This window comes from Mchenga conophoros, linkage group LG5, assembly GCF_057382185.1.
Source record: "Mchenga conophoros isolate Kocher_MC1m ecotype Shallow Benthic linkage group LG5, M_conophoros_male_GT1.1, whole genome shotgun sequence".
Classification (NCBI taxonomy): Eukaryota; Metazoa; Chordata; class Actinopteri; order Cichliformes; family Cichlidae; genus Mchenga; species Mchenga conophoros.
The window spans coordinates 29,854,022-30,139,699 of NC_140530.1; the positions used below are offsets into that span (position 1 = coordinate 29,854,022).

At 39.4% G+C, this 285,678-nt stretch overlaps 16 protein-coding genes and 1 long non-coding RNA gene across 31 annotated transcripts in view; 9 read left to right on the forward strand and 8 right to left on the reverse strand.

The window, feature by feature from the left end:
- The first annotated feature begins 2,261 nt into the window (after positions 1-2,261).
- On the forward strand, positions 2,262-7,591 carry pth4 (parathyroid hormone 4). 2 transcript variants are annotated; one of them, XM_085274765.1, is made up of 3 exons: positions 2,262-2,310; positions 4,421-4,509; positions 4,809-7,591. In XM_085274765.1, the coding sequence occupies exons 2-3, from the start codon at positions 4,424-4,426 to the stop codon at positions 5,062-5,064; spliced, it is 342 nt and encodes a 113-aa protein (XP_085130891.1). In that variant the 5' UTR covers positions 2,262-2,310; positions 4,421-4,423; the 3' UTR covers positions 5,065-7,591. The 2 variants fall into 2 exon arrangements, with proteins under 2 accessions (XP_085130891.1, XP_085130890.1); XM_085274764.1 differs by lacking the exon at positions 2,262-2,310 and having other exon boundaries at positions 4,289-4,509.
- A 2,693-nt stretch (positions 7,592-10,284) lies between these two features.
- cept1b (choline/ethanolamine phosphotransferase 1b) lies at positions 10,285-28,999 on the forward strand. The gene is made up of 10 exons (XM_085274766.1): positions 10,285-10,515; positions 13,337-13,629; positions 16,182-16,356; positions 18,056-18,203; positions 18,283-18,424; positions 22,003-22,087; positions 22,403-22,534; positions 22,915-23,073; positions 24,588-24,713; positions 26,234-28,999. Exons 2-10 carry the CDS (start codon positions 13,439-13,441, stop codon positions 26,354-26,356), a joined length of 1,281 nt encoding a protein of 426 aa, XP_085130892.1. The 5' UTR covers positions 10,285-10,515; positions 13,337-13,438; the 3' UTR covers positions 26,357-28,999.
- A 4,928-nt stretch (positions 29,000-33,927) lies between these two features.
- Positions 33,928-41,417, forward strand: dram2b (DNA-damage regulated autophagy modulator 2b). The gene is made up of 8 exons (XM_085274768.1): positions 33,928-34,128; positions 36,774-36,948; positions 37,071-37,138; positions 37,247-37,389; positions 37,482-37,659; positions 38,263-38,345; positions 38,599-38,691; positions 39,019-41,417. Exons 2-8 carry the CDS (start codon positions 36,818-36,820, stop codon positions 39,151-39,153), a joined length of 831 nt encoding a protein of 276 aa, XP_085130894.1. The 5' UTR covers positions 33,928-34,128; positions 36,774-36,817; the 3' UTR covers positions 39,154-41,417.
- Positions 41,418-41,523: 106 nt separating this feature from the next.
- Positions 41,524-44,523, forward strand: LOC146574812 (uncharacterized). 2 transcript variants are annotated; one of them, XM_085274770.1, is made up of 7 exons: positions 41,524-43,341; positions 43,425-43,492; positions 43,570-43,752; positions 43,866-43,927; positions 44,026-44,073; positions 44,154-44,186; positions 44,265-44,523. In XM_085274770.1, exons 1-7 carry the CDS (start codon positions 43,181-43,183, stop codon positions 44,424-44,426), a joined length of 717 nt encoding a protein of 238 aa, XP_085130896.1. In that variant the 5' UTR covers positions 41,524-43,180; the 3' UTR covers positions 44,427-44,523. The 2 variants fall into 2 exon arrangements, with proteins under 2 accessions (XP_085130896.1, XP_085130897.1); XM_085274771.1 differs by having other exon boundaries at positions 43,908-43,927.
- A 2,064-nt stretch (positions 44,524-46,587) lies between these two features.
- Positions 46,588-55,038, reverse strand: lg5h6orf89 (linkage group 5 C6orf89 homolog). The gene is made up of 8 exons (XM_085274767.1): positions 54,872-55,038; positions 52,634-52,900; positions 52,185-52,350; positions 51,190-51,338; positions 50,541-50,692; positions 49,946-50,081; positions 49,541-49,664; positions 46,588-49,268 (listed from the first exon to the last, which is right to left on the reverse strand). Exons 2-8 carry the CDS (start codon positions 52,820-52,822, stop codon positions 49,186-49,188), a joined length of 999 nt encoding a protein of 332 aa, XP_085130893.1. The 5' UTR covers positions 52,823-52,900; positions 54,872-55,038; the 3' UTR covers positions 46,588-49,185.
- A 992-nt stretch (positions 55,039-56,030) lies between these two features.
- On the forward strand, positions 56,031-65,471 carry nfs1 (NFS1 cysteine desulfurase). The gene is made up of 13 exons (XM_085274772.1): positions 56,031-56,376; positions 57,314-57,384; positions 58,810-58,926; positions 59,520-59,603; positions 60,317-60,469; positions 60,693-60,786; positions 60,957-61,091; positions 61,501-61,658; positions 61,744-61,849; positions 62,185-62,266; positions 62,708-62,791; positions 63,032-63,121; positions 63,252-65,471. The coding sequence occupies exons 1-13, from the start codon at positions 56,271-56,273 to the stop codon at positions 63,313-63,315; spliced, it is 1,344 nt and encodes a 447-aa protein (XP_085130898.1). The 5' UTR covers positions 56,031-56,270; the 3' UTR covers positions 63,316-65,471.
- A 730-nt stretch (positions 65,472-66,201) lies between these two features.
- On the forward strand, positions 66,202-75,935 carry rbm12 (RNA binding motif protein 12). 2 transcript variants are annotated; one of them, XM_085274774.1, is made up of 3 exons: positions 66,205-66,316; positions 69,810-69,876; positions 72,153-75,935. In XM_085274774.1, the coding sequence occupies exon 3, from the start codon at positions 72,181-72,183 to the stop codon at positions 74,881-74,883; it is 2,703 nt and encodes a 900-aa protein (XP_085130900.1). In that variant the 5' UTR covers positions 66,205-66,316; positions 69,810-69,876; positions 72,153-72,180; the 3' UTR covers positions 74,884-75,935. The 2 variants fall into 2 exon arrangements, with proteins under 2 accessions (XP_085130899.1, XP_085130900.1); XM_085274773.1 differs by lacking the exon at positions 69,810-69,876 and having other exon boundaries at positions 66,202-66,316.
- cpne1 (copine I) lies at positions 66,205-93,331 on the forward strand. 2 transcript variants are annotated; one of them, XM_085274775.1, is made up of 16 exons: positions 66,205-66,316; positions 84,219-84,347; positions 84,439-84,618; positions 86,034-86,108; positions 86,196-86,267; positions 86,633-86,716; positions 86,934-87,023; positions 87,107-87,205; positions 87,288-87,374; positions 87,839-87,898; positions 88,060-88,193; positions 88,378-88,432; positions 88,611-88,665; positions 89,089-89,222; positions 89,310-89,546; positions 90,214-93,331. In XM_085274775.1, the coding sequence occupies exons 2-16, from the start codon at positions 84,219-84,221 to the stop codon at positions 90,328-90,330; spliced, it is 1,608 nt and encodes a 535-aa protein (XP_085130901.1). In that variant the 5' UTR covers positions 66,205-66,316; the 3' UTR covers positions 90,331-93,331. The 2 variants fall into 2 exon arrangements, with proteins under 2 accessions (XP_085130901.1, XP_085130902.1); XM_085274776.1 differs by lacking the exon at positions 66,205-66,316 and adding an exon at positions 82,726-83,034.
- A 562-nt stretch (positions 93,332-93,893) lies between these two features.
- Positions 93,894-124,051, forward strand: fer1l4 (fer-1 like family member 4). The gene is made up of 48 exons (XM_085274777.1): positions 93,894-93,980; positions 95,763-95,818; positions 100,868-100,956; positions 101,489-101,588; positions 101,680-101,777; positions 101,906-101,950; positions 102,703-102,867; positions 102,982-103,042; positions 103,905-104,036; positions 104,114-104,176; positions 104,278-104,362; positions 104,443-104,611; positions 106,008-106,185; positions 106,854-107,040; positions 107,442-107,521; positions 108,369-108,494; positions 108,711-108,777; positions 109,451-109,557; positions 109,798-109,906; positions 110,204-110,432; positions 110,863-110,995; positions 111,087-111,187; positions 111,309-111,396; positions 111,484-111,600; positions 111,712-111,864; positions 112,237-112,444; positions 112,664-112,788; positions 113,114-113,248; positions 114,436-114,609; positions 114,885-114,995; positions 115,101-115,262; positions 115,401-115,572; positions 115,721-115,833; positions 115,959-116,075; positions 116,367-116,406; positions 116,697-116,797; positions 118,238-118,372; positions 118,445-118,564; positions 118,703-118,830; positions 119,207-119,377; positions 119,943-120,097; positions 120,415-120,596; positions 120,678-120,862; positions 121,002-121,119; positions 121,987-122,110; positions 122,404-122,708; positions 122,929-123,029; positions 123,626-124,051. The coding sequence occupies exons 1-48, from the start codon at positions 93,902-93,904 to the stop codon at positions 123,804-123,806; spliced, it is 6,180 nt and encodes a 2,059-aa protein (XP_085130903.1). The 5' UTR covers positions 93,894-93,901; the 3' UTR covers positions 123,807-124,051.
- On the reverse strand, positions 122,740-126,609 carry LOC146574818 (uncharacterized). The gene is made up of 2 exons (XR_014892497.1): positions 126,499-126,609; positions 122,740-123,685 (listed from the first exon to the last, which is right to left on the reverse strand). It is a non-coding gene; the product is annotated as an uncharacterized LOC146574818 (long non-coding RNA).
- Positions 126,610-126,905: 296 nt separating this feature from the next.
- Positions 126,906-148,868, forward strand: unm_sa1614 (un-named sa1614). Of its 2 annotated transcripts, XM_085274779.1 has the most exons (29): positions 126,906-127,450; positions 127,637-127,812; positions 131,362-131,434; positions 131,511-131,656; positions 132,255-132,329; positions 132,556-132,605; positions 132,724-132,853; positions 132,947-133,032; positions 133,122-133,197; positions 133,661-133,741; positions 133,836-133,933; positions 135,050-135,119; positions 135,243-135,330; positions 135,494-135,542; positions 135,926-136,098; positions 137,305-137,438; positions 138,195-138,286; positions 138,371-138,557; positions 138,734-138,819; positions 138,914-139,029; positions 139,598-139,665; positions 140,424-140,531; positions 140,940-141,222; positions 141,330-141,497; positions 141,642-141,705; positions 142,440-142,483; positions 143,103-143,257; positions 143,688-143,813; positions 144,432-148,868. In XM_085274779.1, exons 2-29 carry the CDS (start codon positions 127,687-127,689, stop codon positions 144,504-144,506), a joined length of 3,027 nt encoding a protein of 1,008 aa, XP_085130905.1. In that variant the 5' UTR covers positions 126,906-127,450; positions 127,637-127,686; the 3' UTR covers positions 144,507-148,868. The 2 variants fall into 2 exon arrangements, with proteins under 2 accessions (XP_085130905.1, XP_085130906.1); XM_085274780.1 differs by having other exon boundaries at positions 126,906-127,812; positions 141,330-141,488.
- Positions 147,049-182,260, reverse strand: st3gal8 (ST3 beta-galactoside alpha-2,3-sialyltransferase 8). 3 transcript variants are annotated; one of them, XM_085274783.1, is made up of 9 exons: positions 182,161-182,260; positions 159,682-160,021; positions 159,427-159,571; positions 159,212-159,350; positions 156,131-156,324; positions 155,827-156,006; positions 153,115-153,160; positions 152,475-152,594; positions 147,049-151,662 (listed from the first exon to the last, which is right to left on the reverse strand). In XM_085274783.1, exons 2-9 carry the CDS (start codon positions 159,830-159,832, stop codon positions 151,432-151,434), a joined length of 1,206 nt encoding a protein of 401 aa, XP_085130909.1. In that variant the 5' UTR covers positions 159,833-160,021; positions 182,161-182,260; the 3' UTR covers positions 147,049-151,431. The 3 variants fall into 3 exon arrangements, with proteins under 3 accessions (XP_085130909.1, XP_085130907.1, XP_085130908.1); XM_085274781.1 differs by having other exon boundaries at positions 159,427-159,574; XM_085274782.1 differs by lacking the exon at positions 182,161-182,260 and adding an exon at positions 160,528-160,544 and having other exon boundaries at positions 159,427-159,574.
- Positions 182,261-198,131: 15,871 nt separating this feature from the next.
- On the reverse strand, positions 198,132-217,217 carry LOC146574821 (protein SSUH2 homolog). The gene is made up of 12 exons (XM_085274784.1): positions 217,085-217,217; positions 213,916-213,996; positions 213,765-213,840; positions 213,552-213,681; positions 212,808-212,868; positions 211,864-211,985; positions 210,793-210,855; positions 210,625-210,704; positions 208,697-208,789; positions 208,450-208,555; positions 207,312-207,419; positions 198,132-200,294 (listed from the first exon to the last, which is right to left on the reverse strand). Exons 1-12 carry the CDS (start codon positions 217,095-217,097, stop codon positions 200,154-200,156), a joined length of 1,074 nt encoding a protein of 357 aa, XP_085130910.1. The 5' UTR covers positions 217,098-217,217; the 3' UTR covers positions 198,132-200,153.
- A 5,375-nt stretch (positions 217,218-222,592) lies between these two features.
- Positions 222,593-235,103, reverse strand: LOC146574822 (protein SSUH2 homolog). The gene is made up of 12 exons (XM_085275619.1): positions 235,076-235,103; positions 232,590-232,670; positions 232,446-232,521; positions 232,233-232,362; positions 230,988-231,048; positions 230,424-230,545; positions 230,113-230,175; positions 229,949-230,025; positions 229,564-229,656; positions 224,067-224,172; positions 223,671-223,778; positions 222,593-223,061 (listed from the first exon to the last, which is right to left on the reverse strand). Exons 1-12 carry the CDS (start codon positions 235,101-235,103, stop codon positions 222,921-222,923), a joined length of 1,086 nt encoding a protein of 361 aa, XP_085131745.1. The 3' UTR covers positions 222,593-222,920.
- Positions 235,104-241,287: 6,184 nt separating this feature from the next.
- On the reverse strand, positions 241,288-257,461 carry LOC146574823 (protein SSUH2 homolog). Of its 4 annotated transcripts, none has more exons than XM_085274788.1 (14): positions 257,300-257,461; positions 256,415-256,511; positions 254,589-254,669; positions 251,233-251,313; positions 251,082-251,157; positions 250,869-250,998; positions 250,226-250,286; positions 249,658-249,779; positions 249,267-249,329; positions 249,103-249,179; positions 247,121-247,213; positions 245,438-245,543; positions 243,989-244,096; positions 241,288-243,308 (listed from the first exon to the last, which is right to left on the reverse strand). In XM_085274788.1, the coding sequence occupies exons 2-14, from the start codon at positions 256,425-256,427 to the stop codon at positions 243,168-243,170; spliced, it is 1,152 nt and encodes a 383-aa protein (XP_085130914.1). In that variant the 5' UTR covers positions 256,428-256,511; positions 257,300-257,461; the 3' UTR covers positions 241,288-243,167. The 4 variants fall into 4 exon arrangements, with proteins under 4 accessions (XP_085130914.1, XP_085130913.1, XP_085130911.1 ...); XM_085274787.1 differs by lacking the exon at positions 257,300-257,461 and adding an exon at positions 256,803-256,859; XM_085274785.1 differs by lacking the exon at positions 257,300-257,461 and adding an exon at positions 256,694-256,814.
- Positions 257,462-264,198: 6,737 nt separating this feature from the next.
- On the reverse strand, positions 264,199-278,184 carry LOC146574824 (GTP-binding protein REM 1-like). 4 transcript variants are annotated; one of them, XM_085274791.1, is made up of 7 exons: positions 278,072-278,184; positions 277,600-277,992; positions 276,484-276,600; positions 272,898-273,277; positions 269,666-269,748; positions 267,420-267,639; positions 264,199-267,314 (listed from the first exon to the last, which is right to left on the reverse strand). In XM_085274791.1, exons 4-7 carry the CDS (start codon positions 273,241-273,243, stop codon positions 267,037-267,039), a joined length of 927 nt encoding a protein of 308 aa, XP_085130917.1. In that variant the 5' UTR covers positions 273,244-273,277; positions 276,484-276,600; positions 277,600-277,992; positions 278,072-278,184; the 3' UTR covers positions 264,199-267,036. The 4 variants fall into 4 exon arrangements, with proteins under 4 accessions (XP_085130917.1, XP_085130918.1, XP_085130916.1 ...); XM_085274792.1 differs by adding an exon at positions 273,651-273,688 and having other exon boundaries at positions 277,600-278,125; XM_085274790.1 differs by having other exon boundaries at positions 277,600-278,124.
- A 5,471-nt stretch (positions 278,185-283,655) lies between these two features.
- The window catches only part of LOC146574825 (uncharacterized), a 4,075-nt gene continuing 2,052 nt past the window's right edge, over positions 283,656-285,678 (reverse strand). The window contains exons 3-5 of one of the 2 annotated variants that reach the window (XM_085275621.1): positions 284,712-284,992; positions 284,176-284,259; positions 283,656-284,062 (exon numbers count right to left, since the gene is read on the reverse strand). In XM_085275621.1, coding sequence (XP_085131747.1) covers positions 283,932-284,062; positions 284,176-284,259; positions 284,712-284,992 — 496 coding nt within the window. In that variant the 3' untranslated portion in view covers positions 283,656-283,931. The remainder of the gene's footprint in view (positions 284,063-284,175; positions 284,260-284,711; positions 284,993-285,678) is intronic. The other variant, XM_085275620.1, reaches the window with a different exon arrangement.

Genomic DNA, 285,678 nt, shown 5'->3' on the forward strand with positions numbered 1-285,678 from the left:
ATCCCCCCCCGCATTTGGATCCTTGTTGGAACTGCTGCAAACCTTTGATTCATGCGAGAATCAAAGACAGATAATTTGGTAAACCACTGTTAGTGCGTAACAGCCAAGCAACTGGTATGATCCCCAGGTCATGGTTTTTGTTGTATGAGCTGTATCTCATATATCTGTCATAGCGACTGTGAGACCAGCAGATATCAGAATACTTTATTTATCCCAAAGGAAATTATGTAATCAGTTATCTGTACAACTGATTACCAGAAAATTACCAATTTCAGTAATGTGTTGGACAGTGAGACATCTTAAAAGTGCCTCATTGGTACAAAACAGACACAGGAACGGCAGAGCCGACCTTGTGCAAATTAAACACGCCCAAAAAACACTACAAAACTGTAGTGTCTTAATTCCAGGTTAATACTTCAGGACAGTAGATACAGTGGGAGTAGGAATGGGAATTGATAAGAATTCCAAATCCAATACTGACATTAGTCATGATTGCGATTCTCTTAGATTCTCATTAGCTCCACTTTGAGTCACCACCATCTCTTAGCAGCACATCAAAGACATTCATGTAAATTAATTATAAGTTTTGTGTTCAAATGTTTGTGCGAGTTGGAGGTAGTTCCCTTCATTGTTGTGATCCGTGTTGGGGGTCGTTATTACACAAGTTACACAGAATGCCTGAAATGCCTTTTCATATAATTAGCATTTAACAATATTAACCTATGGGCTACAGTCCCTGTGAGGACACACCACATGATCTTTGTCTTAGTATTTTAGGTATCAACACAAGGCAAAGATGAAAACCAGCACAGTGACTTAAAAAGGTTAACTGCAGTGATTCTACTGTAGAAACATGAACAGGTAGAAACAGAGGCTGCACCCTGACTGCTAATCTCTGCTGTTGTTAGTGTGGAAGTTCAGGGTCTGGCTGCTGCGATGGGGTCAACATTCACAGCATCACTCCGGGTTTCTGGCTAGCTTAGCATTAGCATGCTGTCTGTGCAGGTGCTTGTAAAGAGTTGTGTTAGCAGTATAATGCAGCTGTTTCTGTTCTAGATGCAGTTTTCACTTTACCAACGTGCTCTCGTCCTTATCTGTTGTACGAACATCTGTTTACTGGATGCTATGTAGAATAGATACACTGCATATATCCTGGAAAGATCACTATCACATAGCCACTGGCTTACATGCAAATTTAAAATCACCAATTAACCTGCATGCATGCCTTTTTAAGGAAGCCCGAGTACCTGAAGAGAACCTGCACAGGCCTCGGCTGGCCAGTGGATTCAAACCCAGGCAACAGTGCTAATCCATTGTGAATGTTTAACAATGAGTCTTCTATATAAAACAGAATTTGAGTACTGGGTTTGGACGTGAGTCATGTAAACACTCACTTCCTGCTGTGAGAAATTAACCTCCATCGGGCTGATTAGTTTCTTGTCTGGTTTCTTTCACCCTCACGACTCCTCCCTTGCTGTCCGTCTCTGAGTTTCTTCACACTGCCATCAATTACTCCTTAATGACCTAAATCACTTCTTCTCACTCCCATCTCTCCACCCACGAGCCTCCGATGGCAGCCCACATTTCTCGCTGAGGGAAACTCGCCCTGCAAGATGTTGTCACGACGACTGCATTTCTAATGGCGACTGCGGCGCCACCACAGCAACCAGTGACTCCAGTTTGTTTGGGTTCATTAGTAACGGTGGTCATAATGTGGAGAAGAGCTCCAGGCGACAAACATCTTAACTGCAGACAGATCATTTAGCAAAGTTTAGAGCTGAACTGGCAGGCGGTTTGCTGACGCTCGCGTCATTCACGCTGACTCATTCCTCTCCGTGTCTTCACCCTCAACATCAATACAAACATTCAGCCCCATTTCTTAGTAGCCAGCGTGAGTCTGCAAGAGGAACCAGAGGGGATTAGACCAGAAAATAGAAAAATGATAATCCCTCAATTGAATTTCATCCTCCTTTTGAAAACACCTGCTTATGTAAAGAGCATGTATAAGTGTGTAAACCTCCTCCACTGTCACACTTGGGATCAAATTATTAACATGAATAAGCCCCAAAAAGTGCTTCCATGTTTTGCTCACTCTTCAGACACAAAGATCACAGATGTCAGAGATGATGGTGCTGACGTTTGTTTCAGGAGCAAATCAAACCATTTTCAATTAAGAGAGTGGGAGGTCTGAGTAAAGTGTGTGTCCGTGTGTGTGTGACGGAGAGGGCTTTATAAAAGGTCTCGAGATTGAATCTGAAGTCAGTTTAGTGTCTAATCAGCCGAAGTACTGCAGTCGCAAACACGGGAAATGTAAGTACCTCTTTAAGAGTCGGATTACTTTAAAGAAGCTTTTAGTTAATTTTTGTTTCATATGATAGTTTTTTAGTTTTTAATTTGATTCATTTTTTTGTACTTAAATGTTGCTGGTGTTTATTTTTTCTGTGTCAGTCAAACAGTTAAAAGTAAATTGAACTTTATAAAATTGAAATTGATATGAAATCCAGATTCATTTAAAGAAAACTGAAGCAGTTTCTTGTTGTGGACAGACCGACCCAACGTGGACGAAACAGACAATATCGGGAACGTTTGCATGCTCGTTTTACGTGTTTTTTCTTTTTTGTGTGTTGAACCCGAAGCCCAGATGGAGTAGGATCCATCAGCTTGATTTGTCTTTGACTTTGGGAGATCATTAGCTCATCATGACTTACCCGTCACACCTTTCTCTGCATACAGCCGATCTTCCAGCTTTGTGAAAAGTTTGTAGTTTGCTTCGAGGCAGAAAACAGCAGCTGTGTTCATTCTGGATTCTGATGCTGGGGGAAAAAATGAATGGCTGCAGAGGAATCAGATGTGTGGAGAACTCTTTGTTGTTTGTAGGTTCACAGAATTATCTCTTTGTGAGGTAGTGGAAGATAACTTGGTTGCATCCACTAATGAAGCCAAAAATATCCTCCAACACTTAGAATCAGATTCATCCAGATTGTCCACATCATCAAACATTAAAACACAATCAAAACCTTCATAAACGATGCTTTGTGTTCATATTCTACAAGCACATTTATTTCTGGTATTTTTCAGGCTGATTACTGTGCTTTTATATTTACAGGAAATGAAAGAAAAGCAGATGTAAATAGCATATTCTGTAAATATAAGTTGTTCTTCTTAGCAGACACCTAAAGTAATATCTTATATTTTCTGTATTGTTATATTTCAGTGACTTGCATAACTCAGTGGTTCCATAAGAAGTGGTCAGGACCTGGTAATGGGTTAAAGGTCTGTTGGCAGCTATCTAAATAGGGCAAGGAGTGCGTTACAGGTTATTATTTAGCAGTTTATTTGAAGACAAGTTTTTAAACTCTAATCAGAAAATACGATAAGCTTAAATGGGAGGCTTATTCTCATGCAAAAGTCTTTGCATGTTCCCATGTTCTCTTTTCATTCAGAAGAACTTGTTAACTTTAATTTTAGCTGCATTTCTGTCTGCTGATTATCTTTGAGTAGGGATGCATCCACAGATCAGCACATTTCTTATTGAGTGTCACTTTTCTCATGAGACTCATGGGCTCCTGATTTGAGAGCCAATCAAAAGCTTGGACATTGTCTCAGTATGCGGATCGTGGGGATTGGGGATAAAAATGTGGCACAGTTGCTGAATAGACTCGGGCACCTAATCATAGCCACAAGAAAAACGCACTCACTCGCTCACACGTACACCGCTGAACTAAACATTTCCACAGTTTACCTGACACACAAGCACGAGAACACAAATGTCAGATTCAGTCTGACATTTATGTGATGTCATAATGCATCACTCCATATAGTGCAGCTAACCGCTGCGAGTGGGCATTGTGCTCCTGCGTGCTCTGTGCAGGCCTAAAACACACCGAGGATTTCCAGCAGCGCTAAAGTGTCTGAGGTGCTCTACTTCCTGCTGTGTGCTGCATGTCAGAGGAGACCACTGTGGAAAATGCCCATAAACGATTCTCCTGCAGTTCATGTGTGAAAACGACTCATCTCTGCTGAAGAAAATTTCATTTTCCTCGGTTTGTTGAGCTTGTGCTCCTTTTTCCTGGGAACTGGTGGATGGTTTTTATCCATAAGAAAGAAAAATGTTTCCAATAAATAAATAAAGTAAATGGGCTGGTTCTTATAGCACTTTTCAACTCTACCTAAGCTCTCAAAGTGCTTTATGTAGCATGTCTCATTCACCCATCCACACACACATATATACAAGCAGTGTTTTCTATGTCTGGATGGGTTTTTTTAATCTAACATTCCCATAGATGAACCCATCAAAAGCAACTCAGGGTTCAGTATCACCAACCTTCAGCAATAGCTGATGTGCATTCAGAAGGTTTGTTTTTTACCTTTCGTATGAGAGGTTTAAATGTGTTTTGTCTTTGCTGCTGTTTTCATGCAGAAGATGCAGACGTCCCACAGGCCTGTGCAGTGGCTCGCTGTCATGCTTCTTGTCATTGTTACAACAGTCCAGGGCCAACAAAGCGACAGGTGGTCTCACTGTTCCCACTTTATTTCAGAGTTTATGAATAATAACTATTACTTATTTATTACGCATTTTCTGTTTTTGGTGTCACTTTGAATCTAAAACAGTTTTCACTCATTTAAAATGTATTCATGTGCTAAGAGATGAATGGACCCAGTTTGCTGTGCTGCGTTTGCGGCTCTGATTTTGTTTCCATAAATGAATCCGTGTGTTGGATAGAACATGTCATTGATGGTTGCTGCATGAACTTTGAGACTGTGCGCTGACCAGCAGCTGCTTCCTGCTGTCTGTTTTCTTTCTGCAGTCGCCGAGCTGTGACCGAACACCAGCTGATGCACGACCGCGGCCGAACCATCCAGAGTCTCAAGAGACTCTTCTGGCTGTCCAGCGCAATTGAGGGTCTCCACACAGCACAGACCCGCTCTGCTGCTTTCAGCCCCACAAAGGTCTTAAATCTGGCTCTGAATCCAGAGCTGATCCCTGATGATGGAAACCCCCAGAATGCCCAAGTCAGGAGCCTCCTGAGAGACTTTCTGTACCTGTCAAACGGAGACGACTAACAATGCACAGAAGCAAAACATGAAGCTGAACATATATAAAAAATTTATTGTATCAATTGTTTGAATAATAAAATGCACAAAAAGCACAACTACAAAATCATCCCGAGTGCCCAAAGCACCCATTCAGCTGCAGATGTGTCTCAAGTGTTTAAAAGCAGCTGTAAGTTTAAGTTTAGTTAATAGAGCTGCATGAAAGTGTACCAGTGGGTATAGTGGTAAGGTTTCAATGTAGGACTGCATACGTCTATATGACTGCATAGGCTTTAAAAAATATTTATTGGGGTTTTTTGATGTTGTTGTTTTTTAATCATGACTGAATATCACACGTTAAGGCAAACATGACAAATTATCTAGAAAACGAATATAAAACTTGTGGGTTATTGCAGACTTTTTTCAATATGCAGCTTTAGTTTTAGGACCAGCACATTCATGTGTTTGAAATTTCATAACTGCAGATGATGCCTGGAAAACCCAAAGTCACAACAGACCAAACTGTGACAGATAAAAGATACATGATTTAGTCTGTTATATATTTATTCATGGAAAAATACGCTTTTTTTGTTCAGATATTTTAAAAAAAGTCATACTTATACTAAAATGGACAGTTTAAATTGTGACGTTCTTTTTTTGACCATTTCCCTACAGCTGGTTACCTGGTTAAGTTGAATAGGCTTACTTTTTGTAAACGAAATGCTGTAACCCTTTAGTTTTAAAATTTGGGAAAAAAAATGACCACCTGGTAACAGCAAGCATATATATTTAAAAGACTATATGCAGATTTTTCCTGTATAAATTCTTTGAATTATAAACACATCACCCCCGATATATAAAAGCTATAATAGGTCACCCAGCTCTGCTACATATTTCAGCTCTCATTCTTGTCCATCAAATGCAAATATACAAATTTTTGTTTCGGCAGAAAGATGGCGAAAGTATGAAGCCTAGAAAAAAGTGTGGGACAGAGACACTTTCAGAACCCGCACAAAGGCATGTAGCAGTTTTAAAGAACCTGATCTGGATGAGAACCAAAATTTATTGGGTTCTTTTAAATAGTTTTTATGTGATTTTGCTGGCAGAGAAGCAGCATGGGATTCCCAAATACATTTGGGAGAAAACAACGCTCCTACTTCAACAAAACTTAAATTGCGTAAATTGGTTAATTTGTTTTTTTTTAAATACCCTCTTTAATGTCCACCTTATAACATAAAAATAGCATTTTAATTATGTTATCTTCTTGTAATGTTAAAAGGTCCTTGAAGCATTAGACATATTTACATACCTGCAGCTATGCCTTTCCCACACCTCAGTAGTGCTTTTTTTTTTTATCATTAACTGAAATGTTTTCAGGTTGGTCTCTTTTGTCCTTTATTGTGCTGCTTTGAGCAAATTTGCCTGATGCACAACAGTGTTGTTGATTTTTTGGAGGTGTCCGTTGCTCTGCATCCTACAGCTGCCCATAGCATCCCTCTCTGCACAGTTTTTGCAGGGAGTCTAACCTGAACTTAACACGCATCATAGCACTGTGTGCTATGATAAGTTCTGAATAAAGAACCCGAGAAAGTAAATGCAGAGGTAACAGCAAGCTTTAAGTCGAACAGAGTAACAGAAAAATTGAAAAAACTAAGCTGAACACATTTTGAGACAGCAGCATCGCACAGGAACGCAGCCAGTCTGACAAAAGCAAAGGCAAAACTATTGAAAACCACACAGAAAGACGCAGACTACAAGGAGACCACAGAGATTTAAGAGGTGCCCCTGAATGTAAGCATCTCCATCCAACGATTACAAAAAGTCCTATTGTCCAATGAGTATTATACAGTAACCAAGACCCAGACAAAGATGTGTTGCCTAACAAAACAAGGATGTGGCTGCAGGTGAAGACCATGTTATATGTACAGCAGAAAAGGCTGCTGTAATTGAACATAACTCTCTATTGAGCGTTATGTTCAATTACAGCAGCATGGTCTGATTTAACTCCTATACTGAAAGCTGACTGAGGATTTTGACTTTCAGCCTTTTCAGTGAATTCGTGTTACAAAGTGAACGATTACAGACACAAAAAAGCCTGCAATACAGGAAGGAATGAGGGGCTTTAGGCTGCAGTTACTACATTCAAGAAGACTGATGCAACTGTGTAAGAGGGAGAGGAAAGGAGGGAAATGATGACTCCTTTAGATCTTATTGCAAATATTTGAAATCATTTGCATTTGGCTTTGTGCAACTTTTATGCAGCTGTCAGCATGTTGGAAAATGCGCATGGTCATTGTGCTTTTCTTGGCTGCGTTAGACCAGTGCTTTGTGTAAAATAAAATCAGTGCGTTGTGGTTGGTTCAGTTGTGAAAATGCAAAACTGTGTTAAGTTTAACATGTCATATAGTGCAGCTTGAATTTACCCAGAGTCTCAGTAACATTTACAAATTTGTGTGATCAGTGTATAAAGAAATGTGCAAGTATGTATGCAACACTAATCTGAATGCCTGCAATTTTACCTTGTGAATATTTATATTAAACTAAGTGGTGCACAGTTGTACACACGGTCTGTGTCAGCTTACTGCTTAAAGGGGACTCGTTATGCTTTGTCTCATCAATCAGTGTCGCAGACTTTACCTGAATCTGAGCAGAGAGCACAGAGTTCATCCTGTTCATCCTGCTAACCTGGTTCAGGTTTTTCCTGGTACCATACCTGAAACCAGGGACTGTGCATTGTTTCAGGGCTGTGCAGTTAGTGTTAGATGTCAAGTCTAATCTGTCTTTCTTGTTCCCGAGTGTAACCTGTTGTTTGCACCTTGTCACAAACCCTCTGTATTTCTGTCTCTAATCTCATGATTAGAGACTTTTACAGTGATAAAGGAACCTCCTCGCGACTGTTCTTGACTCGGTTACAGGTGTGAAGGGTTTTTCTTAACCCAGGAAAGAGTTTTGGAATCATCCACTTTAGGTGTCTTCTGTGGTCTCTGAGGCATTTTGCATTCAACACTTCTTTGGGCCTCATATTGTCAAATACCAAATTGAGTTAAAAATTCTGTTGCTTACCTTTAAAATCATAAACAATACTGCACCGTGCTACCTCATTGAACTCCTTAGTGCCTATATCCCTAGGAGAGCCCTAAGATCATCGGGACAATTACTCTTAGTGCAGCCTAGATCCCGGCTAAAGACCAGAGGTGACTGTGCCTCTGATTCCATCTATTCATTTAAATCTCAATTAAAAACTTACCTGTTTGACTGAGCGTTTTCAGTTAGTTAGTGCACATCTCCTGTATTTTACCCTGATGTTATTTATCTTCTACTAATGTTCCCCTGTATAAATACCCCCACCTTATATTTATGAATACCCAGTAATTTTATCTCCTAAACTATGCTCTAATGTTTTATTTCTTATAAAATGTTTTATTTCTGTCTGTACTTTTGTAATCTGTTATAGCCTTTTATCTTATATCTTATGTTTTAACCTTGTTGTGAAGCACTTTGGTGTACCTTCGGTTTTAAGTGTGCTATATAAATAAAGTTGTGTTGTATTGTATTGTAATTCTTTCTAACATCTTTATGGTTAGATTTAAAATCCACTGTTATTGTGTACAGAAGCAAAATTAAGAAAATTGTGTCACATATTCCATCCATCCTAATCAAATCTAATCAGCTGCAGTTTTGTTCCAATAACCATTGAAATTAAGATAAATTTATGTAATTCTTCAAAATACCTATTATAAATACCCAAGGGCATTTCAAGATGGCTGTTGAGTAGCAGTACTTGCGCTGGGACGTTGGGTCAGTGAAGCCTGTGTAATCTCTGTAAGACAAAGGTTCATGTGATAAACTGTGCTGATGTTCCAGATGTGGTCAGCGCTGGCTTTCAGCACAGACACTCCAGTTACCTGTTGCTCAGATCTGTTCTTTATGAGGGAGAGACACTCATTTGCTATAAAGAGAGAGACAGGCGTGCAGCTTGTTGAGCTGAGCCTTGATGCAGCTCCAACAAGTGCTTTAGCACAGGCGTATAAGAGAAGTATAAGTAGGATTTCTTTGAATAGTGAATCATGTAAAGCTACTCTGGAGTCCAAAAATGAAAAGAATATGCAGCTGGAGATGAGCTGAAATAAACTTGGCATCATTTGATAAGCCTGAACTTTTACTGCTACAGAACTGAGGAGAAAGATTTGAGTCTGGATTTGAAAGTCTGCACTTAGCCACCCTGGCGACCTTGGACTGGAGGTTTGTGCCAAAGGAGAAGAGCTCTGTGGCCAAATGCTGTATCCTCAAAGGAGTTTAGTTACTGAATCCAGGGACAGTTAAGAGCCCAGCGTGAAGGGTGTGATGGTGTATGTTGAGTAATGGGGCTGGAAATGTCAGGGGAAAGATAATCCGATTAGGACCTTGAAGGTCAGGAGGAAGATTCTGAAATCAGGTCTGGCTTATATTGCAAAGACACCCGGACAGGACAATTATGATCGAACTTTTTGGATAACAACTGCTGCACTTTGAACTTCCTGAAGACCACTTGTTGCTGTCAATCAGTTCTGGGTGTAATAAAGTCGGGTGCAAGGTTTGCAGCATCTGAAGTGGATGAGAGAAACTAAATCTGGGCTGTGTTATCTAAACAAAGAAGAAAAATCAGATAGATAATATTATTTTTGAGGTAAAATCTCAAAACTTACAAAATACAAAAGGTTTTCTGTCTTTTTAAATGCTATTATTTGGGTTGTGAGGATTAAAAAAACTGTTTTGTTTTTTTTCATGATCAGATAATGATTGATTTATTGCAGCTTGGGTATGAGAAGCCTTTAAATCCATGTTTAAAAGGCTTCTAACCTTAAACTATCAATACTTAGTTACTAAAAGACATTCTTTGTAGCACTGACCCAAAGTCCTTGTCAAAGCAAGTCTCACCACTGTCAGTAAGTCCAATTTAAAAAAAAAAAAAAAAAAAAAATCTTCAAATTTCAAATTACTTGAAAGCCAACTCAAGTCAAAACTTTGCGATATTCAAAATTTAGAGATGACAATTCAAATTTTTACTCGTATCTGCCTGGCAGAAACAATCTTCTTTATAAGGAAATAGGAGCCTTTGGTGGAGTGTTTTTATGCAGTGGTTTTGTTAGTCTGACCACCTTGACGTAGCCAACGAACTAAACGAACTTGACACCCCTACACTAGAGGGCGTTTGAGCGGGCTGTGTGCCTGTGAGATGAGTTCAGGGCAAAATTTACCCACTACGAAAGGAAACTTCGCGAGATTTCTGTGATGGCTAACGATAACTAGCCTGCTGTGTCAAACCACAGTGACACCGGTCGTGGTGATCCACCTTACAGATGCAGACGCTTGTTTTGATACTCCAAGTCATAGAGAGGAAATCACAAAGCTAACCGAGGACAGAAAGGTGCTGTCTGTCGACTTCAAACACTCCCACCTGGCCCTTGGACTGTCCGCGACTCTCGTCCTTTAATCGCTCAGGTCAGTCGGCATTACGTTCAGCATCCTGCCAGCAGTCTGGGTTAGCTAGCTAGGCTAGCCGCAGTCACCACGGGAGGTCCATGAGTTTCCGTCTGATCTGAGCAATATGCTGAGTATGCACCGGTGCCTTTAGCAAAATAAGTATGAAAAAGAGTCAATAAACTTGCTGCAAGCGTGTAAATTTATAATGCCACCCTGACATGAGTGTTCCGTAGCCGTTCGCTGCGCTAACGTTGCAGATAGTCCAGCTAATGCACACGCTAACTGATGGGGACTGAGCTAACAGCAAGTGTGCTAGGTTTCAAGAAGCAGGTTGTTTGGTGCCCTCCGAGCTTCGTCAGCAGCTCAAGTGACAGTCACAAGAAGTAGTTTAGAAACGTAGACGAGGTTAATGACCGGCAGCCAACCGCTGGCGAACTAACTCCTGTCAGTGTCAGTAATGTCTCAATAAATATTGCGTTATTGATTTAATCTTTCTTCATCGTCTTCTTTGCTCTGGGTCCTGTCATCAGCAACACATGGGCCTTCTCTGTTACTACAGAAATTTAGATGTGCCCTGTTGTCCCAGTTACGAGTCTTAACTTGCCTTTAATCTCAGAATATTATGGGGAGCATAATTAAGCTGATTACTCACATCCACCTATGATTGTAACTGGGTGGCTCTTTGCAGGAGTGTCTTTTCAAGCTCAATACAGAGAGTCATGTTCCGGATGACGTCGTCATGTGGATGTCTTGTCAGTGTGCATTTTCTATATATATCTGTATAAGACCCCAAGATACTTAAACTCATTCACTGGGGGCAGCAGTTCATCCCTGACCTGGAGTGGGAACTCCACTCTTTCCTGGTTGAGAACAAGCTCCAGCTGAAAGAATGAGATAGATACAAGTGGTGGGAATGAGATTTCTCCAAAGGGTGGCTGGGTGAGAATTTTGGTCATTTGGGAGGGACTCAAAGAAGAGCCATTACTCTACACATCGAAAGGAGGAAGCTAAGGTCTTCTGGGCATGTCCTACTGGGATAACACTTTGGTGTTCAGGGCCAGTAAAGCTAGCAATGTCTTGTTGTGTGAGACTGAGGTCTAGGTTTCTTTGCTTAGGCTGCAGCCTCTATCACCTAACTCCTAACAAGTGGTGATGGATGGATGGGCTTATACATTAGAGTAGGGGAGGAACAACTCTCCAAATCCATGCTTTAGGTCGTTCCTAGGTTTGTTTGTTTTTTTAAAAGCTCAGACAGATTATCATAGTTATGGACTCATCTATCTGCTCCTGCAAAGACACAAGGAAACTTACAACTATGGCATCTATTACATATACGCTTATATAAGTTTTTTTTTCCATGTAAAAGCACTGCTTGTACTGTAAAGCAAAAAAATATAAACCTTAAGGAGTCTAAACAAAGCCACATTTAAAAGTGTGTTTTTTCGCCAAACCAACAACTCGCAGGCAGTTTAAATTCAGTGGGCACAGAGATGCCTGACAGGCTGTTGAGGCATCTCTGCTGTTCTTAGTTAATTTTTATAACATCCTGAATATTTGCAAAAAGGAAAATTTTCTTTGTCTAGCACTGACAGAAGTGTTAAATAGTCTGTATGTACTAGGAAAATGTTGAATCCATAATTGTGCACCTTTTTTCTTCACATGTGATGTAACAGCGTGCAGTTAACTTCCCTGGAAGTCCAGTCTGGTTATGTTAGTGCTGCTGCTGCTGCTCCACCATGTCCGTTGCCTAAAACCTGCAGTCTTGCTGTGAACTTGTGCTATCAGCATTAGCATTCAGGGCCTGCATCACAGAGACTTAGTCAGAGTTTTGTCTCTATTGATCTGCTAATGGCTCTTTTCTCCATATTGAAACTGTCAGTTAACGTTGATTGTACATCGATATAATTGATCAGCTGATTAACCCAAACATCTGCTGTCACATTTTAAACTTTACCCCGGTATTTTTAAAACAATAATACATGAGCCTATTTGGCTTTGTGGTAATTAATCTAGGTTTATAAAACATGAATAACAGAAATGGGTGAAGTGTAAAAGAGCTTTTTGTCATCGTGCCCACTCATCTGACAGAGACAGGATCATGGGGAGGGGGAGGGGGGGCGCGCAAACCCTCCTTTATTATACTGATGCATTTCCACTTGTTGCCTTAGCACTGGTTAAACATGGCATCAGATTTGCATTCTTTAACCAGTCTTGAGCATGTCTATGTGGGTGTTACAGGAGCTGCAGATATCTGCATTGCACTTTCACTTTCAAGAGTATTGCATCCACATTTCCATAGTGCAACAGGGCTATAGAGGTATTTGGGAGGTTGGTTGTTTAGGCTTTTGACAGCTCACTTTGCAGGAGCCTTTGTCTGACTTTATGCTAAAACTAGGGCATAGTAAGTGTTTCATTTGCCTAAAATAGGTAAATGTTCACTAAAATTATTCAAGCAGGAAAAAAAAAAATCTATGCCATCAATAACAGTTGCAGTTGGTCATGCAGTATTCCCATGTGGCTCTTGGTATTAGTGAAGTGAATTTGTTTTTTTTAATTTTAGTTAAAAAAAAGTATGTTATTTTTTTTAACTTTTAGCTGTTTTCAAGTTTTAGCTTTTCCAATTGAAGGATTTGTTAGAGAAAGTTCTTAAGCACCAGATTTAACATTGATGTATAACAAGTAGCCTAGAAGAATAATTATAAAATAATTATAAAATAATAATAATTTTTAGTTGTAGCCTCTGAAATTGGTTTTTGGGATTTTAGGAGCTGCATTCTTTTTTCTTTTTGCTGAGATATTTCCACAGGGCAGTTTTATGATGTTGGGTTTTTCTTCTTAGGCATCATCCGGCCTCACTGTGGATCTTTAGCCCCTCGGACAGGGCAGTGGCAGTGGCAGAGGTAGAGCCATCAGGGACCAGACCAGCAGGAAGCAGGGCTTCATGAGCGCCACGGGGCAGCAGCAAGGGGGGGGTCTGCGTACTCGCCGAGGCCTTAGCCGGGACAAAGACCCCGGGCACGGCATGGGCATGGAGGCAACCTGCTGGCTGTCCCCTGGAGTCCTGCGCAGGCTGATTGAGTTGCCCTCACCCCCCCTGTCTCGACACCAACTCAAGAGACTGGAGGAGCACAGGTAATGCAGGTTTCTGCTGTGTATGCTGAACTCAGGAAAACAAAGTGTTAGTAAGTGGAGTGAAAAGACAGTGACATGTGGGAAATCTATTTTATGTCAAATGTGTACTGTTGCATTACTGGATGCTTGTATTAAAAACGAGCAAAGATTTCAAATAAGGAGGTGAGCGTTTCTACAGCAATCCCTGTGAGCTAAAAGCACATGCTCAGTTTTTTGTTCTACTCTTGGCTGTGTATGATTTCAAACAGAGGGTGTAGTCATAATATGATCATCTCATGCACACAGGTGCAGTGTTCAAATCCTTTTGTGAGGGGCACCCAGTCAGAAGAGGGCTGACACTGAGTCACGAGATGCTCCTCTACACCAAATATTAAAAAAGTGTGGCAGCGTTTTTTAACTTCACAGGTTGCCTTTTAACAGTCTGAAGAGAATGGAGCTGAGTCCTCAGCCCTTGTCTACAATATCAGTTTCCAGTTCATATTTATAGCTAGCATAGTGACTCAAATTGTAATAATTTTCTGTAGAGACTTTAGCTTCAGGTCTGTGTTTGTGGTCTCCACAGCATGAAACACGACTTGCCTGCACCAAGTGTTCTCACAGACTTGTTTCAACGTGAAAAAAAAAAAATGAAATGATTCCCACAGCCACTCAGATACAATACCTCCTAAATTAAACCCGATTCCTCCAGGAAAATTTGTGACTTAAGCTTATATTTGTCAAGATTTGTGCTAGCGCTCTCTATTATTGAAATATGTTATTCAAAAATAGTGTTACATTAATGGATAACAGATATACGTAGTTATTATGATTGGTTTAGGAAAAAAACTGCTGGTATGTCAGGATTGACGAGCTATGTTACTGTTAACAGATCAGGCCTGTAGCAGCTTGTGCTAAGTTTTTTTTTTCCCTTCCCTTCTTCGTGTTTCCCTCTCAGACTCACCGGTCGGGTTGAGTCACACCTCGAGTTGAGTCAAAAACCTTATTATCACTTTCAGTTTAATTTAAGGTCAAATAATGCATCAGAAGTGAAAACATATTCTTCCTAATTAAAACGGAAGTCATTTCAAAATTTAAAAAAAGTTCAACAAAAGTACTTGTTTGAATTTAAGAACTTAATCCAAATAAGTTAACAACATTGTTTGAGTTTAACCACAGAGTTCTGGTGAACTGTTATTTTGAAGCCATTAGTCTTGTCTGAGACTAATGAGCTAGCAAAACCGACATCTTCATTATCATCTTTAGTGTTTCCATCAGGATGTTACAAGCTCGATGGGGTGAAATTGATCCCCTCTTGGGCCTAAGCAGCTGGGATTTTATTTATTTTTAAGATGTTAAATTAGGGTGTTAAGATAAATTGGCTAATGATACTGTTAACTGGATTTACACATATAATAGCAGTCTTAAAGAAGCAGCCACAGTGTGTTATCTAAAATGTGTAGGAGGTGACACGGTGCTGGAATTTCTTGCAGTGACGTGATTAAGAACATTAAAAATCCATCCAAATGGAGTTTAAGGTAATGTTTTTATTGTCTGTGAAGGTTCTCAGTCATCCAGGTCATCGTAGTCAAAGGAGCTTACAAAGAAAAGTGTCTGGACTTCTTTAAGTTGCTTGAAGACGTTTCACCTCTCATCCGAGAAGCTTCTTCAGTTCTGTTTCTATTATTAAATCTGAAAACAGCTTAAACATTTTAACATTTAAAGGACTGGCCACTAGCCACCTCTGAATTCAGAGGACTTATGGTTATTGGTTTAAAGTTTTTAATGATGCTATTTGATGTCTATGGTATTTACCTATGAAGGGTTTTTGTTATGTTTGTCTGAAAGGTACTATAGAAATGAAATTGTACTTTTAAGTCTTTTTAGAATGTATTTAGTTATAATTTAGAGCACAAGCTGAGAAAAGTAGGTGAACCCTTCAGTTTATAACTCACAGAACCTCCTTTAGCAGCACCAAACTTGAAGTATTCCCACAAGCTGCTAATGAGACTTAAACAAGCACGAGGAGGACTTACGGACAAGTCCTCACTGGAAAACTGTTTCAGTTCATAAATATTTTTGTATCCTCTGTTTTGTGTCTGTAACTGTGAATGAGATGAAGATCACAAGACATTTTAAGTAATTAAAACAGAAATCTTTGCAAGAAAAAGTTTGTGAACCTTTGAGAGGAACAAATCTTCCAACTTTTAACCGTCCGAGACTAATGTAAAATTGTAACAAATATTCATGTATTTGACGAAACACCTATGTACTAAAGCAAAATGTTTTAGATCAACCATAAGCCATATAATGTAGCGTCCCATTTGTCTGGATGAGATTTTTGTGTTTTGTTCTCGTGCTGATTGGAACATTAACCTTCATTGAGTACTTTGATGATAACTCTTCATTGCAGCTCACAAACTCAAGAAACTCTAGCTGTAATTCTGTTTCTACAGCTTGGTGAGATATATTTAAACACAGTTAATAATTGTCAAGCCCTCGTAAAAGTCGGTAAACATTCATATCTGTCGCTCCTCTGTATCTCAACTGCTGCCACCTGTTGCCCATCCCTGCAGGTACAGCAGTGCTGGACGCTCCCTGCTGGAGCCTTTAATGCAGCGCTACTGGGAATGGCTGGTAGGACGTGTCCCTTCCTGGATTGCACCCAATCTCATCACCATCATTGGCCTGGCCACCAACCTCTTCACCACCCTCGTGCTCGTCTACTACTGCCCAACTGCCACTGAGCAGGTTAGCCGATAATCTTAAAGAGGATGAGGTCCATAGCTACAGCGCTACTGTTATTGTTATTTTCTGTCAGTGTTTTATATTAAAACATAACCAGATATGAAAGTGGTAAGATTAGGTCATAGAAGCTGCTGGAAGGCTTTTAATGTGAAGCATCAGAAGAGCTCGGAGAAAGAAAAGTGTAATAAGAAAATCATCAGTTAACTCATGATTGAAAGCAGTGTTGGTAAAGATGCTTTTAGATTGGTATATAAAAGAAAAACATTGGCACTGTGGTGTTGTCTGTGTGTTTGTGCACATTTAAGCCTCAGTGTTGCTTTTTTGGAGGCAGAAATGATGTTAATTGAACACAGGATGGAGAGAACTTTCAAAAAAACAACAGAAAAATAATATAAATGTGCTTATTAATTCTATAAAGTTGGACATCTATGGGGTTGATGAAGTTTGAGGGTCAGCCTCAAGTGGCCATTAGAGGGACTGCAGTCTTTTTTGTTCTTGGTGTTAACTTTGCTGTTCAGATGCTGAGGTTGCTGCTTGGTCACGATTTCATGTTTTTTGTGGAAGTTATAAATGGTTATCAATATCAATCTTATTAAACAGGCTAATAAGTATTAAATGCATGTTTTGAATAAAGTCACTTTGAGCTGACTTAATTTGTTGACAAAGAGTCAGGATGAATGAATCAAATCATAAAGACATGTCACTTGCTCTGGCTTATATCCATGTAGACAGCTTTGTAATGATCTTTTAGTCTTTGTAATGCTAACCCATTGGACTGTAACTGTATTTAATTTCCACTGAAAACATCCTGGTTGGTCTGGAGAGTCCACATACCTGAATACCAGTGATTTTCCTTTAGAACTACCTTCAACCTCCAACAAAAACTGTTGACTTTCATATGTGAGCTCTTAGGACTCAAATATATGAGAGCTTCTTTAATTACTTCAGCTACCGTATATATATATATTTTTTTAATCTGGTGATATTTATTTGGGTGACAGAGGGGAGTAAAAAGGCAACTGACGTTCTTGCAGCCAGCACTGACATGTTGCTGCTGCTTTTGTCATCTGTGGGTGTTTCAGCTACATTAAAATATCAAATCTCACAATGAGGGGGGAAAAAGTGAGAGTATTTCTGTCTGCTGTTACATTAGAAACTGCACAGGTGCTTTTGTTTCTCCAGTTTCCTTAAGGTTTAATAAATTATTCTGATTCTGATTTGAGTGCGTTTGTCTGTAAAGACTTGAATGAGAGCGACAAGTGAGGCATTTTACACACATGTAATAATAGACTGAGCTGGATGAGTTACTACAACTACAAGCCTAAAGGCAAAAAATTTTAATGACTGTTCAGATGATCTCCGTTCATTTCCACTCACTTAATTAATCTACATCATTCATTCATCATTGTATGTGAACAAGGCCTCACACTGAAGCCTTTACTTCATAGTAGGAACTAAACTCCCCACCCAGTTCCTCTTTCACCAGCACCACAGTACTCATTATGAAAGGTGTTGGCACAACCCTAACAATTGCAGTCTCTGTGTTTATGTATGTTAATGAGGTGAAAGAAACCATCATGTTCATGCTGCCCAATCCTCCACCAGCCACGGCATGTAAAATTTGCCTTAGACCGCACCTGTTCGTGAGCATCGCCATAGAGTGACCTCTTCTTCATGTGATTATTTGTGTTTTTTGCTCCAGGCTCCTCTCTGGGCATACCTGTTGTGTGCGGTGGGTCTGTTTATCTACCAGTCGTTGGACGCCATCGACGGGAAGCAGGCCAGACGCACTAACAGCAGCTCTCCGCTGGGTGAGCTGTTTGACCACGGCTGTGACTCCCTCTCCACCGGTCAGTTTACATCCTGTTTGATTCTGTGTTTCAGAAAATCTGAAGCTCAGTGAACAATCTGTGTGTTTTTTCTCTGCAGTGTTTGTGGTGTTGGGAACCAGTATAGCAGCGCAGCTGGGCACCAACCCAGACTGGATGTTCTTCTGCTGCTTCGCCGGGATGTTTATGTTCTACTGTGCACACTGGCAAACATATGTGTCAGGAACGCTGCGCTTTGGGATGTGAGTCAATAAAAACTGCGTATTTTCCTTTTCTTTAAGAGAACAGTTTGCAGCCGTTTTTCTTATCTGTCAACACACGTAGTCGTCTTAAGACCAGTCTGTTTCATTTCTGATTTCACAGCAGTTCTTACTGATGCTTCACTGTGCTGAGTTTGTTAAAGAATTGATTAATATCTCATCACCGCACACCATTAGTACCTGTTGCTTTGAAGACCTTTGTCTCTATCTGTGGTGGAAAGTAAGACAATGACAGATTTCTTCTGATCTCCACAGTGAGCAGTTGTGCGTGGGTTGTGTCTCAGTAAGCTAACATTTTATTTGTACGCCTCAGCCGTAAAAGGCTGATGGGGTATTGTTGTCCACCCATCGTGCGGGTGGACGTAAATTTGTGAATGTAACTCGAGAACAAGGCGATGCTGGAGCTTCAAATTGATATCGTAGGTGCACCTACTAAAAATCTTGGATGAGTTTAAATTTCAGTGACCTCGACCTTAAGGTCAAGTTTTCTGAAAATCCTGCGAGTACGATAACTTGAGAACAAGGTGATGAAGGATTTTGAAATTGATATCATCGGTTTATCTACAGGGAGGCTAAGTACTGTTTATTTATGGGGGGGTTTAAATATGCAACCACTTTGCAATATGCAATCACAGCCTCACTGCTGTTCATGAAATACATTTTTGGTCTATTGATTCTTACTTCTGGGTGCAAATGTTCCTTTTCTGTTTTTTTTGTTTTGTTTTGTTTTTTTCATTTTACATTTTTTGTCAGTCTCATTTCTTCCGTCATGTCTATCTACATAGACTCGCTCTATGTAGGATTTAAAGGATTAATAAATGTCCACATCTGGAGGCTGGAGTAGTTCAAAGTTCAGACGATTACCTCAAAACATTTGTGCTGTTTTAATGGTGTTCATAATTATTTAAAAAAAAAATACTCTGCTAGGTTTAGGCACTACTTCCTGACAGGACAACTCATGGCCATGAACTTGATTTACTTGAGTTTCTGTAACTATTCCATGTTTTGCCATGAAGCCAGGCCAATTTTACAGTTATGCAAAATTTTAAACTGAAAGCAATAAAGGAAGTTAGCACAGCTAGCATTAGCCCCACTTTGTGTATTCTGGCATTTTATATGCGTAATATTACGCACGACACAAATGGCCGCACAATTCATAGGATTTTATTACCAAAGGATGTTGTTAAGTCTCAAATGGTACTTAAACACACACATAGAGTCTGTAGAGTCTGTTTAATTCAATCTGTTAGGTTTCAGATGTTTTTCTGGCTGTTAAACTAGTCAACTAGTCTGAGTTTTTTATTATTAGTAGTAAATTGCTCAGTTTGTCAGCCATTAATCTCTGATTTTTATTACAAATGAGGGTGACATAAAATTTTTATGGTGACTGACTTAAGAATTGAAAACCCTGAAAAGTTCTAGTTGTTTACTTGACCTTTATGTGCGCTCTCACTTTTATTGAACTCTTTCTGTATAAATATAAACACTGATTTTTCTTTGAACACAAATATTAGTTTGATGTGATTTATTTTTAAAGCCAGCATCTTCATATTAGGCAGAATGGACTATTAGTATAGAAAGAATGTCGTCATTTTGAATCACCTTCTGACTTTACATACTGAAACCTGTGAGAATCAGAATCAGAATACTTTATTGTTTGTTAAAGAATTGATTAATATCTCATCACCGCACACCATTAGTACCTGTTGCTTTGAAGACCTTTGTCTCTATCTGTGGTGGAAGGTAGTCATAAACAGGTTTTTCAGGAATTCAGTCCAAAGCTTTGAAAAAGTTAATAAAAGGTGCAGCGAGTTAATTAGACCTGAGGTTTAGTCTTGTCATTAGATCGCAGCATTTACAAGTTCAGGTGACCCGCAGTAAATGTGGATGTGTTCTGTGTGTAGATTTGATATAACAGAGGTGCAGCTCTGTCTAGCAGGATTACAGATGCTCACAGCCACTGTGGGTCCCTGCCTGTGGAACGTGATGGTAAACTTTCTGGCTGCTGCCTGCATGGCTCGCTGTTGTCCGCTTCCACAGTGAACTCTGACCTGCATGGAGTCACATGGTCAGATCAGCTCGTACTCATTTCTGCTTGAAGGTGCGGTCAGTAAAATATGGCTCTGAGTAGCATCAGCTGAAGCAATTGGGCAGCTAGCTTTCATCTGTTAAATATAACAAACTTTTGTTAAGAAGGACTTTATGCGTTTACATTTTTATAAACTAAATATTTTGATTAGAGGCCATAACAGAGCCTCCACCTGGTTTTACAGAGTGGCTGTACACGCTCTCTGTTGTACCTCTCTCTTCATGTCAACCGTAACATATGGGCAATGAACCAAAACTTTAAAACTTGGACTTATCACTCTAAGACCCGTTCCCACTGATTTTCAGCCAATGACGTGTGTAATTAGGTATATGTCAGTCTAAGAATGGCTTGACAGCCACCTTTCCACTGAGACTATTTTTAATGAAGCAGTATAAGAGTGTATTAACTGAAGGGGCCAGATGCATCTCTCTTTAATGGGGTTTTTTCGCCTCTTAAGAATATGACTTTCAGATCCTGTCTGTCTGCTCTACACAGGTTTTTTTTTTTTGGGGGGTTGTTTTTTTTAGTCCTCCCACGTCGTCTTTTGTACTCAGTTTAGTTTCCTCAAAATCTTTAAAGACACACTGCACACCAAGCTGACAGATGCCAATTTATTCAGCTAACAGCTCTTTGGGTATAAACATAACATGCTTTTTGCAACAGGCTGCTAGTCACAAAGTCTCTGTTATGTGTAGACAAAACATTGGTTTAGCTCTTGAGTTGGGTGCCTTTATCCTGTAATGATTCATAGGTCAGTCTTCAGTAGCTTAAAAAAACAAATAAAAGAAAGTCCTGGAAATGGTCAGGTGGAAGGACTTGACTGAAAATGAATGGAAAAAGCAGCCAATGTCAAGAGGAAAAACTTTGAAAGACCCTCAGAAAACTTGTAGAATTACTGCTCAACATCGCTTACAAAAAAATTTAATCTGGCTTCTTGGAAGCAAAGCATGAACGAATGAGTGGTGGCTTCAGACTTTCGAACAGTGCTCTATATCCCAAGACAGACTGTCAGCTTTGGAGCCAATAATAAATGAAAACATGTTATCAGATGGTTTTCATAATCAAAATATAAGACAAACTTCGGCTGTCACCATGATCACAGCAAGAAGCAGATAAGGTGGAAACGAGCAGCAGAGGAACTGCAGCCTTGCTCGGGTATTGTCTACATGCATCAAACCTGATGTCCTAGTGACGTTTACTAGACCCATGTCACAGTTTGCCCTGCAGTAAACTTGCTCAAGTCAAAGAGATCAGGGGAGTGACTCACTCTGCTGACAAAACTCGTCCTTTTGTTGACCGAGCCAGTGAAATATTACTGATCGCACCTTTTAACCTCCAAATCAAACGTGTCGAGCAGAAGAGCGGGCTCCGTGTCCGGCAGCTTGTTGTGGAGGAATGCTGCAGGATGACTGTGTGCTGTTATACGTCACTAATCCTCACCGTAAACTCTCTGCTTTCTCCTCCCACTCAGCATTGATGTGACTGAGGTGCAAATCTTCATTATAATCGTGTATTTGCTGGCCGCCGTGGGAGGATCTGCTTTTTGGCAGTCACTGGTAATTCTGATTGATCTTAATCTGAAGAAATTGGAACCAATGACAGTGAGACTGTAATGTCATGACGTTTAACTTGATCATTTCACAGTAATGCTGCTCTAACAGTCATGTTTGAACTGTTTTACTGTAATTGTTATAAGTAAGTGCCTTTTAGTAGTCTCTAACATTAGTCATGGTTGTTTAAATGAGGGTGGTGTAGTGAATGTGCTCTCAAAGTACAAAAATGCAAATTTTCTGTCTGATCAGGATTTGTTTTGATGACTTTGTGTTGCATAAAAGCATCTAAGATTTCCATGTCAATGTCTCGAATTCCAGATTCCGATCCTAAATATCCAGATGAAAATGATTCCTGCCATCTGCACTTTGTTAGGAGCCATCTTCTCCTGCACCAATTATTTCAGAGTTATTTTCACAGGAGGTGTGGGCAAAAACGGATCCACGATAGCAGTAAGCCCTCAGTGTCCTGTCCTGGTTTGTAATGCCTCTTTTTGACTGATGCGCTGCACAGCTCTGCCCTGGTGCCTTATGAGAACCGCCCAGTGTTTTGACCAGCTTGACAGCCTATTTTTACATAGCAGATGAAGGGGTAATTTACACACGGGGGGAACTTGATCTGCAGGCTGTGTCTTATGTAGCAGAGTACGTACAGCTGAAACCTATGTTAATGGATATCTGTAAAAAAAGAGCAGAATAAAGTTTCATTTCCGTTCAGAATAAAAGCATTGTTAGGCTAGCTTTAGTTTGTGTTACAGTTTTTTGTACCTGAGCAGCTCCTCTGTCAGTTTCCACTGATATTAATTGTCTTTTTCTCCTCCCTTGTCTTGCAGGGAACCAGTGTCCTCTCTCCAGTCTTACATATTGGTTCAGTCATAATTTTGGCGATGATGATATACAAAAAGTCTGCTGTCCAGCTCTTTGAAAATCATCCATGTCTTTATATCCTGGCATTTGGCTTTGTCTCGGCCAAAATCACCAATAAATTAGTTGTAAGTCAAACATACTTTTTTTTCCTCTCTTTATAATCATCATTAGTTTATATTTACTGAATTATGGTTGCGCTTTGTGTTTTTCACGGTTGTTATTCCTGATATCCTGCATAAAGATAGTCTGGAGAGGATGAACGATGCTCAGTGTTCAAGAAGGGTTTTAACATTTTGCAAGTTTTACTTGTGAGCATCAAAGGTGTGATTAGCCTAGCTTAGCATAAAGACTGAAAGTAGGATAAAACTGTTTGAATAGTTCCATCAACAAACCAAAAAAAGCTTATGTTTTTCACTTTGTAAACCTCATGCATGAGGTAGCTAACGTGCATATTTAATTGTTTCAGCTTTACTTCAGCTTATCAATGAAATAATAATTATTGGGAAAGGATTCCTGAAAAAGCATAGACGCTGACAAACTTAGCTATTTTTCCTAAGCCAGCTGAGAGACATGATCTCTCCAGGCTATCCTGGCTCTGCCCTGGCGTCTCTTCTCTGTTCAACATGTCGAAACGCCACACCTAACTCCTTTTGGTGTTGAGGATTAGTGGCTCTACTCTGAGCCTTTCCCAAATAACCAAACTCCTTTATCTCTGAGGGCCCAGACAATGAGGAAGCTAATTTCCACCACTTGTTTTAGTGTGTAATTCTTTCCGTCACTACCCACAGCTCATAGCCGTACGTAAGGACAAAGACTGCCAACCAGTAAAACTGCTTCCAGGTTTTTGGTACAGCATCCAAAACACTGCAGACACTGCAGGAGGATAAAAACAGGATTGTTTGTTTCTCTAATTTACACTGTTGGCTTTTCAGCCGCTTTCCATCAACAATCACGACACACGGTTGAAACTTAACATTAAAACTCAACATTTGACTCTCAGTTTAATTTATTGGTTGCTGACATTGTTGCCAACAGCAGCAAAAGGGACTCCGATCCAGGCAGGAGGCTTTGGCGTGAACTTTGCATGTTGTCTCCTCGTTCTCACCCAGGTTTTCTACTGGACCTTGAGTTTCTGCTGGCATTAAAAAACATGTTTGTTACTGCTCATCATAACAAAAAGTTATAAATACAGGTTTCAAAATAGAGATTCACAATAAGATTCACAAATGCCACAAATAATTATTCTAAAACCTGTTATTGTAAAAAAAATAAATAAATCTTTGGGGGGGGGGGATTCAAGAGTCTAAACATCCCCAGGAAGAGACTTCTGAACTGCTCATGTTTAAAACTGTCTTCCTTTCCTGCTCAAAGTGGAGAGATGCTGGATGAGAGGCATCTCTGAAGATGTTCACAGACTAAACTTTATAAAATTAGGACAGAGATGGGGTGGGAAAACTCCCCAATAATTTAAGATGCATGCAAGATTCATTAGGCGGGCCACCACATCAAACTGTAGCAGAGGAAGTTTGATGCAATTTATGTAGAAAACTGAAACTTCAAACAACTCCAGTGCCTTGCAGAGATGACTGTTTAATTGAAACTCTGTGTGTGTGTGTTTGTGTGTGATCTTTGTGTACAGGTAGCACATATGACAAAAAGTGAGATGCATCTCCACGATTTAGCCTTCCTGGGACCAGGACTACTGTTCCTGGATCAGTATTTCAATAGTTTTATTGATGAGTACCTGGTGCTCTGGATTGCACTGGTAAGTACGCACGATGCCAAGTTTGGATAAATGTGGTCATGACATTTTTACTTTGAAAAGCTGGAAAATCACAGAGGTAACTAATAATATGAGTGACGGATGTGTTCCATTTAGCTGGGTCATGTCCAGAATTCAGTGTTTATATCTTTGTGTTTTTCCTACTCTGATAGTCACAGTGTCACCTTCAGTCAGTTATTGTTGCTGTTTAATCCATAATCGTTACACCTTCTCACTGATGGTGTCTGTGCTGTATGGAAGCCCATTGTTGCCTGTAAAGGTACGAAGCAATAAGTGAAATTGGTGTTCAGTGCGAAAACCCTGCTTCAGCCTGCACCACCAGGCAGTGTTATAAATGAACAATGATGTTATTTCTAAATTAGCCCAAACATTTATGCTTGTTAACAAGGACAAACCACATCACTTAATGAATTGCTGGCATACTTCAATCATCCCTAGAAACAAAACGTAAGTCCGTAAAATTAAATATATATAAATTTACAGTTTAAAATAAACCAATTTTGTCCTTCAAGACAAAAAAACAAGTAGAAACAGATTTGTATCCGATGGACCCAAGCAGATATTTTTTATATATTTATAATTTTGGTTGCATTTGTTATTGCAGCTCTGTTTAAAAAAAATAAATAAATAAATTTTAAAAATGTGGTAATAGTGGGCTAATAAGGTGAAAACAAGAAGGTCATAACACATAAATGCTAAGTTATTACCAATTAAATGCTTGAGTAAAAGCCAACTAATCGTCTTGTATCAAGTGGTTTTAGCTGAGCAATGTTACACTGAAGTTTGTGATTTATTTTTTTTATTTTTATTTTTTTTGTAATAAGGTGTCAGAAACTGGGGGGATAGTGTGGAAACATGCATGATTTTGAGGAAACCAATTAGTAATGAGTATCGTCTTTAAAATCTTTTAGAATAAAATGGAAACATCTGTCCATTTAATTTTCTTGTATGCTGGCTTTAAAGTGGTATTAATTCATAATAATGACAAAGTATTGATTGGTGTTTCAACATATTAGGAGACTATTACTGTGTTATAATGCTGGAATTAGTCCTGCCATATGTCCCCAGCATTCGTCACAACACACAGTATGCATGGCCAATATACCAGTATCAGTGTTATACCACTGTTACCTGTTGGTTTTGCTTCATAGCCATACATTTGCTGTGTAATATTACTCAGCTAAACCCAGTGCTGATACAAGATATTACTTAATTATTTACATATTATGTGGTAAATAAGTTTTAATAAGTTGCAGGTTCTGAATTATCTTCTTGTTTTCTCCTTATGACAACACTGCTGCTGAGCTATCATAAAAAGTGCTACCATGATTTATCAAAGGGTCGTACGGGCGCATGCTGGAATATCTTAAACTTGTCTTAATTGGCCAGCCCATATATCACTATCTAGTTTTCATTTTCTTGGCATCAGTGGGTTTCCGCAGTGTGTTAAGCTCCTGTTTTTCTGCTTTTAAAGAGTGACCTTGTTTCCTTCTCTCCCGCAGATCCTTTCCTTGTTTGACTTGGTGCGTTACTGTGTCAGTGTTTGCAACCAGATTGCCTGCCATCTTCACATTTTTGTTTTCAAAATCAAGCCTTGTTCAGTCCTCGGCTCAGCTCCTCACTGAGGACACGCCGGCCATTACTGACTCTGCACCCTTCCTGTTAGCTGCACTCACCTTTTCTTCCCTCTGTTTTCCACGTAGAGACGCAAGGGGGGGTGACGTGGTGTAAACTGTGTGCTTCTGCCAACTGAATGTCAGGACAAATAATATATATTAAGATACTGGAATATTACTGTCATTGTCTGTTTTTCACCAGTGCAGAATTACATTTATACCAGTTTCATTTTCTGCTCCAGTACTAAGAAATCTTCTGACAAACTTACGGTTGCAAAGAGCAGATATTTCAGGAGAGTACAGGTGCTACTCAGTATGCTCAACGAGAGAAACTTACAGCGTGTTTTAACTGTTCACGTGCAAGAAAATGTATAGGAACCGAATCGTTCTCTTTGCTTTTCATGATTATAATTTTTGTAACTTTACCTTTTTGCTATTGTAAATACCAAACTGTTACACTGTCTGTGCTTTCTTTTAAGTTAAAAATCCTATTTTGACACATTTATTTAACCTTCCTTCATGTGTATGATTTTTAAAGACACTCCATCCCCTACACAAAAACAGTGCAGCTGTTTTACATCAGCAAAATGTGGTTTTGGAGGAAACCTGATGCCAGTGTTACTTCCTCTTTCTTTCTTTTTCTGTTTAAAGCAAATCAGAACGTCCTTTTTGTACAAGCCTGCAAATTATTTCACTGCCACTTTCTTGGTTAAATTTGCACTTTGGATTTAGGTTCAGGTGAGAGTTTGGTTTGTTTGTTAAGCTCTTTGCTAATATAGTCGTCATGAAGTTGGTACTTTTGTTACGGGGTATAGGCTTTCTTTTATTTATATTGTAAACGTAAAGGGGGCTGTGGACGAGGGCTGATGCTGTTACACCTCAAACCGAATGTGTTTATCGCTGCTGCTGCTGGAGAGGACCTGTAGTGACGGCCTGCATTCACGTGGAGCTCATGTTTGTCCTTAACAGCAGGGGTTAGCTTCTTGCTTTTACATTTTGTGCCTGTTTTATTTACTTTCTGTTGAATACTCCCATCTGCAGATACTGTGCTTTGCCTCTGCGCCGTGTTTGACCCACAATGCCAAATGTTGACTGAATTGAGAGGCTCTCAGTGTACATTGTCCTCCGAGCTGCGTCATTGTCTCAGCTGGATGAGTTCTTGTGCAGGGCAGCGGTGGTGGTGTTATCTGGATGAAAAGAGACTGATGGCCATTGATTCATATAAACAAAGCCTTCTACACACAAGTGTTAAAGGACCACTTCACCCAAAATCACACAAACCATTGTCCTCTAATGCCTTAAGATGAAATATTATGGCTCAGTGTATTGTGTTTTTATATCATGCAAATAAAGTCATTTTGAGTAAAGAGGTTTAATGAAAATAAAGGTTAAAAGAAAAACATTTGCGTGAGGGTAGAGTGCTTAAAGGTTTTGTGTATAATGTGATGGAAAATGGGAAAGTTGGAACACATATTTAAAGTCTTGACAGCTCATATAATGTATTTTTTAAGTTGTTATTCCCTTTTTGTCAGAAAATGTGAATATTATAATTAGACTAAATGGGAAATTAATGTAGAAGAAAAGCTTTAATATACTGAGACTAAAACTACAATAAATACTGAAAAGCAACACTGCTGGCAGAGGAAAGAATAGACTATAAAGGTGCTGAAAGAAGAAAATTTGCAATACTTTGAGAATGAAATTATATTCAGTGGATGTTTTCTAAAAAATACATTGAAAGTTTCTGCTGCGTAAAAAATGCTGGGCAATAAAAATAGTTTGGTATGGTAGAAAATAGGGAAAATAGCTATGAGTAGGTAAACTGCTTTAAGATATTTCTGGATTTAATCACTTCATAATGAAATGCCAATGTGTTTTTCAATGGTAAAGTAAAATTTAAAATATGGTAAAGACAAAAAAAATTAATTTTAAGTTTATTCATAATTGTAAAGAATAAAATCATTTTAACAATATCAGAATCTAGCTTCAGTTTTGGGGCAAAGTAAAACTAAGTTGATAAACAGAGAAAACCTTAATTTCTCTAATATTTCTGTTTTGCTTTGAAGGCATAAAGAAAAATTAAAATCTCAGAAAATTCTGAGGTGGTTTTGCGGTTTGGATGAAGTGCGTCTTGAAGAACACTGATGAGTCCATTTTTTGTTGATTTGTTTTTGACAGATTTTGTAGTTGTAAATTCTGCACGTTGTGCAATAAAGAATAGTACTGACTCAATGTCACATTTATTTTATCAGTAATATTCATTTTTATCCTTCTAAATTCTGCAGTTGGTGTCTGATCGTTGATGTAGGAGATGATGAGCTAATACGCATGTGTAGTATTCTGTTGTATAGTTTTGTACTGTAACTAGAGACTCTGAGAGATTCAGCATCAACACATATATAGTTCCTGATGTGAGGTCACATCTCTCATTGTTACCAGTAAAGGTTTGCCTTAAACCCGTTTGTTTTCTATTGTTTTGTACAGAGACCAGCGTGTTGTCAATGTGTGCGTTGGTTATGTTGGTCAGACTGCCAAGCTCAGGTATCTCATCAGTGTGCACAACACTGTGTTCTCTTAAGATGGTAAACAAAGTCACCTGACAATCTCTCCTTCACCTGCCATTGCGAATAAATTTCATACTCCAGCCTGGAACCAGGTTTGTACTTGTGTTTTTTTACTGTGAACATCAAAGTGATGGATTCACCTGCCTGCTTCTGTACCTTTCGGTCTTCCATGGAAAAGACTGGTGATTGCACAGAGCGCCTTGAGTTTTAAACAGTGATGTAAGAACAAGATGATAAATGTCAAAGGAGTGCTTTAATATTTATTGTCTCCATAATGCATGTTTACAGAATTACTCAATAAGTTAGGGACAGATCTGAAGAAATACGTAATGAAAGGTGAGGTTTTTAGAGGCCCAGCGTCAAAGGAATTGTCTTTGGAACAGATCCAGGAATTTTTGGAAGAATTTACGAGCTTTACTATTGTGAGGTAGGATCTTTTGTGTCGTATCTTTGCAAATGCATATCAAAATGAAATGAGAAAAACTGGGAGATCTTGATGTTGACGGTCTTGATGTTCTCAAGAAAATATAACGAATTTATGTAGATCTTTCTATCCTCCTCATATATATGGGCGTGCACTATGGAAATTAAAAGAAATACCTGCTTGACCCCTGAAGTGACAATGTTCCTTTTGTATACGTGTCAAACTCGAGGCCTGGGGGTTCCAGCTATCCTGGGTCTGCCCTGGGGCTTCCTTCTGGTGGAATATGCCCGAAGCAACTCATGCAGGAGACGCACAGGAAGCATCCTTACAAGACAGCCGAATTACCTCAAGTAGCTGGAATTAGAATTTTCTTCATAATTTTTTCTTTCATGTTTTTGTTTTAAATGTTTAAAGAAGTCATCATCATCTGCCAAAACAGTTACCTGGTGGAATTACTTCAGTTTCTCGGCTGCTTTGATCTGGATCTACCTCAGCAGCCATTGGGTGAGAGCAGGGTGACCCTTGACATGTTGCCAGTCTATCAGGTCCAGCCAAAAGAGAGAACTCCTTACTCTCATGTCCACACCTATGGCTGATCTAGAATCTACAGTTAAGATAAAAAAAAAAAAGTATGTGTTTGAACTGTGGTAGAACATGCAAACTACATAAAAGGGACTCATTGACCAGGAAGTCTGAACCCACAACTAGGGTTGCCAACCGTCCCTTAAAATACGGAATCGTCCCGTATTTAGAAACAAAAGTACACGTCCCGTATTGAGCTAATAAGGGACGCACTTTGTCCCGTAATACAGTGAGACTCAAAAGTAGTCTATAACTTTTAATGGAATTAACACTTTGTTTGAAAACATAATTCCCAGCCCCTCTCCTGCTTTGTGACCAATGAGCTGACAGCACACTTATCGCACACTGTTTGCCCAGCATAAAGCTGGGCAAACAGTGTGCGATTTTTTTTTTCAGTCACGTTATTCAGCTCCTGCTCAAACTGCACGATTGACTCGCAGGGGTTAGAAGTTGGTAGGTCACGATGCAGGTCTCACACTATACCGCCCGATGCTCTGATGCGACCTGAGTGCTCACACTGCCTCCATAAAATGAAGGTTATAGCAGAAAATCTGTCGCTCTCTGTCTTTCACTCACACAGACACACCACCACCATCAACTTTGCTAAATTGCTAATGAAAAACATTGATCAGGCAGCTGTGATTGAGCAGCAGTGTAAATCCAACTATTTTCACGGTTGTTGTGGTCGTGATAATTTTGTGAGGCCACATCGAAAAGGCTCGGATGAGCTTTCCAAAGTTCTACAAGTTGTGCCTCCATCGCTTGTGTCCAGATCACACGCTGCACAGCCGAGCTGCTCCATCTTTTACACCAACGTTTACGTGTTAGCGCGTGAGCAGTGTGAGCGGCTCACGAGCGATTGATGATCGGGAGCTGCTCGAGGTGTTAATCGCTTCTCGTTACCCCACGTATACTACACGACGCACGACGAAGGCCAAAAAACGGTCCGATCACCAAAACGGTCGCACGACTCAAAAATCGGCTCAAAATGGGCCTAAAACCGCACAGTGTGAGCCCAGCATTAGAGCAGCAATGTTTGTTCCCCTCAGAGAAAGGGAAGAATGGGAAAAGGAAAACACCTGGCTGGAAAAAGTTAATATGGGCATGTGCAGTCAATATCAGCGCTATGTGGCCAGAAGTGTGATAATATAATTTATTTTGTGTAAGAAACAACTGCAAGGATAGATGATTACAACAAATAGATGACTAATACATAAAAGTAATACATAGATGAATAATGATGATGAGTTATGATGCGTAATCATGGGAACAGGCGGGTTTACAAACAGGAGCAGCTGATTAGCATTAGAAAAGCTGAAATAATACCTCAACTGAAGCCAATTGTACTAAATGCACTAAATGTGCACTGTTACAAGAATATTTTTCTTTCTATTGTTTTCTATTATTTTAAGTTAAGCAGGACAGAGTTCTTTTAAAGAAAGATTTACTTATATTCTCAAAAGTTAAGCATGACAGGCTTCTGTTTAAGAAAGAGACCTGTTTTACTGTGTTAATGTTGTCATTTTGAGCTACAAAAAAATGGCTAAATGATCATTTGTTTCACATGTGTTCATATCACAAAGAATAGAATAGGATTTAAGTAGAACATATCTACTTAAATCAACTTCAAGTCAAATGGTTAAAAAAAAGAGCTAGAAAATTCACCACACTGGGAAGGGTGAAGACAACTGGGTCGCCTGGCCCTGGCCACGAGGTGTCCCTTATTTATTTTTCAGGAAGTTGGCAACCCTACCCACAACCTTGTTGCAGTAAGGTGACCATGCAAACCACTGCACGGCCCTGATCTAATACAGGATTTCCTTGTTTCTTCTACAGCTACACAAACACCTTCTGGTGAAACACTGTCACCCAGTGGTGATATTAGTTCCTTTAAACGCCACACTTGCACAGTTTTTCATGCTACTAGAAAGCTTCCCAAAGGAGCTTGAAAGCCCCTCCTTGGATTTAGTTTGTCTCAGTATCTTCTGTCTTTTCATGTAACTCCAGACTGAATATGCGAAGATCAGAGCTCAGTGGGATCCACCATCTGCTGAAGCTCCTTCTCCTCTTGTTGCTGAGTCGGGCAGTATGTTTGGGCTTTCTGTTGTGCTGCAGCGGGATTTAGGATCAGATGCTTCCCTGGAGGTTCTGCTTGATGGATCAACATCTAAAGTCTCTTAAGCCACAGAATTATGTGTCTGCTATGCAAACATGCACATAAATGACATAAATGAGATTAAATGCTGATTTCAAAATTCATATTTTTAATTCTCTGACTCCACTGGAGTAGATTTACATGGCAACTCAAAATCCATCTTATGTTGCTATAAAACTTTTCTCCCTTTAAACATTCAAAGCCTAAGTGATCATAAGTGAAAACCCAATTACAGCCTTTTAGATAAAATCCAAAAGAAATTCTTTGGTTAATACTTTTTGATCAGTGATTATTAGAATGATTGTTTTACCCTGACTGAAATAGAAAAATTTAAAAACCAGACTTGCACATTCTGAGAGCACAGAATTAAGATTAGTTGGAAAACTAGAAACAACACACAGCAAAATAAAGAAAAAATAAAAAAAAAAGTCTGAGAGTTCAAATAAACCCTCCCACAGATTGTATATGGGAACCGCTATTGCTGGGTTAAAGTAACACTTATTAACACCATCTGAATTCGAATGCACACCAGTTAGTTCACCTGTTCCACCATCCAGGTGTTGTTTTTCCCACCATGAGTTTGACATTGAACTTAGCTAGGAACAGAGCTTCTGTGCACAAAATACTGCTCTGAACATGAGGTGTCCAAGGACTGTTGGTTGTACCATACAGCCATCTGGCACAACATAGAAAAATTAGTCTGGACCCTGTAAGACGTTTGAACATCAAAGGGCTTCAAAGCAACTCAAGTCATGATGTGTAACAGCTGTAAGTAAAATATTTTACTTTACTAAACACAAACATCCCAGAAACCCTCCTGATGAAACCTGACTCTCTGATATCAAAAGCAGATCTCATCTCTCAGAAATATGTTATAGATATTACTGAAAACTAACATCTCATTGGCAAAGTCTGTTTGAACAAAGCTGAAATTTATTTTATCTGACATGTCAGACTGAATAACTCTAAAAACAAATTACAATACTTTTAACAGGTAAGGACTCCCATTGATAGAATGATTTGTGGGTAATTTCACTTTAGGTTCTTTTTCTATGATGCAAAAATATTTTACTTTACTAAACACAAACATCCCAGAAACCCTCCTGATGAATAACTATAAACGTCAGCACTCCAAATCTTCTTCAGAGAACCTGCCACCTTATAAACGACCAACACTAAGTAAGACAGCTGCTCCATTACTTCCTCAAGTTTGCCATAGTGTATGAATCAACACTTTTTTATTTGGCACGGAGTTGTTATAACATTTGATGCCCTCATGCAGACCTCCAATTTATCTGGACTTGAGACCAGCAATAGGAGTACACCAGCTGGTGACCTCCTAAGGTAGGTTGTCCATGGGCTACTAAAACTGACTTGAATGAGAAATAAATGGGAATATTTAAGCTGTCACACCAACTATCTGCCCTGTCTATCCTGGTCACTCCAAGTGAAAATCTTAACATCTTCACCTCTGCCACCTCCTGTCTTTAGGTTAGTGCCACTGTCACCAAACCACACATCACAGTAGGTCTCACCAACATGCTGTAAACTTTTCCTTTTGTGCTTTATGCTGTCCTTGAAATTTGTTTCCACACACGCCACACACACTCTTTTTTTTTTTTTTTTTTTTTACCTCTCTTCACACTGTCCATTGCTTTGGAAAATGAAATAAAATCAATAAAGAAAAATAAAATCGAATAACATCACATAGATATTTAATGCATTTAATATTTTAGCTGTTCATGTACTTATTTATGTTTGAGTTTAAGAGCTTTTGAGTGTATGTCCTTAATGCCTACAAGCTCGCCTGCGAGTCAAAATTCAGGAGGTAAAGTAAAATTGTGGCTTCTGACAGGCGCATGCGCAGTTTTCAGTAAGGAACTCGAATGTTGTAGGCGCTTTAAAAAGTTTATATTATAAATGAGAGTCGGTTCCTTTTTCCGGCGATTACGGTGATTACCGGAGGTCTGAGAAGCTGCTTCGGGGTGTGAAACGAGTGACTGGAGCAGTTTTGTGCGCGCTGGGGGGGTTATGGTCGCAGGAGGACTCGAGTAACGTGAGTGTCATTATGTTGAAGTAGAGAAAAACTGACTTTCTCTCTGCGATTGTTGGTTCCTCGCTGTAGCAGCTGTCTGCTTCAAGATAGAAAACTTTAAAGTAAAGATGTCCTATTCAGCAAATTCATTAGTGAAGGCTACTTAACGAAGCTAACTTTAGCTGGCTAACTAGTTGCTATAAATTTTATGATTTTAGCCATGCTTTAGCCATCTTTTAGCCATGTTTTGTAGACGTCTCTGTCAGTATTTGTTGGCTTTATGTTGCCAGTTTAGCTCCATGCTTTGTTTTGGTCCTTCTGTCTGTAGGTGGCTCTTTATTTTCACGTGTAAATAAATACGTGCGTTCATTTGCAGCTTAATGTGTTGTCAAACGCCTTAAATAGTCTATTTTTACAGTGCACTTTGGTATTGAAACGTCTCCCCTGTGAGATATTTTCACTTTGTTTCGCTTCCTCAGTGAGAACAAGGGAATTTCCTGCACTCATGTTTGTACCCTAACACATTTTTGTCTCTCACGAGTCATGCAGTAACTCACATGGGCTTACCTGGATATTTTCTTTTTAAAAATTCCATCCTGGTGTATTGGTTATTTTTTGTTAAACGAAAGTCTGGTGCTATATCAAAACACATTTTGTATATTCTAAGCTAGCTCCCAGTAAAAATTAGCATTTTTTTGTGCATCTCATCATTATTGCTAAGAGGTTGTGTGAAATAATAATTAAGATCTTATATCATAGTCTTTGTACACTTCTGCATTCCCTCTTTCTCACCTGGTAGCTGTGATTTCACTCATCTACCTGCCCTTCAGTGAAAATGGCATGTTGCACAAAACTGGGCAAAAACAGTATAAACTGTTACCTGTTATTATTCAAGGGTTTTTACTGAAACTTACTTCTTCAAAAGTACGTTTTTAGAAAATAAGTAGCAGAATTTTACTGCAGAATAATCCAAAATACAATACAACTTAATTATATTTGTATATATTTAATAAAATTATTATAATAATTATTGATTTGGGTTTTTGGTGAGGATGCACCTTTAAATCTGTATTATTTTTTTTTTAGTTATATCTAGTAAACTACATTTAATAAAAATGCTGGCCATTGTCTCTATATGTGGGATGGGAGGACTGAGGATAAAAATCATGTCCATGTCGTTATTTGGGTCACACTATTACAAACATGAAAGTGTTGTTCTTTAAACTTTACAGGTAAAAAAAATGACACGATGGCTCTGGGCCACTAAAAAAAAGTATGCTGGGCATGTTGAACAACCAGCTGCTGGGATATTTTGGTTAATGCTGGTGTATGCGTTTAATTTACTGAGTGCTTCTCCTTCTAAAATTGTAATCTAGTTTTGTTATTTCTTAGACATTAAAAGCCATATAACTGACTTTGGCTGTTTTTGTGTGGGGAAGTGTTATGTTGAACAGTGCTTTTATATCAATATAAATATGTTGTTAACTGATTAAGGTTCAGATTAATTTCTTTTAAACATTTCAGAAAGACACAGCTGATGATATTTTGTTTTCTTTAAACAAACTAATAATATCCCGTTTAGACAAAGTAAAGGATGCATTCGAAAAATATCGTATTAATGTTTATTTTCTGTATTAGAAGTACCAAAATTACATTTACTTCCCTGTGAATGTGCATATATACATTTCCTTACTGAATACAAAATGTCTCCTCCATAACTGAAAGGATTCACTTCAGGTCTATTTTAATCATCCTGGTTTACATCATCATTGGACCAGAACAGGTTTCCAAACCAGTTGTGTTGTAACAATGTGTCTCATGAGTTCTTGAACATTTTTTTTACTTCCTGCTTTCAACAGAAGGCTTATGACTCGGTCACAAACAATGATCAAAGCACTTTTTTTTTCAGATCACTTAAATCACAATCTCAAATAGGAGAATGTAACCCCACTTAAACTCTTTCACATGCAAAAACAAACAAAATGATTAGAAACATTCGTCACTGGGTGCATGTACATCTTCACAGTTACTTGTGCATGTGAAAGCATTACTCAGTATCTGGACATATCAGTGTAAAAATACAGTAGAGTTGGGCTGTTTTTAACAAGATATTCACCCTCTTTGGACTCTTAACAAGTTAAAGTTTAATATTTAAAGTTAATGATGTTGTTATGAGATCAAGTCAGGCTGAAATCCAAGCAGAATGGCTTTTTTTTTCTTTTCTGTAACCTAGTTTGACCATCAATATAATAGGATATATGATAGTTTCAATATTGAAACTGCACGTTTAATGGCTGTTACATTAAATAACACATAAAACATCCAAAATTTCAAAAAGTGCTTTTTGGGTAAACTTTAACAGGCCGTGTCATTGTGTGTGACAGGTGGCTGGTCAAAGAATGTTAGAGCATATGAAAGGTCTTGTTTTTACTCACATTTAGATATCAGGCTCACCTTTGCGAGCTGCAAGTCTTCCTGTGTTTCACAGTATAAATGTTCAATTTTATGTTGAGTGGTAAATGTGCTAAAGTAATGTTGCACAACTCCCCAGCTGATTCGCAGATCAGGTGGAAACTGACTTAGAAATTAAATGCATGAAATTATTAAAAAAAAAAAAAAAAGATGGAGTGCTCTCATAATAATGATGATGCTGATGTTTTGGACAGGGCACAGTGAATCAGCATCAGTGCACACATCCAGTGAGGGCGCCATGTGGTGGTTCCAGCAGGGAATGTGCTTCCTCCCTGCCGCTCTGGTCGTCTGGACGGCGGCGTCCTTCATCTTCCCTTACATCACGGCGGTGGTGCTGAGACACGTGGATCCTTTTGTGCCGTACATCAGGTCTGAACAAACACAGAAGAAATTTAAGTATTTTTGATGTTAAATAATAATTTATTGAACCTTTTGATCTGTTTAAGAAACAAACCAGACTTTTATAAACCAGCATTTGTTTGGTGTTACAGTGACACAGGAACGATGGCACCAGAGAGGTGTGTGTTTGGCATCATGATGGATGTGTCAGCCTTTTTAGGTAACACACACACACACGGCTCTATTCTGTAAAAATGGTGTAAACACACAGTCATAACAGTAAAAGTGCTCAAACACATAGTGTAGCTGATGGTTATTGTGCTTGCAGGTATGGCCACGATGTACGTGCGTTACAAACAGGTGGAGGCTCTGTTGGGTGTGGACGATCTCAAACTCCTCAGATTGAACTGCATCGGGCTCTGGGTGGGCTGGACCAGCTCCTTCGGGATGTGCGTAGTGGCCAACTTCCAGGTGTGTGCTGCTGGTCTGGAATCATTTTCTACATGCTCAGGTTCTGACGCATCGATCGTGTTATCAGTGTATCTCTGTGTCTGTTTGAGCAGAAGACCACCATTTTCTACATGCACCTCGTGGGGGCGATTCTCACCTTTGGGTTCGGGGCTCTTTACATCCTGCTTCAGTCGGTGCTCTCCTACTACATGCAGCCCCACATCCACAGCAGGACCATCTACCTGCTGCGCCTCTGCATCGGATTCTGGACCCTGGGCAGCATCTTCAGCAGTATCCTTCGACCCTGTGTAGTCGTCATTTTTGCTTTAATCTAAAACAAGCAGCAAACTCGGGGCCTGAGAATGAAGCCAACAGAAGCAGTGCCTCTTGCTCCTCAGCCAACACACCCAAGTTGGCTGTTTCTTTGGCAAGTGTGCTTATAAAATACTCCAGAATTAGTCAGTTGAGCCATTGCACTGTTTTCATGCCTTTTCAAGCCTCTTTAAAAGTTTATGTTCCATAAAATTCAGTCAGTTACTTGGCAGTAATGTCAACTAACTGATTAATGCGTGTTGCACAAGTGCAGTACATCATGCTAACACGTGCTAGATGATAGTTTAGCAATAACCACCACTAAAGACACATTATACACAAAAATAATAAAAACATATGCATGAATAGCTGCAAATGCATAAATACAACCCTTTAAAATGTTCTGGTGAAGCATTTAAATCCAGTTTTTCCTGTGAAAATATCACCAGGCAATCAGTCGAAGGGTAAATACCAAGGATGCAAAACATGCGGTCCATAATCGGCAGCTGCATCTGTCTTTTAGTCTGTTTGTTATATCCGATGTCCTGATGACTCTGAAAACAGTCCTCAACAGCCTATCAGTGTTTATATCTTCAGTCATCATGTACACCAGTCTGATAGGTGTCGACGTACCTCGCAAACTTCACTGGACTCCTGGAGAGACGGTCAGTAGTCTTCAGAGTGTGTTAGAAGGTTGAAAGTCATCAAAGTATTTTTTTTTTAGTAGTTCTCAAGTCAAGAAAAATGTGTTTTACTGTATTAATTCTTCAATTTTTAAGGTTTTGTCAGCACCAACAGCCACAGAAGATCTTTGATTTTAGCCAGCAGCTCTGAGCAGATGAACTGCTCCCACTTGGACACAAATACTCTTCATTTAGTATTACCGCAGCATTCAAGCTTGTCCTCTTTTTCCTTCAGGGTTACACGGCTCACATTATCAGCACAATCTCTGAATGGTTTCTGGCCTTCTCCTTCATCAGCTTCTTCCTCACCTACATCAGAGATTTTCAGGTACTCTTTGTTTCACTCACAGCAGCTGCTGAAGGTCTTATTTGACAGATTTACTCGTAACATAACACAATAATGATCTCGGCCTTGCTCCGGGGGCTTAAAAAGGAAAGTCATTTAAGTGGAATCCTTTTTTTCCCTCCCCTTTGACTCAGCTAATAAGTTTCTGTACAGAACAAAGTAGCCCGTGTTGCTTCGGTCTAACTGAAATACCACAAATGATGCCACTGAAGAGTAAAAAAAGAAGAAAGCATTCCTTTTATGTCTGCATTTACAAAGACCCGCTTCCTAATCTTTTCTTCTTTTTTTCTTTCCTTCTTCGTAATAAAGAAAATAAATCTGCGAGCAGAGGTTGATTTGCAGAGCAGTCACCTGTACGACTGGACTCACGGGCACAACCCTGCATCACATCACAACAGTCGCGCACCCTCTGAAGTGTCTCCACTGCTGGCGGGAACAACATGATGAGAACAGGACTTCCTGCACCAATTTCTTTCTTTTTTTTCCCTTTATATTTTAATTTACATTTAAAGGCATTTTATAAAAGGTTTCTGACAGCTGTAGTGGTTCATAAAGAGTCAGTACGCACATACAGTGTCTCCTCCTAACATGTAGTCAGACATTAACGTTCGACTGTTATTCCATTATTTCTTTCTCTACCTCTATAATGTGGAAGTGAATTTAGTTTGAGTCTTAATAATCCACAGCAGGCAGATGTCATAGTAAATATATCACCGAGTCCTGGCAGCATTTATGGTCCCTCCACACTTTTTTTTCTGTAGCATGATGAGCAGGAAACCAGAGAGACTAAACGGGTGTTAATATGGTTTTATTTTTTACCATTTTTAAAAGTCTTTTTTTTTGCTTTATTTGAGTTTTTGTTATTTTTTTATATAATATGTGTGGTATCTGTAGAAGTTCAGATCAGTACATTCAGTAAACCTGCATGAAAGCTGCTTCAAGCTGGTTGTGTTGACAACTTTGACCAATTCAGTTAGTTAGGGTTGCCATTTGTATTGTTCCAGCTTTTCACTCCTGAAGCAAACATTTAATCTGAATTTGGTGAATAACCTTCTTTGAAATCAATATTACAAATCCGAAGAGTCGCACATCTCAGTTGTCCGTTTTTTATTTTTAGTGTGTGTGTGTGGACTCTTTGTGCCTTTACTCTGAAGACACGTGTTTGACTGGTGGTCCTACTCGCAAAGAGATTATCTTTGTGAACAACAAGGTTATTAATACAGATATAAAGGACATATCTTTAGTTTTAGTCTTTGTTAGTTTGGTCGGATTTGTCAACAAGATGTCTGATGAGGTTTTGGTGCTTTTGTTACTGAGACTTGGATATCTACATGACTGAGACTCACCTGCTTTTACAGTCTTTTGTTTTTATCTAGTCTGATTTTCTTAAATCTGTCTGGTGACTAAAACTTACACATTGAAATGGATAAAAAAAATGAAACTGACATGAGAAAACCTGCTCTGGAAGCTAACCAAAGAAACAAACTTTAAGTAAAAATGAAAATTAACTAAAAAAAACAAAAAATTACTCTTGCAAACCACACATTTGAAAACCATCAGACAAACAGAAAAAACACTGAGAATCATGCAGATTGTGAGGCTTTCTTGAGAGAATCCTCCAAATATGTGGGAAAACCAGAGTGCTGGCAGGTATCCCATTACCTTCCTTGTATAGGGTTCGGTGGAGAAAGAAATCAGAATCAGAATACTTTATTAATCCCGAAGGAAATTAGGGTTACAGCAGGCAGCCCGCTAATGGCGCATGCTAAATCAAACTAAATAAAAACCTGTCTGACTGAAGAGAGAAAACTAAGAGGAGAGATTTTTTTTTATTATTATTATATGACCTGGTCAACATGAAGCTTTTGCACTTTTCTGTCAAACTATGTAACCGCTTTGCACTTTTTATCATTACTCTTTCAAAAAAAAAAAAAAAAAAAAGGTATTCATGTTCATTTATGAATCATTACTGCTGTTCCTTCAGCAGTCTCTGGAGTCATTAGATGGAAAACTACTGTTTAAATCTAAGTCAGTCTGTTTGTATTTGAGTTGAGCTGCCGGCTTGTTCAGTTCAGCAAACATTAAGTTTCATTCAGTCGTGTTTGGCTGGTGTCAATAAAAAAATAACAATGCAGTTATGTTATCAGAAGCTAACCTGTAGTGTGCCACTGAAATGATTTTGATCACTGAAAGTGTAAAAACATTCCTAAAGAAAGACTTTTATAACTTGGTTTCTAAATAGTAAAATTTTAAAAGAATTTTATCCTTTACATTCTTAGTTCATTGTATCTGTTTTGGGATATGTTGTTTCCTGGTTACTTTAAAGGTGCGCTGTTCAGGTCTTGTTGAGGAAAAAAGGTTTACTGTCGGTGTGACACTCTAAAGCGCTCAATTTATTATTTTACTATCTTTAAACAATATATTTTTGTGTCTCCTGACACACTACAGATGGCACTTCCTTGCTGTCAGTTAACATGTGATATGTTCTCATATCATATCATATCTACAAATATATAATCAAACAAATATATAGTCTGAGAACGAGCTTCTAACTTTAAACCCTTGTTTCCCCTCTGTACTGTGGCATCTGATGTGCATTTTTATACAAAAACTAATAAAGCTGCACTTGTGTTTCAGTACTTTACATAAATGTAAACTTCAGTTCTGTCTATACAAATATTTTGATATAAATAAATATGTAAATATACTGCTGTTTTCTAGTCTTTTTTTTTAGTGTTTTATTAAGAGAAAGACTGGGCATGTAAATAATCCTAAATTCAAATCTGAGGGGTTTAACTTCTCATGGTGGAAAAAAAAGCTTTTTAAAAGCTTTCACCACCAGGGGGCAGCATTTTCAGTGTTTTGAGGCTGTGCCACCAAAGTACAGCCCAGGGGCCCGTTCTTCGTACCTCGCTAAGTAGGTTAGCCGGATTAGATTGTTGACGATTTCGCGTGATCCTGGATCAGTCGGTTCCCCGAAGCTCATCCGGGACTTGCTGTCATAGCAACAGACCCGTAAGCGTAAATCTGCTCGGGAGCAGGTTTACTTTATGTAAACAGGATTAGATCGCGGCCACGCAGGTATGTCCGCTTCATTTATACGAAAGCAACAGCGATAAATAAATAACATCAATGTAACTGAAGATAATGCACCACTTGATCCTTTTATTGATGTCACACAGATACATACAGGTCATTTCCTAAAAAAGGGAAATGTACTATTAACATTCTATTACATGTATGTGATTATTACAGATTTAATTCATATTTCAGAGTAGTAATTGTAAATTACTTCGTGTAATCAAGATGAGAGACCACGGCTATAAAAGCGAAGGTGGATTTGGGAAGCCTGTCGCAGCCATGTCCTGTCCGTTTACGCGAGCAACCCATTGCGGAAGGTGCAAGATTGATAAGGAGAGCCCTCAGAATTCAGCGTATATTGCGGGACAGAAAGGATCCTTTAGCTCAGCGCGACAGTGTGCTCATAGAGAGATATCGATATTCCCGTGAGGGTATTATTTACTTAACCAACTTGTTGACGAGGGGGTGCAGGACCACCACCTGTCTTTTTTTTCCTCTGCCCTTTTCTTGGTTGCTGTTATGAACAAACTAACAGAGTATTACAGGCCAGTATTACCTTGCCAAGAGACGCAAAGCAATCTAAGAGATAAATATTACCATTCTGTAGAATATTCTTATATTCCACTTTTACTTGTTCCCATGTTCTTGTGGGTCCTGTTGTGGCTCTAATGTGAAAGGGGATATAATATAACATATTATAATATAATATAATGCCATATGATATTGGACAATATAGTGTCATATGATAGATCTACCCTACCGCCTACTGGTGTTGGCCAGAGGGGCCGATGGCGCGATATGGCAGCCTGGCTACAACCGTAGCTGCCTCCACCAGTGTGTGAATGTGGGAGTGAATGAATAGTGGTATCGTAAAGCGCTTTGGGTGCCTTGGAAAGCGCTATATAAACCCAATCCATTATTATTATTATTATTAAATTACCTACGAGTTTGATTTGTCAGCAACTTTCTGCCAGCCCTCTCTCCTTGCTTTTGCAGCCTTTGCAGTGTTCTCTTGCGTTTTAATTAAACTCTGAAACTCCTGAAATCCCTCACTCATGAGTTCTTGCTCTGCTGCCGGAAAATACCGAGCACGCCCCTTGGACATTTTCGCCGACCAATCAGCGGGTTGCCGATCAATGTTTCTACTATCGATGCGTAGCCCCTTTTACGACACCCAGTGATGTCACATTCCTGCGTCCAGCTGTAGTAATCGTCAACAGCAGGTGTGTTCGGGGAACCGGATTAGCGAGCTCACGGTTAGCGCGATGATTTGATCTTGGATGTGTCATTTGATCTTGGATGTAGTAAGCGACGTACGAAGAACGGGCCCCAGGGGCTACGCATCGATAGTAGAAACATTGATCGGCAACCCTTTGATTGGTCGGCGAAAATGTCGAAGGAGCGCGCTCGGTATTTTTCGGCAGCAGAGCAAGAACTCTTGATTGAGGGATTTCAGGAGTTTCAGAGTGTAATTAAAACGCAAGGGAACACTGCAAAGGCTGCAAAAGCAAGGAGAGAGGGCTGGCAGAAAGTTGCTGACAAATTAAACTCGTAAGTAATTTATTATATTATATGACATCATATCATATTATATTATATCATATTATATTACATTATATCCTCTTTCACATTAGAGCCACAACAGGACCCACTAGAACATGGGAACAAGTAAAAGTGAAATATAAGAATATTCTACAGAATGGTAATATTTATCACTTATATTGCTTTTAGTCTCTTGAAAAGAGACCCTGAAATAATCTGTTTGTTTGTGTATAACAGCAACCAAGAAAAGGGCAGAGCAAAAAAAGACAGGTGGTGGTCCTGCACCCCCTCGTCACACCCCGGCAGAGGAGCTGGCCCTAGGGTTGAATGCCACCAGACCCATTGTTGAGGGCATCCCTGGGGGCAGCTCTTCCTTAGACCAGCAGCCGGGGCGCAGTAGCAGCAGCACCTTCATAACTGGTAAATGAGCTCATAATTCTATTTGTACAATGTAAAATATTTGGTTGTTGCCTTAATTAACATGCTTTTTGTACTTTGACATTTATTGACATTGTGGGGTTTTTTGTGTGTAGTTTTACATAACACTCCATCACTTTTACCTGTTCCCATGCAAGGGGTGACTGAAGCATGCACAGTAAGTTGGGAGATATATATATCTTTTTTTTTTTAATTATTTAGACCAATAGGCTGTACCACATCCCTTTGTAACACCATTTTGTTTCCATTGCACAGGACAGTGACGCAACCCTGTCAGATGACTGTGGTTTGGAGGAAGTCCCTGTAAGTTCATGCAAAATTTGGCCTGAATTTCTATCTACTTGTGTACTTCTATGTGTTTCTGACTGCAGTATGATTTGCAGGCAAAGAGACCGGCAGAGAGGCCTGATACAGAGGTGGGCAGTGTTGTAATTAATTTTACTTCCTATATGACATGTATTGACCGTTAAATGTTGTCTCTACAATTGAAACAGGGTGACATTCGTTTGCTCTATAAGAGAAGTCTCCAGCAAAAAATGGAGTATACTGAGCTGAAGAAACAAAAGCTTCTAAGTGAAATCGAACTTCAAGCTCTAATGAGGCAAAAACTTCAACTAGAAATCGAGTTGCTTCAAAAGGAACTTCAGAGTACGTGACACAGTATATATGATTTTTTTTTTTCCAGGCAAATGATGACTGGCTTTTTTTTGATGAGACAGAAAAAGATGCTCAAATAAATTTCAATGAAAAATATGTTTTGTCATGTTTTTAATATTCGAAATTGTGTTGCACAATTCCCTTCCCAAATCCACCTTCGCTTTTATAGCCGTGGTCTCTCATCTTGATTACACAAAGTAATTTACTATTACTACTCTAAAATATGAATTACATCTGAAATAATCAAATACATGAAATAGAATGATTAATAGTACATTTCCCTTTTTTTAGGAAATGACCTGTATGTATCTGTATGAAATCAATGAAAGGATCAAATACTGCATTATCTTTAGTTACATTGATAATATTTATTTATGGTAAAACAGTGGTAAAATATCGCTGTTGCTTTCGTATACATGAAGCGGACATACCTGAGTGGCCGCGATCTAATCCTGTTTACATAAAGTAAACCTGCTCCCGAGCAGGTTTACGCTTACGGATCTGTTGCTATGACAGCAAGTCCCAGATGAGCTTCGGAGAACCGAACGATCCAAGATCACACGAAATCGTCAACAATCAAATCCAGCTAACTTACTTAGCGAGGTACGAAGAACGGACCCCAGATTAATATGCTGCTGAGAATATAGCCCAGACGAAGCATATAGTATAGCTTTTATTTTGGAAAGAGCCATTTCTCTGTAATAAACTCTCATGGGTGATTTCTCGATCAGATAGATTAGGTTTAGATTATTATTTTATCCCTTTGTTGTTTCAGCAACATTAAATTTAAAAACTGTAAGTTTGAGTTAAAATGTATATTTATAATTTTAATAAATGACAAATTAAAAAAGCGTGAATATTTTTTTGTATCGAAAAAATATCGAACCGTGACACCAAAATATCGAACCAAACCGTGAATTTTGTGTATAGTTGCACCCCTAATATTAATACTGCGTAGATGCAGGGGAAGGATTATTTACTCTTGTGGGGCAAAACGTTTAATCAGAGATTTCCAGAAAGACAAAGCTGCTTCTTCCAGCTCCAGCTGATGATTCTAACCTGCAAAGAGTTTAACACATGCTGTGACTTGGAAGTAACATAATATTGAAACAATGACCAATCCACACTTACCAAACCACAAAGCCTCTGTTGATGTTCTGTACTTCCTCTGGGTCTGAGGTCAGATTATATCACTGATGGCTGGATAAATATTGTAAGAACTTGTGTGGTTAGTATCGTGAATCACTGACTTCAAATGTACATTTTGTACACGCAAACTATTGGAGACACCAAAAAGTAAATGTCAGAAAGTGAGATTTACTACAGCACTGCTCTTTGCATTAGTTAGCTATAAACTGCACAGCTAATGTAAGTCTACTTCTCCTGTAAGGTCCTTCAAAGGTACCACAATGTTGTAAAACGGGCCAAATCTGAATTAAATAATGGATTTAAAGCAGGATTATTTGGATGTGACATGTAGAGCAGTTTTCTTGGCAAACCTTACAAATGCTTAAATGTTGACAAAATATTTAAATTAGACCTATTAATCATACTCATTTTTACTTTCTTTCATATATATTCAGAGGTTATGTACTAGTATCTCTGGGTTAAGGTTTTCAGACTTAACTTTTCCTTTCCTACTGTTAATTTTTCAGTCTAATTCTAAAACCTTTTAAAGTTTTTTGATTTTTGAAACTAGATTTAGGCCATTGGTCTGGAAATACATGTATTCAGTTGCAGTGATGTCATCTCCTAATATGGGAATTTAAGGCCCAGAAGCCCCACCCATCTGCTGTTCTGTTTTGGAGGGGCAGCCAATCAGAAGACTGTTGGTTCAGATGGATAGGATTCAAAATAGAGGCTGAACTGATCCGGTGTAGTACAACAATGAGGATTATATTTAACTGTGAATCATCCAAGCTACTCTAGTGCAGTTCAAAAATGACTTTTGGAGATGACAATGAGCATACCAGATCACCTGTAGTTATTCTATTTTGTCTGCCACCCTTTCTTCTGGATAAGCAGAAGAAAATGGGTGGATGGGCTTTTGTCTGCAAGACTTTTTTTTGTTTTGTTTAATTTTCTTCACAATTCCTACAATTCCCCATAAAGTTCAGACTCAACTTTTTAACTTTTAAACAAAGTGTCCACACAGATGGAAGCATATAATACACGATAAGTTTTAATTTCCTCATAAAAGTGTTACATCTCTATGCAAAGCAAACATTTCAAAAGATGCAGCCCCTGACTTAGCTTCAGCTGCTTTGCTGGAAATGTAAAACTCTTAAACAAGCTGAGGGAGTTCATCTTTAAAATGCAGAAACTTTGGCAAACTTACTTGACATTATTCAGACTTTTAAACCCTGATAAGCACAAAATATATCCTCCGCTCTTGCTCTGTCTGTGCTAATGATCCCATGTAATAATCAAAAATATAATATTACAACACTTTATTATTAAAATTAATGGTTCAATTTCTATACAGCCATAACAATAAATAGCGACAATGAAATTAGAGAAGCAGCTTTTGTCTGTGTTATCAATAAAATGTCTCCCGTCTGCTGCTGTGTGGTGCCTTAGTGTTGCAAACTGGATGTTAAAGGGCCAGCTCACCCATATATTCTCTCACAGGTCTAAAACTTGTGTTGAGGCAGAGATGGCTCATAATCTAATAATCAGGTTAAAAACACTTTTGTAAAATGCTAAAATGTGACCAAAAAAAGAAAGTTTAAAAACTTTTTCAAGAGAGTTTGAAAAGAACGAGAATCGCAGTGTTATGTTTACATTTGGCAAAAACATGAGCCAAAACAATTCATTTAAATTAAGCCTTTCCCAATTTTCCTTGTTTTCCACCATATTTATTGTTAAAATGAAGGATGCTCACATTAAAAGTGGCCAATTTTCAAATAAGGATGCCTATATATATATCCACATGTCATTTTCATTTCTTCTACTCTAAGATCTCTATGATGTCAGTAAGAAGGGGTAGGGCTGTGCGATATGACCAAAATCTCATATCCCGATATAAGAATTCTATCGTCCGATAACGATATAAATCACAAAAATGTAACATTTTCTGTAAATTCTGAATCTCGGGCAGCTCAACTTGCGGGAAGTGTTTCCAGGCGGGCGTTGCGTACCTGGACTCGAGTGTTTTAACTGATGCATGAAACTATACTTTTTTTAGACATTTATTTTTTAGCACCTGACGGCTCGTTTTTGCTTCTCATCCGTAAATACTCTAGATCTTTCACGTGATTCAGTTTATTTTGAAAAGTCTCAACAGGATCTTGAGCTTTATTGTGAAAGGTATATGTGGAAATAACGACAACGCATAAAAACAAGCGCTTGTCTGTCTGTAGTGTGGTTATATTAAATATAAGAGAAAGAGAGAACTTTAAGAAATTAATATAACCACTACAGTGACCATAATGAAAAAATATTGCCGTAAACAGTTTATTTTGCGACACCACGAAACAAACAATAGCGTAAAATGCAACGATAGACGTTTTTTTATAACATCATCATCCGATATATATCGTTATATCGAACAGCCCTAAGATGGGGTAACTCTAATATCCTCTTACTGATACTAGAACATAATGGGTCCACTTTGAAAAAAATTACCCAAAATACAGAAAAACTAAAACGCAGTTCAAATGACAGACTGTTTTAGGTACTACGATATGTAACTGAGAATATCATAGTTTTAAAATTTGGGGTGAACTGTCCCTTTAACATAATCAAAAGAACCAAATAAAGGGCAGAAGCGTCACAACAGATGGCAATTATTTTCTTTTGTTTCTGGGTTTGCTCCTGCACTGAGCAGCTCGATGAGTTTTTCCTCTCAGCACCATCTGAGTTTGTTAGCGGCTGGAAGTTCTGATCATAGTCCGGCTCTTTTACCACATCCACATGAATCCAAATGACGCCAAAGTTCCTTTAAAGTTCCCAGAAAGTGCAAAAAAGCAGGTGTTAGAGGGAGAAGAAGAACGGGAGCTGTGGGTCATCCCCTGCGTTGCTACTGGTTCTACTTTGATTACTCCCAGTTTCATTTTAGATCAATCAGCTATTACAGATTAAAAAGCCACAAAGTTTAAGTGAATCCAGCCTGGGGTCGGCTGCACACGGCCAATATACAAAGCACTAATTTTGTATCTCATTGTTCTTCCGTTGTACATGGTGCTTGGGTTGTCTCTGGCTGACCAATCAGCTGTGAATCAATATCTGAAACCACAAGTCTCTTAAGAGGACTCCATTTAAAAGTCATTTTTCATAAATTTGACCCTCATCACTGTGAAGAGTCACACATGAAGACATTTTTCTGGCTTTGACACAAAATATAACTTTGTTTTCTCCAACCAACAAGGACAACAGCAGATATTTTAAAATCACTGAACGAGTCGGAGGTGTTGGCGGTGATTCAGAGACCTGGGACCGGGCACACTAAAGAGAAACAAAGATTTCTTTTGTTTGTTCTTTTTTTATCTAGATATCTGTGTGGAGCTATGGCACGAGATTACGTTCAGCTGGTAAACTAAATGAGTCACTTTTCAGTCCTCAAACCTCCATGTGTGCAGTTGTTCCAGCTCTCTGAGGATGATGTAAGGAAAGAAGGGGTACCAGGAAAAAGTAATAATAATAAAAGGTTGGGACTTTGTAAGGCATCAGTGGGCGGAGCTGGAGCAAGGCAGATGATCTCCATGTCACGCCTCAGTCCTGAACTCCGCCCTTCTTCTCTTGGCGCCTCCTGAAGTTTTAAAATGTCGACCCGCCACAGATGATGTTCTGGCCTCGACCCGGAAAGAGCTCCATCTGCCAGTACCGGGGGTCAGCGTACACTGTGCAGGTCAAAGGTCAGAGGGGACAACAAATCATCAATAGGTGCTCAGTGTGGCTTCAGCAGCTACACAAAACATTAACTGCTTTGATTTTAATTTGTCAGATTAAACATTAATTTATTAATGTTTAATTTGACAAATTAAACATTAATGAATTAATAAACTATATAAAGTCCTAACAACAAAAACTATATTTTAACTTTAAAAAAAATAATTATCTGTATTTCATCTGCTGTCCATGTGTAAAAATGTGCAGGTGCAGCAGGTGTTACCCATGTCTCCCGGCGTCAGCCACAGGTTGAAGGAGCTGCAGTGTTTCTGGCAGCGCTGAACGGGCAGAACTCGAACAGTTGGCAGCCCCTCGCCCACCACCAGCCAGCCCAACACCCTGACACCCTGAAACCCAAACGGCAGCTTACAACAAAGAAAGCTGAAAGGTGTGTTTTTGTAGTTAAATATTATCGAGGACAAAACGTCACTGAGGCGCTACAATCACAACTGCACAACCTCACACTTCAGCTGCTTTAACTTAATACTACTACTACTACTACTAATAATCCATTTTTTTCTTTATTTTTACCGTTTTTACTGTTTACTCTCTGCATCCATAACGATAATTAGCGTGGTGTTTCCTCCGCGATTGGAATATGAACAAATATGAACACAGTTGGACTCACCTTGCTCTGAGAGTTTGTGCTGTGGGTGACCAGGCAGCGCTGCAGGATGGTCCCGGCGCTGTCCAGCAGAGGGCAGAGCTCAGCCTTCGGGAAGAGCCACCTCAGCACCTTCTCCCTGGTCCCAGAGCTGAACCGCCTACAGGGACAGAAGTAATATGCACAACTACAACCACACAGACTGTATCCAGATATAATTAATGGTCACAGTGATGTCAGCTATTGGTTTTTAACGTCCAGTTTTAGGGTCATAGGGTCAGCGATCTGACAATTACAAGGCTGGCTCGCTCTAAAACCTACTCTAGCATAGGGTGGACTTAACTTCCTCTTTTGAATGTAATTGAGACCACAATTTACGAAGGTCAAAGATCACAGGGGTAGTACAAAGATTTGTCTAAAAGTGTAGTAAGTATACTTTTTACAGGTAGATGTGTTGCACCCAGCATTTTATTTATTACACAGTATGCGTCCGCATGTAGATGTTTTAGTGGCACAACAATCTGATTCTGACCTCTTCAAGTATTAAATTAGTAAGTATTTTCCAGTGGTTTGGGTTAGTACTGAGCAAATGGAGCACTACTTTAAAAATGCTAAGTACCAGAGCAACGTGAAGTTGGCAGGTCCCTGAGGGAGGCCGAGATTGTGGTTGTGCAGACCGTCCTCCTCCTCCAGCAGAATGGACATGGAGCCCGAATGAGCCAGGTAGAGCTCCTCGAGCTGCTGCCGCTGGACGCTGAGGGACTCCCCGCCCTAGAGAGAGCAGCATGGACAAATGGAAATAAAGATGAACAAACTGTTTTGTTTTGTTTTTTTATTCAAACTGAATACTGTTTACAGGGCATGTGATTTTACAGGTCTGCTGTTGACTTTTTCCTAGTGTGACAAGTGTCTTACACACATTCTTTATCTCTTGAGATCTGTGTGAGCGGCTCCCACAATATGCATGCGTCATTTGTTCAGCACAGTAGATGCAGTTATCATGATGATCTTAAGTTTGTAGTGTGTTTGTAGTTTGAAGTGTTTGTAGTAATAAATAAATAAATTCTTTGGAAAGGAAAATGCTCACGTGCACATTTCAGAAAGACAGAGGCTACGCTAATAACAGAGTCCAAATTAAACAAGTCAAATCCTTTAAATGGCACCACTGGCACACACGGTGGTGTTTACAGACATTTTAAACAGGTTCTCTATCAGGAATATGACACAAGGCTCTTTAGATGGCCACCGTGACAGCGTTGACCTCTGACCTTCAGCAGGACAAGCTGAGGACCTCGTCGCAGAGTGACAGTCCCTCTGAGGCTCTCAGGGACTTCCAACACTGAGGAAATCTCCGCACAGCCTGAACAGTTGACTAGATTTTGCCTGAGAGCGCCGGCGCTCCACCACTCATGGAAACCTGCAGCACACAAATAAACACTTAAGAAATGCATATTTACAGGCTGGTCTGAAACAAACAAACAAACAAACAAGCTTTGGGCTCTAAGGATAGCTTCATTCTTGACAGAGCTGTCAGTGCTCTGCTACTGGAAAGTGAATTTCCCAGAGGAACCCACCCGAGGGATTAATAAAGTTTCATCTAATCTAACTGCATGGGTTGATTTAATTTCTCCTAAATAAGTCACCTGTTTGGATTTCTTTTAAAGACCTATAGTCTGACGGATGTCATCTCCACTAACTCGAGTCATTGAAGTGGTTCATGTTTATGGTGCCTTTAGGGACATTTTTACTGGAATTAGTTTACTGCCCTAAAATTCTAGTATGTTTTATTTTACTTTGTTTGTTACAGTGATTAGCAGATAGCACTGTCTGTGCACTGCCCCGTAAAGTTTATGCATACAGCTTACAGGTAGGCACTCAAGTCAAAGATGTTATAATGATGAAACAGTTTTATTAAGTGTCCCTGCAAGTAACAGCATGCATAAACACAGGTCTGCCCCTAAGCAGAGATGCAAAAAAAAAAAAAAAAAAAAGTGTTTCTCCTTTTTGGTTTCAGTTTTTTCTCAAATGGAGAACAAGTTTACGGAACAGTCATGTTTGCTGCTGCACACAAACGTCAAATTTAATTTAAACTGAAACGTCAAATATCTTCTGGATTGGCATATCCCAACTACAGCTCTCTGCTGAGGTGCTGAAATGAATCGTGCAATCCTAGGGTAATAAGGACTTTCTCGTTAGTAGGAAACGTTGGATTTTGTTTGTGTACGCATGTTTGCGACAGAACAAAAACTGAAACAACTCACACCTTGCAGGTTGTACTTCTTGGCGATGGGTAGGGAGAGCAGGCGGACATGGCTGAGAGGGGACGACCAGTTATAGCAGCCCAGATTGACCAGTCCCAGCTGGGGAGCATTCTGGGGGTAGGTGAAGGCCAGCACCACCACCAGCAAGAAGCCAACAGCCACCACAAACTGAAGAGACAACACAAAGACTTTGCAACTCAGACAAATGTCTCCTTTATCAGGACAGCACATGAATAACCGTCTGTGAAGCGTAAACCTACTTTAGAGCAACAAAAAGAGCTGAGTCTTCTACAAAGTAAACTTATTGGATTTTCACACTTTAAATCTATCTTAAAACAGTCTTTCAAACTAATTACCAACACTACTGAACTAAAATTAAAACTAAGCCTCTCTAGTGTCAAAGGTCTTCAGTATTAATCTGTTTCAGCAATGTAGTAATTTATATGTGGACCTTGATGGTGGCTCTCAGGATGGGAAACTGTGGGGGCTCTCTTCTGGGCTCGTTGGTCTCCAGGACCTGCTTGATGAACCTCTCGATCTCCCTCTCCGACATTCCGTAGCGGTAACCCGACTGACGGAGGATGTCGATACTCTCGGACAGTTTATCATAAATACACGGCTCGCTCATCGTTGTCCCCATGATGCCGGCAGTGGCGACAGCTTCTTAGTCAAACGTGTCGAATTTCGGTTGCTAAAAGCTCTTGGAGCATGGCGTCACCTGTGAAATAAACCAAGGGTCAGCTGACATGTCACAGCTTTCAGCACTAGCAAGTTACCATCACTGAAGGTGCAGATGATGTGGAAATACTTCTATGTTTAATCTGAATGTGGCTGAAGGTTGCCCACTTGGCCACTCACACAAACATGTTTGTTCTTCCAGACACTGTCACAAATCTTTCAAATGAATTTCTGGCTTTCATAACTAAAACATATTTTACAATATCATCCTTACTATCATCTTGATTTGTGAGATTAATACGCTGGATTTATTATCGTCATGCACAGTTGCAAAAATTATTTGACTTATTAGATCAGCTCTGCATGACTCTCAAAAGGTCCAGTACAAGTCGCAACTTGTACTCTACAAAAACTACTATAGAGCATCATTTATTAATAAACTTAAAGAAAATGGGGGTGCACCTTCTTTGACATAAAAATGCATACACTCTGACCAAGCCACAGCTTTTATTGATTTTTAAGAAGCTCGGTTGAGATCATCTGTGTGCCATATTCTCTTGTGTCAGTTCTACACGGACTTTGGCACCAGTTACAGATAACTTTGCAAAACAGCCCTGTTTTGATAACATGAGGTTGGTGGCAACATTTACATTTGCAGCACTTCAAAAATGCCCGTTAAGAATGTTGCATGTATAATTTTTGAACTTCTTTTTCCTTACAGCAAGAATTAAAAACCCCACAGTGACAAGTACTTCTTTTACCATTCATTTCAAATGAAGGGTATATGATCTCTAAAGTCCTGTTCACAGACTTTCGAGATTTCGAACATTTAAATAGGTTCTCTTCACTATTTACTTGTGTATTTGTTTGTTTATTGCTATCTGATCATAATGAAACAAGTGGTTCTTTCCAAAAGAAAGGGTGCAGGCCAAAGCAATGGCTTGCATACGATGCACCCCACATACATAAAACAAGGTTTAACCATCCAGAAAGTAACATTACAACAGAAAATATTACCAGATAGCCACAGTGTCAAAGCTGGAATCTGAGACTTGCACTTGTGGATCAGGACAATAATTAGAAACATGCAACCAAAACGTCCAAAAAAACAAAACAAAAAACATTAAAAAGGTTTTGAAGTATCCTAGGCAAAGTCCAGGCTTAAGATGTTTTGGTTTGACCTTAAAAAGGCTTTTTGTGCTTGAAAACCCAGAATTAAAACAATTTTGTCAATAAGGGTGGGCCACGGTGATGTGAAACACTCATTGCCAGTCATCACAAATGACTGCAAAGACAGCAGCTCTTGCTGCCAAGAGTGGCAAAAACAATCAGCTTTAGGGCAATTACTTTTTACAAAGGGTCAGGCGGGTTTGTGTAGCTTTTTCAGTTTATAAGTTAAACCATCATTTAAAAACTGTATGTTTTATTGACTTGGGTTTCATTTGTTTAATATTAAAATTTAAAAACAAAGTAAAACACATCAAAAAGGAAAAAAAAAGTGGACCCACACAGACTGTCCAGTGTAGGTAAACTGATAAATATTTCTCACTTATTTATGTTCCATAATAATATCTATACGAAAATAAAACGACAAGCTACTATTACATATTACAGTGCAAATTCAGTTTCAGTGCGAACGTAATATCAGACTGAGACTCGGGAGTTAAATCCCCACAGTGTTTAGTTCTGCTTTTCACTCGTCGTTGTAAATAACAAGTAAGAGTTGACGCTCATGTTGGTGTCTAACGTTCAGGAAACTAGTTTTCTCTCCTTTTTATCTTTAATAACTACGATCAGTGCAGCTGCTACGGCCAGAAAACGCATGTAAATGTTAAATATAACACTACCTAATTTATTCGTTAATTTGACTAAAGCATAAACCCATCATATTATTTGATATTAATAAAAACAAAACCCCAAAACGTTTTTACCGTCCTGCCAGCAGCAGCATACTGACAGGTTAGCTCGTCTCTGCGAGCTTTCACATTACGAGCAGAAACCTCAAACTCACCTCAAAGCGAGATCCACCACTCAAAAAGTTTAATTTTCCATCCCCGGTGTTTTTAAAAATAAATTAATAAATAGGGTTTTTAAAAGTGACCTAGCTAGGTAGCTAATGAGCTACATTCGCCTTCTCTTCCGCTTCTACCTTTTCTTCTTCTTTATTGGGCGAACGTCAAAAAAGCGCCACCAGCTGGTATGGAGTTTGGGTCTGGATTTAAATATTGCATTATCCATCAATTCTCTTCGGGGTCGCTGGAGTCTATCCCAGCTGTCTTAGGGCAATTTTGGAATCGCCAATTAACCCGCCCCCAACGTATTCGGACTGTAGGAAGAAGCCTGAGAGAACCAACGCAAACGGGGGAGAAGATGTAAAAACTCCTGATGGTGGAAGTGAACTCAGGACCTTCTATGCTGTGAGGAAACAGTGCGAACCACTTAACTCCAGAAATATACGCAAATAGTTATACAGTACAACACTTTCACCCAAAAATTTTACTGAAGCAAAAATATATTATTTAAAAGTAGTGTATTCATAAGATAATGAAACATACTGAAACCACTTTGCACAAACTCGTTGCTTTGTAGCCAACCAAAAAGCAGAAGCGGTACCAAAACACAGAAAATTAACGAATAAGAGTGGTGAACGTTCACAGGAACTCCCGCCTCCTATTTCCGTTTCTTGTGCAACCATGAAACGGCATCGACATCGAGCTGCGTCAAGCTATCAAAGTAACCGAGTGAAGACGCTGCAAAGAGGAGGAAGTTAAAATAATGGGATTTTATTTAATGTATTGCACAATTTGTTTTGGCTGCAGAAGTCCCAGATTTTTGTGATAAAGAACATATTCCATTATCTTACTTAAATTAATTAACAGAAACCTGAAGTTTTTACCCTGTAAAGTCTAAGACATCATTACTGGTGACCCTAGTCCTATGATATTTTTTTACATTGTTACTTTATTTATCTGTTGCTTTTTCTCTCCCCTTGACAATCAGAGGACAAAAACCGCTATCAGTCCGACTGATAAAAATCCAAATATATGTGCATATTAAATACTTTTTTAGAAAATAATCCACTTTATATGAAGCAATGCTTATCATTGCGATGGTTGTGAAAAGCTTTTAATTTGAACGTCTCACACGGAAGTGTTCGGTGTTACGTATTTATCTTGACATTTGTGTTTATACCTGGACGTAACAGACAGGCGGCAACATCACCGAACTTCACTCAAATTTAACCTTTTGTTTAAGTAGTGATATTTTGTTATTTCTATTTTCTTGCGTAGGAACCAGTGGGTTAAGCTGGTCTGTGCCAAGTTTTCTGTTTTGCTGGTGTTCAGCACGAACAGCGTGCTGTTTTTGACGGAGGTCAGCGGCTTTCCAGTTGAAGCCAGTCCACTGACAAGATGCTTGCCTCGGGTAGGACCGTGTCCTCCCGGCTGCTGAGGCCAACCGCGTGGCTTCCTCTCCGGCTGAGCTCCGAGCGGACGGCCGCTAGCTTCCCGCAGAAAGGTAACAATTGCCCGGAGCAAAATGGGTAGCTTATTCCCCCAAGACCAACTAGCACGAAGCTAATCCCAAAGTGACGCAGTTTAGTGAGGCAGGAAACTTCACAGCATCTGTAAACTGTCAGGTTAACTGACGACTTTAAAATCCATGTGAGGTCAGGAAAACCTAAAAAATACTAAATTAAAACACTAATAAACGGAAAGTTCACGAGCACTAGCTGACTGGCACAAGACGAAGCAATCTTGTTAAATAACTGTTTTAAAAAGATTTTATGTTCTGATATTCTCTGTGTCACTCTCCATTTTTTATAATGTTAAAATCATGCACATTACTCTTGACTTCATTGCCAGATTGACAACATTTTTAGGGCCCGAGCACTGAGAGTGCGAAGGCCCTAATGTATCTGCTCTGTTTCTTATTATTAGGGCCCGAGTACTGAGAGTGCGAAGGCTCCATTGTATCTGCTCTGTTTCTTCTTATTATTATTTTCATTGAAATGAATTGCCTTTTTTGAGTGCTTTAACATGCTCAAAAACTCGTGAAATTTTGCACACATGTCAGGTTTGGTGAAAAATTTCGTATTTTAACTTCCTAGGACCTGGCGTCCACATATGTGGACATCACATTTTGGGTTATTTAGACCAAAATACTCAATTTTGCTCTACAAGGGCCTGATATCCACTTACGAGGACATTATACTGCTACTGTTCTATCGAAATTTTAAACGAATATCCTCATATGTGGCTCTTATTTTTCATAAAAACAAAAATAAGGTTAAAAAAAATCTGGTAATTCTTTGTTTTTACATTCATCGGGCCCCAATATGCCCGATGAATGTAATAATGTAACAATTTAAATGCCATTTTTTTACATTAATAAATTTAATGTGGTCTTAAGAATGGCTTTAAATGTCTTAAATATACTGTAATTTATGCTGCAGAGTTGATCAAGAAACATGAACAGGATGAGCCTCGCCCCCTCTACATGGACTTCCAGGCAACCACTCCCATGGTAACTGTTACTAAGCACTTTGTCACTTTTACAGGCTTTTACAGCTGATGTCAGAGAGAGTTGGACATAAAGCTGGTTGTACTTAGAGTTTCATATTAGGGCTGCTCAATTAATCGAATTTTAATCACGATTACGATCTGGGCTTTCAACGATCATTAAAAATGACTGAGCCGATTATTAGCCCCTCCCTCATTTATCCGCGACACCTTAAAGGCCAGTCCGTGAAAATATTGTCGGGCATAAACCGGTCCGTGGCGCAAAAAAGGTTGGAGACCGCTGATTAAGAGAACCCGAGGGAAGCTCGGAAAGCTAAGCAGAAGTTATTTGGAGAGGAGAGTGACTGCTGTTGGTTGAAAAGAGAGGTTAAAAAAAAAAAAAAACTTCAGTGGTGTTGCACACTATTTTATATTATTTTTTAAAGTCATTGAAGCCGGTCAGAGCAGCACACTCCGTTTTGTGTAACTATTTTTAAATCCCTGTAGAACCTGAACCGTGTAAGCTAGCGCAATAATTGTTTTTGCATATGAAACGGGAGGAGTTGTACTTACATCTGATGCCATCAGCTTGTCCTCGGTCACGGTTTCCTTCCACATAAAGCTTTGCAAAAACTGCATAGAAAGCGCTTGCAGGAACAAAAACATAATATTCCAGAAACACGCTTTGCCGATCCGATCAGCTGTTCGTAACACTTCCCACAGTGAATCAGACGTCAGCACGAACTATCACATGTCGGCCATTTCCTCCCCGAAACCGGAAGTGACGTCATTTTCGCAGAAATGTAGTTTTTTACTTGTAGGCCTTAAAAGCCTATACTGGTCATGTTTGACTTTTCTGAATAGTTTCTGGGATGCTTAGAACTCGAATTGCACTGCTGGAAATCGTTTATTTTGATGCACATGCTGTTTTCTTTGCAAATTTGCATCATAGGATTGTTTTTTCGTTTTTCTTGCAGTGTATATAAAAATTGGTGTATCTCCAAAATAAAACTATGAAGACACTAAAAGTAAATTTCCTGTTGTTGTAAACTATTTTTTGCAACTTTTTTGTATTTAAAGTTTTGAGGGATAAACCTCTTAAATTTCTCCAAGTAGAAATATATGTAAAAAAACAAAACCGATTTTCAATTTTTTTGTAGTTTATTGCAACTTTTTTGCAATTTATGTAGTTACTATGGACATAATGCATACATATTATTAAAATATGGGCTATAACAGTTGTATAGCAACTTGAAATGCTCCCACAAATGGCACTACAACATGTAAAAAAATAATATAAGCTCTGGCGGACTTGGTTCTATGGTAGGTCTTAAAGGGTTAAATAAATATCGTCAAATAATCGAGATCTCAATTTCAGTGAAAATAATCGTGATTATCATTTTTGCCATAATCGAGCAGCCCTATTTCATATGTTTGTGTGTGTCTTTAGGATCCCCGGGTGCTGGATGCCATGTTGCCCTACCAGGTGAATTACTACGGTAACCCTCACTCCAGAACGCATGCCTACGGCTGGGAGAGTGAATCCGCTATGGAGACCGCTAGGAAGGTAGAGAGCTGCTCCATCTTTAGAAAAGTGGGCTGTGCTTATTTACACTTTCTTTGCAGGTAGTAAAAGGACAGTAACATCTAGTCCTTTTACTGAAAAAATCTGGTCCATGTATCACTTTGGCTTGCTCAGTTGTAGCTGTGGTATGCAAAGAGATGCAGGCCTCATACAAGCTAGTGAGCACACCAAAGTCGAGCACTGATGCTGAATGTTTGAATTCAGCATCAGCGCTCCGACATTAATATTTGTAACCTACAACATGTGCATGTTTCACCGAGAGTCACTGACTGATGTTGCTATATGTCTATGGCTACGTTCACACTGCAGGTCTTAATGCTCAATTACGATTTTTTGATCAAATCTGATTTTTTTGTCTGGTTGTTCACACTTTGTCCTCAAAGTTTATGTGTTAAAAGCAGGAAAAATGGCCACGCATAAGAATTTGAGCAAATTTCTCAATGGCCAAATTGTGATGGCCACTAGGGCGGAGTTAGAGCATCACTAGAACACATGTTCAAAATTAGAAACACAAATTAGAAACATGTGAATCTGTTTGGTGTTTTTTTTTTTTCCCTTTCTTTCTCTCTGAGCAGCAGGTGGCTGATCTGATTGGAGCCGATCCCAGAGAGATCGTTTTCACCAGCGGAGCCACAGAGTCCAACAACATGGCTATCAAGGTCCTACTCTCTTGACCTTAATCACTTTATCTCACACAAACACACACAGGTTTTGTTTTGGTGAAAACTGATCAAAAATATAAAATGCAGACAACAGATTAAAACTACAACTCTTACAAAATAAGAACACTGTAAAAAACCAAGTGATAAACTACATGAGAAATAAAAAACACACAAAACAGTAAGAGCAAATTCAGAATGTGAACTGATTAATAAAACTCCTTAAAACAAAACTGTCATTAACAAAACTCTTTGTATTGTTAATGATTTGGATGCTTCTTCTGAATCAAACTATACAATATTGAAATGCAAAAACTTGTGATAAAAATGGAATTTGTCAGCCACGTTGAGAACATTTAATTAAAAGAAATTTTCTGTGCACACGAGGCAAATAAGTCAGCTGACAGGAAGAAGTAGCATCTGTTTTCACTGTTTCACTGAAACAAACTACTTCACTTCAGTCCACTTGGATTGCCTTACCAAAGACACCATGTGTAGCAAAGAACAAGTAATAACAGCGAGAATAGAGGAAGCAAATTAAAGTCACGCTGCTGTCGATTCTGATTTACTGGAATTATAAATGAGGTCATTGAATTAATGATAAAAAGAAACGAGCAGTAGCCACAAACTGGATTCACAACTCCAGAAAGTGCTAGAATCAGAGAAAATCTTAAAACGTTCTTCCCTTTAACCCAGTGTGTTCTCTCCTGTAGGGTGTAGCCCGGTTCTACAAGGCCAAAAAACGTCATGTGATCACCACTCAGACCGAGCATAAGTGCGTCTTAGACTCGTGTCGGATTCTGGAGTCCGAAGGGTTCGATGTTACTTACCTGCCGGTCCAGAACAACGGCCTGCTGGACCTAGAGGTAAACATACAGAGACAAAAAGAGAGATCACGCAGACAACAACCAGAATATTGTCTGTGTGAACATATTAAAAACTGGAAGCTATATTTACAATACCTCTGGGCAGTGAAGCCTGTATTTATTATTTTTACCTCCATTTGTAGCGTTACAGAATTCACGAATTATTGTGTCCCGTGTCTGCTCCTTACAGTGAGTCTTACTACATGTTTGTTTGTGTGTTCAGTTGTTGGAGGCCTCCATCCGTACTGACACCTCTTTGGTGTCGGTGATGACCGTGAACAACGAGATCGGAGTCAAGCAGCCCATCAAGGAGATTGGTAAGCATAGCAAATCAAACACACATGAAATGCTCACAATCACGCACTCATAATATCCGCATCTAAATAGTTTTGTCAGTTTTACTGAATAAATCAGACTATTCGCTTTATGCGGAGCCCAACCGAGAGCTCTGATCAGATTAATGAGCTTGAACTCTTTCTATCTACAGGTCAGATTTGTCGCTCAAAAGGAGTCTTCTTCCACACTGATGCTGCTCAGGCCGTTGGGAAGATTCCCATCAGCATCTCTGACTGGAAGATCGATCTGATGTCCATCAGTGGTCACAAGATTTACGGACCCAAAGGTCAGCTTTAGTAGCAGTACCAGTAGGTGGCATAACTCTAAACCGATCGATAGGCAGGTGAGATAGTTTGTGGAGCTCATTTGTCAGTGCCCATTTCCATTTTTTATATAAATTGTATAAAACTAGAAATGGCTAAATTTTCCCACAGAAATACGTGTTTTGGTTTTAAAAATTTAACAAAATACACGCAGGTGAAATATGAAGCAGGAAAGATGGCAAAAAAGTATGTATGTATATAGTATGTAGGTTGTTTATATGAAGATTTTTTTTTTCTTTTTTTTTTAAATCAGCGGAGTTTCCCTGTTAATTTTTTCTATCAGCTGTCAAAGTCGGAGTTTGATTATCTTTGAAAAGATGCACGTAAAATGGTGTAAAAGCAAAAATACTTACTACGTGTGTGTGTGTCCAGGTGTGGGTGCGTTGTACGTGCGTCGCAGGCCAAGGGTGCGTTTGGAGCCAATACAGAACGGTGGCGGGCAGGAGAGGGGGCTGCGCTCTGGCACTGTCCCCACCCCACTGGCTGTTGGACTGGGAGCTGCCTGTAGCATCGCCCAGGAGGAGATGGAGGTAAAATAACCAAAGTCAAACATCCAAAAACCCTTCCCAGACGATGCTACATTTCAGGGGGATTAGTGCATGTTTGTTTGTTTAGTATGATCATCAGCGGGTGTCCATGCTGGCTAATCGTCTGGTCCAGAAGGTCATGTCTGAGATTCCTGATGTCATCATGAATGGAGATCCAGAACAGCGTTACCCTGGTAAACACATTTATGTTTGTTTAGCAGTCTTTATGAGGACATTTATTAGCGTAAGACATTTCTTAACTCTAGCCTATACCTAATTCTAAACTGAACCTCGAAACCAACTCTTAAACTGTAAAGTGTTAAAGTGCTCCTTGTAACTAAACTGGTTTTATAATACGCTAATAAATTCCATGTAGAAATGAAACTCAGTGCTGCTGCTGCAGGTTAGAATTTAAACCAAAATTGATTTACAAGTCAGTGAAGATTTTTGAAGTTAATGTTTTTGAAGTGTTTTTGTTGGAAGTTGGACTAACACCTTTGATTGTGTTTGTGTGTCTGGGTGTTTTCAGGCTGTATCAACCTTTCTTTTGCCTACGTGGAGGGCGAGAGTCTGCTGATGGCACTGAAGGATGTTGCTCTGTCATCAGGGAGGTCAGATACAAACTTTTTTTTCACGCACATATGTCCAACTTTTGAGTGTAACTTTACCCACTGCATCAAAAAGTTAGAAAATCGGCATGGTTTTGAGAGGATGGAAGTGTTGACCGATTTGTGTACTATTTATGAATCAAGTGTCCTGCCACCTGTGTGGTCAGGGTAGCATTCTTACATTAGCTTCTCTTTGTTGGCTACTTTTTAAATCTGGAATTGAAATTAAATCATTCTCCTATCACACAAAGTCCTGAATGCCTTTTGCCTGAATGACTTTTCGTTCCCTATCTTCTGCTCAAGTTCACAGAAACACTTTTAACATAAATGTCAGTTTCAACACCAGCATTGAGAGTACAGTTACATGCTTAATGTACAGTTCAAAAGCCTCATATGATTGTGCATGAAGTCTCTAAAGATGAATATTTGTGTCTGTGTGTGCAGTGCATGTACTTCAGCGTCTTTGGAGCCATCATACGTCCTCAGAGCTATTGGAGCAGATGAAGATCTGGCTCACTCTTCCATCAGGTAACAATACCTCCTGTAACCTGGATTATGATAAAAACTGCAACTCCCCAGAAGTTTAATAATGATTTTCCTTGAGCTTCCTAACTCTTTTCTTCACATTGATCAGACTTAGCAATCAAAGTGATTAAATCCACAGAAAACTAAGCTGTTTATAAACTTGGATAACCAGGGAATGGTTACCAACAGCCTTTCATGTTCTCTAGTTTCAGGTTTAAATGTCCGTGTTTGTGTCTGTGGCAGGTTTGGTATTGGCAGGTTCACCACTGAAGAAGAGGTTGACTACACAGCAGAGAAATGCATCGAGCAGGTCCACAGACTCAGAGAGATGAGGTAAAGTCAGCTCTCAGACACTATCGCGCAGATGCTGATTTTACTTTACATTCATAAAATTGATACAAAATTTTGAATGGTAACCTTGTTTTCTCTAACCTGCCTCTTTGCCTCTCTTTCTGTCTGTCAGTCCTCTGTGGGAGATGAGTCAGGAAGGCATCGACCTGAAGAGCATCAACTGGACGCAGCATTAAGCTTCTTCCACTTCTTGCCCACTTCGACATGATAGTTCCCAAAAGACTGAAGGAACAGACCAGCTTTTTCTTCCTGTAAACAAACACGCACAAACTCCCTGTCGTCTGGCTGTAGCTGTAGCTCAGTGTCTCTCTAGAAGCTCCTCCAGTTGCTCTCTCAGGAGATGTTGCTCAGACAGTTGACCAACGCACATCAATCTCTTCTTTTTCTTCTGTTGCCCAGAAGGTTGCTTCTTTATCTCAGATGAAATGTTTACAGAGGCTGTGACACGCTCTGAAATCTAACATGACATTCATGAGAAGTACATCCTCTTTGGTTGTTTCAAACTAAATATGGTATTGATTGTGCGACATGTCCATCAGTGGCCGATTTGGGGCTTTGATCAACAGACTGCCCACAAACAAAAAATTTAGACAGACATCCAGGACCATGTTTTCACAGCAGGGCTACTCAAAAAAAGCAGTTATTCAGAATACAACAGTAAAGGATAAACCAGTCGGCACATGTCGTATTTTTTAATAAAGGTTAGGGGAAAACAAATTTGTGGGCACACACACAAACCAAAACAATTGGTTGTAAAGTAAAAAAGGAAAAAAAAAACACTCTATGACTAAGAAGAAAACCTTTTATACTCATGTCTCTGTCATTATTTTTTTTTTCTAAAAACATTGCAGCACTGTAATCAACTATGCATCCATCGCACAATTTGATATGCATCAGTGTCTGTGACCAAGATTTGTCTAAAACTGGTCTTGCACAGTATGACAGACATGCAGTAAATGGCACAGAGGCGCTTTTAATCTGACTCTTTAGGTGATTTGACTTCACCTAATCTAACATCTTGATGCCTGGTGTCATGAAGCTGGTTAACAGACAGCTTAGTTTACACTTGTTTCACTAATGCACTCATGAGCGTGTCTGTGGGAAATGGAAGTTACACACAGTACCGTCCAAATCATGAAGTGTCAATGTGGCAGGCAGGTTGAAATGCAACATTGTTTTGTTATGACACTGCAATTAGTAGAAGCTTTGTAGGCCCACACATTGTAGCTGTGTACTGTCATCTGTCAAATATATCTCAGTAATGTAGTGTAAAAGACTTCAAACTGGAGTGAAACTGAATATTGAAAACCTGAGAAGTCTTTTAAGCAGTCAGTATGCCGGGGCTAATGGCAAGTGTGTTTCCATAGCCCTTTCATTCTTTGACTTCCAGTAATCACCCTCTCTGCAGAGCCAAAGAGCTCCACAGAAAGACCTGATCAGACATTCACACAACTAGAACAAAATAATTTATAATTTACTGAGTCAAGCAGTAGTTCAAACATCCATTGGTGTTATATCCAGCGATCCAATTGATGACAAGTTTTGATATTATCTTGAGAATGAACCTGCTGTGGAGAAGCACGAATGTACATGTGACCAACACAGTTACTGTTTACTCTTGCTAAATGTGACCGAGCTTTGTGATACCATCACACTCGCATTAAACCCAAAGATAGCCACATAAATTAGAAAAAAATAAAACACGGGCAACAATCTAAGTGATAAAAGAATCGGAACAAAGCTGTGTTGCTTCAGCAAAGCTGGAAAGAGCAACTGAAGGCAGCAGGATGTGATGATTCACCCAGTATTTATTTGAGTCAGACCTTTCCACTAGATTCACAGGCTTATCTCTCCAGCTCTGTTCATAGGTTATAAACTGCCCTCTCTGTCTCATGCTCTTGTCTTATCATCCCACATCAGCGTTTATTATTCATTCAGTGGTAGCATGTTGGCCTATGATTAGCAGTTCTCAGTGAAATATCCAACGAGACAGTGTTAGCAGCAGCGGTTTCATTGTTCTGTTAGTCAGTAACCACTCTACAAGTCTGCAGCCCTGATTTTTAAAGTCAGACTTCTGTCACACGTGTCCGTGGCTTATGACAGGAAATACAAGATGATTGTGAAAATCTAAACAAAAATAAAACAATTGGTTAAAAAATGTGGGTCTCTAAGACTACACTCTCTGGGGGGGGATTCTTGTATTGTGTTCTTGGATGTATCTGGAGCCTCTTTTTGATATATTTGCTCGTCTCCTGCATCTACTGTCTTCGACTGTTACATGTCATTGCACATTAGTATCCAATAAAATTGTTTCTTCTGGTTATGCCATCAACTTTTGATGTATTTCATTTGTGTTTATTGTTTTTTCAACTCAGATTCTCAAAACAGTTTTGATGATGTCTGAATGCGTTTTTCACATTGCTCCACGGGTCGCAGAGAGTTCAACCTGAGGTAGTTTGACCATTCCATTATAAGATAAAATAAGATGGATCTTCTTTGCCCTGGAGATCAGAAATTGTCTTTTTTTTATGTAGCAGATAAAATTTCAGTTAAACACCACGAATGTCTGTGACTGTAAAACTCCAAATCTGTCTGTCCACAGACTCTTATGCAATCAGGAGTTTAGCAACCAAACATTGCACAGTTACATCTTAGGCCCCTGTATGTATGTATAATCTTTGCAAAAGTCTTGCACCACTCATGTCTTCCCATTTTGCCTCCAGTAAACACCGAAATATACCATACGAATATATGAATTTATCTCTGAAAAATAAAGATATTCTTACCAAATAATAACTTTCACATTTGCTAGAACTGTACAACCCCTGTTTTTACCCAACAAAAAATGTATATAATAATATAGTAATTGTATAGTATATTATAAAATATTCGTAATTTTATAATCTACAAAAACAACTTAAGTTGTCAAGAAGAGTGATTAAAGGTGCAGTGGGATAGATAAGGCAAGGTCTACTAAACTACTTAATTCCCCCAGTCGACAGGTGGCGATGTCGCTCAATCAGGATATCCCCAGCTGCGTGTTCTCGCGTCATCACGCCTGTCATCGCGGTGTTTGTGCCGACATTTCGTGCAGTCGTAGCAGCAGCTTGCAGAAGGGAGAAGAAAAGACCCGCGTTCATGAGTTAAACCTCAGTGTGTTTGTTGACAAATTTCTCGGTAAGAACACATCCGCGGCTGCTCGCTAAAAGACGAAATCACAGCGGGAGCCGATGAAAGCACGCAGCCTGCTCGTTGTTCCGCTGCACTTCACACACAGACACGCACACATACAAAGCAACCACCCCAGTCAGCTAGGTCGCTAATGAGCATTAGCCTGCTAGGAAGCTAAGCGGTATAATCTACATTCACTCTTATCTGCTGAAAATTTGATAGTTAGCTACGACTGTATAAACTCCACGTAGACTATGAATGCCTGTTAAGCGTAATGACTGTTAGCATAAGAAAAAGTGTAAGCAGACTTTGTGTAAAACGGTGTCTTAACCGTAGCCGCAAGCAGATATATACATTTTTCTATTTTTCACTGAGCGTCAGTTCGTGTTCTTGTCGTGTATTTATTGAGTGGAGTGATGGGCATGGAGGAAGGTTTTGAACGATATTTGCTACGATACAACGCCGTCCGTCACTGCATAGTAGAAACCAGTAAACCCCGGCTTTGGGTAATGACGTTAAGCGTTGAGCCGCGATGTTGTCAGAGAGGATGTTGTTCAAGATGAGGCTGAGTAGTCATGGAGACCATGTGGGGACGTTTCTGATAGCTGTTAACTGATGTGTGGTCTTGGTTTATGAACATCAGCCCTTTTCAGATATGAAATATGCAATCCCAGCTCTCCCCTGTGATCATCATGATTTAATTCAGTCATGATAGAACCGAGAGAGAGCTTCTAAAATATGTAGTATACAGTATACATGCCGTTACACTGTAGCGTTAATATCATGATTTAATATATGCAACATAGGCCAATGCTACATATTTTTGTATAGCCTGAATTTATGACGATGATGCGCCTGTTGTTTTTATGTAATTCCTACAGGTAAGTGCATAGTCAAGATTTAGGTTGTCAACATAAAGAACAGCTTAAAGTGTAAGACTGACTCTAAAGTTATGTCTTTTTCACACTCATTACCAGGGATGCACCAATGTTTTTGTTTATTTGCATTGTTTTTATAATTTTTAAATTATAGAAATAGGTATTTTTTAGAAGTATTTATTAGAAAACATAAGTAAACGCATTGGAATGGTTTGATTCTCTATCCATTATAATGAATTGTGGACAGTTGTGACAGCACTGTTTCACACTTTCTTTAACCAATGTGACACCACAGCAACTGGTAAATCATCTTATTTGCAAATAGGTTAACAACAGGGATGAAAACTTCAGTCAGAAATAGCATTCAATAAGGAAAACTACTTAAGTCCCAGATCTCTGCAGGTAGTTTTGCTTTGCCAACTTTACCTGAAAAAGTTTGCACTGGATTTTTTTTCCACTTCAAGTTGTAGTAGCTAACATTTTTACTTAAGTGTCTCAGACTGGGAAGAGACACAAACATGGTTTTGGTCCCGAGCCTGGATAAAAGGGAGAGTTTTATCAGGATGGGTATTCGGTGTAAATGTCTGCCAAATTATCTGCTGTGATGCCTTCTTGGGAAATAAGTGAGGAGCAGAGTTGCATGTTAAAATATAACAGACAATTGTAATAACAAGGAATTTTTTTTTTCATAAATGTATAATTTGTGACATTTTGAATATATGACTATCATAACTAATCCTCACACAGCAGTATGTAAGATTAATGAGTCAATTTGGCCAAATATATTGGTGCATCCCTTCGTATGGCCTTTCATGTACACTATTAATCAAACATGAGACTTGTATATCAGTGCTTCTAAACATTCACATCAAAGGTGCATGTCTGAAAGGGGCTTTAGTTGAGTTTGTGAATGACTCCCCAGTTGGTCTGTTGGATGCTGAACACAGCAAACAGGAATATTTATCAGTTTCTCCAGTATTAGTGGTTTCTAATTTTGTTCTGTTGGCTCAGTGTGCATTGCGCAGGCCAGTGGAGCTCTGTGCCAGAGATTTTTCTTTATCAGACATTTCTGAAAAAGGAGGGCTCAGGTGTGCTCTGGGCTTCATCCCAGAGGCAGTCTCATTGTCCCATCTGAGACTTGATCTACATGCTGAATGTTGTGAATGGAGAGTTCCTCATTCTTGTTCTTTGGTAGATTATGGTCTTACTTTTTTCATCTTCAATTCCACTCTTTGATTGATGGATTTGACAGCCAGTTATGCGTTCCAGCTTTGAACCAACAAATTAAGACAGTGTGTTTTTCCTTTTGATTCTGAAGTTTCTTTCTTAAAAATCAGTTTCTGGTTTTCTTTGTGTGATTTATCAGCTTCACTGTGTCTCTGTTGTGTTAATACAAGCTGAATGTTTAAACTTGCTTCTGGTTACTCGATTCTTTGACAGTATTTGTTTGTTGCTGTTTCCTCTTCTGCTGTGTTTTATCCTCTTGCTGCTGTTGATGTTGGTAGTGGATGTCTTGAATGAAATTGTTTAAAATCTAGTTTAAAAAAGCAGTGGGTACACTGCTGACGCTGATAATGCTAATGTTAATGTCCAGACTGATTTTGGTGGGTGTGTTGAGTTGTGGGTAGTATCCTGGCATACAAACATGTTCCTCTGCAACTCATTGCTTTGTACTTTCTCCTCTGCTCAGCTGCTGTCTTTGGTGCTGTGCTGGTAATTAGTTGCTGATATTACTTTGGTTTACTTAAAGCTAATGTTGCTCCGGTTGATATGATGCTAATGTTGCTCTGGTTGACGTGATGCTTATGTTGCTCTGGTTTACATATATCTAAATTTGCTTTTGACAAAATGTTGAAAATGTTGCTGTAATTGATAAGTTACTGTTGTTACTTCTGTAATAGTTGTCCCAATGATTTGTGTTAATTGCTGACGATGTGTTGCATATTTGCTGGTTTGGTTTGTTCCGCTTGTTGTGCTCTTTTAAAGCCAGATGCTGAAGTGTTGTCTGCTGGATTTGGTCAACACTGTGATGTTGCCTTCGACCTGTTTGCCAGATCGGTTGGTTTTTTGGGTTGTTGCTTTGACGTTTGGTGGGCATTGCTGAATGTTTTCAGATATTGTTATTATCTATTTGTTGATAATTACATTTTTTCGTAGCTGAAGTCATCATGTTGTTGGTTTACGAAGCCTAAATGTTTTAGTTTAGTGTGATATGTTGTGGGCACTGCTAGTCTTAGTCATGATGAGGTTGAACTTTGGACTGGAGTTCTTCTTTGCTTCTGGCAGTAGTTTTTCTTTTTGCTGTCTCATTATGATGATCTGTTGTTGGAAAAGATTTCCAGTTTTAGTGTCCATGGAGCTTATAGAACAATTTTCGTGTGCTTTTCCGTGATAAGACCAGCTTTTAGTTGTAGGGCTAAACTCTTCCACCACATACTACTTGTGCAATATTCAGCATTTTTTTTTAACTGAGTGAGTGCAAATACTTGAAACTGATAAAGCACATCCTGTCAAAACCTTCTTGAAAATGGCTCAACGTACCATTCTTTTCTGTGAAAGGCTGAATTCATTGATGATGTTTTTAAAAACAGGAATGCTTGTTTCTTTGACCTTTTCACCAGGTTTCAGTATCCTGCAGAAAACCTCTGTCTGTTACAGTGAAACTATACACACAGCTTAGTTGCATTGGTGAGTTGGAAGTTGCATGAGATTTATAAAGGATTACTGTTGCACGAATGATTCCATAGTTGAATAAACAAGCAATATCGCTGTACTGCATGATAGACAACTTAATGAACCTTATTGTTGCAGCCAGTTTATTAGGGCTCAATATTCCAGAGTACCACTGCAAAGACTCAAGGCCTTGATAAACCTTAGACAAACTGGGTTGAATGACACTTCATCATCCGTTTCATCTTAAACAAAAATTAAAACATTTAAAAATTCCCTCTTTGGGCTTCACTGGGTTTCCGTCATAACTTAGTGGCCTTACTAAATGTACCTAAGGCCAGAAAAAGCAGAAAAAGGAGGAGGAAGTATTAACATGGCACTATTCAACCAAAGTAATGAATACTAGGTACACATGAAGATCAAGTACAATAGGCTACACCAGCAGGAGGGCGGGGGGGGGGAATATAGCCTCAAAATTGTATCACAATATTTTAATCATGATATAGACAAAAAAATGCTGAATGTTGTGCTTCTTTGGAGGCTGCTAAAGAAACTCCCATTTCAGATAGGTTGGGTAGGGTTCATAAAAACATAGTATTGCTATAGCAGTGATATTGGATAATGACTTTTTTATGTCACTTAAAATGTTATATCAGTATTGTCATGGACAATATGATATGGCACAGACCTACAGTGCACTGAATCACAGTTAATCTTGTATACAGCGATGGATGATTTTTGCCTGCTATAATTAGCGAATGTAATTGGGCAGATATTAGTTGAAAAATAAAGGTGAAATGGTATTAAACATTTTGCTACTTCAGTCCATTTTATTTTAGTATGTTTGTTTTATTTGTTTTAAGAGTGTTCGCACCAAACATGAAAAAAAAAAGTCTCACCTTGCGCCAGTACACTTGCTGAGTAGTTTTATGGAATCCACAAATGTTTGGCCATAATGGCCAGTAGGAGAAAAATCACTGCAGTGCTGCCATCATTTCTAAATGTTCACAAGAACATCTTCAAATTTGCTCACTTTTCTCCAAGCTTTTTAGTTTTTTTCCTGTTCGACCATACAGCTCCTTCAATCCACTAACACCAGCATTAAACTGGTCCTCACTTTCTAAATGTTGGTGATGTCAGAAGACGCTAGTCTCTGGGAGAATAGAGAGAAAGATGAATACACATGGATTTGCCTTAATTTCCATTACCCGCATGAACTTGCATAGACTTTTGTCAAAACTTTGCTTCACATTTGGTGTGAATGCTACACTTTAAAAAAAAAAATTTGTTGACAAATGTTTAAAAACAGAAGGCGTACAAGATACGGTAGCTAGTGTTTAACTAACAGTCATAATTTTAGCTCATAATTAAATAAAATTTAAATAAACACGACCTGAAAATGCAACCATCTTAATGCTTGATACTCAAACACTGGCGGAAACCCTGGACTTCAGATGCTTTTATGCAATCTAGTATTGAAAGTAAAACAAGTTGTGTTAAAGTTTTCTTTTTGTGCACACAATTCACATTGAAGGTATGTTGATACCTGAAAATGCTTGTTGAATGAAACAAAAGCTGTGCTACTTGTCTTTACAAACCAGATAAGCTTTACTGAGGATTAGAATTTGACCTGGCCAGGTGCATGCATGGTTTAGAAGGACAAAAAGATATCACAGATGACAAATGAGTCTCATTTTTGGCATGTAAAAAAATTTTTCAGAATTTTTAAATGTTATATATTTGCAATTCATGACAATTTAGGAGAGAATATACCACATATCATCACAGCGTCAACTTTATCTGGATTGTTTTTTTCCCCCTGTCTTTAAGCCTGCCTGAAATTCTTGCTGTTCTTTAAGCACAATTTCTTTGTTCTTGCTATGCACTGTTTTTAACACTTGTCAGTTATTCAATACTAAAGCTATGTTTAAAGCTTAAGATTGTTTTGTGGTCTAGTAAAATATGTTGGGCAGGATTGCTTAATTATCAAAATGAAAGTTTAGCTAACCTATTAAGTGGTTCAGAGAGACTGTTTTAGTTGACAGTTTTGTGCAAATTTTTAAAATTCTTACCTCTATTCCCCAAACCCCTTCCAAAAAACCTTTGGTTTCCAGATGGCAAGACAAAAAGGAGTGCAAGATTGAGAACTTGTTATTATGAAGCGCTTAAAATTGTAAGCACTGCTGGCTATGCAAAAGAGACTCCTATCCAAGTTTACTAGAAAAAAAAATCTGGAAACGATTGGTCACCCTCTCTCTGCTCTTCATCTGATGGTAGTGTTGCTTTCTCCCCAGGTTTTAGGGCTGTTGTTTAGCAGTCAGTATGGCGGTAGTCATCAGACTGCAGGGTCTGCCCATAGTGGCTGGCACCATGGACATCAGGCACTTCTTCTCTGGCCTCACCATTCCTGATGGGGGAGTGCACATCGTGGGGGGTGAACATGGTGAGGCTTTCATCGTCTTCGCCACAGATGAGGACGCACGGCTGGGCATGATGCGAACAGGTGGGTCCATTAAGGGCTCCAAAGTGTCGCTGTTGCTTAGCAGCAAGACAGAAATGCAGAATATGATTGAACTCAGTCGCCGGAGATTTGAGGCTGGGGCAGGGGCTGTGGAGATTGCTGCACCTACAGCAGGAAATGCCAGTCGTCAAGCAAGTGCTGCCCCTATACCCACAGTACAGTCTGGGGCAGGGGGGAGAAGCGGTAGCCATGGAAATCAGGGTTTTGGTAACACCCCGACTGCAGTGACGGCAGCAAGCTCATCTCAGGAGCCACCAAATAACAAAGCTGCAACCAGCTTGGCCAGCGTGGTGCCCAGCTTCCCCAACAGCTACAGTTCTGCTCCCACAATCACCACAGCACTGGCATCTCTTAATGCAGGACCCCCACCCATCCCTCCACTTCCCAGCATGCCTTCCATGCCTCCTATGCCCACACTCCCTACTATACCAATTCCTCCTCCAGTCTCCTCCCTTCCTCCTGTTCCTACTGTTTCGCCACTGTCCCAAGGACCTCCAGTGCCTCCTATGTCACACCTTCCGCACATGTCCTCTCTACCTCCCTTCAACCCTTCCCTACCTCCCCCAGCTGGACTAGGCTCGGGCCTTCCTCTTGGGACACCCAACCATATGTTGTTTAACCCTCTTTCTCCTCTGGCTTCACTTGGCCTTCAAGCCCACATGAAGGCGGCTGCTGCCGTAGCCACTGGGGGAGGAGCTGGCAATCCTGATGAGTTGTTTGTTCTGCTGCAAAACCTCCCATTTTCATGCTCAGAGGTGGAAGTCAGGGAATTTTTTCGGGGTCTGGGGTTTGATGCTGTTCGCCTGATGAGGGATGGACAGGGGCGGCCAACTGGTAGAGCTATGGTCAAGTTCTTCTCACCCCAGGAGAGCTTTGAAGCAGTGAAGCGTGGAGGTGGCATGATGGGCCAAAGATTCATTGAGATCACCCCTGGCTCAGAGCGTCAGTGGGCCAGCCTCAATGATGGGTTGGCAGGCCATGCTCCTCACAACAGCAGCAAATCAAATAGCAGTAATGAGTCACAAGATCTGCAGCACCGCCGTGGTAATGTAGAGGCAGGAGGCAGAGATCAACGAGCAAGGTCGCGATCTCCCCACCGACAGGAGTTCTGTGTGTACCTAAAGGGCCTTCCTTATGAGGCAGACAAAAAACAGATTAAGGAGTTCTTTAAGAATTTGGACATTGTAGAAGACAGTATCTACATTGCCTATGGCCCCAATGGACGAGCCACAGGAGAGGGATTTCTCGAATTCAAATCGGAACAGGACTACAAGGGAGCTCTAGGTGCTCACATGCAGTATATGGGCAGCCGGTTTATTCAGGTTCACCCAATCAGCCGTAAGGGAATGCTAGAAAAGATTGATGCCATCCGCAAGCGTGAAGCAGCACAGGGTGATGGCAAGAACCAGGATGGCTTAAAAACGCCCAGAAATTGCGCCCACATTACCAACATACCTTACAACATCTCCAAGAAGGATGTTCGAGCCTTTCTGGAGGGTGTGGGCATCTATGAGGACACCCTGAAGGTCCTGACAGATAGCCATGGCAACGGTTTAGGACAAGCCATCTTCCAACTGCGAACTGAAGAAGATGCTCGCAAAGCTGAAAGACTGCACCGTCAAAAGCTCAATGGACGGGATGCCTTTGTCCATCTTGTGACCTTTGATCAGATGAAAGAAATTGAAAGAAATCCTCCACCCCAAAATAAGAGGGGCCAACGCAACCAGAACCAGCAGAACCAAAACCACCACCAACAAGCCCAAACAATTCCCCAGCAACCCCAAATCAATCCATTTGCTGGGATTAGTGGTGAGGAGTTTAACTTTCTCAGAAACACTATGGGGAACCTCAACAGCCCCCCATTTGTGACTCCATTTTCAGCTCCAGGAAATGGGCTAGCAGGCCCTCCTCCTCTCCCACCACTGGCTGCGGGATTGGGAGATGTTAATTTGGGCGTGGCTCCCCCACTAGTTGCAGGCCTTCCTGGAGCGCCAATCTTGGAGCCACCTGGCTTTCGTAGTGGAGCTGCAGGAGGGGGTCCATTCAGCCAGGATGGGCTGAGAGGCTTGGTACCCTTTGACAATGCCAACAGAAAAGGAGGTGTGGGAGGACAGAACCGAGGGGGAGGGGCCAACAACAACCAGGGGCGTCCAGGTGGTGGAGTGGTGAGTGCACAGCCAGTGTTCACTCCAGGGGCAGAGGGTCTCCGCAACCAGCCAGCCCCCGCAGGATCCAATAATCCTAGCAGTCAGCGTGGCGCTGCTGGCCCAACAATTGTAAAGCTGCAGAACATGCCATTCACCGTGACAGTGGATGAAATCATGGATTTCTTTTACGGTTACCAGGTGCTGCCTGGCTCAGTCTGCTTACAGTTTAATGAGAAAGGCCTGCCAACTGGAGAGGCCATGGTGGCCTTTCAGAGCCACGAGGAGGCCACTGCTGCAGTTATGGACCTCAATGATCGACCTATTGGAGCACGCAAGGTCAAGATAAGCCTTGGTTAAAGCCCCTACACTGACTGTAGTTAAAATTACCTGGATTAAGTCAAGTTGAAACAAAGCCAGCCTAAACCATACCAGATTTTGGACACAGTTCAGACCTTGCCCTGTGCTGTGACTGTCCCTTTGTGTAGATATTGGCAGGTAAGCCAGATCCCCTGCAGTCTGTGCAGTAGAAAACTATGACTTTGCTCTTTTCTGCAGCTCCTCCACTGACTTTGATAGCACAGTATCATGATTAATATTGCTGTGATTGTAATGATGATGATGCTTATGATGATGATGGGAGGATTTTGGTCCTTTTGTTTTCAAGCTGTTAATGACATCACAGCTTATTTCCAAATCATGTCAACTCATGATGCAGCGAACACACTCAACTGTTTTAGGTTTTTCTGTGTGTCTTTTTTGTTGTTTTTTTGCTATGCTAATATTGCTGTATATGCTTAAATATGCTGCGCTGCTGTGGTTCGATATTAACATGCTCTGTTGCTGTAATTCTCCACATTCCTTGTTGCTGTGGTGAAATCATGATTTTAAAAAAGCTATGTTGCAATGATCAAATGTTGCTTTGGTGAAATGTTGACATGCCCCTTTGCTGTGGAAAACGTATTACTGACTTGAAGTTTTGTGGCCATTGTAAAAGAAAGACACTTGCTATAGTAAATGTTGTCTCAAATCTGTGTTGCAACAGTCCTCTGTTGATACGTGGAGTGTGTGGGATGGACAGATTGCTGACTTCAGTTTTATTTTGTAAAAAGGGGCTGCTGAACTTCTTTAATTTTTCACATTTTTTATCATCTCGCTGTGTTTGAACAATGCCACCCTTTTTCCACAGCACTTGCTCAGTAGATGTTTGGATTGTAGAGCGCTAAGATGAAGTCTGTAGTGTTTTTAGTTTGGTAGCTTTTTGTTGTTTCATAATTGTTTTGGATATTTTCTTCTTTAAGCTTATGTTTGTTTCTCTCTATTGTCAGTGTGAAAAACTTGTATGAACGTATAACCCTATATGATGTGGAGTCCTCTTTACTTTAGCTAATAAAAGGATGTTCCTCACCTGCGATGAGCTCTTTCTGACTGCTCTTCACTGTCTGATGATGGAAATTGACTGAATATGAGTTATTTTTGTAGAAGCGGAATGGAAGACTCGTTTGGACTTGTTTCCAATACAGGTGACCTTTAATATCGACATCTTCAACTCAATATGAATAGGCGTTATTATGGGAAAGAACTTGAACCTATATAGTTATCCGTTCTCTTTTACACAGTAGAGAGATTTTGTGTTTGGGGGGAGGAGGCGTACATGTAATGGTTTTATTTTCTCTGGAGTTGGAAGACAATGTAAAAAAAAACAAAGGCACAATTTAAAAAGGCTGACGTGAAAGTTTTGCTGTTTGAAACAGTCAGAATAAGATGACTGAATCAATTGAAATGCTTTAGTTTAAACATTTTTTTAACCATCAGTTGCACACAGAGGTTTGACTATACTGTCACAGTAAATCTCTTTCTGTGGTTAACACTAGACTTTTAACAAAACAAGATCATAGCAACAAAAAAAGGACATCAAGAATTCCTGAAACAAAATAAAACAAAAAAGGTGCTCTTTTGTGCTTATAACTATAAAAGTTGTAAAATAAAACATTTGATGACCTCAAATTACAGAAACAAAGGTCTAGATAGTGAGTATAAAAACGACTGACCAAGAACAGTCGCAGGTCTCACAGTTACCTTTTACGGTAATAGCTCTATGGCATGTTTTGCGAATTACAGCATTGTTTAGCTAGCGAGTCTCATTCCCTTGCTTGTCTGAAACTCCTGCTGTCACCATGTTTTTCCCAGTCTGGTAATATACTCCCTACCCCCCCCCCCCCCCCCCCCCCCGGCCAGGTGGGTTGGCTGCGGGGGGAATTGCATGCAAAATAAGTAATTTATACTAGATGGTTATGTTAAGGCCATTTTAACTATTGTATGTGGAAAAAGTCATCATACATAGTATAGTATATTTGATATATCGCCCAACCCTACATGAAACTACCACTACTATGACAGCAAAGACCCAGTAACTGAGTTAAGTACACAATGGGGTTTTTTTCCAGTCCCTAGAATACTTGGTTGAAAACTATTTTTAACCACTTCTGCTGTGATGCTAAAAGGGAAGCTGACTCCCAAGAAAATTTTCATTGGCGTTTTTAAAATGATTGTTTAGCAACAAACCTCTGGAGCACTGTCTAGCATGTTACAGGTGAATTGCGCTACAGTTACTACTACTACACTTTCAGCTGTTTTTTTTGTTGTTTGTTAGGAATTTAGTTAAATGCTTTCTTAGTGGAATTGTTTATGAAGAGCCTATGCATTCTTGCACAGTTATAGAACTAAAGCACATTGTGTGTACATTGTAGCTGCAGAAAATAGCTGTAGCTTTTTGTGAAAATTTAGGCTTCCCTTAGAAATATGATGGGACATGAAGGCAGAACTTCACTAAACCTTTGTGCCTCAGCAGTATTCATGTTGTCTAATTCTCCACACAAAATAGAGCTCATAATTAAATTCATCCTGAAACCAAGAGTTAAATAATAGCTGACAGGGTAAAACAAACACTAGTCATATATGAACAAGAGGTTTATGATATTCTATGACAGCCTTTGTTGTTCACTGAACTCTTCTCTGAGCAAATTCAAACCAATTTGTGGAAGATCATTTATCCCAAATTACAGGACAGTTTTCAACCAAATCGTCAAAGTTTTGATTTGACACCTCAGCTGCTCTCCTTTTTGTCGATGTGCTTTATTTATTTTTTATTTGCTGCAAACTTAAAATAAAGCTTTTGGATGTATTATAAACTCTGTTGTACTGAGTAGAGGTAGTGGAGAGCATCAGTGGAGGTAGTTTTGTCTGAAGAGGAGTCGTCTGCTATCTGGATATGGTTAACCTCCAAGCAGGTACAACAGCGTTCAACAATATGTGCATGCATTGCTGAACTTTGTGTGAAACTGTGGGAGATAAGCAGGCTGTAATAAAGAACTGAAGCACTGTCTTTAAAAAATGGTTGCTGGGAAAGATGACTGTCTTTGTTGTGAAGCTGGTGTGTGGAGTGAAGAGAAAATGCAGTGCAAATTAAAGAGAAAAATTTTTTTTCTGACAATTGGTCTGCAAAGGATGCATGTCTGTGCAGTACCTGTGTTTTGGTGGGTGAGTGTGAGGCAGGGGTAAAAATTATCCCAGCGTGACTGCTACTGAGCTGTCAATCATTCAGCTGCTTTCCACCCTCCTGATAAATAGACATCCAGAAGGCAGATCTTGCAGGTGAGTGAAATTTAAAGCACATGAGGAATTTCAAATAGTTTATCAACAATACCCTGAAAAGTGCTGGTGCTGCCTGTAGAGCACCAATATCATTAATCCTAGATTAGTTTTCAAGGCCATAATTGTTCAATGATTCAAAAAAATGGAGCAGGTGGCAGGCCTACAGCCTTGAATCACTAGATTGTCTAAATTGCCCAATGTTTGGAAGGCGATACATACTTATGAGCGATGGTAGCTATTAGATGGCTCCTAGCCTGTATAAACTCCTTGGAAGGTAGTAGAGGGGTTTTTTGTAGCCTGTAAATGGTAGTCTGTAGGCGAGTTAAACCTATGGATGTCAAGCTGTAGATAACTTGTGGTAGATTGAGCTCTTTTAAGATTTTATAGGCACAGGCTCAGGGAGTGGCAGCCATCTGCAAACCTGACCCTGGTTCTGCTGAAGGTTTCTTCCTGTTAAAATTGTTTTTCTTCTCTCTCTTGGCAAGGGCTTGCTCATAGGAGTTTTCTTTGTATTATTGTTTTACAACATAAAACTCCTTGAGGAAACATCTGTTGTGATATCAATAAATTTACACTTGCATAAATAAAACACTATATGACTAAAACTGAATTGATTCAAAGGTAAAGGCTGGCAGTTAAGTGGTGAATAGTAGTTTGTGGATGGTAGCCTATGTAGCATTTCATTTGTAGATGGCAACTAGTACAAGGTAGCATGTGGATAGGAAGTAATTTTTGGTGGATAGTAGCCTATATATGGTAACCTTTTGATCATAAGAGCACTGGAAGGTAGCTGGTAGCATTTAGACTTTAAGTTATAGGAAGTGTATGGTATGTAATAGCTTTCTAAAAGGGTACCTATAGAAGGTAAATCATGCCTAGCAATGCCCCGTGGATAGAAGTCTATATAGTACTTACTATGTAACGGAGGAAGAATAGAACATGATTTCAGGTAAATGGTAGTGTTTTGGCAAGCTTTTGGTAAGCTGTTGATGATTATATAGGGTTGATGGTGCCCTCTAGATTATATTGTTTTGGATAGTAGTAGCCTGTGGATGGAACAACGGCTTACAAATGGTAGCCAATATAGTGACTTATGGATAGAAAGTGGTTGTTGTTAAATGGCTGAAAATGGTTAACTTTTGATGGCTTTTTAAGGTGGATGCCGTTCTATAGAATATGCTATGTCAATGGTAGATAGAGGAATGTGTATAATAACATAGTGTTTGATTTTTGGTACAGTACAAATGTAGATGGTTGCCTGTGGACAGAAAGTAAGTGCTGGTTGACAATATTCTGTCAAAGGTAGATAGTATACTGTCAAAGGTAGTCTGTGGTTAGTAAGTGATTGTTGGTAGCCAATAGATTACAGGTGTCCAACTCCAGGGTCGGTGCAGGTTTTAAATGTGTCCTTGATCCATCACAGCTGATTTTAATGGCTAAATTACCTCCCTAACATGTCTCGAAGTGCTCCAGAAGCCTGGTAATGAACTTATCATTTGAATCAGGTGTGTTGAAACAGGGTGACATCGAAAACCTGCAGGACACTGGCACTCGAGGCCTGGAGTTCAACACCCTTGCAATAGATGGTGCAGAAGGTGGGCTATGTAAACTGTGGTTGGTTGTAAAAGGTAAAGGGTATTGCTGATGCCAGAGGCTTCTGGCCAGTAACCAACACATGATAGATGTGGATTGAATGTGATTGTTAGATGATGGTGCTCTGCAGATAGCATTGTCTAGATGGCAAATAGTGCTCTGTGAATGGTATTCTATTAGTAACAGTTACCTGTTGGAGGCCTATAGATGGTGTAGAAGGTAGATGTATGCGTTGGAATGCAAATTGAGCCACGGCAATATATAGATGGTCATGTATAGACATTACAGAATATTTTACCTGTTGTTCATAGTTAGCAACTGGTAGATGGGTTTTTATATGCAATTTATATAATATATAGCGGTATTAGATGGCGGAGATTGGAAGACTGGCATTTTCTGATAAAGTTGCCGCCTATTTAGCATTATTTTGGTAATGATTTGAAAATCAGTTGAAAATAAATGACTAGTAACATTAACCCAAATATACAATAGTTTTACAACATAAAATAATTTAAAAAAATGTAAACACATGCAGCTAAGTAAATGCAAAATTCACAAAATAATTGTAGGTAGGCAACCTGACCTAGTGATGTTGGATGAACAAATAAGTAATTTAAAATATATATATATTATAATTAAGTAGAAAACGATATACTACCTTCTTTATCCTTGAATGAGAAGTGGTGTATAAAGAATGGGGAGGAGTCCACTTGTGGAAATGGAGGAAATTGTGCGAAAGATTATTGACTGGACTGATCACGTATTATTTTTTTCTTTTTAAGGCATATGAAACACTTACATATGCCTACAAAGTTTGAGCATTTTCTTAATGCCACTTCTAGATTCCTTGCTGCTTCAACTTTAATAATAATAATGTTGAAATATTAGTATTTGTTAATTAGTAAGTCTTTCATCATATGGATTTTACAGAAATGCAAATTAATGACCCAAATATGAACAAAACAAAGAAACAACATTTTTATTGTATAGAATCATGCAGTGAGTCTAACAATATAATAAATGTACATGAAGCTAAATTAACACCTAAGTACACTAAGGTAATGTTAAAACTGATATCTATCTATATCTAGATAGATATACAGATAGATATGGAGGAAAAGGGGTAATCTGAGCCCTGTGGGTTCTTGCAGATGCTGTTTTTTCTCAACTTTTTTGGTCTTGCATGAGGTCATGATAAACTTAGCAAGTGCATATGCTTTTCCAACTTAGACAGTTGGCGTGAGTTTCAGGGTTATTTATTTTTGATGAGCATAACATAAAATTAGGGCTAAAGAAGAATAATATAATGTTTAATGTATAATGTTTAGCTTAAGGTTCCTGTTACATTATTATAGCATGGATTGGGTGCAAACTTATTCCAGCTCTTTTTTGAGGCTGCATCTTACTCAAACCATGGAGTATGCTACTTTCAACATATTTCCTCACAATTAAGTCCCAAAGATTTTTATTTATTTTTATTTTTAAGAAAAGGGTGTGAGTAGTTTTCAGGGAAAGAGATCCTTACAGAATGAGAATCACTGAAGCAGGAGCTCTGTTTGTTTATGCATGTGAGATCTGCACGGTAAATAAAACAACAATACTCTCCCCTACCCTCTCTCCCTCCGTACTGCATTTATCTGTTTGTGCTTTTCCTGGTGTGTTTCTGTGTTGCTTTTCAGACTGCACTGTGGTTCTACTGCGAAGGATGAATAAAATGAAACCATATTGTTCTCTGTGGGGAGGGTGACTCATGCTGTGTGCAGTTTGTTCTGTTTCCTCTCTGCTCTGACTGTTGTTCAGTCTATTTGGTCTCTTCTTCTGATCACCACAGTACATCTGCTTCATCATTCATTCATTTAACTGCAGCTGCAATAGCACTTCCGGCCCAAGTATGTGATCTTCAATATAAAAGCACTAAAACGTTTAAGTCTTAAAGCACATGATCTTTTTTCCCTCAAACATCAAGTCAGATGAAGAAAAAAACAAAAACAATAGCACCCTCCCCCAACACACATTATCTTTCTTATAGCTTCGTTACAAAAGAGCAACGGGAATTCTACTTTGGAGGACATAAAAATGAGGTTGAAAGCTTTAAATAGATATTAATAAAAAATTTTCTATTAGGTCAGTTTTGAAGTGAAATTTGGAAAAAATAAATCTTCAATTGGAAATGCATACATAAATCTCCAAATATTGCTACATCTCTGTAGCAATATTACCACCCTCGTAAACATGCTGGACTTTAGCAAAAACAATACACATATTAGGATGGATTGTTCAGCCATGATAATTTAAACTAAAATTAGATGGACTGAATATTATCTCTGATGGGATGCAGTCATGATCATTTATAAATTACTTGTACGATTTATAATCCTCAAGGATTATGAATTGTGTTAAAGTGTGTAACACTGTTAAACATTTTTGCATTATTGCACTGGGATATGCTTTAATCCTTACCATATCTTTAAGTCTTGTTGTGCTTGTGTTTGGAAGTAAAGCTTTAATTATGCAAGATCTCAGGGACTCTGGACGTTTTTCTCTCTGTCCTGTCATCGTTGTGTTTGGGGTTATCAGCTTTGGTTTGTTGTTGGTGCAGTAATCTTTGGAATAGTTTCCCCGTTTGCTGCAGCAGCTTAATTCCGAGGCGGGTGTAATAATAATATCTTCAGGCTATGCTAAGGTTTAAACGAGGTGGTATGATTTCTTTTCTGTTGTTCTTGTCTCTGTACCAACATTACTACTAATATAATTATTAATTACTCAACAATGTGCATTATACCTGGTCGGCTGTAGTGTGATTGGAAAGTTAAATGAGTGGGAGGATTGATTGCGTTTGGCGTTATTGAGCTTTTATTGTGAAGGAGTCTACAGGACATGTGAAAGGTAGTAACGTCACCGTACTCTTGTTCGGGATCAGAGGGCGTTACTGACGGTTGTTTTGGCCAATCAGGAGTCGAGTACGCAACCGCATGTTCAATCAGAGAATAGTTAGCCTGGCCACCACCCTCCCGTGACATCGAAGGCTTTCGAGCAACGACAAACGGAGTTATTTTCGTCTCAGTTACTCAAGGCTTGTATTGTGTGGCGTGTATTTTACTAGAAATCCTGATAAACTGGTCAGATAACGTTTAGTGAGCTCTTTAGTGTGTTTAACAGAAAAAACAGGGAGTAGTTTCCGTTCGCGGGTTGTGGGAGTGGCTGTACACCGCCCTTGGTTTTTATTCCTGTTTGAAGGGGATAAAATATAACGGATCCAATAAGGTGATTTTTAGCATTTATGATGGCATAATTCTCTTTAAATGTGTGCTTGTGCGAGAGTGTGTGAACTTCGTGTGTTGGAGAATTGTGCTGGTGTAACTGGTTTTACAGGTCAAGTCAAATCTCCATTCAATCTCATGCTGATGTTGCCTTTAAGGGGCTGCTACTCCTCAAGTTCGTGCGGGTGGTGCCTTTACCTGCTTCTGCTCCTTTTGTTGATTTAGTTTGTAATGAAAACGGCATATCAGGTGGCAGATGGTGCGAATATGTCACATGAGTTGTTATAGAAGAGCCTGGCTGACTTTATGGCTGCTGATAAAGACGATACCGCCACATTTCCTCTGTTTGAATGTCTGAGACCGGTGGCCTCTTTTGAATGTGGAAAAGATAAATGAATACGGTCATCAGAGATATGCTGTCTTACATTTGGGCTGTTTTATGACTCTGTGGTGCAGGAAGTTGCAGAACACAAAACTGAGATCTTGCCAAACTTCATTTAAATTCTGCAGCTGTTTGTGGTTAAAGAGTGATTGCATTTGTGGTGTTTTTGAGCTGCTGTTTCATTTGGGGACATCTTAGGGAACTCTGCTGAAAGTTTCCGGTTTTGAGTGGCATACCAATAAAGAGGTTTTGGCTTGCTACCAAAAGGAAACTTATCAGGATTGCAATATAAAATAATTTGTTTTTATTTTTAATCAATATGATTAAAGTATATATTAATGTATAATGAGTTGACCAAAAGTGACACAGCACTTAGGTTATATGAGGTAACTGACTCACTTCCTGGACCAGGTGGTTGCTTGCAAAGACCCAGTATGGTTAAAAAAAAAAAAATCCTGTTACCAACACGTGTTTTTGTTTAACTAATGTACAGGAGCAGGAGATGAGAAGAGTATGATAGTGATTAGATGTTGTGTTTATATTGATCTGTAGCGGCTGAGTTGTTGTGGCCACTTTGGGTAACCTGAGGCTTTGTGTTTCTAGTGATTCAGTGCTTATGGATAAGCATTGGTGTTATTTGCAGTTGTTTTTTTCTGATACAGGGTACTATAACTGCTGTAAAGACACACATTTCTACTCTTGAATGACTATTTTAACGTTACAGCTGTCACTGTAAGCTATGCTGATATTGAACTCTTAAGTTCTGAAATATGCTGATTTTAATTTCTTTTCTGCTCCTCCTTCAGATGGCAGACTGTGTCAGCAAGGTGGAGCTGAGTGTCTCCTGTGCTAACCTGCTGGATAAAGATGTGGGGTCAAAGTCTGATCCTCTGTGTGTCCTGCTGGAGAGCACTGGAGGAGATAAGTGGGCTGAGGTAATATGACAGTCACGCTTCAGAACAGAGCTTTGTTTGGCTTCAGACTTCATTCTAATGTGAGAATCCTGTTGGTGTTTCTCTGCGTCAGTTGGGCCGCACTGAGCGTCTGAAGAACAACTCCAGCCCGTCCTTCAGTCAGCGTCTCCGACTGGATTATCACTTCGAGAAAGTTCAGAACCTGAAGCTGGGTGTCTACGACATCGACAACTCCAGCTCTGACCTTGGTGATGATGACTACCTGGGAGGGGTGGAGATCACACTTGGCCAGGTACACACCGAATGTGATCAGCTATTACTTTCAATACCAGATTTATTAGAATCTATTTTTCAGTAGACTAAGGTTCAGCTCTTCAAAATGCAGTCAAGCTTATTTTTTTGTTTGTTTTTGTGTCCCAACTGTTGTAGGTTAGAATTGTAACTTTCAGTCTGTTGCTTTCTCCAGTTTCCCAAGAGGAAGCAGGAGAAATGTATACAATAGGATGGACATATATATAAAAAAGAGAAATATATACAAAAATAAGAGAAAGGCACACATTAGAGTACAAGTTGCAAAGTGCTTGGGAGTAGTGCAAAAGAAGACAGACTTGGTCTGAATATAGTGTGTTTGCGAGCGGCCTGAGTGATGGGGGTCGCTCAGATTAGTGGGGTGGGTGGGCAAGGGTGGGGTACTTTTTATAAAGTTTATACATTTTTCATAAATGTATGTGACATCAATCATTTAACACAAGTTTCACTATAAAGTTACTGAAATAAGTAGATGCACTTTCTTTATTGAAAGTGGAATTGTAACTCATTAACTTTCATTAAAACTTTTGTTGGCAACGTGTCAGAAACTAGCTGAAATGCAAAATATGCTGAATATGACCAAGAAATAAACAATTTGAGATGCAGGAAATGTTTCACGGTTTTTAATTATTGTGCAAAGTTGTTGCAAATAAATTTTCTTTTAACTAACATAATGATTCACGATCAGCTGTTCCAGTCTTACAATGTGTAGATCATAGGTGTCAAACTCTCAGAGCTGGCCTACTGGTATTATACAGCTAATATATATATTGTTTAGTATTAAGCTTTGCTTGTTCCATATTCAGTTTTTCAGCAAAACGTGTTTGAGTCCATAAGAAAAGATTCATTCTTATATCTGGAGGAATAAATATATTTCAATAAATATTAACGTTAGCCCGCGACTTTGTTCCAGTTTTGAATTTTGGCCCACTGTGTATTTGAGTTTGACACCCCTAGTGTAGATTATTCAATGCAGATTATTCTGCAGTTTTCCAATGTAATACTGGCGCCCTCTAGTGGTGTCATTGAACCATAACGAGCTATGCTGTCTGTGCTGCAGCTGATTGGCTGTTTTTAATTCTGAAATGGCGTTTTTGTTGTTGTTGTTGTTGTTGTTGTTGTTGTTGTTGTTGTGTTTTTTTTTTTTTTTTTTTTTTTTTTTAAACTTACAGATTCAGGTTGAGTCTACTGGTTTGAGGCATGCAAGCTGATATAAGATTATAATCTGATATCCATTAAAATGTTCAACAACACTTTATTTTTGTTAGGCAAGAAACTAAAAAGTTCCTCTGAGGTCAACATTGCCCTCTGCTGGACAAACTGTGTTATGCAAATTCAGGTTTGGGAGCTGGCTGTCAATGATTAAGCTGCAAACATTACCTTCTCTGTGTGTTTCAGATAGTTTCCAGCAAAACTGTGACCAGACCTCTGCAGCTGAAGAAGGGCAAACCTGCTGGGAAGGGAACCATCACTGTATGTAGAGTATCGCTGTACTGAGAATAAAACAAGATTATGATGACTGTGACTTTAACATAAGTGTGTGTGTTTCTGTGTGTGTAGATCACAGCAGAGGAGATAAAGGACAACAGAGCCATTGAGTTGGAGTGGGAGGCTAAAAACCTTGACAAGAAGGTATCTTCTACTTCCTACTTTATTTAATTCTTAATTATTACTCACTGAGGTTTGATCTCATGAACAGCTGCTCTGAATGGCTGATGGTGTTTCTTGATACTCCCCATCGGTCTTATTTTTCCTCACCTTTGTGCTTAAAAACATAATTTAAGTGTATTTTTTTTAATTTTGAGCTTTTCTTAGACTCTCATTTTTATTACAAAGAGTTTGGTAATGTGTACTGAATTTTCCTTTTATATATCTGAGCCACTGATGACATGCAGCTATATCAGAGTATGTGTGTTGCTTTCTAATCTACCCTCACAGCTTAGTAAAATGCATCGCCAATAAATGAGATTGCAGCATGCTGTCCTCCGTTTGTTTAGGATACGTTTGGGAAGTCTGATCCATTCCTGGAGTTTTTTAGACAGGGAGATGATGGAAAATGGCAGCTGGTCCACAGGACAGAGGTAAACACACATGCACACACCTTATTTCATGTGAGAGATGGCTGTTAATTGCTACGATCCTTCTCAAACTCTTTCTTGTTGCTGAAATACAAAATATTTAAACATCTAACACTCTTAGCTTATCATGTGGAAAAACTACAAAAGCACAAACAGAAAATTATGGTGAAGATGACCGAGATGAGGACTGTTTCTGTGTATTTGTGTTTTCTGTTTGTAGGTTGTGAAGAACAATCTGAATCCAACCTGGAAGAAGTTCACCATCCCTCTGCAGACTCTCTGCTACAGCGACCTTGAAAGACCTCTGAAGGTTCCACCAATTAGAATCCACCTCAGTTCATGACAGCCAATCAAATGTGTAACTGTTCCATTAAATCCTGTCCTTCTTTGCAGGTGGATTGTTCTGATTACGACAGTGATGGGTCTCATGATCTGATTGGTTCTTTCACCACTAAAGTCTCCGATATGCAGAAAACAGCACACGGCTCACCGGTGAGTCCAGCGATGATAAGACACGTGACGTATTTTAGTTTGCTGCTGAGAGGTTATTGAGCTGTGCCGTGTTGTTCTCCAGGTGCAATTTGACTGCATCCATCCCGAGAAACAGAAGAAGAAGAAGAGCTACAAGAACTCTGGAGTTGTCTCTGTCAAGAGCTGCAAGGTAAAGACTACGTGACACAGGGTTCTCTTCAAGGGGTTTACTTTTTTAAAATTTTCAACTTTATTTAAATGGGAATTCCTTTAAAGTTAAAATCTCACTTTTGTTTAATGGGGACCTGCCCAAGAAAGTACACATTACATGGTTATTAACATTATAAAATCAAGTAAATCAAAAACATATATCAGATAAAAATAAACAAATGAGAAAACGATGTGCATAAAGTTCAGCTTAGGGATACTAATTCTACTCTTCCTCTACAGTTACTGTGTAAACCACTGTCAGACAGACTGAACAGATTCCTCCTCTCTTGAGCTGAAGTTTCTATTCATTGAGTTTTCTTGAACTGTTCACTGCTAATCAGAGCTCTGTCAGCTTGGCTTGTTGGTGACTATTGCCGTGACGGAAGTGAATCTTTAGTAAAGATGCATGCATCGAAACATGTTTGATTCTCTGTTTGTGTGCAGCTGATCACTCAGTACACCTTCCTGGACTATGTGATGGGTGGCTGCCAGATCAACTTCACCGTATGTCAACGCCAGCTCACATGCACACATTTCAGTAACTCAAAGGGTGGCTTATCTTTGTCATTTGACTTTTCAGCTACTGATCACAACTTATCAATCAACTTGAGCAGTTGAAAAAGAAGTTAATAAACTAACGCAGTAATTTTATGTGAACGCTTTAGGTTGGGATTGACTTCACTGGCTCTAATGGTGATCCTCGCTCACCCAACTCTCTCCACTATATGAGTGCAGATGGGCTGAACCAGTACCTGTCTGCTCTGTGGTCTGTGGGCCACGTGGTCCAGGACTATGACACGTCAGTACTCATTCACTCAAACTACACCCAAACAACTTCACATCTCCAACCTGAGCCTTAAACTCTAAACTCTGCAGCCTTCTAAGCTCTTGTTCTGCTCTCCTGACTGCACTCTAACCTCTGGTGAAATGAAAATGTTTCTGATCTTTATGTCTAACAGTCATTATTTTGTTTCCTCTTTCAGCGATAAACTCTTCCCAGCGTTCGGTTTTGGAGCCAAATTACCTCCAGACTACCAGGTCAGCTCTCTAACCGACCAATCACAAAGCCTGTTTCTTTAGTTTCTATTTGTTTCTGAAGTGAGAGATCATTAATTCCCTGAGGTGTAAAAATTATTTTGTAATTTTCTGATTTGATTTCGTTGATCTAAATCAGTTATGTCCGGTTTACTAAACCGTTCTACTGTTGATCCTACAGGCGGCACACCACGAATTCGCCCTCAACTTCAACCCAACTAACCCTTACTGCCAAGGTACACACACATTTACTGTACCTCAAAAGTGATATGATTTACTAGATTATTCCATTTAAAAAACAGGTGAAGGAAGAATTAATTAAAATTTTATTTAAGATAGTTTAGCTGTTATTTGACAAAAAAAAAAAGATTGTACCCTTAGTCATGAGTTTTAACATCTTATTATGTATCAATAAAGATGTGATTTGATGAGCATTAGAATGGGTTTTTCCAAAGGTAGCTGCATGGGAAGAGATCTCTCTCACTAACATCTGATGCACACACAGTCATTTTGTTCTGAAGCAGACCTGAAAAGTGACAGAAACCGCTCAGTTCAAAAAGGAGAAACATGGTTACCCTTAGTAGGCATCCAAGGAGGGAAGAGTTAACAGATTTTCTTTTTAAAGTTTGGTTTTTCTGCTTTGCTGCTGCCACTCTTAGGCATCCAGGGGATTGTTGAAGCCTACAGGATGGTTTTGCCTCAGATCAGGCTCTCTGGACCAACAAACTTCTCCCCCATCATCAACCACGTTGCCTCCATTGCTGCCGGCGCCGCACAGGCTAATGCTGCCGCTGTGAGTGAACTCATAACAACTAAAGCTTAAGACAATTAGCCTGAAATACACAGTCTAACTTTGACATGTATCTTCTTGTCTCTGCAGCAATACTTTGTCCTGCTGATCCTCACTGATGGCGAGATCACTGACTTTGACCAGACGAGGGACGCCATCGTTCGGGCATCAAGACTCCCCATGTCAATCATTATTGTGGGGGTAGGACCAGCTGACTTTAAGGCCATGGAGCTTCTGGATGGAGATGACGGTGTGCTTAGGTCAACAACTGGAGAATCAGTCGCCAGAGACATTGTCCAGTTCGTGCCGTACAGACAGTTTGCAGATGTAAGTGTGATGCATAAGAAGACTAAAAGAAAGTTCAGGCTCAGTTACAAAGGACTCATTCCTGTGGCCTATCATTTTAATATTTTAATTCTTTAGTTATAAATTTAATATTATTCCAACTTTTATGACAACTATTATGCTGAAAACCTGAAAGATAAACAGAAACATTACTTCTCATGCCGACACGGCACAAAGCAGATTTTTAGATGCTTTCCACTAAAACAGTGCAGTCACTGTGCCTAAATAGGCAAATATAGACAGAATTTAGGTGGATTCTTGCTTGAATTTAATGAAATGCAAGGACATTATTTTTTTACATCTTCCTCCAGAATGACAACTTTTCTCATCCAGTTTTGTTTTATACTGACGGCTGACCCCTCCCTCCAACTACCCTGCTGGATTTACCTGTGTACTTTTATAGATGAAGGGATATTTCTTTCATAGAAATGATGATAAGTCTCTACATTCAATTCATGCAACCACTCTCCTCAGAGGGCACAAAACAAAAATGCATCAACAACAGAAAATATTTTCTTAATTTAAAACCTGTTCAGGTCTAAAATAATATACTCTAAATGTTAACCTGTCTCTGGGGGTGAAGTCATTTCTGTGCATGGACTCTGTGGTGTTGGAGGAAATCATTAACAACGTCTCTCTCTTTTTCCAGGCTCCTCAGGCTGCTCTGGCTCAGTCTGTGCTCGCTGAGGTTCCCAATCAGCTGGTCTCTTATTTTAAAACGAGAGGGCTGGATCCACCAAAATCTCAGGCTGCTGCTAAATCCTAAACATTCCGCATGCCCTAAAGCCCACCCTCACATTCCCCAAAACCGAAGGCCCACCCTCATGTCATTCCAACCCACCGCTAGACCACATGCCCCCACTCGGCCTTCAGCCACAAAGTTGACCACTCTTCAAGGACCACGCTGATGTGTTAGCCAATTGCAGAACAGCACTCAGCTGTTAGCCAATCAGGATGCCACAGGAAAACATCCCAGTTTTGTTTACTCCATTTAAGAATGTCTTTGTTTCCAGATCTTTGTCTTCTATAGGTGGAATGATAATCTTAGAATAGAAATGGCAGATTATTTATTCCTTCTGCTGCTTCCACAGTATCTATGCAGATCACATGTGTTTGTTAGCATGTGTTTGAATAACAAAGAGCCACACACACACACACACACACACACACACAGGAGAAAAAGTGTCTTGTTTTTGTTCCACATGTATTCTAACAGAAGAAGAAAGTTACTGACAGAGGAGATGTGATCTCTAAAATCTGCACAGATGTCTGGGTTTTCTCATTCGTTTAAATGTAGTTTTATCACAGCAGCCCCTAGTGGACATGAGTGGCACTGGAGCTCCTGGTTCCTCAGCTCTGTGTGTGTGTTGCTCTGATTAGCTTTTTTTTTTAAATGTGCCAATACCTTGCACTTTGCTGGAAGATTATATTACAAATGATATATAGCTTTACACCTACCGCCTTACTATAGACTTTAATGCTGCCTTATAGTGTAGCCTTAGTTTAGCTTCTTTCTTGCTACTTGAGCCTGGATGTTTCTGTATAGCTCTCTTGTGCTGCTGGTTGTTAATGCTGCCATTTTGGCTCCCAGAGCTCCATTTTGCACATTATGTCAGTAACGTTTGCAGGTTACTAGTAAATCTGAACGTCTGCAATTCAACTGCAATCAATTGATTGAAATAGAGTCGAGGTTGGACATTAAAGATAATATAATGTGTGCTTTATAAGAAAGCAATTAGTATCAAACATAATGTGCAAAGTGAAGTCAAACAAAGTTTAGAACAATGACAGTAAAGTGCCTTTTTGAATAAACCTGAAAACTTTTCACACTTGAATGAATCCTGGGAGCCAAAATGGCCACCTGTGCTGCACAGTGACATCACTGCTCTATTTGGATCCTATGCAAATAAGATGTTATTGAAGTTGGAAAAAAATTGTTTCCAAAGCAAACGAACACTTTAAAACATGAATTTGTATTCAAGCTTGAACTCCATATCACAGCAACATGTCCAGGCTTTGAAGGATTAATGCCAAGGAAAACATGAGATGCAGAAGTAAGCAATTAATAATCAAACTAAGCTTTTATGTAACTGAAACGCAGTGAAGTCGTAAAACGGCAAGCATTGTGGACACTTTAAGAAACCTCAAGATAAACATGGCTCCTACAGCCTGGGATGCTGGGATTTAAAACGTGTCAAAATATGTTTACAGCATAGTCACATTTAATTTTGTTATAAAATACTGTTACCACAGCTTCAGCTGTAAAGACTTCTAAACAATTATTAGATGTTGTGCCTTTTTTGTTTTTTAAAAGATTAGCTAGAGAAAATGCAGGAAAGGAAGGAGGAAAAATGGGAAAAAGAAGTGCTTGGTTAAACTGAAACGCTCGACTTTGTGGTCGGTGTCTTGACCTCCAAACTCATGGCAAGATTGAGCTTTTTTTACTCATGTCACATCATCACTTTTGCAAACGAAAAGAAGAAAAGTGACATCAACGTTCGCTTTTCACAGCTAATTTTAGGTCAATTTCTTGTACTCTGTATTGATTGTATTTTTATTTTAACTTGAGCCAAGATTTCTTGTTTCAGTCTCATGAAAGTGCTGGTTTGATTTTCTTCAATTAAAACTCTGAGAGATCAGATCTCCAGGGGAAAAGGTCAGGCAAAAGTGATCAAACACGTTGTTTTATCTATTTTTAATTGAAACTGTATTTCACCATGAATATGGGTGATAGAAAGCCACCTCTTCTGCACAGCGTCCTGATAGACTCGCAGGAAGTGAATCCTCTGCTAATTTTGTCACAGAAGTTCAGAGATCAGCTGAATGGGATAAACTGATTCTTATTAAAACACCATCTCCCTTGTTTTGCTTTACTGTTTGCCAAAATCCTTTTCCTTGCAGAACTGACTATAATTGTCACAGCAGTGCACACAACTACTGTATTAACAGCTGTGATCAGTTCAACAGAAAGATCCGTATCATTTAAATACATTTTTAACAACGGCAAAATTTTTATTTATTTTTTTTAAAGTTCCACGTATTGGACAAAATTTGGGCGAAAAGTCAGTTTGTGTTTTGTTTTCTTTAAATTTCTTTTCTTCATCTCATGATCTGCGCTATGCCAAGCCTTTAGGTCGGGAGCTGCTGGTTTATTTCTGCTGTGGCAAAGGGGTTAGGGTTAGTCTTAGAAACAGGTCTGCAGTGTTTGAATCTTCTGCAAACAGAACATTCTAAACTGTTGTAGAAAAAGATAATAAAATCAGAACAATAGTGATTTCATTTTGGTTGTTTTGGGTTTTTTTTGTACCAAACATTAGTAGATTCAGTAGAAAGCTTTTTTTCTTACAGGTTGTTTTTCACCTTCACCCTCACCTGGTGCTTCTAAAGAAAGGGAAACTTCTGTTTTCACATGTTGAATACTGAAATTTATTTTTGTTCTAGTAAAACATATTTTAGGAGTCAATTGTTGATCATATTGATTGGTCACATGGTGCAGTCATCTCACAAACCCACAGTATCAACAAATTAAGCTTAAGATTAGGTATTAATAATGATAAAGCACTACATCTCCCATAGTATTCCCACACTGCTGCAGGCTGTGATTAGAATAGTTTGTGGAGCCACAGCATAATGTGACTAGCAGCTCCACTGCTTGTTCGGCTAACTACTATCGACTTACCTGTGTAACTAAACCAGTATAACCAATAATAAACCTGTCTGTGAAGAATGCTTTTCTCAAGATGGTAATAAAAACTGGGAAATGGAAAGCGTGGTGGTTTTTGTGTTTCATTGGAAGAGCTGCTGCTGTTCTTGTAAAAACGTCATTTTCTTCTTATCTTTACTTACTGAGAGAAGGACGACTGTTTAGCTAGTCTACCTCTCAGCATGAATGATTTCTCACACAAACATACTGACGTTCATGTTTCAGCTCCATCGGGTTGAAAGGGAGGCTTTGCTCTTTATATTCAGTCGAACACACTCAGAGCTGGTCAAACTATCTGATCATCTGTGCTGGAATCAAACATTTGTTTCCCCATCATAGAGTTCATCCACTCAAAGTTAAAACTGCTTCCTGGAACAGGGTGCAGGTAAACTCTGCAGAAGGCTGGAGTGTGTGCGTGTGTGCTTTCTGAGGAGGAAACTAGTTGAGCAACTGTATTTGCTTTCTCAAACATTTAAAAGGTCCTGCCCTACACACACACACACACTTTAACAAGACTAACTGTACAGTCACACACACAGTTTCATACCGCTGAAGAGGGAAGACGGAGAAGAAGCAATGAGTCGACTTCATAAGGACATGATGTAAATAGACAGAAAAACAGGTGTCTGTTATCATGTCCATCACTGTGAATCTGAAGAGGATCTTTAACCTGCCAGGGCGATCTGACAGAAAGGTCGAACTCTGCTTCAGAGGTCGGTAACACACAGCAGCAATGTCCGCACACACCTTTGGTCTCTTTGGCACATTAAGTGAAACAAAAGTGTGAGGACACACATGATCTGTGTTCTTGGTTTGCTTTATTGAACTTCTATCGTTTTTTTTTTTATCGTAAAAGTAACAGTACCAAACTGTAAAAATGCAACAGTCTAAATTCTGCATAAAAATACTGAAAGTATAAAAACTAGCAGAAAAGTGCCAATAATTTAAAACAAGTAAATCCAGAGTATTACATTTAAAAGGTGCATTACTGATTTGGAATTATGGGTTTTTATTATGGTGGCAGAGCAGTGTAGAGTTCATTGTCACTGCGTTACATCTTCTGTTTACATTTGAGACTCTGACGTTAGAGAGAAACTGTTTTTTTAAACTTCAGCCAATCCTTGATTTTGTTCTGCTTCACTTCCTCTGGAGGGACACTGGTAAGAGGAGGAGGAGAAATGGGAACAAATACATAAACTACAAACAGATGTAGCAACTGAAACAAGGGAAAAGTTATTTTAGCACTGCTGGCATGTGGAGATTTATTTATTTTGTTTATTTTTAAGCTGAGAAATTCACTGCATGAATTTAAATTTCATACAGTGAACAAATAAGAAAATCAAACGTGGAGCTCAGATGACGAGTAAAAACACGTTGAAGCTCAAATGATTGACAGGATTAAAGAAGCATTAAACTACACAAGGATGATGTTTATTGTTTAGGTTCACATTTCCAGTGTTTTTTTTTTGTTGTTGTTGTTTTAATAAATTTTATCTAGTTTTTCCTGATATCTAGTGACGATTTTTTGATGTGGTCCGAAGCCAACTTCAGTCTTGACTGAAACCAGCTTATTGTTTCATTATTGCCAGTAGCTGTACTGGTGTAAAACAGAAACTGCTTAAATCAACTTTTAGGCTGTGTTAAGAAGAGCGTTAAAGTGTACTCTGTGATGGTCTTTTCATTACAGCGTACAGAAAAGTTTATTTGTCAGCATTTGAACAAACATTAAATTGCTACACATGTACACGTATGGGTGTTACTCAGTCAACATTAAAATAAGTCCCTACACTGCAGAGGTGAAGCATTCAGATGCTGATGCGTATATTATCAGGGATTCAATTAGAAGTAAAGGCGATGCATTTAAAGTATTTAAGTAACTGTGACCACCACACCATTATAAACTGGTTTTAGAGTGTTTTATTGATGCATTAATGTGTAAATAAAACATTGCTGTACTTCAGTTGGTGCTTTTTTGTAAGATCTTTATAATTTTTTCATAATCTTACAATCTGTTTATTATCTCATTCTAACAACTGATCTGGTTTGGCTTTTGTAATAAATTCATACTATGATGACGATGAAGTTAAAATAATTAACAGTGAATGAGCGTTTGGCCAAAATATATTTATTATATATATTATATATAATTATTGTAATTATTAAAATAATGCCATTGACATTACTTTGAATTCAATAGTCATTAAAGCTGTATTTGTAAATGTCAGATAATTTAAATTAAAACATATTTACGGTAAGATAAGGATCACTCATTTCTGTGCAAAAAAACAATGAGGTACATTTTTTCTGAAATGTTGCAGCTTGAAATGATGAAAATTACAGCAAGTTATTGAATTACACATCTTTTTTTAAGAAGAAAAAAAAAACATAGCCACAAAGTGGAACATTAGACAAGGCAGTATTGTTTTATTGCTATGTTTATATTTCATTCACAGTGTGCAGACAAAAGCATCACAGTCTGTCTGTCTTTCCTTCAGGTTTCACCCATAAAACCAGAGTCCTGCAGTGTGAGAATGTGGCCATCTTCAATGAGGTCAGTAAACCATATTATGCTATGGACATGCTCATGCCATTCAGAAAAGCGCCAGCTGGATGTATCCCTGTAAGCATATTCTGCAGATGAACATTTACAATCTCGAACCAAAGGATTTTTGGTGCTGGAAGCTTTCTGGTTTCCATCTGCTTTTTTCTTGTTTTCTGAGCACCATTGAACAATCACAGGCATTAGTTGGATTTGGGTAAATGGTCTATGCAGACCTCCAGAGTCTAAAGTTACCAGGCTAGCTTACCCGTCCTCATAATCCCCAGATGTATAGTTACCTGACAAATCTGCTTTCCAAAACTATCTTCAAACTATGACCAGTTATAAACCCAGTTCCTTGAAACCTGCATTTTTCTCTAATGATCTCCAGGGGACGACTCCTCTGGTTGCACGAAGATGAGACTGTCTATAAAACAATGGCGCTAAATTGTATTTTGACTTTACTATGGAGTTTTTATTCTCAGTCTGTATTTTAAAGTCTTCCTCAACACAGCGAGATATTTAATTTGTAAGTTAGATTAAAGCAGGGGTTAATATAGCTGTAACAAAATTGCGATGGAGAAGCTGGCACTTTATACCATCGCTCTCAGTTTCTCAATTCAGATCCACAAGTTAGTTGTGTCTGATTAAAAAACAAACAAAACAATCAAAAAAGAAAAGCGTGACGAGACCGGCCAAAATGCTTAGCTTGCATTTTCCAAATAGGAGGCCACAAATCAAAGGGAGGCATCACTATCGATCGCTCGTTTCTTGTGTGACTCTGGCGTTTAAAGAGATGTCTGTTCAGATGGGAGTGCGGAGATTAGCCTTCATTCTAATGGAAGCCCTCAGACACATGATTTATGCACAGGTTTGTGCAAACACACTTTTAGTAAGTGAGAGCATTTGAGATTTCAGATCAAATGATTTTCATCCTTTCTGTCTGTACTGGTCTGTACTTGTTTATCGTTATCAGGACCACGTTGAACTCGCAGGGGGCTGTTTGACACGTCAGACTTGGTTTTAAGAGGACAATAAATGGTCAGTTTGAGGCTCCTCACAAAGACAGAAACGCTGTGCGCGTGTTGGAGCTGGTAGCTGCTGCTGTTTGCCTGCTACAGATTGAAACTATTTTAATTAAACTGATATGAGAGTGTACCCCTCCTATAGTGCACACACAGCCACTCCTTCAGCACACACGCCTGCTACTGGAATGAATTGACGTTAATCTGCTTCACTCTGTTAAGACAGATGTGATAGATGAATCCATCCTCCTGGCATGGCTCACGGTCTGTTAGCTGGTTGGTCCACTAAACTGATCAGGTCTAAAATATTTAAACAACTCAACATGAAGGTTTTGATAGACATAACAGCCCATCCAATCCTAGACTGAACTACAACACTGGACTGATAGTTTTGGTTTACAAACCAAACCGACATCAACAAATTCTGCTTGTAATCTTGTGACATTTGGTACAGACATCATGCAGAGAGGCTGTATTGTTCAGTTAATTCTGATTCATTCTCAGGGATGTAACTACCATTCACAGTCCTTTATAATCTTTATTATCAGGTCATAGTTTGAATTTATCTAAAGCTGTCATTTATGACCAAAACCAAAAAGTCCAACATTTTAACTGTATGACATGTATGTGTGGCATTTTATCGAGCTGCTACATTTATAGTTGTAACTGTGACAGGATTCCTTCCGATAAGCTTTAAGGCGACTTTTATACTTAGTTCACACAAAAGAAAGAGGTTTAACAAATTGACATTATTGTGTGAATAAAATGTCATAAGACATGAGGAGATTCAACAAAGCTGACCAACTACCAAACCGAGAAACTCGTGCAGAGATTCTTTCCTAGTCTATTAATTATTTAATGACATAGAAGGAAGACAAGAATATTTCAGTGCACAGAGGCAGAAACTGTACTTGAAAAAGAAAGCAAACACCATCAATTATACATCCTGAATATGAAGACAGCAACGGGCACCTTTTTCTAGTTACTTGTGTTACAAGAAAAGGCTACAAGAAAAGCCATCTGACCGAAGTTCTTAAATGGGAACCATGACCACGGGCTAATCAGAAATTAATGCCAAAACCAGAAATATTTACGGGGTCTTAAGTATTAAAAGTATTTTGATTGGAGACAGGCCAGCATTAGGAGATGGAGATGCCCAGTGAAAATATGGTGATGACATTTAAGCACAGATTCACCCATGAGGTGAGCTACTAAAATAAAAAATGTTTAAAATATTTTAATGATATTTATTTATTAATTGGGAGGCACAGTGGTTAGCACTGGTGCCTCACAGCAAGGAGTTCCTAAGTTCAATTCCACCACCAGGCCAGGGTCTTTCTTTACAGAGTTTGCTGTTTGCCCAGTTTCTCCCCGGATACTCCCACAGTCCAAAGACATGCAGTTAGTGATTCATTGGAAACACTAAATTGCCCATAGGTTTGAATGCGGGAGTGAATGTGAGCGTGAATGATTGTCTCGATGCATTATCCCTGTGACAATCTGGCAACCTATCTAGGGTGTACCCTCCCTCTCGCCCTTAGAAAGCTGGGACAGGCTTCAGCACCCCCGTGACCCTGAGAGGGATAAGCAGAAGAGAGTAGATATTTATTATTTTTCATATTATGCGTTCTTCTATTTTATTTTTAATTTAAATATTTGTTTTAATGCACACACTTCAGTTTAACATGTTTCCAGGACAGAGCACGACACTCATGTGCTGCATAGAGAACTGTTCATTTCCAACTAATGCCCCTAATTGGGCTTTTACATCCAACATGCGCACACTTTAGTTTAACAAGAAAAATATTACTACATTTATAAAAGTGCAAAAGTGTAAAATCGTATTATAAATAATGAATAATTGGCTGCAGTTCTGACTTGCTTTAAAGAAATGAGAGCTTTTGACATTCTTCCAAAAGAGATATATCTAAGAGGATACATCTCTGCCACATGTCAGAATACAAGTTTATGGTACCTAATGAAGCACCTGGCAACATTTCTGGGCAGCAGAGATTTTGGCAGCATTGCTGTGACACAGTGTCAAAAATAGTCTCTTTAAACGTGACTCTCGCCGTATTGCCATCTTTGGTGTCCCAGTGGAGTACAAACGATTCTCCAACCGGTTAGATGGAGATCTCACCTCATTATTGGCAATGTGACACCTATTCCTACTCCATCAGCAATGCTCCCTCCCATGTGCAGTGGCTCTGTGATACAATGTCTTTTCTTAAACCTGATACGATCAACCATTCTCTCTGAGGCAAATCCCACAACTTCTCACATGTGGAAAGCCTTCCTGACACATTTTAGCTCAGTATAATCCCCGTCTCCAGATGTGTCCCCATCCATGTTCTCCCACCTTCTTGATTCTGTATCTATTGACTTATTAGTTTTTTCTTTTTCTCTCTTATTGTTTCTTCTGTGATTGATTTTAGAAGTTGAAAGGCCTTTCCGACAATAAATACATTAAAAGAAAAAGAAACACTATTGCATGATTTCAAAGATGAAAAAAGAAAGCCGAGTAAAAGCCTCAGTCTCATTACATAACCTCCTGTTTGTTGATAAAGTAATACAGAAACCTCTTGTGACGTGATCATGAGTATCTGAGTATATATTTCTTTGCTTCTGAGTCAGACATCTGTTTGTTCTTCAGGTGTGACCAGGTGAGTGTATCTGTGTGTGTCTGCCACACTATGATTAACAGCTGAAGTGGAAAATGTCCAAAGTTCTTTCCTGGATCTAGATTTAATTTTTCTGTTTGTTTGAGGATCAAATTCTTTTAGTACAACAATTACAAGATGTCATGGCTGAGAAAACGGAAATATTAACATTTGAAATAAAAACTGAACTTTTACAAATAAATGAAGCTAAATAACTGTGAATCATGATGAGTGATGGATCCTGACAGATTTGTTTCTTTATGACTTTTATCTGAGAATCCCAGCATGCTAATTAAAAATCATGACGTAATTGTCAAACTGCATCATAGAACCATATTTTGCTTTTATCTATGCTTCAGATACAAGAAGTGTGACTGAAAATGTCGGCACCGGAGGCATTGCACAGTAGCTGATATAAAGTTTTACACAACAAATGTGTAAACCAAGAATATGAAGATGATTTGGCACAAAGATAGTGTGGTTTTATTTTTATTTTTCCTTACTTTTTCACATCTCTTTATTGAATTTTCAAATATATTCTGGTACATAAAAATACACCCCCTATTCATCCCAACTCCTGAACTATTCCCACCCCAGTAGGCTACAGTTATGGTTTTATGGATGTATTATTTATTTTCACAATAAAATGAAGTACAGCTTTCTTTTCTTTGGGATAAATATTATTTTTTGAAATTCTGAGTGACTTCTATTGAAATAAATTCCAAAAAATATTTTCTAAACTGTAAGAAAATCACTTAACCCAGATTTTTGACTCAAAGTGTCATTTTTTCCCCTTCTTGTTTCCATTTTTTTTTTTTTTTACTCAGACTTACTGGGTTTTTTTGGTTCAATCACTGCCTCCAAAAATGTCCTTAGTCAAGGCACTGAAAGATTAATGCATAATGTTTTAAACGAAATCAGGTCAGTATAAGTGTAAAACTGTGGAAAACTCCCGTTCTTGATTGTTTTATGTTGGGGATCTTAAATCTTAGAGTGTGTTTTAAGACCATTAATGGTTTTTGTTTTGAGTCCAGTGTCTTTTTTTAAAGAAGAAATTGTACAAATGACTGCAGCTCTGGCCAAAGACAACTTCAATGTTAAAATGTTTTTTCGTGTCAATTTCTACCAGCAGAATGATAGAAATAATCTCAAAACAAATCTACTTGTTGTCGTTGTGTTTAGATGTCAGAGGATCTATAGTGTGTTTTATAGTGTATGGAAGCATAACTACCATGTTTGTAAACCTCTGAACGAAGCTCAGTCATCTGAATTCAGTGAAGAAGTCGTTAAATACATTCAAAACTGTGTGTGTGTGTGTGTGTGTGTGTGTGTGTGTGTGTGTGTGTGTGTGTGTGTGTGTGTGTGTGTACTTGCAGCATTTCCGATGGCCTCACTACGGAAAAGAGATCAGTACTGAAGTTTTGACCGTCAGCGTTTACAACTGCAGTAAATTCTTCTCTAACAGGTAACACACACACACACACACATCTAACAGATTAACAAAAACGTCATCATCACATCTTATTAGCAATTTGTCATAATGAAATAGTAACTAATAATGATAATTAATAGTAAAAGATAAGTCCTTGGTGAGTTTATGGGGTGCTTTCAATTATTATGATGAACACTCACACGTCTCTGCTGGGAGGACCTAATAACATAGATTATATACACAGAAATGATCATATTTGGATTAGAGGGTGGAGTACTAACCCTAGCAAGCCTGATTAGCATCCTTCCATCCATGATCTGTGCAATGAACAGACACAGATTTGCTAATTATTGTTATTCAGCCCTGCAGTTGCTCCATGAATAAGATGTGAGAAAAATGAAAATGAAGTAATGAAAAGCACCTGTGGTGTTAGAGTAGAAAGAAAAAGAAATTCAGTTTTGACATGTTTATACATTTTTACTTTCTCTATATTGACTAAATTGTATTTTTAAGCGTAAATATCAAATGCTGTTGTGTAAGTTATACTGAAAGCTTGTTTTTGTAGACTGCTTGGGAAGCTGATCATCAGCCTCCAGCATGTCGTGACTTCTGGGAGGTTGGTAGTACGGGAACCGCTCACCGATACCAGCTACAGCCTGACTGATGTGAGGACGCACAATCACACACGGTGCTGTATGAAAGTCTGGATTTTAAATGCAAACACTTACCTCTGGTTACATCTCCTTCTTTCTGTAGATCTACATAGAGCTGGAAATTCGGTTTCATCCACTTGAAGGAACCGCAGGGACCTGGGATGGACGGGACTTTCTGAGCATAGATGAAGAAAAGGATGAGTAAGTAATATATATGCTGGACAGAAAAATCTTTTTTTTTAATCTCATCTGCAGTAAAGACCTGTTTTATGAAAGCGGCCACTGCAAGATGTTTTTAGCTTGACTAGTTTTGTTCTTTTGTTCTTCAGATCAACTCTGGTCATCAGAAATGAAGGAGCTGATGACATTGAAGGGTGAGAATTAACATCACTTACACAATCTTTAAAGTGAGCTGACACCAAAGCCGCTCTGTACATAGAGTAAAACTCTTCCTCACAGGAGTCTCCGATTCATTAATCATTCAAGCTTTTTATCAAGCAGTCAGTCTACAGTAATGTCAGTTTATTTATTTTTATAGCCCGATGCATCATGCATAAAGATTTAATGGGCTTCACATGCATAATAGCATATTAAAAATAAAACAAAAGAAAATAAATATTTAAAGAGTCACTGATATATTCAAACAAACAAACAAACAAACAAAAAAAAGCCCAAAGATACCACAAATACAAAACAAAGAAAAAGAAAAAACAAGAAAATCATCTCAGGCTTGATGATTAATTAATCTCTGCTTCCATCCACCTCGACTCCTCCCTCTGTGGAGGCCATAGGTCTATGATAACATCATCTTCCTCATGCTTTCCCCTCATCTTTCCTTCATTATTTTGAGTCACACTTTCGCTCCTTTTCATGTGTATAGAAGTGTGTATGTTAGAATGAACGTGTGACCCTATGTGTCTGCGTGCTTATCTTTGATATGTGGCTTTTATTCAAACTAGGAAACACTTTGTCAGTGTTTTTTGTTATTATTATTATTCACAAAAGTGTGGCAAGCCTCTCTGACCATTCACGGTGTCTCACTCTAGTCCAAGCCTGTGCACTGCTGGAATAACGTTTCTGTAAATCGTGGTTGAGTTTGTCACTGTGTCTCGTATTTTCCCATCAGGCAGCGGACAATCGGCCGCCTCGATCAATTGGACAGAGAGGCTCGGCGCCTGGGGCAGAATCTGCTTCCGAGGGATGAGGAAGACGAGGATGGTGATTACGATGATTACGATGATGACGTGATGGACATGGAGGCTTCGAACATCATCTTTACTTCTCTGCTGAGGTAAATCAGGTTACCTTCTCTATGTTATACTACCTGTAGCTTATCTGAGTGAAGTTGAAATGATTACTGTCTGCTGTTTTATGTGTGTGTTTGTGCGTGCGTGTGTGCGCGCAGTCGTTGCAGGCCGCTGTCTAAAAGTTCTGTTGGAGCGATGCCCAGAGTCCAGAGCTTCCAGGTGAGTTCATGCAGCTATTTATTTCTGAGGCTGGTGTTTACAGGACAGGTTCAGGTCAGGGATGCCAAACATGCGGCACGCAGACCACAACCTGTTCTCAAGATGGGTCCAATCCAGCCAACTGCCTGGCTTTGCAAAGAGAGAAACCTGTAGGAGAAGAACTTTTGAGTGTATTTTAGAACATTGGAGTTTTATATTGGAGTTAATATTTTTTATTATCTGTTTTGGTTTATTTCTTTACTTACCATGAAACAAAAACACATTTCTTACAGTTTTTATGTAATGGTCTTACTCATCTGGCTACCTCGTCAACAAAATGGGATGCACATAGCCCATAAACTAAGATTTGACAACCCCAATTAAGTAATTTTTCCTCCTTACATTTGCTGGGAAAGTATTAGGAATCTTGTCCCAGGTAGCCATTAATTAAAAGATAAAGTTTGTCTACAGGATAGAGAAATGCTGCTGTAGTCAGTGAAAGAAATCTGTCAGAGTATTTCATAATTAATCAATCATACATAGAAAATATTCAGTCTTTATCAGTGGGAGAACCTGTAAAACCTGTGAAACAGTTAAAAGTCCAAAATCTGTGCCCTTCACATTGTCCAAAACACTCCAGTGGGCCAGATTTGAGTCTTTTTGTCAGGCCAATTCTCGCCCCTGTGCCTTATGTTTAACACCAACATGTGCTTTAGATAAAGTCAACAGACAGACCTGGATATCACTCAGTCCTCTATCATTACACACTATAAAGACCATAAATTTGAATTGTGTGTGTGTGTGTGTGTGTGTGTGTGTGTGTGTGTGTGTGTGTGTGTGTGTGTGTGTGTGTGTGTGTGTGTGTGTGTGTGTGTGTGTACAGGTAAATGTGAACATCCTCGAGGCCCAGAAGCTGGTTGGAGTGAACATCAACCCTGCAGTTTTCATCAGCGTAGGAAACCAGAAAAGACACACTGCAACTCAGAAATCCACCAACTGTCCGTTCTACAACGAGGTACAGTGGAGTGGAGATCAGAGCAGAACACAGTAGACTGCAGTAGAGTCCATCACAGTTTTTTTCTGTTCTTTCAGAACTTCCAGTTTGACTTCCAGGAAGCTCCACAGACTTTCCTTGATAAAGTCATAGAGATAAAGGTCAGCTTTATTAATTTTCCAATTGTCTCTCATGATGTTGCCATGGTGACATACTTGAGGGTATGGCCTAAGTGAACACCTGTGATGTTTCTTCCTCTCAGGTGTTCCACAGGCGGACTTTGGCCTTCCTGTTGACCCACATTGGAACCTTCAAGATTGACATATCTACCGTGTACAACCAGCCGGGTATAAGTACTTTTCACAGTGTGGTACTCTGATCTGACTACTGCAGTACTCACTGACCTCTTTTCTCTCTGCCTCTCCAGACCACCGCTTCTACCAGAAGTGGGCTCCTCTCACTGATCCTGCAGATACAAGGTCAGGGATCAAAGGTTATGTCAAGGCCAGCCTCAATGTGCTAATGAAGGGGGATACTCTGAGCATGCCCAGTCTGCCATCGTCCTCCTCGTCTGGAGCCACCGAAGACATTGAAAAGTCAGTTCTAATGCCGTATTGGAATCATTATTAGTCCTCATGTCTTATTCACCTTTATTTCAAACAAGATTAGTCCCTATCATTGTAAAAACAATCAATAATAATCATTACCAATAACATAAAAAACAGAAGATGTAAAGAGAACCTGTCATTTCTAGTCTGATACTTTTATTATTATGCAGCAATTTGTTTTTGTCTGAAACAAGCAGTTTTAGTTCCCTTCACACTCAACCTCCCTTTATACATGGCCTTATTGTTGCCCCTCATAAGCAAACGGTTTGAACAGCAGGTGCGTTGGGCTTCTGTATTCACAGGAAATGATTGTATTGGCTGCACTCTGCTGCTTTCTCTGGCATCATGTCGAGTCCCAACAAGTCATCTCGCTCATCTAGCTCTTGATCCATCACAATTCAGTGATAAAATGAAAAATGTGGCAATGAGGACCTCAAGTCATTCTGTGTTTGAGTAATTCTGAGCAGTGCTGCAGGAGGAGCAGTGATTTTTGTGAATTTTAGCTTGCCATGGTATAGCAGTCCTTGGGCCAACTGAGCTAAAAACTGCCTGATACTGAGTGTTTAGACCAGTCTAAAGCCCATTTTTCCCTAAATGGAATTATTTCCACATTTGCTGACCTCATGTTTAAAACAAAATTATTTATACACCCCCTAATTTGAGTATGAAAAATACAAATAGCGTCCTTGTTTAACAAAACAACACAGTCGTGAATGCAGAGATTATGACTTAACAAGGCCACCTCAGTCCTAGCAGACCCCTAAAATCAAGTGTGGGCACAAATAAATCAACACCACCTCTTATTGTTCTGGATAATTTACCTAATGGAAGCACTTAAGTATTATTAAATTCTGTTCTTTTGAATTCTTTTGGCGACAGAGAAAAACTGGACTCAGAGTGGTCAAGCTCAAAAAATGATCTTTATTTTACATTTCCGGAAATGGAGACCTGAACACACAAACACACAAGCTCAGGTCTGAAAGCATTAGAAGCCAGCACGGTTATATAGTTCTGCTGCACGTCACACAAACATAGTTTCGATATAAACAACTCCTTCTGTGTTACTAGTTTCGCTTTTTCTGTCTAGTTTCCTGTGATTTATTAATATGTCTCTGCACTAAACTTCCCCTTTCTTTACTTCAGGATTCACTGTGTTTAGATGATGTGATGAGATGGGGTCGTCTGTCTTACTAGTAATTTTGCTCTTTATTCTAAAGGTTCCAGTTTGCTAACTTTTGTCATGAGTTCAACCACTAAACTTATGGGCGCATCAAATCTCAGCAAAACAAAAATGCAGATCTCGTTGTGAACTATTGAATCTGAGATTGATAAAAACATACAGCACACATCATCAGTGGGTTGTGATATTGTGTTTTTCCTGCAGGAACTTGCTGCTTCCTCGTGGTATGCCTTCTGAGCGCCCCTGGGCTCGGTTCCGTGTCCGGATCTACAGGGCCGAGGGTTTGCCCACCATGGAGGCGGGGCTAATGGCCTTTGTGTCTGTCACTGACAGGACTGTATTCATTGACCCCTATGTGAAGGTGACCTTCGCTGGCCAACAGGTACTCAGATATATAAATGTACAAATGTTGTTTGTGGTCTGAGTGCTGGTTCAGAAGCATTGCTGAAACAAATTTTCCTGCATTTCAACTTGTGTACCAAACTTTGGTTTCTGCTATTGTCACATCTGCAAGAAAAACACAAACAGGATGTTCACAGCTTTATAATATTCATAGGTCAGTCCTAGAATTGCATTAAACTTTTTGTGCTCATTTTCAACTCTGTTTAGTTTTGCTAGAGTAGCTTCAGAGATTAAAATCATCCTTACCTACATTTTAATGGGCTTGCTTAGCTCCTCCCCCTTCAACCCAACTTTTTTCTAATTAGTTCACCTCCACAAACAGAAGGTCTGGACAGCCTGCAGGTTGGGCTTTCATACTGACAGCCTAATCTTGACCACATTAGGGATGTTCCTTCTGACTGAATAAATACAGAACCAGGAGTAGAAAGAACTGTCTGATAGTGAATGTTTACAGCAGTCTAAGGCCTCCTTTCAGCTTGAAGGGTTTACTTGTACATACACTGACATCACTATCTGAATTGTTGGCCATGTATCATATATCACAGAAAATATCGGAAAGCAGAATAGGCTGTTTTTAAGTTGTTTTGCTTTTGATAACAATGTTTGGAGTTGTCACATTTCATAATCTTTTTGTGTGTCTGCTTTCAGGGGGAAACATCTGTCGCCACTGCCACCAACTGCCCAGTTTGGAACGAGGAGATCTCCTTCATTGAACAGTTTCCTCCTCTGGCTCAGCGAATCAAAGTTCAGATTCTTGATGACTCTAAGATGGGCGACATCGCTTTGGCAACTCACTTTCTTGACTTGCAGCAGATCTCTGACCCCACCAGGAATGGTGTGACCCCAGATTTACACTGTCTTAATAAAACAATGCATAATGTTTTTTTTCCTTAATTCTATTAAAAAATGATGAAAAACTTGAAAATCAAATCTTAATCTGCAAAGATAACCGAGTATTTGTCACTTTAACACTTCCTGCTCACTTGTGGTAGGAACAAAGCTTCAAGGAAGCTGTGATCAATGATTAAAAATTGTATTATTGGTAAACTGAAAAGTTTTAAGCAAAGCAATAAGTATTGACAAAATTTTGTTTTTGTCCCTTTTAAATACAGCCAACGTTACATGTTTGGCATACCGACATTATTTGAAAAACGTTATTTTGAAAAATGTATTATGCTAAAATGTATCATACCATTAATTGAAACAGCAGAATTTCTGTCCCTCCTTTGTCTGCAGGATTTAACCCCACCTTTGGCCCAAGCTGGGTTAACCTTTATGGATCTCCTCAGAACTCCACCCTTGGAGATGTCCACCAGGTAATCTACACCCAGCAAACCAGCATTAAGAAAGGCAGTATTTTGCTCTCTATCTGAAAATAGGATGGAGATGAATATTTGTTGTTTGCCTCATTCAGCAAGTTTAGTTTAGCACAAAGACTAAAAAAGATGGTAAGAGTTCTTCTGGCTTCATCTAAATATATATATATAAAAAAAATCTCCTCTACTATCCAAAGTCCCCCCAGAACTAACAATTGTGTTGTCCTTAGACAGAATAATATTGGCTACTTTCAACTACTGACAGTGTGTATGCTAAGCTAATGTAACCTAATCAGCTGCTGTTTAAAAACTTCCAGGCATCTTGTGGAGTCATCCGCAGGAATAATATGTAGCCTTTGCAGGATTAAAATAATCGTAACTAGAGGACTTCACGATAATTTGTAACATAAAAACATCACTGCTTTCACAATGCTACTTGGAAGGAGAAGAATATTACTATGTTGGGAATCTAAAAACCCGCCCAATGTGTCCCTGTGGTTTGGCAACCTCAATTAATTCAATTACAAATAATAAAATACAATCTCTGAGGGTTCAGGGACAAATTCAGTGCTAACATACCTACATTGCTTAAGACTTCAAAACTTGCACACCTAGCAGCCCTATCACATTAACATTTGTGTGTTTTATGTGTACATGTGAACTATAGCATGCAGGTCACGGCTTCAGCAGTAGTAAACCTATGCGAATACTCGGTTTTTTTTATGGACTGGTGTCCTACCATGTGTTCTGGGTGGGTGTTTGGTATTACTTTCCAAAGGGAATGTGGAGGGGAAAAATGTAACAATGACAATATGTATACTGATATATCTTTTGTTCACTTCTTCAGGCTTTGAATGAGGGTCTGGGCGAAGGACTGTTCTACCGTGGCCGAATCCTCCTCGCTCTCTCCATGGAGGTCTATTCTTCCTCCTCAGCCATCGCTGCAGACACAGGCTCTGCTGCCTTGGGAAAGGTACCTGAACAGCTGAAACTTCAGTATCAGTCAAAACAATTAGCAAACACTTCAGTTTATCAGCAGTATTTTCTATACGATGTTTCGCTCTAATCAGGATTTTGGATCTCAACAACAACATCATGTAATACAATGTTATTTAATTTTATTGCTGGCCTGATTTCTGCATTAATGACGTTACTAATTCATTTCTGAATCTATATTTTGCCCTTAAAGATGAAAGGAGCCCTGAGTAAGCTGGGATCGAGGAAGAAAAGGAGCAGTAAAAAAGATAAGAAGGAAGGTCAGTCTGCTGAAACTGAGAGAAAATAAACAAAAGTAATGTCTAAGCTGCCAAAGTGCATTTTTTTCAAGAAAAATTAGATCACTGGAGATGAAGGGACCTTTTCCAGTCAGTTTCAGCTCTGTGCTTTTGTGCTTGGACTCACTTTGTATGAGTCTTGATGCAGACCCCTAGTTCCTCCTCTGACTGATTCACCTTCCAGCGTCTTGTTACCGATTGGCTCACCCATCTCATAACCAAAAGATCTGGACAGCAGGTGATTGGGACAGCAAAGCTGTGCACCTGACATGACCATAGAAGGGTTATTTACTTTCTTTGACATCATACAGATTCAACAGTTGAAAAAAAGTGCATTTAGCACAGTCTGAAGCCTGAGAAAAAAAACCAGGACTTTATGACCTCCCCCAGTGGCAACTTAATGAGTTTGAAGTAAGAGGAAGTGAATTCAGTTGTGGTGAACGAGAAGAAATTTTGGGGGCAAAACTGTTTCACTGATATTCTCAGACTTCTTTGAAAGCTGAGCTGAAACAAAATGTTTTATCTTTTAACACAATATGTTTTCCTTTATTTACTCTGGATAATCGAAGCCAATGACAAAAAGTATAGTTAGGATAAAAAAATAGGTTAACTGTACAGAATAAAGGAATCCACTTGTTTTGCTTCCTTCTTGTAGCAGCAGCATCTCAGGCTGCTAGTGGACCTGATGAGTCAGGGGAGGCGAGTGTTGAGGTACCAGAGGCTGCGACTGTGGATGTCGAGGAGATCCACCCTCTCCCAGAGGTGAGTACCAATTATACTGTGATAGCTGAGAATATTTAAAAAAAAATATATATATACATATTTTTTATTCTGTTTTCAACACTGAGATCAAATTTGATCTTCTCTCATTGTTTTGTTTCTGCTCTTCCCTTCTCTGCATACGTAGAGAAATGAACGACACACTATACATGATTTTTTTAAATTTCTAAATTGTTGGGAATTTTCTGCTCATCACTTAAGGGAAGTTATTTTCCTCCTCAGGGTCTCCTGGGACAAAAGGAGGAGTTTCTGCTGTTTGCATCTCTGTTTGAAGTCACAATGATGGAACCATCTGTAGGAACCAAACCAATAACCTTTGAACTCTCCATAGGTAAATGTGGTGGTCAGTTTGCAGGATATGGGAACTGCTGGTTTAGTCACTGTGGGTCAACAGTTAGATATTATCTTCACTGATAGTTTATCTGATTATTATTTTCTTAGTAAATTGTTGATATCAGAGATTGAGTCAAATCCTGTAAATTGATAGCTAGACGGACCTTCTGTGGTTGTGAGGAAGAAACCACAGATTGCAGTGGCCGCTCTGGTTTTCGCTGCCTGGGGCTCAAATTTCACATTTTATTTGCAATGGTGAATCCTTGAACTCCAGGTACTGATGTGTTTTTCCCAGGGAATTATGGGAAAGCAGTACAGGTTAGGAAGTCAAAGAAGAAGCAGAGCAAGGAGGATCTGAGAAGGAGCAGGGAAGAGCTGAGGAGCAGCAGAGAGGATCTGAGCGAGGAGACTCGGAATCTGCTGGATTCAGAGGACGAGCTGGACCGAGAGGAGGTTCAAAGTCCTGAACCTGAGAACAGATCTGTGTCTGCTGCCATGAGGCCCCAACCCACCGAGTACAGCAGGTAACCTCTGCCCCCTTTAGATTACTAGGACACGGTTCATCACAATTTTCTAACCTTAACTCAAGATAACTTAAGAACATCAAAAATGATTTCTGTTTGGAAAAAGTCTTCCCATCGTTTGTCCATCCCTGGGCAGAAGCTCTGCATTAGACAACTTTCTGCAGAAATAAATTAATCACATTGTGATGACACTTCTGATAAATATTGTAGAGTTCATTCTTCAAATACTATAACCCATGCAGCCCATTAACTGAATTAACCAATGAACAGTGTTGATAGAAGATGCATGTGACCTATGTAATTCTCTGTCATCTCACGTCTTCAAATGATAACCCCGTGTCTTTTCCAATACTTCGATTGCCTGTTTAAGGAGATATTTTTTTTATATGTGGCCCTAACATAACTTTCATTATGTCTTTTGGCCTCTAAGGTCTTTCCAGTGTCTCCAACTTCATCCCCCATTAGTGAAATCGAAGCCTTGTTTGTTTGTCTGGAGTCAGTTTGAAGACCACAGCTTTCGTCTCTATCAGGCTAACTGGCTGAGCAAGATGGCAGACAGGCTGGTGAGACTCGATGGATTTCCAATTTCAAAAATGAAATTATATATATTTTAAGTTATGCATACAGCGCCATCCGTGCTCTCTCTACTTTTAGGAGATTGGTCTCGATGAGGTGGAAAAACTTTTGAGGAGGCCGAGGAGTAAAGCGAAGCAGCGACTGGACGAGGTGCTGCTGGAGCTCGTGGTCTCCTGCAAGTCAGTGTCCTCCTTCTGAAAGCTGTATTAGAAATGATTCAGTTTAGTTTGTTCTGATCTAACTTTATTTGTCTTTTGGTCTTTTCACTTTTCTAATGTTCTCCCTTCTTTCTCTCTGCAGACAGTTCAGTGCTTTCTCTGAAAAGAGATCTCAGTCGCGTCCCAACAACCTCGATAAATGCAGAAGGAACTTCATCAAGAAGAATTTGGTGAGTCTGTTCTCATGTCCTTCCTTTACCCATCACCATCTACCTGCCTGTTTCTCTCTGCCTGATTGAATGTCTTACTTTGTCCAGATCCTGCTGGCCAGGCAAGCAGTCAGGGCCAGGCGAAGGATTACAAGACGGACTGCCAAACAGCGGCTAATGGAGAGCAAGAGATTCCTCAAGAAGCTCCGCCTACTGGCTGTAGAGGTCAGAGTTCAAAGAGTGTGACTGATAGTCACCAAAAAGATGTTAGAAAATCGCTTTATGTACAATATGTTGCAAGTCTGACATCTACTGCCCACGCTGTGCTCTCTTCAGCCCCAGAGTACCATCCCAGATGCTTTCATATGGCTACTGAGTGGAAACAAGCGACTAGCTTACGTCAGGATCCCGGCCTACTCCATCCTGTTTTCATTGGTGGAGGAGCAGAGGGGGCGGGACTGTGGCAAAGTCAGCACTCTTTACATGAAGGTAACCATTCCGTCTCTAGTCATCAGTGAAACCCATGATAATTTGCTTTAGTTAAATCCAGCACTGGTAATACCATTAGGGGCAGTTTGTTTTGAAATAAATTCATAAATCAATGAAACCACACAAATCTGTCAAAACTTATAATATTAACAATATAGGTGCGATAAAAAATAATATAGCAATGATAACATGACAGTAATAATTATGACAAGTCAAAGAACTTTTGTAGAGGTCCATTCTCACAACGGATGAATAAAGTTTGTTTTTACAACAGTGATCTGATAACAACACAGATAATTCATCTCCTCTCATGGTCACGCTCTAAAAACTGATGTTTCCCATTTCATCCCATTTATCTGTCTGTCCTTTTAGTCTCCGGGAGGTCCAGCAAGTGAGATCTTTGTGAAACTTGAGGTCTACCTGTGGCTTGGTCTTACCAAGTACAGCAAAGAGGTCATCAGTTGCCTGCCTGAGGACTTTGTGCCAGTTTATGCGGAGGACATAGGAGAGGGGGAGGAGCAGAGGGGGCTTGTTGATACGGGTGGAAGGAGGAAGCTTCCTCTCGGACTGTCCTGCCAAGGTGAGTCAGCTGAAACGTCTGTGTGTTGGTGGAAGCTTAGCATCGAGGTGAAAAAAATAATCTTATTAGAGAACTAGAGTTTGCAAACATTTAAAGTTCCCTGCAATAAATTGATAAATTTGTACTTCTACATAAAAGCCTTGTAGTTTCTTTTATTTTGACTTGTTGATCGTACAGTTTCAGCTGTTTGTTCATGTTGGTTTTGTTCTTTCTCCACAGACCGCAGGTACTACCAGCTACGATGTCACCTGTACCAGGGGCGTGGCTTGATGGCTGCAGATGATGATGGCCTGTCAGACCCCTTTGCCAGGGTGGTCTTCACCACTCACTGCCAGGTCACAAGGGTAGGTACAGCAGGTTTAACAGTTGTAAGTGCAATGTTTCAAACGTTCCACATTTGAAACATTGAATCGGCAAAATAAAGTAATCATTGAGGCTAAAATGAGCTAAAGTGAGAATTAAGATAAGATAAGATAAGATAAGATAACCTTTATTAGTCCCACACGTGGGAAATTAAGGGTGACAAAAAATGATAATCATTATTGGGTCTCTCTTTACATTTACCTGCCACTAAAGTCATCTGTTGGTCTGTTTCTTTTTCAACATACTATCATGGGATCTTTTATCAGAGCTCGTAAACTTTGCACCTACTGTTTTTGATATGTACAGATGTTGCCAGACACACTCTCTCCTGCCTGGTGTGAGTGCTTGGTGTTCGACAGAGTTCTGCTAGAGGGAACGAGAGAGGATCTCCAACAGGATCCGCCCCTCATCATCATCAACATCTACGACTATGATGCTGTGGTAATGTTATTTTTTTCGTTGTTATATTATTATAAAATGTTATTATAAAATAATGCGCTTCATTTTTTTAAAATAGAAAATATTATCTCACACTTAGTGAGAACTTTAGTTTATAAGTTTATAACGGATTCATATACTAATTTCCAGCTCCACATATATATACTTGGACTGTACTAAAGTAGCTTTGCATGATAAACAGTTCAAAATAAGTGTTATTTCTCTTATATTTCACCTTGTTGGAGCCCCCCAGCTCATCTGCTGTCTGACACAAATCTTCCCTCTCACTTAAAGCCACTTTTATACTGCTTGTCTGCTTGTCTCATAAATAGAAGAGTGATAGCTTTTGTCCAAGAGTAGACAAAACTGTTTGACATTAGGCACTTATAGTAGTTTAGCTCACAGGGATTAAGTTCTAAACACTTTGGTTGTCTGTAACTGGAACATCCAACACTGTGTCAGTATTTAAAATAAGGACAGACATAGCAGGTATCCTTTAGCAATCTAGTAGGTGAGAGCTAAATGTGTTTCTGCAGTTGTAATCAGAACTGAACAGCTTTCATAAGTGTTTTTTTAATGAATGGAATCAACAGATTTTCCCTATTTAGACTCTTAGTGGCTCACTGTCATTTTTGCACAGTGAATACCATTTGATTTATCCAGAGGAAGAAGGTGGAAGAGGACCTGTTAGGGTGGAGGTATACACTGCAGAAGAAACGTGAAAGACAGTAGAAGCGAGACAGAATATATGTGGAAAGGTGAAGATGGAATGAGTAAAGGTAGTGAAGATGAATGGCTTTAAAAGGAGTCAATGATCCAAAACAATGAAGAGAGCGCAAGCAGGGTGGAGTGGGTCGAGTAAGCGTCAGGGGTGATTTGTCACACAAGGACAGCAGCAAGAGTGAAAGGAAAGGTTTACAAGGTGGTAGTGAGAACCGTGCTATCATGTTGGAAATGATAGCACCGGCTGGTAGAGAGAAGAAGACGCTACGGATAGGGTGAGATCGAGGAAGATGTTCTGCTATGTCAACCTCATATGGGAGCAGATTTTTTTAATGAAATGTTTTAGTATTTGCCACATCGTCGACTTATTATTAAGTGATGTCATAATAGCTATTGTGTGTGTGTGTGTGTGTTTGTGTGTGTGTGTGTGTGTGTGTGTGTGTGTGTGTGTGTGTGTGTGTGCGCAGGGTGGTCCGAAGCCTCTGGGTCGAGCTTTTGCTGAGCCTGAGTTTAAAACCGTGGAGCAGTTGTATGAAAAGCCCCGCCTCCGTTTCTTTGATGTTAACATGGGGAGGGTCTCCGCTGGAGAGCTGCTGGCTGCCTTTGAACTCATCGAGTTGGACTACTCTGGGTTTGGAGAGGTAACGACTGTCAGCCAGTCACAATCTTAAAAAAAGTTCATATTTAAAGTGAGGAATCTGGAGTAACAGTCTTTTTTGTTTCTAATCTGATAGAAGATCTGATGACAAATCTCAATGAATTTGGTTAATAAAATTAAAGAGGAAAAAAGAAAACATGGTCGCAGCAACTAAGTTTCGTTTTCTTTTAAATCAGAAACGTCCTTTTACATAGAGACACAGGTGGTGTGTCTGAACTGATCAAACATAGTGAATACCAAAAACATTTCCCCCTGCAGCCCACTCTCCCCAGCCACGTGGACCCGCAGGAACTGAACTACGATGAAGAGCACAATTTTTACCTGATCCCTGAAGGAGTGCGACCTGTGCTGAAGACTTTCAGGATTGAGGTCAGGCACACATGGACACACAAAGTTTGTTGATGTGACGCAGATGGATAATGTGGACTTTTGGCTTATAGGGCGAGATCTGTGTCTTTGTTTGTGTGCGTTCAGGTGCTGTTCTGGGGTCTGCGGGACCTGAAGCGAGTGCACCTCTTTGAGGTGGAGCACCCTCAGGTGAAGATCGAGTGTGCAGGACGACAACTGGAGTCTGAGGAGATTGAAAGCTACAAGACTAACCCAAACTTCAAAGAGGTGGTCCACTACATGGATGTGGTGAGTTACTAGTTAAGGATGCTAAAGAGAACAATTCTGGTATAAAGAAAAGCAGAATTGTACAAATTCAGAACAGGTGCAAAAATGTAAAATTTCATTTCCTGTCCTGTTTCCTCTTCCTGCTTGTGGTCTGATTAGGAGCTGCCGGAGGAGTTGTACCTGCATCCTCCTCTCACAGTGTTTGTGGTAGAGCATCGAGCGTTTGGCCACCTTGCTCTGGTCGGGTCCCATGTGGTTCAGAACCTCATGGACTACGGCCCGCGTGAGGTTGCTGGGGAGCCAGAGGAGGAAGAGGAGCCCAAGCCAAAAGGTAAGACCTGCAAAATTAGTCTAATGTTGCTCTCTGAAGCTGTTTGCTGAGAATGCAAGCGAGTAACTCGTACTACTCATTTGTTTCCACAAGGTTTCAATAGACAGTTTTCTCAGCATCCTCCAAAAGTTTTTGTGTGTCTTTTCAGCGAAGAAGAGTTCAATGAAGATGGACCCTCTGATGTCAGTGAGGAGTATGGGACTCAGCAACCTTTCAGTCAAACAGTCCAAGATTCCCATCAACCCCTTAAAGCTGGTTAATGTATGTGTGTTAATCTCCCACTCACTTTGCGCTGGGTGTTAAAAACTAGGAACTAGAAAGGTTCAGACATATTTCAAATCAAATTTCAACCATCCACATTTTAAAAATATTTTTAATGTCTTTAGGCACCCCTGAAAAAAATTAGAAATAAGGAGGAGGAGCTAGAGGAGGAGGTGCCTGAGAAGGAGGAGTTAGACTGGTGGTCGAAATACTACGCCTCACTGGAGGAGCTCGAGAAGCAGGTGAGACACTAATTTACCTGTGTACCTGTTAATTTTCCTCATGGACAAAAAGGTTAAATGTTGATATAAATTTCAAACAGAGCCGTGGATACATGTGAGGCTTCAATAATATAATACCTTAAGAATCAATGAAATTCTGCTTAATTAAGACTTTCAACAAGAGACCTTATGTTTAAATAATTTCTTTCCACCGAACATGTGCAAATATATGTGCTTAAGCTTATGAGAAATAAATAATCTCACTAATTAGGACATTTTTCAGTCGTCCTAATGTTCTGATCCCATCTGCAGGCTGCTGAGATTCTGGAGATGGAGGAACAAGCCGAAACCGGTACAGTTAAACGGCTAAATTTAGTTCAAATAATCTGTATTATTTTATATTATTAAATATCAACAACATATCATCTGATTATTTACAAGGATCGTATGTTTAACAGAAAACACATTCTGACATAAAATCTTCTAAAACATGATTTTATTCTGCAGCATTAGGCGTCCCAATCCAGAAAAAATCCCAACAGTCCAAATGTCTAAATATAAAATGTTGATAGATATATAACAGAGAAAGCACGTGTGTGTGCCCATGTGTGTGTGTTTAATAAAATGTTCTTCTTTGCTCAGAGGGAGTAAATCTAACCATGGCGAACATTGAAGAGGAAGAGGAGGAAGCCGTGCTTGTGGAGGCTGAGCCTCCCAAACGCAAAAAGATTGCAACACTAAAGGTGTGACTTCACAATCGATCCCCAGCCTGAAGCAGCTGATCCATAATCATAATCTTATGGCCACATTACTAAAAGGAGTCTTTAGGATTCTCTCAGAAAAACAATTACAAACTGTTTTGGTCCCACACTGATATGTTAACTGTGAAGTTGTGAACTTGGAGACCTCCATTCACTTGGATTGATCCATCCATCCATCCATTCATCCATTCATTCATTCTCTTCCACTTATCTAGTTCAGGGTTGCAGCGGGCTGGAGCCTATCCGAGCTGTCTTAGGGCAAGGCAACCTGTCCAGGATGTCGCCAGTCTGTCGCAGGACTAACACATATTCAGGCAATTTCATAAAATCAAAAACTCGTCATAAACATCTTTTTTACTTTAACTGTTAATAAGGTGTCTAAAGTCAAGCCCACATATTATATTTTGGCTATATTGGGTTTTAGAAAAACACATCTGTGCATTTAAACGCTTACAACAAATACAAAATCCAGAGAACTCACTGTAAGCTTCTAGAAAAATAAAAACACAGGAACATTTGCAAAGCTTTTAGGGTTCCCCAGTTCCCAACCTTTTCAATCAATCAATCAATCAATCAATCCTTTATTTGTCACATGCAAAGTTTGCACCTGAAGTGAAATTTGGGTAGAAATGTTAAATCAGTTGAAAGTACTAGAAGTTGTGAGTCAATCCACATAAAATACTGTTAGCATAAAAAATTACATGTTTACAGGCAGTTTAAAAGGATTAGGATTCAACTTTATTGTCATTACACAAGTATAAATAGAGGGTAACAAAATACAGTCAAACAAAAAAACAAAAAAGTATAATAATCTGGCCCTTTAAAATAACTGCAAATACAACAAAAGGATTGCATTATATTAATGCTTAAAGCAATGCATTATTACAGAAAAGGCCCCTTTGAGTGATTCATGCGCAGCTGTAGCTGGCATCGTTCTGCAAGGCTTCACCTCTTCTTCACTGACCACTAAACTGGATCAAGTTTGTGGTGGTGATGATTGCCTTACAGAGAATTTTTAATGAATTTACCTCACAAGTGATGTGACTTGTTGTGTGATTCAGTCCATCCAAGCAGACTGACCTCAAGTTTTGGTGAGATAAATTTTGCTTTTCTTAGTCTAGCACTAGTTGGAAGATACCCGTCTGTTGTACCTGCAGATTTTATGGGTGCAGCTTACCACAATCATCTGATAACTTGGTACTCCAGCTTTTTAAATTTGGCCCCTTCTGCCGTCCCTACTAAAGCAGGATGTGGATGGCTATTTTTCTCAGGTGCACTGTAGCTTCAGTTGTTTTGGGTGCGACTATTTTCTGAGTCGAGTTTTTTCCGCAGCCTTGATGCCAATGAGTAACAACAGAGCAGATTTGGAGCTGGGGTAGACTTTCAGACATTTTTCTCTCTGTGTTGTGTGTGTGTGTTCAGCTGTATGGAGGCGATCTGGAGTCAGAATTCAGTCACTTTCAGGACTGGCTGCGGGTTTTCCCTGTGTATAAAGGTCGAGCAAGCGGTGAGGATGAGGAGGAGGATGAAGAGGCGAGGCTGATGGGAAAATACAAGGTAATGTATACAGAGCTGTCTGTGTATTATTCTGGTAAATAGTGTTTATTATGTACTTCTCTCTCTCCCTAGGGTTCCTTCCTGGTTTATCCGATTGAACCAGAAGACACCGAAGACACCAGCTGTCAGATCATCAAAGGAATCCCCAGAAACTCACCAGTTAAAGTCTTAGTTCGAGTCTACATAGTCAAGGTCCTTCTTGCTTACACAAACAGCTTTGTGCATTCGATAACCAAATTCACATTCTTGCCTGCAGCTGCATTGCACTGGGTTGATATCTGTTTGGACCCAATTGATGTTTATTTCCTGCTGTGTGTTTGGTGCCTGCAGGCCACCAGCCTGGCTCCCACAGACCCAAATGGTAAAGCAGACCCTTACCTCGTGATCCAAGTTGTAGAGCAGAATATGGACACCAAAGATCGATACATCCCCAAACAGCTCAATCCAATATTTGGAGAGTCAGTACCACAGTTATTATGGTTTTATTTTTTATTTTTTGCTTTTTTGTGGAACTGCTTGTTTTATTACTGTTGGTGTTGGTATTGGTTATTCGTTTTACGATAATATGTAACATTGTCTAATTGAACTTGTCTGAAGTTCTTGAATCTTAAAAAAGCCTGAAACTGACATCCCATAATCATTTGCACCAAAGCCTCCTCAGACCAGTTGTGTTGGAAATTTTAAGTTAACAAAGAATAAAATTGCACAACTTCGAGTTGTTTTTATTCAACTCTAGTTGTTTGATGCGTGTCAGTCTAGCTGTATTTGATTCTTTGTTTACCTGCCTATATGTCTCACTGTCTGTCTGCCTGTCTGACTGACTCTGTATCTCAGGGTATTTGAACTCACAGTGTCTTTCCCACTGGAGACGGAGCTGGTTATCACAGTCATGGACCACGATCTTGTGGGGGCCGATGACCGTATCGGAGAGACACGGATTGACTTGGAGAACCGGTTCTACAGCAGCCACAGAGCCTCCTGCGGTCTGGCTCTTTACTACGACACGTTAGTACCGCAAGTCATTCAAGGCTCTGGACAATGACACTTTAAATTTAATTCTACAATTTGGACACGTAAAAAATTATTTTGCTTCTTACTGTGTATAAACTATATCTTATTGTATCTTACTCATTGTAATTTAAACATAACAATAACTTCAGTACTCAAATGGCCTCCACAGTCCAAATGAGCACCTTTGGCATAAGATGGAACAGACGATTCACATCATGGATGAGCAGCTGACAAATCTGCAGTAACTGAGTGACACTGTCATATCAATATGGGCCAAAATCCCTTAGGAACAATTCCAGTACCTTGTTGAATCTTTGCTATAAAGTATTCACCCTGGAACGCATGTGATTGGTGCTTTGCAACAATCTCACTAATTATAATTTTTTTCAAAGGGTTTAATGAATCAAAAAATATATCTTTTTATTGCAATGTTTTATTTGCTCAGGGTTTAAAGTGTTAATATAATTCTGACAGTAGGGTCAAAACTGGTACAAGCAATGTCTACTTGAAGTGGCTGGTGAGTATATATGCTTTGTCTCTCTGCTGTTTCTCACTCCAGTGATGGTTACAATATGTGGCGGGATGCAAAGAAGCCGTCAACTATCTTAAATGAGCACTGCAGGAAGTACGGCATCCCGTCTCCTGAGTACAGGCCATCTGAAGTCAAAGTCCTCAACAAGATTTTCAAAGTACCACCAGACGCGATACCTGAAGGTAAGACGGAAAGGAAAGGAGAGACAGGTAGGTTGCGATTCAGCTAGATCTAAATAGACTTTAGTACTAAGTGAAGCAGTGCTTACTCTGAAGCCAAAGTAAACAGTGCATAATTGTACATCTGTAAATGAATCATAATATACAGTACAACATCATATTGTTCCATCTAGCAGCTCTGAAACTGCACCATAATCATTTTTCATACTTTATTTCTGCTGCTCGTCTCATACAGCAGCCTCCAGCTCTCATAACACTAATAACAGTAATGGTAATAACAGCTCTAACAACACTGCTGCTGCCACTGTTATTGTTATTAGACCTGCTGAAGAAGAACCAGCGGTCTCCAGAGGAGGAGGCAGAGATACAGGAGCATGCAGCCCTGAGTGTGCTGCACCGCTGGGGTGAAATGAACGAATTCATTGCTGGAGTTGTTCCTCTGGTACCTGAGCACGTGGAAATCCGGTCTCTGATGAACCAGGACAATCCTGGACTGCCACAGGTAACCATACCACAGCAGTAAGGACAACACACTGCTACAGGTGCAAATAAGTATATTCAGCTGTGTGTGTGTGTGTTGCAGGGCTATCTTCATATGTGGGTGGACATGTTTCCCACTGACATCCCAGCTCCGCCCCCCATTGACATAAAGCCCCGCCTACCTGAACAATACGAGCTGCGTGTGATCATCTGGAACACTGATGATGTGTTTCTGGATGATGTGAACCCGTTCACAGGCGACCCGTCCTCTGACATCTATGTGAAAGGGTTAGACACGCGCGCACACACACACACACACTCTCTCTAACTTGGTCTGCACAGTCATCATGCCTACATCTTGATGGGCTTACCTCTGTGTTCCTGCTTAGCCTTTAGGGATCATTGTTGTGTTGTATTCCCTGTGCAGCTGGATAAAAGGACTGGAAGGAGACAAGCAGGAAACCGATGTTCACTTCAACTCTCTGACTGGAGAAGGAAACTTTAACTGGAGATTTGTTTTCCGCTTTGACTACCTTCCTACTGAGGTACACACATATTTTGGTGATGTCTGGACCTTTTAATGTCAATTAGCCTTTGCTCTTATGTCTCCAGGGCTACAACCAGATAACTAATAAGTCTATAAAAATGTTAAAAATATCATCCTTGAATCTTTACATAAAGTAGAAAAGCAGAAAACTCCTTTTTCAGAATCAGTAAACATAAGTAAATGCGCTCTTTCTCTGGAGATGAATCATCTTGACTCTTATGTTCTTTCCTTTGGTGCTGCCCAGAAAAGGCATTTTAGTTTAAAAAAATTATTAAAGTACAACTTCAGTTATTTATAAAGCCTGAAATTACAAAAATAGCCAGGATATTTGTTTTGTACGGTAAAGATCCATTAAGATGACATAACCAAAGTCACCAAGTATCCAAAATGTATGAGGAAGGACCTGGCAAGAGTGGGGAGGAAAAGCTCCCTTCTAACAAGAAGAAATCCCAGGGGAAGGCTGTCATCTGCTACGATGAGTTGGAGTGAGGGTAAAAAAAGAGATCAAAGAAGAGAAAAAACTACTAGACGGAGATGCTGATCTTCTTGTGGCTCTAGTGGATGCTAGCATGTCTCATAGTGAGCCTCAGTACTTAGTAGTATACTCTGCACCTTATGTACTTAGCTGTCTACCATGTAAATTTCAGGGGGTAGTGCCTTTGTGATCGCTTTTGTAAACTTCTGACCAGAAATATTACTGAGTTTCTCTATAGTTAAGACAGCAATTAAACAAACAACCAACAGTGTCACAATACATGAAATATGTGTTTCTATCTGTTAGTTATTTCACATAGTTTTCTAGAGGTACTAGAAAATGACTGGAGACGTATCATGTTTGTTAAAAATGCATCTTCTCCTTCTGTAGAAAGAGGTGGTGTACAAGAAGAAGGAGTCCATCTTCTCTCTGGAGGAGTCAGAGTTTCGTCAGCCGGCTGTTCTGGCTCTGCAGGTCTGGGACTACGATCGCATCGCTGCCAATGACTTCCTGGGTGAGGCACACAGGCTTATCAACACTGTCAATTAGGAAATGCTTAATAGCCCTTAAAAGAATTATTAGACCACCACCCAGTGTATGGTTTATACCACAGCTGCCCTAAAGTAACAATCTTGGCAATTAACAAATGAATGTTTTTATGTTTCTGTAATAGTTATTTCAGCTTTATTCAACTCACGGCTGAGCTGTTATTTTTCCATCCACTGTTTAAAATGTGTCACAAGATTAAAGAGTCCTTACCTCCGACTCTTCCAGCCAGTCATTCCTCTTTTATGCTTCATCTGCTAGGTGCAATAGAGTTGCGCCTCAGCGACATGGTGCGACCGGCAAAGTCATCCGGTAAGTGTACGATTTCGATGGCGAAGGATCGGGCCAGCCCTCGATTCTCGATCTTTCGTGCCAAGAAGATGAAGGGCTGGTGGCCCCTGACTCGTCCAAAGACCGCCGAGGACTTTGAGAGGGAGGAGAAGGAGAAGGAGGAAGCCAAAAAGAAGGGACGCAAAAAGAAAAAGAAGAACAAAGACAAGAGGAGCCAGTTGAGAGAGGAGGACATCCAGTACACTGACAGCATGGGCAACACTTTCCTGTTAATGGTACAAAAATCCATCTGAATCACTTCAGTTCAAGAAGCAGTAAAATATTTATTCAATTAAATTATAGAACATCTGTGTCTGTTGGCACAAGAAGAGAAATTTAAACAGAGTTTTGCAGCAGCAAAAGCTTTTTTCCCCACTTTTGGCCTTCTGGTCTTTGAGTTTATAATGGCAAATGAAGAAAATGAATTTTATTTAACACAAACTTGTCTCTATGAAGGGAAAAGTGGAGGCGGAGCTTCAGCTGGTGACATTGGAGCAGGCAGAGGCCAACCCTGTGGGTCGGGCACGCAAGGAGCCAGAGCCTCTGGACAAACCAAAGTACTGCGTGCACTACCACATGCACACTACAACTCTTTTCTTTTTTTCTTTTTTCAAGTTAATATATTTATACACTTGAATACTCTCTTATAAATGTCTTTAACTTCCTTTTCTTTCATCTCTAAATTTCCCTGATTAATGTAACTAAAACCATTTTCTTTTTTTTTTGATTGATCTCTTTAGTGGTTGCTACAGCAGCTCATTTGCCTCCATCCCCGCTATCTCCAGCATCTTCCTCTTTCCAGCTAATCCTCTGCATGTCCTCTTTTACTACTCCAAGAACCTTCTCTATAGTCTTCTTCTTTTCCTCCTGCTTGGCAGCTCCATATCGAGCATGCTTTATCAAGTATATCCACTCTCCCTCCTTTGCACATGTCCAAACCATCTCAGTCTTGTCTCTCTACCTTTGTCTCCAAACCGCTCAGCCTGATCTGTTTCTTTGATGTACTAATTTTGTAATCCTGTCGTTTCTGGTCACTAGCAGGGAAAGTTTATTTTGTGGTAAAACACTGATGTTTTGAATTTGGTGTGACCCAGCCTGTAGGCTTCCACAGCCCAGGTGTGAACACATAAACTGTCTTCTGTTGTCTCTCCAGTCGTCCCACCACCAGCTTCGCCTGGTTCGTCAACCCGATGAAGACCTTCGTCTTCCTCATCTGGAAGAAATACAAGAAGTATATCATTGCTCTGGTTATTATCACCATCCTCACGCTTTTCATCGTCCTCATTGTCTACACAATGCCACAGCAAATCAGCTCTCTCATCATCAAGGGGTAAAGAAATGGATGGCTGGTTGTTGACCTGACCTGGCCCAGCGTCCTTTTTATTCCTCACTTTTATGTACCTAATCTGTATAACAGGTGATTTAATGTATTTATCCTGACTGCACTACATAATCAAAGAGATGTTTTACGTTTGGATGAATCCATCCTCAGAGGAAATTAAATCTCTTTCCTCAGTTTGAAACCACACTGATCTTATTTACATGTATTTTATGAACTGTAAAACTTGCAGCAACCCGATGTAACAAATAAGTATGTATGTTAAAATAAAACACTTTTCTATTCATTGTAATACGTCTAATATTGTGTATTATGCATAGTTAGGTTTATATTGGTGTTATAATTGGAAGGTAAGTCAAATAAGTACATAACCTTCTGGCATTTAGCAGTGAAATCACAGACTGCAGACAGATGCAATGATCATACTCCATGAAATAGTTCCCATTCTTGCTGTGGGGCATATTTGAAGCCAATAAAGCTGCAAAAGTTCTTATTTTCCAGGGATTATATACCAATTAAAATAAATTATGAATACTATAAGTTATTTTTGCAAATAGATCCACCTGGACACTGGGTTCTTAAATCTAAATATAGTGAAAGTTACTCCTATTTTCAAAGTTCTCGATCAGAGTATTTTCTCCATTGTCATTTTAGCTTTGATCATGAACGCAGATGGACCTGACTAAGAAACCGATAGAAGCCGCATGTAGCAACCTGTCATTCATATGGTGGTACCGCCCTTAAAGATACCCTGCATTACTGTCATGCTGGACACTGATAGGAACCCTCTTTTACAAAATGAACATGCATTCAGTGAGACAACAAACTGATCAGGAAAGGATTTAATAACAGCACGCATTCATGACACCAAGGATCTTTTACTTTTACATTTACTTCTATGTAACTCCTGCTTGCTGTCACAATTAACAGGTTTAAGGTCAGACCTGAAAGTTCCACCAAATGATCAAACGAAACCTGCAGAGTCCCAGTGAAGGAGATTAACTTTAATTAGCTTTTAATTCTATTCAATTTGGCAGTTTTTCTGGCTTCTTTTATGCACAAATTTGGTGTGCTAATTGTAGTGGGATCAGCGTCACACCAGCACTGAGAGCTATACGATTTCTCAGTAACTGAAAGACAAAGCAATTTGCACCAAAACAATCTGAATTGAATGTCAGCTACAACAGATTCCTTACATAACGGATGGTTCTATTTCTGTGCTGCATTAAGCAATCTGTTTATGTCAAAGACAATGGCACAGAGTATAATTGCTGCTACATCGGCATCCAGCATCTACTATACAAGTAATACATGCAATGTAGTCCTATATACACAGAACATACAGCATGCTATGTAATAGTGGTCTCATACATTAGGCCTTCTACATAACGTAATAGAAGAAAGAGATTTAAAGCTGCAATAATGCTGAAGGAAATCACCAACAGGAAAGTTAATTTCGTGAATGTTAGTGTATTTGGGTTGCGCTGTAAACTTTTGACTTTGATCAATTTTTAAGTGTATCTGCCACTTCCTGTTTTTGCTCCTGGCAGATCACCCAAATAAGGTAAAAAAAAAACAAACATAAAAGCTGAATCTGCAGTTCAGGAATTTAATACGTGGTTCTCCAGATATTTTTCCAAAATATTTGACTCCATAGACAGCTAAGACAACGTGGTAAGGATTTGTCAGTGCTGATTTCTGATCTCTGCTTAAGTAATTTCTCTATGTTCTGTCATTGTGCCTGTTAACAGCTATCACAGCAGAAAATTCAAGTTTTTTAATTCTGTAGAAAGGTGAGAAACAACATAATTATGAAGTGAGATGCCACGTCTCTACTCACTGTGGTTATGCAGAATTAAAACCACAGTTTCTTCCCTTCGCAAATAAGTTGTGAAATTAGATTAACTCATTCAAAATTAATTGGCTGGGATTTGAACTGCAGGGACAGAAATAAGGCTGCCTCTGTGTAGAAGTTCTTGCACTGAAGTTATAGAGCACACATTATTTCTGTCATAACGACACATTTAGTCTGGTGTAGGAGAACTTTGCTACATCTTCCTTTAAAAAGATGTACTGTTTTCTAGCTTGACTATTATATTTTCTTGGGAAAAGGCTCAATATCACACCTAACTTTAACAGTGGGACATTTTATTATCTCATATCTAAAACAGGCATCAAAGAACTTTGGATGTTTCCTTGTTTGTTAGGGGTATTTAAGTAATACGCTGCAGTCAGCTGTCAGACTTCATTCTTATCTTCTGTCAGAACAACAGGAAGTTGGAAGTAGCTTGTTTATAGCGGTTTGCTCTGATTGTTTCCCCTAAAACTATGATAATGATGGTTGATGCCAAGACAAACTTTGGCTTTTTGCCTCAGACACTACAAAGGAAATTATGTCAGAAGACGAATAAGAGGCTCAGTCGATACGAATAATTGGTAGTTCACGTTAGTGAACTGAGGCGACCGTGTAAAGAGTGCACAACAAGAAAGACCGATAAAGTCAAACAGAAAACTTCAAGTTATTGCTGCTAAATTATGGGTCGTACTTAGTTTTTCACAGAACTGGAGCGACTTTTAACATGCCTGTATATACCCTATGGATCCACCGGTGCAACAGATCCAATATCAGCAGATACCAACATCTGTCTGATAACATTATATCAGCGAATAAGATGACATTTACTTACGTCATTAGACAACAACTGAACCGTGGTGTCGCATCGGTTTTTCACTGGCTAAATGCTCAAAAAACGTGAAGTTCTTCGAATTATTTTTAGAAAGATTTTTGGGTTGGTTTGCTAAAGAAGAAAATAAAAATAAAACTATCAACCCAGAATTAAATTAATATATATATATGCATGAAGTCTTTGGATAGGTATTAGCCGCTTACATGCTGGTCCTAATTAAGCCTGCCGGCTGAAACCAATTTAATTTATTTGTTTTTTTTTTGAAAACGAGTCGAAAAAAGCACAAACAGGGATTTTCAGATTGTGGGGTCTTTGAGTAGCTAATCCTGTTTTCATGGTTCCTTTTCTTTTGAAACTAACTTTAAAATGGCCGTTTGTGGAAATGTAACTCCGGTTGAGTGATTTAAGCGAACAACGAGAGGACGCAGGTGTAACGAGCTGAGGTTTATTTGGAGGAGCGTGCGTTTCACACTCCTCCCGGTCAGCAGTGCGCGCGGCCGCGACAGAGGGCTCCGCCGCTGTACACCGTGAACGCGCCTCTCCATGCGGTTTAAATAAAGGAGCAAAAGCAGGAAAAGAAATATCTGTGACGAGAAGACATGAAGCTGCGGCTGAAGCCGACAGCAGAAGCCGCTTTTATTGTCTCATCTGAGCCCGGAACCGGTGCCCGGTGGGTCCGGTTCTCCTCTCCTCTCCTCCGCTCTTTGTCAGCGGGTTCACACACTGACCACACACGGGCGGGTTTGCTGGTTTTCTCTCAATGAAGACGCTCTATCGGAGACCGACTCGATCTTAGGACGTCAGTGAACCGGCGGCGTTTTAATCTTTTGGTTGTTTCGTGCAGAGAGGCTGGTGGGCTTTCATCTGCTGCTGGGTTTAACCACCTTTGTTTGGAGAAAAGAAGCTGATGCTGCGGTTCACTCACACTGACGGAGGAGGAATCACCCAGCAGGTCTTTAATTACCCATTTCTTTTTTTAAATCAGCCAGTTGATGCTAGTTTCTCTTACCGGGACTGTGGGAGTCTGGACGTACCACTGATGGGCTCGTTTCAGCTGTATTTTTAATTTTTGTGTGTTGTTGGTGACTCTACGTTGCGCTTGGTGTCCTCGGTCTTTTGTGTGGAACTGGTCTTTCAGTTCCGGACTGTCCTGGTTCTCTCCCGGTCCTTACCGGCCTCAGGAGCACAATGCCGGAGTGTGTGTCGGTATCAGAGTTCGTCCAGGAGGTTCAGGAGGACTGGAACTCTCCCACTACCTCCTCTTTCACCTCCAAGATGATCAGCTGCAGGAACACAGTCTACCTGCTGGAGGAGGTCAGTACTGACAGAGGAGGGGTAGCAGGTAGTGGTAGCAGTCTGAAGATGCTTATCGTGCAGATTCAACAGGACGGGTGTAGGCTACCTGATGAATGAGATTATCCGTACACGGTAAATTGATTATTTGGCTTCTAGCCTACATTCATGGCCGGACCTAAGTGCTCAGGGTCCCCGGGGAAAATGAGCAGCTGTGGCCCCCAATCAATCCTTCATACCAACCCCTCTTTGTGTGAAATGTACAGTTTTTCCTTTTAACCCTGTCTCCTACAAATGACAACATTTTTATATTATTTGCATGTGATTAACAAATCACAAAGACCTTTGCACATTAATTGTTTATACATACTTACTATAGATGATAAATGCCTGCAAGCATGAAACAGTTTATTCCTTTTAAAATTCTTCTTGGTACAAAAAAAATGTAACCGATTTAAATTTGTCTCCTTGTGAAGCACAGCACAGCCTTTCTGCTGTGTTTAGATGGTTCCCTTTTAGTCCTGCTTTGACTAATGCATTTTAAAACCTCAAACTTGCAAAGAGAGCAAGTATCAACTTGTGTGTCAAAGTGTAACAGCCTTTATATCGACGATCATCGCTGTGAAGAGAGTTGGGTCAAAGAACTACGACACAGAGTGTGCGACCAGGAGTGTGCAGGTCAATTTCTTTGTGATTCATGAGGTTATGCACTATGAATTTATTGCCATTGACGGTTTCCATTAACTAACGATGACCCCTGGTGCTTAGCGTTGTTGGCTTTTCAGCTTGCTATTCACAATTTCATTTAAATGTCTGTGCTACTTATCCCAACCTTTTGACACAAACATAGACTCACCACACTCTTGTTAAACAGACTAATCCACATTATAACACACAGTTCTGATGGTTGGACTGTTTTACCTCGATATGTCTTTTAACATTTGTTTAGTCACAGGTCTGACAACATTATGGTTTATAAATATTATCCATTGAGCGGCTCCAGAACTCTCGCTGCTGTGTGGATGTTTCATTATTTTCACTAAATTTCAGAGCCATTTATGAAAGAAGTTGCAGAAAATGTTACCTCTATATAATGCTATTGCAAGAAGCTTTTGACTGTCATGACTGGGTTTCATGACATTGACCACCAGCTCAACACTTGGTTCTATAGGAGTACAATGCAGGCCTCATACAGTTTGTATGCCCACACCTCCTTCACCACCACCACTGCCTCCAGCTGTTTTCAAGGATCACACTGAAGCATTCCCAAACCAAATGAGATGCACAAATCTCCAGGAAGGCATCCTGGTCAAATTGCCCAAACCCCTTCAGCTGTTTTATTTTAACAGCAGTGTTTGAGCTTGTCGCCATTATATCGAGATCAAAGCCGCTGTAGACAAAAGCTGTGTAAACTGGGCAGTGTTTTGACAGGTGACAATCATTTTTACTAGTTCAGATATATTCTTAGTTACTGCGTACAGAAAAAGTAATGCATTCGTGTATTACTGTACTTTGAGGAAAGTATCAGATTCCTTATCAAAAAGCAATTCACTCAACTGTTTGCTAAATTCGTGCATTGTTTTTAATGACTATACTAGAGCTACATCTTCCATGTTTTACTTATTAATCAAAAACATGAATCTTCTTATTTACTGTCAATCGCCCTTCGAGCTATAATGCTTATTGGTGAAGAAATGTGATCATTTCTGTTAGACAAATGCTTCAGTCACTGAAGTCCAGCTTTTGTACTTCATTCACAATCAAAGTGTTGCTGTCACTTTGAGTTTTTGGAGGAAGACACAGAATCATGCTATGCAAAATTTGTCAAAACACAAGGGGTGCAAATGGTTCTTTAAATCAGCAGATTGGTAGCATGGCTAATTAGCACAAAGCTGTTCCTTAACTACTACTCATCTTATATTTGCAGACATGTTGTTTACAGCCTTTCAGAACATCCTTGAATTGAAACAAAAAGCAGACTGTATCTCACTACGAAGTTTGACTAAAATAACATTCTGCAGTAACAGCAGTTTCTTTTCCATTTGTCTGCCACGACTTTCATATCACCCTTATAGTTTGCAGTGTGCTTGCAGGATTTCAGAAGGAAACGCGGAACAAAATCATGAAATGTTTACATCAGAGTTTTGTCTAAACCTCCCTTTGCATGCAAATTTGCAAACATTTTGGACCCTTCATCCGAAGACTCAATGGACTGAAGCCCTTTAAATATTTACATATACAGAAGTAATTTCTTAATGTTAAAGTGATTAGGTCTAAAGTTAGAACATTTTATAATCTACTAAAGGTCTTAAACAGTTTGTAAATTTGCTCTGCTACTGTGTGAGGTCTGAGAGCTTGAATGGGGATGCCCCTCAAGCCAGCAGGCAGCGCAATTCCCTCAACAGTGGAGCTACTGACCCCGAGCCTGGCCTCAAAAACACTGCCCTTCTGCCCCAAACATGTACCCCCAACAGTGTTGGCATATGTTACCATGGCAACAGATTAATCATTCACAGCTATGGTTATTTGATGATAAGAGAAGGGGCCAGAGGGATAATTACGTAAAGGATGTTCTAGCTTGCACACTGGTACTGCATTCAAAGGAGGCTGAAAAACTGTAAATTACAGATTTAATTTTATAATTTCTAATTATTTATAAAAATTTTTTAGAATAAACACCCATATGGTGGCATACCACCTGTTTATAGTGACATTTATTTCATGTGTGCAAAGTTTTAAAGCCACGAATAATAAGCAACATATAGACAGTCCAAGCTTGTCCAAAGATAAATTCCCAACAGGCAAAGATAAATGTTATTTCACTGTTTGACAATAAAGTAGAGCATATTAATAATGCTATGAATACCCCAAAATCTGCTGCAGATAGGGTCATTTGTTTAGTTCCTGTCATATTTTTTTGCATAATTATCACTTTTCTTTAATTTTAATGGCATTTATGTCAACATCTAGGTCATAAGGACACCTTTGAAAGTTGAATGTGAAAAAATCAAGCAAACCCTGAAGCTGTTTAAATGTAATTAAATGATAAAATTTGAAATTTGTGGTGGTTTATTGACGTAACACAGTATTTTCAACCCTAACATTTCCAACTGCGATAATAACAACCATCAATCATCATTTCCACACTCAAGTTGTAGTGTCAAAAAAAAAGTACTTAATAATCAATAAGAAGCAGCAGCGCATGAAAACTGGCAGCCTCCATTAGATATGTGGTCTGACACATTCAGAAATAATCATGTAGAAATAGTTATACAAACTATTAACCTGTTAATAACTGCTGAAGGTAAAAAATTAACATCTTCTCAGAATGGGGAGAAGAGCTTCACTGTGGAGTTTCATGTGGAGATTTTTAGTGATCAGACGATGGTTCTCACACAGGAACGTTGCTGCCATCAAGCGATGTCATCAAGTTTGTCCTCTGTGTGTATGTTGAGTCAGCAGGTGAATTACTACCACCTCCCCTTCATGCACATGTACACACACATGCACACACTGCAGGTCCACACACTCTTTATTAATGTGTGTATGGTTTGTTTTTGTTTTTTTCAGGTTCTGGACAGCGACAGGTTGGTGCTACAGAAGATGAAGAAAGCTGCAAAAGCCAAATACACATCAGGTCAAGGTACACACCCCAAAATATACACGCACACATGCACATCCCCGTATTGTTCCCTTTACTAACAGCATTTCTGTGTCAGAACACGTGTCTCATTTGGAGCAGTACATTAACGCGATGGAGAAGCTGTCGGTCAACTGTCACTCAAACGGAGAGACGGAGGTTGGCTCCGCCTTCTGCCGCCTGGCGGACTTTTCCAAAGAGCTCCTCTCTCCCATGAAAAACCTGGTGAGTGATAGCAACAAAACACCTCCAGCTGATGAGTTTCTACTTAAAAATCTGTAACTTCAGTTTGAAAAAACCCTTAAAATGAGTCTTTGCTCTAGTTTGAAAATATCTGCCTCCTTCCTTTACAGAAAGCCCCATGTCGAGGAGCGCATAATGAGTTCATTTGCAAAATGACTGACTGACCAGCATCAGCTACATGATTAAATACAGACTTTTTGGTTCTATGTTATGACGAGTGCATTTTATTATCATTTATTGTCCAGTTATTCTGGGGTTTGAAAATGAGGTACTCATATTTTGATTGCTTTATTTAAATCCGCTGTGTTGGTGTACAGAAGCAACATTACTGTCACTGTCCGATTAAGGACCTAACTTAAGACCAAACTGTAGTTCTAATTACTATACATCTGGACGGCAGTAGACCGTAGTGAGCTCGTGACACAATCCTTGTGTCATATGGTTTTGTGCTCTCTGTCAAAGTCATAATCACCTAAACTGTCTTAATGTTTTTCATGTTAAGCAGTTCATAGTGTTACCCATGATGGCTTTGAGCAGTATGTGTTTTCCCTTTAGATAATTTATGTTTCTCTGTGTTCAGCTAAAGAGCATGCTCCACAACATCAACTTCTTCTTGGACTCTCTGGTTAAAGGAGACCTGAGGGAGGTGAAGGGGGTGAGGACATTCATCTTTGCTTAGTGCATTCATACCACCTAAATAACTCGTATGAACTATAACAGTCACGAGCCTCTGGCCAGTGTTTCTGTCAACATTTCACCAGAGTTCAGTCAAAAAAAATGAATCTTTGTAGTCTTTTTTTTACTGTTTAGCCTCAGGATGCTGCTGCTTGTGTTCAGTAAGGTAAATAATTCTAATTCCAGTTTCCTTCTGTGTCTCCTAGGATCTGAAAAAGCCTTTTGAAAGAGCGTGGAGGGATTATGAGAGCAGATTGTGAGTGACACTGAATTAACTTATGTTTATTTGCTAGTATCTAAGACTGGAAACTTTAATACGTTTGTATTAGGGGCAGGAAGATTTTTAAATTAAAGTCTTGAAACTGTGTGTGCAGTAAACAGGTGGAGAAGGAGAAGAGGGAGTTAGCTCGGCAGTATGGGATGGTGAGGAGTGAGGTGAGCGGAGGAGAGATCGCGGAGGAGCTGGAGAAGGAGAGACGCTCCTTCCAACTGAGCATGTGTGAGGTCAGTGACTCTTCCCCTTCATTTCCATTCTTATTTATTTTATTTTTTAAATGTGCAGCTTTCCTTCAATCGCTTCTTGTCTTTTTCCCTCAGTATCTAATTAGGGTCAATGAGATAAAGACGAAGCGAGGAGTCGACCTTCTGCAGAACCTCATCAAACACTACCATAGCCACAACAAGTAGGAGCTCACACAAACACAGCTTTGGCAAAGCTACATACAGTAAACTGGAATGGTTCGATTTACTACATCTTTATGTTTGTGTTCAGTTTCCTGCAGGAGTGCGTTTCCACCACTCAGAGGCTGAAGCAGTACATGGATGAGCTCAACGGAGTCCTGACCACGGTACAGGAAGCGCTAACAGCAGCAACACTAGCAGCAGCCTTTAAGTGCGGCTGGCAGATTGTTAATGATTTGCACAGAGATTAAAATCAAGTCATTTACTTTAAAAAAAATTATTATTATGAAGAATACAACATACAGAATAGAGACATTACATGAAGTAAGAAATTAAGTGATTTACTCTCTTTTTGACTTTCCTTTTGGAGCCAGCCTTGAGGAACTATACTTTGCCGCTTGGTTGTGCCCTGACTCTGCAGTCACATGATCAAAACTCATCCATTCATACAGTAACTGATCAGCTCCAGCTCTCTACATATGTAATATACCATGAGAAGTAAACTCGTGATGATTTACTCCAAAACTAAAAATGGAAATTTGCTGAGTGAGATTTGGACGGTGTAAGCGCGGCAGCAGCATGTGATCCTGGATTAGCTGAGCTCTGCAGGTGAGCTGTTTGTGTGTGCAGGTGAAGCAACGTCAGGATGAGGAGAAGAGACAGCTGTGCACACTCAGAGATCAGCTGAGGCCGGTCGTCCACACGGAGCAGGTCAGAGACACAGACACATATGTGCGCTATTTTGCTGTTTGGACATGCAAAATAATGAATGTGTGTCTGCACATGTGTGTGTGTGTGCGTGTAGGACTCTTTGCCTAAGCAGGTGTACAATATGCATCAGCTGCTGGGAGACAAACAGTACGGGACGGAGAGAACAGGATTCCTCTACAAGAAGAGTGACGGGTAAACACACAACATAAAATAACCTGCACGCCTTTTTAAACATTCACAAAGCAGTGCAATTAAGTTAAATGCCTCAATTACTCTTAATGTGCAAACTGCATTGGTAGTACTGATTTTTTTTCAATTGCAGTATTTTAAAGAAATCATTTAAATTTTAAAAACAAACGGTACCAAAGCGTTGATAAAATAGGGCAACTCATATAAACAATGTTAAATAGTTAAAAGTATCTTCACCTTGACCGACATTTGTTCCTCGACATTAATAACGCATTTAGAAAAATGTATCTGACTTGTGCTCTTAATGGAGTGTCCTTAAGCTTTTTGGTGCTACTGACTGTTTGAATTTGAATAGTTCTTGGACCACTTAACCAACATCAGCCTGCAGCCGTTGGTTTAATGTTGTTATATAATCATGGTCATTGCATCATCTCCTTTTAAAGGCTTGTGTCTCATAGCTTAAGGCACTCTTTTATTCTCACTGTTCTTTCTAATATTGTGGTGTCTTTACCCTACAAAATGAAGTGCCTTGAGGCAGCTGTTGTGAACTGGCGATATAGATATTGAACTGACAAGGAGCGACATTGCACATGTGCTGGATTCGTACTTATATTTGTGTGTGTGGATTATGGAATGGCAAGAAACCGGCCTTTGTAATTTGTTCCCTCCAGACTGGTCGATGTTTTCCAAAATATTTATGTTGGATGGGGGAAGATGCTGCATTTATTGTGAAAATCAGGGAACAGATCTCTCTGTGTGCACCTACAGACTGTATATAAAACATGGCTGTAGATTTCGGGTTTGAAAGGAGGTTTAAAGGGAGAGTACCTGAAACTTATGCTTTTCTAAGGCCTCAGTTACACATGTGACTGGTTGGCAACCCACTGGAGACCAAAGTATGCTAGGGAAAATGTGTATTCCCTGACAGTTACTAATTTGCTGTAGACAAGTATGTGTTTCAAGCAAATGAAGGGCTACTCTGGCAATCTGCTAATCACCAAAACTATAGGGTGGTCTTCCTTATTGATAAGTTGCTACAGAGCGAGGGCACTAAGACACTTGGTGATAGTCAGCGCTATTAGGATCACTAAAAGGACTAAAACTGTGTTTGTGTTACAGGTTGAGGAAAATGTGGCAGAAGAGGAAATGTTCAGTTCACAACTGTTACCTGACCATCGCGCATGCTACTGTGAGTGCATGTGTATAAATGTATAAAGAGATAAAAACATCAGGAAAAATCTGTTTGGCTTAGTTCTCTTTGCTGTCTATGTTTTAACTGAATCTTATCAGCAGCGTTCTTTCTGCTTTTCAGCCGAACAAACCTCCCACCAGACTCAACCTGCTCACATGTCAGGTTAAACCCAGCGTGGAGGATAAGAAATGCTTTGACCTTATCTCTCGTAAGTGTCACTAAATGCTATTCTACATGTACACTGAAGTCGTACATAATTTAACACAAGATAAAAACTGCATGCATCCAAATATAAATTTAAATGCATGTAATCAGTATTATGTACTGTATAAATACGTCTCTGTAAGCATAAGATACACCTTTTCCTGCAGATAATCGGACCTACCACTTCCTGGCTGAAGATGAAGCTGAGTGTGTGGCGTAAGTAAAACTTTCTTCGGGCAGGTTGTTAACGGGCCACTCTGCTAAGTTTACACGTACAGTATGAGTTATGTTTCTGCAGGTCTTGGGCAGTATGATTGCACATGTGACACTAGACACTAAACATTACAAGTCTGAAAATGTTTAGTTAGACAGAAGGGGAGTTTCCTTTGCTGCTCCACAAACTTTGCACCTAAAGAAGTGAGATGCATGTCTCTTGAAACGCTGTCTGAGAGAGGTTGGACTGAGATGTCAGCGGCCGTGTGTGTGTTTTTAATATAGTAATGGTGGTAAATTGTCGGACTACTCTTTTCTTGTGGTGCTCACATCATCTTGGGTCTAAAAATGAGAACACATTATTAAGAAGTGTTGTTTGTTTTCAGCTGGATGTCAGTGCTCACTAACAGCAAGCAGGAGGCTCTGAGTATGGCTCTGGACGGGGGGAGAAAAGGAGGAGGAGGGAGTGAGAGCAGCGTGGAGGATCTGACCCGAGCCATCACCGATGACATCAAACGGATGCCGGGAAACAACAGCTGCTGTGACTGTGGCGCACCAGGTAATCAAACCAATAAAGTACACTAGATGTTATGCCGAAGAGATTACTGATTTAATTGTGTCATATTTAATCAAGCAAATAATTGAAAGATTATTTTGTGGCAAATAAGACAGTTGAATGAATAGCTTAGTTTAATTCCAAGCGTGTATTTAATATTTATCTGCTAAATGTTATATAATTTCTTATTAGCAGTCTGTATTTCTACAATCAGGTGGTTTGTGCCAAGGTAGGCTTTTAATGTGGAAAAAATCTCTCTCGCTAAATGAAAATAAAACTGAAGTTGTCATTTTTGGCAGCTTTGTCAATAATCACATCGATGGCACTCTGGGCCCCCTTTCCTCCTCCTGTAAAACACATGTAAAAAACCTCGGTGTCTACATTGATGATTGTTTTAAATTGAATAAGCAGGTGAGTGCAGTAGTCCAGTCCTGCTTCTTTTTTTTTTTTTTTCCTGCTTCTTTCAGTTTAGACAGCTAGCCAAGGTAACACCATACCTCCCGGCTAATGTCTTTGAACGTGCCATTCACCGTTTCCTTGCTTGCAGATTGGACTACTGCAATTCATAGTATTTTGGTCTCGACCAGGCCTCCATTCATTGTCTTCAGATGGTCAAAAATGCAGCTGCTCGCCTGCTAACTGGTACCAACCGGAGAGAGCATATAACCCCAGTTTTAGCTTCTCTACACTGGCTTCCTGTCTCCTACAGGATCCAATTTAAACTTTTACTTTTTGTTTTTAAGTCACCTAATGCCCGAGCCCCTCCTTCTCTGTCTGAGCTCCTCTCTGCTTATGCTCCATGAAAAACCATGAGGTCAAGCTCAAAATTAATGCTGTCCATCCCACGGACTTATCTCAAATCTCATGGCGATAGAGCCTTCTCTGTGGCAGGTCCCAGACTCTGGAATAGTCTCCCCCTAAATATTAGATCTGCACAAACACTTGATCGATTTAAATCACTACTAAAGACACGTTTCTATGCCCTGGCTTTTAACACACTATGGCCCAAGCATTTTGGTCTTATTTCAAATAGTTTTAGTTATTATTTTAATTCTTTTATTGTCCTATTATTGTTATTATTGTATTACATTGTTGCTTTTTAATGCCATTTTTACATTGTTAAGCACTTTGTGCAGCATCTTCTATCTGGAAATGTGCTATATAAATAAATTTGACCTTGACCTTTGACCTTGACCTCTCTTACTGTAGATCCTGGGTGGCTGTCTACAAACCTGGGTATCCTGACCTGTATTGAGTGTTCAGGCATCCACAGGGAAATGGGGGTCCACGTCTCCAGGATCCAGTCTCTGAGCCTGGACAGTCTGGGAACCTCAGACCTGCTGGTAGGTCAGACCTGTTAGCTAATGAGCTTATCAGTCATGCTTTCCAGGTGTAACTGGGTTCACGTCTGAAATGCTACTGTGCAGGGCATTTACATGTGCTCAGCTGAGAACTGTCATTAGCATGTGTCATAGTTTCAGTTAGCTTTGTGAACAGTTATCAAAGACATTTGTAGAGATAAACTCTCAGGTAGTTTCAACGTTTAGAGTCTTTTTTTTCCTGCTGTGCATTTCCATTGCTTTGCAGCTGGATCTTTACTATTTCAGTGCAGTGTGGTTTATTCTGACATATGTAATGTTAGAAAATATTTAACTAAATGTCAAACTTGGTTATTTAATGTTAATTCAGAGAAGAGATTTATATCCATGCAAGACATAATAAGTTCCAATTCTCAGTCAGCAGTGACCTCTGACAAACTGAAAAAGATTGTAACGTTACATCTCGATGCATTCTCAATCATCCAGGTAAGTAAATCCCCAAAAGTTGATTCTGTTCATCTGGGCGTAGCGTTTTCAGTGGGAGAAACGTTTCGTCACTCATCCAAATTACTACTTCAGTCATGACTGAAACTAGCCATGAGTACCGTTCACACAGAGTTGGGAGAGAGTCCCCCAACTAATCCAATCTAGCTTATTCTGAGGTTAAAAATCATGATGATTCTTATTCTTGATACAATACCCACTGAATGGGTATTACATGGCCCTCATGTTGTTTGCCCTTGACTGTGAGCTCTCTCTCTCTCTCTCTGTATCTCCCAGTTGGCCAGGAATGTCGGTAATTCTGGTTTTAACGAAATACTGGAAGCCAACCTGCTGAGTCCGTCACTGAAGCCCTCTCAACACAGCCACATGTAAGAGACGAACACAGGTGCACACACTCAAAGGAAATATTTCACACTCTAACAAATCTGATGTTGTATATTTTTGACGTGCAGGCCGGAGCGTAAAGACTTCATCCTGTCAAAGTATCAAGATGTTAACTTTGTGAGGCGGAGTCATAGCTCTACTTCGGCGCTGCGACTTCGTCTGCAGGAGGCAACCAAGAGCTGCGATATCTACACTCTGATCCAGCTGTACGCTCAGAGGGCAGAGCTGAGCCAGCCACTGCACGCACACATACAGGTAGCTAAACATACTTGATACAGGCACACTGATGTGCATGTTGGATTGCACGCACACACATACAGATATAAAAAACCCCAGGTATAATCAGCTACACACGCACAGCTACATTAAGATGCATGGTATTAATAATCTGGGAACAACATAATCTCAAGAGATTGTTTTCTTGCCATCAGGAGAAAGGAGAGACAGCGCTCCATTTAGCTGTCCTACTGGCTGACAGGACATCACTGCACATCCTGGACTTCCTGGCTCAGAACTGGTCAGTCTGCTATGGAAACCTTTGTTACACCTCAGTGTGTGTGTGTGTGTACCTTTGTGTTTACCTGCATGTTTTTCTTTTTCTTTTTTGTCAGCTCTAATGTTGATACACAGACATCAGCGGGAAACACGGCGTTGCACTACAGCTGTCTACACAACAAGACCGACTGTGTGAAGCTGTTGCTGAGAGCCAGAGCCAACACACACATCAGTAATATACACACACACACACACACACACACACACACACACACACACACACACACACACACACACACACTTGTATAATGTATCTGTCAGAGCTCTCATTTATCAGTTGAGCATCAACTGTGTGTAGAGGTTATTTAATGTCATTCTGATAAAGCATATGAGAAAAATGTCAGACTCTTCACATCCAAAATAATCCGAGTTCACCAGGATTACTGTCCCAAAGATAAAACACTCTTTATTTCAAACAACCACATCATCCAGAGGTTCACAGTAAGGATCGCAAAGACAAACTAAAGATAACCTGAAACAGAAGATCAGTGTCTGTAGAGTTGTAGGTCTTCAGCCTCACTCTCCATGTAGAGTCACCTGCCTTCTGCACCCATGCCCATCGACTCCAGCCAATAGATGAGGCCCAATAAAAAAACAACAACACAGGAGGACTGTCAGACAATAAGTAAAACGCACAGTTTTTAGGTTTTTACATGTAGAATATTTTTGGTGACTTGGATAAACTGATGATATTTGGTAATTATTTCATTATTAATTAATATCTTAACCGTTTATTTCAGAGAACGAGTTAGGAGAAACCGCTCTGGATGTGAGCCGCAGGTTGAAGCACACCCATTGTGAGGCACTGGTGAGGTCATCGCTCTGATTACAGATTCACATCAGACTGTCTGATAAATCAGTAACCACCTGTTATACTGTGTTATCACCATATTTGACCAAGATGCCAGAGGACTAAATTACTAGTTTTTTAATTTTTAAAAAATGTATTTAGCAAGATAAATGATGGTCTGTTACTATAATTAACTGCACAGCAATGCATCTTATATCTTTAAAAAGGCGTCAAACATGGTGAAAGCCCCAGTTTAGTGAGTCATATAAGTGGAGGTCAAAGCTAGCAGACTATCTTGTCTATAGTGAGCTTAAGTCACCTACCTGTTAATTTTAGTCTGTGTTTTAACTTGATTTTGTATTGCTGTTGTAGCCCTTAATATTTTTACTCTGTTGCAGTGGTTTGTGACTGTTTGCCTGTGAAACGGTACTTACTTGCTTACCTGTTAACCAAAAGGCGTTGATAAAGTTTCACATTGAACACCTGTGTAGTTTTTATAAAAGAGCAAAACAGATACAGAGCTGAAACTAATTATTTTAGCAGGTTGTAAACAAGTGAATTTCTGTTGTAAAATCTGGCATTTTAAAGGCAGTCTATAGAGAGGCACCTAGTTTTTGGACCTATCCTCAACTGACCATCTTTTACTCTCAGCATAGATTGTTAAGCAGCATGCAGTCAAATACTGCTCAAACCTGATAGGTCAGTAGCTCCTAAAGCCTTGTCCCTTGTCTTTGAAGGTGATCCTCATTTACAAATATTTTACTGTGTGTGTGCAGTTGCAGAAAGCCCAGTCCAACCAGTTTGACCATCACGTCCATGTGGAGTACGAGTGGAGGATTCGTCATGACGACCTGTACGACAGTGATGATGACTTTGATGACAAGGTAACCATGGCAACTGACAGGCTGCTGAGTTGAGATTTTTACAAAAAAATGTCCTCAGAGTAATTTAAATGATGTCACTGCCTTTTCTTCATGTTCTGCTTTCATATATAAGTATAAGGGGGATATGTTACTTGTATTTATGATTTACTCTACTCTGCTATCGGAGTTTTGCACAGTTCACAATTTGAAATAATCCTTATTTTATTGGGTTATGGTGCAGCCCATTGGTTTGTACTCTGTTTGAAATAAACATGTTTGGCTCCCTTCCTCGTTAGAGTAAAAGTCTTTGTGCATAAAATCTGCAGTTTAGTCATGATGCTCATAATGAGTTTTAAGCTATCGATCTTTATAAATTGTTCACTGCTTTCTCTCTGCTAACGTCTTCATGTGCTTCACCCTCTGTTTCAGAATGGTCCGTTGAAAAAGGAGCGCTCCACTTCCTCCTCATCCTCTTCTTTCACCCCCTCCTTCTCCTTCTCCTCCCGTCCCTTCAGCTTCAGTCAGTCCAACTCCTCCTGTGTCACGTTGTCGTCCTCTGGAACACCCGGAGGACCAGCTGGAGGCCTTCTCAGTGTGGGGAGGAGACTCGCCATGGCTATGGAGCTTCACAGCCATCCCGCTGGCTCCGTCCCCAGCCCACCACCTCCTCCTCCATCCTCTCCTGCGCCCCCGCTGCCTCCCAGGGTCAAAGGTCAGCTTATATAAACATTTTTTAAATGTTTTATCTGGTTCAACGTCTTTCTCTGGCTTTACCTGCTGCCTGAATGAAAAACCTCAATGCTCTCTTTTGGCTTTCAGCTCCCAATGTTCCTCCTCCTCCACCTCCGTCTGGAGGAGATGGTATGGGGGAGGAAGAAGAGGGAGAGGGTGAGGTATTCTTTCCCCTGACAGGAAATAGAAGGATTACCCCTCCCTCTCCGATCGCCGTCCGACACAAGCGGAGCTGCTCTGAGTCCAGTAAGCACGGTAATATCTGAGAAACACACTGTAATTAATCAGTCAGAAGGATACTATGTTATTAACTGTGTGTGTGTGTGTGTGTGTGTGTGTGTGTGTGTGTGTGTGTGTGTGTGTGTGTGTGTGTGTGTGTGTGTGTGTGTGTGTGTGTAGATTATGGGTTGCCAGCCAGTCCCAGGATATACAGTGGTCCAGACTCCTCCTTCAGGAAGTGTGTGTGAGTATCCACAGCACTGCATCGAGCACATCCAGGAAAAATCTGTCTCATGACCAGTGTTGTGATCATCATTGGTGCAATAGCTGCTGCATTGATGATCACAACACCGGTTGTGTCTCTTTATTATTTTGTAAAAGTGTGTTGTTGTTTTTTTTGTTTTTTGTATGAATACAAACTCCAGGAGCACTACAGGAGTTTGTATGTACAGTCCAGTGTTCTAAAATGGTCCACTGAATTTTGTGTTTTTGTATCCTAGCTTTAAAAAAAAAAAAAAGAAGCTAAAATTTAACCTTTGCTGATGAAGCTTATAATTGGATGTGCGATGAAGGGATGTCTCACAGACCGAGGTGCTATTCTGCTCATGTTGTTGTTCAGAATTCAAACCCGTAGAACAAAGTTTTAAGCAAAATAGAAACAAATTAATTTTAGGAGAGATCCTAAAATTTGAATTTGTTCAAAATCTGTCAGAGTAAATTTATTGGGACAGACAGCAGATATGAATATTGTTGGTTTATTATTTCATACATGATTGTAAAAGAATTAAAGAGGACATAAAAGGTTAAAGCTGGAACTTTATTCTTAAACAAAGTGAAGCAGTTTCTACCTAGATAAATTGAGGTTGTACTGACCTCTGGTGGATAGGAGGTGAAATACAGGTCAGTGTGATGAGCTTCAAAACACCACAGACAATAACACTGACTCCTTCTCTTCCCTGTCTGTCTCTGTTTTTCCAGTCCAGCTTCTCCTCTCAGCTCACTGACTGAACGATCTGACAGAGGTACTTCCTGTCCCAAAACGTCTTCTGAGACCTGAGTCTGTTTTACGTATCAAGAGTCTGTTAAATCCATTATGCCTATCTGTGATAAATGTTTACAGACAGCGTGCACCTACAGTCTTTAACCAGAGAGCAGAAGAGCAGACAAAATCTGAGGATACATTTTGGCTTCTATGAGTTTACACTGACTTCTATGATGGTTTTTTTTTTTTTTATTTATTTATTTTTATTAAAACAAAATTTATCTGCAGTTTTAGTGAAAATTCCAAAATCTTATCTGAGGATTTGCTGCTTTTTCTTATTTACAGCACATGTGTTGCTTGTGACTGTTCCAAAAAAATGGTTATTTTATCTGACAAAGAAGTGAATTGAATTTAGAGATTAATATTCACATTATTTAATATATGCAAACATGTATTACTTTACATGCACAAAAACGCATTATTTTTTTTAAAAATAATTTAATTTAGTCATTTCAGGTCATTTAAAACTTATGACTAATTAATAATGCATTTTAATGATTATTTTTTCTCTATTATGAAATTGTAAAATATATATTTAATGTAATTATTGTCCCTGTATGAACGAGAATGTACTTAAAACCTGAATCTTTCTGTCTGAGGTTTTCGGAGGGCGGACAGTGAAAGTGGCTCCTCCCATTTCCAGATCCTCAACAGTAAGGCACCAATAAATGGCTCTCCATCCAATCAGCGCTCTCAGAGCTTTGAAAGTGAAAGCAGAGGCTCCGCCCCTCAACCACTTCCTCGTAGATCACTGGTGAGATTTTTGAAAATATTTAACGTCCCATCAACCTTGCAGTGTTTTAATGTTAGGAAGAAAAAAAAAATCACAATCCAGTTGCTTCCGCAACACGTTTGCCATCATCTTTCAATGCTGTGATTACAGCCATTGCCCAACTCTCTGTGAATAGTACTCATGGTCTTTGATCAGTGGTCATGACAATTTGCATAGTAATGATCAAGAAATCCTTAATAGTAAAGGGGTATAATTCAAATAATTTGTGTGCAGGTACAGTAGTTATGCAAGCAAAAGGTACAAAGAATGAGCATAAAATGAAAGAAGTGAATCGATATCATATTTGGACAACAGAGGAACAAATTCCAATTGGCAGTACAATGAAATTATAATTGCTACACTGTGATACATGAGCAATAATGTTACACCTGATTTGGTATGTATCAATTAGCCTCGAGGAGCATCCAGTCGTCGGGTTCAGGCGCTGTATGACTGCCAGGCCGACCACCATGACGAGCTGAGCTTTTCTGAGGGCCAGGTGCTGGTGGTCCTGGGACAGGAGGACAATGATTGGTGGGTAGGTATCAGTATCACCAACCCGACCTCTCATTAGAGCCTCGGCCGGCGGGTTGGAGAAAGTCTCACAGTGTGACCTCATCTGTCCTCTGAACTTAAGTCTGTACTTCAGCTGAAACATATGCCCAGAGGCCTGTTCTGGTAAGGAGAATTTAAAGCTTATAGGATCAACTTTGGGTTTAGCTGGATTTTCACTGCTAACAAAGGTGGTTCAGTTCTTGCTAGGATACTCTAACCTGTGCCAGAGCAGCTTATATTAGTCATCAGCATGTATGAAATCAAACTGCTATTAACTAATTCTCTGGAAAAAATGGCATCACCATTTGTGAAAGTGCTCTTGAACCTCAGTAGCTTTTATAGATCATCTTTCTATGATGAGCATTAAAAAGAAATATAGATTTTTTTAAAGTATACGTTTTACTGTTGATATTACCTTTGCTTAAAAAGTTACCAGGGCTCAAAATCAAATCTTTACCCCTCCTTTAGAATAAAAAAAAAAGTACATAATACGAAGGCAAAATTTTGCAGTGATCCACTCAAGTGGCTCTCACTCTTCAAACCTCTGTTTGACTACATGTCCAGTGAACATTAAGGTAAACATCTCTCTCTCTCTGTGTAGCATGGTTACATAGAGGAAGAACCAGACCAGAGAGGGTTGTTTCCGTCCTCATTCGTCCAGCCGCTGTCTGACTGATGTGAAACCAGAACTGGGCTGACCTCAGACCAGCACAAATCCAGATCACCGCAGAGCTCTGGAGAACCAAACCACATCAGAACACCTGATCTGCAGATGGACCAGGTCAGATGTTCAGAGGCTTCAAATGTTCATGGTCCTGACACGGTTGTCACAGCAACCGGTGTTCCTCATGCCTTCAGTTACCATGGAAACATTATGGATGACCTTCAGTAAAGACAACACATTATTTTTATGTGGCTCCAGTTAGGTCAGGAAAAAAACAATGAGACAGCCTCGGACAGACCAAACAGCCAGCACTCGAGGCTGCTGTAGCCCGGACTTTATTTATTTACTCAAAAAGCAAAAAAATATTTAAGCACAAAGGGCAAATCACAAGAAACAGCAATCCCCTGGATTTTTATTCTGAAGGTAATCTGGGCCTCATTTTCTTTTGATTTTATTATAATTTATTTATGTTTTCTGAATTTGTGGCTAGCCAAAACACACAAGCTACTGCTGCCACATTTTAGGTTTCGATAGACCCGGACTCAGGCCATATTATTGATCAGATCTGTTGGTTACAGCTGCTTACCCGGATAGCACAAAACACTCTGAGATGCCAAGGACCAAAGCTCTAAAGTGAGATATGAAAGGTGGACTTCATGGGAGACTCGCATTTCCTTCCAGTTGCCTTCGATGTCCCAAGATATCACATCGCCTCAGTGAACACAGCAGTGTGTTGCTGCCACGTTTGCAAAATGAATTTACTCAGTGCTCAAGTCTCAAAACTTCTCATTATAATGAGTTACTTCTGTCGTGATTAAATAATTCTGTTTTAAGAAGAACCGTTGTATTAACATTATAACCAGGGATGGAAAGTTTTATAATTATTATTTTATTTGGCTATTTGAGAAAAATAAGACCTAAAATTCAATCTCAGTAAAAGTACTGAGTTATTTTAGACATAGTTAAACTTAAGCAACAATTAAAAAAAAAAAAAAGAAGCTTATGTAATATACATATATACTCAAGTAATGGCATCAAGCACAAAAGTAAAGCACAAAAATAGACAAACTTGGTACTTTAAGACAGTAGAATTTAATCATTGTGCATAACCTGCATGTGTTGGATATGACTTTAAGAGAAAACACAAATCTTCTTAATGTATGTTCAATAATAATAATAATAATAATAATAATTGGATAAGAGTTTTTAATGTTACATGTTTTATTTTCCCATTAATCGTTTGTGTAATTCTTTTATTAGGTCCGTAATAGTGAGCTAAGCACCGGAACTTCATATAGCACATTTTGTATGATTTGTGTAAAACTTTTAGTAAAATATAGAATAAGTTCTACTGAGGCACCATGTTATGTGGTACATTTAATGAGGCAAAAACACAAAACAAAAAGGGAATTGTGTACTGGACATCCTAGCATAATGTAACTAACACCCATTCAGACTGAATTTAGAACAGCATTTTGCTTTTTAAGGCATTGTTTGTACTTTAGTGACCTGTGGCCACTCAACTTGACTACTTCCATTCCTGGTTACAACAACATATCAGCTTATAATAACCCCTGGAAAAAAGTTTGGAATTATTAAAAAGAGTTTAAAAAAAAAAGTCTTCTGTCTAGCAAATGAACAAATTGTTTAATTGCTCTGGCTTTATGAAACATGCCTCAACCAAATGTAATACTTTTTTGATAAAGAAGATCAAAGTACCTCCCCTCAGGCTTATGCAATGGCCTGAGCACATGTACTGGAAGGGAAACTAGTTTTGACAAGGAGGCATTTTGCTCAACTCATTTTGCTATGTTATTAAAAAGAAACATCTAAAAAAAAAAAGTGTGTGTGTGTACACAAAACTTTAAAGAAAAACAAGCAACCGTATCCATAATTCTGGATGAATGACCTCTCCTTAGTTTCAAAGAAACACTAAGGAGAGTACTTCCACAAGTCCAACCTACACAGGCACATGTGCTCCTCCAAATGTCAAACTAGTTACTGCAGTTGTTACAGAGTCAATGAGCCGCTGTTAACTAAATAATTAACTTGAGCTGCAGTAAGTCGAGCATGATTCAAATTAAACACTGTTGAAAAATGTCAGAATTCAGCTGACCTTCGTGAATAGACCCCCAAAGCTCCCCCATAACATCAACACTGGGTTTCATCCATGAAAAAAAAAAAAAAAACATTCTCCATCAAGCTGATTCCAGCTTTCTTGTGTAACAGCTGACAGATGAGCTTTGCAGGTTGGAGAACTTTTTTTTTTTCTTCCCTAAAATAATTTTGCCAGGGGTTGTAAAAAGACCTTTCCTTATAGCATCTCTGTATAAACTTCTTGATTCTTTTTTTCTAAAACATTTTCATGAAAGAAAACAGTTCTTGTTAAAACATCTTCATTTAAAGAAAAAGAAAAAAAGAATTTGGCATAGTGGCAGAAATTCATTGGCGTACGAATCAGCTTTTATAGACAAACTCGACAGACGATCAGTTCAGCTCTTACCTCCAGAGTACGGACAATTTTTCAAATAGAAAAACAAAAACCCATGAATTGTTTTTAAAAAAAAAAGTTTTATTTCATTCAAAGTGACAGCGGTGGATTCAGGATTTTTATCTGTTGTTTCAATGCTTCTGTCAGTTTGGCCTCTATAAACGGACTGATAATCAGCAGGTTTGTTAAATGAAACTTGCATGACGAGCCGAATTAAAGCTATGGTACCACAGGCCGAACACGTTTGGTCACTTGTTGTCACTTTGTACTAAATCTACAGCTCATGTACAGATGTTTATAATGGAATTACGAGCAGCTGACTAAGTGGATTTATCTGCACCTAGCAATGGAAATAAAACTCTACATTTGAAGACTGCAGAGAGTCATTGAGCACAACTTTGGATTTAAAGTCACAACAAACTCCTTTGTTAAAGGTGAGAAAGTAAACTTGTTTACAACAATCCAGCTCAGGACTCAGAAGGGCTGCTGCTCTGTCGTTTTCTGGCATATTAAAGCATTCCTCATCTGTGTGTAAACTGGATAATTTCCCAGGTAATTTGGCAGGAAGTTTCCTTCCCTTCCTGGACAAGGCAACAAAGGTTTAGATCTCAGCAGTGAATGGAAAAAGTTTAGAGCAAGCAGCAGATGTTTCATATTAACATTAAGGCTTCTGGCGATGCAGCAGTTGGATTTACAAGACACTGACTTGTTCCAGACAGATAAGGGTAAACGCTTCACTCAAGCTAACACCAATGACAGAGCAACATCCTCCAAATGAAAATTCAGCATTTGAATTTTTTGAGAAGTCCTCAGCCTGCTTGTGATTCTCAAAGGGTTGTTTTTTTTAATTCCTCCATTAATGGTATCTGACTTTTGTTTTCCTTTCAGACAATAAAATAAATAAATTAAAAAAAATATCCTACCAACCTTGTACAGTTATACTTGGTAAAGAGGAGTGTTGGACAACACATTGTATGAACATTTTTCTTTGGAGCAAATTGATCTTTTCACTGACCATCAGTCTCAGGGTGGTTTCACACTGGCTTATTTGTATATATATGTCTACATTGTCACCACAAATATGCACATTTTTGTTGCATTAAAACAACACGCCAACCTCATTACTACAGCAGGCTGTTTGTTTCTTATAACAGCCATTTTTTAAAGTACACATATGCACAGAATTACAAAGCAAACAGTTGCATTCATCAACTTGTGGTTTAAAAAGTACATCCAGTAGGGGGCAGATCAGAGACAAATTACAGACTCTTCATGACAACCTTAAAAAGTCCACTAAAAAAAAATAAAAACAAGATAAAAATGTTTTTTTTAGTATTAAGATTTTTAGATAAAAATCCAATACTATATTTACCTCCTGCCCACATCGACGATGGCACATGTGACCCAACTGTGTGAAGCCCAAAAGTTATGATTCCTCAGACTTTATATAAAAGACATAATAGTTTCTGTGACATCACCCACTGGTTTCTGGACAGTGCATCACACTGCATCCATTAGTCACCATTTTGTCTTGGTTAAGAATCTGCCTTTGTCAACATACTTCAAAGCTGCCATGCTCCTTTCCCCCCCCCCAATCTTTACAAAACCCACATGTTCTCAAGGAGAAACTACTCCTACTACTGTGATGACTGCTACTAATATAGAATTTCTTACTTAATGTCAAGAAGGAAACCCAAAGTAGAAATGCTTTTCTCTAAAGGCCACTTGAGGCTAGCTTCGAAATGAAATAAAATCACATGTAGGCAGCTGTAAGTGCCAAATTTGAATAACATGGCCTGATGTGCCTGATTGTACTATCAGGCAACCAAAAACGTCTGTGGTCCAATTTTGGTGAGCAAAAGTTTGAGAAACAAAAACCAAAAGCATGCAGTCTGTTGCTTAACACGAATCTAAAGTCTAGTTAGTAACCAGGCTTGCAAACATCAGCTGGTAACTGTCATGTAATTAATATATCCTTAGTATCCTTATTTTCTTATTATATTGTTTTATGTACTTTAATAATGAAGGTTTGTAGAGAAAAGGCCACTTTTGACTCAAACTAAGTGCTCAGCCAGACTGAAAACAGGAAGTGTAGAGCTGTACAGCGTATTAATAAATGCAGGAAGCCAGACAGAAAAGAGAAACTTTGCCATATAAGCAATGGTTGTATTGAAACTGTGACGTGTAAAGTACCAAAATAATACCTATATGAGACAAAGTTTATGATTCTAATGTTAATGATCCTGCAACTGGCGTTTTGGGCTGTGCAGGGGTCTCTCTCTCCAGGAAGATGATTTAATAAAAAGAAATATAAATGTTTTAACACACTCTGAGTCGGTTTGCTCTGTTTTATCATGGGAACAAAAGAATCGGGGTTAATATTTGGTGTTTCCGCCCGGTTCGTTTGTGTCCCAATTTGAATTTCTTCTTAACATCAGGAGAGTTGACATTGAGACCAGATCAGCGGCTGCCGCTCAGAGATGAATTCTTCTCAGGCAGCGGCCCCAGTGTGGACATGGACTATGAGATGTTACGCTGCAAGTTTGATTTTCGGGAAAAGAGGTGCAAGCTGCTTCTTCATTGCATGTGTATTTTTATAGTCAGGTTTAATTCATGCATCCTTGCACTGAGCTGTGGATTCAAACTGTCTCACTTCTGATCCTTTCCAAAAATAATTTCACATGTAACAATTTGTGTATGTGTGTTTTCTATTCATTCACGTAATTGTTAGTTCATGTATTTATCTTTCTCTGTGGTGGACAATCCTAAACCTCCATGAGTTCAGCCTCCATTTTCAATCCAATTATATCCTGTACTCTCTCACTCGAACTCGTCCGGGCTTGACCTCTCACTGGTCCCTGTCCCTCTTCTCACAGTGTCCTGTGTGGCCTTCAAATCTCCAGCAAACACAGGCCCAACTCAGCTGTTTCTTCTTCTCTGTTAATCTTTCAGTCTTTTCTTGTAGGTTAACTCCCAGCATGGCAAATATCACGTCCAGTGCCTTCAAACAGTCATGTCACTTGTCAAGTTTGTGATTCAAAGCTCCATCAGTGGCATTCATACATGCTGCTGCTTGACCCTTCAGTGTTATAGGTCAGTTGCACTGACTTTTGCCTGCTGTTAACTCTTCAAGTTCACGGTGCTCAAACCCCAAAAAGAAGCACAGAGAACCATTGTTCCAGAAAATGTGTTTAGGAGATTAAAAGCTCGTAAGACATAGGTTAAATGTGAACATAAAAGATATGCACTACCTGTTAAAGGGGGCGAAGAAACCAGGCCTAAAGTTTAAAGATGAAACGGGTTAACTCTATAGAGGATGTTACCGAAGGTTGACAAAATAATCTAGGACCTTTTACCAGAAAAGCTAATTGTATCTGTTTGGAGTTTACAGTGTACACTGAGGGACGTCAGGAGTGGTTTTAAACTGGGATTGAAAGAACAATACAGTATCCACATCTGAACTGATATTACCTGTGATGTGCCAATATCAGCCCTTATATTTTCAATAACTAAGTTTAGGTTTCAAGTATCACCACATTTTGAGTATTTTTGTATTGACGTGCAACAGAAGGACTGGTTCTCCTGACTTTACTACTCCAATGAAGGTTGGATACAACAGGGGGTTATGTGCGTTGATTAGAAAACTAAAATCTCCCTATTTTGGATGAAATCAGCTGCAAACCTTGAGACTGCAGCAGACTGCTGAATCACACAGGCTGAGAACCAAGACAGGACAGGAAGTTCCAAGTATCATTGGCTTACATTCTGAAAATGCAGAAGTAACAAGGCTTAAAAAGTTTGTCATGATCTTCTAGGTCAGGACGGTTTGTGTTAAAATTAGGATCAAATAAAATGGAGGGATTATAAATGATATACAATGCAAGAAATCTTATGTGGCCAAGTGAACACTTCCTTCACTCGGCCTCTTTCCACCATTTCTTCTTAAGGAAAAAGTGCTTTTATTTAAAAAAAAAAAAAAGACAGAGAACAAAGGTTATCCCTGTGTACCTATAAAATCCAATAAAAACAAAGATAGGATAAAATAAAGTTTGTGGTTGTTTCCAGCTCACAGCAAAGGTCTTTGTGGTCTATCCCAGCAGTTGCACACGTCAGGAAAGTTGGTTTTAGGTCTAGAAAAACAGACTGATTTTTTTGAGTTGAGCTTTAACTTCTTTCAGCCAGCAAACGTTGGAAGAGGCAGGGGATCTCTAAATTAGATAAGCCTCACAGATGTGTCCACAGGTAATTCAGCTGTCTGAAAAAGCTTAACAACATTCATTCCAGCATTCCTGGATGTCTGACTCAAGGCAGTTGTGGTGACTGACAGAAAAAGTGCAGGAGTCTAATTTCTACCCAAAACAACAAATGTATGGTCTAAAAACTGGCTCAGATTTGGTTTGAGTGCCAGAGGACAGCCAGGTGTTTTGACGATCAGCCAGGTAGAGGTCAATTGAGTTTATGTGCCAGTCTGTCGTTGGTGCCTAGTTCTGTCTGCACGGATGTGGTTGTGTTGAGGTGTAGAGTGATCTTGCCTTCGTTGGCAAGGTGTTGGATGATCTGATTCTCAAAATCAGCGCTGTGGACGCCAGTCTTCTTGAAGGCTCCGGCAAACTGATTCTTCTCCCAGTAATGATGCCAGTTTCCTTGCTTGTCTGCACCATAACCAAACACTGACACCTGGACAGAGAGAAGGAAGCTATTTCATCAACCATGCATGACACACTGCTGACAGGTCATACTGATACTAAATACATCCCGCTTTTATACGCTTCATTTCATGTGTGACTTCTACCCTCACATATTAATTTTTGTGTGAATGCTGTAAGGCCCGGGTTCGAATCCCGCTTATGGCAACATTATATTCAGGTAACAGTTCAACTTTTTTAACTCTTTTCAACACAAACTTCAGCTTCTTCACCCATTTTCAGCAGAATTTTCAGCTTCTTCACCTCTTTTCACAACAAACTTCTGCTTCTTCACCTTTTTTCAGCACAATTCAGCTTCTTCTGCACAGTACACATTTTTTCTCTCATCACATCTTTGTTTGGGACCGGAACTGGTTTGGCTCAGTGGGATGAGCAGCCGCCGTGAGACCTGGTAGCAAAGGTTCGAATCCTACCTGTGGCGGTTGCCGCACATCTTCTCCCGTTTGCGTGCACTCTGCTTTCTTGACATTCTTCAGTCTACCCTTTCAAATACAACTGTCTTCAGCAGTTCAGCTTCTACACCTCTTTTCAGCAGATAATTCTGCTTCTTCAGCTGTTTTTTAGCAGATTCCACTACACGGCATTCAAACTGCATTTTCGCAGGAAATGCAACTTTTTCTAGTCTTGGTTGTATTGCCATGACTTGCTAGTCTGGACATGCTACAATATTATTTGGACTAGTCTGTTTTTGGTTAGTAACACCATATTTTGTGAATATACAAAAAAAAAAGAAAGAACAAATGTGGTTTTTCTCTCTACACCCAGTCTTTACTTTCCTCTTACCTGGTCACAGACATGCAGAGCAAAGACGATGGCCAGCATGCCGGTGGACGGGTAGCGACCATGATGCTCGTTCCAACGTTCATGAACATACTTAAAGAACACTGGGTTCACCACAACAACCTACACACACGCACACACACACACACACACACAGTTTGTTTAAAATGGATGTGTTTTACACAAGAGTAGGCTTGCATTGCCCACAGTTCCAAAATAAGCCCCGTGTACTTACAAAAAGACTCTTGTTGCAACCCCTGAGTTTATCAGGGTAGATATGACAGAAAATAAGGAAATGTATAACAGGTCATGTTTGAACATCAAATGTAGTGGGGCATCTGTGTCCAGATCAGACCAGAAGTGTGGATTTCATCATGTGTGGTTTCTGGTATAGACACTTCCTTCACTCTCACTTGTCTTAAAAAATAAAAATACTACAAAGATTTATTTGCTCATCTTTGTTCCCTTATTCTTTAGCAAATGCAATTTTTAAAATCTTGTAAATACTGGTAGATAAAACTAAGAACTAAAAATAGGAGCAGCAGCAGCAAAAAAAAAAAAAAAAAAAGGGTGAAGCTGAAAGTAAAAATAGCAACAGAAAGCGCTGTAGAGAAAACTGAGATCAGTCGAGATCATAATTTACCTTGTCTTTATCAGCGTGCACTCTTGCTTTCACCCTCATGTAGGTCCTGAAAAAAAGACACACACAAACACTTACATACAGGTCATATATGTTTACAGTGTGCCACGTTTCTTTTTATCTTTTTGCATTCATGTATATTAGTGTATAAACATATGCAACTCTTACTTTTCTCTCTCTTTCTTATATATAAGAGATATATATCCCGGGATCCCTCATAGAGGGTCTTTGTCCCTGGGGGGGGGGGTTAGGGGGGGCGTTCGTTTTAGAGTAGCCTTATCACTTTAGGCGCTATGTCGGCTGCGTTTTGTTTACAGCACTTTATAGATGCCCCATCTATTGAGCTTTTAAATAGCTGTCACAAAAACGATTTGCTGCAAATTGTGGATCACTTTCAGATGCAGGTCTCAAAAAATCTCCGTAAGATGTGATTTGAAAGCTTTAGTAGTGGACAAGTTGGTGGAAGCTGGTGTGATTCAAGCGCCTGTTTTGCCTGTGGTCTCTGGTGTGCCAAGCCAAGCTGCCGTAGTTGAGGAGGGCCATAAGAATGGTTCTTGTGAGGATGGCGAGGGGGATGAGCGGGGAAAAACGCCACGCACGCTTCCTCGCTATGATCCATTCTCCTCTGGGAGTTCAGATGGCAGAGAAGGAGCTCGGCTGAAGGTGCGGCTGGCACGTCTCAAATTGGAGGCTGAGGAGAAGGCTCAGAACAGGCGGCCTCAGCTAGAGCTTGAAATAAGAAGGCTGGAGATAGAGGCAGACAAAGCCATTAGGCTGCGAAAGCTTGAGCTGGAGTCTCAGCCTCAAGCCTCATCTGTCTCTGCTGAAAATTCCGGCTCCACCTCCTCGTCCGCTTCTGCTTTTGATATCAGCAAGTGCATTTCTTTAGTGCCCACTTTTAGAGAAACTGAGGTTGATACATACTTTGCAGCATTTGAGAGTATCGCTGGCGCATTGCAGTGGCCTAGTGATATTTGGCCTCTTTTGTTGCAGTGCAAACTGTCCGGCAAAGCCCAAGACGTGGTGGCTGTGCTTTCTTTAAAGGACAGTTTAGACTACGCGTGTGTTAAAACAGCTGTTTTGCAGGCATATGAGTTAGTCCCTGAAGCCTATAGGCAGAGGTTTCGCCAAAGAAAATGCCGACCCAAACTTATGTGGAGTTTTCTAGAGAAAAGGGGGTTCTCTTTGATAAGTGGTGCGTTGCTTCAAAAGTAGGTGACTATGACGCTCTGCGTGAGTTACTATTGTTGGAGGAGTTTAAGAAATATTTTCCTGAGCGTATTGTGCTATATTTAAATGTACAGAAAGCGACTTCTCTCGCATCTGCTGCTCCTTGCTGATGAGTTTGTGCTCACTCATAAAGCCTCGTTTACTGGCAGTGAGAAGCCACGGGTTAGCGCTGTGCAACAGCCCCACACGGCTAAAGTGTCTGGGTCCAGGGAAAACCGCGAATGTTTTTACTGTCATAAAACTGGACATGTGATTGCTGACTGTTTAGCCTTAAAACACAAAACATCAAATGCTCAGCAACCCAAAGGGGTGGGTTTTGTGAAAGCTGAGGCCTGTAATGAGGAGCCGGACCCCTGTTTTGAACCATTCATTTTTGATGGCTCAGTATCGCTAACCGACAATCCCTCCGATTTAAAACCTGTGCGTGTTTTAGGGACACTGGAGGTTCTCAGACTGTCATCCTCTCGAGTGTTTTACCTTTTTCTGCTGAAAGTGAATGTGGTTTTAATTCTGTTCTACGGGGGACTTGTTGATTTGACTAGACTGTGCAGACTGTCCCTCCTGCCTTTGCACCTTCGTTTTGAGTAGCTGCCGGTGAGATGTTTAGGTGATTAGTGTTCTACTATTGCTATTAGCGTTATTTGAATATATGAGTTGTTTGTTATGTTTGTTTACATCACCCCATTGCGTAGTGAGTTGTTTGACTAACGGTTTTCAGTTGTGGTAACAAACCTTCTGTTTTTCTTTTTATCTAACCCTCTGGGCTCATATTTATATATAGCCAAACAGCCCCCTAGTTCTTGTTCTCTTGAAATTCTTTGTAGTCTATCACTCTTTTAACTCTCTCTCCCCATCAACCCTCTGCTTACTCTGCTCCACCACCACAACCATCTAGACCAGCGGTCTCCAACCCCCGGGCCGGTACCGGACTGTGAGTTGTTTGGTACCGGGCCACGAGAGTTGAGGCTCAGGTTTGAAATTGATGGTTTTCAGGGTTTTTATTGTTAACTCTGTTTCCCTGGGTATTTTTCCCATGTTGTAGTTGTGTGTCTTATTTTGAAAGAAATATTTATGCGTTACCATAGCAACCAGAGAGCATTAAGGGGCAGAGAGGAGGATGTTACTCTCAATGTTGTTGGCGCATTTCAGAAGGACGCTGCTAATAAAGTTACACAATTACACAGTGAATTTGCATTTATTATTATATTTACCAAATGCCACCGTTTTTTCTTGGTCATTTTATTTTGTTGTATATATCAGCGACACCTTAAAGGCCAGTCTGTGAAAATACTGACATTAAATCCGTGGCGCAAAAAAAAGTTGGGGACTGCTGGTCTAGACTCCAGGAGTTTAATTTTAGATTTTTTTTTAAATAAACTTTTCCCTCTTACATCAAATAATCTCTCCTGTCTGATATGTTTTTTGATGTCTTTTTGATGGATGCATGAGATAATGAGCATACTTGTTTTTTTATATATATCGTACATTTTGACTGTTCCGGTGGACAGCGCACTGGTCAGCCACTCCAGGTCTCTCAGTTTGAATGGCAGCAGGATGAGGCTGGTACCATTACTGATGTCCACTGCACTCTCTGGGTACAGGAAGTGATGCGTCGTCCGACGACCGACGTCTTCCTCAAACCCTTTAGTCACCGCCTTGTTCATCCTGAAGAAAAAAAAACATAAGGAGGGTGAGGGCTGTGCGCGCGCGATTGTGTGTGTGTGTGTGTGTGTGTGTGTGTGTGTGTGTGTGTGTGTGTGTGTGCGTGTGTGTGTGCGCGCGCATGTACCGGAACACGAAGCCATGAGAATCAATGAGTGCACCGTGTCCAGAATGCCGTAAGTTGCCAGAGTTGCCAACCACTGCACAACTACGGCAACGTGAGGGCACGGGCTCCAAGTCTATAGAGGGTGGGGATATGACCTGGAACATCTTTGAGATCACTTCCTCCAAGGACTGATCGTTACCGGCCCGTTGAAGACTCTGTGGAAGAGCAGACAAACATTTTTTTTTTCTGTTTAACACACTTATACTCAAGTAAAACATTTGCATAATGAGTCACGTTAAAAATTCTTAAACTTCCAGTGTCAAAAGGCTTGTTATTGGTGCTTATCTCTGTCTTTCATGACAGTAAAATAATTTTTAGTTAAATAATTTCTTAATTTAAAAAAAAGAAGCAGGCGAAAGAGTACTGACACCCCTACCCCCACCCGCACACACACACAATCGCGCGCGCGCACACGCACACACACACACACACAATCGCGCGCACACACACACACACACACACACACACACACACACACACACACACACACACACACTTTACTGCCTTCTGTGGCCCAGACTAATTATGTTAGCAGCATTACTGGCCTCCTCTTTTTAATCTACTAATGGTTTCTGCAGCAGGAGTTCACCTCTCTAAATGCAGGAAAAAGACTCAGACATTTGTCTTCTCATGCAAACTGCAGACAGTCTCCACAAGGACAAATTCAGGCTTCTGAAAATACAAAACTTCATAACTGTTCTTGACTATTTACTGCAACATCATCCAGTATGTTACAAAATATCTGTTGGTCTTTCAATTTAAGACAATGCCCAGAGATTAAGCTGATTTGCTGTTGAGTCATTTCCCCTTTGAAGTAGGGCTGCTCGATTATGGCAAAAATGATAATCACGATTATTTTCACTGAAATTGAGATCACGATTATTTGACGATACTTATATTATTTTTTTACATGTTGTAGTGCCATTTGTGGGAGCATTTCAAGTTGCTATACATCAATACAACTGTTATAGCCCATATTTTAATGATATGTATGCATTAAGTCCATAGTAACTACATTAATTGCAAAAAAGTGCAATAAACTACAAAAAAATTGGAAATCGTTTTTGTTTTTACATATATTTCTACTTGGAGAAATTTAAGAGGTTTATCCCTCAAAACTTTAAATACAAAAAAAGTTGCAAAAAATAGTTTACAACAACAGGAAATTTATTTTGAGTGTCTTCATAGTTTTATTTTGGAGATACAGCAATTTTTATATACTGCAGGAAAAACAAAAAAACAATCCTATGATGCAAATTTGCAAAGAAAACAGCACGTGCATCAAAATAAAATATTTCCAGCAGTGCAATTCGAGTTCTAAGCATCCCAGAAACTATTCAGAAAAGTCAAACATGACTTATAAAAACACCAGTATAGGCTTTTAAGGCCTACAAGTAAAAAACTACATTTTCCGCGAAAATGACGTCACTTCCGGTTTCGGGCAGGAAATGCGATAGTTCTCGTTGACGTCTTTTTCAATGTGGGAAGTGTTACGAACAGCTGATCGGATCGGCAAAGCGTGTTTCTGGAATATTATGTTTTTGTTCCTGCAAGCGCTTTTTATGCAATTTTTGCAAAGCTTTATGTGGAAGGAAACTGTGACCTAGGACAAGCTGATGGCATAAGATGTAAGTACAACTCCTCTGGTTTCATATGGAAAAAAATTTATTGCGCTAGCTTATGCGGTTCAGGTTCTACAGGAATTTAAAAATAGTTACACAAAACAGAGCATGCTGCTCTGACCGGCTTTAAAGGGTTAACAATAACAATGTATTGAATAATGACTTTAAAAAATAATATAAAATAGTGTGCAAATACTGATAACAGTGCAAATGTTTGCAATAAGATAAGATAAGATAACCTTTATTAGTCCCACACGTGGGAAATTTGTTTATATAAATTTGTTTATATAAATATAAGAAATAAATGAAAAATGTAAACATCTATGTTTAGTGAACTTTGCAGTGTTGCTCTGTGGTGCAGCTACTACACTGTAGCAAAGTTTACACACTGTGTCTACTTGATCCACGTCTGACTCCGCAAACCCATAATGTTTCCACACCACTGAAGTTTTTTTTTTTACCTCTCTTTTCAACCAACGGCAGTCACTCTCCTCTCCAAATAACTTCTGCTTAGCTTTCCGAGCTTCCCTCAGGTCCTCTTAATCGCGTGTTCGAAATGCAGAGCAGTGCGCTCGATTTGCCACACGGAGCAGCGCGAGAGTAAAGCATGAGGGAGGGGCTAATAATCGGCTCAGTCATTTTTAATGATCGTTGAAAGCCCAGATCGTAATCGTGATTAAAATTCGATTAATTGAGCAGCCCTACTTTGAAGGCTGCAATGATTTCCTGTGAATCTTCTTTGTCCATAAACTAAAGCAAAGGAAATAAAGGGAAAACCTGTAAATGACTTGGTAATTATTTACTTACTTGCAATAAAAGCCATTTACTGTAAAAAAACAAAAAAATCGCCTTGTTTATTTATTTATGTAGTTTAAAAAAAAAAAGCTTTACAAAAGTTGAATTAACAAATGATGCATTACTTTGAAGACAGTACAGTGGCTTAAGTAGACATTACTAATACTGCTGTACTATTTTAATAAAAAAACATTGATAATTCACGGTAAGTTTATAATTTGGACATTACATTACCATTTGCAAAAAACTCTTGTTTTATTCACTATTCACAGAAAGTGTTTTGGATTTAGAGTTTAAGTAAACAAAGCAGTCACTGCCACTGGAGTTAGTGACCCTGCTGGCCATTAAAAAGCCACAGTTCTGCTTTTCACATTTCCTGGTTAAAAAGGAACAATCATTCAAAAGAAAGGAAACTTAAAGGGAAAGGAGCTTAAACAGCTTGTTTCAGACCGACCTTCAGACCTTTGGGGGCTACACTAAGGTGGAGTATTGGATAAATAAGGATCATTTTTTAAAAGTGAATCTTGCAAAACTATCTAGTCCAAGAATAAAAATGTAGAGTTGGAAATAATGACAATAGGTCCCCTTTAATAAAATCTGAACTATCACTACATTTTGTCCTTACCAGCCACCATTGAAGTGCATCAGAGTCAAAATTATTGCCGGTCTCTTTGATGATGGGCTGCTGTTTAGCGTCGTAGCGCTGGCTGAACCATTTCGACCCATTGTTGTCTGAAATACAGGCATCAGAGCAGCCACACAGCCTGTAAGAGTACAAAACACAGGTGTAAGACCAGGGTATTAGTGGATATGCAGGGTTACAAGTGTTACATGTCATACTTAGCGTTTTTCATAAGCTGCTCCTGAATCACCATCTCTTCCTCCTCCTCGTCAATTTCTTCCTCAACCATCTCTTCCTCGGTGGGAATTTGTTCAGGTTTCAGGTAAGGAGGTGCCTGACCTGAAATTGGGCCTGTGAATTCAGCTGCTGGAAACAGAAAAAAGTTCAGGCCGTGTGGATCAATACTTAAAAAACAACAACAACAACAACAACAAAAAACAAACAAACATTCATTTCTCACACCCGCTCTTCACCTGTCATCCTGCCACTGGACGTGCTGTGGCCTCTGGGCGGAGCTGCAGGCTGCAACAGGAAATACCTCCTCTGAATGCTCTGGCTGGCAATCATGAGGAAGAGGATGGCAGCGATCACCAAGGCAACACAAGCCTTCCTCCTAACAATCATTGCTGCACTATCGGTGTTCAGCAGGAAGGGCGTGTTCTTGAGCTGTCAATTGACCAGCTATGTCAGCATAGTGGGAATGTGTCACCTGCTGTCATCTGGACTTTTTCCTTTGTTCTGTCACGACACCACTCAGCTTTTCCTCCATTAAGGCTGAGACCGGTGTTGCTTTCTGATTGGTAGATACAAGATCTATTGTTGGAGACACAGTGAATATTGCATCATTAATAATAAACTAAATATGTGAAACATGTATTTTCTTTTTTGCATTCTTTGCATTGCAACTCAGCAGTGTTTAAATACCTTAAAAACCACTGCAGAACTGATTAAAGATTACATAAAAATCTGATACTGACAAATCAGCCACTGGCAATCACACTCTCTGGGGCCCAGTATCAATCTATATTCAGATCATTTGAAAAACCTTAAGCAAACAAATCGCAGTGCATTTCTGTTTATTCATAAAAAGCCAAATATAGATTAAAAAAATATCATAAAACCAGGGGAATATCTGGAAACTGATCATCTGTGACATATTATAAAATTATTATTAGTTCATTCAAACCTTGGAAAAAAAGAAAGCATTCTGCTGCTCTCCCTCACTCTGATAACAGAGTCATGCTAATTCTTGTTTTGCTCTGCTGCCATGGTGAACTCGGCGTAAGCAGCACTTAAAACAAATTTTCCACCTGCCTCACCTTGCAATTCACTAAGGTGAAAGCTGCTGCCAAGAGGGAGGACCCTCTAGCGTTACAGCCCAAAAGAGCTGAGTACATCACCGATAGGAGAAGTTCCTCCCAGACCCCCCCAAAATGTAGTTTTGATGTCATCACTGATGCTGATAAAGGGGAAGGCGCAGCGCCACTCTCTTAAAAAAATACAGAAAGATTTTTACCGAATGGAGTCATCCTCTTACTCCCGCTCACCTCCACACCGCCCCTCTCCCCCTGAAGGAATGTATCCGTGCACACAGAACTCAGCCTGTGAATCCCAATCAGATCTGGATTCAGTACAGCTTCTCCTGTTTCAGCTCTCAATGTAAATCTCCCTCTCACTGTGTGTGTGTGTGTCTCTATGCACGAACACACTCAGTCTGACCTGTCAGCTAACCTGTGTCAGTGTGTGATTCTTCACTACTATTTATGTAAATCGGCTATCACACAGTTTTCTACACAGTATCCGTTTGATCTGGTTTAACACACATGTGCACTTTACAATCTTTGCTTCCATTTTTCTCATTTGATTTGTAAATTTTTTCCAACTGACATTCGTCAGTCCAATAAATGATGATAGGCGGTATATTGTCTCAGGTACTTTTTGATGGGCGAAGCAATGTAATCATGCACGGACTGACTTGCTTGTTTAGAATCTACAAGTTTTTTGGAGGGAATGTTTTACATTCTTTAGTTGTTTGTTTTAGAACAGCCTTTTTCCCGCAGCACGCCATGTTATAAATACCCACGAAGAAAACAGCGGCCGTTACAACCTATTTCTAAAAATGTACAATTTCATGCATCGGTTAAAACACTGGTACATGACGCCCAGCTGAAAACACTTCACGCCAGTCGAGCTGCCCGAGATTCACAGAATTTACAGAAAATGTTAAATTTTTGTGATTTATATCGTTGTCAGGACAATAAATGTCTTATATCGGGATATGAGATTTTGGTCATAGCGCCCTATATCCATATGATATATTCTGTATTTATACAGTGGCTTACAAAAGTAGTCGGCCCCCACACTTTGTCACATTACAGCAACAAACATGAATCAATTTTATTGCAATTCCACGTGAAAGACCAATACAAAGTGGTGTACACATGAGAAGTGGAACGAAAATCATACATGATTCCAAACATTTTTTACAAATAAATAACTGCAAAGTGGGGTGTGCGTAATTATTCAGCCCCCTTTGGTCTGCGTGCAGTCAGTTGCCCTTAGAAATTTACTTGATGAGTTCTAATGACTAAATAGAGTGCACCAGTGTGTAATCTAATGTCAGTACAAATACAGCTGCTCTGTGACGGCCTCAGAGGTTGTCTAAGAGAATATTGGGAGCAACAACGCCATGAAGTCCAAAGAACACACCAGACAGGTCAGGGATAAAGTTATTGAGAAATTTAAAGCAGGCTTAGGCTACAAAAAGATTTCCCAAGCCTTGAACATCCCACAGAGCACTGTTCAAGCGATCATTCAGAAATGGAAGTAGTATGGCACAACTGTAAACCTACCAAGACAAGGCCGTCCACCTAAACTTACAGGCCGAACAAGGAGAGCGCTGATCAGAAATGCAGCCAAGAGGCGCATGGTGACTCTGGACGAGCTGCAGAGATCTACAGCTCAGGTGGGGGAATCTGTCCATAGGACAACTATTAGTCTTGCACTGTACAAAGTTGGCCTTTATGGAAGAGTGGCAAGAAGAAAGCCATTGTTAACAGAAAACCATAAGAAGTTTGCAGTTTGCCACAAGCCATGTGGGGGACACAGCAAACATGTGGAGGAAGCTGCTCTGGTCAGATGAGACCAAAGTGGAACTTTTTGGCCAAAATGCAAAACGCTATGTGTGGCGGAAAACTAACACTGCACATCACTCTGAACACACCATCCCCACTGTCAAATATGGTGGTGGCAGCATCATGCTCTGGGGGTGCTTCTCTTCAGCAGGGACAGGGAAGCTGGTCAGAGTTGATGGGAAGATGGATGGAGCCAAATACAGGGCAACCTTGGAAGAAAACCTCTTGGAGTCTGCAAAAGACTTGAGACTGGGGCGGAGGTTCACCTTCCAGCAGGACAACGACCCTAAACATGAAGCCAGGGCAACAATGGAATGGTTTAAAACAAAACATATCCATGTGTTAGAATGGCCCAGTCAAAGTCCAGATCTAAATCCAATCGAGAATCTGTGGCAAGATCTGAAAACTGCTGTTCACAAACGCTGTCCATCTAATCTGACTGAGCTGGAGATGTTTTGCAAAGATTTCAGTCTCTAGATGTGCAAAGCTGGTAGAGACAGACCCTAAAAGACTGGCAGCTGTAATTGCAGCAAAAGGTGGTTCTACAAAGTATTGACTCAAGGGGCTGAATAATTACGCACACCCAATTTGTAAAAAATGTTTGGAATCATGTATGATTTTCGTTCCACTTCTCACGTGTGCACCACTTTGTATTGGTCTTTCACGTGGAATTCAATAAAATTGATTCATGTTTGTGGCTGTAAGGTGACAAAATGTGGAAGTTCAAGGGCGCCGAATACTTTTGTAAGCCACTGTATATGTGTATGTGTGGTATATTTATGCGTATATCCTTACTCTCATTCCCTTTTATTGTATCTGGAATATGCAACTTCTGTCGGTGCTGTGCTACTGGAAACTGTGTTTCCTGGAGGAACCCACCCGAGGAATTAATAAAGTTTCATCTAATCTAAATCGCACAAAAGACTTAACATTAAAATCTAAGATTTTCACTGGAAAAAATTGCTTAGGAGTTTCTTCCCGTGTAGGATGAGAGGAAGCAGCTACTGTCAGTGGCTGTCTTATTCACAAGGGGTCACCACAGTGTGTAGTACCACTTGTTTGATTTGGTAAGTTTTTATGCTGGATGCCTTTCCTCATGTAAACCCAAATTGATGGTAAGTGAAACTGAAAAAAAAAAAAAAGTTACACCTGTTACAACCTTTTCAGAACAAGACCAAAGAAGTCAGCCCCATGACGACTGATTATCAACATTGATACCTTTCTCTTAAAGTCATCCACTCCAGATGAGAAGAGTGGCACTCAAAGGACAAAGATTCTGACGCAAAGGCAACTTCCTGGATAAACATAACTGCACAGAGTTTAGGGCGAAGAAGAAGAAGAAGAAGAAAAAAAAAAAACTGGAATCAAAGAAAGTGATTTTCCACCACAAAGTATTTTCAAACTCTTGCAACATATTCCCCTAATATATGAATCTCTGAGCTTCTGTACTGATGTATCATTAAATGGTTGTAAAAAGCAACACAGTTGAACACTTGTGTCCTCAACCCAGTGGCTGCAGTACAAAGACCAAGGTTACAAAAATCAAGAGGTGATGAATGGTGCGGTTTGCCAGGCAGTGCACAGCGAGTATAATGGGGCCGTAACTGTATGCCAAGTTGGAATGTCCAAACTTGCTCCAGTACAAAGAGCTTTTAACACAGAGGCAGCTCAGAGCGGATATTATGATTGGCCCTGTAATTCCACACAGGAGGCAGCACACGGACCAACGTGTCTGCTAAAAATCCACCCTGAGAATTAGGAAATGCTTCAAACATCCTTGGGAACAAAAGGGGGGAAAGTTAATTCAAGCATAGTGGTCACAGTAGTAAAAAGTCTGGTGTATATTATTATATTTTTACAATATGCACTGCCCATATATTGGCTTCTCTTTGATGGCCTCCTGTTAAATCTGTTGAATTTAAAATATTTCCTCACACATACAAAGTCTTGAATAATCAGTCCCCATCTTACCCTAATGCTTTAAAGTAAAGTGCAGCAGCCAGTCTGAGACTCTGTGTTTTGTAGAAACTGCACAATAAATTTTTAAGTAAAAAAAAAAGAAAAGAAAGAAGAAGTGTGATGTAGCAAATTTGATACAAAATACAACTCGTACATGCAAATATTTTATATTCTTTTATTATTTTTGAATTTATTTTTTCCCCCATTTGATCAGGAGGTTTACTAAACACTCCATTTTCAATTCCATGTTATTAGCTTAACCTGCAAGTGCCTGGTTTTTCCAACAGAGCACTTGCCTCACAGATTAGGAACCACAAGCAAGTCTCCCGAGTCTGTAAAGGTAGAATGTGAGGCAGAGCCTTCAGCCATCACCTCCATCCCCTGTGAACCAGCTAGTTGAAAAGATCAGATATCTCTCAAAAACATCCTCCTGTTTTCTCTCCTGATGAGTCCATGTGTCCACGCAAGCCAAAAACCACATCTGTTACAACTGCCAGTTATATGTGGAGATGCGGGACGCAATTAAAGCAATGCAGATTTAATTAATTATGGTGCTCATAACAATATTAACTTGTGTGTATAGCTGGGGAAGAGACCTAAAAGTCACCTAGACTGGCAAGCGATCACTGATTGCTTTGACCACAGTCAATCTCCAAAATCATCATCTACTTCTACAGACCTATGGAGAGGTGATACATTGTTGTTATTGTTGGACTGATAGAGTTGTATTGTTGATTGTCATTTATGCTTAGAAATATTTAACCATAGATGCTTAGAGGTGTATAATCAATTGTGTAGTGATAAGTTGTGTGATCTTTAACAGGCTACAGAGGCTTGGTGTGTATTCCACACTAGAATGCACACCTATATCCTGGGAGCATGGGAAAGTTCGTACCTTGTCTTAATTGTTTTATGGTAGGATTAACGTAGCTACGTCTGTTCTAGTCTAAGTGCTTTTCTGTTTAGATGAACTGCTGGACTTCCTCACCGGGGGGGGGTCTAGTCTACCCTCTTCCTGACCAAGGATGTTTGACCCTTTGATCAGCAACACACACACACACACACACACACACACACAGGCAAGGTACTCTTTGTTTGTATGTAGACGTCGTATGTTAATGAACCTATGCATATTCATGTAACCTCAATAAAAGGACAGTGGTACGGGAGGACGGACGAGAGCAACTGGGGCCAAGCGAAGGAACGGCGTTTGTCCGGTTCTCTCCCGTGCACGAGTAACATGAAGCTTGCCTACTTCGTGTCTTGCTTTGCGGTGTAATTATATTGCCTTCAACGTTCCAGCGAATAGGTTTATGCTACAAACCCATCAGACAGCACTGAGCAGCTCTTTCTGTGGCGGGCTGCAGCACCCACAATGTGGGCAGAGGTCTTTCCTTCGAACTGCTGTCAGACTCCACAACAAAGACTGGAAATGACCACACACGCACAGACAGAAACACACATAACCAATAAACCATGGTAGCCTTCGCTAGTCTCGCTTATGTGCAGTGTAATCTTTCTGACAATTATTTTACATATTATTTTACTCTATTTCAGTCTTTCTCAAACTGTGTTACTTGGGCTCTCTCTGGTGATACACGGGAAATCTCTATGCAAAGATGACACAAGAGTTCCCGAAGCTCTTCTGGGAGCTGCAGTCAACCAGAAAACATTTCCTGGAGCATGAGTCCTCTATAAAGAGCAGCCTTTCCTTATCGCCAGCTACACAGCGCTGGCAGGCTCGTTTCCCTGGCCTTAAAACTGCAAAGGCGGCACGGCGCTGTCACGCTGATGGTACCACCTCATAAAATATATGGCTCTTGAAGTACCACCCTTATGAGCGACGTTAAAGTACAGTAGTATACGCTTAATTAACACCACATAGAGTTTAGACAAGACAATTTTATTTTTTATATGAATGTTATGTATTGTAACTGTCATAAACAGGATGTGGTAATTGATAATAATAACAACCGTACTGCATTAAAACATTCACAGCAGGTGAGATATCTGGTCCCACCTGATGATCTACAAACCCTGCTTCTGGGTCAAAACTATTCCGCGTTTATCAAGGCAGTTGTGTTTGTAACATGTTTTAATGCTTTGTACTTTGTTCTATTTAATCTGAACAAGCCCCTAAAAAAGCAGTGATCACTGTCGGCCTCTCTCGGTTTTTATTACCACTGTTTATTTTAAAGCTCAGTTTTTAAAACCTTATGATGCAACTACAGCCCAGCCCATGTAGCAGTATATTAATTGCTAACCTTGTATTGTGGATGGATTGTCTCAGTATTTCTCCTGACTGAAGTTTGGTCTGTTTACATCAACCCGACATGTGATTGGATTTGTCCCTAAACATCGGGAACCCTCGCCTTAGCGTTCATACTCCAGACATTCCTGCAGTGTAACTAATGATGTGTGTTAACTGGCTTCATGTGTATAGGAATTTATTTTACTTATGTATTAATCACATTATTATATTGTATACTGCCTGGGTGCCACTGGATTTTAACAAGTCTCACACTCATACAGTAAGACAAATGGTGGGGGTCTAGTTAGGAAGTTGGGGGAAGCAGACAGCTCCACAGGAAGAATCTTTTGTCTCTTTGAGGACTCTGGGAGGTAGCAAGGGAGTGTGAATCTTAAGGTGTGAAACCGCTGTCTGCTGCCTTTTGTTCCTGGAGAAGGTATTTAACTGAGAGCCATGCTAGGCTCAGAGAGACTCTGCTGACCTGCCCCGCGGTCATGTAGGCTCTCCACAAGCTTGGTTGTCTGTTCTTTGTGTGTTTTGATTAAAGAATGTTAGCTACCGCTCACCGCTCGTCTGCAGGCTTTATTTAAATGGAAAACTTCCACAACACATGGATCGATAGATCTGGGTGTCATCTGCTTAGCAGTGAAAATCTATGCCATGACTTCTGATGATACTGCCTATACTGAAAACCTATACTGATGATACTGCATGTATAATGTGAACAGAATTGGTCCTAACACTGAACCCTGTTGAAGTCCATAATTAACCTTCCCAGTGCGGGTATATGTGTGTGTGCGTGTCTCACCCTGCCATAAATGGTATCAGCAATTGTCAGTTTTACAGAAGGAAGTGTAGACTATGGAGATGTTTGCCAACCCTAAAGTCATAAAAGTTAAGAAAAGCTCTGTGTGCAAGTTATGGTCATGCAAATGTGTCTGCCCGCCTTTCCATTTCGACAGCAAGCACGTCACTGGAAGCAGATGACATATGCAGCTGCTGAATGCCTATCGGTTGACAAATGGGACAAAATAGAGAAAAGAGCAACAGCGGAGTTCGTCCAGGAATGGGAGAAGAAAACAAACTTTAACCTCCTAAGACCCGAACTCTTTCATGGCATGCATTTTTAATTTCTCTTTATATTTGGGCAGATTGGGACCTGATGAATGTAAAAACAAAGAATTACGTGATTTTTTTTTTTTTACCTGATTTTTGTTTAAGAAAAATAGGATCCAGTCTGTCTGTTGCAGGGCTAACGCACAGAGACAGGCAACCATTCGCACTCACATTCACTCCCGCATTCACACCTATGGGCAATTTAGATTGATAAATTAACCTAACCCCACAAACTGCATGTCTTTGGACTGTGGGATGGACAGTCATTCATTTCCTCTTCTGCTGGCTTCATGCCTGAAGTCTTTCATACATTCGTAAACCTGTTCAGAAAACCTGTTTCCCTTATTAACGAAGTAGGAAACATCCACTTAAGGCAGGGGTGTTAAACTCCAGGCCTCCAGGGCCGGTGTCCTGCAGGTTTTTGATGTGTCCTTGATCCAACACAGCTGACTTGAATGGCTAAAAGAGCTCCTCAAAATGTCTTGAAGTTCTCCAGAGGCCTGGTAATGAACTAATCATTAGATTTAGGTGTGTTGACCCAGGGTGAGATCTAAAACCTGCAGGACGCCGGCCCTCGAGGCCTGGGATTCGACCCCCCTGATTTAAGGCAATGTAAATATCCCAGAGAGTTGAGAGTTGAAAAGACAGTGGAGGGTCTTGATGTTGTTTTAGGGTTTTCAGGATGGGGAAAAGGGACATAATTTCCTGTCCCAAGAACACATTGCAACAACAGGGCTTCCTGTCTTGCTTCCTCCCCTTTTCTGTGAACTCTGACACCTCTTTTGAGAAGTCCCTTTTGCGTTTATTAATCCCAATATGCAGCACCAAAGGTCTCTTCAGCTGATGTGTAAAAACGTCCAGGCAACTGCGGACGTTCACTTTAACTGGGTTATAGTGGAGTCTAAAGCTCCCTGTTGATAAAGCAAATTAGTCAGCTGACAAAGCAACAACTGCTTGCTTTCTCAAATTTCTGTAAAAGGAACAAGGCCTCGTCGAGACCCATGGAAAGTAAGTACAGTCTACTTGATGCGATCAGACCGGGTCCTCTGATAGGGATGGGTATTGATAAGATTTTCACGATTCCGATTCCATTTTTGATTCTGTTTAACGATTCGATTCTTTATCGATTCTCTTATAGATTCTTTTTTTTTTTTTTTTTTTTTAAAAAGGAGAACACTAAGGTCTAGGGCTGCACGATTTTGCATGAAATGAGAATCACGATTTTTTGGCTTAGAATTGAGATCACGATTCTCTCACGATTTTCTTTTCCAGTACTTATTAACTGCACATCAACTTCGCAACAGTTAAGACTGAACATAAAAACAATAAATAAACATAAAAACAACAAATGTCTCGCGTTTTGCTGTTGCCGCAAAATGCACTGCTTGAAATTCCGTCTCCACCGTTGCTCGACACTGCGTGTATAGAGCAGGTAGTGCAACAATAGAAAAATAGTTGCGGGACGGCACTGTGTAGCGTTTGTCTAGGGTGTTGATCATTTTCCTAAATCCCTCGTTTTGCACAGTGTTGATGGGAGCCATACAGTGGGGCAAAAAAGTATTTAGTCAGCCACCGATTGTGCAAGTTCCCCCACCTAAAATGATGACAGAGGTCAGTAATTTGCACCAGAGGTACACTTCAACTGTGAGAGACAGAATGTGAAAAAAAAAAAAAAATCCATGAATCCACATGGTAGGATTTGTAAAGAATTTATTCGTAAATCAGGGAGGAAAATAAGTATTTGGTCACCTCAAACAAGGAAAATCTCTGGCTCTCACAGACCTGTAACGTCTTCTGTAAGAAGCTTTTCTGTCCCCCACTCGTTACCTGTATGAATGGCACCTGTTTGAACTCATCATCTGTATAAAAGACACCTGTCCACAGCCTCAAACAGTCAGACTCCAAACGCCGCCATGGCCAAGACCAAAGAGCTTTCGAAGGACACCAGGAAAAGTATTGTAGACCTGCACCAGACTGGGAAGAGTGAATCTACAATAGGCAAGCAGCTTGGTGTGAAAAAAATCAACTGTGGGAGCAATCATCAGAAAATGGAAGACATACAAGACCACTGATAATCTCCCTCGATCTGGGGCTCCACGCAAGATCTCATCCCGTGGGGTCAAAATGATCATGAGAACGGTGAGCTGGGCGATATGAGATTTTTTCATATCACGATATGTTTTTTTCATTTCAGGCGATAACGATATCTATCACGATATAAGCCAAATAACTATATTTGTAAGATTTAAATGTGCCGTTGCTCACAAGTAAAATGTGAAATAATCAGCAGCTTGTTTTTATTTAAATATTTATTTCCCATAATAAGTTCGACAGGGTAGATGTACTTAAGGAACATGAGACTTTTTCAGATAAATAAAGGCAAATATTGCAAACTACACAAAAGGCAGCCGCTAAAGCGTTTAAGTTTCAAAATAGAACAAACGAAACAGACTAAATTGTCAATTCCACTTAGAAACAAAATATTAATTCTAAAAATAAATCTTAGTTTGTTTTACAGAAGAACAGACAAAACTGACTAACTTTTGTCAGTATCAAATAAACTGAGAACTAAAAGGAAATTCTCAATCTCTCCTTGTTGTATAGCTTAGCTTTTCAAACAGTTTTAACAGTTACTTTAGTCTGACAAAAGCCGAATGACGAATTAGCGCTTCCAGTCAGAGACTGAGGCTACGTCCACACGTACACGGGTATTTTTGAAAACGGAGATTTTCCGTTTTCGTTTTAAAAAATAATCCCGTCCACACATAAAGGCAGAAATGAAGGAAAACGCTGCTATGAACATGCCAAAGCAGCAGGTGGCGCTAGATTCCTAACCGTGCAGAAATGTTGGCCAATCAGAAGTCTAGAAGCCTCGGTGGGAAAAAGTAAACAAAGCTGGGGCATAGAAGCAGAACCGAGTCGTATGTGTGGAGGGACAGTAACTGTGTGTATATGTAAGCATTTAAACACTGCAGAGAGTAGAATTAACAGTATTGTAGAAATTCATTTCACCGAAACAATAACGTGGCGCACAGTGTGACGCATGCACCAGTTTATTGTATTTCCAGACTTGCTTTCGGCACAATTTACAGTGCACGCTACTCTGTTTTTTGTCAGACTTGAAATAGCTGAAATACCTTCACACTACGGAACTTCTTTGGCTCTTCTGTTTGACAATCTCTCCGGCATTGGAACCATCATCTGTTTTCTCTTCGGTCACGCTCGGTTGATTTTTCTAGTCGGCACACTCATTTCCTCCATTACCCGCTGGCTGCTTCCCAAACAAACACACGTGCGGCTTGGCACTTGTGCTGTATGTAACAAGTCACGCGATGTGACGCTGCGGCTGTGATTGGTTCGGCTTTGCGCTACTTAATTTGGATTGGCTGACCTTTTTTTTTTTTTTTTTTTAAGAGGACAAGAGCGGCGAGGTCTATCGCGATAGCTTAATTTCTCTATTGAGTATAAGTTATATCGCGATACATATCGTTATCGTTCTATCACCCAGCTCTATGAGAACGGTGGGCAAAGATCCCAGAACCACACGGGGGGACCTGGTGAATGACCTGCAGAGAGCTGGGACCAAAGTAACAAAGGTGTAGTGGCAATTCCTTTACTTTTGAATGATCAAACGTCCCACAACTTAAAGTCCACAAGCCACTGCTGCACTGAGGTAATATTTCGTACGCAGGCAAAAGAAGTCCATTGTCCAAACCTTTTAGTTGAGAGTTTTGGTTTTGGTTTATTTATCCATTTGGCAAGCAATAACAAGATCCTTCCTACTGCTTCTCCTGCTCTGGTAAAAAACCATAGGCCCACCCCAATGCATGCTGGTCCTATACCAGTCTCTTTATTTATAGAAACAAAATGGCCCTACAGCTCTTACTGACTAATTTAACAAAATAACAACAAACAAAACAAATCATTTAAAACAAAATATTAACCGACAAATAAACCCCAAAATATAAATAAACTAACAAACTTTAACTAATTTCAAAATAATAAAAAATAAAGAACAAATAGCTCCAACACTCCGGCCCCTAATTGTGCATACTATCACAATTACTTTAAAGTCCCAAAAGGAGGAGCTATTCCCTTAAACAAATCCTTAATTTTCATTGATGATTTTCTTCACGATGAGGCTTCCAGTAGCAAAATAAGTTTTGTCACTGGCCTTTCCAAAACACTGGTCCTTGTTTGTAGTCTCACAGAACGCACCAAGCCTTTTGCATCCTGGTTTACATTTAAGACTTTCGCCATCATCCATGATCCTCTTGGAGCTGTAGCGTCTGCAATTAAAACAACATCTCCAGGTATAAGACATCTTTTAGTCCTCATCCATTTTTGTCTTTCTTGCATCAGAGGTAGGTACTCAGAAAGCCATCTCTTCCAGAACAACTCTGCCATGTACTGTACCTGTTTCCACCTTTTCCTGACATGCAAATCACTTGGATGAAACAGTCCTGGTGGAAAAACTGGTTTATTTTTCAGCAACAACAAGTGATTGGGTGTCAGTGCTTCAAGATCATTTGAGTCATCTGAAACTTTAGTAATGGGTCTGTCGTTCATTATAGCTTCAACCTCACAGAAGACTGTGTGGAGTCCTTCATCATCCAGAACTTGCTCCTTAAGAACTGAGGCTAAAATATTCTTTATTGAACGAATGAGACGCTCCCACACACCACCTTGGTGAGAGGCTGCTGGAATGTTGAAGTTCCATTTCATGCCATCCTGAACAAAAGCCTTTTGAATTTTGGCATGGTCCAGCTCAGTCAAACTTTCTTTCAACTCTCGATTCGCCCCAACAAAATTTGTAGCATTATCAGATCTGATGGTCGAAACTGGGCCTCGTCTACAGATGAACCTCCTCACAGCATTTATACAAGAGTCTGTATCAAGTGTACATGCAATCTCCAGATGTACTGCACGACTGGTGAAACAAGTAAAAAGAACTCCATACCTTTTAAGGAGACTTCGTCCTCTTTTAACACTTATAGGTCCAAAATAGTCCACTCCAACCTTTGTGAATGGAGCTATGTCTGGCAGGACTCTCTCTTCAGGCAGATCCGCCATCTTTTGTTCAACAAACTTTCCTCTGTTGCGTCTACACGTGATACAACGAGAGATAATTTTCCTGGCAGCAGAATTTGCATTTAATATCCAGTAATTTTGTCTTAGTTTTGACAACATGTGTGCTCTTCCTGCATGTCCCAACCTTTGATGGATATGGCGTAAAATCAGTGTTGACACATGCATATCTTTTGTCAAAATTACAGGATGCTTTAATTCCATAGGCATGGCTGCTTTATTCAATCGGCCACCCACTCTGAGGATTCCTGCATCCAACACTGGATCAAGTTTGTAGAGACAATTTCCCTTAGAGACTCCTTTGAGGCCATTGCAGATTAAAGCCATTTCAGTCGTAAATTTTTATTGTCCTCTTGGATTATTTCAAACTTTATAAAGATGCACAGCACACTGAGAGTCCATAGCCTAAAGTACAAACATGACATTCATTTACCTGCCTTTTGCAGCGAACAAACATTTCCACAGAGGGCGTTGGCATGTTTCAATTAGCGATCCAATTTTGCACCAATTTAGTACGTCAAAACTCAGTTCATCAGTCTTTGTAGTGATATAATGTCTTTAAACTCCAATAGCTTCACCGTTTTCCTTTACGGCTTAAACAATATTATCACTCACCAGCTTTGATGAACGAGTGACATGTTGATCCAGGCCTCAACATCAAATCCGTCTGGATTACTCACCAGACGATCCAATAACTTTTATTCGAGTTCGACGGTGATCCTTGAAATCCTTATATCCATTAATGAAGGATTATTCCTTTGTCCACGGGAAGGTTTTTTACTTTGTGTAGTGGCAATTCCTTTACTTTTGAATGATCAAACGTCCCACAACTTAAAGTCCACAAGCCACTGCTGCACTGAGGTAATATTTCGTACGCAGGCAAAAGAAGTCCATTGTCCAAACCTTTTAGTTGAGAGTTTTGGTTTTGGTTTATTTATCCATTTGGCAAGCAATAACAAGATCCTTCCTACTGCTTCTCCTGCTCTGGTAAAAAACCATAGGCCCACCCCAATGCATGCTGGTCCTATACCAGTCTCTTTATTTATAGAAACAAAATGGCCCTACAGCTCTTACTGACTAATTTAACAAAATAACAACAAACAAAACAAATCATTTAAAACAAAATATTAACCGACAAATAAACCCCAAAATATAAATAAACTAACAAACTTTAACTAATTTCAAAATAATAAAAAATAAAGAACAAATAGCTCCAACAAAAGGTCACCATCAGTAACACACTACAACGGCAGGGAATCAAATCCCGCAGTGCCAGACGTGTTCCGCTGCTGAAGCCAGTGCATGTCCAGGCCCGTCTGAAGTTTGCCAGAGAGCACATGGATGATACAGCAGAGGATTGGGAGAATGTCATGTGGTCAGATGAAACCAAAGTAGAACTTTTTGGTATAAACTCAACTCGTCGTGTTTGGAGGAAGAAGAATACTGAGTTGCATCCCAAGAACACCATACCTACTGTGAAGCATGGGGGTGGAAACATCATGCTATGGGGCTGTTTTTCTGCCAAGGGGACAGGACGACTGATCCGTGTTAAGGACAGAATGAATGGGGCCATGTATCGTGAGATTTTGAGCCAAAACCTCCTTCCATCAGTGAGAACTTTGAAGATGAAACGAGGCTGGGTCTTCCAACATGACAATGATCCAAAACACACCGCCCGGGCAACAAAGTCCTGGAGTGGCCTAGCCAGTCTCCAGACCTCAACCCCATAGAAAATCTGTGGCGGGAGTTGAAAGTCCGTGTTGCTCGGCGACAGCCCCAAAACATCACTGCTCTCGAGAAGATCTGCATGGAGGAATGGGCCAAAATACCAGCTACTGTGTGTGCAAACCTGGTAAAGACCTATAGTAAACGTTTGACCTCTGTTATTGCCAACAAAGGTTATGTTACAAAGTATTGAGTTGTATTTTTGTTATTGACCAAATACTTATTTTCCACCCTGATTTACGAATAAATTCTTTACAAATCCTACCATGTGGATTCATGGATTTTTTTTTTTTTCACATTCTGTCTCTCACAGTTGAAGTGTACCTCTGGTGCAAATTACTGACCTCTGTCATTATTTTAGGTGGGGGAACTTGCACAATCGGTGGCTGACTAAATACTTTTTTGCCCCACTGTATCTTTGGTCAGGTGATAAGTAATAGCCTCTGTAATTTCTTTGTGCCTGCGGGAGTTCGACGTGAAGCGCTGTATAAGGTTCCCGTTATTGATGTTTGGGTGGTTGACCGGGACGGATTTTCTCCTGTCACTTTCTCGTCATCCCTGGGCCCGTTCTTCGTACGTCGCTTACTACATCCAAGATCAAATGACACATCCAAGATCAAATCATCGCGCTAACCGTGAGCTCGCTAATCCGGTTCCCCGAACACACCTGCTGTTGACGATTAGTACAGCTGGACGCAGTAATGTGACATCACTGGGTGTCGTAAAAGGGGCTACGCATCGATAGTAGAAACATTGATCGGCAACCCGCTGATTGGTCGGCGAAAATGTCGAAGGGGCGCGCTCGGTATTTTCCGGCAGCAGAGCAAGAACTCATGAGTGAGGGATTTCAGGAGTTTCAGAGTTTAATTAAAACGCAAGAGAAAACTGCAAAGGCTGCAGAAGCAAGGAGAGAGGGCTGGCAGAAAGTTGCTGACAAATCAAACTCGTAGGTAATTTAATAATAATACTAATAATAATGGATTGGGTTCATATAGCGCTTTCCAAGGCACCCAAAGCGCTTTACGATACCACTATTCATTCACTCCCACATTCACACACTGGTGGAGGCAGCTACGGTTGTAGCCAGGCTGCCATATCGCGCCATCGGCCCCTCTGGCCAACACCAGTAGGCGGTAGGGTAGATCTATCATATGACACTATATTGTCCAATATCATATGGCATTATATTATATTATAATATGTTATATTATATCCCCTTTCACATTAGAGCCACAACAGGACCCACAAGAACATGGGAACAAGTAAAAGTGGAATACAGGAGTATTCTACAGAATGGTAATATTTATCTCTTAGATTGCTTTTCGTCTCTTGGCAAGGTAATACTGGCCTGTAATACTCTGTTAGTTTGTTCATAACAGCAACCAAGAAAAGGGCAGAGGAAAAAAAGACAGGTGGTGGTCCTGCACCCCCTCGTCAACAAGTTGGTTATGTAAATAATACCCTCACGGGAATATCGATATCTCTCAATGAGCACACTGTCGCGCTGAGCTAAAGGATCCTGTCTATCCCGTAATATACGCTGAATTCTGAAAACTCTCCTTATCAATCTTGCACCTTCCGCAATGGGTTGCTCGCGTATACGGACAGGACATGGCTGCGACAGGCTTCCCAAATCCACCTTCGCTTTTATAGCCGTGGTCTCTCATCTTGATTACACGAAGTAATTTACAATTACTACTCTGAAATATGAATTACATCTGTAATAATCACATACATGTAATAGAATGTTAATAGTACATTTCCCTTTTTTAGGAAATGACCTGTATGTATCTGTGTGACATCAATAAAAGGATCAAGTGCTGCATTGTCTTTAGTTACATTGATGTTATTTATTTATGGTGAAACAGTGGTGGAATATCGCTGTTGCTTTCGTATAAATGAAGCGGACATACCTGCGTGGCCGCGATCTAATCCTGTTTACATAAAGTAAACCTGCTCCCGAGCAGGTTTACGCTTACGGCTCTGTTGCTATGACAGCAAGTCCCGGATGAGCTTCGGGGAACCGACTGATCCAGGATCACGCGAAATCGTCAACAATCTAATCCGGCTAACCTACTTAGCGAGGTACGAAGAACGGGCCCCCTGACGTGCTCTCCGTTGTTTTTTCCCCTGCTAATTTTAGCAGCCAGCTTCTGTATCACGTGGTATAAGGCTCCGCCCTTGTCATTTGTTGAGCAGGAAGAGTGAGCGCTTGTTTTCATGCAGATTACGTCCCGGATCAAAATGAGGTACAATTGTCATCTTTTTTTCTTTTTAAATCGTTGTCATTCGGAAATGAGATCGCACATAAGTATGAATCGAGATCGCGATTTTCTAACGATTAATCGTGCAGCCCTAGCGCACAGTAATGGCAGGTTTTGTAATAAGGCAGATCGCGCTAACATAATATGCACTGTTAGTTGATTATTTACCTGCCGCATTAACGGGAGAGGACGTGCAAATGTTACCGCTGCTGCTTGGTTGAGATTCACGAGTCAGGAGCGGAATTAAAAACACGACATTCATTTAAGGTTATCGTGTGTTTTGTGAGCAAATGCTTTTGCATATTCCTAGTGTTTCCTCCCTTAAATGAAATATCTACTTTGCAAGTATTGCAAGTTGCCCTGTTGTCTTCCGTTCTCGTAAAGTATAATCAAACTTTTTAGTGTTTGAGCCGCTTAGGCGCTGTGTTTCCTGCCAGGTAAATGACGCTCCGCAACGTGGTGACGTCATTCGGGGTGACTGGAATCGATAAGGGAATCGTTTGCAAAAATGGCAAACAATTCCAAGGAATTGAAACAGTGGGAACCGGTTCTCAACAAGAACCGGTTTTCGATACCCATCCCCATCCTCTGATGTAATAAACTCTTTGGCTCACAAAGGTTTCATTACACTTGCAGTAATGAGCTCAGCTGTTACAGACTCTGGGAAAGTTTCACTTTGTATATAATAAAGAACAGCTCTAATGACTGTTATACCATCAATATTACATTTTAGTTAGAGGGGAAAAAGCAAAACTACAAACACTTGTTTGTAGTTGCAAATTTAAGTTAAATTCTTGCACTCTTGAGCCCTGCACACAGCAGCTGTTGCCTTCCCCACCGTCTTTCATATCACTAACAATTCCCCCTCTCTTTTAGATTCTTGTTAAAACTGCAGAGCCTCATATGCTTCCTCTAATGTAAAAAAACAAGGTGAAAATACTAAGAAGAAAAATAAGTCAAATTAAGGTATTATTGATCATATCTGCTTTTCTTTATAAACTGTTTTATTTTTGGATGATTTCTTGTATTGTCAGTTTCTTCCTGTGATATAGCTAAATAAACTGCTTCACTTCAATACAAAACTGTTGACCAATAGTCTACTTATCCCAACAGATAAGATATTCAACAGTCCAAAGTTTTGTTTAACCTTCCTGTGTTCCTGTATTTACACGCAAATTTACATGTTTCAGGAGAGACATCCGCCACGTCCAAATCTGGATCCACATACCGGTTTACTGCAGCAGTAATAATATGCTTACCATGAATTTACATTGATAAGGTTAGAATGACTTTTAATGCCATTATTGATTCATTTTAAAGGCCTAATTCTTTCTTGTTGAACTCACTGACTCCTGATCAATGTGTGAACTCCCATCTAAAATGAATATCGAGCACCTTGTTGATGCACAATGTTCATTCACAAAGGAACAAAGTAAACACTAAGCACAATCCTTTCTTAGATACCAGGACTGTAGGAGTATTTAAGTTGCCTTAAGTATAACAGAGACAGTACTTCTGCCATTTTCAGAAGTATTGCTGAACTGAAATAGGAAAGAAAGTGTGTCAAGCTCTTAAAAGTTTATGAAGGTAAAAGCCACATGTGCGTTTTTGAGCCTTTGAGAGGACAGTGACTGATATAAAATTCCTTGGGTCCAAGTCTGAACCCTTAAACATCTCTTTGAAGAAGGAAGGATCAGCCACGTTGTCCTAAAATTGCACTTTGTACAATCCTCGTGAATTACACACTACACCAACAGTCAGAAACGCATTCCCTAGTCTTTCATAAAACACGCCAACTCCAAATTCAAAACCTTGTATTTATCTTCAAACAGTCCCTACTGAGTAAAAAACATTCTGACTTTCAGAAATGTAACTTACAGCGTTCCTCACAAAGATAGACGATCGACTATACACACAGAACATTTTAACAGCAATACAGCACAGGAAGAAGAGGGGCTAAAAAAAAGCTTGCTCTCATATCCGGTACAGGAAGGCTTGACTCACAGGCATGATTTTTTTTGGGGTGGGATCTTTATTACATATTTTTACTGAACCTAAACGTGTCATTGTCCTGTTTCTCTACATAATGGCTGTCCTTGTAGTCTGACAGTCCATTTTATAAAAAGACAACATCTATTCAGCATTAAGTATTGCCACACAAAAATCCTCTGACTCTGAATGTTTGGTGAAGAAATGAAAATGGATTCAGGGAAATGAGCAGACAGTCTGTAAAAATCGACTTAGTCAGATTTAGTCAGGCCTCTATAATTACTTTAGCCCCAACCCAGTCTAAAAAAAACAAACAAAAAAAAAACAAAACACTAAATGACCACACAACCTGCTCCACTGACCATCATTATATTACATTCAAGTGTACCATTTCAGTTGTCACATAAACATAAATATCACAGACAGTCCCAAACATAATTACAGAGGGAGTTTTACTGGTCTGGCACACCTATGATCAAAGTGGGCTGTAGCGGGTCCTCGATATAAAATGAACCACAATTCTGTCACTTCTTTGAAGTTTTGAACATAAATCACTGATTTTTTTTGTTCTACCATTTGACTATAAACAAGACAAAGCAGGGGAGCAATAATAACTGGGACTGTAAAATTAAATACAAGACAGTCAGTATCATAGACATGGCTATCTGTCCGTGCCCCTTCTTCTGGAAATCAACAGCTAGTTTACAAGAAATACATAATCTGTTATGGTAAAATGTTATGACTGTATGGAACACAGTGACCTTGAAAGTAATATATTCTGAGCCCTGTCAGTTCAAAATAATTTGTATAAGTCTTGATGTGTTTGTCTCTTCACCCTCTGATTGCTTTCTGCTTCTTCTTCTTTTAAATTCTCTCACCAGGTGGCAAATGGTCTCTCTCCCGTCAGCACTGGCCTTTCCCTTCAGTTACTTTTTGTAGTGTTGTTTAATTATTATTTAATTTAGAATTTATTGCAATACCTTTTTTCTGCTTACTGACATTAACTTAGAGGATAAGCCTGAATGACGGTTGGTTCCAGGCCTTTTCCCTCTTTTGTTTGATTTTGCCATTGTGCCATCTCCCTTATTTGTGTTTAAGTGTCTTGGGTTCCTTTAATCCATGAATTTAGAGACCACAACAAAAGGTACACGATGAAGCCACAAATACTACTTGCCAAAGACCTGCAGAGCAACCGAAAATAGGGACGCATCAGGTATCATACAGACTCCAGTAGCACAACTGGTATCTCTGACACTCTGCTGATCTAATTTAATTAAATGGAATTTAGGGTTATTATATGCACATCCATCTTGCATAGGCGGAGCCCGCTGCATTTCAAGAATTAGAGCCAACACAAAAACAACAAATAGTCAGCAGTCCAGGAGCATTTTACACTACCACGCCAAGGTCTGTTTATTTGTTTGCCATAGTTCATGACCTGATTGTGATGAGGCAAACAAACACTGGTCTAGTGAGCTGATGAGGAGGCACATTGCCCTAAAACTGACTGGAAAACTTCTATTGATCCTACAGTTTCATGATGAGATGTCAACAACAACTAAGTGATTAACTGCTATTACAGCGATACTGCAATACATAATATTGACAGCCAGGGGAAGATGACAAAAAATTATATTTAGCACAGTTGCTCTGTTGTGTGTGTTTTGCTGTAATGCTAAATGTCCTGAGGATTAATAATTAGATTTATGTTGATAAGGTGTCAGGGATAAAACTGCTGATTGTTTCCAGGATGTCAACAGGAAACAGGAAACGCTGTAATGAAGAAGTGCTACGCACAGACAATCGCAGGCTACCAGCAGACTAATATCACAGAGATGATAACAACCTGGAGTCAAAACAGGCCACACTGTCAACATCACAAATATTACAGCAGCTGCTCTATATAAACACTTGATGGTCTTTTACCAGTAACCCTAACGCTGAACTCTACAGTAGGGCAACAATACACCAAGAAAACCTCGACACATAATATAATATTGTTAAAGCACTAGCAGACAACAGGCCAACTCCACTCCAAGAACACATTAAATGCACACAAAGCAGCCGAGCACCACCAACTGTAATCTATAAAGACTCTCAGTAAGATAACTACAGACTAGCGATACACTGAAGTTAGATGTGGGAGGAAAATAACACAGTAGAGTGCAGCTACGTGTAAATACACCAAACTGAGCGCAGCATAATAGAGAAGTACTATTAAATATACATTTTATGTATGTATGACTGACATTTCTCCTTAACTTCCTATTCAAAGAAGTTCTTTTTTTCGATAGCGTGGTGTACAACAAGCTATAACTAGACTTTTTTTTTACTTTTACATTCTTCGCTCCATGCTTATCAGTATTTATCCTCGGGGTTGTAAATAAGGACACCGGTTTACTTGTAAAACTATCATGCAAATACATTATTTTGCTTGACTAAGCATTATGAAGGCTAAGTAACTTGTACAGTTTTTGATGACGCTTCTGTATGGAACCAACTGAAGGCTTTACTGGATGTCCCACACTGTTACTGTTAGTGTAGTCTTTGAGGGGGCGGCATTACATGAACCTTCTGGTAAGGCCCTCATTTCCTCATAAATAGATGGGTGGGCGGACAGACTTCTGACAAACTAATGAATATTACAGGAGTAATATGAGCGATAAGTAAAGTCTATGAGGCAAGCTACAACACACAGGATCACAAGACTATAGACATACTGTAAACATCCATTAGGTAAAATATATTAAAAGTACAATAAAAACAATCAGTCCGTTTAAACAGATAAACTACAGCAATATTTCAGGAATACATGAAGCAGGCCATTATAGCTAAAGGTACATCAAATACTGCAGAAAGGCATAGAAGTTGACAAATGAGAATATTCTAACACCACCATGAAAATCGCTATTATTATGTAAGACAAGCAAAAATAAGCTAAAATATGATAGGGATGCAGATATAAAGACCAGAGCAAAGTTCTAAAATAATTTTAAGGAAGCACTTTGTAGTAAGTTGTGGTTCCTTAAAATTGGATATACAAAGAACTGCAACTGCATGTCCCCCAGCAGCAGACGGGCAGCTACAAAAATAGAAAAGTACAGACCTCAAGTCTGAAGGTATTTGTCCCCAACCCACCCCCAACGTTATCTGCCTCCTTCTAAAGTATCTCACGCCTTTTCCTTTCCTTTAGAAATCACAACACAAACAAGCAATCCACGTCAAGAGAAAAACAGCACAATCCGGAGTAAACCTGGCTTCAAAATGCGTTAAGTTTTGGTGGAAACTTTAAGAAGTTTCTAGCCCGAGTTACGAACACGCCGTTACTCAGAATGATTGATACACGGCTTTAGACACATAACGAGCCAGTAAACAGCCGGTAAAACCGCACAAAGCTCCGAGAAGAACAAACCGAAAAACACTTACACGAAGGAGCAGCAGCTGCAATAGACACCAGTTAGATTTTCTTCCTTTCTGTTAGAGGAGCAGCAGAGCTGAGGGCATGATGATGCAGAACAGAGACCCCACCCACCGGGAGGGGAGGGGCTTGGCGAAAGAGGAGATTTTTTTTACCACCCAAAAACATTTTTCTTTCTAACGGTGCGGTTTTTTGGGTGTGTTTGTGTTACAGGCGTGTTGCAGTGTTGAATCTTTTTACAAAATGGATGCAAAGATTTTACAGATTTATCTGGTTAGGCCTTCTCGGCTTTGTTGAGAAAAAGCAAGGAGATAAAATCCAACAATAGGTTCAAGTTTAGGTTCTTAGATCAGGTTTGACTTGTGTTAATTAAACATGAGTTATGAGCTTATTAGGTTAATTTAGGTTATTTTTAGGTAACCTGTAGCTAGTTTTCAAGAATTAATACAAGTCAAAGTAATTTATCTATGAACTGAAATAAACTTGTGTGTATTTCCCCATAAAGAGAAGGAAGAGAGAAAAAAAGAAGCTTCAGTAATTTTATCTGTAGTTCAGTCAGCTGAAGTCTTAGAAACTTAATTGGGCTGTAATTAGCCCATATTTTAATGTCATACGTTTCATTCCAGTGGTTTTTGGCACTCACATTTATGAGTTTCTGTTCATTTTGTTTTTAAGCTGCAGATCAGGCTAGGCCATAAATTTAGCTAGCTAATATATTATCACTCTGTAAACAATTACCAATAATAGTGGGACAGAGTGTTCAGCAATGTTCACTGAAGGGCTGTACTTTAAATGCTTTTAAATGTAGATGTAATTTACAATGGCATTTGGGAACTATAGGAGCCTGTGATATACTACTACAATATTTCTCAGACTGCCCTGTAATTGTTCTAGAAATGAATTCTGTTTAAATATGTTACCAGATAACTTCAGTTTCTCCTTAACCAAACTCCATTCAAACCAAACTCCATTCAAATCAAATCAAATCACTTTTATTACTTTTATCACTTTTATTTTTATTTGCCTACTGGTGTTGGCCAGAGGGGCCGATGGCGCGATATGGCAGCCTCGCTTCTGTCAGTCTGCCCCAGGGCAGCTGTGGCTACAACCGTAGCTGCCTCCACCAGTGTGTGAATGCGAGAGTGAATGAATAGTGGCATTGTAAAGCGCTTTGGGTGCCTTGAAAAGCGCTATATAAATCCAATCCATAATAATAATAATAATAATTATAATAATTATTATTATTATTATTATTATCACATCACATGTGCATGTGCACTGGTACAGTACATGCGAGTGAAATTCTTGTGTGCGAGCTTCACAAGCAACAGAGGTGTGCAAAAAAAAATACAATAACATAAAACAAGCAAAATATAAGAATGGCTAAATCTGAGAGTAATAAATATATGTACAATATAAGAGTGTATGCATTACTGGGTGTGTATACTAAATAGGTTTTTCTACGTGTGTGTGTGTGTGCGCGTGTATATATATATATATTTTACAAATTAAGTAGAGTAAACAATAAAATAAAATATATAAAATATACAGAGGTTGGTAGTTGAACATGTGCAAAACAAATGGCATTTATCTGAGAATGTCCAAATGTGACCACCACATTAAAACGAGATTAGACACTCTGACAAACACTGGAAGGAGACTGAGAAGCAAATGAGGTACTCTGCTGAAATTAATGAAAGTGATGACAAAGCAAGTAACATAAATAGATCACACAAAACAAATGACTACCAAAATAAAACAGGAACACCTGAACAGGGAATCACAGAACACAGAGATGACATTTTGATAACAAGATATAAACAAAAACTCTAGACACTAACACTAAGTTTGATTAAACCAGTCTGACATTAATCAAAAGGAGGAGATTTAAAAAAGAAAAAAGAAGAAAAAAAAAAAAAGAGCATACACACTTACACCCCAAAAACATAGAAACCTAGATTACATGGACAAAAATATAAAAAAAAATCACCTTAAAAAAATGCACAGTGAGGACGTAGAAGAACAAAACTCAGTTATCGCTTCAAATTTTTTAAATTCCAGGGCCTCTTGCAAGAAGCTGCTGGGTGGGGCTTCTGCGCCCCCATTAAAAGCTGTGCGTCTGAGATAACTATAGTAGTGATCGTTGCTCTCTATGACATCACATATGGCTGAGAGTAAAAAAAAAAGACTCAAAGAGAGAGTTTATAGCGGTCTAAAACCTGAACCTTTGGTTTAAAGGGATTAATTGAACACCCACTGAACATTCTTTTTAATGTTGCCCATAATTAATATGAAAATCCGCTATTGCAAAATAATGTGATCAAAAACAAGGAAAACAGGCTCTTTTTAACCATAATGGCTGCTGGGGTTAATGACGAGGCTGATTGTATTTTAACGGTTAACGGGAGCGAAGCAGTAAATGTTTCCCCTTGAGGCCTCAGTAGGTTAATATAGCCATGTAGGCAGACAAAGCACTGCAGTGTTGTTTTGTTTGCCTAACATTTATATTTTTAACATTACAAACAGGTTTTGTGGAGAACTACCTGACCTTTTGTAAAATGTAAAACACATTCACATGGAGCTTTGTCTTAGGAGTAAATTAAAACTTTGACAGCAACACTTCCTCTGTCTCAGCCTTCACACTACAGACAAAAAGGACTGAAATACAAATAGAGAATCACATGAGAGATAGTGCATGGCGCCTTCTGCACACGTGTCTCTGTCTCACATGTGTGACTTCCTGTGAGATAACTATATCAACACTTAAAGGACTAGATGGCAGACACATCGTTATACGACAGGAAAAAGAAAACAAATGAGACAGGCATTTCCCTCCAGCTGATAAGGAATGCCTCCAGAAAAACAGCAGTTTAGCTGTTTTTTGTTTGTTTTTGAGGTGCTGTACTGCAGAAAAGGGCATCTCACAGTTGATCTGATGGTGACGTCTGCACAATGTCAGACTGCACAGAGACAAGGTTTAAGGATTTAATCCAAATGAATTAAAGTAAGTGACAGTGACAGATAAACGAGAGACAGCACAGCTTTCCACTTTTCGCTCCTCAGTTTTATTCCTTTTGCTAAACAGCACAAACAACCGTAAACACTCGGAGATTTTCCCAGAGTCATTTCACACTTTTTGAGCAGAAATTACACAAAATAGTAAATTTTTTACAGATGGTATTTCACTTACTTACTTAAGGCAAGGCAAGGCAAGGCAAGTTTATTTGTATAGCACAATTCAACAACAAGGTGATTCAAAGTGCTTTACAGAGACATTAGAAACAAAAACAAATAAAAAGCATGATTTAAAATTGATTCGTTTGTTTGTTTGCTTGTTTTAATTAACAAACAAACAAAACAGTATATAAAATCAAAACAGATAAAATCAGAACAATAGATAAAATCAGTAGTTTAATGTAAGTTTTGAAATTTAAGCTTAAAAGTGTGGATTTGGTGCTTTATTCAAATGCAGCTGAGAATAGGTGAGTCTTCAACCTGGATTTAAATAAACTGAGTGTTTCAGCTGATCTGAGGCTTTCTGGGAGTTTGTTCCAGATATATGGAGCATAAAAGCTGAATGCAGCTTCTCCGTGTCTGGTTCTGACGCTGGGAACTGATAAAAGACCAGATCCAGATGACCTGAGGGATCTGGAAGGTTCATACTGGGTCAGGAGGTCACTGTTGTATTTTGGTCCTAAACCATTCAGAGCTTTATAGACCAGCATCAGAACTAAGTTTTTAGAACTTAAAACTTAGTTCCTCCTACGCTGGGCGGCACATGGGGTAGCTAGTGATCTCCATCGATGTCGGTCAGCAGTGACTGCTTGAGCTTCGTCCCAGGCAATGTCGACAGTTCTCAGATCGTCCATGAATGTTCGACGCCATGTGGTCTTTGGTCGGCCTTGCTTTCGCTTGCCAGTGCGTGGACACCATGTCATGGCAATCTTAGCTGGGCGATGAGGGGGTAGGCGTAAAATATGGCCCGCAAAGCGGAAGCGCCTTTCTGCAACAACATCGGCTAATGGGCGGGTGCCTGCTCTTCGTAGGACCTCTTCATTTGTTATTCAGTCCCGGTAGGAAATTTTCAGGATTCGTCGCAGGCCACGTTGTTGAAGCACGTTCAGGTGTTGAATAATTGCACTTGTTGAGCGCCAGGTTTCACTAGCGTAAAGGGCAGTAGGGAAGACGATAGAGTTCAGTAGTCTGATCTTGACCCTTACATTCTGGGAGGTCGAGTTCCAAATAGGTTGGAGACGTCGCAGGACACCAACTGCCTTCCCTACTCTGGCGTCGACATCCCGATCAGAGACCCCGTCATTCGAGATGATGCTGCCAAGATATGTAAAATTCTCCACCTCTTCAGCATGTTGTTGGTTGATCATGAGAGGAATGCGGGCACGTGCATAGCCAACTCTGAGTAACTTGTTTTTTTTGGCGCCGATTCTTAGTCCAACTTTCGTCGCCTCCCTCTGCAGGGCCGCGGTCAACTTTTGGAGGTCTTCCTGAGTCGAGCCCAGCAGGGCGATGTCATCTGCGAAGTCCAAGTCAGTGAGATTACGCGCTTCGTGCCAGGGCACACCGATGCCAGCTTGGTCAACTGATCGTCGCATGATGAAGTCAATTACCAACAGGAAGAGGAAAGGGGATAGCACGCATCCTTGTCGGACGCCAGTATTGATCTTGAAGAAATCTGTGCAGCCGTCATCCGTCCGGGCGCAGCAACGGGGTTTCTTTTGGGTCGAAAATTGGTCGACGCATCGGGCAGTGGACGACCCGAGGGCTTTTCTCCACTGCCGTCATTAAGGGTTGCCGATCATCTTCGCCCTGATTCAGTCGATAATGAGATTCACTTGCTGTTTCCGTAGCAGTTGGAGTTTTTACAGGGTGGGGTTGCTAGCCCCACACCCAACCCTCCTCCTTTCTCATCCGGGCTTGGGACCGGCAATGGCAGAGTTGGTATTTCACTAATATTGAAATAGACTATAACAGACAATATGACCAAAAGTATTGGGTCACCTACAGCATCTATCCATAAGCTTCCGCTTATCCTTTCCAGGGTCATTGGGGGCGCTGGAGCCTATCCCAGCTGTCATAGGGCAAGAGGCAGGGTACACCCTGGACAGGTCGCCATTCTGTCGCAGGGCTAACGCAAAGAGACACAGACAATCATTCGCACTCACATTCACTCACAGATTCACTTTAGGGCAATTTAGATTAATCAATTAACCTATCTCCACAAACTGCATGTCTTTGGACTGTGGGAGGAAGCCGGAGTACCTGGGAAGAACCCATGCAAACACGGGGAGTGCATGCAAACTCCACACAGAAAGACCCTGTGGTGGAATTGAACTCAGGGCCTTCTTGCTGTGCGGAAACAGTGCTAACCAACGTGCCACCGTGCTGTACACCTACAGCAGTGGTTCCCAAAGTGGGGGGCACAGAGCCATTGCGGGTGATGAAGCATATCTTGCCTTTGGCTTCACCTACACAACGGCAGTGCCAAGGAGGGTATTCCCGACAGAATTTGTTTCCCCTGTGTTGGTAGCACGCACTGGGCTGTCCAAATCACGGACAAACAGGATCCCACATTCTTGATTTTTAGTTCACAAACACTTCTTATAATGAAATTTTGGCAATGTTAGCTCTTTATACAGTAAATAATATCAGGCTGATCCTTTCGCAATTTATTCCCCCGGTTCAAATCACAGAAAAACAGTATCCCGCAGTTGTTTATGTTTTTGAATCTATTTTGCATGGACACATTTTTTGAATAATGTATTGATAGCAATGTTGAATATTGTCACACAGTAAAAAACAAACAAACAAAAAACCAACTATATGTAAAAATAATTACACCATAAAGATGAATTGTTTAGTGGTTTATTTTATTGCAGCCTGTAATTTATTGCAGTTTACTTTTATTTGTTTAACTGTTTACAAAAGGTTTGAGGTGTGAATACACTGCAATGGAGACTGAAAACAAATATGTTTGTGCGTGTTTGGAGGATGTTTTTGTGCCAGGGGTGGGGTTCCTGTAAAAAAATAAGGGGGGGGGGGCTTAGCAAAAAAAGGTTTGGGAACCACTGACCTACAGGAACTTTAATCAGTGCCTATTCTAGATCCACAGGCACTAATTTGGAAATGGGTTGAAATTTTCAACCCTTCAGGGCTGTGTGTCTGCAAGTCAAGCTATCATAGCTTAACAGGCCTTGCTCTGTGCACTGGGAAAAGTCGTGCTCGAACAAAAAAGGGCCTTCTCCCAAACTGTTTCCACAAAGTCAGAATCATGGAATTGTGCAAAATATCCAAAAGGTTTAAGAAACCCATTCCAGCCACAGAAACACAACCCCATACTATTGTTGAGTGCCTTGAAAATGATCTGTAACCCAATACTTTTTGTCTGTATTGTGCATCTCTGTGTTTTCTAAAATGTTATGTATTGGACCTCAGGGCCACTTTAAAGGGAGAACAGATGAAATCATCACCATCAGCAGCAACAACAGAAAGACTTCAGAAATTCTTAAACGAGGCAGAAAACACATGCGCTCGTCATCTCTTTTCGACATACATTTATTATCAGTCTTAAAAAGTCAGATTAGACGTTCATGTCCTTCTTCAACACATTATTTCTGAACATAATGTCCATGTTAACCCAAATATCCTCAGTCTCCTCTTTATTTATTTACCATAAAATATGCTCCCTTTAAAAAAAGGCGGGCTTGTCTTTACAAAATTGACTCAGCTCCTGTATAGTTAAAGAAAATAAGTATAGCTAGTGCCTTCTTCATGCTTCAAAAGAACAAAAATAATATATTATTTCTATTTTCTTAACCCTTTCACACATACTGGTCACTACAGTGGACAGCTATTCAAAGGCTGTTTTCTTGTATTTGTGTCAGTGCTGATGGTATACTTGCACATAAACCACTACATTGGACTACCACTACACTGACGTGTCACTCCATACCCTGCCATCCACTGGTCGTTTAAGGTTACTATAGATGTTTGACGTGTTTCGTTGTAATTATTGTTATTTAACCCTTTCATGCATGAAATATGACAACCTCCATCGGGATTTTTTTCATAAGTATTTTCATTTGTCTTTTCATGCCTAAAGATGAATAAAAATACTTAAGAAAAAATCCTGATGGAGGTTGTCATAATTCATGCATGAAAGGGTTAAGTTGGCTGTCCAGGTTTTCAACCACACCTCATCTCCTGCAGTCGATGATAGAAAATACATTTACGGTACTCAAGCACCTACTTATGTAGCTGGATGTTACATTTACTGTTTCTGTTACTTAATACATTTACCTTGTGACCGCTCAGGAGGAAATGCTGCATACATTCCTTTGCAGATTCAGAGTACTAAGAAGAAACTTACAATTATTTTCATTATAAATAAATCTTTTTGTACTCAAATGCTTAACTGAATTTTAAGATGTATGATTTTATAGTGGGATATCACTTATCTTACCAGTAAGAAGTGAGTGGCATGTGTCACATAGCCCATTGGTAGGAAAAAGTAGAATACAGTGAAACCTGACAGCTCAACTCGTTGTTCACGCTGTACAAGACTGTTTTGGCCATTTTTAATGACAAAAGAACAAAAATAATATATTATTTATATTTTCAGCAACTGGCTGTACAGCTTTTCAACCACACTGCACCTCATCTCTTGCTGTCGATGTTAGAAAATAGATTTACTCAAGCACATACTTGTGTAGTTGGACTTGTTTTTTCAGTTTACATGTTACCTAACACATCTGCCCCGTGACAGTTTAGAATGAGATGGTGTTTCAGATTCCTTACACATGATAAATTACATTTCCTTGACAGATTCAAAGTAGTAGGTAGAAACCTCTCACTGGCAACAGGTTTTCAATGACACCTCATCTCACCCAATCTCTTGAAATCAATTGTAAAAAAAAATGTAGTTGTTCAAACACATGCTTGTGTAGTACACTGCAATGCTAAACTGAATTTTAAGATTTATGGTCTAGCACCACTCTGACTTGATCATTCTACTGGCTTGCTTTTTTAGGGTTTCAAATAGGATTTAAAGGTCTGCGGTTAATATAATGTTCAGACATCTGAATGCTGAAAGCTGAAACTTCATCCTTTTTTAAGCAAGCTTGGGGGGAGACAATCAGAGGGGCAGTGTGATGATCTTAGTTTACTAACTACCGCAGTCAAGTCATTAAGGGAGACAGGATCAAACTGCTCTAAGACAGCTGAGCACATAGGAGAAAGACTCGGATAGGAGGTCATATGAATGTTGGGGTTTTTTCTCTTTATGTATTATTGTACGGTCTACCTTACAATATAAAGTGCCTTGAGGTGACTGTTGTTGTGATTTGGTGCTATATAAATTGAATTGAACTGAAAATTGCTATTAGCTTTTGGTCCAAAAGAAAAAAAATTTAATGAAGATGCACATCTATAAAACTGTAGACAAAACAACCTACATTGAAAACAAGATGCAGCATGCACATAATAAAAGATGCTACAGGTCAGATGCTACAATATTATCTATCCACCTTCTAATATTTAGAAGGCAGCACACAAGAGGAAGATTGAAGACCACTTCAACAACAATAACTCACGACCGGTATGGCATGGAGTTCGGCACTTAACCAACTACAAGCCTGGCAATACCATGTTGACTGAGGGCAACGCGGCGTTTCTGGAGGAACTGAAGCAGACAAAAACCTGGACCTCAATATCACCAAGACAAAAGAGCTGGTAGTAGTCAACTTCAAAAGGAGAAATTCTGAGCTGCAGCCTGTCAGCATCAACGGGGGAATGTGTTGAAAGGGTGTCCAGTTTCAAGTTCCTGGGTGTGCACATAGACACACACCTCGAATGGAGCTAAAACACCTCGGCGGTTTTAAAGGAGGCACAACAGCATCTCCATTTTCTGAGAACACTCAGAAAAATGGACCTGAAGAAGGAGCTGCTGATCGTCTTCTACCGTTGCTCAAAAGTGTGCTGACATATTGCATCGGTGTATGGTTTTCCAGCTGCACCATGGCACACAAAAAGGCACTTCAGAGGATCATCATTATGACCAAAAAAGTCATTAGACATCCTCTTCCCTGCCTGAAGGACCTGTACAGCACTCCCTCTTTCAAGAAGGCATGCAAAATCCTACGGGATTGTACACACCCAGGACACCAGGTGTTTAAGCTTCTGCCGTCTAGCAGGAAATTCAGGCTGCTGAGGTGGCAGACAAACAGACTCAAGGACAGCTTTTGCAACAGGGCAATAGTCCTAATCAATGATAACACCTGACCTGATTGGCTACCTCCCTGAACTTTTTTAGGGGGCAATAACAGTAACAATAATAACAATGTGCAATAAACATACATTTATTAAGCCATTCCTTTGTTCATACCTTCCTTGCAACCTATAAATCCACTTTAAGTTAAGTTACTGTGTTGTGTTGTGCATGGAGCCGACAAGGGAGTTTCCAATTCCGTTGTACTAGTGTACTGTGCAATGACAGTGAAGACTTATCTTATCTTTATAAAGTTCAGTTCCACCAGAGGCGAGGTGCATCTTGCCTCTTGCAAGATGATAAGAACTGCTGCCTGTTGTCTTGCAAGAAGCAGATTACACCCTGGACAGGTCTGCAGTCTATCACAGGATTCAAAGAGCATCCAATTCAAATAATAATGGCTTGCATGCAGAGGTGTATATTAGCTTTGGAAGGTCTGTGTGAGTTGAGCTGCTTCATTTTTAAAGTAAAGTTTAGGAGGCTTTGCAGTGAGTCTGAGCTCATTATGTGCTAATATTGTGTTTTCAATACAGTTTAACAAATGGCTAAAAAAGTTGGGTGTTTGCTCATTGTAAGAAAGCTGAGGAAAGATTTTATTGTCTTTATGTTTTAATGTTTCTCATGCCCCAGAAGACTATTGATATGTATAACTGTGCTTTTCATGTTTTTGTGTTCGAGGTGCTGTGGGTTTATTCCCCTTTGTTTTTTTTCTTATAGGTGCAGCAGTTGGCAGTGACACGTATTTCTTTGGCAACTGAACAAAACTTGGATTAGTCAGTTTGTAGTTCTTTGTATGGAATGAACAATGTCATTGTTTAAATAACTTCTTAGTACCAGGCACCTACCTCAAACATGTTACTGTCATTACTAATCAGTTACTTGTAGAAAAAAATATATACATATAGTTTTAACACATTTTTTAGTAGATGAACCTATGGTATCAATTCAAAATCCTACGTCATCTCATTCTCGAGTTGTCACATTCACAAGCTTTTCAGCAGAACCTTTGACCTTAGGTTTTCAATTACACCTAATTGACTGTCTATTTCTGTTACGCATTCTCTTTAGGTCATAACCACTGGGCCCTTTTCCTTTCTTCCTTCTCTCAGAATGCATTTAAATACTGGGCAGACTGTCAGAAAAACAAATGAACAGAGGGCAAATATAGAAACTTTTCAAGCTTTTCAAGCTGACCTTTATAGTGATCATAGTTTATTTTAGAGGCATTAGATGTTTAGCATAAACCACAGAATACATTATTTAAAAGACAAAGTATGAAGAGGCTTCAATAAATGTAAAAAAGGAAAAAAAATTCCAGTCACACCTACATTAAAATTGTGGAGTTTCAAAGAAATTGTCACAGATAGTAATTCACTCATTCACGGAAGACGATGTTTTCCAGTGTCAAAATTAACTTTGACACCGATTTGTCAACGCCAAACTCAAGGGCGTAGATTTGGTTTTGGCATTGGTGCGGACGGATGATTCAACCACCAAACCCTGCCCTGTTTCTTTTTTTTCCTTTTAGTCTTTGCTTCTTGGTTAAAAAAAAAGAAGAGAAATATACTTGCCTACATATGCTATTCTACATGCTTTTAAACCATTTAAAATTACAATTCACAGTTTTACATGTGAATTATATATTGTTAAATTACTATTAAACAAATGACTGACTAAGTATTTTAGACTTTAGTTTACTTCAGCCATATTCCTTATAAATCAGGTGTCATACAATAATAAAAATAGCTTCAAGTACAGTCATGACAATAAAAGAATATGACTTTAAGGACTTAACAACATTACTTCAGTTATAGTACACCAACATCTCTTACACATTAGCACTAAGGGGACACTGAATCACCTGGTGGTTTTTGTCCATAAAACTACTCATCTAAGATTACCACAAAGTAAAAGATCTCTCAGCAAAATTATGCAACCTTTTAGGTACACTATACAAACATTGCTGATGAGTCACTCATCAGTAATGTTTGCAGGGTGAGTGTATTTTTTTTTTTTAAATTGTGCAAACTGCACTACAAGGTGGAATATTTGCAAAATCATGACTTAATCCTCTCCTCTCTGTTATAATATAAACTGCTCAAAAATTGAAGATTGCAATTGGCCGACATTTTTTGGCACAAGAGAAGAAAACAATTAACCTAGATAGCATTTTTTTTTTTAAACAAATGTTTAAAAGTTGTTTGTTTTTTTCACACAGGGTCAGGTAGGTTTGGATAGCTTTTTCCCTTAATAAATGAAATCATCATCTATGGGATCAATTATCTACAGCAGGGGAGGGCAATTAATTTTCCCAAAGGGGCATATCAGAACGCTGAGCTGTTTCAGAGGGCCGAACCAACAATAACCTGAACTTAACTATGTTCAGTATTATGTCACTAATTAAAAGACTAAGGATATTCTATTACAATAAAGATATAAAATTGTGGAGTAAGCCAAAAATACAAATCATAAACAGGAAAACAACAGATAGGATCAAGGTCTGATCTGCAGGATGGTGATATAGCAGGTTGCTGGATTGTTGTCAGCACTGACTTTTTGTGCATGTTTCAGTACACGTAGGCGTTGCCTTTCCTCTTGCAGTTCACCTTGTTTACATGTTTTGTTTAAGACAAAGACACATACACAGACACAGACACTCTCTCACACACACATGTGCACACACTCATACCAAGTTGACTTTTGATTTATATATCTGTGCATTTTCATATTTTTTGTTCCAGGTGTTGTATGCACCCCCCCTTTTTTTGTTACAGGTGCAGCAATTGGCAACACATTATCCTTTTCTATTTGTGCCTGTGGCAAAGTGGCTAGGACTGAATTCATTTACCATTTGTCACTTGCATATATTGTTATTTTGTGTTCTGTTATCTTATAGTCTATCATAATGCTTTAATGTAAACACAGCACATGTAACCTTGGCTCTACATACTATCCCAGGTCTGTTTGTGGTGGCATCGGTTATATTCATTTCATCTGAGCAAATTTTCTTAAAACTGAATGTCACTTCATCATTAATTGATTTGAATCTTTCATTTGTTTATGTAGTTTGGTTATACTTACCATTGTGTGTTCCTGTGACTGCCAGGTTCTTATGTTCTGTGAAACAACTGTTGAAAGGCACCACCAGAAAATAAAGAACACTTAAAAGAAACTTGAACAGTCTGCAGATGCTGTCTTCCTATCACTTTCCATGCTGCTTATGTTATGCTATCTCACAGTGCTCTGTCCTTTTATTGGTCCTGCTTTCTCCCCAATTCTTGTTTTTCCTGTCTGTCAGCTTAGACACTGTCATACTATACATACAATGTAATAAATGAAATAACACTGATAGAAATGAACAAATACCCAGATAAAAAATAAACAAACACATGAACAAGAAGTTTAATTTCTAAACTTTATTTTTTCATACAGTTTACATTTTTTATATTTTCAAACTTTCATATATATTTTAAGTGAGCATCTGTAACTAAACAGTTTCCTTAGAGCGAAACTCTACTGCCAGCTAGTGTTTTGAGGGTAAAATTGCAGAACAACACAGGCACAAAGGTACAAACACTGGCGACGATGCTGGTTTCTTGAATAGGCTATGCATTAGGCTCTAGATGGCCTCAACACAGAAGTCTAAATTAAGCTTTATGAAGCACATTTTCTCTACCAGTAAAACTAAAGATAATTGTATTTCAGCTTTAATGTATTACTTTTCAACTAGATTTATATTTTGATGAGACAAGGATATCAGAAGATGCCTTTTTAGTTTTCTCTTGGGCTGTGTGTTGGTCTACCTGCTGCAGAATCCTGGAGGTTTGATGTTCTTTTAACAAATGCTCAGAGCCCTGTGAGATTTCTGGGTACTTTGCAGTTTTTACTGTTAGCAATTTAGACTCACAGCATGTAATTTTCATCTTTATCAACTAGAGGGCGTCAGATCTCTCATCTTGGCCACAACATTCTTACAAAAGACATTTTCTAATCTCAATGGATATTTTTTGCCCTGGTTAAATACAGATAAGAAAATCACTCAAACATAGTGACTGAAAACAGTGTATTCGCAGGTGCACTTAAATAATTATAAAAACCTCATAATTATGAAATTATGAAACGCTTTTCAGTGGTTCCCAAACTTTTTTGTATCCCTAATTTAAAAATTAGGGATACAGTTTGTCTGTGATTTGGACAGCCCAGCGCGTGCTCCCGACGCAGGGAAAACCAATTCTGCAGGGGAGACCTACCTTGGCACTCGTGCAGCTGAAGCCAAAGGGAAGATATGCTTCACTATTTTCTAGTCTTTGGCTTGGAAGGAAGTTGGTTTGGAAACATATTTGGCGATGCTTCATCTCCTGCTTTGCGTTTGTGTGGGAGCCCTGTCAACGCCTGCAATGGCTCTGCGCCCACCCTAGGGGGCGGGCCCCACACTTTGGGAAACTCTGCGCTTTTGAATTTCAAGATTTCTGCCTAAATTAGATTTGATAAATCTCTGTTGTTATTAATGGGATGTCCATTAAGAAATAACTTTTATTCGGATGCGGTACTTTTGCCACTTATGAAAAAATCTCAAAAACTAATGCATTAAATCGTTAAGTTAACTCAACTAAATATGTATATGTAGTTAGTTTAAAGGTAGCTTGATGATAATTTTGAGGACTGTTTCACAATCTCTTTGACGCTCTTGTGCAACAAGTATTTGCAGATGTGTGAAAAAGGGGCTGCCACGGTGTCAAAAAAACATGACAGAAGACAATTCACTTTCATTTCACATCAAAAGAAGCATAACTGACATTTATGTGGTTCGTATATCTGACTTCTCTTGCAAAATTCACACAAAAATATCACATCAAAAAATGTAAACAAAAATTTCGGGGGTTTTTTCTAACATTTTTAGCTTATACTGTTATCTAAAATACAATTCATTGGTGACAATTAGCAGTACAGAAGGCCAAAAACTACAGGGAGTGCAGAATTATTAGGCAAATGAGTATTTTGTCCACATCATCCTCTTCATGCATGTTGTCTTACTCCAAGCTGTATAGGCTCGAAAGCCTACTGCCAATTAAGCATATTAGGTGATGTGCATCTCTGTAATGAGAAGGGGTGTGGTCTAATGACATCAACACCCTATATCAGGTGTGCATAATTATTAGGCAACTTCCTTTCCTTTGGCAAAATGGGTCAAAAGAAGGACTTGACAGCAGTCTCAAAATTGCAAAGCTTCTGAAGCGTGATCATCGAACAATCAAGCGTTTCAGTCAAAATAGTCAACAGGGTCGCAAGAAGCGTGTGGAAAAACCAAGGCGCCAAATAACTGCCCATGAACTGAGAAAAGTCAAGCGTGCAGCTGCCAAGATGCCACTTGCCACCAGTTTGGCCATATTTCAGAGCTGCAACATCACTGGAGTGCCCAAAAGCACAAGGTGTGCAATACTCAGAGACATGGCCAAGGTAAGAAAGGCTGAAAGACGACCACCACTGAACAAGACACACAAGCTGAAACGTCAAGACTGGGCCAAGAAATATCTCAAGACTGGTTTTTCTAAGGTTTTATGGACTGATGAAATGAGAGTGAGTCTTGATGGGCCAGATAGATGGGCCCGTGGCTGGATTGGTAAAAGGCAGAGAGCTCCAGTCTGACTCAGACGCCAGCAAGGTGGAGGTGGAGTACTGGTTTGGGCTGGTATCATCAAAGATGAGCTTGTGGGGCCTTTTCGGGTTGAGGATGGAGTCAAGCTCAACTCCCAGTCCTACTGCCAGTTTCTGGAAGACACCTTCTTCAAGCAGTGGTACAGGAAGAAGTCTGCATCCTTCAAGAAAAACATGATTTTCATGCAGGACAATGCTCCATCACACGCGTCCAAGTACTCCACAGCGTGGCTGGCAAGAAAGGGTATAAAAGAAGAAAAACTAATGACATGGCCACCTTGTTCACCTGATCTGAACCCCATTGAGAACCTGTGGTCCATCATCAAATGTGAGATTTACAAGGAGGGAAAACAGTACACCTCTCTGAACAGTGTCTGGGAGGCTGTGGTTGCTGCTGCACGCAATGTTGATGGTGAACAGATCGAAACACTGACAGAATCCATGGATGGCAGGCTTTTGAGTGTCCTTGCAAAGAAAGGTGGCTATATTGGTCACTGATTTGTTTTTGAATGTCAGAAATGTATATTTGTGAATGTGGAGATGTTATATTGGTTTCACTGGTAAAAATAAATAATTGAAATGGGTATATATTTGTTTTTTGTTAAGTTGCCTAATAATTATGCACAGTAATAGTCACCTGCACACACAGATATCCCCCTAAAATAGCTAAAACTAAAAACAAACTAAAAACTACTTCCAGAAACATTCAGCTTTGATATTAATGAGTTTTTTGGGTTCATTGAGAACATGGTTGTTGTTCAATAATAAAATTATTCCTCAAAAATACAACTTGCCTAATAGTCAAAGGAGCTTGCAAAGAAAAGCGTCTGGACTTCTTTAAGTTACTTGAAGACGTTTCACCTCTCATCCGAGAAGCTTCTTCAGTTCTAAGGTCAAATGGTGGAGAGTCCCAGATATAAACCTAGTGGGAGTAACCCCCCACAGAGGGACAAAAGGATCACATATTACAAAATCTTCACTTCTTTCTGTTTATCATCATTTTTATGCATCCCCAGCTTGGTGGAAATATGGGAAAGAAGCAGATGAGTCTCAGAGTTTATTTTTCAGTTTAAGGATTAACATATCATTAATAAACCACAGTAATAACACATCATAACATGTAATAACATGATCAGGCCCACCAGGTTATGAGCAAAAATGTACCTGTATGAAGGTAAGGCAGGCTATGCAGATAAAAGAGCATTCCACTTACTAAATGGTTATGTCCATATTTTAAATGCATATTTTTCTAGAACAATCTGGCATTAGGGGTTACATTCAGAAGAAACAAAATTATAAAACAGAAAAGTTGTTGGTTATATTATCAAAATAAGAACTGTGTAACCTGTTTAACTAAAAACAAAACTAAAATCTTCAAATGGTTAACAGAATACATATTTAAGTAAATGCACATAAAAAAATAAATGCACATAAAAATATTTTTATGACTGATTAAACATTAACAGTAGACTATTTTAAACAGAAATAATTTCATCCTGAATATCATAGATAAGTAACAGCCAGCAGAGAGCAGACCCTCTGAGTCGGACACTGCCTCCTACAGGATTTTTGCAGTCTTGAAGAAAGGCAGTCTAAAGGGTTGTGTGGTTTTGTGTATTTCTTTAGTTTTTGCAGACATACGATATATAATAGATGGATATAGTCAATGTTCTGCATTGATTAGTGAAGTTCCAATGTGAAGACTCAAAGCCTTAAGCTGATGATTATGACTGCTGCTGTCTTGGTGTTTTAATACCTGATGTGAGAAAGGAGACACATCACACACTGGCTTGAGGTATATCGTGTTTTATCCTCCTTTCTGACAGTAGTGGTGTCTATAATTACCAATGCAACATCATGCTGTACTCAGTAAGACCAGAGATTAGCAACTTAAACTTAACTCCATCATAAAAGTCTACTGAGCTGACAGAGAAAGGCAGCTAACGGGCATTTTCTTATACATGTCTTTACATCTGGACTACATTTAGCAACTGGAAGAGTTTAAAAAGCTATTTAGCATGAGCTTTTATATACAGTCTATGGTTGCAATTATGTAAGCTAAAGATGTGAGGGGTCTTACTGTGACTCCTATTGTCAGATGTGCACCTGGAAAATACTTATGGACACATTCAATCATTTAATTAACTGATTACAGTTGATTATAAAACTGTAATGTTTGAAATCTTTCATATTTTACAATTTTCAAATGCTGATAAGGTGCGCCTACAACCCCCCCCAAATTCACATCAGATATTTTTTATAGAAGGAAGGAGTGCATGGTGAACTCAGGGTTGCTGCCTTAAGTGGAGGAGTTCAAGTATCTCATTGTCTTTTTCACAGTAGATAAATAAGACACTGTGGCAGATTGACAGACGGATTGGCGTAGCTGTAATGCGGACCCCATATTGGTCTGCTAAAGTGAGGTGAGCAGAAAACGGAGTCGAGCTACTAATATGTCATTCAGTCACCAACTCGCTTCAGGCCATATGAACTGAGCCCTTTTCCTTCCTTCCTTCCTTCCTTCCTTCCTTCCTTCCTTCCTTCCTTCCTTCTCCCAGAATGCATTTAAATACAAGACAGACTGTCAGAAAAACATGTGAATAAAAAAGCAAATATAGAAGCTTTTCATAGAGACTTAGAGCTAAGCAATAATTAACCTTTATATTGATCCTCGTTTCTTTTACATATGTAGGATGTTTAGCAAATGCAACAGACACTGTATGATATGCTTCAATGAACATGAAAAAGAAAAGAATAAAAAAGTCCAGAGGGGGACATGGCATGCTAAAATACTGGCGACTGTAGACAAAGATTTTCAGAAAGCGTGACCCCTGACCACTGAGATTCTAACTCGTGATTTTGGCATATTTAAGACTATGCCAAAGCAGCTGAAATGAATTTCAGTCTGGACTTTGACTAAGCTACTTCAAATCCTTAATTTAATTCACTCCCACCACCATGTTTACTTTGGTATGATGTGGGATGCTGTTTTGGCTTTCATAAATCAAATGAAAACAATTATTTTAATAAACATTTCATGCGCTGATGTTAAAAGAAGAGAACAGTCTACAGGATGACGCAGCAGCAGGTTGCTGGATAGTCGTCAGCATTGACTTTGTGTTCGTTGCCGTACACATAGTAGGCGTGGGTGTTGTCTTTCCACTCGTAGTTCACCCTGGTGATGGGGATCAGCTCGACCGTCTGCCTCTGAAAGAGAGAGATAGAGGTGCGTGTCAGCTTGAGTAGGAAAGCATTAGCTTAGCTTAGCATAGACTAAAAGCTGGAGGAAAGGAAACACATCAGCCTCATTCTGTCGTACGTCTTGACCGTCTCTGATTCGCATAAACATTAAATGGTAGATCATTATTAAATATTAATAATGATTGCTGTGACTCATTTGTCACAAGCTGAAATTTGTGGCAATGATTGAACATGACTATCTCAAAGACTATTAAAGATAAAAGCCTAATATTTTAAAATATGTTTTTAAAATATGTTCAAATATGTAAAAATAAATATCTAAATATTTAAAATTTGAAAAAAGTGCAAGACTACTACAAAGTCCTATATATGAAAGCAAACTAATAAAAAAAACTTCCCATTTCAAAAGACAGAAAGTGAAAATTTCTAAATAGTATATAGTTATCTTTCACAACAATCCTAAAATAAAACTGAATCCTTTTTAACATTAAATGATTATGATTTTCTTCATTTTTGTGATTATTTCCATTTAACTTTCATGTTTAATTGAGCAAATATCACAAGCTGTACCACAAAAACATCAGCAGATAGTAAAAATGGCACTATACCACTTTTTTATATCCGATACCGATATCATAAATTTGGATATCTGCTGATATGAATCCAATATAGTGTATTTTTTAATCAATAAAACTGTTTTTTAAATATTTTGCTGCATTTTGTATAAGTTCATACTCAAGTTTAAACAAAAAAAAAACTAAAGCTATTCTGTTATACCTGTATGCAAAAAATACACTGCACCCAAAATATTTCATAGTTCAGCATAGTGATGTGCGATACCACTGATTTCCTTTCCGATCCGATACCAAGTAATCGTCAGGGTGGTATCGACGATACTGATCCGATACCGATACTTTGTACAAAAACTTATTTTATTTATTGTATCTCAAATTATAGCGTCATAATGATTACAGGACATCAGATTTCTTGTTCTTATCACTTAGTAATGCAGAGTTCATCATATAGAAATAAAAAAACTGAAGTTGTGCGCTATTTGAACACCTTGCCTGCCTGCAGCACTAAAGGACTCCGTGAGAGACGTCACCTGTCCCTCTCCTCCTCTTCAGTTCGCCTCAACATACGCTATTCTGTGATATGATTTACTCTGAGGTGTTTGACAAGGTTAGTGATGTTGCCACAACCATACATGCCAACCCTCCTGATTTTTCCAGGAGAATCCCGAATTTCAGTGCCCCTCCTGAAAATCTCCCGGAGCCACCATTCTCCCGAATTTCTCCCGATTTTCCACCCGGACAACAAAATTGAAAAACCATATCGCAGAATTTATAGCGCGGCCCAGCCAATTCCAGTTTCCAACAATGGCGGCAGCGACTTAGTTTTAATATTACTCTTGTTACGGCCTCCGGCCTCAGGTGGCCCCGCCTTCCTCTAGGTAAATCAATGTGTTCCAGGACTTGTGTGTGATTGGTTACTGGGAGACCCGTGCCAACCCTCTCTTATGCAGAATGAAGTGTGCCAGACCACACGGACGATTGGCTGCCCCGGGATCCCATGATGCTCCAAGAGGCAATCAGTGGCTGATCGTACCCACCTGTGGCTACAAAAGGCTGGAGGTCCTTCACTCAGTGGCTGCTGCTTAGGACTGAACATGCAGTTTGCCCTTCGTGCCTCCCTCGTCGATCTTTTTTGAACTTATTCATATTGCTGAACTTTGTCGAACCTTGGTGCATGCTTTAAACTTAGCCTGATTAGAGTTTTGAGCTGCTAGCGGGCTGTGAGTAGGATTTTGTGAAGCTGGCTTGCCTTAGTTAAAACCCTAGCTTTTATTTTGTGTGCGGCCAGCCTGCCTTAGTTATCCTTTAACTAACTCGTGACTGTTCTTTCTTTATGTAATAATTGTCTGCCCAGTGGTCTGTTGCACAGCCCTGTCGGTTTTCTGTTTAAAGTTTGTAATTAAAACCTTTTGCTTTACTCAGTTTTGTGTTGGGGGGCTCGTGTATGTTACTCCCTCCCTGACGCCTAGCAGAGGGGGTCGTAACACTCTTATTTCTCTTTCTGGGTCGCAAAAAAACTTTTAACATATTTTCAGGTGAGAATGTAGCTGTGTAAACTTCAAATATCTGAACCGACCGACACATCGTCTTCAAACCCCTGCGGTCTTTCATTACTCGGGTTAAACATGATATATAAGTCACTTTGATAACTTAAAAATGTTATTGTTTGGCTTTTTCAGTGTTTTATTTGTTCATGAGCAAATCAGTTTGGCTGAGATTAAAGTTATTAGATTAGATTAAATTAAATTTAACTTAATTAATCCCTCGGGAGGGTTTTTACACAGCTGAATAAACGTTAAACAGAAAACTAATTAAACAAAGTGTGAGACGGTCGAGAGTTTACGCCAGCGCCCTGTTATATTTTAGATAGCAAGGAGCAGACGGCAGAGTTTCATTTCACCGAGGGAGCTCGTGACGTACTACCCGGCTTTCTTTAGACCACGAAGGCCGGGTCCTCAGGTGGAAGCAGCTTCTGAATTTGGACACCCTCGCTGTTTCCGGGCCGGCCAATAATAAAGGTGATATTTAATGCATTTTATCCGATGAATAAACACTGTAAAATGTATTTTGAATGTCTCCCTAATTCTGAGGTCTCAAGTATGGCCACAATACCTCACTCTTGGAGCACTTTTTTGCCACATGTATCACAAACCATGTCTCAGCTGTTTGTGGAGGTAAAATATGTCCGCACAATTACGCTCAGCCATTGTTGTGAGTGCGCACGCCAAGGGGCTGCGAGACATTTATACAGCCGTATTTCGCACATGACTATGAAAGAGGAAGTAGTTCCTTTGAATGTAGACAAGATCTGAATGTTATAGTTTCTTTCCACTGTGTTCCTGTTAATGATAAACTACAAATTTACCCTAAATTACTAAAATATCGATATTTTAATGTGAGAATTGATTCTAGAACATAAATGATTATGTATCGGAGGAATCGATATTTCAGGATCGATCCGCACATCACTAGTTCAGCAATACTGATCAATCTAATAAACTTAAACCTACACCATCCTCCCTATTCTGGTATTTTAAAGAGTACTTAGTGGAAATATTAAGCAACCTAACTAATAGGGTTGCAAACTCCCAGCAATATAAATAGGGAACCACTCCCCACCCTCCGCCTCGTGATGCTTAATCGACGTAATTTAATTTAATGCACGTGTAAAAAAAAAACCAAAAAAACAAAATGCACAGAAATCAATTATTTTTCTACAATAATTAAATAGATTCAACATCTTTCTTCAACAGAATTGCAGACTGCACAGATGGTACCTTTCCAAAGGAAAAAGTACTGTAGCTTATAAATTTGACTTAATAGTTCCTATATACAATAATGGATTTCTATACATTTACATCAGATGAAAACTTTGGGTGTAAGATTCAGATAATTATGTATTAAAAGCTCGACATTTTAAATGAGAATAAGATGGAAAAGCATGTCTTTGTGCCCCCTTTTCCCTGTTAATGCCCTACCTGCCCCCTGGCTAAACTTTGCTAGACCCGCCCCTGCACAGTTACCAGCCGTCAGCTACGTAGAAAAGGATCCTGGTCTAGAAAGTAATATTAATCTCCATAAGTTGATTCTGTTCATCTGGACATAGCGTTTTGTGGGAGAAACGTTTCGTCACTCATCCAAGTGACTTCTTCAGGCTCAGCTGACTGCAGGTTTCCCCAACCTTATAAACAGTACAACATTCTAACAACAGCTTATAAGCTCAAACGTGCTGCTGTTGTTTAGCCGCTGGTTTCCTTTTTCTGGTGCAAAGTGGGCCAAAAACAAACAAGGGAGACGGGACTTGCGACAGAAAAGCCGATCAGCCGATCAGTTTCATGATTGAAGTAGCAACAGGAGAGGGAGAGAGAGAGAAGAGGCAGTCGCTCCATATATCGGTTGTTATGCTTAACGTGGGAATGCTTTACAAACATTCAGACATTAACTTACACACTTCTTCTCTCTGGGATAACTTTCTTGGAGATGAAATGCCGGTTTGGTAGCGAGACGCCAAGTGCTCAACCAGACCACCGAGAGGTCTCGCACGCCACAGCCGCTCTATCACATGACGCATACTGCTCCGACGTGCTACGGTTATGAGTTGAGTAACGCCATGGCGCAAGTTTTTCTTTGAGGCGCTTTCGTGATATTTAATGGATTGATTACATTTTTTTATTACCGATATGTAATATTGGATCGGTCCATCCCCAGTAGATAGTCTAGCTTAAATAGAACAAAATCCTTGAATTTATGTTCTTTGTGAATTGTATTCCTTTTTTTTTTTTTTTATGTTGTTTCCATCCCCTGATGTATTACTTGATATGGTTTTTTGAAATCGTTTTTCAAGATCAACTTTGACATTGGGTGCTAACAATAAAGGTCAAGGCCAAATGTTTAGTCAACCAAGATACTCGTGCCCCCCCCCAAAGCCTTTTATATTATTGTGAAGTTTGAAGATGATCCATAAAAACTTGGGTGGGTTATATATGTTTTTGCTGATTTACATATTTTATGTGACCCTCGACCTGATTTTCACCAAAATTAAATCAGCTCGAGCTGTCCTTGGCATCTACCATCACAACATCATCACCATCAATTTGAAAATGATATCTTGAAAATTGTTAACACTACACTGCTAACAGACAAACAATTCCTTTGGGTAGGTGGATATTAGGGATGCAACGATACACAAAATTCACGGTTCGGTTCGATACTTTGGTGTCACGGTTCGATATTTTTTCGATACAAAAAAAATGTTCATGCCTTTTTAATTTGTCATTTATTAAAATTATAAATATATATTTTAACTCAAAAGTACAGTTTTTAAATTTAACCCTAACCCTTGTGCGTGTTTTTTATTTTGACAGCGAATGCGCACCTGCGGACCACTTATGTGCAGCCCTGGTTATTTAGCTCGTCATATTGCAGCCACAGAAATTCTTTTGTCCATGAAACCATAAAGCTGCACTTTCTTTTTGCCTTATAGTCTCATTTGTCATAACTTCTCCGTTTTGTGGTAAGCTTTTCTTTGGCTGTCACTTCTTCACCCTGACCTGTCTTATTTGGCTCAGCAGAACTAAAATATATATACTGCTACTTTTACACACGGACTCACATAAGCTCAGCGATTCTCTGCGCGATCAACCTCTCACATGTTTAAGCTGCGGGAGATTTCACTTGTCATGTTTGCGTAGTAAGCTAACGATTAATAAGACAATGTCAGAGGAATTGGTGCACAAATTATCATCACTCACAGATCAGTGCTGTCGCTCTCTATACACAGTTCGCACGATTGCAAAGTGAAAGCAAAAAAACAAGCGCAAATTCAAACGCGATTTCAATATGTCACATATTGACAGTGGCTCACCGATGCCAATGACATAATTACCCAGCTACATTTCTGAAAGAATGCAAAAGCATTGACATATATTTTTCCTTCCTACAATAGCCCGACGGGCAGGGCAGAGATAGATTTTGGTAGCCCGTCTGAAAAAAATCGCTAGCCCCAGGACGTCGGGCTAGCGATTTTGCGAGCCCTGTATCTGATTGAGGAATCACTCATCTTTGGAAAAGAGAGTTTATTACAGAGAAATGTCTCTTTCCAAAATAAAAGCTATACTATCCGCTTCTTCTGGGCTATATTCTCAGCAGCATAAGGAGAATCCTGTGCTAACAGCTGTCTAAATGACTCGGCTAAAGTTAGTAGCATGCTTGTTGTTTTTGTCTTTGCACTAGGATGATGTCGGCGTAAATGTGCAGTCATATTCGTTGTGTTCCCACTAGTGCTTTCAGGTTAATCTCGTTGAAATGACCTTAACGCCACAACACGGCAAATCTCCGTTAACGAGCTACCGCCGATCGCCTCGTGCATGGGGCTAGACGGCCAACACATTAACGAGCTAACTGCGCTAACACACTAGTTCCCACCCATGTAATTGAGCATTGCATGGCACATCCAACATACTGTTTTACTTTAGTCCATGACTCGCTTACCTTCAGGGTCATACGTCACATGAAAACCAAAATAGTTCCAAACGCCAGATCTGAATGAGGGTGGGGGAGGTCCATGTTGCAAGGAGAGCTTAACTTCTGTCTTGCTAGCTTGCCCTGCGCTCTTCCTTCTGACGATGGTGTCTGTGTTGAGTGCTCAGTGGATCTGCGCTCGACAGTGCAGCCTAGGCGGAGTAGTCGAACGCAGATTCACTGAGCGCTCAACACAGACAGCATCGTCAGAAGGAAAGTTGATAAAATAAATTACAAATGTTGTATTGTTCGATACATATGCGTACCGAACCGAAAGCACTGTATCGAACGGTTCAATATCAATACGAATATCGTTGCACCCCTAGTGGATAACTATATACTGTTCAGAAATAGCGACTAGTTGTCTTTTGCAAGGTCAAGGTTTTTTTTTTTATTAGTGTGTTCTCAAAAATGTATTCATTCATTTCAAGACACCTTCAGTCACGACGCACCACAGAACACTACATGTGGCCATCAAACTGTATATCTCCTTATGACATGTGGACTAATTTCACAAAATCTCGCTGATACTTTACATAGTATTGTTTTAACTTTGGAATATTTCATTTTAATTAAACATTGCACTCTGAAGGTCTTTGAAAACGTTTCTTGTGTCATAAGAACAAACCCCTCTAAAACCCCACATTGTAAATTACACCACAACCTTTCCTGGAATTGTAAATGTATGTGTCTCATCACACTCATGACACTGTGATTGGCCCATTTGGTGCTTTTGTTTCTTCTACACATTTCTGGTTACTTCCAGAATTGTGTAGTTCCTGTTTTGTTGCAACTGACTGGGAGTGTATGAATCAACATAAAGAGAGAAACTCCCCACCAACAAGCATTTTGGTGGCAAAATTGCAGAGCAACACAGGCACACTAGAATAGACCTTTTGTTTTTCTCTTGAGCTGTGTGTCGGCCTACCTGCTGCAGAATCCTGGAGGTTTGGCCATACTTCGTTTGATGTTCTTTGATCAGACGGTCAGAGGCCTGAGAGACTCCTGGGTTTGGAAACCCAAACAGCGGGTAAACCTGAGAGATAAAAGAGAGAAATTAACATGCAATATACACACAGCTAACCCCAGCAATGTCTTTTACTTCTTACGTTTATGTTTACCTAAACTACATCTGGCTGAAGTGAGCCCCTGCTGTGGCATTATGTTTTACTTATGAAGATTAGTTCATCTTTAAAATGCGAAATTTGGAATACAGCATTCTAAACTATTGTGTAGAAATTACTGTGATGTAGTTTATTGTGTATATTTTGGTATGAAATAACTGAACTGAAAAGTGTGAAGCTACATTAGCTGTGTGTGTGTGTGTCTGTGGTTTTCATGGGGACCAAAAACTGGTAGTTTACTATACTACACTACAGGGAGTGCAGAATTATTAGGCAAATGAGTATTTTGTCCACATCATCCTCTCCATGCATGTTGTCTTACTCCAAGCTGTATAGGCTCGAAAGCCTACTACCAATTAAGCATATTAGGTGATGTGCATCTCTGTAATGAGAAGGGGTGTGGTCTAATGACATCAACACCCTATGTATATTTGTGAATGTGGAGATGTTATATTGGTTTCACTGGTAAAAATAAATAATTGAAATGGGTATATATTTGTTTTTTGTTGAGTTGCCTAATAATTATGCACAGTAATAGTCACCTGCACACACAGATATCCCCCTAAAATAGCTAAAACTAAAAACAAACTAAAAACTACTTCCAAAAACATTCAGCTTTGATATTAATGAGTTTTTTGGGTTCATTGAGAACATGGTTGTTGTTCAATAATAAAATTATTCCTCAAAAATACAACTTGCCTAATAATTATGCACTCCCTGTATACAGCCCTCGTTTGAAGGCATTTTTGAGACTCAAAATGTGGTTTTAGTGTCAGGGTTACAATTAGGTTAGGTTTAGGGGAAGGGTCAGGGTTAGGCAATCATTTTTGATGGTTAGGGTAAGCGGCTAGGGAAAGCATTATGTCAATGAGATGTCTCCACAAGGATATAAATACACACAGACGAGTGTGTGTGTGTGTGTGTGTGGGTGTGTGTGCATACCAAGTTCTGGCTGTTCTTGAACAGCTCCTTCCCATTCACTGAGCACAGCTTATCAGTCTTTAAACCAGAGTTATGCTCCACCACGTGGTCTTCCACATTGTTTTTCCTAAATACACACAATAACTATATTCATATATATGTACCAAATCACAACATCTTCAAGAAACCTTGAAGATGTTTCTTCGAGGTTAATTAAGAAACATAATTCAGCAATCCAGTGTTGGAACAGCTCAGTACTTGTACTCACCACTCCACTTTGAGCTCGATGTAGGTCAGCAGTTGGCGTTTTCCTTTACAGGTTTGACACTCCTTTTTCCCTCTGCCATTACACTTACTACAACTAAACACAAACGTAGACGTGACACATTAACCTTTTGCTTTTCTTTTTGTGGTCACATCAATATCTTCTTTAGGCCCTAGTTGGTGGTTGTTCTAGGTGGTTGGCCACATAACCAGTATGCTGCTTTGCTGTATTTGATCACCAACAGTTGGTTTTCGCTGGCAGCAGTCTCAATGTTCTTGTTTCAGGTGTGACCACATATGGAAATTCCATATTGCATTTCAACAAACGGGCCTATCAAGGTTTTATTTCAGCAAGGTCCAGGTTTTGGAGGCGGTCTTCATACTAATGTTAGGCTGCTTCTTCTTCGCTTGGCCCATTCTGCTGTGGATGTAATCTGTGATCTGATTTTTGAACTATCAAATGAATGCGTTTAAATTCACTGCTTAATTGGGGCACCATTGAGATGAAAAGCAGCCGCCGATGCTCTGTGGTGTTGATTTAGAGTCCATATGGCCCGGCAATGCAGGCATTGTCACAGAGGATGTCAGTCACCTCTGCATCGTCATTTGTATCGATAAGCTGTCATTAGCAAACATCAGTCTTGAATCATACATCCATGAACATACATCATCCAAATAATTCTTATTCCAAAACTCATTTCCTCAAGACTCAACTGTTCCTAAAGCCAAGCCTGAATCGAATAAGAGTTTTTAAATGTGAATTGAAATCAGCTTTGTAATAATCTAAAATCATCTTTGGGAGGTGCTTTTCTAGATTTACCTGGATTTACCTGGCAGGGAAGGGTTGGACCATTCTTGTTTCCTTAGATCAGATTTATTTATTTTTTTTAAATTCTAATATTTCTGTATTTCATTTATTATTTTCTGAGTATGTGTACGCTTATTCTGTTAATATTGCTGCTTATCTTCACATCCTCCAGAACATAATTTAACAGATTCCATCCTTCACGTCTTTTAAAATAAAATAAAAATATATATATTTTTTTTAAATCAAAATTGAGTTATTGCGGGATGCAGATAGAGGACACAGATGATTGTGGTGCGACTATCTCTGCTCATGTATTCATCAGGCAAGTCTGTAGTGCTAGATATCAAAAAGTCAGTTGTTGATTCTTTTGGTTTTATTGCTGGTTGCACTGCAGACAAGATGCAGCTGCTCTGCACACAGGAGCAGACTCTGCTTCAAGAATTGTTTTCGTGGTTGTGTGTGTGGGGGGGACCAGTGCTAATGTCACGTCCACTTGTGCTTTCACAGCTTTGTTGTACTCAACAAACATCTTGTTTCCACTTTTAGCAGGAACAGTTTTTCTTGAATATTTTGAAAAGTGTGGTGTTTTGCTGTTGGTCTGCCCTCTTGTAGCTCCCTTTTTAGGTATGAAGTCATCATTTGAGGCTGACACACTGCTCTCATTCTCAGAAATGTCTGTAATTATCTTGTTGTGGAGTACGCTAGGCCAAGTAGTATCATTGATATTGATATTCTTGCTTTCTTAATCACGTATAAATTTATACACTTATTATTGCAGATAGGAAAATATGGCTCAACCTTAACAGAAACTCAGCATCCCTGTTTTATCTATAGTCACAGTTATTTATATCACCTAAATTTTAAAAAGAGAAGAAAAAAGAATGGAAGTCTGGTTATGATTGCACTTGAATGCCGAATGAATGAACGGCTAACTAGATATATTATTAATGGTTTGCATGCATAAACAGAAAACCTGGCTGTTTTGGTCCCTTTTTAAAAAAATCTCCAGTTTACTGCATTGGATTGATTTGCTCTAAAAACATGTACTCATATTCTGAAGTAATAATTGCCTTTTTATTTATGGTAATGTTGTATGCATAGTTTTGTTCTGAAAAAAGTAGTACCTTTCTTTGCCTGTGCCATTGCAGTGACTGCAGGCCGCATCCAACTTCACTCCAGAGCCATCACACACCCAGCAAGCTTTCTACAAAGACACAAATAAGCATTTTTTTAACATTACCACCAGATTTCTCCTGTCAGCAATTATTATGCATTGTTGAGAATTTTCTTACTTTTCCACATCCATTGCACTCAGTGCATTGCTCTACACCTGTTGCATGGCAGGTGTTGCATTCCTAAAAACACACACACACAAAAAAGTTAATAATAAGATTATTGTCACACTGACAGACACTTCTCCTTAGATCCTTAGAACCTTCCCACACATTCCATGTTAACAGCTTAACTTCTAATCAGAGATCAAGCTAAATCAAAACTGCAAATAAAGTTGTGGTAGGAGTTTGCATGTGCTCAGAAAAAGGTTTTTATAGTCAAATGAGAAAAGAAAAAGAGCTATGTGGCCACAATGACAAGAAGTATGTTTGGATTAGTAAAGGTGAGGCATTCAAACCTAAATGTACCAGCTGTTAAAGATGGTGGACGTAGCAAATTCTTCAAATTCATCTCAAAACAACAGCTACATGATTGAAATGCTGAGCGCTCCAGCAGGACAATGATCCCTAACACACATCGTTGTTCTGTTGATTTAGCCTTGGGGTTCTACACTGCCGGAAAAAAAAAAGATTGTTTATTAATCCTCACCTTTGACTCTGCATTTGGGTCATTTTCACATACAATCATGACACTACTGAAATGTCTTGAAGAACTGCTGTATTGAGAACCCTTGAACACTATCGGTAACCCAAGAAACAACCTCCGGTCCTTTCAAGACCCTGTCAAACCCATGGAACATTTTCAGATTTGACAGCTTTAATTCACAAAGGGCTGCTTACATCTTTTCAAGGTTCCCTGCCAGCTTTACTGTGCCTATATATGCAACCATTACTTGAGTCAGCTCAATGCATTTAAAAAAAAAAAAAAAAAAAAAAAAAAAAAAAGCTCTAGAAAAATCCCATGGACAACTAGCAACCCAATGAAACCTTTGGAGCATGATAATTCCTTAAGTTCATGTAAGGACCACTGAAATCTATTCCTTAGACCATAAAAACGTTTTCAAAGCTACTGTGGTACTTAATACATGTCCAGTGATTGGGGGGGGAATTCGATTTACATAATGAAAGTTGTGTCAGCCCTCTTAAAGCTAAAACCAGCACTTTGATAGATAGCTTCTGTTATTCAGTCACCTTGACAGAGGATGTGAATGGCACCCGGATCTTCACTTTATGGTCACTGAAGAGATTGGGGGGCGTGGCCTGGACCTCCCACGGTTGTGGAGCAGGTTGGGTGTAAAAGTCAGCAGGCTCACCTATTAATTATACAAGAGCTCACAGCAAGTGACAGTAAAAAACAAACTGATGTTTAGGTAAGGATTAGGCAACGATGTCCAAAAGAGGAATTCGTTGTAATGAAAGCAGAAGCAAGTGTGTTTCTCCAGTGTTGAATTGACACTAGAAAGTGTCTATATGGGTCCACTCTTTTGAGTGTTAAACATTTTTGACAGTGTTATATTTTTAACAGTAACCTAGTCCGTTTTAAAGATTAACAATGACGTTGAGCAGTGCTGATTTCCTAACACTGGACTATTACTAGCATTTTGAGTTATTTTCCAGTGTTGGAAAATCAGCACTGCTCAGTGTTAGTCATTGCTAACCTTTAAAACTGACTAGGTTACTGTTAAAACTATCACACTGTCAAAAATGTTCATTTAATACTCAAAAGAGTGGACCTATATAGACACTTTCTAGTGTCAATTCAACACTGGAGATTTTGCAGTGGCATTTTTCCATGTAGTTTCTGTTATGGTCCTGGGTCTGTTAGAAAGTGACTTTGAGGTTTTTTTTTTAGTAAATCTTGGTATTGTTTGGAATTATATTCATGTATCTGTTCCCCATAGTGGAACAGTTGTGGTATTTAGTTTCTTTCCCTTGTTCAGTTTTCTGTGATTAGTTTGTTTTTGTATCTCCCTCTCGTTTCCTCTTCCCTCGTTATCTTGTGTATTTATCATTTAGTCGCCCCACTAGCTGTGATTTTCCCCATGTTTCCTTTTTAGTTCAGGGATTTTTTTTTACCCGTTTCTCGACTGCCTGTAAATTGTTCTGGACTGAATAAAATGAAAATGTGTTTTTACCTTCATATGGTTTCTGGGCCCACTCAGTTGACCTGGACTCAGTGAACGTCTCTAGACGGTACTAAGGAACAGAAAACTGACTTTACCAAGAGAAACTGGATGTGATGATAAGATTCCCCTGTCAACGTACAACGAACTTTGTGAGCCTTCAGTGTGTTTCTGGATCAGGATGAAGTTGTATTAATGCACATGTAGATTAAAAAAAAAACAAGAGGGAAACAAGTTAGGGCGAAAATATTTTATAACAAAAAAATATTATGAATGGTTGTCGTTAGCATAAAACTGTAGGTAGAAATAACTGATGTTAGCTTACTAGTAACAGCGTGGTGTGCATTACTGCATAACAAATCCTGCTGTAAGACTAATCTACAGTGTAGTTTTCGACCACGTGCAACAGCCCTGAAGATTTGTAATGAAATAAACTGTCCAACCCACAAAACTGCACAATTATTTGCTGCCATGAGGTTGGCAAACTACTGCTTCAGTAGGTTTGGACACTTACTTAAAGCCCTCAGGTTTCTGAGAAAAAAAAAATCATTACACATGTTAATTTTTCAACAGTTCATTATCATTCAATTATGTCCTTTGGTCAAATATTTGGAAAAAACATTTAAACTGAATAAAAGCAGTTCAAACCAGACGTCTTTAGTAGACTGATCAAGATAGTAAAGGCAGATATGGAGGTAACTCAGTCCGCAGCATCACTGATGCTGACAGCATTATAAATAGGGAACATTTAATCACCCTAAATGTGTTGAATGGCTCCATGGAGGTGATGACTCCCTGAGTGACCGGAGCGTCACTGTAGCAGCAATGAGACGACACAAATTCCTTGAATGCCTTACGAGCCTCATCCTCAGAAAGAGAGGGGATGCTACAAATCACATAAACTTTGTGTTAAACCAGAAAATTCTACTGGTTGGTGAGCAGCTCAGAAACACAGGTAATATGTTGTACCTCCATTCAGGATTTTCAGGGGCAGGTTGGGGTGGGGCTACTGGCTCCGTGGGCATGGGAGGGGGCAGGAAACCTCCTGCATCAATGACAAATTTTCAAGTACAAGCAACAGGATTAATGTGAGGAATTATGTGAACCGGGCTTTTCTTACCTCCTCCTGGCACAGTGCCTTCATAGCCTGGGACATTGCCAAACATGTTGGCTTGGGGTGCCATGACAGGTGGATACATAGCTGGAATGAAAAACAAGAAACAAAAAATTCAAACCAATCTTCTGGGTGAAATTAAAACTAGTCATGTCTCCAGCTTTCCCTGTTTACTTTTTGATGCAAACCAAAGCTCTGACCAGGCAGCTTAGGAGGTCTGACATTTTGTCTTGGCAAGAAACTGATTCCACTCTCTAGTTGGTGGCTGGTTAGCTTGGGATAAATACTGAAAGGGAAACAGCTATTCCAAATCTATTCAAAGTTAAAAAAAAAAATATATATATATATTTCCGAGGAACTTATTAATTAGCACGTAATATCTTTGTGGTAGTGTGGTGTGGTTTCTTCTCAACAGCTAAAGAAAGGTAAGACGGAATAGGTTTAGGGAGAGAAAGTTAACTGGTATAGCCTGGCTTATCAACCAGCACCTTTTTATCCAGTTAGGATAGGATGTTAGGACCTCGAAGTCTCATGAATACCTGATGAATATAGTGGTGGCTCATGAGGTAGAGCATGTCATAGACTAATCGGAAGGTTGGTGATTCGATCAGTGATTCGAGCTCCAGTGCTCATGCCAAATATCCTTGGGCTACTAAACCCAGGTTTGTGTCCGATGTATCCACTGGAGCATGAACATGTGTAAATGTTAGATAGAAAGCACCTCCGGGTGTGAATGGGTGAATGAGGAAAGTTTTACAAAGTGCTCAGGTAGAGTAGAAAAGCGCTAGGAACCAGCCTATTTACCATGAATACAGTGCCCAGGACACAACTGCACCCACATGTGCTTTGCAATTTAGAGGCACGCAGAGCGTTTATTGGTCAGTTATATCTTTTGTATAAGTACAGTGAAAATACACACTGTGGTACTGTACTCTACTGTGAGATCTCTCTCTGTCTCTCTGCTGGGAAGTGAAATCACTGCTATAACTGGGTTTCTTTAAGTTGTACAAAAATAACATTTTAAATAAAATTTGAATTTTATTTCTAGGCTGGACTAGCTTATCTGAAAGACCTTAAAGTACGGTATCACCCCATTACACCACTTGCGCTCAGACTTCAGGTTTACTTGTGGTTCCTAGAATATTTAAAAGTAGAATGACAGGCAGAGACTTCAGCTTTCAGGCCCCTCTCCTGTGGAACCAGCGCCCAGTTTGCATTCCAGAGACAGACACTATCTCTACTTTTAAGATTGGGCTTAAAATGATTCTTTTTGATAAAGCATATAGTTGGAGCTGAATCGGGGGACCCTGAAACATCCCTTAGTTATGCTGTAAAAGGTCGAGGCTGCTGGGGGATTCCCATGATACACTGAGTGTTTCTTCTTCTCTCACCATTTACCCCCCCCCACTCATTAGTTATAATTAGTCACTGGCTCTCTTCCATAGCATGTCTTTGTCCTGTCTTCCCCCCCTCACCCCAATCGGTCACGGCAGATAGCTGCCCCTCCCTGAGCCTGGTTTTGCTGGGGGTTCCTTCCAGTTAAAAGGTTTTTCCTTTCCATTATCACCAAAGCGTATGCTCATAGGAGGTGGTTTGATTGTTGTTATTGTTGTTTTTTGTTTTCTCTGCATTATTGTAGGATCTTTACCTTCCAATACAAAGCACCTCGAGCACCTTAACTGTTGTTGTGATTAGGTTTTGTATAAATAAAACTGAATAATATGTATTCAGTTTAATTAACAGTCTCATCAACATTAGCCCTCTTTACCCCTATGAAGGAATATTAGGACCATATTAAGAAAAAAAACATTATTCATCAAAAAAAAAGGTAAAAAAAGGCAACCGAAACCCCACCACAGGTTCTCGTTTTTACTCATGACCTTTCATGACAATTAAACTAATGACTTTAAACCATCAAACCAGAGAACCTCACAAGATTTTCCCTCCACTTCCTTTTTGTTTACAATAAGCTGCCACATTTTTAAATTCAAAATCACTGACATCTGTCTCTGTGTCTCCCTTTCTCTCGCTCTGCGTCTTAGTTGTGTCTCTTTTTTGTCTCCCTTACTTCTTCCCATGTTCTTCTATTTGTTTCATCCTTGTCTCTTCAGCCTGTCGTGTGTTCCTGGGTTTGCTTATCTCTATGCCAATGTCAAGCTTGCGTGTTTTTCATTTAGTTAATTGTTATTTCATGTGCACTGTGTCCAGCTTTGCATCCCGTTTTGTTCTAATTTGTTCCTGCTATGTAATTATGTGTTTCCACTTCCCTTATCACCCATCAGTGTATATATATATTATCTCTGGCTTCCTATGTCATTTGTCGGAGTGTCTGTTTTCCCACCCAGTGTCCTCCAGTGTCCCCTCCCTGAGCCCAGTGCATGCTCCTGGGAGGTCATCTGATTGTGGAGTTTTCTCTGTACTACTCTTGCAGCTGTTCTAGCATCTCAAAAAAGAATGAGTATGTTAACCTGACACCCAAGCAATTACCGAGGAAGGACTGGGCTCAGTAGTTGAAGAAAAAAAAAAAAACCAGACACAAAAAACTGAAATTAGTGAAACAACTTGATTGTAAAAATGTAAACAAAAAATCCTGTTGCTTATTGCCCAAATTGCACTATGTACAAAACAGAAAGTTCCTGTTAATTCGGATTTTTTATTTTATTTTTTTCAATTTCACTTAATTTCTGTCGCTACTACAAAGGCGAACATCTGCATTAAATTCTTCAGGAAATAAGGTTCAGATGGGTTAATGAGTTTCATCTGGAGTTTACTGTCCGAAAGAGAAAACAACTGAAACTCCTTTAAAAAAAAAACAGAAATAGATTAAAGCAGCAAATATATTCAGTTTAGTGAATGCTGAGGTTTAACGTGATTCTGACTTCTTAATCTTCTCGCACTGAATGTGTTTATAGAAGAAACAGCGTTTCAGTCCTGTCAAAGTATTTTTCTTTCACAAAAGTACTTTTTTCTCCTGCACAACTGTAAGCAAATAGAGAAAAAATGCACACGTTGGACTAAGAAATTTCAAGAGTCTAAGAATGCAGATTGTAATCGAAACACATTTACGAAGGTGGACTATCAGAAGCCGAGCTTGCGCGTTTAATGGCCCGGAGGCGTTTGGTGGTCGGTTTCGTGATAGTTCCTAAAGTCTGCCGTCCTGTGTTTCAATTCTTACCTGCGCTGTTCATTCTGCTGCAGACCAATCACGCTGTTATCAGCTGATTTTTATTGATCCGTTATAATCTCTCTGAGTTTTAGTAGTTATCCCCCGTTTCCCCTCCGTCGGGAGCGCGCCGCGCAATGAGCACGGATAGCGGATCTAGTTGTAGAAAACGTGGACGACGCCCAAAACATGAAGCCAAAACGTCCCTATCGCCCCCTGGTGTCTGGCTGCAGTATGGGTCATAAACCCCGCCTCCTCCATGTTAGCGGATGGGACTGAGGTCAGACTAAAATAAATTAATTCTCCTCAGATACATTTTTTCCAAAGATTCTTTCTTTTGTTATCAATAATTCTCATCACGCTGATTTATGTCCAAGGGGTCTCCTTTCCCATAAGTTTGATTCAAATTCCTACCACGGTGATGTTAAATTGGGGCGTAACGTCATCATAACAGCTTTGACTGGCAGCTGCAGTCACGGAGAGACTTGTATATCTCTGTTCGGGAATAGCAGATAGAGCGTAGGAGAGAGAGGGCCAGCGTTTACGTTACAAAACCACGACCGACTGTTTTAACTTGACAGCTATGGCGTTATTTTTGTGCCACTATTCTGAGCGCACGTAAAAAAAATTAAGCGCCTGCAATTTTTTTAAGTGCGCTCAGAATAGTGGCAGAAAAATAACGCCATGGACAGCCTGAGGTGTTCTTCAGTAAACTGGACTACCCGACAAAAGGACCCGAGGCCCCGGTGCACTTTTTCGGTAAGTTAAACGTGTTTATAAGCTAATCCATTAATACCGTCCTTAGCTAGGTCCTGAGACCTAGCTAGCTAAGATGAGCACTCGGTTGTCGGGGAAACTTGTTTTGAAAAGTTCGTTTAGCTAATCCGTGCAGGTGAATGAATTTACCCTGACTAAAGAAATCAAGAGAAACGCCCCAGGTTGCTCAGTCACTAATTACCGTTAGTGTACTTTTATTACAAGCATTATACTGTAAATGCAACAGGCTGCATTCTGCTTCAGCTCCTGTGCAGAACTTTGAGAAATAAACTTTATATTTCAGTTTGTGATGATTCTGTTCTCGTTGTGATTACAGGAGCTGCCCTCAGATTCAGACCTCAGCACCAACCAGTGACAGCAGACAGATCATCCAGCATGTTCACATGTTAACTGCAAAATTAACTGATGAAAACAGTACAAAGGTTAAAGTACCACATGTGCTGTCAGTGAAAGCTGCAGCTGTTTTAAAGTTAAAGACAAAAAGTCAAAAGGATTACTCACCCCTGTAACTGTGTCACTATATATATCAGCATTAACAGGACCGGTTTGGTGTTTCAGAGAGCTGCTGATCTCAGACCTGCACAGTAGTGATGGGCAGATGAAGCCCCATGAAGCACTGAAGCTTTTCATCCAATTGGTTCACCCCAACGCGAAGCTTCATGAAGCTTCATTTGCTCTAGCAGGACACCTACTGGACGTAAAAATAATAGCTGGCATGAATTTGAAGAGTGTGGCATTTTGCACACAGCCTGTAAATGTCAACAACAAAAGGAGTGTGTAAAACATGTATATTGTAGTGATGGCAGTATACTGTGTATATTTATAGTGGCAGTATGGGAAATGATTATTTGGAAATGCTTGAAATGGAAATGATCATTTACTGTGAGGTGAGGTGTGGTTGTGGTGTGGACAGTGGTTGTGCTTTTGTAACGTTGAGGTATGGACAGCTACACACTGAGGCTTTGAGCCTCAGTCCTGCCTGTTCACATTTTATTCTGTAAAAACTAAATTTTCACTGCTTTTATGACCTTTTTAGTGGGGAGAACATAGCTAGGATTTAATGATTTAACAAATCTTTTGAATCCTTTGTCCTCCACAATGCTAAATGGCTGGGAGTCCTCAATCACCATGCTGACCAGGTCTTCATCTATTTGAGATTGTTCTCCTGAGGAAAGACAATAAAGATAAAGCACAAATATAAATATCACACACGTAACTTATAACAGTTGTATAATATTGTTATATCATTTAGTAACATTACTGCATCCTATATTATCATTGCATTTGATGGCTCACCTGGTCTTGCTCCACAATCGGTGTCCCCCTTATTCTCATGCAAAGCTCTGTAGTGCCTAAGCATGGATGAGGTGTTGCTGTTATATCCCAGCTCCCTGGCACATAGCAAACACTTCACCTTGTACAAAAGTCAAGACAGCTCAACATAAATTGTATTGCACCATCAGTATCATGAAAATACATCTTCTGTAGAAATTTACATACCTTGTTGGGAGGAATAAGATCAAAATGTTCCCACACAGGGGAGGACATCCTCCTCTTCTTAGCTGGCTCCATTCTCTCCTGACTTTCCTCACGCTCATAAACCTCCATACGGTCTCCAAACTCTCACTAACCGCAACTCTCCATCAAACACCCACATTTTTGAATGAAGTCTGAGGGGTTTATATCGCTGTCATATCTCGCGGCAAAGTTCGAACCACTTCATGAACCAGTCACGTGGTACAGCCGGGCAGCGAGGCTTCGGACGTCATCATTTTCAGCTCCTCCCATAAATGAAGCAAGCCTCGATACGCGCTTCGCGGAAACGCCCCCTCAATTACTCGACACACGCTCCGAAGCCTCGATACAGAACGTCCCATCACTACTGCACAGCTTCCGTTTTAAACACTTGATGTACTCAGCTACATGAAGAACATATTTGATTTTCTCTGACATGATTAAATAAAACCTGATGAAGGTCAAAGGTCACCACTTGTATGTCGAACTACAAACTTGTGATCTGGAATTCTTTCACAGTTTTTTGCAGATAGTGTGTTATTCACCATAAAGTAATTCAGAGTTATTCATACTAGAGTACCCAGAGAGGATAATATATTTTTAAATGTGTAACGTTCTACAGGACTGAATATAATATCTTTATGTAAAAGCCCGGACCCACTGGGGAGTATCCGAGTATTTATAACATTACACAAACCAAAGGTCTCCATCAAAGAGTTCATAAAATGCTGGGTGTATCCATCTTCTGGGGTGGGCCTGCGGTGGAGCTCTGAGAGAACTGCTGGTGGAGATCATGAGTCCTGCTTGATCAATGCCATGAGCTTCAGTCTTCCTGGTGTTTCTTAATTGAAGTCTCTCAGTGGGTCAACAGAACATCTGGCACAGGACAGCTGTGATGAAAGAATGGGAAAAAGTTTCTCCAAACCTCTGGACCCAGGAAACCCAGCTTAGTCCTTATGGTCTCCCTCATTAGTTTCTCCCCAGGATGAATGTAGCTGTTGATACAATATGGATTCTATAATTAGACTACACTACTGAAACCTGCTGCTGTTTTTAAAGTTTACACATACACAGTAGACGGCTCTGAATATTTAAACCGTTTAAAATCCATTACACTCACAGTCTTAAATGATAAAATCAAAGAACATTAGAGTATTAGACTAATAGAGTAACAGGTGTGTAGCAGTTAATTTGTTTGCTAGATTAGCCGCTAGCATACGCACTGTGTTGGAGGCTTGTTGCTAGCTAGTTAGCGATGCTACACACCTGTTACGCTAATAGTCTGTATTATTGAAGGATTCGGCACTCCTTATGTTTTTTTTTTTTTTATTCATTTTTGGACAGTGATGAGATCATCTGCACACTCCACAGAGGCCCAGAGTTACTTTTAATATCAAAAATATAATGCTGTCCTTTGAAATTTTAACATAAGACTGTGAGTGTAATGGATCTGAAACGGTTTAAATATTCAGAGCCCTCTACAGCCTGGTAACATGGAAACTTTAAAAACATCAGCAGAACGTTTCAGTGGTGTATTCTAATTTGTTCTTTTCATTTAATAATAGAGTCCGTATTATATCAACAGCTAAGAGAAACTAACAAAAACACACAGACATGCTGAAAACAGGAAAGGAGATATAGCTGAATGAGAAGAAAGGGCACAACTAAATGGGAAAAACAGAATATCATTTGGAGAAAGCAGACACAGGGACATGACTTAGAAACAGAAAGTTATCACAAAGGAAGATAACTAGATATTACATAAACCAGGGGTGGGGAACTCCAGGCCTCAAGGGCTGATGTCCTGCAGGTTTTAGATATGACACTGGGTCAACACACCTGAATCAAATGATTATTTCATTAAGTCCTCTGGAGCACTTCAAGACATGTTTAGGAAGTAACTTAGTCATTTAAATCAGTTGTGTTGGATCAAGGACACATTTAAAACCTGCAGGACACCGGCCCTTGAGGCCTGGAGTTCTCCCACCCCTGACATAAATAAACACTCCAATATAAACAGAGACAGAGGCTATAATAAACCCTAAAGGAAACTATCATGCTCAAAAATACAATGAATCACAATACCCCAAATTCACAAAGAAATTGTAAAATAGGATTCTAATGTTATAAAACCATAAAAATGTGTGACGTGTTCTTACTACAACCCTTTAAAACTAAAAGATTCGTAGGGCTCAGTTGTCCAAGGCACTGAGCTACAGGGGAGCTGCTGGGCCTGCAAGTCTACTCACACTTTGGTGTGTATCAGAGGAAGTAGCCCTATTGGGCTTTTGAGGCAGTTACAACTGGGAAAGTCCCCTCACACATCGGCTTCATCTAAGCTCTGCACTGACTGATAGGATCAGGGTTTAGGACTTTTTAAACAGACAGCCAATCCAGACTTCCAGAATTGGGGGGATCAACACCACCAAGGAAAGTGGTTTTTGCCTTTAAGCCCAATAAAGGCAAAAAAAAAAAGAGTTGCAGTGGCTGGAGGTGAAACTTTGCAGACATGTAGTGTGAGTTGCAGGGAAGAAGAATTTGTGGAGAATTTCCTGTCAACTATCAAAAATTATTTTATTTTGTAATTTTTGTTGATTAAAATAACCTTGTTGAATTTGAGTAGAAATATTCGCTGGAATCTTGCAGCATTTTGTGATGAAAGTTGGCACACATGTAGAGAAGGTAACCCAGAGAAGTATTCAACTGACAATTTCATGTCAACGATCAGAGATGATTTTTAATAAAAATTTTATGTAGTGTTATATTCCATTGAGCATGCTGAATTTGACCAGAAATATTCTTCTCTAGATTTATGCAGTGGAATGAGATGCACACAAATTTAGCCCAGGTTTCCAAAAAAGAGGAATCCATTGAGAAAGTCATGTCAATTGTCAAGCATGATTTTTAATGAATTTTTCAATATGACGCAGTTTTTAGGCACAGAACAACAAGCGCTGTGTTAAATTGGTTGCGATACACAAATGGCTCTACCGTGTCAAGAAACGTGTGATGGCTTGGAAGTGAGAGGGTTTGGTTTTTGGCACCTTGAGTGTTCAGTTGTGAGAAGCCGAGATTAAAATTGGAGTAAAATATTGGGATCTCTCGTGTCATCCTTTGATACCTCCACAGTATAGTGTTTTTATTTTTTATTTTATTTATTTTTATTTTAAGAAAATGTTGAACAGAATACTAGATACTGTTATTTTTTTAAACACAGGTATGGTTTGCTTTTCTTACCCTAATAAATGAAATCCTCATGATATATGGAAGAAGGAAGACTGATGTTAAAAAAAGAGAAGAATGAGTACATGTTTAATTGCTTTCAGCTGTGTGCATTTGTCAGTCTACAGCAGGGGTGTCAAACTCCAGGCCTCGAGGGTCAGTGTCCTGCAGGTTTTAGATCTCACCCTGGGTCAACACACCTGAATCAAATGATTAGTTCATTACCAGACCTCTGGAGAACTTCAACACATGTTGAAGAGGTAATTTAGCCTTTAAATCAGCTGTGTTGGATCAAGGACTCACTAAAACTTGCAGGACACCAGACACCTGTGGTCTACAGGATGACGCAGCAGCAGGTCTCTGGGTAGTCATCAGCACTGGCTTTGCGCTCGTTGCCGTACACGTAGTAGACGTAGCTCTTGTCTTTCCACTTGTAGTTCACCTGAGTGATGGGGATCAGCTCGACCGCCTGCCTCTGAAAGAGAGAGAGATGGGGATTCATATTAAAGGAAAACTTTCAACAGCATCAGAGGGGGTCAGCTTGAGTCAGAATACTTTAGCTTAGCATTGACTTCAAACCTTTATGTCCTTTTCTTTAACAAAAATTCCAACAATTAATTCCCCTTTTGAGTGTTTATGTAACAGCTAACTCTTCAACCACCATCAAATCATTCAAGATGGCTTTAGTTATCTTTATAGGACACCTTATCCCTCGAGCTTCTGTAGCAGTTGATAACTTTAGTAATTGAACAGTCTATTGATTTTTCTATTGACTAACTGAGGAATCAGTTAAGTTAAATAATTTGCAGAGCAAAGCAATAAATTGCAGATTAACACAGGCACACCAGCACAGGCTGGCCACTGGGGGTGACTACACTATAGCCTATAGACTCAAAACAGAAGTCTAAAGTAAACTTTGCACGTTTTCCTTGCTGCTTCAACTACAAATAATGGAATTTCAGCTCGAATCAATTATATTTCAACTAGAATTAGCTGCTGATGGAACAAGGATAGCTGTTTTCTTTCCCTCCACTACTGGAGAAGATTGTTCCTAATTTCTCTCTTGAGCTGTGTGTCGGCCTACCTGCTGCAGAATCCTGGAGGTTTTGCCATAGTTAGTTTGATGTTCTTTGATCAGACGCTCAGAAGCCTGAGAGACTGCTTGCGGTTTAAACCCAAGCAGTGGGTAGACCTGAGAGAAGCAAGAGTTTAATTCACAATATTCACACCGCTAACCCCAGCAATGTGTTTTCCTTCTCCCCAACCTTTCCTTTACATTTATCTCAACTACACCTGCCTGAGGTGAGTTCCTGCAGTGGCTTTATGTTTAATTTATGGAGATTATTTCAACATTTCAAACATAGAATACAACATTCCAAACTACTGTGTGAAATTACTGAGATGTAGTTTTTTTTGTATGAAATTTTGGTATTAGGATTCAAAGTGAAGCTACATTGTGTGTGTGTGTGTGTGTGTTTACCAGGTTCTGGCTGCTCTTGAACAGCTCTTTCCCTTTTACTGAGCGCAGCTTATCACTCTTCAGACCACAGCTCTGCTCCACCAGATGATCTTCCACATGGTTTTTCCTAAACACAAACACACAGATATGAACTATATTCATGCTGTATCCATCAAATATATAATACTGATGTAACACACACTCTACAGGGTGGGCCATTTATATGGATACACTGTAATAACATGGGAATGGTTGGTGATATTAAAGTCCTGTTTGTGGCACATTAGTATATGTGAGGGGGCAAACTCCTCAAGATGGGTGGTGACCATGGTGGTTATTTAGAAGTCGGCCATCTTGGATACAACTTTTGTTTTTTTCAATAGGAAGAGGGCCATGTGACACATCAAACTTATTGGTAATGTCACAAGAAAAACAATGGTGTGCTTGGTTTCAACGTAACTTTATTCGTTCATGAGTTATTTACAAGTTTCTGACCACTTATAAAATGTGTTCAGTGTGCTGCCCATTGTGTTGGATTGTCAATGCAACCCTCTTCTCCCACTCTTCACACACTGATAGTAACACCGCAGGAGAAATGCCAGCACAGGCATCCAGTATCCGTAGTTTCAGGTGCTGCACATCTCGTATCTTCACATCATAGACAATTGCCTTCAGATGACCCCAAAGAGAAAAGTCTAACGGGGTCAGATCGGGAGACCTTGGGGGCCATTCAACTGGCCCACGACGACCAATCCACTTTACAGGAAACTGTTCATCTAGGAATGCTCGGACCTGGCACCCATAATGTGGTGGTGCACCATCTTGCTGAAAAAACTCAGGGAACGTGCCTGCTTCAGTGCATAAAGAGGGAAACGCATCATCATGTAGCAATTTCAAATATCCAGTGGCCTTGAGGTTTGCATCCTCGCCTCTGTCAGTGCGCCCCTGGGCAGCTGTGGCTACAATGTAGCTTGCCATTGCCAGTGTGTGAATGTGTGTGTGAATGGGTGAATGACTGAATGTAGTGTAAAGCGCTTTGGGGTCCTTAGGGACTGAGTAAAGCGCTATACAAATACAGGCCATTTACCATTTGCATTGATGAAGAATGGACCCACTATCGTTGTACCCCATATACCACACCAAACCATCACTTGTTGCTCCAACAGTCTTGGAGGGATCCATCCAATGTGGGTTAGTGTCAGACCAATAGCGGTGGTTTTGTTTGTTAACTTCGCCATTCACATAAAAGTTTGCCTCATCACTGAACAAAATCTTCTGCGTGAACTGAGGGTCCTGTTCCAATTTTTGTTTTGCGCATCCTGCAAATTCTGTGCGCCGATCTGGGTCATCCTCGTTGAGATGGTGCAGTAGCTGGAGTTTGTAAGGATGCCATGAGTGAGTAGCTAATATCCGCCGAAGGGATGTTTGACTAATGCCACTCTCCAGTGACATGCAGCGAGTGCTACGCTGTGGGCTCTTGCTGAATGAAGCTAGGACAGCCACTGATGTTTCTTCATTAGTGACAGTTTTCTTGCGTCCACATTTTGGCAAATCCAACACTGAACCAGTTTCACGAAACTTAGCAAGCAGTTTGCTAACTGTAGCATGGGAGATGGGGGGTCTCATAGGGTGTCTTGCATTGAAATCTGCTGCAATGACCCGATTAACTGCGTTCACCAGACAGCAACATAATTTCGATCCACTCCTCACGTGTTAACCTCTTCGACATGTCAATGTCATGGCTGTGTGCGGGCAGGCAGGGAGATAGGACTAGTGATGGGACGTTCTGTATCGAGGCTTCGGAGCGTGTGTCGAGTAATGGAGGGGGCGTTTCCGCGAAGCGCGTATCGAGGCTTGCTTCATTTATGGGAGGAGCTGAAAATGATGACGTCCGAAGCCTCGCTGCCCGGCTGTACCACGTGACTGGTTCATGAAGTGGTTCGAACTTTGCCGCGAGATATGACAGCGATATAAACCCCTCAGACTTCATTCAAAAATGTGGGTGTTTGATGGAGAGTGAGAGTTTGGAGACCGTTTGGAGGTTTATGAGAGTGAGGAAAGTCAGGAGAGAATGGAGCCAGCTAAGAAGAGGAGGATGTCCTCCCCTGTGTGGGAACATTTTGATCTTATTCCTCCCAACAAGGTATGTAAATTTCTACAGAAGATGTATTTTCATGATACTGATGGTGCAATACAATTTATGTTGAGCTGTCTTGACTTTTGTACAAGGTGAAGTGTTTTCTATGTGCCAGGGAGCTGGGATATAACAACAACAACACCTTATCCATGCTTAGGCACTACAGAGCTTTGCATGAGAATAAGGGGGACACCGATTGTGGAGCAAGACCAGGTGAGCCATCAAATGCAATGATAATATAGGATGCAGTAATGTTACTAAATGATATAACAATATTATACAACTGTTATAAGTTACGTATGTGATATTTATATTTGTGCTTTATCTTTATTGTCTTTCCTCAGGAGAACAATCTCAAATAGATGAAGACCTGGTCAGCATGGTGATTGAGGACTCCCAGCCATTTAGCATTGTGGAGGACAAAGGATTCAAAAGATTTGTTAAATCATTAAATCCTAGCTATGTTCTCCCCACTAAAAAGGTCATAAAAGCAGTGAAAATTTAGTTTTTACAGAATAAAATGTGAACAGGCAGGACTGAGGCTCAAAGCCTCAGTGTGTAGCTGTCCATACCTCAACGTTACAAAAGCACAACCACTGTTCACACCCCAACCACACCTCACCTCACAGTAAATGATCATTTCCATTTCAAGCATTTCCAAATAATCATTTCCCATACTGCTGTGTGCAAAATGCCACACTCTTCAAATTCATGCCAGCTATTATTTTTACGTCCAGTAGGTGTCCTGCTAGAGCAAATGAAGCTTCATGAAGCTTCGCGTTGGGGTGAACCAATTGGATGAAAAGCTTCAGTGCTTCATGGGGCTTCATCTGCCCATCACTAGATAGGACCCAAAATGCAGGACTCGGAGGCAGACGTGAAATCAAAATACACAGCTTTATTGCTGGAGCAATGGAACAGAAACTAAACTGAGTACAAACTAATACAAAAATTAATTGGCTGGCTGGCTGGCAGATAACGTGAGGGTACGACGCAACAGAGAACACAGGAAAACACAGTGCTTATATACGCAAGGCGGTAATCAGGGAATGGGCAACAGGAGGGAGACACAGCTGGGAGAAATAAGACTAATGAGACAGGGGAGCAGTAAAACTGAACACACTGACAACATACTGGGACAATCAAAATAAAACAGGAAACATGAAACAAATCACAAAGACGCAGACTTGACACTAAGAGGCAGACAGAAAGAATATAACACATGGAACTCAAACAATATTAAACATGAGACACCACCGAAGAACTAATCCCTCACCAAGAATAAGACATATTTATAATCATGATCAAAGCACCAGAGAATAAGAAAATAATCCATAATGTAAAAATAAACCAAAACATAAGAAATTCAAAATGCTGGGTCGAAACGACCCAGAACCATGACAGTCAATGGCTGTGAACAAAGAGAAACTTGTAAATAACTGATGAAAGAATAAAGTTACGTTGAAACCAAGCACACCATTGTTTTTCTTGTGACATTACCAATAAGTTTGATGTGTCACATGGCCCTCTTCCTATTGAAAAAACAAAAGTTGTATCCAAGATGGCCGACTTCTAAATGGCCACCGTGGTCACCACCCATCTTGAGGAGTTTTCCCCCTCACATATACTAATGTGCCACAAACAGGACTTTAATATCACCAACCATTCCCATGTTATTACGGTGTATCCATATAAATGGCCCACAATGTAGATTCTGATGAATACAACGTTCCATCCATCCATCCATCCATTCGCTTCCGCTTATCCTTTTCAGGGTCGCGGGGGGCGCTGGAGCCCATCCCAGCTGAATACAACGTTACATGATTTAATACATTTTAAGCTTTAAACAATTAACAGTTTCTACTGCTTTCAATTTAAACTAGCAGCATGTAATTTTGATCTATATTGACTAGAGGGCACCAAAGCATCTGTCAAACCACCATTAATTCTCTTCCGCTTATTTCTAAAGAACTCATATCTCAGATGAGAGGTGAAACGTCTTTTCTTTAGACTATGATGACATGGATGACCAAGAACCTTCACAATCATATCTCTTCTGCTTGTTCTTATCAGGGTTGCATCGGAGCTTGAGCCTATTCAGGCTACCATAGGTGTAGAGGCGGGGTACACCTTGGACAGACTGCTAGTCTGTCACAGGGTTAACACAGAGAGACAACCGTTCACACCCAAGGGCAATTTATAATCACCAGTTAATCTAACCCCAATCCTTGGATGTGGGAGGAGGCCCGAGTACTAGAGCAGGGCGATATGACCAAAAATATTTATCACAATATACATTTGAAAATTTGCGATAACGATATAACTGACGATATAATTGACACTAGACAAAACACTTTACAACTCCACAACTTTATTAGTTGCTGACAGTTTAACCAAAAGGCATTTCCAGTGGAAATTGGCTGACATATCATAGGCATAACCATGTATAATATCCACAAAACTTAAAAAGAGGTTATACACACATAATACGGTAATATTATGTTGAAGCACAGTACGTATCACTCCACGAGGCGCCTGCCTGCGATAGCCGTGTGGGTTCGTAGCTTAGTCATACCAAAACATTTGACAGATTTTCGAGCGCCGTGTACCACATAAAATCGTTTCGAGGTCAGTGAACACAACCAGGATTCATACATAAGGCACACAGGATTATAAGGGGCACTGTCGACTTTCAGACAAATCAAAGGATTGATTTTAAGTGTGCCATATTTTCCAAAAAACACGGTAATAACGACGGCCCGCTAGCATGGTCTACCAAAAATAGTGCTTTGTTGTGTATCTGACGGACGAAAGCTAACCCAGTTCCACATCACTGATGCTGCAGCATTTTTACAAACCAGTTCTGGTTCATCTGTTTTATTCAACGATCCGCTTTCGCCCTTCTCATTCTTCGTCGCCGCCATGCTTTTTCCGCCATGTGCGTATGAAAACAAAGGCACTGCGCATGCGCGTTTTACCCATATTCTATTGCGATATTTCATTTTCTTATCGTTGCCCAACATTATACTGGTATTACCGTGAACAGTATGATATGGTCCGGCCCTACCGAGTACCCACAGAGAACATTCACACTCCCTGACCAGATGGTGGAGTTGAACTCAGGACCTTGCTAATTTCCGCTGACTTTTCAAAGCCTTCTAAAACTTCTCCATGGACCATTTTAATGCCCGAAATAATTCATGGATATCTGCCAAAAACAGGTTAAATGAATTGAAATGTATAAAAACTTTTTATATACTTCTGAAACCTCCTCTAGGACCATTTGAGTTTTCCAGATGATTCCTAAAAGACACTGAAGAACCCAATCTTCAAGGACTCTGATAAAGCCACTGAAATATAGGAAACTGCTGTTGTACTCACCATTCCACTTTTAGCTCAATGTAAGTCAGCAGTTGACATTTTCCTTTACAGGTTTCACATTGCTTTTCCCCCCTACCATCACACTTTGTACACCTAAACACACACAGACACATAACTCATTATTTTTGGTTACTTACAGACATTGCAGATTTTGCTTTATTTTTTAAAAATATGGTATTTGTTTATTTTTACTTCTATTATTATTTTAAAAAATTACTGAACTTTTACTTATTGCAGTATTTCTTTGCTTAGACATTTTTAGGAAATTTTGCATCTGTCCTTTTCTAATTAGTTACTGTAATTAATCGTATATCCCCAGCATATGCACAGTCATAAAACTGGTATTTTTTCCGTTTTATTTTCAGTTTGTGTGACCATTCAGTACCTGTCTTTGCCTGTGCCATTACAGTGAGTGCAGGCTGGATCGGACTTTGCCGCACCATTACACATCGGGCACGCTTTCTACAACCACACAAATAAGCAAATGTTTTAATTGTACCTTGATCAGACTTTTCATGTCTTATTATTTACTATTGAGAGTTTCCTTACTTTTCCACTTCCACTGCACTCCTTGCATTGCTCAGTACCTGCTGCATGGCATGTGTGGCATTCCTAAACACAAACACACAAAAAAAAAAGTTAAAAATGAGCAAAAGGTAAAAAAATTTCACGTGTTCATGGTTTTAAAGCCTCAATAAACTCAGGAAAAGATGAGCTGTAGAACCATCTCATGGACAACTAAAGATCCATCAAAATTCATCTGGAAAATTCTTTAAGTATATATGTCTTCAAGCTTAAAGCTCAGAACCAAACTGCAGGTAACCCAGCACTTTGACAGATAGCTTTTGTTATTCAGCCACCTTGACGGAGGACGTGTAGGGCACCCGGATCTTCTCTGTGTGGTCACTGAAATGTTTGGGGTGTGTGGCCTGGACCTCCCATGGTCGTGGAGCGGGCTGGGTGTAAAAGTCAGCAGGCTCACCTTTTAAATACACGAGATCACAGAAAATGGCAGTCAATAAACTACTAGTATAGTAAGTTACTGCATTGTCAGTAGATTTATGCAAGGATCAATAAAAGAGCCATTTGTTATGAAAACCAAAGCAAGTGTTTCCAGGTTTAACTCTTTCAGGTAAAACACTATTGATTAATCAGTTGTTCTGGAGTTTGATTCATAATAGGCTCTGAGTATCACACTATTGTTTTTAATCCCTCACAAGGCCATAAACTTTGAGTGTGGTCAAGAACAAAGTGAAAAATGTGGTTTGGTAACAGGAAACAACAAAACTCTACCATCAGATTAAAAAGCATCCAGCCTTGCTCTATAATAACAGAACATGGTGGCTCAAGGAAACAAATGAAAATGACCATTTTAATGGCTCCACATCAGATTTGGATTTAACAAAATGAAAATGTGCGTTTACCTTCATGTGGTTTGTGGGCCCAGTCAGTTGACCTGGACTCAGTGAATGTCTCCAGACGGTACTAAGGAACAAAAAACAGACTTTACTGAGAGAAACTGGATTTGCTGATAACATTACTGTGCTAATTTCTCTATATTTCACATCAGAGTGAAAGTGAAACATACGTTTCTATGCATCATGTGCAAGAAATGTCTCTCCCATTAAATCCTACACAAAATTTGTTAAACCCAATCAGTATCGCACATTATACCATACAATGTATTTCCGGGTTGTTGCCATATAACTGGGCATCATATTACTGCATAACAAATTTTGTGGTAAAACCAGTACTTGGAACGGGTATTCCATATTCTTTGAGCTTCTTGCAAGAATCTTGAGGATGTGATGAAAAGTTCTGGCAAACTACTACTTCAGCAGCTCTGGACACTTACTAAAAGCTCTGAAGTTTTTGAGAAGAAAATGGTCGCACTTTCTATTACAGCTCAGTAATAAGGGGGTAATAGCAGGTTAACTAGTTAACCTACAAGGTATGTGTTTTAAATATGCTTTTTGCATGTTGCAGCTGTATTTCCTGTTTTATTAGGCAAACTGCCACAGTTGTTTTTAGATAATAATCACACACTTTTTAGCTTTAATAGGTTCTTAATATGTTATTAAATTTAAACAGGTGGTTTTGCATTTTGCAGCACTGTTTCCTGCTTTTTACACAGAAACTACCACAGGTAATTGAGGGGTAATAACTTAACGCATATTACTGCATTATAGCATTCTTGTTTCTTCCTTGTGACTCCACTTTATTGTGGAGCTGTATTTCCATATTATTATGTGCAGTTTTTGGGTTCTCATTATCCTATTACATACATTTCTGAGCAATATTACTCAACTGTAACCACTCTTGCTACCATGATATTATTTAGATATTAAGTGGTTATTACTTTGGTAATTGCATAGTAAAAGCTTGGAAATTACCACATTATTACACTCTTTTCCCCCCTTTTTACCCTACTACTACTACCCCTGTATTACCTAGCTGTAATAGAAAGTGCTACCAAAAAATTCATTATGCATGTTTCAACAGTTCATTATCATTCAATTATGTCCTTTGGTCAAATGTTTGGAAAACTATGGATAAAAGCATCTCAAACCAGAGCTCTGCAACAGACTGATCAAGATAGTAAAGGCAGATATGGAGGTAACTCAGTCCGCAGCATCACTGATGGTGGTGATGGTGGAACATTTAATCACCCTAAATGTGTTGAATGGCTCCATGGAGGTGATGACTCCCTGAGTGACTGGATCTTCACTGTAGCAGATATGAGATGACACAAATTTCTTGAATGCCTCCCGAGCCTCATCCTCAGAAAGAGAGGGGATACTACAATACACACAAACTCTGTGTTAAACCAGAATATTCTACTGGTTGGTGAGCAGCTCAGAAACACAGATAATATGTTGTACCTCCATTCGGGATTTTCAGGGCTGGGTTGGGGTGGGGCTACTGGCTCCATGGGCATGGGAGGAGGCAGGAAACCTGCTGCATCAATGACAAATTTTCAAGTACCAGCAACAGCATTAATGTGAGGAATTATATGCTTTTCTTACCTCCTCCTGGCACAGTGCCTTCATAGCCTGGGACACTGACAAACATGTTGGCTTGGGGTGCCATGACAGGTGGGTACATAGCTGGAATGAAAAACAAGAAACAAAAAATTCAACCAAACGGATCAGGTGACCCTGAATCCTCCCTTAGTTATGCTGCAAAAGATCTAGGCTGCTGGGGGATTCCCATAATGCACTGAGTGTTTCTTATTCCTTCCATTTAAAAGGTTTTTTTTCTTTACCACTGTAGCCAAAGTGCATGCTCATAGGAGGTTCCCTGATTGTTTTTTTTCTGGTTTTTTTGTTGTGATTTGGTGCTATAAAACTGAATTGAATTGAATGGCTGGAGCTGAATAAGACTGTTCCTGCACAGAAGAATGTTTGGTGCAATGAAAAATGATTATGCCCACGCTATGGTTAGCCACGGCCAGGTGGGCTGGTGTATTTGCGGTGTGAACCCAAAAGCAGACACAGGAGAGGGAATGAGGTATAACAAAAGCCGGGCCTTTTATTGAGGCTGATTTCCAAAAGAGAAAACAAGGCAAGGCGAGTTGGGGGGAAAAGGAAAGCAAAACCTAAACTGGAATAACCTAAACTCAATATGAAAACTATGACATGGAACTCAGCGCATGCGAAAACGGTGACCAGAAACATGAACATGAACACGAACATGAAGCATGAAAACAATCCTGAGACTTGCAGTGATATGACATGAGATAGACAGACAACCTGACAATGAAGAAAGAGAGACAGAGGACTTAAATTGTGTTAAAAAAATAAAAAATTAAAAGTTAAAAAATTGTGTATGTTTCTGTTCTGTGTCCTGTGTACTGTTTGTTTATATATGTGTCTTTGTGGCTGCTGTCAAAACCAAATTTCCCCTCGTGGGACAATTAAAGGATTATTCTATTCTATTCTATTCTATTCTAAATACACAGAAGGGTATACTCTGTTGAACAGTTCTTGTTTCTGCCATGGCTGCTCTACAAAACGACTTGTGTAGATAAGTTAGTGAAATCATTCTTCAGAATCAGTTTTAGTTAGAAGGAAATGATTCACCTTCTGTGATATGTGATAAGTAAATGTGAAATGTAAAATGTAAAAGTAAAATGTGATAACTACAATGGTGCAGAAAGCTGCATCTGGTCAGAAGAAATAAACCCCACAAATTTTAAAGAGTTGTCCAGATTTGTTAAAACTTAAAACGGCTGTCAACGGACAGATGCAAGGATATCCATTGCTACCCCCTCATGCAATAAAGAGTTTCAAAGATGTTTGTTGTATGACAAGTATGATAATGGGGGTAGTATACTAACCCCATTTCCAGTGTTAGAGTAAACATTTTTAGTTCAGGTTTCTTTTACCATTTTCTCTCTTATCTCTTAATTTTAACAAACATCTCCAAAAAACAAACACTGATATGACAAGAAACTGCATTGATTTCTGAAAAGGGTAATAATGGTTGTGTGCAGACAGCCCCTAAAGCCCCGGACAGACTTTAATATTTTGTCACAGACTCTGAAGGACTCCATCACCCGTTCCAGCAACTCAAGAATCAATGATTACGTTAACCTGACACATGAGGGATTACAGACGAAGGCATGAGGTCAGTATCTAGAAAAAAAGACTCCAAAAACTGAAACTAGTAAAACAACTTGATTAGCTCTCTCAACATGACAGTGTTAACATCCATATCCTTGCATCTGTCCATTTACAGCTATTTAATTTTGTATAAATATGGTGAACTATTCTAGGTTAGTGTTATTTTTCTTTCTGACCAGATGCTGTTTTCTGCACCATCTCTTCAACGCCCTTATACTTGTTACTAGTGTGTATGCGCTAAAACAGAAATATTTTCCATATCCTCAGTACGGTTTCAATAACTCATGCAAACACAGCATTTTGAAAAGGGTATAGAAGCCGTACCAGTTGTTTGACTCAAAACAACAAATTAAATCTTTACATTTCAACTTTCTTTGTCTTTGTCTCAAAAGATTATTTATTATCATGCATTACTATTATTATCATCACTGATTATTTCCTGACTTTCATTATGCCTAAATTGAGCACATTATATTAGGTCTGCACTCCCTTTCTTCACCTGAGTTGATTAAACTTATTTTTAAATCAGAAAATCTGACCTTGTTTTCTCTTTCAGAGTTTAGCAATCCATATGTGTCCTTATTTGTTAAGTCTAAAGCAGGGATGGCAAACTAATTTTAAAACATGGGCCACACTCACCCCATTTTAAATTTAAGCGGCCGGACCACTGGTCTTTCCAACAATAGAAATAAGTTTAACTACACATTTAGCTGAGATGCATTAATCTAAAAGAAATGCACGCAAGTCTTATAGTATCTCTTAGTTTTTCTACATGATAACGAAACACTGCTGACGTTAATGATAGAAATATGTCAGTGTGACTCTTTGGAATTGGAATTGTAAGAAATAAATGTGTAAAATTACAGAAAAGAAATTGCACAAAGTACAAAACAGAAAGATCCTGTTAATTCGCATTTTCCTCCCAAGTCCACTTTCTTTCTGCTTTTCTTTCTTTTTTGTCCACTACAAAGGCAAACGTCTGCATCAAATTCTTCAGGAAACAAGGTTCAGGTGGCTTGATGAGTTTCATCGGCAGTTTACTGTCAAAAAGGAAAACAAGTGGATCATGTTTGGAGCTCCTCTTTTAAAAACTAAAATATACTGAAGAAGCAAACGAATGCAGTTTAGTGAATGCTGAAGTTTAACATGATTCTGACTTAATCTTCGCACTGAATGTTTATTAATAGAAGTGACAGCGTTTCAGCGCCGACTATCAGGAGCCGAACCCTGCGTCTGCGCCTTTGAATAGCCCGCAGGGGTTCTGTGGTCAGTGTCGTGATGGTTCCTAAGCCTGCTGGTGTGTCCTGTGCTGCAGTTCCTACCTGAGCTGTTCATTCTGCTGCAGATCAACCACGCTGATATCAGCCTCACAGAATCCGTTACAGTTAGAGTCATCCAGAACCGCATTTAAATGGTGAAATTCGGAACGCCCCCTGGTGGGAGAGCAGGCCCGCCTACCCCGAGTTAACGATCAAAGATAGAAGCAGTGAATGCAAACAATCGAAAAACTGTAAATCTTTATTTTTCCTGCGGTGTGCTTGTGACTCGCTCAATAAACAGCTGACCAGGGTCTATCCTGTGGCTGCAGTTAAGGCTGTTTTTAAGCGCAGAAAAACAAGCATTATATTGTGATACACCAATGGCTTTGGCAAGAAACAAATCCCGCTTTTTCTACTTTACTATTAGAACTCAGTTCATCATCGTTTCGTGGTATCGGCATAAACGCGGCCTTTGGGGTCTTTTGTGCCGAAACCTGATCCAAATCCAACTTTTCTATGTTTTTTCTATTTGTAATACATTTACCAATATTGATGAATAGACTGCATCCAACTGGACTGACACAATTTTGACTTTGCGTTATTGTACGTATCCTAATGAATATTTAAAATATTTCTATAGAATTGTGATTTTACATTTGTTAAGATTTCTGCTCCCCTCTTGCCCCCTTATCCTCACTTGTCAATGACGTTTTTTTAACCTGGAAACTGATCGCAGCTTCTACCAATGTTCCTTCTGGTTTATAATGATTTGATATAATCCCTGAGGGATTTGTGTGACATTTGTTTGACAGATTATAGGCTAAAAACCTGTTTACAGCTGTTTGAATATCAATCATTTTTTGGCAAAACCTGAAAGCACCTGCTTTGAGTGCATTTTCTAATAACCTTTAGTTGCAAAAGACCCAATTTTCCAGAAAAAAACTCCTTTCAAAATAAAAATGTAAATTATATGTAAGAAAGAAAAAAAATCCTTAATTTCCAAGAGAGACCTGGACAGGGTAGAGGGGTATGGTTGCAACATGGGGACAGTTGCAACACCCCCAATGCCATCAATCAACAATAAGATAGGAGTCATATGATCATTTCAGTGTTTACCCACTTCTATCCCTGACTTAAGGGCTAGAAATAGGGCATGCAGATTTTATTGAGAAAAAGGGATTTTGATGTAACAACACAAAACTTTGTTTGCAGATAAAATGATATGGCTTACAGGAGATTAAATTCTGATTTCATAGATAAACTGTGATGCACCCCCTCGGGGTAACTATGCTAACACAGTTAGCTAAACAATTGATGACAGGAATTCTGTACACGGTTCTGAAGAGCCCATGAGATAAAGCGGCTGGTTTATGGCTAAACAAGCAGGAAGCAGCTAAGCCTCAGTTCTCCTCTTGATCTCACTGATAAGATCTGCTCTGGATATATCGACCTCCTCTCTGGTTGCCACTACACACAGCTTCACCACTCCATCCTTCAGCTACTGTTCTCCCAGTATAGCCATGAGGGGGATTCCTGCTTCCTCACAGTACTGCAGCTGACTCAGCAGTTGAGGGGTTTTTTTTGTACATCAACTCAGCCTTGATGCCAGCTTTCCAGAGCTCAGAGATGAGATGTCGTTGTTATAATCTCACACAACTAATTTACAGCACAACTCGTCCAAATCTTAAATGCCCAGAAAAGTCATCACTTATTGATTTATTTTTAACTAATATGCCATATAAATATTCTCACACTGGGGTTTTCGCAAATGATATCAGTGACCACTGTGTGGTAGCTGTAGTCAGACAATCGAAGCTCCCAAAATCAAGGCCACAAATAGCTTTTAAATGAGATTTTAAGCATTTCTGTGAGCAAGCTTTCTTTCATGATTTATGGGACTATAAATGGAGTAGAATCTACCTAACTGATCTTGAGCTGCCATGGAATTATTTATATGATACTTTTATCAAAATTATAAATAAACATGCCCCTATCTGCAAATTTAGAGTAAAATGCAGAAACAACCCTTGGTTTTCTCCTCAGCTCTCCAGTCTACTCAAAAAAAGGGATGCTGCCTGGGCTAAGGCCAGAAAAACCAAATCTGAAGCGGACTGGCTGACTTTTAGACAGCTCAGAAACCGTTCAACTTCCTTAATTAAAAAGGCCAAATCAGAATTCTATCTTTCAAATACTACTAAACATTTGAACGACCCTGAAAAATTCTGGAAAATAATAAAATCTTCTTATGGGGACATAACTACAAATGAGATGCCAACTTTAGTTGTAAAAGACTCCTGTACTTTAACAGAGAAATGTGACATTCTAAACTGCTTTAATGAGCATTTTGTTTCTTCAGGATCTCTATTTGAATCTTTATATCCAGATTTAAAACAGCTTTCAACAAGAGGCTCTCTCTGCAACCGCTCAAACTGAATCTGTGGTCCAACCCTTCAGTTTTTCTCCGCTAAAAGTTTTTGAGGTCCACAGGGCTTTAAATCTGTTGGATCTAAATAAATCTGCAGGACCAGATCAACTTGATCCCTATTTTCTTAAGTTGGCTGCAGATTTTATAGCAGAACCAATAACTTAAATTTTTAATCTTAGCCTATGTTCTCCCTTTGCTGAAAGGAGGTGATCCTTCAGATGTTAATAATTACAGGCCCATATCTAAATTGTGTGTTCTAGCAAAAGTTCTAGAAAAGTTCATTAGTGAACAACTGAAAGACTTTTTGGACAAAAATTCAGTTCTTTCCCAACATCAGTCAGGATTCAGAAAAGAACACAGCACAATAACTGATGCTATTAAAGTGGTTAATGACATCGTTGATTCAATAGACTGCAAAAAATACTGTGCTGCTCTTTTTCTTGACTTGTCAAAGGCTTTTGATACAGTTGACCATGCTATTTTATTAAATAGACTAAACAATATTGGTCTATCTGTAAATGCTGTAAGTTGGTTTTCAAATTACTTGTCAGCAAGAAAACAGTGTGTCCGTGCTGCTGGGTCTTCTTCCTCTTTTCTCCCAGTATCCAAAGGAGTTCCGCAGGGCTCCATATTAGGGCCATTGCTATTTTCTCTTTACATAAACAACCTTTGTGATAATTTGTCAAATGCAGCATTTCATCTTTATGCAGATGATACAGTTATTTATTGTTCATCCCCTTCAGTAGCACAAACCCTGCAATTTCTGTAGTCTGCCTCTGACGTCGTTCAGTCCCATTTAACTCAACTTAAGTTGGTGTTAAATCCAGAGAAATCCAAGTTCATGTTATTCTCAAATGGCAAAGAGTTGTTAGCTACGTCTCCTAAGATTAAAACAATTCAAGGAACTGAAATTGAAATGGTCACATCTTACAAGTATCTAGGGATCATTATAGATCAGAATTTGCCATTTAAGACTCACATTCAAAGGCTTGTGTCGAAGTTAAAACTAAAACTAGGTTACTTTTTTAGAAACCAATCCTGTTTCTCCCTCCAAGTGAGAAAACATTTGATTCGTGCAACCTTTTTACCTTTATTGGATTATGGTGACCTGCTTTTTATGAATGCACCTGCCCACTACCTAAAGAGGCTGGATACTGTGTACCATTGTGCTTTACGTTTTATTACTGGCTATGGAAATCGTGTACATCATTGTTCTTTGTATGCTGCTGCTAAATGTCCATCTTTGCATATTCGCAGACTCTCCCATTGGTTGATCTTTATCTATAAATCTCTCCTTGGGCTGGTTCCATCTTATTTATGTGTGTATATGTGTAAAAACCACAACCAATACAGCCTTCGTTCGCACAATATCATACAATTGATTGTCCCAAAAATCAGAAAAGAATTGGGGGAAAAGGCTTTTAAATATGCTGCCCCTGCTTCCTGGAATAATCTGCAGAAGGAACTGAAATTATCAGAATTGGTTACCTTGGGAGAGTTTAAGTCTGATTCATTAACGAGAGAACAGCTCTTTTACTCAGTGTGATTGTTTTTAATGTACTCTTAATTTGATCTGTTATTGTATATTTTACACATGTTGGTATGGGATATTGTATTTGTTTTAAATGTTATATACCTATGTGGTATGTGACTTTTGTTGCCATGATGCCAGGTCCCTCTTCGAAATGAGATTTTACCTGGATAAATAAAGGACTAATAAAGAGGTGGGGTGGGTTGTAACATATTTTAGAAGTGTTAGAACATCCCCTTACATAAAACTAAGAATAATTTATTAATTTGAATCATTTTACAGCATGCCTAGGCAGTGGTTAAGTGACACAATGCACACAATGCATTCTGGGATGACATGTAGTAGGGGAGGTGCAGCAGATTGACCCGGAAGTTATACAGAGTTCATTCCCACCACAATGATCTTCCCCTCTGCTGTTGGACACATGAACAATAACCACATGACTGTTCCCACCACTAACACATGACCCTACGCTGTGTCACTGCATCATTTCATGTTTGGCACTGATCACCACCTGCACTCATGTATATATCTTTCTACGTAGCACTCTTAATTCTTATTCTCATGTATATATCTCATGTATAGCTCATGCACATATCTTTCTACGTAGCACTTTTAATTCTTATCCCTACTTTTATTTTTTCATGTCTATTTAAGTGCTATTTATGACACTATTTAAGTGCTATTTATGACACTATGTTTGCACTGAAGCACCGCAGCAATTTCCTAATGTTGTAAACCTGCTCAACATTTGGCAATAAACCCCTTTCTGATTCTGATTCTGATTCTGATGAAGGGATTTCCGGAAGTGGGGTCAGATGTTACCTTGGTTACATAAAGGCAACATATTAAGAGGTTAACCCACAGGCTAATGCCATCATCTCATGTTTTTATTTCACCTTTCAACTGTGATTAGTCAGATTTTTCTCTAGAGGAAACATTTAATCACACATTGTTTAAAGTTGAAGTCACACATACAGAAAGCAGCACGTCATTGTTTTTGAAAGTTTTAGATGGATAAAAGGATGTTTTCTTGTCATGCTGAAGACGCTATAGTGGCACATACTGGCACATGTTTGGAGTAAACTTTTTGGTAACACAGAAACACCTTCAGTTAGAGGCACATGAGGCTGGTTTTTGCCTTCAGAGCATAGCAAAAACCTTCCACAGGAAGTGAAATTAAGTGGGCAGTAAGAAAGAGTAAGTAAGTGTACAGCAATTGGTAACTATAGGATAGTAGTTTGATTGGCAACATCATTATATTACAAAAATCACCAACAGTAAACATTTCCTGTTATTGTAAATGTGAATAAACCCAGCCCAAATGTAGCCATCCTTCACAAAGTGCTGCAGTTTTTTTTACAGCGACTTGCCATAAACATCGTGTGAAGGTACATATTATATTCATAATTCTCTATTATATAAAAAAATTTAAATGTCCTTAAGTCCCTGCAAAAATTTGAATCATCTTCATCTGATATCTCCAAAGTATGATAAGGACACGCATGCAGAACTTGCAGTAAGTTGCAGTAACAGCGGAGGGAGATATTTTATTTCAAGCCTACATGAAAATAATCACAGGAAAGTGTTTAAACAGACATTATGAACTTATTTACATATATAAATATATATTATTATCTGCCCTGCTTAATCATTTCTGGTGATTAAGGACATTGGAATGTACATCATATGTTTTTTGTTCACTACTGACTTGGTGGCTTTAATATTATTATTATTATCTACCCCTGCTGGTGATGCAACTTCTGCATGCCTGTCCGTTTCACTTTTTGGAGAAGCAAAGTGTGAAATGGATGCAGTGGACCGGTGTGTCTTGTCCCGATTCGTGATTGAGGTGTGAGACAAACGACTGCTGGTCCAAGTGCGTCAAAACAATGATTTTATTAAACACGTGTGAAGGAAATACACCATCACAATCCTCAGCATAAATCCCCCAAAACAGCATACTTAAAATGTTTTTATATGTCAGGGTATAACGCCCCCTCATGCGTCAAAGCAGATACATAACATGCATAAGTTACAGTAACCACAGCTCTTCTGCTGACAACCTTTGACACACACTCAAAAAGACATTTTCTCCGTCTCCACGCCAGGTGATCTTGATCTTCTTATTCTCGCTTATCTCTGGAACATCAGAAACACATTCTACAAAAACTGTTACTTATGCAGGCACAAAATGCAGTTACAAGCCAAATATGTCTTAACTCTAACCTAGAAATGAATCTATATACTGTCTGTGTATGCAGGCGAACTGTCTCGACCTCACTGCACTCTGTCTCACCTCACCAGATAAAGCTTGTAACCTCTTACCAGACAGAAGGCCAACTCTTTCATAAGCACATTCTTACAATATATGTAATAACATGCTTGAAACTATATGTGTAATATATATTGAATAAATGTTGTAATCAAATGCTACTCAAAGCTTAATAAAAAGGATATAAGAGAATAAACATGATATAAAATGATATAATCCCCACAGTCTGTTATGTTTTCCTATGAGACTGGGTTGTATGGCTACAGTAGCTCTAAATGAAGCATTATAAGATGTGAAATATCACAATTATTCCTTTAGCTTGACCACTTACATTATTGTGAAAAAGTATTCACCCCCTTCCTGATATCTTACTTCTTAACATATGTGTCATACTTTAATGTTTCAAATCAAAAACCTTTTAATTCTACACAAACCAGAGAAAATACAAAATACACTTTTTAATTGATGATTTCATTCATCAAGGGAAAAACATTAACCAAACCTACCTGATACTACGTGAAAAATACTGGCAGCCGCCAGTGCTAACCCTCAGTTTCCTAGTAGATGCACGGTATGGTGTCAGGCCGAGCTTATTTTGCTTGTGTAGTGGCATAATACAATACAACTCTTGTGCCCTGGGTTCAATTCCTGGTGGTGCAGGTGTTTATATAACGTCCTCAGGGATTAATGAAGAATTGCAATTTTTAAGATATTACAGTGCCTCGTTCTTGAGTTATTGCATTCACAAACTTTGGTGTCCACACCACCCGACCACATGCCTGGCCGGTGGGGTGACAACGATACCCCATCAGCCTTCTATGCTTAAGGGGTAAAAAGCAGTTGCCGCTAAACCTAAACTTAATAAGAGCTTGTGCAACCCTTGGCAGAAAAAGCTGCAGTCAGACATTTGTGATAACTGGCCATGACTCTTTCATATCGCTGTAGAGGAATAATAGCCCGCTCTTATTTGTAGCATTGTTTAAATTCAGCCACGCTCAAGAGTTTTTGAGCATGAACGGCAAAAATCACAATCTGATATAAGTCCAAACTTTTCTTAGGTCACTTTAAAACCTTCACTTTTTGTTCTTTTATTTTTTTATTTTTTTTACCATTCAGAGGTAGACTCTATTGTATTTCAGACATTGTCCTGCTGCATAAGCCAAGTGTGCTTGAGCTTCACAACCCAAAGTGATGGCTGGACATTCTGCTTCTGAATTTTATGGTAGAGAGCAGAATTCACGTTTCCATCAATTACAGTAAATTGCTCACAATGTGACATTACCAGCACCAACTTTAACTGTCAGTATAGAGTTTTTATTTTAATTTTTTAATTTTAATAAAATGCTGAACAGAACATTACATTCTATTACTTTTTAACACAGGTATGGTTTGCTTTTCTTACCCTAATAAATGAATCATCATTATATATGGAAAAAGGAAGACTGATGAGTACATGTTTAATTGCTTTGAGCTGTGTGTATTTGTGAGTCTACAGGATGACGCAGCAGCAGGTCTCTGGGTAGTCATCAGCACTGGCTTTGCGCTCGTTGCCGTACACGTAGTAGACGTAGCTCTTGTCTTTCCACTTGTAGTTCACCTGAGTGATGGGGATCAGCTCGACTGTCTGCCTCTGAAAGAGAGAGAGATGGAGGGATTCGTATTAAAGGAAAACTTTCAACAGCATCAGAGCGGGTCAGCTTGAGTCAGAATACTTTAGCTTAGCATTGACTGAAAGCAGGAGTAAAAGAAATGAGCACTTTTCTTAGCCACATTTCAGATTTGTATTAATCTTCAATCGACCAGCTTCAAACCTTTATGTCCTTTTCTTTAACAAAAATTCCAACAATTAATTCCCCTTTTGAGTGTTTATGTAACAGCTAACTCTTCAACCACCATCAAATCATTCAAGATGGCTTTAGTTATCTTTATAGGTCACCTTATCCCTCGAGCTTCTGTAGCAGTTGATAACTTTAGTAATTGAACAGTCTATTGATTTTTCTATTGACTAACTGAGGAATCAGTTAAGTTAAATATTTTGCAGAGCAAAGCAATAAATTGCAGAGTAACACAGGCACACCAGCACAGGCTGGCCACTGGGGGTGACTACACTATAGCCTATAGACTCAAAACTCTAAAGTAAACTTTGCACGTTTTCCTTGCTGCTTCAACTACAAATAATGGAATTTCAGCTCGAATCAATTATATTTCAACTAGAATTAGCTGCTGATGGAACAAGGATAGCTGTTTTCTTTCCCTCCACTACTGGAGAAGATCTGGATAATTTTTCTTTTGAGCTGTGTGTCGGCCTACCTGCTGCAGAATCCTGGAGGTTTTGCCATAGTTAGTTTGATGTTCTTTGATCAGACGCTCAGAGGCCTGAGAGACTGCTGGGTTTGGAAAGCCAAGCAGTGGGTAGACCTGAGAGAAGCAAGAGTTTAATTCACAATATTCACACCGCTAACCCCAGCAATGTGTTTTCCTTCTCCCCAACCTTTCCTTTACATTTATCTCAACTACACCTGCCTGAGGTGAGTTCCTGCAGTGGCTTTATGTTTAATTTATGGAGATTATTTCAACATTTCAAACATAGAATATAACATTCCAAACTACTGTGTGAAATTACTGAGATGTAGTTTTTTGTATGAAATTTTGGTATTTAAAAAAAAAACTTATTAGGATTCAAAGTGAAGCTACATTGTGTGTGTGCAGTGTTGGGGAGTAACGGAATACATGTACCGCCGTTACGTATTTAAAATACAAAATATGAGTAACTGTATTCCGTTACAGTTACCGTTTAAAAAGGTGGTATTCAGAATACAGTTACTTTGTTGAAATAAATGGATTACACTGCGGTACTTTCCTGTTTCATTTTGTCGCGGGTCAGGACTGTTTGGGTTTTGTTTGACAGCTACGTTCTGTCGTTCCAGGCGGCAGCGTTACGGTTGCCATGGTTACAGGGCGACGCTCTCTCTCTCTCTCTGCGACTGTGTGTTTCCTGGGTGAGAGAGCGCCTTTTCGTTGTTGTTGTTGTTGTGCTAAGCTAACAGGCAGAATGCTACAAGCATAGCTCTAAAGAATGTAGCATCATGGGCAGTGTAGTCCGTGTTGCAGGGAGAATGGACTGCCATACACATTATGTGTCTGTGAGCGCGAGGAGGGAGAAAAAGGGGAGTGGAAAGGTACGAGTTGTCATCGAGGAAAAACGGGAGCTGGAAGCATGTAAATATAATAATAACCACTGCAGCCAAGAAGAGTGCCTGACGAGCCCAGTTGTAAGTAAGCTATTAAGACTCGACTGTACACCGTGTTGGTGTTTTCCTCCGAAAACAATAAGTTCCATTGGAGCAGCCTTTCAACGCCTCTCTCTGTCTCTCGCAAGAAAAGTTGACCCACACAACAAAGTAAAGCTATTTTTCGGCTACGAGCCGACAGGGACCCCGCCGTATTAGTCAGAGGTCCCTTTACTACAGTTCGGAGTCGCGGACCTTCAGTAATAGTAATAAATCACACAGCAATAGTACATTCATGTTGTTGTAAAAAGCATGATAATATATTAAGAAATCCAAAGTATTCAGAATACGTTACTGTCATTGAGTAACGTAACGGAATACGTTACACAATACATTTTGGGGCATGTATTCTGTATTCTGTAATGGAATACATTTTAAAAGTAACCTTCCCAACACTGTGTGTGTGTGTGTGTGTGTGTGTGTGTGTGTGTGTGTGTGTGTGTGTGTGTGTGTGTGTGTGTTTGTTTACCAGGTTCTGGCTGCTCTTGAACAGCTCTTTCCCTTTTACTGAGCGCAGGTTATCACTCTTCAGACCACAGCTCTGCTCCACCAGATGATCTTCCACATGGTTTTTCCTAAACACAAACACACAGATATGAACTATATTCATGCTGTATCCATCAAATATAAAATACAGATTTAACACACACTCTACATCCTGATGAATACAATATTACATGAATCAATCATTTCAAGTTTTAACCAATCAAGTTTCTACTGTTTTCAGTTTAAACTCGCAGCATGTAATTTTCATCTTTATTGACTAGAGGGCACCAAAGCATCACTCAAAAAAACATTTATTCTCTTCCGCTTATCCTTAGCAGGGTTGCATGAGTGCAAGGGGAAGAGGTGGGGTACATCTTGGACAGGCGGCTAGTCTGTTGCAGTTCTAACACAGAGAGACAGACAACCGTTCACACCTAAGGGCAATTTAGAATCACGACCAGTAACTGCATGTCTTTGGACTGTGAAAGGAGGCCTGAGTACCCACAGAGAACACTCCACTCCACACAGAAAGGCCCTGACCAGATTATGGAGATGAACTCAGGATCTTCCTGCTGTGACGCAGTGTAAGCCACCACATCGGGGGTTTGAATCCGCTGAACGGCTACTCTGAGGTACCCCTGAGCAAGGTACCGTCCCTACACACTGCTCCCTGTGCGCCTGCTTAGTGGCTGCCCACTGCTTCACTGAGTGAATGGGTCAAATGCAGAGAAAAACAAGTAATTTCCCCACGGGGATCAATAAAGTATACATTATTATTATTAGTGACTGAATATAATGGATTTGCAACAGTGCTTTGAATGTTCACGAAACCTGAATTTTCTCAATTTCAGGATAAATTACATCAGATAAATCTCTGTTGTTAATAATATTGGGGTGCCCACTGATCAAGAAATTTTTTTATTATCATTCAAATATGGCTTTCAAATTTAATGCTATATTTTTACATGCTACATACTTTTACTGATAGTAAAACGAAACAATGACCATGTGTAATTTCTTCTCTTGTTTCCTTATTTGATTTTTAAAATTTGTTTATACTGTATGTCAGATATCTGCAGAAATATATGGGCCTCTTAAGCCTTTAAGCAACTCTGTCACTGAAAGATAAAATCTTTGTTTTCATAAACTGGTTATTCCTCAAGTACAACTAAAACCGTGGGCAGGGCTCGTGTATTATCCTTAAGGACTGGACCCCATCAGTAGTCTGTGGAAGATATTTAATGTTTTCTAAAATTTCAGTGGAAGTACCTCAAAAAATATTTAAGGTAGGAAAAAAAAGAACCAACTAATTTGCATTGACTTTTCAAAGCCTTTTAAAACATCTCCATGTACCATTTTCCTCTACATAATTCACGAATATCTGTCAAAACAAACAGACCTCAAACAGAACCTTAAGTATCCTTAATTAACTCTGCAAGTATCCAGGACATGTAGCATAAAATTGGCTTCAAGGGCTTTAGAAACAAATTTAAACCGTTTAAAGGAGTTAAATTGAGTTCAAATGTAAGTGTCTTTATATACTTCTGCAACCTCCTCCAGGACCATTTGAATTTTACAAATGACACCTAAAACACACTTGAAGAACCCAATCTTCATACAGGAATCATAGGAAATATAGGAATGTTGAAACTGCTGTTGTACTCACCATTCCACTTTGAGCTCAATGTAGGTCAGCAGTTGACGTTTTCCTTTACAGGTTTCACATTGCTTTTTCCCACTACCATTACACTTTGTACACCTAAACACACACAGACACATGACTCATTATTTTTGGTTACTTATAGACATACAAATCTTTTCCCAATTTTTTCTTTGTTACTAAAGTCCACATTGAAGTGAATAAAATCATTTAAATATGTTTGACTCAGTCTTGACCATTATCGATTCTCTAGATTTTATTTTAACTTTAGAAAAATCTGATATTTGTTTATTTTGTCGATATGTGTATGCTTATTTTGTCAATATTGCTGCTCATCTTCAACCAGGCTACACTCATAAAAGACTTTAATTATCAAATGTATTTTTAAAAGTTTGTTAAATAAATAAAAGTAACTTATGATTTCACATCCTGCTGAACATTTTTTGACTGATTTCTTCCTTTGCTCATATTTATTGGGCCAGATGATCATTTCTTTACAAAAAGTTATCCCAGTTATTGTGGGATAACTAGATGGCAGATGGGAGCAGACAGATGATCAGTTGAGTCCGTAGCGTCAGATAGAAGAGCAACAAATAGCAACAACAGCATTTTATTTCACTCTTTAAATTGTTAAACCCTTTATTTTATAAAACATTCATATATAAAACAATTGTTTAATGAGGCTTTTCTTGCTTTTGTAACACTTCTACTTTTGCTTTTAATTTGAGTAAAATAAAGCATCATTGAGAACATGAGCAGAGATTTAAGCAGAAAATGAATGGACATGCAGAAAAAGAAGAAAAAGTGATTCATTCGGTGGACTCTTGAAAAGAAAGAGAAAAACTGCTAAGGAAAAAAAATAGGCTAAAAGTTATGACTTTGGTAGGTTCTGAGAAAATGACAGACACACAAGTAGCCCAGGAAAAACATGCTGCAGGGCATTGCAAGCCTCCCAGAGGTGTCTCAAACCACCTGAAATAAACTGACACTGTCCCATGACAGTACTGATGACATGACTCTGTGTGTGCGTGTGTGTCTGAGAAGGGCGTTGTCTGAATCCATTCCAATTTTCATTAAGCCATTCAGCACCACAGCTTCAGAATAAAAACTAAAGTTACTAAATAAATAGCTATTGTGATTGATCAACAGAGAGGACCATACGAATGCCTGAGTGAAAAGCTTAGCCCTTAACTGACTGTAATTCAATTCATTATTCATGTTAGAACTTGCAGTCCATATGCTGACAAACACGTTATGAAGCCTTTTTTTCACAAGTTTATAAACCCTCAAACTCTGAAAGTCTCATGCTCTGCTCAGTACATGTAAAAGAGTCACCTCATTCCCTGTATAGAGAAAAAGTCCATCATCATCCCAGCTGGCTGTTTTCTGAGTCTGATAAGTAGATATCTACTTCGCACAGCTCACCAAATAGTTCTAAGCGGAAGTGGGGTTTAAACTGTGTATTGTTGCGTTTGATTGGATCACCTGTATCTGAAGGGGAAAACGTGAGGTAGAGGCTCCATAGTATAGTACAGGGGTGTCCAAACAGTTTTATTAATAGAAATTCACCTATAGGGGCCAACAATCCCTACTGACATTATTTTCTACAGGCTCATAACCCCAACATTTTCATGCAAATATGATCTAATCAAATTGCAATATATTAAGCTGTGTTTTTGACTTTAAAATGTTAATAGTGAATAAATTATTTGAAAACACAAATTCAAAATAATCAGAATCTAAAATTTATGAATTTCAGGAGACAATTCTTGTACTTGCTTGCCAACATTAAAAAAAAAAAAAAAAAAAAGGAGGTCTGATCCCAATTTATTAACACTGAATCATTTCAATTGTAATTGTTTAATTCGGCGTATCGTTATTAGTTTGCATGTTTAAAAAGAAAAAGGTAGATGAAGATAATACAAAATGTAAGCTTTGAAACTGGTATTTTTTCTGTTTTATTTTCAGTTTGTGTGACCATTCAGTACCTGTCTTTGCCTGTGCCATTACAGCGAGTGCAGGCTGGATCGGACTTTGCCGCACCATTACACATCGGGCAAGTTTTCTACAACGACACAAATAAGCAAATGTTTTAATTGTACCTTGATCAGACTTTTCATGTCTTATTATTTACTATTGAGAGTTTCCTTACTTTTCCACTTCCACTGCACTCCTTGCATTGCTCAGTACCTGCTGCATTGCACGTGTGGCATTGCTAAACACAAACACACAAAAAAGATAAAAATGAGTAAAAGGTAAAAACTTTTCAGAATCACACTGATGGGGAGTTCTCCTTAGATTCCTCACACACAGTTTGTGTTCATGGTTTAACTTCTAATTAGAGCTCCAGCTAAAGTGAAAACTACATGTGGCTATAGCACTGACACCTCGTGCTATGTTAGAAACCAGCTCATTCAGGAACTCAAATCTTCACAGATTTCAAGTATCCCATTCTTTAAGTATATATGTCTTCAAGCTTAAAGCTCAGAACTAAACTGCAGGTAACCCAGCACTTTGACAGATAGCTTTTGTTATTCAGCCACCTTGACGGAGGACGTGTAGGGCACCCGGATCTTCTCTGTGTGGTCACTGAAAAGTTTGGGGGGTGTGGCCTGGACCTCCCATGGTCGTGGAGCGGGCTGGGCGTAAAAGTCAGCAGGCTCACCTTTTAAATACACGAGATCACAGAAAATGACAGTCAATAAACTACTAGTATAGTAAGTTACTGCATTGTCAGTAGGTTTACGCAAGGATTAATAAAAAAGGCATTTCATTATTATGAAAACAAAAGCAAGTGTTTCCAGGTTTAACTCTTTCAGGTAAAACACTATTGATTAATCAGTTGTTCTGGAGTTTGATTCATAATAGGCTCTGAGTATCACACTATTGTTTTTAATCCCTCACAAGGCCATAAACTTTGAGTGTGGTCAAGAACAAAGTGAAAAATGTGGTTTGGTAACAGGAAACAACAAAACTCTACCATCAGATTAAAAAGCATCCAGCCTTGCTCTATAATAACAGAACATGGTGGCTCAAGGAAACAAATGAAAATGACCATTTTAATGGCTCCACATCAGATTTGGATTTAACAAAATGAAAATGTGCGTTTACCTTCATGTGGTTTGTGGGCCCAGTCAGTTGACCTGGACTCAGTGAATGTCTCCAGACGGTACTAAGGAACAAAAAACAGACTTTACTGAGAGAAACTGGATTTGTTGATAACATTACTGTGCTAATTTCTCTATATTTCACATCAGAGTGAAAGTGAAACATACGTTTCTATGCATCATGTGCAAGAAATGTCTCTCCCATTAAATCCTACACAAAATTTGTTAAACCCAATCAGTATCGCACATTATACCATACAATGTATTTCCGGGTTGTTGCCATATAACTGGGCATCATATTACTGCATAACAAATTTTGTGGTAAAACCAGTACTTGGAACGGGTATTCCATATTCTTTGAGCTTCTTGCAAGAGTCTTGAGGGTGTGATGAAAAGTTCTGGCAAACTACTACTTAAGCAGGTCTGGACACTTACTAAAAGCCCTCAAGTTTTTGAGCAAAAAAATCCTTACACAGGTTTATTCTTAACAGTTCATTATCATTCAATTATGTCCTTTGGTCAAATGTTTAGAAAACTATGAGTGCAAACAGTTCAAACCAGTCTGTTGCAGAGATAGTAAAAGCAGGTAACTCAGTCCTCAGCATCACTGATGCTGACAGCATTATAAAAAGGGAACATTTAATCACCCTAAATGTGTTGAATGGCTCCATGGAGGTGATGACTCCCTGAGTGACTGGTGCGTCACCGTAGCAGCAATGAGACGACACAAATTCCTTTAAAGCCTCGCGAGCTGCATTTTCAGACAGAGAGGGGATGCTACAAAACACACAAACTCTGTGTTAAACCAGAATATTCTACTGATTGTTGAGCAGCTGAAAGACACAGATAATATGTTGTACCTCCATTCAGGATTTTCAGGGGCGGGTTGGGGTGGAGCTACTGGCTCCATGGGCATGGGAGGAGGCAGGAAACCTCCTGTATCAATGACAAATTTTCAAGTACCAGCAACAGCATTAATGTGAGGAATTATGTGAACCGGGCTTTTCTTACCTCCTCCTGGCACAGTGCCTTCATAGCCTGGGACATTGCCAAACATGTTGGCTTGGGGTGCCATGACAGGTGGGTACATAGCTGGAATAAACAAGAAACAAACCATTGAAACCAATATTTTGGATGAACTTAAAAATTTTCATTCAAACTAAAGTTCTAACCGAACAGCTTAGGAGGTTTGGGCCCTATACCACGAACCTCGTTCAGCAAACATGCAGAACTAAAAAAGTCGAAAACAGAAAAGCCAGCTTTAATTAAGCTTGGTCTAAAACAAAACAAAAAAAGGTGACATTTGATAACGGTGTAACACAATTTCACGCATCACTGAATGCAGGCAAAACAGAAAATACCTCGACATTATAAGTACAGTGTTGACTTTGGCCACATCTTAATTTTTTGCCATCTTCACACAGATTTTTCCCTTTCTATTTATTTTTATTTGGAATTATTAATTTTAGAAAAATGATTATATCCATCTATGGGAATATCAGTTCCTACTGACATGACAGCAGAATAATGGCTCAGAAAATTAAGATTACATTTACATGACACTTTCCCCTTCTAAAAGACTCAAAACTTGCCAATGTTCCTAAAATTTAGTTCCAATGCTTTTGAGTAATTTTGAGTAAGCTAGCATAATTTTAACCTCAAAGGGGATTTTTTTCCTTCATGTTTGTATACAAGAGAAACTGCTTAATAAACAAAATCTATATGCGTTTTTTGAAAGCTTTTTACAACTTACAGACTTTGTTCAAATGCTTTTGCATATTCGTAGTGTTTCCTCCCTTAAATGAAATATCTACTTTTCAAGTATTGCAAGTTGCCCTGTTGTCTTCCGTTCTCGTAAAGTATAATCAAACTTTTTAGTGTTTGAGCCGCTTAGGCGCCGTGGTATTGCCCCTATCAAGTCAGTGAGCTGGGAGTTTGCTGTTCTCCCCGGTTCAAATATTTGAAGTTTGCACGGCTACATTCTCGCCTGAAAATTTGTTAAAAGTTTATTTTGCAACCCAGAAAGAGTAATAAGAGGGGCACTGAAATTCGGGATTGTCCGAGAAAAAACGGGAGGGTTGGCATGTATTACCTTGCATAGCCTGTAACGTTATTATGATGGACAGGTTTTATGAGTGAACTTGACTTTAAGTCACTTACAGGTTTCTTTGGAAAAATACTTTCTTATATCCAGGTTCTTTTTGCTGCCATCCTCCTCTCCTCCTTGCAGGTCCTCGCAGCGCAGGATTGCCGCTGCTAAAACTAAACAGAGCTCCCTGAAAGGCACAGCCAATCACATTGGCTATATTTGTCACATGATATAGGACTCCAGTAGAGAACGTAATTTAACTCTTTCTGCACCGCTGGGTGAATGAGAGGTTGACAGATCGCTTTTTTTTTAAAATTTCTATCGGTTTTGTTTTTCTTTACTCAAAGAGATCAAATTATTGGTGGGGACAATTCAATAATCGCTGGATATTGGTGGGGACATGTCCCTTCCGTCCATGCCAAATCTACGCCCTTGCATGAATTAAAAGGAAAGGTATCATATTTCACATTATCTTCCTTCAGAAGACTCATTCATCAAACTGGTTAAACAGTGACAAGGTGGAACATGACAATTTTTTTTAGATAAACTTCAGTTCATACAAAGTTACATTATGTGTGCAGCTGAACAAGCCTGATCCTGCAGAGAAATTTGTGGTGCGAATGAAAGAGGGTTCTGCCCACGCTAGCGTTAGCTATTCCAGTAAGATTAAAACCAGCATGTTAACCTCACACCCAAAAATGGTGACAGAATATTGTAATGCATCTCATTTTACTTTTGATATTAAAATTTGACCCCCCCCCCTTTTTGTTGTTGTATTAACTGTCATGTTTAAGTCAAATAAATGTAATAAATAAATAAGTCACCATGAAATCACAATTAAGGCAAAATACAGTTAATAAATTTACATATCAGAACAGAACTGTAACATGTTCTCCACTGCAACCCCGCAGGTTTATTTCTGATTCTGTCATAAGTCAGCTGTGTGCAGGCAGGAAAGGACCCAAACGCACACTCACGTCTCAAGTAAACTCAAAAAACACAGCCTTATTTGCTGGCGTGTAGGTGACACAAAGAAAATAACCTAAACTGGAATACTGGAACCTAATCGTACAAAGAGACACACAGGGAAATACACAGCCATGGATGAGGGAGATTGCAAAGCTGGACAGAAGAAAACAAAGTGCTTCTATTAACAGGTAATGACGAGAGAACAGGAAACGCACACACACGCAGCTGGGGCTAATTACACACAACGAGACAGAGGATGCAAAGCTAAACATAAAACATGAGATAAGGTACCTTCAGAGTTAGAGAAGTGAAACAAAACATGGCACACACAGATAAGAGAAAGTAAAACCGGAAGTAATGAGAACATTCACAGAGACGCAGACAGACACAGAAACGTGACTGAATGGGGAAACATGGCAGCCAGGGGAAAACAGAATAAAACATGAGGAGGAAATAAGACACAAGAACTCACACAGCCTATATAAACACAGACACACAAAGAGAGACACAGAGGCCACAAGGGGAAAATACTAAATAATCAAGGAACTAAACAGGGAATATAAGAAACTCAAAACAGGACAACTAGACTAACAAAGTGGACTTCTACATAAATCATCATACAAAATGACAAAAACACACCCCCCCCCCCCTCCCCCAGAGATTCACAGTTTTTAAAGTTTCTATAAGTAGAATGGGAGGCAGAGTTTTGAGCGACAGACACACTCTCTAGTTTTAAGATTAGCTTAAGCACTGATTACTTCTCAACTCTCTTTTCTCTTTCACATACCACTATTACATACGTAGTCTAAACCAGCAGTCCCCAACCCCCGGGCCTCGGACCGGCACCGGTCCGTGAGTCGTTTGGTACCGGGCCGCGAGAGTTGAGGCTCAGGTGTGAAATGTATGCTTTTCAGGATTTTTATCGGTTTTTAGGGTTATTTTGTTATCGTTTTTATCGTTAACTCGGTTTTCCTAGGTCTTTTTACTTGTGTTATGAATAAATCTTCTTTTTTTGGTACCGGTACTAGTTTTATTTTGTTGTATTTATCCGCGACACCTTAAAGGCCGGTCCGTGAAAATATTGTCGGGCGTGAACCGGTCCGTGGCGCGAAAAAGGTTGGGGACCGCTGGTCGAAACTACTCGTTAAAAAGGCAAACATCTGCATAAAACTACAGGCTTCATATAGGCGGAGGGGGCAGGAACTGTCATCCAGCAATGATAAAGATCTTCAAGTTATGAAACAAGCTATAAAAAAAGCAGGTTAGGTCAATGCAACAACATTAATGTGAGGAATTGGGCTTTTCTTACCTCCTGCTGACACATTGCCTTCATAGAATGGGGCATTGCTGAAAGTGTTGGCTGAGGTGGGCATGAGAGGGGTATATGCAGCTGGAATTAAAAGAAATAAGAAACAAACCATTCAAACTAACACAGAGAGAACTCAAATTCATCTAAGTTTTTTTAATGCATTAATTAATTATCCTTTTTTTTGGTGGGGCGGGGGGGATGTTTTTGCTTAGGGTAAGGTGAACACTCAGAGGATGACATCAACATTGAAGTTTATTATGGATAATAAGTATTGTGTAAGCTGGGCCTCAGCAGTTGTGGGAAGGGAAATGTACCGTATGGTCATGTACTCAGGGCTGGTCTCTGTGGCCTTGGTGCACTCTGTTTAAGAGAGGTCTCCCCTTCCAGAGGGAATTATTCCTTTTTCCCTTATCAAAGGCATCAGTCGCATTTGTTACTTTGATGGACTGCCGAATCTTCAAGAATCTGTCTTAGCTTATCCATCCTTTCATGCATCTATTTTCTGCCGTTTTGGTCACTGAAGCAGCAGCCTGAGCAGAGAAACCCAGGCTTCCCTCAAATCAGCTCATCCAGGAGGACACAGAGACACTCACAAGTTAGCCAAGAGATATAATTTCTCTAGCAAGTCCTGGGTTTGCCCTGGGGGTTCCTCACGGTGGGACATTCCTGGAGTCCCAAGTCCTAGTCTGAGCTTCACTTTCCTCCACCTCTTCCCTTGTCAGCAATCAGTCTAACTTCCCTTCTACAGTTCTTAGTATTCTTTAAGATATTATTCTTCTGAGTCATTCTGGTTTGTTTGTTTGTTTGTTTGTTTAAAAGTCTTTCAGCCTAATTTCAATAGAGCTGAATACAACTGAAAGGGCTCCTATTTCCCCTTCTACATGTTGTAACAAGAACACTTCAGAGCCCTAGGTCATGGATTGCTTTTATCTACAATGGACAGTAGGTGGAGTTGCTTAGTCCTTGCTCAGGTGCTTGAATGCAGATATGTATGCGGGCAAAATAGAAGCTACTTTAGCATTATGACTTTGATGTTGATTTTGGTAGAGATTTGTAGATGTTTGTTTCTTTTTCTCTCCCATCTTCATACAGCTTTCTCCCTGTCTCTCACATTCTTTCAATCTTTGTGCCGCCATCCAAAAGATGAATGTTACAGTGTAAGAGAATTACAACCCAATAAAATGCATAAACTAACCCATATCAATTATCCATCCATATCGATAGCTATATTAAAATTGAATGAGGTGGTAATGCTGACAATTAACATAAGAAGAAAAATCATTTTGGCTTTCTTTTACCAGCACCCATTTAAAAATAAAAAAAGAAGAAGTTTATTTTAGAAAAAACAGGTATATCCATCTATGAAAAACAGAGTCATCATTTCTTTCAGGACTTAGGTCAAAGGAAAATCCTAAAACTAAAAAAATATTCACATTGGAATTGTTTCCTCAACAAAATACAACAACCTCTGTTTATAAGTAAAGCTGTTCAAGCACAAATAAATCCCAGAGAGAAAATAAAAACCAAATGATGCAATTAACAGGTTAACTGATATCAGGTCGCCATTTAACAGAAGTTTAGGCAGCAGGTTATTTAATTTCAGTGAATATTTAATTTTTTGTATTTATCTAGTCTCAGAATTAAAAAAAAAAAAAAAAAAAAACAACTTCAAAGAAACCTTAAAAATGCACCTTGCATTTGCTGGAACATATTTGCTGCTGGTAGTCGCGCCGACTACCAGAAGCTCATCCCTGCATCCTTCGTGTGTCCTGCTTGGACTCGGTGTCTGTGCAGGGTGACTGCTGTCTTGCTATTTCACTTCTTACCTGCGCTGTTCATTCTGCTGCAGATCAACCACTCAGTAGACCAGCTCGGTTTTATGGTAACCACACAGGATCCGTTGATTTAACTCCGCCGCGCAACCTTCGAAATACATGTAATTAGGACCTCTTTGTATCAGCCCCTACGTCAAATATCAATATCAATAAACTAATGTTTAAACGACTGTTGTCATTTCTATTCCCTCACCAGCAGATTGGTGGTGGGTAAAGGTCTGAGGGTAAAGAATAAATATAAAGACAGAATTAAAACTATTCTTAGTCTACCTGAAAATTTGATATTGGGTCAGAGAGAAAAATAGCGGCTCTATTTTCTTCTGTCTCCTCTGTGACAGAAAGGAAATGAAGCCCTGCCTCTATCGTATTGCAAACATACCAACAAGTAACGTGTCAGAAGCTGTTTTTTTCTTCTCCAGGCGTGTTGGCACAGCTTTTCTATTCAAGTAAAATTGTTCTCAGGTTAGTAGGAGGCGCCGACATTCCTGAAAAGTCATTTCTCATAATCCGCCCTCGTAGCCTCTCCCCCCTCCCCCCTCGATCCATGTTGGACTTTTCTACATGTTTAAGGAACTTTCACACATAAAAGCTGTGCGAATATTTCATGCGTATTTTATATTTCGCACGAAATATATATTTCGTAATATTTGTAAGTATTTTTCGGACTCATCTATTCTTCATGCAGCTGTTCACACCGACCAAGCTCGATTTTCCCGATGTTTCGAATCTGAATTAACAGATCTGACCAATCAGAACACTGCATTTGGCAACCAGCATAGCTCAAATCGCGTGCATGTACTGAATATACAATGAAACGGAAATAGTAAAATAATTTTAATAGTAAAAATAGTTTAAAAACAACAACAACTATTTTACCTCAGGCACACAGCAAAATAGGCCTTCTCAGGTGTGTGGTCCCCACTCTGCTAACAAGAGCTTAAACTGCACTGACATCTTGAAATACGTTCAAAAGCGGCCATCGTACAGTTTCAGCTCCTGGATCAAAACATAAAATGCCTTCTCTAAGAATCTGATGAACTCAGAATCTCCGTCTTTTTCTTTCCTGGCTTGGGAACATCAGGACCAAATTGCGCAAAAGCGCAACGTGTTCGGTGTGTCTGTATGATACAGGGCAAGTTACAACCTATAGGCCTACATCAGTGGCAAAGGCGGTGGTAGTTAAGGAAAAGACAGAAAAAATAGATAAACAAAGATAGAAATTAAATGTTAAACAGGATGAGAGGAATAAATACTACAATTATTAGACCCACGTCTTAACTGTGGGACATCTTCAAAATGTTTTTCTTTTGCATTTGCGCCAAATGCAGAAAAGCAAAACTGAGAGGCCATATATGAATAAACATATTGTGGGAGAATGAAAAACATAAAGTAAATCTGACTTCTTTGTTTGTGTATTGCTTTTACAAACTCGTGTATTTAAAGAGAAATGCACCTTTTTCAGTTTAAAGTGTGTAAATTCTTACCACTAGAGGTCACAAGATTACAAACTGCAGTCCACTGATTTCTGTTTTCTTACCGCCTAGCTATAATGGCTCTTGTAGGAAAAATGTGCTTTAGTCAGCAAAAAACAAGAAAACAAGAACAAACAAATAAACAAACAAACAAAAAAATGGACTCAATAGCCATATTTTGCAGTATGCGTTTTTACCCCCAAGTCACCGCAAAAACTGGGGTTCCTCAGATCTGTCCTATCATATTTTTTTTTGTTTAGGTCTGCAAGGTTGTCAGTTAGCTGTTTACCTTAATATGCCAGGTGAGTCTCATCTATTTACTCTAGAGGAGGCTCTAAAACGTTTTAAAAGGAGTCTAATGCCAGTCAAATACACTGTTCTACTTCACATGTTGTTGAGGATATCCTTAAATGTTCTGTTGGTAAGCCCCGCTTTTTTCCACTGTTAGCTGCTGTTAGCCAGCATTACTGAAAATGTCTTTCAAGTGGATCTAACGCGGTTGAACTTGACACTAACTTAATAAACTCTCATACTGTATGAGAATGTGGTCAAACTATTTATTTATCAGAAGGAAAGAGTTATTTTTAGGACACTCGAGTCTAACATTAGCTGACATAAAGTCATAACCTGCTGTGTTGGGGGGTTCTCGGGGCCCTATCCTCGGCTTGCCGCAGGGTCAGTTGCCCGCTGCCTGTAATCCCCTGGCACTCATGCCTTTTGCTGTGGGAGCTCCATCTGGGACGGATTGATTAGTGATTGATTAATCATCAAGGAACTGACCTTCCAGCCCATTGTTCATTCAGTAGTGCTAGTTTCAGTCACTGTGCAATGTATTGTTTATAAGGTTGGGAAACCTGCAGTCAGATTAGACTAAAGAAGTCACTTGGATGAGTTATGAAATGTTTCTCCCACTGAAAACACTGCATCAAGATGGCATTTCCTTACCTGGATGATTGAGCATGCATCAAGACGTCTGGGACCTCCCTTTCCCTTGGCTTCCCTGGGGTGGACACGTTTGTCATTAGGACATGTGGCCTCAGATCTTCAGCTTACTTGGGGTCCGTCGGCATCCGGTTTCTTGTGGGTCTTTTGTTTCATCCCCCATCCCCTTCTTTTCTGTCCTTTTTTCCATCCCCCCTTTCCCCTGTTGTCTTCTATCTTTTGCCAATCTGGCCTTTATTCCTTGTCTGCTCCAGCATAATATCCACACAGATAATAACACCAATAATAGAAATTAAATAATTAATTAAACAAAAACAATTAAAAACACTATGGTGCTCCTCTTGGGAAAGTAAATAAGTTTGGCTCAACAAAGCATTCAGACCATGATTCTGCTTGCTACAACTGATGGACAGGTAAAAAACAAAAACAAAAAAGATGTAGGGGCGGGGCCATATGGCAGGTTCCAGGAACTGGGTTACATGTATGTCATCAGTTTGCTAGAAGTAATTACAAAACTTTTTTTTATCCCCCCCAAAAACAACAAAAAAACCCAAAAACCAACAACTCAAAAAATGGCTGAGTACATCTTTAAAGAAAACAACATTCAGCCTCCAGGTGGAGCCACAGTATCATGAAGCTAAACTGCAGTCAGTTTACATTCCTGTAGATCTTCATCGTGTCACAGTGAATAAAGAGGCAGAGTTACAGGACTGATGTCTGCACACTGAACCAGAGACATGGACACATACAGAGTGGAAACTGTTCAGTTTAAATAAACACAGGCGAGTGCTTGATTTTCTCTCTTCTGTACTCCATGTCGGCAAATCAAACGCACCTCAAAGGGTCTGAAATGTTTGAAATGGTATTAAGAATAAGCCTGAGGTCAGTGGCAGCGTGTTAAGGTGCAGATATACCCACAGAGGGTTTCTCTCAGTCTGTGACATTCAGGTTTGCCTGTTGCTCAGCAATTAGCCATGTACAGTGTTTCATGATTTTACAGGTAAAAGAACAAAGGGCCGAGCAGAGACTATTTTACTCATCATAGCTCATCAGAGACTTTAAAGGCGGGATGCCTTAGCCACATGTTAACACATTAGATGCCTTTTAGCAACATGTCGGTATGTAGGGTTTAGATTGCGACCCAAAAATGTGATCTTTTCCTAAACCAAAACAAGTAGATGTAACCCACCTAGATGATAAGTGCAAAAGCAATATTAAGACACTTGAGGCATAATATGTGGTGTGCTGGTTCGCTGCACTGTTTCAGCCTCTGTCACTCTGGCTGACTCCTTATGTGGGCGTCATCTGTTTTTGCTGGTGGTGGACCTATTATGCATGCTTGGGATTTCTCCTGTTACAAGTGTAAGTACAAAGATAAGTGTCTACTGGTAGACACTTATCTTAAACATGACCAAAGCTTTAAATAATGACATCAGTGCAAGTACAAGTAATAAGCTAGCTACAGGGAGGGACGCAAGACAGTTTACTTTAAGTGCCGGTCCCAAGACTAGATAAATAAGGAAGGTTACATCAGGAATGGCATCCGTCATAAAATCTTTGCCAAATCAAACATGAGGATGCTAAGATTTTCTTTGGGGGTGACCAGGATGGATAAGATTAGAAATAAGTACATCAGAGGCGAGGGGTCAGCTCAGGTTGAGGATTTTGGAGACAATGTTCAAGAGGGAAGGCTGAGATGGTTTGGACATGTGCAGAGGAGGGATAGTGGATATATTGGGGAAAGAATGGTAAATATGGAGCTGCCAGGCAGGAGGAAAAGAGAAAGACCACAGACAAGCGCCATAGATGTAGTGAAGGAGGACATGGGGAATGTTGGTGTGACAGGTGAGGATGCTGGGAATAGGTAAGATGGAGGCAGATGATCCACTGTAGTGACCAGTGTTGGTCAAGTTACTTGAAAAAAGAAATCAGTATCTAATTACTGATTACATCCCACCAAAAGTAATCCCGTTACTTTACTGATTACTTATTTTCAAAAGTAATTAATTACTTAGTTACTTAGTTACTTTTTAAAAACATAATTCACAACCTGAATAGGTGATAAAGCAATAGATCTTTTAGCCCAATTCTACTTTTTCTGCATAATCCATCATACAAAATGTAATCAAATGGAAACGTCTCTTTTTTTCCATCTACACCAAGCGGTGCAAGACCAAAGCTAGGAAGATTATGATGGACCTCTCCCATCCCAACAATGGACTCTTCTCACTGTTGAGGTCTGGGAAGCGCTTCCGCTTCCTTAAGGCCAAAACAGAGACAATGGAGCTTCTTCCCCCAGGCTATTCGGGCCCTGAACCAGGTGGACTGGACTCTCCCACACACATCACATCACCACACGCACTCTGGTTTTTCTTCATGCACACTTCCTATAATTTACTGTAAATTTCTAAGTTAAATCTGTAAATTTTGTAAATACTGTAAAACCACTGTCATCTAATGGTCGGGCATTGGATTGCACAGCTACAAGCATTTCACCTCATGTCATACTGTGTATGGTTGTGTGTGTGACAAATAAAATTTGAATTTTAAAACTTGTTTTATTAGTTTTAATCTTTTAACCTCTTAAGCCCCAACGCCCCCTGATACGGGGCAAAAGGCAGGAGATCAGTTAGGCTTGCGGCTTAAGAGGTTAACTTTATGCATCAAGCAAAAATTTAATTATATGCAACATTCTCTGACTTGAAGAAATTAGTTTAACATTTAAACCTATTTTCTGCACATTCCAGCACATAAAATAAAATATTTTTTTTGTGTTTACACTCAGTCTTTCAAATAGATGCAAGTAAAACACAGCAGAAAATAAATAAAATCAAAGACTAGCGGTCCTGTTGCTCTGTTTTCACCTGTAAAGCAGGAGTGGGGTAGGCGGAGGTTTACCCTGGTGCAGGTGTGCCGCAGCGGTCAGTGGAAGAATCCGTGAGTTTCTCTGTGAATTTCCCATTACGTGGTAGCGCACTCGAAGCTTGTTTAGGGGGGCTTTTTTCGAAGTTTTCTTCCCAAGCACAACGGACGCTAATGTTTTTGTCACTTTTTATGGAATCTAACTCAAAGTAAGCTCAGTACTTCCACGCTTCAAACGCTGCATGCTCAAACTCTCTCCTGCACTCATTATATTATCCATTGTTGATCTGCACACAGCTGTTGTCACGAATGTCGCTCTCGCTTACGTCACTGTCATGAGACATTCTCGCAAAAAAATCACGGTTTTAGTAACGCAGTAACGCAGCGTTCCTACGGGAAAGTAACGGTAATCTAATTACCGTTTTTGCAATAGTAATCCCTTACTTTACTCGTTACTTGAAAAAAGTAATCGGATTACAGTAACGCTGCCCATCTCTGGTAGTGACCACTAAAGGGAGCAGCTGAAAAAAGTACATGCACACGTATTCTCTGAGTGAAAATCTTAAGCTTCAGGATACTCAAAGTGCTTAAGTTTTGGACAGTTTTTGTCTATTGTTGGTTCTGTACAATGTAAATGAGTGGGAATATTCGTCATATAGCCACGTGTTTCTCTACTACTCTGGAAGAATTTAGGAATAAAAACTGATGGCGCTAGATATAAGCATAATAAGTCACTTTAAAGTTTCTATTCATAACAGATTCGGGAGGGAGTTGAACTCACAGTTCAGTCTGGTCCTCCTCCACTGAGAGGATGTTTACACCTCATTGTGTGTGTGGTGTGTGTGTGTGTGTGTGTGGTGTGTGTGCGCCTGGGAGCATGAGTGTGTGTATGTGTCATCCGGGTTGAGCAGAGTCATGCATTCTTTCCATTACCCTCATCAAATCAATGTTCAACAGCCCTCCTCCATCTACTGTCCCTGTACAGCTGCAGTGTGCGAGTGAGTGTGTGTATTTGTGTAAATGTATGTCACTGGAATGCTTGATCAATAAACAGATAGGATATTTGATCAGGAAAAACTGGGACGACCGCCCTGTCGATGTGGGTTCCAGATAAACTGCTGTTGATGGAAAGCTGCTTGATGTTATTTCACAGCATGTCGGCTTCAATTCTGTGAATTTTTTAGTGACTGGTTCATTATTCTTACTTTTCTTTGAGCATCGCCAACAGTCTGTGATCTTTAGCTTTGAGAGAAATACCTCAGCAGTGACTCAATAGCATTTTACACCAGGATAAGCAGTAAAAACTCAAACTTGTGTTTAGTGCTAAATAGCAAAGTGCTACACATTCGTGATGTGCGGCATGATAAAAAGTTATGAATAATTAGTCCTCACCATATCTCACAGTACCATATTTTCAGTGCTGTCAGACTACAGGCTTTCTTCTGGTTTCTAGAGTTTATTAAAGAAGGAAGGACGCAGAACTTTCAGCTTTCACGCCCCTCGTCTGTGGAACCAGCTGTCAGGAAACAGACACCCTCTCTAATTTTAAGATCGACTCAAAGCTTTACTTTTTGATAAAGCTCATAGTTACCGATTAGGTGACCCTGAACCCATCCTTTAGTTATGCTGCCAAAGACAGTTTTTTCTTTTTGTAATAATGTTTTTTGAACACTACTTTTATTTTGCAGGATTTTAGCCAAAGGAAAATTTGAATAACAGTGTAGTATGTCTATGCTTCAGGACTTCATGTGATGCACTGATAACTTCTTTTCCCCTCTCCTCACCTCTTCTTTCTCTTGTTTTTCTTTCCCTTCACCCTCCAGCTGTTTGCTGCAGAGAACCCCCCTCCCTGAGACGGTTATAGGGACTTTTCCTGTTAATAGGGAGTTTTTCCTTCCTACTATTGCAAAGTGCTCAGTCATAGGGTCTTTACCTTATGGTATAAAACAACCAGAGGTGACAGTTGTTGTGATTTGGTGCTGTATAAATAAAACTGAATTGACTTGAACTGATTCAATGAAAATTGCCTTTGGTGTGATAAAATGACCTACTCTAGTGCCATCCTTTTATTCTGGAACACCACAAGAGTAGCTTTGCATGAGTCACAGTTAAAAAATATAACTAAAACCTTCCTTTGAATGGCCAATATTTAGAAATATGACAATGTGTAGCAACCTAATTTTTAAGTTTTATTTTTTAAGCTTAAATCTTTTAGTAAATCTTACAGTAAAACCTGATTAAAGGAGTTGAATATATGTCGCTGAGACGGTGAAGTTCAGAGGTGTCAAACATATGGCCCTGTACGATAGACTTATATCCATCCTGCATGATAATTTCATATGTCAGTTATTAATGACCTGTCGGTATCTGGGAACCGAATCTTCAGCCCTGCTTTGAGTAGCAGAGATGCAGAAATGTGTGCATGTAGCACAGAGCCATGGCTCAGTGTCTGAGTGTTTAAATGAGTCTCACAGGCCTGAATGTGCGCTTGAAGCCATTTTTAATTCTTAATTTGCTTGATCTGCTGCTCACCACAAACAAGCACAACATTTTGGACTTTTAACTGTATTTTCATAAGTTTTCAGCTTTTCCTACTTATAAAAAACTTCCTAATGGTTATTCATACTATTCAAAGTAATTAAGCAATAAACAATTAACCTGTTGAACCCCAATCTCTGTACTTCTCTGAGGCGAGAGGGAGAACATCTGGTTTAACACGATATACTGCTGGATCTGTTATCTAAATATAGACATGTGTGGTATTGACAGAAATGTCAGAATATCAGCTAAAAGCTCACAAAACCATTTCAACAACCGCTGAACAGCTAAAACAGCAAACAATTAAAGTCCAAACAGATTCTACAAAAAGATGTAAACACAAAGTGCGAACCAACAGCAAAAGAAGACCACAACTACACTTCACGTTTGAAAAACATTGTAATGAATTACCTGAATTTGACCATGATAAAAAGTGCACTTCCTGCATAGCTCTCTGTTTGCTTTGAGACCAGTTTTCCATAAGAGATCTCTATTTCGTGCATTATTTGCTTGCTTATTACCACTCTACTGTTGTGTACAGTGATGTTGGCCACTGTTTTTTGTTTTTCCGCCTCCAAAAATGACCTCTGACAAAAGATTTTGCAATTCAATTTCAAGGAAATTTCAACTTTTACAAATTATGTCAAACCGCAAAATGCTTAGCTATTTGAATAATAAAACCTCTGTAACTTTGTGAAAAACAGAAAAATTTCTCTTGTTCACTTTTTACTGTAAAATTCATTTTTTATGAGTACAGTTAAAAAAAAGACGAAAAACAACAACAACAACAACAAACTGGACAGTCTGGGCAATTAGCTGCAGGAACTATTTCTGTAATTTTATTTTTTTTATTACAATGTAAGTCCAAAGAGTCAAGCTGACAGATGTTTTGATTTGTCACAGCAGGCTTTCATTTATCGTGTAGAAAAAGAGCCCAACTTATGATCAAAGTGGGCTGTATGTGGCCTGTAAAGTGTAAAGTGGTTTTAGAGTTTTTCAGGCCTTTGTCTATGTGTAGTAGCTGTGCACTGTCACCAGGGGGCAGTGTCAAAAATATGTGGGACAACTGATCCCTTAAATTAGCTCCTGAAGTAAAATATCGTTTTTGTCTTTGTTGTTGCTCTCTCTCCATTACAACCTGCTTTTCAACCAGTCAATATATATATTTTTTGGAGGCTTGCATGCAGGTACATCCGTGTTGGTTGCATATTCATAATCCTTCATGTCTGTCTTACTTGTGCTCACAACATTCATATTTTAACAGTGGAAACTGGGAGTTGCTGTAAGTACTGTGTGTTTCCAGCAGGTAGATGTTAGGTTCAATCCCATAAAAAGTCACCATCCCAAACACTCACCTGCTTTATGTCAACCATACAGAGATGTCAAGATGTGACTGTGTCGTCATGGCGACCTCTCAGTAAACAAACTCTTCTTCAATGGGCCACAGCTCACCAAGACAACAGTAAATATCCAGCAGGCCTGACAGTGTGTTTATGTGAAGTGAAACACAGATTTGATCCCTGGGTCTCCTGCAGAGAAAAGATTTTAACTGGAGGGAAAGAATAAATCGGATGAGAATATTTAACTAGTATATTTCAAAATAAATGAAACTGTACACTCTGAAAACAAATATGAAACTGCGTACACTGTGTGTGTGTGTCCTTTGCTTTTTCAAATTTAACCTGTAACCCAACAAAATGTTAGTTAATGTTAGTTTATGATGCGCCAGTGCTTGGCTTACGCTAGTTAACTGAAATTGCTAATGTTAGCAGCTTATATTAGATGAGAAAGCAGAAGAGCCAAATTCTGAACAAATTTCAGGTATTAAGAAGCAAATCCGGAGATTGGCGCTTAAAATGCCAATCATCCATCCACCATTCATGGTGGTTAGATGATTTTAAAAAATCCTTTTCAATTTTAGGGCTTAAAGTTGAGGTGTACCAACACAGGTAATATCTGGTATCTGTTTTCACACCACATCTTCTTATTCAAGTCAGTGAAATTGACTTCTTCACCATGTTTGCAGTGTTGGTGTCCTGTCGGAGGCTTTTAAATTTCCGGTAGAATTGATTGTTGTCTAATAAGACTACACCCTATTCAGTAGGGTGCTGTTGAGTTGGTGAGTGAAAACTCAAATCAGCAGGAATCTACATCTGTGCTATGATGCTACATGTCTTGTGGATTTAGCTTGTTAACTAAGCTGTCTAGCACTCCATTTTCTAACTATGGACATCACTGGTTTCAAAAACCAAGTGACAGTCTGAGTTGATGGCACAGTGGCCACATGCATCCTTTAAAAATAGACACAAAAAGCAGTTAGTAAATTCAAATAATTTTCAAAAAAGGAGTTAACTTGGAAACAAATATGGCATCATCATAAATAATAACATATCAATATCATGTTCTTTGTGAAAAATGTGATTTTGAGATTACAATTCCTTTAAGACTTAATTAAGACTTTATTCTGCACAGTGGGGAACTAAAAACAGTCAAAACCTCAGGAAAACAACACAAGCGACACATGATCCACACACACTGAACACACTATCACAATGAACATTGAACACTTAACTGTTTGGTATCTCAATATTTAAGTCATCTGCTGTTATAGTTCCACAAATGTTAACACCAGATGCTCAAACATGATCAACAGGATCATAGTAACTATGTTACTGTCTGATGTAGTTCACTGCTGAACTTGTCTGGCGCTGCGCGTTAGAATCACCGGAGACTCTAACGTCATTATTATCACGACCAGAGAGAGCTCTAGTGAGTCAAAAAACTTGCTGGCGGACAAATTCACAGAACGGCCAAGTCGTGGCAGCTCTTGGACCGCACTTTCACTGCCATGCGCTGGTTGTTACGTGCCACCAGTCGGTCCAGGAAGCGCCGGGCCTTACAAGTGAGGCTCTCTTTCCGTTTATAAACGGAGCGCCTGCGTTGAATGGCCTCGGTGCTGTCTCGACGAAGGCGGATCTGTCGGACCACGCCCTCAAATAGCTCGGTCACGTTGTGCTGAAGCGACGCTGACGTCTCAATGAATTTGCAATCAAACACGACTGCACATGCTCGGCCCTCTGGGGATAAATGACACAGACATATTAATATAGTAGCAGGAATTCATTATTAGTACTTTTGTAGTTTTTATTTGTTTTTATGTACGTCTTGCACTTGCACTCCACCTTCCACAGCAACTTCTCTCGATCGGACTAAGTCACTCTTGTTTCCTACGAGGATGATGGGAAGGTTTTCGGCCTGGCGGGTACGTCGGAGCGTGATGCGGAGCTCAGCAGCAGAATCAAAGCTGGAGCGGTCGGTGACCGAGTAGACGATGACGTAAGCACTCCCCACCTTCAGACAGTCATTGTGAGAGGGGCCATCCTCCCCCTCCTGACAGGAAACCTAAACACAGAGAAGGTTGAACCCAGACTTTAAATCAGATGTTATCAGCTTCTTTGTGAATACTCACATAATGAATGCCTACTTCTTAAGCTGCTTGTGCTGGACAAAGTTGTCCAACTTTTTTAGTGACTTACACTGCACACATGTCTGTAGCCCCTGCACTGGTTTAACTCATAATCCTCTACGCATAACCAGAGAGCTATGCAAATGGCCACTATAAATTATACTGCTTTGCAGCTCAAGAATCTTTTTTTAATGGTACCAAGGTAGAAAGAACTTTATTGTACAGGCTTTTTAGTACATTTTAGGGCATTTGCAACATGTTTGTTAAATTTAGTCATGAAATTTGCTCCAACAGAACACTTTGTTCTGAATTTCACATTAATGTGAAAAAAACAAACTTACTGACACACGTGTTCATATTATTTGTATTTGTGCACACCTTGAGATGTTTACTTTTTGTGGTAGTTTTTTATCAACCATATCTTATTTCTTTTGGTAAAATTCATTTTGCTGTGTCAAAGCGACAAGTTTATGTTTTAGAGATCCTAAAATAAAACCTTAATCAACATAGGAAAAGTTTGTTTTTAAAAAAAATATTATCATCTCGACACAGTTCCCTACCATTGTTATTGTTTTTTTATGTGGCTGTGAAACCCAGAGATTCAAACACTGTAAATTTCCTGTCCTGCCCTACAGCCTTACTCTGTAACACACGGACACACCGTGGTTTTGAGTTCAGTTTAGTTTCAAACTGTCGCTTAGTTTCCACAATAATTTTTATTTTTTTAAATAAAGTGTAGTGTTTGTAGCATAGTGTTTGTCTGTGAGATTAAACGATTTAAGGAGTTCAGAGCGATCCAAAAAACAACCAAACAATGGAAACATTTGAAACACAGTAATACTGACATCCTCATCTTAATGAACAGATTCACAGAAGCTGGTTGTGCTACCAAATCTGACCCGACTGCAACTAAACACATTTCCTATACATTGCTGGTTTAGTTTGTTTTGTAGGTACACGATGCTATTTTAGTTAGTTTTTGCTTTTTATTTAATTCAGTTTTGTTAATCTCTTAGTTTTATTTTCAGTATTATATCTCTTTTCATTGTGCAGATAACTTGCAGCTGTATTTATCTTTGAATTTTGGAAATCACTGTACCATAATAAGGCTCAATAAGGGCTTTTTGGGTATAGAAAATTGGGATGTCTCAGTTTTCTGCAGCTGAGCTAGTCCAAAACAGAGATCATATTGTTTGTCTCTCCACTTTTAACTGAGAGGTTAAAAGTATCTTTGACTACCCTTTTAATGAAATAGAGGTTAAAACCAATGGAAAAATCTTTTAGAAAAATGTGAAATTCAACAAACAAATCAATGCTGTGGTTAAAAACTTTCTTTCAGCTCAGAACATTCTCCATACTAAAATAATTTTTTTAAACCACTAGATCTGCAAAGGGTTATGCATGCTTTTGTTACCTGTAGACTGGACTACTTTAATGCACTGTATACTAGAGTTAGTCAGTCACTCTTGCTGGTCTGCAATTAGTTCAAAATGCTGCAGCCAGATTAATTACTGGGACAAAAAAGAGAGATCACATTACTCCAGCGTTGGCAGCCTTGCACTGGCTCACTGTGCTCTACAGAATCCAGTGTAAAGTTGCACTATTTATATTTAAAACCTTAAATGGTCACGTGCAGCCATGCTGTATGTGGTAGACATGTTACGTCCCGATCATTAAGCCTACTTCCAGATCACTGGTGCCTTTGCTGTCATTTCAAGACTCTGTAACTGTCTTTAAATATGTTTTTTTTTCTCCATCTTTTAGAAACTGCTGATATCTGCAATTTTGGTTAGAGGATATGTTATTTTATGTAAACAGCATGAATGTATGTAGCATGATTTTTTTAGGCTCCTTATTGTTTTTTATGTAAAATCATTTTATTGAAAAGCACTTTTCAATGAGTGATATAAACCAAATGTACTTTCTAGTTTTAGTTACTATATTGATATTAACACACTGTACCAGTTTGTCGTTCTCCCAGTTGTCCATGACGATGAGCGTCGTTTCCTCTCCATCTACTGTCAGTGTCCTCTCATATGTGTCTTCTGTAACATACAATAAATACAAAAAAGACAGGTTTGAGAATTTGCTTTTGAGCTAAACGCTGTGATCGGCATGCTAACGCGCTCACATGTCGGTTTTTATTTTGTTTGGCATTTTAGCGTGTTTGCATGCTGACACTTGCTAATTGGCACTGAAAGTACCGAAGAGCAGCTGAGGCTAAAGGATATCAGCTCCTACAGGGCTGTGAAAAAGTATTTGCCCCTTTGTTGTTGTTGTTTTTTGCTCATTCATTATATTTAAATGTCTCACACCATGAAACTAATTTTAATATTAGACAAAATACAGTTTTTAAAGTACAAAGCTAAACCTATCCAGCCCTGTGTGAAAGTAATTGTCCTCCTTGATAATCAGATTTATCAGTGATTACAGTCAGACCTGTTGACTCAAGAAATTGCTTAAATAAAATCTGTTTAATGAAGTAAAGTAGGCTAAAAGATCAAAACCAATACACCATGCCACCATCAAAAGAAACTCAAGAACACCTGAGAAACAAAGTCCTTCATCTGTCGGTCTAGGAAGGCGTGAAGCCATTTCTAAAGCTTTGGGACTCTATCGATCTGTGGTGAGAGCTAACATCCACAAACGGAGAAACTTCATAGAAGTGACCGGCCTACCAAAATTACTCCAAGAGCAGATCAGCGACTTATCCAGGAGATGACAAAAGAACCCAGAACAACATCTAACAAACCGTAGGCCTCACTTGGCTCAGTTAAGGTCAGAGTTCATGATTCAAAAGTCAGAAAGAGACTAAAAGACATATATGGGAAAACTCTAAGGCAAAAACTACTGCTAATCATAGAGAACACACAGGCTTGTCTCACATCTTGATGGTCCTCGAGACTTTGGGAAAACATTCTCTGGACAAAAGTTGAGCATTTTGGCATAAAAATAACAGCATTTCATAAGAACATCATACCAACAGTCAGACAAATGTGAGGGTAGTGTGGTGTTCTGGGGATGCTTTGCTTCAGGACCTGGACAACTTACCGTAATTGATGGAACCATGAATTCTGCTCTCCATCAGAAATTCCTGAATGAGAATGTCTGGCCATCAAGCTTGCGCCCTGAGACTCAAGTGCAATTGAACAGGACAATGATCAAGAACACACCAGCAAGTGTGGCTTTGTCACAGTCCGGACTTTAATCAGATTGAGCTGCTCAGTCCACGCCGGAAAACCCTCTGCCCTCTTTGAAATTAATGCGTGTGAGCAGCAACACTGATCTATAAAACATAATCTATTGGTTGATATTGAATTAAAGGGCAATGCAGAGAATTGTGCATTTTCAGAAATGCTAGTATATAACCTCTCCTCAACTTCATTTTCATTGGATGCGTGAAAAACTGAGCTGTGTGTCTAGGGTGGACAGTTGTTGCATTTTGCACGTATACAAACATATTGAAGCAGCAGTAAAGAAAGCAAAGAGGAAAAAAATGCAGGCAAAAGTTAGATGTTCAATTATTATGTGTCAAGCTATGCTCAGAAATTAGGCTGTAGGTGAACAAGCTGGAGATTCTCCTGATGGTGTATTTTTTTCTTTTTATGTTTGAAGGGGGAAATAAACTCCCTTGGCTGTTTTTCTTTTTCATACCAGTAACAGTTAGTTTGTCCTCTTTGTCCTATTTGGAACATAAGGCTACAGCAGCAGTACTGCTTCTTTATTGTGTATGGGTCGCACACACTATGCAACATGAAAGGTGGATAGTGTTACCCTAACATGAGCCTGAACCTGTCCCTCAGTCTCAGTGTTGACTGGACTATAGCGAGATCACCCAAATCTAGTCCAGAGATTTTAGTTTGAACCAAAGTGGAGCACTGACAGAAGCAGCTGAACATCTCTGTTAGCCCTAGAGCTATGACTAAAATAATAAACAACATGGTGGACCAAAAAGAGACAACAATAAGGTAAACCCTGACAGCACAACCCACATAAAAATGAAACAGAAAAAAGCCAAAATGTTAATGTTTCAAAATGTTCTGTATGTTTCGTTGGAATAATACTCTGTAATGTCTGTGCTATGAATTACTCAGAAAAGAAGCCTTTTTGCATTCATCTCTCTGAAAATCAAACAATTACGCACAAATTATATGGATGTTGGAGGCAAATAAAAGATCACTTTGAAAAGATAAAAAAAAGGCCAATCAGTGATTAACCAACAACAAAAAACAAAAGTAACAAAACAAAACATGTAAACCCATGGATGTATGACCATTCGCATCACGTCAGACTATCACCTGATCGATGCAGCTTATCAATTATGGCCTGAGGCCAGTCAACACGTGACAGATGATCAATCTCAGGCCAGCCAAGGTTGATCTCACAACAAAGTCAGAGACAGAAAGTGTGTGCTGATCCACCGTGCACTGAGTCTGAGTGTGAAAGATTATGAAAGCATGGTTAAAAATTGTCTGTGGTTAAGGAATCCTTTTGGCTAATTTCTATTTATACAGAGTCAGTTGTCAGTTAACATATCTGTGGCTTGTGCTAAAGCTTTGCAGCCACCATGAAAAGAAACTCAAGAACAGCAGAGAAACAAAGTCCTTCATCTGTCGGTCTAGGAAGGCGTAAAGCCATTTCTAAAGCTTTGGGACTCTATCGATCTGTGGTGAGAGCTAACATCCACAAACGGAGAAACTTCCTAGGAGTGACTGGCCTAACATATCTGTGGCTTGTGCTAAAACTTTGCAGCATTTTTGATTTGACATTATGGTATTGCGCAGCAAAGGGTAACATACATCTCCATTTGTTCTTATGGGGCTGAGTTAACATCATGAAGTTAGTCTGGGATCATATGAAGACAATGAAAACAAAGAGACTGCTTGAATCCTCTGACAAGTTCTCCAAGAAGACTAGAGGAACCCTACCTGTAAAATACCCTGAATATGTGCACTGAACTGAAATAGTTTATTTTTTTACAATATTGAACAGAAAGAACATCTTTCAAGGTGTTAAGTCCATCATTTTTCGGGAAACTTTGACCCTGTCAACTAAATTAAACAACACCTATACTACTACTACTAATAATAATAATAATTAACTATCTTAACTAACTAAAAACTATGAGTAAGTGTGACGATTTAGATGTAATGACCACCAGGCACTTAAAAAACAAGCACTCATAATGTCCCACCTCCAGGTTGTTCATCCTTGTCTGTTATCCCGGCAAAGATTCCTGCGAGGCTAGTCTTTCCGACTCCATGATCACCAAGCAACACTACTCTGTAAACACAGTCCGAATCACTCTGTGAGTCATCATCAGAGTCTGAACTCCACTGGGCACGGTAATGGAGGGACTTGTCTCCAGGGTGGTAGGACGCTGACTGTCCCAGAGGGGGGTGGTTGCGCTGGGGACGGGGCTGCTCTGGGTTGGGTTGGGTGCTGCTGGGGATCCAAGGCGGTTGCTGGTAAAGGGGATGAACTGGAGTGCTGCCTCGCCTTTGGAGGGGCTCCTTCTCTCTCTGGGTGTTGAGGGTCATGTTCCTACGGTAAAGGCATTAGGACAAGATGGGCCTGAGGGAGGAAATAAGACTGTTAATGGTTCAGAGGAAAATCTGGTCCAAAAAGGTCCTTGCAAACTTTTTCAGAGAGGCAATTTGTTGTCTTTCCCAAATAACCACCTCTGTTTTTGCCACAGTGATGTAGAAATGCGCTCTGTTTTTAGGTTTACACCAGAGAAGGTGGAGAAACACAGCAAGACCTTCATTTGTTTGCTAAAAGCGTAGTCTATTTTTGTGGCATAATGTTAACTACTCTACACTATAAAATGCATAATAAAGCACCAGAGATTTCCTTGTTAAAAAAAAAAGGTTAAATAAATAACAGTATTTCAAAAGGAGAGCGTGACTGTGTTCTCCGGATTTCCTGCCTGGTTTTATAGACTGACCTCCACAAGTGTATCCAGAGGGATTGTGGCAGTGACAGCTGGGGAAGTTATGGTGGTCAGGATATATTGTAGAGAGGAAAAAAAGTTTATTTAGTTAATCTGAATTCTCAGAGCTCAGCTGTATTATTGGATTATATGGTGACAAAATGCAGAAACAATATATACAAATTCATCTTTAACTTCATTCATCTTTAATTTCACTGATCGTAGGTTTTAGCAGTAGTGCTTCAGTCTTTAATGAAGATACTATAGACCAGCGGTCCCCAACCTCTTTTGCGCCACGGACCGGTTTATGCCCGACAATATTTTCACGGACCGGCCTTTAAAGTGTCGCGGATAAATACAACAAAATAAAACTAGTACCGGTACCGAAAAAAAGAAAATGTATTCATAACACACGTGAAAAGACCAAGGAAAACGGAGTAAACGATAAAAAACGCTAACAAAATAACGCTGAAAACCGGTAAAAACCCTGAAAACCACACATTTCACACCTGAGCCTCAACTCTCGCGGCCCGGTACCAAACGACTCACGGACCGGTACCGGTCCGAGGCCCGGGGGTTGGGGACCGCTGCTATAGACTACACTTAGACAGTTTATTAGATACACCTAGTACCAGATTGAACTTCCATTTTTGCCTACCTAGGTAGGCTGTGCTGTTTTAACAATGCTCGGTACTAAGAGGCCTAAGTGTGCAAAGAAAAACGCCCCTTATACCATCACAACCCTACTACCACCAGCATAAACTGGTAATACAAAGCAGTATGGATGTATGGTTTTTATATTGTTTACGCCAAATTCATCCAAAAGTCGTAGCAGAAACCCTGATTCACCGGACAGGAAAATGTTATTCCAGTCTTTTACTCTACAACTTTGGTGAACGTGTGCAAATTTTAGCCTCCATTTCCTCTTCTTAGCTGACAGGTGTGGCACTTGGTGTGGTCTTGTGTTTTTACAACTCATCTGGTTCAAGATTCAACGGGATGCAAATTTGCATATCATTATAACCAGTGTTTATTTGAGTTGTTTCTCCTCTGACCTCAGACATTAACAAGGTATTTTTGTCCAGAGACCCACAGCTCACTGCATAGTTTCTGTTTTTCAGACCATTCAATCCCTGTAGATAAGTAGTCTCCAAAATACTCAAACTAGCCAATCTGGCACCAACAACCATGCTGCATTAAAGGCACTTAAATGACCTTTCTTCTGATGTTGACTGCTATGTGATTGGCTGATTAGATATTTGAGTGGGTGAAAAGTTGTACCTAATACAATGGACAGTGAATGCATAGAAAGAGCCTACAGATCAGAAAGGTGATGCCAATTCATGAAAACTTCATATCTGGATTTTTTTTTTTTAATGGCCAGCAGTCACCACTGCTTTGATTTTAAAAAATAAATCTGATTGTATGCTGTATAAAGTGCAGGAGAAAATTAGTTTGCAGCTTACAACATGTGATGATGACAATTTACTTTAAATTAGCCACTGAGCTAATTTAAAGTCTAATTTATGGCAACATGATTTTCATTCAGTAAGTTTTCAAAAGTACTTCGTTCGTTCTCAGTGACGTCCACCCCTCACCCGTGACATGTGGTTTAAAAAAAACCTATGATCATGACGGCCCAAAAGCTCACCTTGTTGCTTAAAAATAGGTGTCCACAAATTAGTGAGTGACTTTATAGTGACTATGTCCATCATTTATATACAGGCTATATGTCTGCGTGCAGGTAAATTAAAAGCTGAAAGTACAGTTGATTATTTTTAGGGATTATTAAAAGATTGCAAGGCCATAGAAGGACTCAAAATGTGATAACTTTGCTGTGGACAGATAGCTGCCGAGCTAACCTTAAATAGTGTTTGTTTTAAAGTAGTTTTTTTTTTTTTTTTTTTTTTTTAATAAATGCATTTTTGAAGTGGTGCCTGAGTGACCTCACTCACTGATTTATGTACAGGAGAAAGCACTTTGCTAGGGAACAACACAACAAATAACATGCCCTTGCCAATTAAGAAATTTGTGAACAATTTGTACAGTGATTGCAGTTTCAGACAAAATTTACACCTTCATTACATTTCCATGTATTCTGTGGTATCACGTATCACTATCATACACAACACTTCATGCATTTCATTCAGTCATGTCATTCTTTGTTAAAAATGAGTTAAAGAAACCCAAAACTTTGTTTAATTTGATTTCTCTGTGAAAACAAATGCATTGAGACAATTAATACTATTATAACAAACATCACAGATGGGAATCAAAATTACAAACCTAAAAACATATAAACTCAAGAAACCTTCTGGAAAATGTCAAACTTAGGTCTCAATTCCAAAATCTAGCTAGAGATCAAAGAAGGAACCAAAAGCGACTTCTCCTATGCACCAGAGAGCAGAGACACACAAAAACCCTCCTATAATGAATAATTAACACATTTAAAGGTGCCAAGTACAACAGTTAGTGGTGGTGAAGGCCGGGCAGACCAGGTGAAAGCTGTTGGTTGCAATTAAAAAGTTACAGCATCACCAGTCCCACAAAACGGATAAACTTGAAGCTAAGGATGAGCAGTAACAAATCGCTCATGTAATACATACAATATACAGACCAAATAACTGTACTTGACTAGTTAATAAGAGGTGATGAACAACATTATTTGGTTTTACTTAAAGCAAACCAAACAAACTGAAAGAATGAGAACTATTTCAAACATGATTTTAGCTCTGAAAGTGAAGTTTTTTTGAATGAAATATCTAAAACTCGTTTATTATATGACTAATAGCTAAAAACAGGACAAAACACACAGCATGTCTATAGATAGATAGATAGAGAGACTTACCATATACACTCCATGCACAGCTGCTTCCGTCCAGCTTCAGTAAACAACAGAACTGAACTGAACCCTGTCTCTCTGACTCTGTCAGTGTAACAGTACCCTGGTGCCACAGTAACCCGCCTAGAAAAAAAAAGTTCCACAACAGCGTTAAAAATTCAGCAGTGGAATCACGGTTATCTACCTCCTCCAGTGTGTGTGTATGTGTGTGTGTGTCTCAGAGTGACAGCAGAGGAGAAACAGATATCTGAGGAGGGAGTGTGTGTGTGTGTGTGTGTGTGTGTGCGTTTGAGAGAGAGAGTTTTATCAGTGTGGAGGGCAGGCGGTTTAGGAAAACATTTTGGTCACTTCCTGTTTGACCTAAAAGACACAGTCTGGAGTAACAAAACAGCTCAGTTGGAATAGTCTAGTTTACAATTGATATGACAACTTTTTTTTAAAATTCTGGTTACATAGAAATAAAAGATACAGACAATACTTGCTCTAATTTTCTCTCATATGTTATAATGGTGGACACTTATATTAAACATGTTTAATCCTATGATTGAAATAATAATTTAAGGATGCTAAGGAGACCAAATATCAGGCTTATTTTTACTCTGCTTAGGTTTAGATAAAACAGACTTACAAAGTGCTTTGAGTGGTCAAATTGAGTAGAAAGGTGCTATGTAAGTACCAGTCCATTTACCAGTTTATTAATGGCAATTTATCAGCTCCCTAACTACTGAAGATATAATTTTAATGCCTTTCTAAGGAATGAAAACAGCTGATTTTTAGGTTAGCAGAGAAATATTTCAGCTCTGAGGCTATTTTTTTTCCCAGTTAATACAGGTAAAACCACATGTTGTTGTGGCATTGTTTAGTGTTTGCGTGATAAAATGTTGATGTCACAGCTGAAGAATTTCGTCACGTGTAGTTTGAGGCAAGACAAGTTGCATGTATTGACCAAATACAGGAAGTTCATTCACAGTAGGAGCACAAACTGTTAAATATGTTTTGAGACACCACCCTGTCGACGTACTAACACTAAGTATAAGTTGTAGTTTGCTCCATTGGGGTAATTTCATAATGGAAATATCCAAATTGACATGGAGGGGACAAAAATAACACATTATTACCTACCAGTTGATGAAGTCGCCAGTTTTGTATGGATTAGTAGCTAGTAGTCCTGGTGAGTTAAAATGATGAATTAAGACTTAAGGATATCTCTGCCTTTCGCAGATGACGTGGTTCTGTTGGCTTCATTGGGTAATGGCCTCCAGCTCGCACTGGAACAGTTCACAGCCGAGGTCAGAGACGCGTTCCTGCCCCAAGTGGAGGAGTTTAAGTATCTCTTGTTCCCGAGTGACAGGAGAAGGGAGCAGGAGATCGACAGATGGATTGGTGAGAAAAGTACTTAAAGACGTTCGGGTTTCTAGGACCTGACGTTAGCTGGCACGACGTTAGCTTATATTTATGTTGTTGTTTAGCTAGTTCTTGTTAGCTGTCTGGAGATGGGAGGGTCGCATGTCTGATCTGAAATGATAACCAGACCCAACGATATTAAGAGTAAATAAGCAAGTTCATCTAGGATTTCTCATGTTAGAACCCTTACTAGTTCAGGAAGAAGTTGAAATGGAGTAGTAGCGGAGGATGCAGATGAACAAGATCAAAAGGAAAACACTAAACACCACACTACAAAACTTCTGTACAAACAGACCAGAGGAGTCGCCCCCTGCTGGTCAGTGGGAAACGAGCAGGTTTAAGGCATTCAGTGAAGGCTTAATTCAGATCCAGAAGTTAGAGTAGGCTAATAACAATTGTCCTGCTTTTTGCTTACATTTTATTTGAATAACCCAAAGTTCCTAGAAAAAGTTATTCATGATTTTGTTACTTCCTGTCTGGACTACTGTAATTCCCTGTGCTTTGGTATTGAACAGTCATCTTTACGCTGCTTGCAGTTGGTCCAGAATACAGGATGCCGTTATACGATCTTCCATGTAGAAATGAAAGAATCATTTTAAAAATGTGAAGCTTTAATAGCATGCCAAAGTTGGGATAAATCATATTCAAATTAAGTATTCAACATGAATATTTTCATATTCATTATTCTTAACTTTTTATACCTCTGGTAGAAATGGATTCCCACAGTTTACACATGAGCTGAGATGGAAAATTCACTTCCTCTGTGTCAGTGTGAGTGTTCTGACTGAAACTCAACACATCGCAGATGTTTAGCTTTTGTCCACCCCCTCAGGTTAAGAGTTTGAATATAAAAGGAGGAGTTTCTCTGTGCATTCCCATTTGTTTGAAATGTCGTTTCCTAAACAGCACAGTCTGGCACAGTTGATTCATAACTTTATCAGTCAGCTAGTCCATATCTAATCGATTTCTGATTTGAGACCAAAACAACTCTACCTTTCTACCCCCTCTTTTTGATTTTGCCATCCGCTGAGAACTGCATCTGGCTTTAATCAGGTGTAGACAGCTCATAGAAGACTCATGCCATCATTAGTTTTATGAGCTGGTTGAAAGCTTTCAGTGTTTCCACTTGTTTTAAAAACAAAAAGCCTTTAAAGGGCTTTAAAAAACAAATTTAATTTGCAGGCTTTTATCAAAATAATAGACTTGCTTTATACAGTACAACCTTTCCTTATGTTGTGGCTATTAACCTTCTCCTTTTAAAAGGAAAATTTACCAACAATCAACAAATAAACACTAAAAATCTAACAGTTCAGACTAAAAACAGCAGGATATCAATTAACCTGTTGTGCAGATTCTATGGATGTACACAACAAAGCAGAGTACCCCAATGACGAAGTGCCCCATTTTGAAGTCAATGGCCAGACTTAGTCACATCAGACCATGTACAAAATTCCAGTCCAGAGAGGTCGATTGAATCCACCACCAGTTGCCAGATTTAATTAAATCCCTCAATATTGTCCTCTAAGGTGAATGTCAGTTTTTCCAGGGGAAGAATTCTCAGAATCTTGTAATACAAATCGTCCATTATGGGTACATACCGGGAGGTCCAGTATTGAATCACCAGTCTAGCTATGTAAAAAAAATTACTATAACATTAAATAAACATTATTTTTAGCCACATCGAATGACAGTATACAGTGGATGGAGGGCATGTGCAAACTGCACCATGTCAATATGTTTTTTAAACTTTTTTTCAGAAGCTTTAGATCTTTGAACAATCCTAAAAAAAATATGCATGTTCTAGATTTTATTGCACTTCGTACAGAGGGTTTGTGTGCTGAGACTGCCCCACAGCAGTGATATGCCGTGCAGTCTGGATTATTTTAAACTGGGTTTCCCAGCCATCATTACTGTTAAGCATGGTCCGGGAATTTGTTATATGGCAGATCTCCATGCCTGATCATCAGTCATGTGTCTCATGTCCTTCTGACACTGATTTGTGATATGTAAATAGAAAGTTTGCATGACATAAATCTGTCTCATAGAGGCTGAGATATGATTTCCTATAAGCACAATGTTAAATGCTTTTTAAGTTTATGCTTATATTGAGATGAAACGGAATCTAGCGTCAACATCGTCACACTTGATAATGCTCATGAAAATATGGAAATAAAGACGTGGCATAAAAAAATAGGAAAATACGTGCTATCTTGTCAAAATGTTTACTTAACTAAGACACTTCTTTGTCATTTAAAACTCTGTTTCAGTTTCAAAGTTACAGAAAAATAATCCACTAAAGTTCCAAGAGTTACTGGGAACTCTTAAAGAAGAGCTACTAGCTGTAAAAGCAAATAAAGTACATCTATCACAACCTAAAAAAGAGATAAAACTATTTAGTAGGAAATGAAGTTTATGTTAGAACAAACATACGGTTCATTTTATCACCCTGATTTTTAAGCTCTTATGAGAGCTCGATTTGCACTCCTTTACTGAAAATCTGTAGAGGGCGACAGGCCTGCACTGCAAGGTTTAGAGGTTTAGTGGACAGCCGATTCATATCAATTTGTCTCTTTTATTTGCAGAATGTGAAAAAAACCAAACATTTACCGTAAATGGTAACATACATTAAGGACATTATCATACCTGTAATATACAACTCACTCTATTACACACAGTTTTTTTTATGGCATTTTCTTGTCTTAAGTTTCTTATTTTACTTTGTGTATTTTGATTTTTGTATTTTTTATTTCTATGTTTCTACAATTTTCTTCATATTGGAGCTGACAATAAAGCTAACTTTAATTTCTTTCCTTTTGTAAAAATCTAATCCAAATGTCAAATAACAGTTACTGCCCAGTGATCCTAACCTTATACTTTGAAATCATCCTATGTGAGACATTTTGTAAACCTTAAAGTAATCATCAAACATTTCCGGGAGACAAAGTGAAACATGTTGAATGTTTTTCTGCTTTCATTTGTAAGTTTAAAGCTGCGTTTTGTTTATCATATTGAATTGTTTGGCTAAATTCCTTTCCTTTGGTTAACGAAAATTCCAGATAGAGTCTGTATACATGTAGATTAGTTCCACTAAACAAGCTGTACATATGTTTCACTGACAGTAGTATGAGTATTAGTAGTAAGTCAGATATTGAGTTCTGCTGCCACCACATGGTCAGAGGAAGTCAAGCAGCGGAGAGTTTTTAAATATGTTTCTTCAGTTGCACAGTGAAAATCAAATTATAGTAAATATAGCAAAAAGAAAAACTAAAAACTGTTCTCGGCTTGTACCAGGGTGGCCAGTCTCTAGCGGGGTCGACTGCCTGTTGCTTCTAGTCCTCTGGGACTCTGAAGCTTTGTCCAAGTGTGGCCCATCTGGGGCGTCCTTGCTTCTCCTGCTAGGATGGACATGCTGTATGCTTGTTTTTTTTCTTACAGGTGCAGCAGTTGGTGATACACTCTACATGTCTATTTGTATTTGTGCTCTGTCCATTTATTATATTTTTCCCCATTTTCTCCCCCCTTTCCTTTTTCTTACCTGCCTGTCCTGTCTCAAACATTGTCATACTATGCCACATATAATGTAATTACTGAAATAACAATTTCCAGCTGTCTTTTTGTGACCTCAAGCTGAAGCGCACTTGGGTTCTGTGAGATTATAATATTATTTTATGCCATGTTAGACCCCTAATTAAAGATTGAATTATTATGTAGTTTGAGTTTGCATTATTCTCCTGAATTAGAAGGTGATAACTATTACATTTGTTAAACTGTATTACATTAGACTGCTGATTTATTGTGAATGAATGATATTGTTTTATGATGCATTATACTGCTGAGTTATAAGAAATACTGTTCGCAGAAAGTCATCGCCTTATTTGTCTGATTAGAAGAGAACAGAACATACTGGAGTTTTCTGCCACATCTCAGCAGGAGCAGATAAACAGGGAGCCAAGGTCGTAGCTTAGGTGCCGTGTGAGAGAAAGAATGTGAATGTTTAGGCTTTTATGATTAGGTGGGGGCCACTAGAGGCTATAAGAGTTTGATCAATGCTCCACCATTTTGAGATCTGATGCTGTCTGCGTACGGTGTCCATCTCCCACGAGTGTGATCATTAAAATCATCGTTTGACTCAACCCGGCCGGACCAGTGTTGTTATTTTGGTTTTTCCTCTTGTCTCCATCCCCAATATTTGAATCCGTAACAGTTCTGCAGTAGGACAATGATCCAAAACTCTCCAGCAAGTCCACCTTTGAATGGCTCAAGAAAAACAAAATGAAGATTTTGGAGTGGCCTAGTCAAAGTCCTGAAATGAATCTGCTTGAGGTGCTGTGGCATGACCTTAAAAAGTCAGTTCATGCTCGAATACTCTCCAGTGTGGCTGAATTACAACAATTCTGCAAAGATGAGTGGGCCCAAAATTCCTCCACAGTGCTGTAAAACACTCATTGCCAGTAATGCTTGATTGCAGCTGTTGCTGCTAAGGGTGACCAAACTTGTTATTAGGTTTAGGGGGCAATTTATATTGCCTCCCTGGAGCTTAGATTCTCTTTATTATTTGACTTTGTTATATTTATTTGGAGCAAACAATTTAAAAATAGTTGTATTCTTCTATAAGCATCTTAAAGTATGACACCTATCCTGTACTTGCTCATCTCACATCAAATTTGTACATAGACCAACTTGTAAATATAAAAAACAGATTGTAAATAATCTTCCAAACCCTTAAACATCTCTGAGTCTGCAGCTGGGAGAATAAAAACTAAAACTGTCAGAAGGTGGCTATGCTGACAAACTCCTTTATTAAACTGTGGGGCAGTATTATTTAAGCTTCAGTGTTTAAATGGGTCTGTCACCTTAGAAAGAAACAGTAACATAGAGAGCGTAGTGGCTAATTAAGCTGAATTTAAATTGTTATCACTTTGTGTGCTAAATCACCAGATTAATGATTTTCTGCAGCATTCATCACATTGTCTGTGGAGGTTCTCAGTCATCCAGGTCAGAGTAATCTAAGGAGCTTGGAACGAAAAGCAACTGGAAGTTTCTTGAGAGGTTTCTGTGTTACACAGTTTCTGTGTAGGAGAAGTCATCTGTTCCAGAAAATGCCCCTTCTAAATGATCAGACACTACAACACCGCCCCTTTCATGAGAATATGCAGGAAAAACCCTGGGTTGCCTTGGCAAGCTGATAATAGTTTCATGTGACTGCTTATAGCGATTGCCAGTGTTAATGCCAGTTGATACAGATAATGGAAATATACCCTTGGTATGTTGAACTTGCTTTGTAGTTCAGGGCCCAGAGTTACAAAATCCACAAACTGAAATGGCAAAAAAATCCAGATAATTCCATGTCAGCAAACACAAAACGATGATAACAGATAATTAAAAACACAAGACGACTGACTAATAAAGTAAAACAGGAAGTAAGCAACGAAAACTAAGCAGAGAATCACAGATGTAAAAGTAAACTTAACATGGGGAAGAGACAGAACAAGAAAACTCAGTGTGTCCGAAACCCAGGACAACATTTCCATGCTGCGTTTATGCTTCAGATACATTCACACACATTGATTTACAAGTGATAATGATCTCATCATTATTGTATTTAAAATGCATTAATGTATTTTAGTCACACTTTAGTTTTTATTGTATTCTTTTTAGATTATGATTTAGTGTGCTAGGTTACGCTTAACGTTTTGGCTGCTGTAACACAGAAATTTACCAACTTTATTTATCCCAAAAATTGGTATCATATTTGACCATATTTTATGTATAACTGTATACCATGCTCACTTTTCTGTACTCGGCACCTTTAATACTGCTGTACATTATTCCAAATTAGTTTTCTAAATGATCATTTTAAAAGAAAGACAACTGATATTTATAGATTTTGGTGTAACTCCTTTAACTTCAGTAAAGAACAAGAATTTTTCCTCTAATGCTGCGTGTTAGTGAGGTCGCCAACATGACTGTTATATGCTCTGCTGTTTTATTTGACAGATTCTTTCAGAATCTGATCAGTGTTTGTGTTTCTGATCTTCTGTCCCATCGTGCTACTTCTCTTCCTCTGAGGATTCAGTGGATGAAGGACCCTTAGATGAGGAAGAGCCATGCTGGGATTCATGGAACTGCTGCGAGTACGTGTTGTTGGTTTGATCCACAGAAGATGTTTGATGGGATGCAGCTGGAGTGAAGGATATTAAAGCAAAAATAAGCATATGAATAAATGACACTTAATATGTGGAAATATAATAACAGCTGAGTTTTTGATTTATGTAATTTGGATTTCATACAAACTTTTGAAATGTCTTTTTTTCTCATGTTGACCAGGAGCAGTCACCTGGAACCACTGCTGCAGTCTGTTATGAAGAGGATTCACAGCTGCACGAGAGAACAATCTGGATCAGTCTTCAGTCAAAATTCATTTCTTATCTGAAGCATTTCAGTATGTATTTCCAGATTAGTCAAAACTGTAAAATCTGCAGTTCCCTTTAGTTACAGGAGGTGGCGATGCTTCCACACTGTCAATAAGGAACAACTAAAACTCTGGAAGAAATTAACCAGTATTTGTACTACACCAAATCACAGATTTAATTCAGTCTGACTTAATTCACTGCATGCCAGTTCAAATGCCTATTTCAGGACTATTGAAGCTATTTTGGGGTTTCAGCTCGACTTTGAGACACATTTTAGTTTGTGTTATTCAGATGACTAAACATATATTCCTGACTTTTTAAACGTAATTATCATTTTTTAAAATGTATTTATATTTCTGGACTGCATATTAACTACTTATGACAATGAAAAAGTGAAGTGAATTTGGTAACACTTACCTCTTTGAGGATGAGAAGTGGATGTTGAAGCTTCTGGGTATGATCCAGATCCTTCTCTAAGGTTCTTCTGAGGTTCTAATCCAACTTCCTTCTTGAATTCTCCTCCATTTTGTGATTCAACGTCCGCTGGGGATTCTCCTCCAGATGCTAGTCCTGCATTCCCCTGGAGAAACACTCTGTCCAGCAGGTGGTCCAGCAGCTGGTCTGCATGGTCGGGCTTGGTTCTGACAGTCAGTTTACGACTAGGTTGTTCTGCTGAGATCTGCATCTCGGTGATGTTTCTGAGGAATCAGATCCAACTGATTATTTACACCTAATGAGATGATCAATATTTGTGGTCTCTACATCGTTGTAGCTATATTCCCTAAGGTCTGAATGAGAGAATTTGTTTCATCTTGGAAAAAGAAACACAAGAACTAGCTCTGTCCTCTGGATCCATCCAATCAGACTATACTAGTATAAAAATCCCATTGAAGGGTAATTACACCTTCATATTCTCCTTGAATCCTGCCATCCAGTAAGAGGCTATTTAACACACAGCAAGGTCAGTGGATATGGGAGAGACTAATCACTGCTCAAAGTTACTTTTTGGGTCCTTTTTTTTCCACTGAACAGACAGCCAGACCTTTATGGCCCCTTGAGTCAGTTCCATGTTGGTATCTGTAATGTAACAGATTTTTGTAATTTGGACTATATTATCCAGTAATACCAACAGTAAGATACTATAAAAAAGGTTATAAAACATTCATTGTAAAGGGAAAATCATTTTGAGAAAACATGGGCTCACTAACTTCACTACTTTCATTCATTTTTACGCTAGTAAACCAGCCTGGGAAAAACTGACCAACAGCAGAGGAGATTTCCTTTAAAAGTCATAATTTTAACCTAAAATATCATTTAACCAAATACTTAAATCTATTTAATATCCATCCATTCGATATACTGGCATTATCCTGCAGAGGGCTGC

Bases quoted from the DNA above. Each gene is read 5' to 3' on its own strand.
- LOC146574812 (XM_085274770.1), top strand. From the start codon at position 43,181: ATGTCGAAGGAGCGCGCTCGGTATTTTTCGGCAGCAGAGCAAGAACTC. The intron at 43,493-43,569 runs GTAATATTTATC...TGTGTATAACAG, and splicing joins TAAGAATATTCTACAGAATG to CAACCAAGAAAAGGGCAGAG. The intron at 44,074-44,153 runs GTAAGTTCATGC...TATGATTTGCAG, and splicing joins GTGGTTTGGAGGAAGTCCCT to GCAAAGAGACCGGCAGAGAG.
- LOC146574822 (XM_085275619.1), bottom strand. From the start codon at position 235,103: ATGCGAATTAACAGGATCTTTCTGTTTT. The intron at 232,671-235,075 runs GTACTTTGTGCA...TTTTCATTCCAG, and splicing joins TAACAGGATCTTTCTGTTTT to CTATGTACCCACCTGTCATG. The intron at 230,546-230,987 runs GTAAACGCACAT...TGTATTTAAAAG, and splicing joins GGCCCACAAACCACATGAAG to GTGAGCCTGCTGACTTTTAC.
- fer1l4 (XM_085274777.1), top strand. From the start codon at position 93,902: ATGTCCATCACTGTGAATCTGAAGAGGATCTTTAACCTGCCAGGGCGA. The intron at 110,433-110,862 runs GTAACCTCTGCC...TTGGCCTCTAAG, and splicing joins CAACCCACCGAGTACAGCAG to GTCTTTCCAGTGTCTCCAAC. The intron at 116,407-116,696 runs GTACAGTTAAAC...TTCTTTGCTCAG, and splicing joins GGAGGAACAAGCCGAAACCG to AGGGAGTAAATCTAACCATG.
- nfs1 (XM_085274772.1), top strand. From the start codon at position 56,271: ATGCTTGCCTCGGGTAGGACCGTGTCCTCCCGGCTGCTGAGGCCAACC. The intron at 60,787-60,956 runs GTAAGCATAGCA...TTCTATCTACAG, and splicing joins GCAGCCCATCAAGGAGATTG to GTCAGATTTGTCGCTCAAAA. The intron at 62,267-62,707 runs GTCAGATACAAA...CTGTGTGTGCAG, and splicing joins GTTGCTCTGTCATCAGGGAG to TGCATGTACTTCAGCGTCTT.
- cept1b (XM_085274766.1), top strand. From the start codon at position 13,439: ATGAGCGCCACGGGGCAGCAGCAAGGGGGGGGTCTGCGTACTCGCCGA. The intron at 18,425-22,002 runs GTGAGTCAATAA...CCTCCCACTCAG, and splicing joins GGAACGCTGCGCTTTGGGAT to CATTGATGTGACTGAGGTGC. The intron at 22,088-22,402 runs GTAATTCTGATT...CTCGAATTCCAG, and splicing joins CTGCTTTTTGGCAGTCACTG to ATTCCGATCCTAAATATCCA.
- pth4 (XM_085274764.1), top strand. From the start codon at position 4,388: ATGTGTTTTGTCTTTGCTGCTGTTTTCATGCAGAAGATGCAGACGTCC. The intron at 4,510-4,808 runs GTGGTCTCACTG...TTCTTTCTGCAG, and splicing joins CAGGGCCAACAAAGCGACAG to TCGCCGAGCTGTGACCGAAC.
- LOC146574824 (XM_085274791.1), bottom strand. From the start codon at position 273,243: ATGACCCTCAACACCCAGAGAGAGAAGGAGCCCCTCCAAAGGCGAGGC. The intron at 269,749-272,897 runs GTGGGACATTAT...TGTATGTTACAG, and splicing joins CAAGGATGAACAACCTGGAG to AAGACACATATGAGAGGACA. The intron at 267,640-269,665 runs GTACAGTGTGTT...CTCTGTGTTTAG, and splicing joins ACTGGGAGAACGACAAACTG to GTTTCCTGTCAGGAGGGGGA.
- lg5h6orf89 (XM_085274767.1), bottom strand. From the start codon at position 52,822: ATGGGGACAACGATGAGCGAGCCGTGTATTTATGATAAACTGTCCGAG. The intron at 50,082-50,540 runs GTACTTAGCATT...CTGTCCCTGTAG, and splicing joins GCCAACTTCACGTTGCTCTG to GCGGTTCAGCTCTGGGACCA. The intron at 49,665-49,945 runs GTGAGTCCAACT...TTTGGGTTTCAG, and splicing joins GCACAAACTCTCAGAGCAAG to GGTGTCAGGGTGTTGGGCTG.
- cpne1 (XM_085274775.1), top strand. From the start codon at position 84,219: ATGGCAGACTGTGTCAGCAAGGTGGAGCTGAGTGTCTCCTGTGCTAAC. The intron at 88,433-88,610 runs GTCAGCTCTCTA...TTGATCCTACAG, and splicing joins AATTACCTCCAGACTACCAG to GCGGCACACCACGAATTCGC. The intron at 89,547-90,213 runs GTAAGTGTGATG...CTCTTTTTCCAG, and splicing joins CGTACAGACAGTTTGCAGAT to GCTCCTCAGGCTGCTCTGGC.
- LOC146574823 (XM_085274788.1), bottom strand. The intron at 249,780-250,225 runs GTAAACGCACAT...TGTATTTAAAAG, and splicing joins GGCCCACAAACCACATGAAG to GTGAGCCTGCTGACTTTTAC. The intron at 249,330-249,657 runs GTGGCTGAATAA...GTTTGTGTTTAG, and splicing joins CCTACACGTCCTCCGTCAAG to CAATGCCACACGTGCAATGC.
- dram2b (XM_085274768.1), top strand. From the start codon at position 36,818: ATGTGGTGGTTCCAGCAGGGAATGTGCTTCCTCCCTGCCGCTCTGGTC. The intron at 37,139-37,246 runs GTAACACACACA...TTGTGCTTGCAG, and splicing joins GGATGTGTCAGCCTTTTTAG to GTATGGCCACGATGTACGTG. The intron at 37,390-37,481 runs GTGTGTGCTGCT...CTGTTTGAGCAG, and splicing joins GCGTAGTGGCCAACTTCCAG to AAGACCACCATTTTCTACAT.
- LOC146574821 (XM_085274784.1), bottom strand. The intron at 210,705-210,792 runs GTAAGAAAATTC...GTGTCTTTGTAG, and splicing joins AGTGCAATGGATGTGGAAAA to AAAGCTTGCTGGGTGTGTGA. The intron at 208,556-208,696 runs GTGAGTACAAGT...GTGTGTATTTAG, and splicing joins ATCGAGCTCAAAGTGGAGTG to GAAAAACAATGTGGAAGACC.
- st3gal8 (XM_085274781.1), bottom strand. From the start codon at position 159,832: ATGATTGTTAGGAGGAAGGCTTGTGTTGCCTTGGTGATCGCTGCCATC. The intron at 156,007-156,130 runs GTACATGCGCGC...TTTTTTCTTCAG, and splicing joins TCTCATGGCTTCGTGTTCCG to GATGAACAAGGCGGTGACTA. The intron at 153,161-155,826 runs GTACGATATATA...TCTTTTTTTCAG, and splicing joins TCCACCGGAACAGTCAAAAT to GACCTACATGAGGGTGAAAG.
- unm_sa1614 (XM_085274779.1), top strand. From the start codon at position 127,687: ATGCCGGAGTGTGTGTCGGTATCAGAGTTCGTCCAGGAGGTTCAGGAG. The intron at 135,331-135,493 runs GTAAGTGTCACT...CTTTTCCTGCAG, and splicing joins ATGCTTTGACCTTATCTCTC to ATAATCGGACCTACCACTTC. The intron at 136,099-137,304 runs GTAATCAAACCA...CTCTTACTGTAG, and splicing joins CTGTGACTGTGGCGCACCAG to ATCCTGGGTGGCTGTCTACA.
- rbm12 (XM_085274773.1), top strand. From the start codon at position 72,181: ATGGCGGTAGTCATCAGACTGCAGGGTCTGCCCATAGTGGCTGGCACC.